Below are 233,061 nucleotides of genomic sequence, written 5' to 3' on the forward strand. Positions count from 1 at the left end.
TAAATCTGTATACCATTCTGTATATTTGACCATTTTACTTTTCCTCAGCAGCAGCAGCATATCTATAAGTTTGATATAGTTTAACCTTTACTGGGGTAAATTCATGTCATAGATGATTACCCAAATGTACTATTATAAAATCAAACAGGAACCATTTGTTGTTATGGGTCATACAGTAAGATTGTCTTATGATCAATTACAAGTGTGCTGCAATTAAATAAAAACTGACTGTGTATAATATTATGGCTATGTAAATGATTGTCTAATACGGGTATATTTTCTGTCCTTTACGAAAAATCCATAAAATTTGTATCCAAAAAAAAAGCTCAAGAAAACACCTACTATCTACAATGTCAGAAATCTGTTTTTGTAAGACTTTGTTCATATCAGTAGAGACCTATATATAATTGCTTGTATGTTATTAGATTAAGAGCATTGTGTTTATAACTGCAATTTATATGCAGATCAGGTTACATTTTAAGGGTAATTTATGTAGAAAACTATGAAATTTTAAGGGATTCATATATTTTTTCATTCATTCATTCATTCATTCATCTTCTGAACCCACTTTATCGTCATTAGGGTTGTGGGGGTTGCTGGAGCCTGTCCCAGCAACCTATGGGTGAAGCCGGGGTACACCCTGGACGAGTCATATACTTTTTCTTGCAACTGTGTATTCATGTATGCATATTCATGAAACCTCTAACCAGCAGTTACAGGTGAAGCCACTGGTATGCACAATAATACAACAAATGGTCAGACAAACCACACAAACATGTAAATATTTTCTTCAATTTCAGTCTTATTTGAGGCTAATTTCACTGGGCATCATGTAAAAACACTGGTGATGGTTAAACAAAATAATAAACTGAGACATTTCTGTGTAAGGAGAGTTACTTATACTGTGACAGAGGACATTTTCATGGACTATGGGGAAAATTTAAACTGTTTTAGGTATGTAATGACTAATGACAGACATGGAAGAAGTCTGACACACATTAACTAAATCTGCTACGACTATAATTCACATAGTATTTTGTGAGGAACTAATTGTGTGTATGTTTTATTTTATATAAGTTTGTGCACTTTAAAAAGTCATCAGGCTGTTTTTCAAAGTCTTCTCTTCAACATGTTCCTTTTTATCCTTTGAGTAATGAACGCTGTCCCGGGACTGAGGCTCATTAAAACATAATGCTGCTCTTGTGAAGTACAGAGCCATCTGAAACAGGCATATGACCCACTTCAGCTCCTGATTCATTGTCTCAGAAAAGAGAGCTTTATGGTGCTAGAGACTTGGGTGTTCTGTTCACTTTGGCTGAGTAATGGGTCAGATAGGCCTAGGCCTTTGCGTTCTCATTATAAATGAGAGAACTCACCCTGCAGAAGGCCAGAGGGAATGATGGATAATTTTGCCATCCAGCCCAAGGGACACAAGGTTGCAGGTTAAGGCGACTTCAGTCCCCCTTTGGGATTTTTTCATCTGTTCCTGTTTTTTCTGCGCTCATTCCTGTCCACTAATCAGATGTCCTGCTGCTCCCCTGACAGGTTTCCATTTCTGTGGTCATGTGCACTGTTGACTCTCTGTGAATACTTGACACATAGCTCGCTGAAGCAATGTTGCTCTTAGATAGTTTGGATTTTGTTTGGACGGCGTAAGCAAGGTTGTCAAAACATGTGAGCTGCTTGACTAAACATGTTATTAGGAGATCTTGGTGTGTCATTTGACGATTAAGCAAGCCTTTGGAAAAAACTTCCAGAGTGTGATTCAGTCTCACTAACAGAAGCAGAACCGTAAGATGATGTTAGGACATTAGTAATATGAAATGTGATGTGTTTGACAAGTCTGACCACAATGGAAACAATTACAGAGCTGCTTTTTACTAATACTACACTCTCACTGGATTCTGTCGAAGTCTTATTTATAAAGAGTAGATTGGCAGAACATAATGTACGATTATTAAAAGGAAGTTACTTTAGATTTCCATTTCACATTGTTTTAAACTAATGTCCTAACCACTAGAAAATCGGCAGTACTTTGAGAAAATCTATTCATATTCATTACAGCATTTTCCCTGTGTTTGTGGGAGATTTAGATGCATGGATGTAGGTTTCATTTCAGACCATTATTATTATTATTATTATTATTATTATTATTATTTTTTTTTTTTAATCATTTCTGACTGGAAAAGTTTGAAACAGCTGAGACAGAAAATAAATCCACTGAGGACCAACCAGCTGCAGAGGGTCTTGCAGGGTGGCATGGGATAATCAGATCAACAAAAGCTCCACAAAAGTCTTTTTGAACTATTTATTGTTATGTGACGCCCTGTATCAACACACTACTCAGAGTTCAAACAAAACAAATATCTGCAGTTCTTAAAAAGTCAAAGTTTTAATAGCAAAATGAAAATACTCCACTATTATTATGATTCTGTTCAGAAGAAAAACACAAAAATTGTCCCAAAACATGTTGGTGAGCACCACTGAGAAACGTGTCGACAAAATGGTGGTTTGCTTATTTAAGTTGAGTCTTAAGAGCCCAGGTAAGGGTCCTCATTTAGATCGACCCCAGGGACCAACTACAGGCACTGGGTCTGGAAAAGGTCATGATGTTGTCTACTCTAATTTTACATTAATCTGATTTACAGGGGTACTGTACCCTGTAATGGTAGGAAAAACGTTCCATGATTAACTTTTAATGTTTCTAAATGTGGTTTAATGAAGCAGAGGCTGCATGTGACAGAAATTAAACTTAATTAATTGTTCACTGACCCACAAAACATCCATGAAAAAAGAACATCTTACCCCTACCTGCCTGTTCAGAAACCATATACATGGTAATACAACTGATGTAATGTTACAACTTACTAGTGATATTTTCTGTATTATCTTCATTCACTTCTGACCACATTAAAATCCACATTCATTGTCACATTCATAACTATGGGTTTGGGGTCAGATAAACTTCCTCTTAATCGGCATCTGGTGTCCTACAGGTCGCACTTAAGCTTTAAAGTATATTCTCTTTCTGCAAAGGGAATAGTGTCTTAAAATAACTGAAATATCCATCTGCAGCATTTTAAGTCATTTTACATTTCTAGCTTTTGTTTTGTGAAATCTTTATCTCCAAACATACGATACAGAATATGATGCACTATAATATATTCACAATTCCTCTCTGAGATGAAGTCTTTCTCTAAGATCATACTTAAATCCAGTGCCTTGATACATTTTCCACTGTTTTGTCTGGAATATATGATAAAAAGGGCTTTACAGAACAGAGATTATTGTCGCCACCAATCAGTGATGCAGACATAATACATATTTTTTCTGGTGTTTTCTGGAAACACGTTAAAAGCATCATTTAGGAATATTCACGGTGTACTAATGTAATAAAACTTCATATTATGTGTCCAGAAACATTAGGGGTCATTTCTACATTTATGCTCCTCACTCATATGTAATATAAAAGGTTGCAAAAAAAAAAAAAAAAAAACTTACTTGGTATTTTTTAACCTCAAATTCCAGTTTGTGTTTAGGCTGTAATGGACCGTGAAGAGGTGGATGAGTCACTGTGGATCTCTCCCACTGACCTCTCATCGCTGAAGAGAGGCTGTTCTCTTCTGTGTCACACACTGCTGTGGAAATGCTTGTGTATGTGTGCTTGAGTAATGCAGTGGGCCCGAGCACTGGACGTTATCTGACACGCTGTTTGTTAGAGTCGGAGACATGCTCATCGTGTCGACAAAGCAGCCTTGGCGAGGTGAACAGTGAGGTGATGTGTGTGTTTATCTACGCGGTGATAGCACACACGGCCTTGTGGGCTGTACTCTTATATATACAGACATGCTCAAACGTCTGCAGACACAAATCCAACGCCTCTCTACAGCACTGTCAGAGCTCTTGTTCACTTCTCTCAAGAAGATTTATAACTGCCAGATTTGGAATCTGTGATCAATTTGATTTTATAGTTCTCTTAAAGCTGCCACAGAATCTCAAATAAGAAAATGCTGCCTGCAACCTTTAAGCTGTGTGCTGGCATCTCCTACCGGCATATGAGGAACATGACAGGTGAGTGATTTACAGTCTCATGTTCAGCTCTATCTCCTTGGCCTATTTAACAGCTCAGCTTTTAGTCCTAACTGAAGCCCTGGATGACATGATCTATCACTGAATAAAACTAATGCAGAATAAAATGAATTGTATTTAGCTATGTTTAATGTCTGATGTCTTGATTTTACCTCTAAGGTTTGAGAAAGAACGCTTTAGTGGCCATTCACCATGAGCTGAACCGACTGGCTGGTCCAGGCCCCAGTAACTGGATCAGCCAAGTCAGACGACGAAGTTCCCTTCTCAGTGAGTTTTACAAATTAACCTCCATCAGCAAAATACCACATTGATATCATCTTTAATTCCTGACTGATTTGTGTCAAGGTTCTCGGATTGAAGAAGAAGAGGGCCCCAGCGAGGAGGAGCTGTCTTATGTGAGGCAAGGTGAGGATGCACTGCAGAAGGCCATCAGCATCCTCAGCGACCAGGACGGATGGACCGTTGAAACTGTAGCTGTGAGTATAGAGACACAGAGCAACAACACATTCATTCAGGTGTTATGTGGGATTATCAAAAATGTATTGTGTCAAATTTGAGAGAAAATGCATAAATACTTCTAGTGCTTGCCTCCACTCTTTCTCAGGCAAATGGAGACAAAGTCCTGAGTAAGGTGCTGCCTGATATTGGAAAAGTATTCAAGTTAGAAGTGATGTTGGAGCAGCATCCCGACAGTCTTTATAATGAGCTGGTGGGAAATATGGAGCAAATGGGGGAATGGAACCCAAATGTCAAAGAGGTCAAGGTGAGACAGGCAGTGCCAGGTGTCACATGAATGAAACAATGATTTTATTGGAATATGTTTTTATTTTTAAGTTAAATACTGTAGCATTCATGTATGTTGTAAAAAATAAAAAATAAAAATCCCCAGATCCTTCAAAAGATTGGCCAGGACACTATGGTTACCCATGAGGTTTCTGCAGAGACACCTGGTAATGTGGTGGGACCGAGAGACTTTGTTAGTGTTCGCTGTGCCAAACGCAGAGGATCCACCTGCTTTCTGGCTGGAATGTCCACTCAGCACCCCAAGATGCCCGAACAGCGAGGGGTGATCAGGTGAGTCGGGATTAGACTTGATATAAAACATGCATATAGTCATGTGAGTAGTTATAATGTATAGATTAAGAATGGACGAGTTGTGAGATTCTGGGATGATTCCAATACGGATGTTAAAGATTTGAAAGAATTTGGACAATTGGTACTAGTGCTAATAACGTTTTGTTTGTTTTTTATGCATACCAACTTTTGTATGAGGAGAACGAAGTCTAAATGTCTATCATACACATTTTTAACCCATAAAGACCCAAACAGCCACCGGCAACAAAAACCATCTTCTGATCTAAAATGTTTAATAATTGTTGATCCACTAATCCTATCAATACATGTACATAATTGGTATAAAAAATGCAGTTTATCATCTTTTCATGGTCATCAGATATGACCAATTTGGACATTCAGAGGTTCTGTAGTTACAGTAGAAACACCGTCATCTTCTACAACATTGATTCACCAGTAAAACCCATGGAGTTTGACGAATGACAGAAGTTGTAGATGCTTGTTTTTATGTTCAGTCATTGATATCTTTGCTGAAAAAGTCACTTTTCCTTCAGTTTTTTCTGTTGTAAAATAATAACCTTTGAATTTACTCTAGGTTTTCATGAACATCTACATGATTGGTAAATTAAATATAGAGAAAAATACCTAATTGACACTGAAAAATGCTAAATACAGAGGATAATATTGTAATAAATGGTGATAAATCACTTAAGAAAGATTAAATAGAGAGAAAAATTAATATGGGAATAGACACAAAAGTAGCCCTGGGTCTTCATGGGTTAAACAACCTTTAACAGAATGCAACAGATTTTTGTGCTTAGGACAACGAAAGCCAGCAACACCAGTACTGACAATTACCTGTGTTTGTATTATGTGTATAGGTGCATCACCACAAAGAATGAATGTGCTAAATACAGTTCATTTTGATGTTATTACTTTTCCCCAGGGCGGAGAATGGGCCTACCTGTATAGTTTTGAAACCCAGTGCTGATGATTCAAACAAGACCAAGTTCACTTGGTTACTAAGTATAGATCTAAAGGTATGTTCTGCACAGTAAATGCACACATTTAAAATCCATTCAATTCAAGACAGAAAGTGTACTGCAAAATGTACCATCTGAGCACCACGGTGCCTAATCTAACAGTATCTCTCCTTGTGTAATACAGGGCTGGATCCCAAAGACGATCATAAATAAAGTGCTCTCTCAGACGCAGGTGGACTTTGCCAACCACCTCAGGCAAAGGATGGCTGGTAATGTTTCTATGGAGATGGCTCACGCCTGCTGACACAAGATGCCTCTCGAGCTTTGGCACAGTGCATTCAACAGAGGTAGAAGAGCAACCCCTGTTCAGTCTAAAATAAAGTTGAGCCAGAACAAGCAGCAAAACGACATGTAATAAAAAAGCACATCGTTTCCTTGTATTGAAACCTCTAATGCTGTTCCTCCCTCTGCTGTAAAACTGCACTTTTACTTCAGTGTTTTATTTATTGATATTGCACAGTTACATTGCATTACAGTGACTGCCAAGTGAATAAATGATTCAACAATGTCATTTATGGTTTTATGCTTTTATTATGCTGTCAGAAAGGCAGTGTGGAGAATGTTCACACTGACCCTGATGCATGAGGTAAAGATTAACATAATCCACACATGCCATATATTTAGTCAAAGATACACTGAGTAGGAAATTTCAACTCCAGAGAAAAATGTCTTCCTGTTCCTTGATGGGCTTTCAGTCTGACAGTTTGCCAGAGTGAGCAGGTGTTTGGCAGTTCACTTGTGTGAGGAGTCCAGCAGTGAACAAAACGGTGTGAGCCAGCAGCACATTCCCTCAGATCAAGTATGGGTGGATTTCATACCAAACAGGAAATCTGTCCTCTATTATTGCCAGTTGCATAACATTTTTCCTGTTTGGCATGAATATTATTGGTCCAAAATGTTTTGTAACGGCACACTTTCTTGGATGCAGCATTGGCTGAAGGAGCCAGGATTATCTAAGTCGAACACTTGAGATCTCACTTTTTGTCGCACATGATTAAGATAGCTGAGAGATATTGCGCAGAATTATTTCAGGATTATATAAATACAGTTGAGGCCCAAGGGAAGTTCTTTAGCTGAATAGGAAGTGCACTGACTGCAGCCTGTGAAATAAGGTAGCTGTTCTTCACATGTAAAACTCTTTCAGGCCCAATACAAATGTCCCGTGTAGTTGAATCTGACTCCAGTGTTCTCAAAAAACACAAACTCCAGCAAAACAGTTCAAAGCAGTTGGGATTTTTTATAATGTAAAACAAACACTTTTTCCTTGACTCAAAGTCCGTAGGGTAATAACTGACATCTGCTTGAAATCTCTGAAATCTGAAGGCAAGCAGATGTGACGGACTCATAGCCACTTGCAGATCTTATTCTGGCATAGGAAATGGAAAATTATCCTCTGAAGATAAGTTGTGTAATAAAACCAGGAAGACAAAACAAACTATCTGGCGGTCATATCATATCCCTGGCACCGAGGGCAGCTTTAATTTAATCTTTTTTTTTTTTTCCAACCAATATCCATCTGTGTGTTCTTGACTGAAATTCAACTCCATACTTGGGCTTTTTTCTGTGTCAAGGAGACATGTAGGCAAATTCTTGTGCTCTGTACAGAATATCATCACTAGAATGGAAGAATAAAAGGAATTTTTTATATACACTAGTCAATATTTGCTAGGGATCAGGACTATAACTTTGCTATATTCGGGGGTGTAATTCTGGAAACTTGACAGTTTATTTTCCCAGTGGAGTACAGCCTGCGGATGCGGCTGGTGGCCACACACACTATTGACATCACATCGTATGTGTTTCAGAACATTCTGAGTGGTTTCAGTGAAAACAAAATTGGAAGAGTAATTGTTGTGAACTCTAATTTCTGGGGTTGTATCACCCTTTTGCCTGAAAGTGCAATAAAAATGTATGTTTTTTTACCTTTTGGTCCATTTTTCTTTACATGACTAGCCAAAGTACACACATAATATATGAAGTCACCCAAAATATTATACAACATCAATTATTGTGCAAATATAAAACTGATCCCTAGCAAATGTTGACTAGTATATATATTTCTATTAACCCTCAGAGACCTAAACAGCTGCCAGTGACCAAAAACATCTGGTGATCCAAAATGTTTAAGGATTTTTAATGACTAATTATATCAGCACATTTTATAATTCAGGTAAAATGCAGTTTCTTGGATTTCACTGGTGTCAGATGTATTTTTAATTATTTTGGACATTCAGAGTCTTTGTATTGAACATGGAATTGCCATTATCTTCATCAATAAAACCCATGTTGTTTGACAAATGGCAAATGGTTGTGGCCACTTGTTTTATGTTCAGTTAATGATAGATTTTAGTGAAAAAGTCACTTTTTTCCATTTTCTGTTATGTGCATAACAACCTTTATTGACTCATAATAATAACAACAACAATGAATTAAATTTATAATGCCCTTTGAATTTTTCAAATCTAAAAGTGCAACAAAAAAATAAAAACAGGAATCCACAAGAAACCACAAGAATTAGCTCTATTATTGAGTTACTCTGAAAAATGTGAAATGCACAGGATAATAGTTTAATAACAGGTGACAATGGACTAGATTTAACAAAGAAAAACAAAATAATTTGGACGTCACAACAAAAACAGTAATAGGTCTTTATGGGTTAAAATGGTGCAAACCTTGAGTCTCCCAAAATATGAGGCAATGTGCATGTGTGTGTGACCAATTTAATTATTTTTTTTATTATCTTATTTAAAGGTCCAGTGACCATATATTGATTTTCTGGAATCAGTGAGACAGCAGATAAGCATATAACAGAAAAGCAACAAAGCTACTTTCTTTTTACTTTTTGCATTCCTTAGTTTGCAAGTTCCATGTCTGATTAAGGATGAGTAACCAGTACAGTTTCCATGATAACCAACCAAGTACAATAAGAAATTGCAATATGACTTTTTCACCAATTTGTGCCAGTTTTGTTAGATAGATAGATAGATAGATAGATAGATAGATAGATAGATAGATAGATAGATAGATAGATAGATAGATAGATAGATAGATAGATTGATTGATTGATTGATTGATTGATTGGCTGACTTATTGATTGATTGATTGATTGATTGACTTATTGATTGATTGATTGATTGATTGATTGATTGATTGATTGATTGATTGATTGATTGATTGATTGGCTGACTGATTGATTGATCACATAAAATCTGCAATCACAACACAATCACAATAATACAGTAGGGACTATACTGTAAATTAATTAAATGAATAAGAACACATCTGTGCAGTCTATTGACTCATGGGACAGAATACGGGTTTTATTATAGAAATCTGTGGGGTAAAATGTTAAGAATGGGTTTAAATCTGCAGAAAATAAAGTCAGCAGAGAATACTGCCCTGGAAAAGTGAAGCGAAGCTGAACTGAGAGAGAGAAAGAGACAGTGAGAGCAATGACGTAATGGATGAACAGAGAGTCCGGCAGGAAACGACAATCCCCAGGATGCACTTGAAATTACCGTGGACACAGGACGGGGGAAGGGAAACTGAGATTGGAGGGAGAAACAATCAGAAACTAAGGTACTTTTGGAAAGATCTTTTAAATTTAACCCATTCGAATAGAGCAGAGCACGTAGTATTTTGCAGCGTTTTTAATTTACCCTAAACACAAAGGAAGCTTTATCCGTAATCTGCTGTCGGATTTGATAACATACTCCATCCCCGTTACAGTTCAATAGCGCTACAGCTAGCCCGTTAGTTAGCCTGACAGCTGGCTTTTCGAGCGTTAGCTAGGTCTTAACCACTTAACTGCGCTTCATATTCGTGTCACAAACCATCTTACTGTTTAGCAAGATTTGTGGCCGGCTAGTATGCAGTAAATGTAAATGTTGCATCCTCAGTTTGAGATAAAGCTGTAGCTGCGTCTTTGTGTGGTGCTAGCTGACATACTGCTAGCATGTTGGTTGAGATAACGTTGGCTAACTGACGGTATCTGTCAAAGCGGCAATGTTACAGTCTGCAACTGTCATCTGGTAAAATGCACCACTGCTCTGCCTTATTCTGCACTATTACACTTTGCAGCTTGTTTAGCAGAGCTTTTGGCACTCTTATCAGTAATTTAATGGGGCATTTTATCCCAGTAGAAGTGCATATACATGTGGATAAGGACGACATTAGATTAGAGACATCCTATGTGTTTGAGCTGCAGTAGTAGAGGAATTACTTGGGCAAAAGTAGTAGTAACCATTTAATAAAAATGCTTATTTACTTTGTAGGAGATGTCCTGCATTAAAAACTTTCCAGGACAAAAGCATTGGTGTCAAAATATACTTGAAATACCAAAAGTATAGGTGCAGAATAGCCTTTTTCAGAAAAAAATGTATCCTACTACATTATTATTATTATTATTGAGTACTGGAAAGTACCATGGTTTAATTTTTGTGTATGCCAATAGATAATCTATAATAAGTCATAGTTATTGGTTAAGTGCTTTATTTTTTTTTTGAGAATATGAATCTGCTAAGTGACGTGTAGTAGGTAAAAAGTACAATATTTGCATCTGATATGATGGAATAGAAGTGTAAAGTAGCACAAAATGGGGGTGGGGGGACGGGGGGATGGACACAAGGAAAGCACAAGTATGCAAAATCTGTACTTAGGTGCAGTGCATGGGTAAAGGGACATAGCTACTTTTAGACCACTGCTTATGTAGAAGTATTGAGAGGCTTTGGAGAAAAGGTGCTTAAAGATACTAAGACAAAACTACTTTTTGCAGAAAAGTGTATCAGTGTGTAATATACAGTTTTACATTATTTAGGATTTTTAGTTCAGTTTTAAGAATGTGTTAACCGTTGGTAAGTTTGTTAATTAAAAAATAAATCAGATGCTGAATAACTGTGAGTAATATTTATCAGTATTTTAAAAATTACTACATTGCACTGAATTAAGTAAAACTATAGTGGAGAATAAGTATGGCATGGCATGATATGATATTGAATATTCCCACTTTGTCTTTAATAACTTTAGTCATTGTCTTGTTCTAGTTTTTAGATACTGTGAACATATGACAGTTGTTCTCCAGGACTGGCTGCACATCAGTGACCCAAATCTCACTGGACACTTGCATTTCCTACTTTGAACGAGGGCTGATATTTCACGTGAGGCTGAGGACATAACATTGCAACTGTACTAGTAGCACTAGGTGCACTTTGGATTTGTGCTGAGTGCCAAAGTAATGAAGTGTCTCGATCGGGGAGAGCCCAGCCCTGAAAAGCAATGTCATTATCCAGCTTCTGTGCACTTCTGATGGGGCTGAGGAGTGAACCAACTGGCCAAGCAGATCTCTGGAGGCGAGGAAGGAGGGAGGTTTCCAGGAAAGTCATGTATTGATGGAGAACCATTTCCTCCAGTCACTTCTTGTGGACTGATACCTGCACATTCCTCTCAGCCCAGACAGTCAAGGTTAGACTCGGAGAAGTTAACAAACCCAGGCTGCCAGCAGAATCCACACAGTCTTTACTGTCCCACAACATGGATGTCTATACTCAGTGACAGCTTTTGTGCAATCAAACAGGTGACTGTGGACACTGGGCTGTCATTGTATGTAAGGAAACACATGAGAAGAGCATAGATACAAATGTGCACTACAGAAACCATGGTGGTCCTTTCATCAGCTCCTCAGCCCATCTCAGTCCATGATTTCAGAAGCCTTTAGAGGCCCGCATCAGGAACACGCTTGGGAGCCAACACACTCGTATGCAATGGAAGAAGACGCTGATGTCACATCCCACACAGAGGTAAAGTTGTTTCACATTTTGATTTAAGGTGTTTAGCTAGTTAACCTCATTTAAGTGTTTGGGTTTACAGCAGATTAAGACAATTAAATCCAAAAGCAACATGTGTAGTGTTGGGCAACAAAATAAAACAAGTACTATTTTTACAACCATTGCCACGTTATTGTCACTGTTGGGGGGGGGGGGGGGGGGGGGTTCTGCACTGCCCTGTTGTTTAATGTTGCCAGTTAAGTGCTCATTTTTCTAAGCAGTTCTGTCGTGTGTTTAACTCAAGGCTTAAGGTCAACAGTTCTCCCTCTGCTTTAGCAGTAATCTCTGGACTGGTTTGCTTGGTTTGTTGCCATGGTGGCAGCTGACAAAGCATTTCCTTTATCCCCAGTTTTGTTTTCTAGTCGTAACATTACCTCTTGCTCCCTGGACTCTATCCTTGAGTGTGGCTTCTTAACAGTAGATTATGTACACCCCCTGCCTCACTGAATGCAACATGGCCGGGACAGTTCTCTTCTAAGGAGGAAACCTTAATTTAGTTAAGAAGGAGCCATATTAAAAAAAGGTGTACATATAAAGAGTGCCGGTATTGAGGTTGCACCGGGGGCTGATGTGATGGGGAGGGTGTAAGAGGTTTTGATCCGATGTGTGCGGAACAAAGTCTTGTAAGTTATTCAGGCTGTCACCTCAGGAATACAGCTTTTATTCTGTTTTGTGGTAAAGTAGTCAGTAGCAGTCAAAGGAATATGCTGAGTCTATATAAACTATAACATAAAGAATAAATACATTTGATATAAACTGATTTCTTCTTTGGTATTTTTGCCGTATAAGGGTAAGTAATGATTGACTGTTCATGACAGTTCATGTCCTACAGCGTCCATTGATCATGTGACCAGACCAATTTGATACCGTGGCTAGTTAAGGTGCAACATTTCTCATGTCTGAACTGGAACAGGCCAAGTGAACCATAACTGCACAAATGCTATTACACTTTTATTATATTGTTGTATACTTGATGTTATTTATGTGTTGGTATTACATTTCAGGGAAGCTCATACTACAAAATATTAGCGCCTAATGGTGCATGTAGTAATAAGAACGAACTGTGTTTGAGGATCTGCTCTGTTTCCCTCCTACTAGGGTCTGAATTGTTTATCTCGTGAATGCAAACCATTAGAAGATATCACCAATGGACACTCCAACCATAAGCCTGTGAGTGCTCCCAAAACCATCTCTTCTACAGTATGAGACATTTTTCTTTCTTGTTTTTGTTTTTTTGTCTTCTACTACTAGCCTTTTTCTAATACTTGCATGTTCCATTTTGCTCAGGTTATGAATGGATTGATAGTTGGTCATAATGTCAAAGACCACACCAATGGCAGCGCACCACTCAGATCTCTGCCAGTAAGAAAATTTCATTTTAGTATTAATCAATACAGTCTTCTTTGCATACAAAATAACTCTGTGTTTGTTTGCTGTCCAGATATCAGCACTGAAGCAGAATGGGCTTCTGCAGACCTTGGCAGCCGGAGGGGAACAGCCGAAACCTGCAGGTAACAGACTGTCACACAATTTCCCTGTGTCATATCTTCTTCTCACTGGGATTTATAAGTGTATCTTGGATACCAGGGTGCATTTACACATGAAGCTCCCTCGGGGGTGAAGGTTGCCTGCTTAGAGAAAGCATAGTGCCTCAGGAGTATCATGATGATGCAGGTATATCGACAAGATAGATTCATGACTGTGAGTGGAGTTAGTGAGTTTTAATCAAAACACTATAGCTGTGTTCACAACCCCAAGTGCCCAGTTTGGATTAATTGCTCAGGCCTTATAGTTTTTTTTTTTTTTTTTTAAGCTGTTCCCATTATTTTACGTATTTTTAAAAATTAGGTTTGTTGCTTGAGTAAAGTTATAATGACCACACAAATGCATTTGCAGTTTCTGTATTAAGACACAATCTGGATATATGGGAAGTATGTACAGTAGTAAAAACCAGCTTTTATTACTCATAGAGCTAATATTTAATGTGACCTTCCTTTGGACTTGTCATGTCTTTAACCCTTTAGTTCAGATAATATGAGATTTATTGCATTCATTTTCTCCACTTGTCAGATGTTTCTGTTGGGCCACTTCTTGTCATGAGGATAGGGGTCACACTAAATAGCAACGTTAACTTTTAGAACCTATTTACTTCAGTTTTTCTGTGTCTTTTAAGGCTGTGGACGTATTCCCTATATTCCCTTATAACCCCTTCAGCCTTCCCACAGTGGCTGCTAAAAAGCGCACAAATTGGCCTCGTTAAAGCCAGTGATTTGGGAAAATAACTCTGGTCTGCTCTCAAACATAACAGGTGACAGTAATACGCCTTAGTACTGGATGCCACACGTTATAAAATGGTACCAATGGAAACAGGGGGTCTGCTCTGAGCTACTGTTGAAACATGGCATTGCAACAAGGCCCCCTTCTTTCTCTGTAGAACATAAAAGGCTCAGTCTATGGGGATGACACAAGAATTTTTATTTTTGATTAAATTCCCCCAAGTCTTAGACACTGGATCTTTGTGACCCAGTCCCATTGTGAACTGGTCACACTAACAAACTGTCCTTAATGCACAAAAAAAAACCCTAACACAAAGCACATTGTTTGATTGAAATAGAGCCCCTCAAATCAGTGTTCCCACAAGGTTCCTGCAGTCATATTTACAGTTTTAAAGGGTTATTTGCAGTTCAAGCCAGGAAATTAGTGAGTACATGGTAATGAGGATAAAGAGGAAAAGAGCTGTTTTTTAAGTGTTGATGTAGAGTGATGTCAAAGTAGCATGAATTCTGATGTGGATGTTCAGACTAAGATTAGGTCAGAAAAAAAATCATATCTCTATCTGATTTAGGATTGTGGCCCAAATCTGAATCGAAAATATATGCTATTAATGTTATTTATGTATTTGATTGTTTGTTTGTTTGTTTATTTTGAATTGGCATTAAAACCAAACAACAAAAGGATTATATAAAAGAAAGTCCAACATTTGAAAAGGAGCAGGATGAAGTTTAATTTATCATCTCCCGCCCTCTTACCCCATCCGTCAGCCTACCCTAAATTCCTGTCAGATCCCATAAGTAACTTAAAAATCCTACACATATCAGACTAAATTGTGACTTTGCACAAAACACAAAATTGCTGTCCATATCAAGGATAGACTGTCCATTTTGCAGCAGCATTTCACATTCAAGTAAACGTTGTCCTTTTCGTAGCAGTAATGGTGCACATATCAAAAACAAAAATAAACTCTGTCCTTTTCATAACAATAATACACATATCAAAAACAAAAGTAAACTATCTGTTCCATAACAATAATGCACGAAAAAATAAACTGCCCATTTCTTAGCAGTAATATACTCATTAAAAATAATCTGTGTCCAATTTATAACAATACTGATATAAAAAACTAAAATATACTATGTCCATTCCATGACAATAATACCCATATAAAAAAACAGACCAAAATAAACTTTATTCATTTCATAACATTTCATGCTGTCTTTGAAAATGGATCTGAATCACACATACAGGAAAAAACTTCACATTTGGGCTACTGTTGCCTAAATGTCTAAATGTAGCCTATGGCTCCTTAGCTAAGTGGATGCTCAACACCCTGTGAGAGCTTCAGGCAATACTTATGTCTGAGTTAGAAATGCAGCTGAGTCAATTACTTTGTTTTGTTATCTTGCCTTTGTGCTTCTCTCTACAGATGAAAATGAAGAGTTGGAAAAGGCCAGACAGGAGTGGGAAGCCCTGGAGAGTGTTCAACCAGGTCAGATGCATCTCTCAGCTCCACCTGTCTGATGATTACTGTGCATCTGAATAAATTTTCTAAAATTTTTCAGGCTGAAAAATGACATCTTTTTTTTTAAATAATATCCTTCAGCACTCACTGAAGATTCCAACCCGACCCCACTCATCTCTTTTAACGAAGCCCTGCAGTACTTCCAGACCACAGACCTCGGGGACCTGCTGGTAAGGAACTCTGCATAACAGACATTTTTAAATAAATGCTGGTGTTTAAATAATGCAGAGATTTTAACTAATGACAGAAAACACAGTCTGCTGTATAAAATAAAGGCTGTAGAAGAAAGAGGAAGTGCACTGTAATGACCCACATACTAAAATGAGGGTAATGTCTATGTCCTCAGTCTGTGAGTTTCTCTTCTTCATAGTAAGTTGTAATCAGTTCTACTTTACTGTTATTTGCATTGTTGTGTTGTTTAAATACAGAAGTACCAATGAAGCAAAAACCTTCATGTTAGAAAGGGAACTGATCTAATCATTTTATTGTGAAGCTGAGAAAGTCAAGTTTACGTTAACAGCATGCAGCAACAGCAAAAAGTAGAGGACAGACAAGGTGAGGCTTCACACTAACTAAAGGTAAACTGTACATCATAAAGCCTTTTAATTATAGCTTGTTGCATAGCCTTTCTTACTTGAAAACTCATACAGTATAGTATTTTTTTATTGCAAGAAAAAGGTGATAATTATAGGTGACAAATACCAAATGTTAATTACAAATCTAGTTAGATGACTAGGAGGGTAGAGAGGGAACATTTAAAAAAAAAAAAGGGAAAATAACAGCAGAATTTACAGTACATTACTGATAAGAGACTTCTCAGTTATCTTTTTAATACATACCACACATTACAAACTGTACCCACAGCGAATGAAATAATAAACTGCAAATATAACTTATTCATGCCTTGGCTAAGCAAAAAAACCCAAAAAACTTTCAATACATTGTTGATACAGTTTAGTAATTCTTTCAAAGCAGTATTTGTATTTTCATCGCTGTAGAAGAACATCCAGCCAACCATACGTAGGACAGGTCTGGCCGCTATCACACACTTCCTCTTTGGACCCCCACGACTGCACAGGGAACTCCTGGAGGAACGGGACCTGGTCTTTGCCATCGCACAGTGTGAGTGTCTGTTTGTGTAATCATCCCACCAGCTGGTAAGCCCATGTGTGTTTCCAATAAACCTTGTGTGTGTTTGTGTGTTGTGTAGGCTCAGTGGACAACAACCAAACAGTTCACATGCGCGTCCTTCAGACCATTTATAAGAGGCTCATTGGCAGCAGGCTGGACTGTCCTCGGTATGGGGAGCACTGGGAGAGCATTGGCTTTCAGGGTAGGACACCTTTACACTTCTCTTTTTTGTTATAAATACAGATGTTTGACCAGTGAAGCAGAAGAATTTTTTGATTATCTTTTTTTAATTTCATATCATACATAGGAAATGTATGGTAAACCTTAAAGCACTTCTCACCAGTGATGAGGTGTTGTACCTGCTGCTCTAAAGAAATGAATAAAAAATAAAAACTGCACTGAAATTTTGGTGAACAATAATGTCGTAATCTCTGGAAAAAAAAAAATGTAATGGAGATAAACTTTTTATATATATATATATATATATGTAGAGAGAGATACAATCATATACTCAATTATACACACAACAAATAGAACACACTTACTCATATTTGCTTTTTTCTACTTTTACAATGAAATGAAAATTTAAAAAAATCTATAAAAAGATGACTCAAAAACACTTTTCAGCTCTAGTTGGAAGCAAAATAAATACACTGAAGCACAGTGTTTTGTAGTCTGTGTCAGATTTCACATATACACCAAGTCCATATGACAGCAGTACCTCTTTATTTCAGGTATTTTATTTACCCTCCTCTCTGTCATCTTCAGAAAGATGTTGCAATAACGGTTGTGATTTGCAACATTAAATTAAGCATTAGAGCACAGTATTAAATAATAGATTAGATGTTTTTGTCTTGTTATATGGTACATGTATATTGTGATTTTGCACAGCACTGTTCACAGTCCATTCACACCAGATAGAAATACACTGACCTCATGTGTTGATGAATTCTCTGGTTTTATTTTTGGACCCTGCAGGTACAGACCCAGCCACTGACCTACGTGGCACTGGTTTCTTGGGTCTGATGCATAGTCTGTACTTTGTGATGGACCCAGAAACTCTACCATTGGCCAGAGACATCTACAAGCTCTCACAACACCCTACACAGGTATCAAAAAGTCATATTAACATACTAGTCTGTAAGCACTGGCTATTTGTTAACACACTTTAGAGTCAGCAAATGTGCCTATGGTGCATTTTTTTTTTTTTTTACAGATGAATTCATGTTTCTGGTTTTTAAAGACTCTTTGTCAACTTGGTTAGTCCCTTAGCAAGACACTAAAACTCCTGCCAGTCCAGACCTCCTGCTGTTAAACTGATCCTGACCTCTGACCTCCCCACAGAGAGAACTAGACCAAAAAAACAGAATTTTCCCTTTGGGTTCATTAAAGTCTGAGTGTGATTCAGGATTTGCTCTCGCAGCCTTTGTAAATATTCCATGTGGACCAAAGTTTCCTTGTTTATTTTCTCTGGTATAGAACTTTCCATTCAGTGTGATGTCAATCAACATGACCCGCATTGCTCTGCAAGTGCTCAGAGAGGAAGCCTTGTCCAAGTGAGTCCTCACAGGTTTTTTTTTTTTAATGTTGTTTTTTGTAAATACAAATCGCACTGTATCTTTTCCTGCTATACACTCCAATCGGTCTTTAATGTTGCCAGGGAGTGCAACCGTCGCCAGCAGGTGGTTGGGGTATTGAATGAGTTCTACGTTGCCACGTATCTGCATTTGTACCAGCTATGGAAGACCCAGCAGAAGACCATTGCTGACTCTGGATTTGTACTCAAAGGTAAATACAGTGGATTATTAAATAGATAACTAGTATTCTTGAAAACTAACTTAATGATTGTCTTAGTTTTAGCAACATTTTTAAAGGCCCTTGGTATAAATTTTGCAACTCAATGAGCAGATTTAAAGTCCCTTAAAGAGAGTAAAAAAATAAAGTAAAGAAAACTCATTTAGTCAACCAGTCCGCTGCTACACAGATACACACTAGCTGTGGAATGGATTGTCTGATTATTCTTGTGTCGCAAAACCTCCACTCTGTCTTCACACTATGTTAGTGCAGTGCCAGTTCCAGAGATTTGTCGGACACAATTCAATATCTTTCCAGATACTGGGGGGGGGGGAACTGTCGAAGTTGTCTTAAGTAGTCTTTAAATATATCATAGTCATCTTAGGCAGCACTAAGTACAGGACACAGTGACAGCGCCTTTACAGAACAGTATCATGGGGTGTGTTCTTGTTGGAAATGTGCATGTGGAGAAGCAAGTTGTGTGAACATGACAAAACTAATGAAACACGACCTTGTCAACTCTCTTTGAAAATTGTCACCTAATGGTGTATGCACATTGTGATCTAGATTACCTCAATGTCAGTCAGTGAAATAATTTATAATTTTAAAGTGCAGAGGTTCCAATATATTGTCGGTTTCCTGATAAAACCTGCTATGTGACTTTTGGCAAATTTTACAGGAGAAACAAAAAACTGTTTATGTAATGGGAAACTGTGAAATATGACAAAAAATATCTGTTCCTTTAATGTTGGTACTTATGATGGCTTGTAAACAACTTTCACAGGAGACTGAAATTTGAAGCTATAATAGGGGAGATAGCAGGTTTTTATTCCCAACCAAAAGTGTCACTTAGCAGGTTTTATCAGGAAGCCGATGATATATAAATAATTATGCAGTGGTATTATGCATATATCAATGGACGCGTCATCTAGCAAATTTTCAACTCTCCATTGAACATAATTGGGCAACACTGCTTTGAAACTATGCTTTTCCATTTGCAGATAGATCTGTCATCCTTATGTTTTATCTAATTGCGAATGCATTAGCCTGGCTCTCTTACCCAGTTCACAAATGTGTTTAATCAGGCTAATCCTTAAACAGGAGTCACAGTTGTAAACATTGAAAAAACATGGTAATGCAGATTGTCATCACTGTGGGAGTCCCAAAGTTGCTATGCTTTCTACCCCTTCAGAAGTGGAGCTGTTTGCCAAAAAGAACCCCAAGCAGATGCTGCGCCGACTAGAGGTCTTCCTGAAAGAGAGGCGGGCAGGTGGCATCCCCCGTGGGACATCACCAGACCCTCAGGCCCAACAGCCCTCGCCCACCCTGGGGGAACGAGCGGCCAGAACCGGCACGGGACATGGAAGCAAGGGAAAGGAGATGCACTTCACAGGAGTGTGTGATCTACCGCCAGACATGGAGGGAGAGGCCAGGCTCATCTAAGCTAGTGTCTAAATGTGTGTGTGTGTGTGTGTGTGTGTGTGTGTGTGTGTGTGTGTGTGTGTGTGTGAGAGAGAGAGAGTATGAGTATGTGGGCAGTGCTGTTGTCTGTTAGTGTATGTGTGAGTTGCTTCCTCTTATGCACCTAGAAGAAGAACTCCACCAGACCCTGATCTAGGACCTGCTATCTGAACCTTTTCAAACACTTCCACTCCTTACGTTGATGCTGGGGTGCTGCACTTTGATCAGATTAAGATTGGGGTCTTTCAGAGTTATGTTTGTGTCTTTCAGTTTTGTTGTTTTCGTAAACAGAAAATTAGAACAGTCAAATATTAAAAGCTGTTGCAGGTCAGAAACACAAGATGTCACAAAACAAAAAAGTGAATGCTTGCACTTTTCTGTGGATTTAGTAGCCAAATCAATAGCTGCCAAATTCTTGTGGTTAAAGTCTACCTGCCTAGAAGTCCAAAACGTACACGTGTCCCTAGTATCTGTCAGCCAGGGTTTGTTAGCATTACAAGAGGAGAGAAGAGCATGGCGTGGCTTTTTTTGAAAGGCTTGTTGTTTGCTCTCGCTCCAAGCCAAGGAGAACAACGCATGCCAGTAGCCCATCATGCAAACGGGGAGAAGCATTGTCAGGCATATTGTAAAACTGTCTGTAAACTTTATGACGATAAGAGTAAAATGTAACCGTTTCAAGCCGTGCTATAGAGCAACACCAGCAGGTTTTCTCTCAGCATGAGTGGGAAGTGGCAGATAGAAAACCTGGAGTTTGCAGAATCTCTGAGGAGCAGAAATATTCACTCTGATCTAAGTAGACACTGTTCTAAAATATCTAGTCAGTAGGCTTTGAATGCAGCTTGCTTTTAAGTCTGTTCACTTTGCATTCTCAATTAGAGCATGAATGAACGAAGTATGTCATGTGAAAGATGTACATGATGGACCCTTAGTTCAGTTGAGTTGGACGTATCGCCAGCTGTTGGTGCATACGTGGTGTGTGCTGTCTATTGCCAGGGTCTGATAAACTAGGTCCACAGCTCCCACTTATTGTGGGAAAATATATTTTAAATAACTTTTAAAAATAAATATTTTAGTCCTTTCTGAAGGGATAACTGTCATAACCCTTGTTATGCATAAAGCACTTCAGAACTTTGTTATTCAACTGATGGCTGAGTGACCATGAGAAGGACTGTTGAGTTGTACAGAAGAACATCTGGAAATCTTCTGATGTGTGAATTTTTCTTGGTGTATGGTGGTTTTAGCCACGGAGATACTTCATAACAGAATCTGTGTGCTTGACTTGGTCCCAGCTAACATCGAAGGTCTGGTATGAGCTTTCTCTACATTCCGTTATAAAGCATGTGATTGTAATTTTTTTTGACTAGTTAAAAACTTTATTCCAGTGTGTGCAGACTTGCGTATGTTTGTGTGCGTATGTTGAACTGAATGAGCTGATATTGATGAAGGGTGCCTCTCCTAGGAGATGTATGGTACAGTATGCAATCCCAGCTCTTACTCAATGATAATCAAAACGATAGTGCTGTGTGACGATAGAAATCGTTCCTAACTTCAGGGTTTGTGTGCTTGTGCAAGCGAGTGTGTTTGTATGATTATGTGTGTGTGTTTGTTTGACAGGAACTGACTACAGATGGGGTGCTTTCCTCTGCACACAAAAAGCCAGCTTTACTAAGTACTTGATCCATCAAGCTGCAAAGACGGTACTTAAGTCATGTAACAATGGTACATAACATTTCTGAGGACAAGATTTATCAAAACAAACACATCCTTTTAGTTTGCGTTTTCTTTTAGAACCCAGATGTTGGTTCTGGAGACACCTGGTTTCAGCAGCTCTGTGGCCTCGAATGGTTGAACTCCTCAGCAAAGCTGGTTCCTGTTTTGTGCTAATGTGAAACCGTCTCCCATCGTTGTAGTCTCAATCTGTAGCATGTTCAGGTAGCACTAGTACTGTAGCATCTTATAGCCTCCTCCTCTTCGTAAAGCTTGTTGATGTCATGTCTCAGTTACAGTCTGTAGTGTCAATGAGTGCGCAAACTGTTACTACTATAGCACATTCATTTCATACTTGCATTAAGCCTCCTTCAGTAGACTCATGTTTAGGTGGCGCAGATGTTGAACATTTGTTTTGGAGAAATGTGAGATAAATTAGCTCAACCTTGTCTTCTGAGAAGGTGACAGGAAAAACGGTGCCTACATCCAGTGGAGCCATGTAGGTTAGAGTGCTGGTTGGTCCTCACTTCCTTTTTCCTTTTTATTTGAGCCACCGTGCCACAGTAGACTTCCTCCATTCACCATAAACACACTCGATGTGACCCCAAACACACAGGCCTAAGAAATGCATACCTGGAAATATACAAGCATGTAAATTTTCAATGTCAACATTTGATAATTGTTCCGATAATCTCCATTCTCCACCGTACAATTTCACAAATGAGCTGATGTAGGTTTGCCAATTGTTTGCAAGTGTTTTGACTGATCAGGAAAATTTGCACTGTTGTAGATATTTGATAGTATGTGTGATGTATGCAAGAGGAAACAGGCCATCTTCAATAGCCATAATGTTCATTATCACCCACCTCATGAAATTTTGGTCGGGTGAAGTCAGATCCCCTTTCCTTCACTCTTTAAGAAAACAAAAAAAAAAAAAAAAAAAAGATTAAAAAAAATCACCACAGATATGGTCTCACATTTAGTTTTATTAAATTTTAAACTGAGGAGCAGTACAGTGTATGTAAATCAGGAAGTCTGTATATAGAGAAATAATGATTGTAACTGTATGATTGTCTGTAGGGCATTATACTGAAACACATCGCTTACCTCAAGACTTGAGACAAATCTCTCCTTTCTCTCCTGACATTTGTTTGAGACGACCTCTGGCCTCTGGGTCAGACTCTATCTTTTTATTTTTCCTTGCACCTTGGCCTTCTCTCATATCAATTGGACATGTTATATAATGTATATTAAACACCTGAAGCACTACGTAATAGCAAACTAACACAAAAGCTGGTCAATGTTATGTGTATACTATTTAAAGACACATTTATAGACACTATATAGGCCCACATGCTCTTATGCACATCTGCAGGTAAAACGTCCTTTTTAAAAACGATCTATAATTGGCTCATGTTTACTATGTTGAACTAAGCTGGGTTTTTTTGTGGCTTCAGTGATAGTACAGTATACTTTTGCTGTGTCTTAAGTGTTTGATGTCAGGAAAACACTCAGAAACGATCCGATCTCCACAGCTACAGTCACAAACAAACTGTTCAATATATGATTGTAAAGATATAGGCTTGATTAGCTGTCATAATACTGTGTATGCTTTGACCTTGGTATATATTCAGTATCCAAACAAGGCCTGATTTATCCTCTCATATTACCAAAAGTTATATTTTCAGCAGTTGTACTAGATCATATTCTTATGCGTTGTTCATTGTTTGAATCTCCTCAGTTGTGAAACCAGAACCAAGGGGAAAAACGGGTTCTTGCAGGATGTCAGATGCTCTGAGAGGTGTGGTCTGCTTCCTACAGCAGCTCGGCAAAATACAATCACTTCTCAATATCCTGCGCTTTATATGAAGATGTTTTACTGTTGCCGTCGTCGTCATGTCCCTCAGAGCATTTTATGACTGTACCTTGATTGTAGAAGCCCTATTTTATACTGAGAGTTATTTCAGAATACAGTATGTGCTGTTGTACATTAAATGTATTGTATGGAGAAAGCTAAATAAATGCAGTTTAAAATAAAGTGTCTCTGTAAAATCACTGAATCCTTTGTATATGAATGTGTGTGTTTGTGTGTGTATGATTTCATTTGTAAATAACTACTGGCTCTTATGATCATTATCAATCATTAATTTGAGTGGGGGCTATAGGTTTAAAAAAAAAAAAGTTCATTACAAAAAAATTATAATATATAACATTTGAAAGGAAATTAGCACAAATCCTTGAGTCTCGAATGGGAACATTACTCTTCAATCTGCTTTACAGTAAATTTATGTATTTGCGGAGATGATTGAAAAAAACAAAACAAACATCGGTATGCTTTTTTGAGGATTGAAGAACATAAATATGTAGATGCAAAGTTGAATCGGTGCTCACAGAACACAAAATTGGTGTTTGTTTTCTGTTCTAGTACATATTAAATGTTTACACACTATATGTAGACTTGTATAACCTTGTTCTACATTCTTTATTGCATTTAGTACAATAATGTTATTTATAGACCACTTTTATGCATCTATGCCAAAAGTTCCTCACAGAGTTAGCAAAATCAAACAAAAGTCATAAAATCATTAGGGTAAACATTAAAAGATGGTGTAGATAACCCAGGAGAAAACAGATAAAAGGCAGTTCTTGGAAACTTAAACTCTAGTATTACGAGGAAATGCTGATAAAAATATGTTTCAAGAATATCTTTGAAAGAACATGTCTCAGCTGATCTGACATAAATAGAGCCTTAGGGTCCTCATTGGTCTTAAAAGTCATCAGAAAAATCCTAAAACATAGAGGGAACCAGTGCAAAGAGGCTGGGAAAACAAGATGTGAAGATCATGTCTCTTAGATCTCGTTGAAATCCTGGCAGATGAATTCTACAGTTTGGATTGATTGTACTTCAGTGTTTTCTATTAACAGGAAAGAATACAAAACCGGTGGGTGTTACTCAGTGTAAATGTTAAGAATTCACTGCCATGTAGCTTAACCCATAAAGACCCAAACATCCACTGGTGACCAAAATCATTCACTACTACAAAATGTCAAATACTTGTTCATCCACTAATCCTACCAATACATGTAAATAACTGGTGTAAAATGCAGTTTGTCATCTTTTCATTTTCATCAGATATGACCCATTTGGATGTTCAGAGGCTCCATAGTGAATGTAGAAACATCTTTATCTTCTCCAACATTGATTCACCAGTAAAACCCGTGGAGTTGGATCAATGACAGTAGTTGAAGACACTTATTTTATATTCAGTTTGCCAAAAAAAATAATCTTTTTTTTTTCAATTTTCTGTGTTTTGGATATGATAACCCTCAACTTTAATCTGAGCTTTAATGAACATCGACATAATAAATACATTAAATATAGGAAATTTCACTTTGAATGCTAAATACAGAGTATGATATTAGAGTAAATGGTGATTAATCACTTAAGAAAGGTTTAAAAACAGAAAAGTTCATTTGGGAACTGACACAAAAATAGCACTGGGTTTTTATGGGTTAACAAAGAAAACTAAACTGTTTTTTTTTTTTTTTTGTCTTGTCTAAAATCTTCTGTCTAGTTTATTGTGGGAAACCAGCAAACAGCAAAACCATACAGAAAATGTAGCTTTTTCATATCTATGCTGTGTTTTCAATAGACTACATTTTCTAACTATTCTCAGTGTGATCATGTATAACTTGTTCTAGACTGTAGCTTAGACTTAAATGTCATTTGGTCTGTAATGTAGCTTTTAGTTCAGCCACTAGAGTGCACACTTGATCACATCCACAACCGAAGTGATCAAACAGAACAGACACAACACTGACTACAGATGCTTATATGTCGGTTTTCAAGGAAGTGCTGTTCATGCAATTATGTGTTGTATTTCTGCATAGTAATTTCATGTACAATCATCCGGACTCAGAAAAGTAGAGGATATAGTTACAGTACATATTGTGTTTCTCAATGTTTGTTTATTTTGTAAAAGTTGTTGTCTAAGTGTTTTCAGTTCACTCCTGTTATAGTGGAGCCTAATCTTATTTATCCTCCTTTCAGGCTGTTTGGTTTCACTTGAACCTCATAAATCAGAGCATCACTCATCAGGGTGGAGCTGTACTTTTGGCCGGCCGTTCCATTCTGTGTAAACTCTCACAGTCTCTCTTCAAGGCCTTTTTACTCCTGTGCTTCATCTTTCATTTGAGAAAAATTACTCAGACAGTGTTGAACCACGGTTATCATAAATTTTTCTTAGGCTGCTTCCATTTTGTTTCCATGAGTCCCCTCCAGAACAATGTTGAAATATCTGCCGCCGATCGGAGACATTCTGGTCCAGGGTCAATGAAGTTGGGATGCCTCCAAAGGAATCTTGGTGCCGCGTTCTTACATCTGTGCTTAATCAGACTCATGGCTCCAGTCCCACCATGCCAGATGACTGGGCTGTGGTGGACCTGCTGAATCACAGCACACGCAGGATGGAAAAATGCTCAAGACGACCTTTTATCATCCTAATCCCAGTTGAAATCACAGCTCCATAAGCTATTTTTCATATCTGCTAATATTTTGTTATGCTCTCTGAGATAGTTGTGTAATATTCTTTCTGTCAAAGTGGGGAGGAAAGGAAAAACACAACACAACTTCACTTTAACATCATCGTAACACATAAAGGGTTAATATTCCACGGAGCAGACATCAGTTATATGTCAGGTATCCTGCTTAAGTGTTTAGGCATGTGTGTCCCCAGACATAATGAACAGAAAGGAGTAGGATAGGGTTTTGTAAATCTGTTTCCATTTGTACCTAGTGAGCCTGCTGGAATACAGTATTTTTCTCTCACTCTTACTCAAGTGCCTTCCCTCCCCCAACTCTCCTTCTCTCTTTTTCTCTCTCTGATGTCATTGTTTCCTGCCTAGTAGATGCTGACGCCGGTCTCAAGGCTGTGTGCACAGACGCAACGCTGAATGCATACTGCTCTGCATGTGCTGACCTAAAGGAATTACAGACGAAAATAAAAGTGATGTCATATTGAGGAAAGTCTGCAAGGTGTCCTGGTCTTTATCATCGGTGCTGGATTCCTGGCTGAATTTGAACATTACATATGCAGTATTAAGTTTATAGACTCCCCCAAATGTGATAAGACTGTCAAACTATATGAAGAACTTTTTACAGAGAACTGATGTTAAAGAATCCCTTTGTATTTGTTTGTTTTTGTTTGTATGTTAAGACTATTGTAAGTTATTGTGGCCTTGTATGAAGGTAGATTTGTTTCTTTATTGCTTTAAAGAAAAAATGTATTTTCAATCAAAAAAAAATATTTTCAGTCAAAAAATAGCTCACTTCAATCAAAAAAACTCTTTTCAATCAAAGAAAAAGTCTTCAAATGGAGTTTTTTGGATCTCAAATATTTTTTTTTTTTTGCATTCTTTTTTCTTTGATTGAAAAGGGATTTTTTTGATTGAAGTTTTTTTTTTTGAATGAAAATATTTTTTTAAATGCAAATATTTTTTTGGGTTACAGCAATAAAGAAACAAATCTACCTTCATAGCCTTGTCGATTGTATGTTTGCTCTTTGTTAACTGTATTCTTTGAAATAAAGTAAAAAAGAAAAAAAATCATCAGTGCTGCATTTAGCCTTAAACAATGCCACTGTAAACAGTTAAGATGTTCAAGTTACTTCAAGACCTCTAATACTCATGCCTTTAGTATCATTTGTTATCTTTTTCTGATACTAAAACCAATGTGTTTAATATTTCTGCATGGAAATAAACGCCTTTGATGGCTCATTCATTGTCAAGAGTACAGTTTCTCTGCATGTCTGTGTCTAAAAAGGGTGTAAAAGCATTCATTGAGCAAGGAAAATTATCTTTTGTTTATAATTACTGCATCACATTAGCACATTAAAACAAGGCTTTTGACACAAGAAAGAATGCGTCATATTTTTGCAATGAAAACCTAATTCATTGTTGCGCCACAGCCTGTTACGCTAGCTTTTTTTTGTTCATAACAGAATAAGTCATTATTTTTAATGTAAGACGGTAAAAGCAACAGTATTTGCCTCTAAGATGTTGTGAAATCAAAGTTATGAAAAGTTCAAGTGTCTTAAGTCAAGTAAATGCCCTGTAGCTTAGGTGTGATACAAATATTTTATCCTTCTTTTATGCTAAAACATGTTTCTCATCAGGAATTGGCTGTCGTTTTACTTTGTGTGAAATTCATGTCTTTGAATAAGTAACAGAGGTGATTTGAGCTCTGTTTTTTATTAGTGAAAGCACTACATGTACTGATTTCAGTCTGTATTGTGAAACAGACTGTTGTGAAAAAAAGAAAAAGGAATTTGCAGTGAATTCCCTGCTGTTTGTGTGTGTGAGTTGGTGTCCTTGCCAAACACAAGGCCTTTACTTGACCTTACTGTAGTCTGTATTATCTGCAACATTCTTTGCAGCCACTGTCATATCCCCCATAGATATGTCTGCATGTTGCAATGCAGTCTTCTTGAAAATCGACCTGCAATTACTTCATTTTTTGAAACAATCCAGTCTTATAATCTCATCTGTCTTTAGCAGGTGTGTGTGTTTGGGTATTTCAACGTCTGAAAACCGTACATGTCAGTGTAAACTTTTCTTCAGTAAAAATGCATCTTTTCATCTTTCTATGCAGCTTCAGTCAGCCATGAAGAATTTCTAAAGGGCAGGTGATGATGGAATTTTATTTGCTCATGTTCTTGTATGCAGAACATATGCACAACATTTTAGATGTGTATTTCAGATTTACTGTATATTATTATAATGATGTTGCGATATATGATTAGATTTTAACATGTAATAAACCATGATTTTGCTTGAAAATGCTGCACTTTCTGTCTATTAACAACTGAAGCTCAAGACAGACAACTGTGGATGAATAAAGGAGGACAAACAAATACACCTGGACTGGACTGGCAGCAAAATATACTGTATGCAGCTTTTGAAGGGCATGACAGGCACTGCAAACAGTGAAGTGAGGAATAGTAGGATGGGGGAACGGCAAAGAAAACGCCAAATCAAGATTATAATTCTGTCATCTGTTCAAACAATTCTCCCAGCCTGTATGAGCTCCTGCACAGCCCCCTTGCCTACCATAACTTATTCTCCAGAAAGGAGAAAGTAAGCTTCTCAACACCCTGAGGAAAGAATGACAGAACACCACAGAGATGAGATGGAAAGCAAAGATCGACCAACCAAAACAAGTCCTGGACTGAAGAAGAATTTATGTTCTGTTGCCTGCCTGTTTTCATTTTCATTGAATTCCACTCTCCTGTGATTAGTGGTGTTTGGTTTTGTTAACACAAACACAATCCCTTCCCTTGCCCCTTTATCCCTCCTTCCTTCTGCTCCTCCTGTGGAATTCAGTGTCTTAGGAGTCACTCCTATCCTGCTGTTCTACTCTGTGGTGAGTCTGCAGGGTGAAAGATCTCCACCGAGGAATTCAACAGGCTCTGCAGACAAAAATGTCCCGACACCGGCTTCTTTCTTTGACCAGGAGGTCTGCAGTGTGAGGCCTTCATCAGCACTCCCTCACCCTCCTCCTCCTCCTCCTCCCCCCTGGTTCCTGTCTGAGCTCTGCACCTGTTCTGACTCGTCAACCAGGTGAAGGAGATCCTCTGTCCTTACATTGTTTTTTCAGCTGACCATAGCTGGAGGGCAATTAGGAGCCCAGTCTTTTCATTTGACTAGATTGCTGCTTTGCTCTGTATCTCCCACTCTGTCTTTCTTACCCACCTCCATTCCCTCCCCGTCTATCCCTACCCCCCTCCCACTCCATCTCCGTCTAGCCCAGTCTGAGCTGGGTTGACACTGTGGCTACGGTTAAGTGTGGAGCTGCACAAGTTTCCCTGCAGGAGTAAAAGTGCAGATCACATGGGAAGGACACAGGAAGCGCAAGAGTGACATATAAGCCTTCAAGAGGATAAAAGACAGAGTTGAAATTGGATTGAGCACTGGAAGGCTGAAATACAGGAGTAAGAAAAAAACTCAAACCAAACCAAAGGATTCTGCAGTTGGAAGAGTAGCAGGTATGAAAAGCCAGACTGTGGTTGTGTCTGTGGCTCTGCTGCTGGCCTTGTGTTGCCTGCTGATCCCCAGAGGAGGGGAGAGTGCTGGGGGGATAGTTTCTCTCCGGCAGTCTGAAGAGGAGGCACAGGCTGGGGTTCAACTACGAGATGAGTCCCTGGATGACCCAGAAAGTGAGCAAGATCACCCACTGGGGAGCATCCACAAGGTGAAGAGAGACACAGGAGAGGCTGCCCAGGCGGGTGAGTGGACCCAGACATCCTGTTATAATAAGTAATGAGTGACCAAATAAAGACAGCACAGTATTTACTAATGGTCTGCACCCATCCAAGCCCAGGTGCTCACCTGTCCACTACTGTTAGACATACTAAGTTATTTGGCTCACAGCAGACGAGACAAAACACTGAATGGAGCATCTTGCAGACACATTTTTATTGCTCTGACCTTTTCCGCTGTCTGTGCTGCTGCTGCCCTGCATGATTAACGCTGACTCCGGTGTCCATTTACCATGGAAGAGTGGATTTGAAGACACATTAGGGAAAATGCTCTTTTCTGGAGTTTTAACTAAGCTTCACATGTAATACACATCAGTGAGTCCAGGTCTTTAATGAGTCCTACTGATGGGTTTCTGCTGTAGTGGTATGATGCTGCAGAGGTGATAGTGACATATTTATTAGTTTTTAAGTCATTAAAAACTGAATTGTGGTTGATGGAGCACAACTAATGGAAAGAGAGAGGAGCGTTTTCCATTAAAAGAGCAAGCACTTCAGAAGGAAATACTAATGGACCCAAGCAACCACTAAATGCATGTGGCTGTCTGGATTTTCCCTGGCAGCAGTGCATTTTGAGATTGGAGCAAAGAAATAATTACGTAACAAATAAAAAGTACAAAAAATTTAGTTTGTCTTGCTGATAGGGATTTTTGCATAGAAAACAACTACATGTATGCTGTTATCAGTTAGCAATTTATATGTTGTGGTGTTATTTGGCTGATCATTTGGTTTAACCCAGGAGGACCCAGTGTTACTTTTCTGGCAATTCCCAAATGAATTTTTTTCTATATTTTACCTTCCTTAAATGATTTAGCACCATTTATTGTAATTTACTGTATCATATGTATTTTGTGTTTTTTCAGTGCAAATTAGATATTTTCCTACAGTAGATTTAATTTACTGATCATGTAACGTTCATAAAAGCTCAGAGTAAAGTTAAGGGTTATTACATCAAAAACAGAGAAAAGTGAAGAAAAACGGACTTTTTCAGCAAATATATCATTAGCTGAACATAAACCAAGTGTCTCCATCCACTGTCATTGATCCAACTCCATGGGTTTTACTGGTGAATCAATGTTGTAGAAGATGATGGTGTTTCCACGTTCAGTACAGAGCCTCTGAACGTCCAAATGGGTCATATCTGATGACCATGAAAAGATGACAAACTGCATTTTACACCGATTATTTACATGGATGGATAGGATTAATGGATCAACAGTGATTAAACAGTTTGCATCAGTAGAAGGTTTTTGGTAGGCGGTGGATGTTTGGGTCTTTATGGGTTAAGAAAAGCTGAAAAAATATGTCTTATGTATCAATATTCAGTCTAATAATAGCTCTGTTTCACCAGTTTGGTTTAAGCCTAATCTTAGACTTAAGAGATAATCCTCCTTTGATTTTAGATAGAGTTTTGGGCTATGCTTCTGGCTTTAGGAGTAATAAGACTTGATCTGATATGGACCAAAACTGAAGTGAGAAAAATACCTTTTCTTTCTTGTTTTCCTCAGTCTCCTCAGGTGTTCCAGGCAGAGTGAGGAGAGCACCAGAAGAAGGTAAGAAGAAGAAGAAAGACAAGAAAAAGAATAAAGAGCCCAAGGACCCCAGTGCCACCAAAAAGCCCAAAGGTGAAAAGAAGAAGAAGAAAGACAAGACGACAACAACCCTTCCACCCACCACAACAGGTGAGGACAGGACAGAGCAGTGAACTGACATGAAGCCTCTTGGACATGAGTGAATGTTGTTGATCTTGTGTTTGTCTGATTCCTGTAGCGATTCCAACAGAGCCGCCCACAGAGCCGTACACAGACTATCCCTATCCCGATGTCGGTGAGTGACACTTATATGAAGGACTGGAGTGTAGAGTTTTAAAGAGGAACACAACAAAACTGTCTCTAAGTGAGTTTAGTTTCAATAGGCAGAAAAAGAAACAACTTTTTTTTCAACACTTTTCTTTGGCAAACATTGACTTTACTACGAGAATACAACAAAGAACAACATAGGCCTGGGACAGAGAAATATTTTTCCTGCTTCCTTATTATCAGTGTATGAAACTGAAGTTTTGTATTGTTTGATCCTGACCTTTTCTTTAAACCAAAAACCAAAGAACACCTTTCTCCAAAATGAAGTAAACAGGGTGTGCATGGACAATAATAAAAATCAGACTGATTACTCCAGACTTCTTCAATATATCAGCGCAAGCAAAATAAATGCCTGCATTTCTCTGTGTTCCCCACAATTTACTTTGTCTTTCCTTTTATTTTTTTTTTAGTAAACCAGTATCTCTAAGGTCATAGCCAAACGCTATCTCCTATAAATCTGGATTAAAAAGACTTGGAAGAATGTTGTGTTCAGAGTTTAAACCACAATGATGTCAAATAATTTGTGCACTTCAGAACAAGACCAAATGTTTTAGTCTAGAAACTTAAGCCCAATGTCAGCCTTTCCAACTGTTCTTTTTTCAGATGATTACTGGAAACCGGAAGATGACTACTGGGATGCTGATCCCACTCCATCCCAGCCTCAGCCTGAGACCTTGAGTACAGATCCTCCTTATGACTACTGGAAGCCAGAGGAAGGAGACACAGCTGGTCCTGTGACAGACACGTATGATGACTACTGGAAACCAGAGGAGACAGATCCAGTAAAACCAGTAACTGATGGCTATGATGACTACTGGAAACCAGAGGAGACAGGTCCAGTACAACCAGTGACTGATGCATATGACAGCTTTTGGAAACCAGGGGAGGAAGACCCATACGCTCCTGTGACTGACAACTATGACACCTGGACGGAGCCAGTGGCCACGCCCCCTGCCCCTGAGGTTGATGGGAGGGCTGGTACAGATGACAGCGATTACTGGGATGCCACATGTATGTCTGGGTCTCTGTTTTTCCCCCCTGCTTTGTTGGGATTTGAGTGATATTCGTAGAGTGAGAGTTTTGAGTAACATCAAAAGATCAGATGAGACTATAATGAACATTGTGGTGAAATAATTGGAGCAACAAAAAGAAAAGAAAAACAGAGAACAAGATTGAGTGGGAGTTGGAAACAATGTTTGGCCAAAAGGAGGTTTTGATGTTGATTTTGGTACAGATAGCTGTTTGGTATCATGTTCATGCAACTAGAATTTAGTGAGTATGTTTTATGATGGGAAACAGCAACAGTAAGTAACAATGGAAATGTAATCCCTGCAAATATATCACAGTTTATTGCAGTGGTTTCTCATTTTCACATAGTTTTCTAACCGTTATAAAACCAGATCTGCAGTCTTCGTGCAAAAAAATATATGATTGTTGATATCTACCTGATTTGAGCAGTGACTGAACTACTTTTTCCATAGAATCAGATGCTGGAAAGAATGTGTCGTGTGGCTCTGTGACACTCTGGACTTGACTAACACATTTCACTACTCCATGTTTCCAGTATACTACACCTCTTCTCTTCCAGCATTTCCACTGATTCACACATGCTGGCCCATCCTACATTTTCTGTTACATTCTTCTGTTTCTTCTCAGTCTGCGTGACACATACACATCCCTGTGTTTGACCTTTCAAATATTCTTATTGCCTACTGTATTTAATTTTTTTGTGCAGATGAAGTTCCAGATAACCTTCCATTCCCTGATGGTAAAGAGGTCAGCCCTGAAATAGAAGTAGAAACACTTCCAGGTAACTTCTGTCAATCAGACCTGTTTTAAGAAGAATTTAATTAAAATCCATCCAGTCGATCAATATGTCAAAACAACAATTAGACTTGTTAGAAATCTATCTAGACTCGATGCAGATAAAATGTCCATTCCATCTGTGCCTTAAGGCTGGGAGCAGATGACAGATCATGAGTAACTCAACACATGGGAATAACATTATAGTGAGTCTGTGAGTTAACCTGCCCTACTTTCCAGGGCAAACTGGAGTGGGTGGGTTTGCTTGGATCTGCATAGTCAACAAAAAGTTAAAAGGCCTGTCATCAGTTTGTAGCTCTGTTATGATTCTTGTAAATGTCAATTAAATATTTTACAACTTAATTACTCAGTGGGCGTTGCAGTAGCATTTACATTTATCCAGATAGAAAACATTTGTTGTGGTTTTAGCAAATCAAGGCTGCACTAACCTGTAAAACGTTTGCAGATTGATCTCATAAAATGTCACTTATAATGTAGCAGTGCTTATGACTGACTGAACCATTTATATGACTTCATGTTTGTTGTCTTATGCAGACGAACCCACAGCCACTCCTTCCTATGAGAGGAACTGGTACGATGACTACGACGAATATGGAATGAGTACGTGCACACGTGCTCACCACACATGCAAGCACAACATATTATTGTCCAAATGTTTTATATTAGACCCACTGGTTAGGCCAGTGGGTCTTCCTGCCATTAAGGCAAAAAGCAAGGAAAAAGGATGAACAACACTCAAATTAGAAACTTTCCAAATCCAAAAATTCTGTGGCCTTTCTACTGTTTATTATTTTTATGGCTCGCAAACACCCAGAAAGCCCTGCATGTGTTCTACTTTATGTAACTTTAACTTTCTTGGAGTGTTTATAGGTGTTGTATACAATCTAAACTGTGAAATGTATAGAAAAGGTGTACAATAAATGTACACAAATTACTCTTATCATCTTTATCATCCCTAATAAAACCCTTATAATTACCTTATTATGTTTAATCACCCTCCTCTTTGTTTCCACAGGAAGGAAAGAAGACGAGACAGACTTAAAATGGATGGAAAAAGAAAGAGAGAGAGCAGCGAAGGAAAGAGAGAGGGAAGAGAAGGGTAAGGCAACCCAGATGTGAACTTTTTCTTATGCAACACGGAACTCGTAACTCTGCACAGTCATGTCAGGCAGCGTACGATAGTGGAGTTGCCAAAGCAAAGAACTTGGCCTGTGACCTGAGTGCTAAAGTACTGACAGATAACACCATTAGGCTTTAATGTGTTCCCTCCCTTGGATCATTTCTGTTACATTTCATGTATCAGTAGGACACCGGTGCATATCTGTTCGCTCTAACTTGTACAATGAACAAAACAAAATGGACAAAAAAGTTCAATAATCTCTTGTGAGTTGGACTGAAGTTATTAGCGTGAGTGTTAAGGAATAGAAACAGCAGGGGTGAATTAAAAAGCAGAGGATGTGACTCAAGAAGAGAAATGTTGTAATGTTGTACTGAGAGTGAAGCCTTGGAGAACTCGCATCACAATCCACTATTTTTGGTTTGCCACGTGTCGGCTGTTTGTCCTAGGCCTCGCTAGTGGTTGAAACAAGTATGAAGCCAAAGATATATAACACTGTCAGGACTGGTGTCAAAAGGGCACTTCCTTTGTGCATGGTTCAGTGCTATCTGGGTTTAAGGTGAAAAACATTTCCATCTCTCTTTGTTCTCTTTGTGGAACTTGAGAGCAGATGTGTGTCAGCATTCACACACATCAGTATATGTTAGGAGGGCATGTCCAGTTGTCCATCATCTAAACATTCAAAGGGAGGTGATATGGATACAACATGTTTTACATTCCTGGTGTAAGATAGACTTCTGGCAGCCGTACTATCAGCAAAAAACTAAATAATGGTGACATGCTGCACGGTTCAGTGTGTTAGAATATGACTTATGAGGAGAACAGATGAGACTCAGCAGCTTCTTTACAGTAGACTCACAGTATAAGGTGAGCTGCATTTGATAGAGGATTTTAGGAAAAATCACATCTGGATTGTTTTCACTGTTCTCTGGTCGTTTGGATTCTCTCTGGATTTTTTTTGGCATATAAAATCTATGGAATAATGCTGAGTTCCTAGATCTTTTATGGGCAGGAAAAGAGAGGATATCCAGCCAATGCATCGCAATTCATTCTGCATCATGTCCTATTTCAGAGAGAGCGCAGAAACTGAAGGAGGCAGAGGAACGAGCCAGGCAAAGACCACGTGTCTTCAAAGAGCCAAAAAGTAAGACAACCCCCCTTCAAGAATGCAAAAGCCCAGTATTAGCTTATATGACTTGAACATCTGACTTTCTGTGCCTTTTTGTGATCACGTGGAAGAATGCCCTCCATTGGGGTTGGAGTCCCACAAAGTTGAACCAGACCAGCTGTCAGCGTCCTCTGCAGCTCAGTATCGTTATGCAGCTCAGAGGGCACGCCTCAACATGCAGGTACTCAATAATCAGTGCAGGGCTCCCTGATTTTAACACCATCTGCTGCAGCCATCACTTATATACTACCAAGCCTTGAAGTAAACACTAGCTGCCAGCCACATGTTGGAAAATAATTACTGTTATGGCTGAGTCTGTCACTTCCATTAGCTGCTTTGGTTGAACTTTTACAGCAGTTTCCCAGAATTTAAGCATCATTGTAGTAGCTAAGCAGTTGAATCAACTGATAACCCTCATTCTGTATTCTGCTGCTGTCTTTCATGGCGTCTTGTATATATTAAATTGCTTGTTAATGCATGTTTCAACACACAGTATAATTTTGTTACATTTGCACACATGCTGATATCTGAGCTCCTTTATGAAAGGACCCAGCTGTATCTGTTCTGGTCTCTGTGGTTCCCAGGGCTCAGACGATGAAGATAACATGAGAGGAGGTGCATGGTGTGCAAACGCAGAGGACAGGATCCACTGGTTTGAGATTGATGCACGCAGGGAAACAGAGTTCACAGGGGTTATAACACAGGGACGAGACTCACTGAATGAGTAAGATATAAAAAACACCAGAGAGATGAGTAAACCACATTCTGTATATCTCCCATTCCTGAATTTACCCTGTGGCTCACATCTTGTCTTATTTTAGGAGCGACTTTGTGACGTCCTACTACCTGGCTTTTAGTAATGACAGCAGAGAGTGGTCCACCATTCATGATGGATATGCTGACTGGGTGAGTTTACTTCAAAATGATGTGTAGAATTACACAGATACAGTATATCATACAGATAGTTTCACAAGGTCCAAATTTGACTCAGCTCCAGATTTAATTTGATTCCATTAGGGGTATGTCAGTTATAATATTTATTTTTCCTGGATTCAGTGAATCTTAAATTATATAAGGGTCCCTCTAACTTGGTGTGTTATTGAAAATATTAATGTTTACATTAAGAGCTAACTCTGAAGCAGATACATTGATGTGCAACACTACGTAAAAGGCCAACTACAGATGTCTCTGTTTCTGTAATAAGCTACAACCAGGATATAAAGGAAACAGATACTGAATTAAAAACAAATGTTTCAGAAAAAAACAACCTCTACAAACCAAAGTGTCAAATATTTAGTGTGATGTCCCTTTGCTAACATGTATTTAACTCTTTTGTTCATACAATATTACTGCATTACTGCATTAATCTTCAGCTGCTTTACACCAAATTTCATTCATACATGAAACCTGGAAACACATGTCAGATGTTTCTATAGTTTGATTTGCTTTTTGTCATAGGAACAGATGACACTAAATACTGACTTAAGACTGTAGATACCTTTTTGTGGTGATTTTGTGAGATTTATTAAAAAAAAAAAAAAAGTGGACATATTCCTTGTATTTTATTGATGTGTCTGAGGAAAATAAAATGAAAAAGAAATATGTATGATCATTACTACAGAAACAACAGTAATGATCATACTTTAGTGCAGAGCTGACATTCAGGATTAAAACTCAAGCTTGAAGGCATATGTTAAAATATCATCGTTTGGATTTAATCGATCCTGGATCATTCAGTTGAAGATCCATCTGAGTCCGAAGCCCAGCCCTGGAATTAAAGTGTCTTCTGTTCTGTTTTTTCCCCTTCTTTGTCCAGTTATTCTTTGGAAACAGTGATAAGGACACTCCAGTGATGAACCAGCTGGCAGAACCAGTGCTGGCTCGCTACATCCGGATCATCCCTCAAAGCTGGAATGGCTCGCTCTGTATGAGGCTGGAGGTCTTAGGCTGCCCCGTACTTGGTGAGCATCAGCCATATAGCCTACACACACACACACACACACACACACACACACACACACACACACACACACACATACACACACACACACACACACGCACACACACACACACACACACACACACACACACACACACACACACTAAAACACCCAGTATTGAGGCTTTTGTTCATTACTCCTTCACAGATGCAGCTGAAGTCCAATACAGACAAAATGAAGTGACCCCTGTGGATTACTTAGAGTTCAAACATCACAGCTACTCAGAAATGGTTTCAGTGAGTATGCCTGCTTAACTGTACTCTTCCTAATGTACTGCCTTCCACCGGAAATCCCCTGTTATTTTCCCAAAGATAAAATCTAATACTTTCCCAGGAACAAGTAAACATGACATAAAGTCTGATTTATTTCACTGTAAACCATGTAAGAGCCCCTGCCTATGGGTCTGTCCTATCTTCTCCATAAATTCAACCACCAGAGGGCAATCTAAAGTAAAAAAACAAGTGGTGCCAGGCACAACAAACCCCACCCCTCACACATATTGTAGCTTATTTTGGCATCAATCCAGCTGATGTCATCATATCAGTTGCCTCTATATATGTGCCAAGTTTGAAGTAAATTGAAACAAAATTGATGTTTTTGTAGACATGTGAAAGTTCGCCCATTAAGTAAATGAGAGGGAAAAAAAAGATTTAAAAATTTCCTAAAAAATGTAAACTTTGACCTACTTTTCCCAAAATGTAATCAGATGTATTCTGGGTCACTGGCAATCTATAAACCCAATTTGGTATGGATTCAACCAATAGTTTTGGTGTTACAGATGTGTTAAATATCACCCATTAAAAGTAAATGAGGAAAAAAAAAGATTTTAAAAATTCATTAAAAATTTGAACTTTGACATACTGTTCCCAAAATGTAATGTGATCTATTATGGATCACTGGCAATCTATCAACCAAATTTGATATGAATTCAATCAATACTTTTGCTGCTAGAGCGTTAACAAACAAACAAAGAAACAAACTAGAAGCACCTGGAGAGCGCAGACCTCCGCCAAGGCAGATCAGTGGGCCCCCGTGGCCCCCCCCACCCCCGATCACCACCAAAATTTAATCATTTGTTCCATCTGCCTGAAATTTTCATCCAAATCCGTCCATAACTTTTTGAGTTATCTTGCACACAGACAGACAGACAGACAAACCAACGCCAACAAAAACATAACCTTTTTGGTGGAGGTAACAAAGAAACAAATCGAACCAAAAACAATGCAATACCCTTCAGGGGACGGAGTAATAAAATGAAACCTCACATTTTACCAAGAAGCATCCATTTTTACTACTTAATAACTGTTGCTGGTCAGTGGCAAGGACAAACTAAAACAGAGGCATTACTTACTTATTCAAATGCTAATATAGACGCACAGTTTATCCGTTGTTTGCTCTAATCCTGCTCTTTGTGTCACATATTATATCATAGCTTATGAAGTCTGTGAATGACGAGTGTCCCAACATCACCCACATCTACAGCCTGGGCCGCAGCTCCAAGGGCTTGGACATCATGGCTATGATCATATCTGGAAATCCCACAGAACATGAAATAGGTGAGAAAGAGACAGTTACTGTATATTTACACCAGTATCTCTCTTATGTATTATGCTTTTATGCTACCTTTAATGCACTTATACTCCAATGCATTTCAGAGGTAAACGTACTTTTTTACTGCACACTACAGTAACAAAGCTTGTTACGTGCTATGCTTACGTGAATATGATCCAGTATTGTATGACTAATTAACCCAGAAGTATACACACACACACATAGGCTGCACATTAATGAGCTACAACAATAAAATGCTCTTAGTCACTTCAGTTCAAAACCTCAGACCAGGCCAGGAATCTGGGTGTTGTCATGGATTCAGACCTGAATTTTAAAAACCACATACAAACAATTACAAAGTCAGTTTACTATCACCTCAAGAATATTTCTAGGATTAAAGGACTGATGTCGCAGCAGGACCTTGAAAAACTTGTCCATGCATTTATCTTTAGTCCAGTTGACAACTGTAACAATATCTTCTCTGGTCTGCCTAAAAAGTCTATCAGATGACTGCAGCTGATCCAGAATGTTGCTGCTCCAGTCCTCATTAAGACCAAGAGAGTGGACCACATCAGTCCAGCTCTGAGGTCTCTACACTGGCTCCCTGTCTCTCAGAGAATAGACTTTAAAATTCTCTTGCTAGCATATAAAGCACTGAATGGTTTAGGCCCAAAATCCATCAGAGACCTTCTAGTCCAGTATGAACCATCCAGACCACTCAGGTCATCTGGTGCAGGTCTGCTCTGTGTTCCCAAAGTCAGAACTAAACATGGAGAATCAGCGTTCAGTTTCTATGCTCCATATATCTGGAACAAACTACCAGAAAATATCAGGTCTGCTGAGAGTCTGAGTTCTTTTAAGTCAAGGTTAAAGACTCACCTGTTCACTGCTGCCTTTGAATAAAAAGCTTTTTACTTTTTAAATTTTATATTCTCTTTCAAAACTCTGCACTGCAACTCCTACTTTAATATGTGTGTGTTTTTGTATTTTTGTATTTTATGTGTTGTTTTGTTACTTGCTGTTTTTAATCACCTTTTACATGTTTCTTTTATAATGTTTTAAATGTGTTTCTTTTTCCCTGTCGTTGTATTTCAATGTCCTGTGTGAAGCACCTTGAATTGCCTTGTTGCTGAAATGTGCTATACAAATAAACTTGCCTTGCCTTACATACAATGACAAAAACAGAAATATTCTAAAACACCTTTGATAGGAGGTGTCTTGTGCAGCTAGTGCTTTTACTTTTGATACTTTAAAGTATGTTTTGCTGATAATGTTTTCGTACTTGCATCAAAGTGACCTTTTGAATTAGAACTTTTACTTGTAATAGAATATCTCTAATAGAAAAATCTTTATCTTTATTTATCAGTATATTGTACATACATACAACACATACTGAAACTGACCCTCTGCATTTAACCCATCACTAGCTGAACATGTAGGAACACTCCACACACTGCAGATCAGAGCAGAGGGCTACCATGGCAGGCACCTGGGGGAGCAAATGGGGGTTAAGTGCCTTGCTCAAGGGCTAATCAGCCAATAATTTCTCTGCTAGTCTGGGGAATCAAACTAGTGACCCTTAGACCACAAGCTGATTCTCCAGTCATTTAGGCCATAGCTCCCCCAATGTGGTATTTCTAGTTTTGTTTAGGTAAAACATTTGAGCACTTTTTCCAGTTAAATTGCTGGTAGTTACTTTTAATATTCAGTCAGTAATTAGTTGTATTCCATGTTTTCAGTCAATACAAATGCAGAACCCGCTGTTGTTCTCAAACTGTCTGACACTCTGAGGTGGCAGTTAGTCAGAATATCAGCATGTGGACTGTTGGACCTCACTGGCACCACCATATGTCCTTTAAATCCCAATAAACATCAGGTGAAGTCAGCAGATTATGGGTAAGAGCCATCCTACTAAAGCCTCATACACCCGTCTCCATTCACAGGTGAGCCTGAAATGCGCTTCACGGCGGGTCTCCATGGAAACGAGGCAACAGGTCGGGAGCTGCTCCTGCTCCTGATGCAGTACCTGTGTAAAGAGTACAAAGACAGGAACCCCAGAGCCCAGCGGCTGGTGGAAGGAATACGTATTCACCTGGTGCCCTCACTCAACCCTGACGGACACGAAGAAGCTTTTGAAGTGGTCAGTGATCATTAAAAAAAATCCTGTTTATGCTTAACAAAGAGAAAACAGAAGAAACAAGGTATTTCCAGTGAATCATCGTGCACTTTGTTGGTGGTATGTTTGGCTTTTACGCAGGGATCAGAGCTCAGTGGATGGACCACAGGCCACTTCACAGAGGAGGGTTTCGACATCTTCCAGAACTTCCCAGATCTGAACAACATCCTGTGGGAGGCTGAAGATAAGGGCATGGTACCGAAACTCATGCCAAACCATCATGTGCCAATACCAGAGAACTTAGAGACCAACAACTCGGTAAGAACAAGGTCATAAAACCAGAAATCAGATGGTAAATGGTGTCTTTCAGGCAGGAAATATCTAAGAAAGTTGGTAAATGTAGTTACTGTAGTGCAGGGGTGTCAAACTCATTTTCTTCCGGGGGCCACATTCAACCCAATTTAATCTGAAGTGGGCCGGACCAGTACAATAATAGCATGATAGCCAATAAATAATGACAACTCCAAATTATTTTAGCGCAAAAAATAACATTCAGTTATACCAATATTTACATTTACAAACTATCCAAACAAAAAGGGTGTGAATAACCTGAAAAAAAATGAAATTTGTTAAGAAATGTGATTACAATTTTATCAATATTCTGCCTCGATTTATCATTTCTACATATGCGTTACAGATCAGATTTTACAAAGGCAAAAAACATTCAGTAACAGGCAGAATATTTTTTAAAATTGCACTTAATTTACTTGTGACATTTTAGATTATTCACATTTTATTGTTAAAGGATAGTTTGTTCATATAAACATTTTCATAATTTAATTTTTTTGCACTGAATCAAAGAGAAAAACTTGGTGTTGTCATTATTTATAGGTTATTATGATGTTATTTTTGAGTTTGATGCCTTATCTTGCGCCTTGCAAATTCATCCCACGGGCTGGATTGGAACCTTTGGCGGGCTGGTTATGGCCCCCGGGCCGCATGTTTGACACCTGTGCTGTAGTGGAACCTAAAATCCAAGATCATTTACAGAATTAGAACAACAATATACATATTGTAATATTTACGGTGGCCCAGAGGTGCAACAGGCCAAAAAATTATCCACTAGACGAAAAAAATTATCTACTACAAGAAAAAAAAAAAGAGAACAGCCTAAAAAAATTATCCACTAGATGAAAAAAATTATCTACTACAAGAAAAAAAAGAGAACAGCCCAAAAAAAATTATCCAGTATAAGAAAAAAAAAGAGAACAGCCTAAAAAAATTATCCACTAGATGAAAAAAATTATCTACTACAAGAAAAAAAAAAAGAGAACAGCCCAAAAAAATTATTCACTATAAGAAAAAAAAGAGAACAGCCTAAAAAAATTATCCACTAGATGAAAAAAATTATCTACCACAAGAAAAAAAAAAAAGAGAACAGCCTAAAAAAATTATCCACTAGATGAAAAAAATTATCTACTTCAAGAAAAAAAAGAGAACAGCCTAAAAAAAAATTATCCACTACATGAAAAAAATTATCTACTACAAGAAAAAAAAAGAGAACAGCCTAAAAAAATTATCCACTAGATGAAAAAAATTATCTACTACAAGAAAAAAAAGAGAACAGCCCAAAAAAAATTATCCACTGTAAGAAAAAAAAAGAGAACAGCCTAAAATAAATTATCCACTAGATGAAAAAAAAAAATCCCCTATAAGAAAAAAAAGAGACCAGCCAAAAAAATTATCCACTAAAAGAAAAAAAAAGAGAACAGGCAAAAAAATTATCTACTAGCCCAAAAAATTATTCACTATAAGAAAAAAAAAAAAAAGAACAGGTGAAAAAATTTATCTACTATGAGGAAAAAAAAGAGAGCAGCCCAAAAAAATATCCACTGTAAGAAAAAAAAAAAACATCATCCACCTTTTCAATTACGGGGGCGCTGTTTACCCGAAAGGTGTCTTGCTTTAAAATTAAGACCACCACAAAAAATAAAAGGATAGGCTGAAAACTTTTAAGGCTTTCGGCTAATGTGGCTAATGCTAAGGAAGTACCCCACCGGAAGTGGAGGTCGTGCGCTAAAAAATAAAGTTATTTTAAAATATAGATATTTCCATTAATATAGTTTGCAAAGCAGTTAAATGATTAAATACGGTTCCAGTGTCTGCCCAAGGTTAGGCATGGGCGTTAAATGGTTAAGGTTAGGGTTAGGGTATGGTTGGGGTTAGTTTTCAGTGGTAAATGGCCCTTGTGTGCACTGTGTGAAGGTTCGTTGCTAAGCTAATGCTAACGCGAAAAGTTGACGGCAACTTTATGTTATTTTATTTTGAGAGGAGGAGAAGAGGAGCTTCCTGTGGAGCTCCACTATCATGGCATTGCCCATTTGTTTGCAGGTAGACCTCTCCTCCTCAACTCCAACGGAGTGTCTTTACTAACACTAGATCAAGAAGGACATTTTGTGGAGATAAAGATGTGTGCCGTGGTACCGCAGTGCCTCGGCATCTGGCAACGAGCTGAACTGTGGTACCGAGCCATGGTACGCGGTGCCGTGCTGGGGTACCTGGCACCGAGCCGTGGTACCGCGGTACGTCGCGGCACCAGCCGAGGTGCCACGGCACCTCGCGGCATCAACCGTGGTGCCGCACCAGCCGAGGTGCCACGGTACCTCGCGGCACCAGCCGAGGTGCCACGGCACCAGGTGTCGGTGTCGCAATATGCACTCGCTGTCTCTCAACAAATGGGCGATACCATGATAGTGGAGCTCCACAGGAAGCTCCTCTTCTCCTCCTCTCAAAATAAAATAATTTTAGAACTTCTTGTAGCGAATATTCATAAAAATGATATTGAATGTCAGGCAGTTGAACAATTCAACACCGTAATCACACAATTGTTTACTCGCACTGGTAGTTCACAAAGTTGCCGTCAACTTTTCGCGTTAGCATTAGCTTAGCAACGAACCTTCACACAGTGCACACAAGGGCCATTTACCACTGAAAACTAACCCCAACCATACCCTAACCCTAACCTTAACCATTTAACGCCCATGCCTAACCTTGAGCAGACACTGGAACCGTATTTAATCATTTAACTGCTTTGCAAACTATATTAATGGAAATATCTATATTTTAAAATAACTTTATTTTTTAGCGCACGACCTCCACTTCCGGTGGGGTACTTCCTTAGCATTAGCCACATTAGCCGAAAGCCTTAAAATTTTTCAGCCTATCCTTTTATTTTTTGTGGTGGCCTTAATTTTAAAGCAGGGCACCTTTCGGGTAAACAGCGCCCCCGTAATTGAAAAGGTGGATGATGTTTTTTTTTTCTTATAGTGGATATTTTTTTGGGCTGCTCTCTTTTTTTTTCTCATAGTAGATAATTTTTTTCACCTGTTCTTTTTTTTTTTTTCTTATAGTGAATAATTTTTTGGGCTAGTAGATAATTTTTTTTGCCTGTTCTCTTTTTTTTTCTTTTAGTGGATAATTTTTTTGGCTGGTCTCTTTTCTTTCTTATAGGGGATTTTTTTTTCATCTAGTGGATAATTTTTTTTGGGCTGTTCTCTTTTTTTTCTTATAGTGGATAATTTTTTTTAGGCTGTTCTCTTTTTTTCTTGCAGTAGATAATTTTTTTTGTCTAGTGGATAATTTTTTTAGGCTGTTCTCTTTTTTTTTCTTGTAGTAGATAATTTTTTTCATCTAGTGGATAATTTTTTTAGGCTGTTCTCTTTTTTTTTCTTGTAGTAAATATTTTTTTTCGTCTAGTGGATAATTTTTTGGCCTGTTGCACCTCTGGGCCACCGTATAATATCACTTAATATAAATTGATTTTGTTTTATTTATTTTTTTAATTGCCACTCATTTGTTGTCTTATTTGGGTGAAATTATTTAGTTTTTTTTTTCCCACCTGCACATTATTGTATTTTTTATTTTGTTTTTTCTTGTGCAAATACAGTACATAAATAAGACAAGAACATTGAACATTAAGCTATAACTTAAAAATTGCAATAATATAAAAAACATCAAGACATAATAATTAAACAAGCTAAAACACACGTTAGCATTGATACTACATGTTTATATTATTATGTGCAGTCTGATGGTAAAGTCTTTTTCAAGACTGACACGGCAACAAAAAAACTGATATTACACAACAGAGTACACAAGAACACCATTTACACTTTGCTAAGAATACATGGCTTACCCTCCAATATATCTGTGATCCTTATCATTTTGTTGTGTTCCAGATTGCTGTGGAAACCAGGACCATAATCTCCTGGATGAAAAACTATCCATTTGTGCTGGGTGCGAATTTCCAGGGCGGGGAGAGAGTTGTGGCTTATCCTTATGACAGTTTACGTTTCAACAAGCCTGTCGAGAGCCAGAAAAACGTCCACAGCCGCAAGAAGAGACAGTAAACACACTTACTCTGTCTACCTTTATCATGTTCTGATAATGTTTATTATCTCCTAAAGCAAGGGTGTTAAACATATAGCCCAACAAACGGTCCAGTCAGGCCCACGCGATAAATACAAAAATACATACATAAAATACAAAAGTTACGCAGAAAACATTAATCCTATTATGTATGAATTTTTAATAAACTAGTGGTATTACTAATTGGATTTTTAAATACCTTATTTCTTTAGTATAATACACTACTATTCATTGTAGTGGATTCCATGCATCATCAGTTTAACATGTAATGGTGGCAATTTTTTAAGCATAAACATGTCCATAAAACATAATGAGCTACTTTAGGAAAACCATTTTCTAGTGAATGAAATAAAATGACAAAAACCACAAGGATTAAACTGTGAACGAAGTATTCCCTACATTGTAGGTAACATGTTCTGGATTCATTAAACAAAATATCAGAGTAAGATGAGACTTTATTTATCCCACAGTGGGGAAATTAAAGTGTCACAGAAGTATTTACAGTAAAGTGAGCGTAACAAATATTACAAAACCCACAACAATTAACAGTTGGAGTCATTACTGTAAATAATGTAGCTTTAATTGAAGATCGAATAACTGTCCACTATAGTAACAGTTAAGGGTGTCATTGAGTCTTGACAAATTGTTTTGTTCATAAAGTTTAATATATATATTCAGAGGTGTCAAGTAATGAAGTACAAATACTTCCTTACCTTACTTAAGTACAATTTTTGGTTATCTATACTTTACTGGAGTAATTATTTTTCAGCCAACAATTTATTTCTACTCCTTACATTTTCACGCAATTATCTGTACTTTCTACTCCTTACATTTTAAAAATAGCCTCGTTACTCCTATTTCATTTCGCCTTGTTGTCATTCCAGCTTGTCATCGTTCAAATAAAAAAAAACTTTCCAGATAAATTGCACCAGTCAGATAGAATGAATTTGACGGTAGTTGGATGAGAAGTATAAACATTTACCATTCCAACACCCCACTGGTTTGTACGTGATCCATCACATCTGACTTTTTGCACCATTCTAATACTTATATTCAACTAGTCATCCTATCTTCCAGTCCATGAAACACGTTAATGCTCAGTAGTGCACATATCTGGTTCTTTAATACATTTGTATTGTACTCAAATGCATTCATTTTCAATGGGCATATATGCAGCTGAAACAGGTAGTCTAGTGCATCCCAAATGTTTCAACACTGACATTTTAATAAAACATTATAGTCATTATGGTGTTTAGAAAACTGTTTTTGGGGAGGTGGGGTAGTGCACTATAGGCCCCTGTGGCACCACCTCAGCTTTTGTGCTAATGGCATTTTTCCCCTTACATTTACTTTTATACTTTAGGTAGTTTTGAAACCAGTACTTTTGCACTTTTACTTGAGTAAAAAACTTGAGTTGATACTTCGAATTCTACAGAAGTCTTTTTAAACCCTACTATCTATACTTCTACCTGAGGAATGAATGCGAATACTTTGGACACCTCTGTATATATTTCATTTCCAGATGCCTGTTACCAAATGTGTTGTGCATTTGTAGATCCACTGTGATCTGGAAGTTGTAATACACATGTGTAAATGATAAACTGAGGCATAATATTGTTAAAATTCATTAATTTTCCAGGTTGTTCATGTTCACATTTTGATAATGTAATTTTACTTTTTGAGCACTAAAACAGAAAAAGAGAAACATTTAGATTTGTCATTATTTATAGGTTATTATACTATTATTTTCACTGCTCCTGCCCATTTTAGACCAGATTAGGCTGTATGTGGCCCCTGAACTGAAATGATTGTTAAAGTCATCATTGTATTTTTTTGACACCCCTGTCCTAAACGCAGCCCCTTCCTTTGCACAGCCTTTCATGAAATGTCCATGATTATATTCACCTGTAGACTCTGCATCACCCTCACAGGTATGAAGAGGACAGGTATGAAGAAGGTTTCGATGTGACAGAGTGGGGAAGGGGCTACCATGAGGAGCCAGAGGAGGACTGGAGGGGGAGGGGATACGCAGAGCCAGAGGAGGAATGGCGGGGGCACGGCTACGATCATGGGTACGACCACGGATACGACCACGGCTACAGTCACGGTTACGAACACAGAGAGGAGGAGGACGACGACAGGAGGAGGGGGGCAGGGTATCAATACACCGAGCCTGAGGATGAGCCACGGGTGACTGCAGATGAGTCCCTGTTCAGATGGCTGGCCGTCTCCTACGCCTCCACACACCTGACCATGACACACAGCTACCACGGCTCCTGCCAGGGAGACAGCGCAGGAGCAGGTCACGGCATCGTCAACAGGGCCAAATGGAAACCCATCACAGGAAGTAAGTATTAAGCATGGATTATATAACCTTTACTCATGCGCTGTACAAAAGGAGTATTTTCAGTTTTTACAATTTTGTACTTCTATTCCACCACACCCAAGAGACAAATATTGTACTTTTTACTCCATTTTATTTGTCTAACAGCTTTTTCTTGTCCAGTAAAAAAACACTGAACTCAGGCTGTCAAACTCATTTCACAAAAAAAAAAGTGAATAACCTGAAAAACCTGAAATATCTTAAGAAAAATAAGTGCAATTCCAATAATATTACACCTCAGCTCACATGCCTCAACGTTTATACATCTGTTTTACAAATCACAGTGGATCTACAAAGGCACAAATCATTTAGTAACAGGTGTAATATTGTTAAAAATTTTGAAGTTTGCAAATAAAATGAGCTTGACACCCTTTACTGTTAATATCTTTTGTTTATTTTTTGCACTTTGTAAATGCATCCCACATGCTGACACCCCTAAATTAACTGAGTCGAGAGTTCTGCCACAACTTCACCTACTTCCAAGGTGCATGGAGAAGGAGAAAGTCAAGGACTCCTGGAGTATTTGTATAGAACATCTGCTGCTGAGTCCTTGACCTGTGTTGAAGTTAAATGTTTTGGATAAACAGGATGAATTAAATCTTCCTTTATGGATTGGGAAAACTCTCCTCATTCGGCTAAATAAACTCCTTATACGCCCTCTTGAATTGGATGGAAAATGCAGAATCACAAAGCTGAAAGCAGGGCTGTTTTCTTGAACTCATGCAAAGTACTTCTTTTTTTTTTTTTTGGATTCGTGGTTCTTAGAAAACAGTAATGGTACAAACATCCTGTAGTTCTACCACACAGTACATAGAGTCAAAATGAGCTCAACATCAGCCTTGCATAGTTTTACTTATAGTTTCAAAAATAACTTGTAATGCATTATTTTGACAGTGTAGTATTTGTACATGCACATAAGTAAATGATCTGAGTACTTCCTACCCTGAACCTACTGAGGGCCAATAGGTTTGTGTGTTGACTGAATTAGTAAGTGTTTATAGCACACTCTGGTGGACAATTTGTGCAGTGCATGTTCTGAGGTTTGTGTATCTGTATCTCCAGGTATGAATGATTTCAGCTACCTGCACACTAACTGTTTTGAGTTGTCCGTCTTCCTGGGCTGCGATAAGTTCCCACATCAGAGTGATTTGTCGTACGAGTGGGAGAAGAACAAAGAGGCAATGCTCACCTTTATGGAACAGGTAGAAGTCATTTCACAGATTTGATCTTTTGTGTTATAATGTTTGTGGTCATTCAAAGATAATGTAATGAGGAGCTGAAAGATTGTCCCGCCATAGATGCAGGATAAATAACAAAAACAAAAAATACAGACTTTAATATATATTAGTGTTAGTCCAGAATATTATAATTGGTGATTTGCTACTTCGCCCTCATTATTTTGTTCTTTGGTTTAAAGTAGAGCTACATTATTGTTCTTGTTAGTGCATTTTGTATGTGTATTGTATCAAACTGTTCTGTAAAGTATCTAAATAGACAAACCACCTCAGCTGTATTGGGCCCAGAAAATAAATAAGCCATAATGATTATTTAATTGCAACATTATTATATGAAGTATTTCTATGAGCCCTGTCCTTCAAAGTAACTTCACTTCTTCATATAGTAACACTGAAATTACTACTCTGTACATTCCATATATATTTTATATCTGGAAGTACACCTTGGCAATAATGAATCCTTTCTCTGCAGCTCTTCTTGATTCTTGATTTGCCATTTTGAGCTGTATAAATACATTTGACCAGACTAGACTTCGAAGAAATACTGCTTTAACCCATAAAGACCCAAACAGCCACTGGCAAACAAAAGCATCTACTGATCTAAACTGTTTAATACCTGTTGATCCACTAATCCTATCAATACATATAAGTAATTGGTGTAAAACACAGTTTGTCATCTTTTCATGGTCATCAGATATGACCCATTTGGATGTTCAGAGGCTCCGTGGTGAACGTGGAAACACAGTCATTTTCTACAACATTGATTCACCAGTAAAACCCATGGAGTTGGATCAACGAAAGTGGATAGACACACTTGGTTTATGTTCAGTTAAAGATATATTTGCTGAAAAAGTAACTTTTTCTTCAGCTGTCTCTGTTCTGTCATAATAACCTTTGAATAAACTCTGAGTTTTCATGAACATCTCAATTAAATATAGTAAATTAAATAGAGGAAAATCCGTGGTTTACAGTGAAAAATGCCAAATACAGAGGATAATATTATAATAAATGGTGAAAATTCACTTAGAAAAGATTAAACATAGAGAACATTTCAATTGGGAACTGCCACAAAAGTAGCACTGGGTCTTTATGGGTTAAATATGCCAAAATGCATTTAGAACATGGAAAGTGAACATGGTAGTTAAATTATTTGTTTTTCTTCCCAAGGTGCATCGCGGCATCAGAGGTGTTGTCAAGGATCAGCAGGGGAACCCCATAGCAAACGCCACAATTTCTGTGGAGGGGATAAATCATGACGTCACCACAAGTCAGTAAATAACTCATAAAGCTGTTGAAGATTTTAATTTTTTTACGATTAAATTTTTTTTTACATAAAATCAAAATGTCCTCTCTTTGCTGTTGTAGGTCCAACAGGAGACTACTGGCGGTTACTGAACCCAGGAGAGTACCGTGTGACGGCACGAGCTGAGGGCTTCTCTCCTGTGACCAAGCTCTGTGTGGTGGGATACCAATCAGGAGCAACCGCCTGCAGCTTTAACCTGGCCAAGTCCAACTGGGACCGCATTAAACAGGTGAGACAACACTGGCCTGAAACAACACTCCACCCTCACTTTGGTCCCACATTGAGATATTAACCCATAAAGACCCAAACATCCATCACCAACCAAAACCACCTACTGATCTAAACTGTTTAATAGCCGTTGATCCACTAATCCTAATAATCCATGTAAATAATTGGTGCAAAATACAGTTTGTCTTTTCATGGTCATCAGATATGACCCATTTGGACATTCAGCGGCTCCGTAGTGAACCTGGAAATACTGTTATCTTCAACAACATTGATTCACCAGTAAAACCCATGGAGTTGGATCAATGACAGTGGATGGAAATGCCTGGTTCATGTTCAGTTAATGATATCTTTTACTAAAAAAAAGTAACTTTTTCTGCAGTTTTCTGTTTTTAATGATAACCCTCAACTTTAATCTGAGCATTTATGAACATCTACATGATCAGTAAATTAAATACAGGAAAATACCTGATTTATATTGATAAAGTGCAAAATACAGAAGCTAATATTATAATAAATGGAGATAAATTGCTTAAGAAAGGTTAAATACAGAGAAAATTTGGGAACTGACACAAAAGTAGCGCTGGGTCTTTATGGGTTAAAATATCTTCTGGAACTTGTCAAAAATCTAAAAATCAGGTTAAAAGAACCACAATTTTAACAGCCACATTCAATCAGTAATGTTTTCAGTTTTTTATCATCTCAAAAACATTTCCAGAATCAGAGGGATAATGTCTAAACCAGACTTGGAGAGACTCACCCATGCATTTATGTCTAGCAGGTCAGATTACTGTAACCACCTACTCACAGGGCTCTCAAAATAAGTTCTAAAACAGCTGCAGTATGTTCACAATACTGCTGCATGGGTCCTGACTATAACCTGGAAGTACAAACACATCACACCTGTTTCTCAGAGAAGACTTGAAAACAGCACTGCTTGTGTACAAGTCTCTTCGTGGTTTAGCACCACAGTATATCTGACATGCTGCTGCCATATGAACCATCCCGAACTCTGAGAGCTTCAGGAAAAGTCAGACTGCTGAACTGCTCCACCTCCAATACACTGCCCCCATGGACTGTCCACCATGCACCTAAACAGAATCATGATGCTGCAACGTCACAATGCACCTTTATTTCATTGTTATCGTTGCTCATGCTGCTGCTACATGCACCATCACTTTACACTATACTGTTGCTACATACTGTGAAATTCTGCACATATTAAGAAGTTATTTTATTATTTTCTATTTTGTTTTCACATTTCATGGTAGTTTTTATTCTACCCTATTTATCTTTTATATATTTAGAATTTATTCTTTTATCTTCTTTGCTACAAAACCAAGACCTGGGTAATTATATTTTGGTCTATCATGTACTTTTGATCGAATGACAATAAAACAGAGTCTGAAGTGTCCAGAGTCAGAAGTAAACAAGGAAAAGTACAGTTTTATGCAGCTAAAATCTGGAATAGTCAAGTCCCAACTCTGACAATGGTAGTCTAAGCTGAAAACATTTTTTTAGCTTTGAATATGCCAACTGAAATGGTTTTATCTGCACTTTTATTTTAATTCCTTAATATTCTGTTATATTTTACAGTTCTTAATCTTTGTTCTTGATCATGCATTTATAACTTGTCTTATTTTTATAAAGCACTTTGAAATACCATGTTTATGAATTGTGCTGTACAAATAAACTTGTCTTTCCCTCTCTGCAGATCATGGCCCTCCATGGCAACAAGCCTATCCGCCTGATCACTCAGGGCAACACCAGAGTGCAGTACGCCACAAGTGTTAACAGCAACAGGCGTGTAGTTGGAAGCAACAATGGGTATTCCACAAATTCACAGGTCAGCCCAGATCGGTTGAGGCGGCTCAGAATAGCTCGTCTCCGCCGCCTTCGCCAGCAAAAATTAATGAGGTTAAGATCGACGACAACATTACCCCCAACAACCACAATTCCCACAACTCCAGAGACCACAACTTCCTGGTTTGACTCATGGCCGATAGGGGAGGGTCAGTCCTCAACACCCGGTGGGTTCACAGACTCCATCCTAGATTATAACTATGAGTACAAGATTGATGACTATTAAATCTAACACGTGTCCTGTTCCTATAAGCACACTCTCCTACTTATAGTGCTAACCACAATGTTGATCAAGAGGAACTCACTTTGAATGAAATCCAAGCAATGAAATTCAGAGTCAGTTCTTTCAATGTAACTGTTCATTGTGTATAGAAAATGTATCTATTTCTTACACCTGTAAAAAAAAAAGTCCCTTTCCGTAAATGGACTTATTAATTAATAGTAAACTGGTCACATTGCATTGTTAGGGTCTGTTATTCAGTCTTTTTATGAATGCTTTTTGCTTCATAAAGAGATCTTTATTGTGGATGCACATTAAAATCATGACATGTTTTACTTCACAACAGTTGATTATTTTTTACACCATCTTCATTTGTGACAGATTTTTACAGTATGAACAGGAATCACTGAAGGTCTGATAAAAAGCATTTGTTCAAAGTTGGTAACAGGAGAGGAAATGGAGTTTTCTGTCATGATGTTTCCTCAGACACAGCTGAGGTAGAGTTATTTTTCAAATAAAGGCTTGTTAACAAACAGCATGTGTCTTTCCTTAAGCACCGTTGGGTTTTGTAATGAGACTACTGAGAAACCAGCTGTAAAACTGTGAAGACTACAAAAGACTCATTTTTGGCTCAGTGCTCAAGTGGTGTTAACGTATACGAGTAGTGTCCGATAACTGTCATCTTTTTGTGTGAGGATGTTAACCCTTAGTGACTGATGTTCATCTCGCTCTCTTCATCCTCTTCATTGGAGAAGGCAGAGAAGCTAACTGGCTCGCATTCAAGAGTGCGTAAATTGACGAGGCATGCTGTTTGAGTGCTGCTGAACTCTGGGATAGTTACCAAAAGGACTTCTTGTCCAGCTGGACCTGATAAAAAAAGAAGATAAATAAGATTAACACAATGTAGGAGGTGTTTTCAAACTGAAATGAGTCTAAGGATCACATACTTATTATTTCTGATCACTCACACCACTGCATCAAGAATCATTTACTCATAAGTGACAGGACTACATTGACTTTTTTTTGCCAACTTCTGTAAAAAGGAAGTCATATATATATTTATGGGTATTTTTGATACCAGTCCAGCTTTTCCTGATAAGGGGTTATAAATTTCAGTCTACAGTTGTGACCATTTTGGGCATCTTTCAAATTTCCACAATATCTATGTCCATAACATGTGGATTCTCTGCAGGTACTCCAGCTTCCCCCCACTCCCCAAAGACATGTCCCTTAATAGGTCAATTGGTCACTATAAAATTTCCCATAGGTGTGAATGTGACAGTGAAAGGCTGTTCATCTGTATATGTCAGTGATGAAAGAGTAACATGACCAAAGCGTACCCCACCATCGCCTGCTGGTAGCTGGGATGGACCCCAGCATTCCCACAGCCCTCCTGAGGATTAAGTGGTTTGTAAAATGAATGAATGAGTGCATGAACACAGCGCATACAGACCTTTAATGAGCTTGGAGTCAAAGCAGGGGGCGTTGCCACTGAAATAAACATGGGGACATTCTTCCAGGATAAAGGGATCTTTTTGATAAAATGGGTAGCAACCTGAGAGAAAAAATAAGTTTCAAGTAAGTAATAGAAATTAGTAATAAACCAGAAGATTTGTCTTTTCTGTTTAACATGTCTAACTAACCTAAAGTATCAGGTGCAGTAGGGGCCAGGTGTCTTAGCCGCAGTGTTTCTTCCAGTATTTCCAGGTGACTGTTCATGCTGCTGTACCTCTGAATGTCACTTACATTCTGGCCTGACGTGCCCAAGAACCTTCATCAAAATACACAAACACAGGACCATAGATATCTGCCGTCATTTGGACTCAACATCAAATGCATGAGAGTGAAGGGTGTGATGCGGCTCACCTCACTCCATCAATGTTAGCCTGGTATGGGTTGGAGGCCCGCTGCATTGTGGGATACACAGAGGACAGAGGGAACATGCAGCGGTGGAGGGGCTGCTGTGGGAGGGTGTAGTTGGTGGGGTCATACTGGCCAGGCATTACATCCACTGGAACAGAGGTCTGGAACAACAGAACTCAATGACCTTCTTATCACTATGACTTATTTTAGCTCATAATGAGGTTTCTCACACCTGCCTCGAGCCACTACAGACGTGGATTCTAACTCTGTTAAAGGTTTCTACTTACAATGGCCAAGACACTTTCTTTAATGACTTTTCTTAAATGAACGATTTAATATTTCCCCTACAAAACAGGACAACATAATTTGGGATATTACAGTTTCTCATAACTTGAGGTTCCTGCATTTAAACAACATCTTTAGGAATCATAAAATCATTAGAATTCAAAATCAGATAATAATAGATCTTATAATCAATTAATCATCCCTGACTGTTAACTGGCCAAGTGTTTCAAGACACATGGATATCGTTGAAAAAACGTAAACTGCCATCTCTCCCAACCTAAAATTTAAGTAAATATAAATGAAATTGTATGTACATGTACATACATATAATGCATAACTACTGACCACCAGCTGAAGCAGCAGCTCATCCAGCAGACGCATCGCCTCCACACTGCCAGCCTGAGTCTTCTTTGTAAGGTACTTTGGCTATACACAAAAAAGGGTAGAGCAGAACTTTCTATTAAACTGAGCTATTTCATGACTTTTATAAGTAAATTAAGGCTAAAGCAGTCCTAGTTACCTTTGTTGATGCATCCTTATCCTGGGTGCTTTGACTCAATAGGTTTCCAGCCAGTAAAACCCTGGAAATTGTAGCTGCCCCTCTCTGCTCCCCCTGGTCACCCAGCTGACCAGTTACCATATCAATCAACAACTGTAGCCCCAGCATGCTGTCGGCATGAGTACTGCCTAGACCAAGTCCTGAGGCCAGGAGCACAAACCTGCACATTGGATAACAGGATTAGAATTTATGGAAACTTAATGCTGGGTTTTCAACTATGTTAGTATGACAGTTTACTTGTCAGAGGCGAGTGTAGGTCTTGCAGTTTGCAGTGGAAGACTAGCTGTGCAAAAGTCCTCTACTGTGAATTTTCCATCATTCGTTTCAGCTCCATATATTGCAATAACACTACCTACAGACAGAGAGAGAAAAGCATACAATGACATGAGACACTGTTCATCCAGTGTTTACTATTAATTATATAGACTGTGGCTGCCAGCTTTATGTTACTGGAGTGTGACTGATGCTTTCACTTTCAGTCTCACACTGTTCAAACTATGCTCACACCAAAATACTAACAGTGGTGATACAGTGGTGGTTACATCAAGGAAACATTCCTCAACTGCCTAACAACATGACAACCAATCATGACAGAACATTCGTCTTCTAATCAAACCTTGCCCTCCAACTGGATAACTGGTGAGGCATGTTGAGAATCATAAAAATAATGAAAAGCACCAAACTATGAAAATTCATTACTAAAAAGTATTCAGCATAGACTTTTAAAATAGAAATTCATGACAAACATTCTGAATTTTGGTGAGTTGACATGAAAAAAGAGTACTGTCTTAAATCCTGCTGGTGAATAAATGGTGAATTATGAGCACAGTTCAGTTAACATGCATGTCATGCCAACTGCATCAAAATTTCAATCCAGTCAGTAACCCAGAGTTGGCAAACCTGGTTCCACCATAGTCGCTTAATGAACTAATAATATCATGGTGCTGAGCCTCATCTTGTAGTAATGTATGAAACTAACCACACAACATTCAACACACACGTCACAGTTGGGGTCATGTAACTGCTTTGACTGTGAGATTCACACAATGCATGAGTGTCAGACCCTGAACCATCAGTCTCTTAAACCACTAGTCACAGCTGCAATAGAGAAATCCACCCAACTCAATGAGACAAGCTTATTATCAATGCTGACATTTTCTCTACAGGTTGCCTGCTAACTGTTTTGTGGGTATTTTGTGTCACTGTTGAAAATTATTTTATGTGAATCACCCCAATGTTTTTTTTTTTTTTCTTAATTTAACATTTTTAATTTACATCTTTAAATGTACCAAACTCTCGATGGGAGACATACAAATTATGTTGTACACACATTGAACAATGCAGGACAATTGGAAAAAAAGAAAAAAGGAACTAGCAAGGCTACTTATTTACTAATTAAATATGTATGGCACTGAATCAGGGAGAAACGAAAATACACAAAAGTGCATGTTATTAAAGTAATAGATATTTAGGAACATCTTCACATAAGAGGATTAAATTTTTTGTTTGAGTCCTTTAAGAGTAACAAAGATGAAAACAAGGCTCTTAGCTCAATTTTCAACACACTAAGGGATGGATTTTTATTTTGCCATTTAATTTTATGAATGTGGTATTTACCCATAATAATTATTATGTTATAAGTTCTGAAGCACTCCTTTGGCAAATTATTATTGTCATACATTACTTACTTACTGCATTCAAGTGAGTTACTTTATAAATTTAAGTTTTCATCCAGTCTACTGTCTTTCCAAAAATTGGTTACAAATGAACAAGAGAAAACTAAGAGATCAATAGATTCCTCTTTCTGAGAGCAGAATCCACATGGCTCCACCTCAAAACCAAAACGTTTTATAAACATTGCTGCTGCTGGGTAATAATTTTGAATTGCATTTCTTTCACTTTGGGGGGTATAGGTCATTTCATAAATTTAATGTGTTTACTCATTAACCACCCTCACAATCACACCATGTTTACCTACTTTAAGAATATTTTAGAGATTAAGATTTAGAGATTTTTACAGTTTATAGATTTATTCACATTTAGCTCTCTTTGTTTTAATGTTGTGTCCTATGTACAACAAGCTGCTCCAAGCAAACTGCACCAGTTATATTAGTGAGGTTGTTTATTTTGTGTTGTATGACTGAGAAAGTCTTATGACTTAAGAGAAAAAATCCTAACCTGTGACACACTTGTCTCTGTCTATTTTGCCCTCTAGTTTGATTCTCTGGAGTTCATCTTCCAGGATCAGCTCATCATTCTCGCTGATGTATTTGACTCGTGCAGGCTGAGGCAGGAGATTGTGCTGGGAAACAACAAAAACCAACACAAGCTATAACACACTGAAAATACTAGCAACTGATTACATGTTATATGGAAAGTATATATTAAACTGGAGAATTTGGTGACTGCCAACCTCCTCGCTGATCTCCTTCAGGATTGATGGCTGCAACTCCATACGCTTGAACAAAGTTCCCACAATGCAACACTGTTCTCCTGTCTGAAGATCACACAGCTTCCTAATAAGTACATCTGATCCTGAAACAAACACAAATCAGTGATAAGTAAACAGAAAACATTTAAGTTGAGAGTAATGAAAGATGAGTATCCTGATCTCACCCCACTTGTGCTGAGCCCTCTCTGTTAATAAGGGCCTCATCTGCATGAGCCGTGCTGCATAAATATGAGCATACTGACGACTGAAGCTCCTTTCTCCAACTCCATAGCACTCAGAGCAGGGACTGTAAGCCGGAGATACCCTTTCAAACACCGCCACCTGGTCCTCAGATGCCGGGCGACAGAGCAGGGAAGAGCCTTCCTTCTGGGCGCTTAGCTCGGAAAACATGACTGCAGCGAAGAACAGGGGAGGGAACCAGAGACGTATCTTTTCTGTTTGCAAACTTCATAAGTAAAGAGTACGCATAAGTGGTTTCGTTTGCTAATTAGCGAAGCTAATGGTGCCAGAATAACTTCAATGACAGCTAGCTAGTAATCTACTGTTGTGCTGGAGGAGCTCTTCTAAAACAAAGTCTGCATTTAAACTAAAAAAGTAAACAATTAATAGACCTTACCTCTTTTAAGTAATCGTCTATTGTCACCTGAATAAAGCTGAGTATTATGTTAAACAGAAATAACGTCCGTGTTGCTCTTTTTCGTCGAGAAAACACACCAATTCCCGCGAAATCACTCGTCCTATTTTTTTCAATGACGTCACAAACTCTCGCGAGAAACTACATAGGGCAAGAAAATGCCTCATCGAATATATCGATATAACAAAAAACACTATGAAATATAATTTGTGAGATAAATTAGCAACTTGGGAGAAAATATTTACATAAATATCAAAACATTAAGGTTTTAAAGACTTTAAAAACTAAGTTGTCTCTACTGTCGCACAGGAAATACGTCACGGATTTTGAATACACCGTCGCATTTTATTCAAGTCACAATAGCATCGCGGCAGGACGGCAGGTCGCCATTTTCGAAGCTCTTTGTGAGCCACTGCCCCCAAACAGTTACTCCACCAGCCCGCCTTCTAGGGATTTGATTCGGCATTTTAAAATGCAGGGAAACAGAGGACCACAGCATAACCACGGCCCCAACCGCCAGGGTGGTTCCGGAGACCAGAAAAAGCCCGGTGGAACCAACACCAACGGGCAGCAGCCTGAGCCTAGTGAGACGACCAGCCTGAATGAGGCCTTAACCCTGGACCTGCAGAGCTTCAGGAAGCCGGGAGAGAAAACCTTCACTCAGCGCAGCAGGCTGTTTGTGGGAAACCTCCCAAACGGAGTTACCGAGGAAGATCTGGAGAAACTGTTCTCCAAGTACGGAAAGGCCAATGAGGTTTTTATCAACAAGGAGAGAGGCTTCGGCTTCATTCGGCTGGAGACCAGGATTATCGCGGAGATCGCCAGAGCCGAGCTGGATGATACTCCGTTCAGAGGCAGACCCATCCGGGTGAGGTTTGCAACCCACGGTGCAGCTCTATCAGTGAAGAATCTGCCAGAGTTTGCGTCAAATGAGCTGCTTGAAGAGGCTTTCGCCGTGTTTGGTCAGATAGAAAGAGCTGTAGTGATAGTGGACGACCGGGGGAGGCCCACTGGGAAAGGAATAGTGGAGTTCACCTCAAAGCCAGCTGCAAGGAAGGCTTTGGATAAGTGTAGTGATGGTGCCTATCTCCTCACAGCGTTCCCTCGACCTGTTACTGTTGAGCCCATGGAACAGTTTGATGAAGAGGAGGGACAATCAGAAAAACTTATGAACAAAAACCAGCAGTATCACAAAGAGCGTGAGCAGCCACCTCGCTTTGCTCAGCCGGGCTCCTTTGAGTATGAATATGCCATGCGCTGGAAAGCTCTGATGGAGATGGAGAAGCAGCAGTATGAAATGGTGGATCGAAACATGAAAGAGGCTCAGGAGAAACTGGAGGCAGAGATGGAGGCAGCCAGGCACGAGCACCAGGTGATGCTGATGCGACAGGATCTGCTGAGGCGTCAGGAGGAGCTGAGGAGGATGGAGGAGCTCCACAGTCAGGAGGTGCAAAAGAGGAAACAAGCAGAGCTTCGCCAGGAGGAGGAAAGGCGGAGGCGAGAGGAGGAGCTCAGGATGCGCAATGAGGAGATGATGAAGAGGCAGCAGGAGGGCTTCAGAGGCAACTTTTCTGAAAACAGGGAGCAAGACATGAGGATGCACATGGGGGGTCATGGGATGCCCATGAACAGAAACTCACTGGGCGGAAATTCAGGTCCTTCTGGAACTCCTGGCATGGCTTCAGAGAATGCCCTGCCAGGGCAGGGTAACAACATGCCCGGTGGGGGACAGGGGGGCTTCCCTAGAGGCCTCCCTGGGCCTGGGGACTATGTACCACCAAACAAGCAGCGCAGATTCTGAACCGTTTCCCTTTTCCCTTTTCATACTCACTGAATTTTAAAGTTCACATAGTGAGGATTACTGTTGAACTTTGAAATGTTGCATGTATTTTTCTTTTACTGTTTTTTTTATTTGTATTTTTGCATTATGTTTTAGTACTAAAATGTCAAAATCTAAGAAAGCCATGTGTTTTACTTTATTTGTCATAATAATGTGTTTTTCATAGGGATAGAAAATGTTCTTGTCCTGAACATGTTGACTTTTCTGGAATAAATTCATGATTCCCTAAGAAACTTGTTTCATTTTTAGTAAACACACACTTAGGAATTTTATGCTGGAAAAATAAACTACAGAGACATTTTTAGCTTGATTATTGTAAACTATATGGCACAACAGGGAAGACCTTTGATTCATGGTACTGAATCATTACAGTCTTCAACAGGTACTGCTTAAGTTATGGATTAATCTGAAAGACAATAAAGTGAAATATAATTATGTATCTAAATAATGTCACCAGTATAATGTCCCTCATCTCAACTGGAATGTGGTAAAGAGTAAACACTACTGCATATGAGTATAGCAAAACTTAAGTTTTCCATTATTTATAGCCAGTGTCATTATGATTTAGTTCAAGGGATCAAAGGTATTTACAGGCACAGCAATATTTGTAGTCTGTTTGCTTAGTGACATACACAATCACAGGTGTAATTGCCACAATCTATGTCTACACTCGGTAAACACACTTGTCTGTTTCCTGCTATGATGAAGCAAAATACTCAGTAAAGGCTTAATTCTCTTCTGGGAAGTTCAGTCATTAAGGTGTGACCCAGGCTCTATCCACTCAGCTGGTTTCCACAGTGGGTTCAAGTTTTTCACTAACTAAAATGAAGCAGAGTCTGAAAGTTGACAACCACAGTTTTCAGTGACCCTGAGATCAATGACACCTGCATGCCTACACAGTGACAGCAACTACAGCATACATGAACAGAGCATTGAGAAATGAAACACTTGCTCCTGTACTGTTAGAATTAGACAAAAGCAGTGGCAGCCTGTTGAAACAGTAAGTTACAGTTTTGATCCTTTTTAACATTTTGGAGATTTCTGTCATGTTTCCTGTTTTGGTACATACAGAAAAAACATTTCTCTTGAATCATCATTACATTAACTTGTTTATCTACTTAAAAAAAATACATGCGTTGTAAAATATTGCCTTTAAATAATTCAGAAGCTTTGATATTCGCTTGTTTAGTTCAGTAATCTCAGCTGTCTAAAGGTCTATTTTTATGTTATACATCTTCAGCGCAGTCTGGTGTTTGGGTTTCATGTAGAAACCTCTCATCTTTTGACCTGAAATGATGATGAAACCCAAATAGACCACGAAGAGAAAGTCTGGTTTGTAAACAAGTGCTGCAGAAAGTAGGTTTCTGAAGCAGTTTCAACTTGCATAACAGCTAAAGGCCTTTGTCTGTGCCACAATATGAGAGTGTGTATGGTAGGATTATTTCACAATCGTTAGTGTCACAGAGGACCAGCAGTTTCACATGTGTCAGTGTGTCTTATGGCAAGAGTTTTATTCAGTATAATTTTTATCCAAAAATGTAAAAAAAAAAAAAAAAAAATCAAGAAAAACAACTCAGAAAATCAGAAAATCTAATTCAGTAGCTTATTGTTAATCATGTCAAAAGAGCCATCTGCTGTATGTGTCACCATCACTAATGAATATGATAATAAATGCAGATATGGGAAGATGTGTTTAATCTCCATCTAGCTGTTTTATTTCCTCACAGACTGTTCCCAGCTGATAGTTAACCTGAGGAAACTACCCTTCACCTGTATCAGAGTCCAAATGTCAAGATAATCTTCTTGCTCCACAAGTCAGTACAATAAGCATTCCATAACTAACGACAGTCCACTGGGTCATAAAGAGTGGTGTGGTGCGTGTTATCTGGATGTGAAATCAGCGATTTGTTGGAACTATATTCTTCAATTAGAGACTCTTTTTAAGAAAAACTCCACTGGAGGGATTTTCTGTGTTTGGTGTTCCCATTTCAGTATCAATCCTGAAAGTTTGGCTTTCCAGAATCCATCTTGGAAGAACAATTTGCATTTTTGTGTAAATTTGCAGGTTTTCCATATATTCATTTTCTGAACTTGCTTTATCCTTACTAGGGTCATGGGGGTCACTGGAGCCTAACCCAGCTACTTATGGGCGAAGGCGGGCCACACCCTGTCGCCAGTTCATCGCAGCTTGGTTTTCCATATAGTTTGTCTAAAAATTCTATGCATTCATAAATGTAATATCTAAGTAAAAATGTGTTTAAAGTGCTTATTTCTAATCCAAATGTGCTAATTCTGTGTGTGGTGAATTGAAAGATTTCATTTTGAGGTTAACTCATAAAAGAAAATGCATAGTCACAAGAGTTTTGCTAAGCTCATGAAAAATACACATTTTAGAGACATAACACTCATACAGGGACCATTATACTCCACAGTGACTACTGTTAGATTTTTAGTACATTTTGCTCATAATACTCATACTTTTACTTAAGTAGTGTGTTGAATGCAGATCATTTACCTGTAGTGGGGTACCTACTTGTAAATTTTGACTTTGCTCATCATTTCACAATAGTTCAACAGTGAAAGAAAGAATCTAAACAAAAATAATAACAATATATACAAGACAGCATTTTATTTTAGTGTAAATTCTGCCTCTTTACAAAGTTGTTCATTATAAGCTATTACATTTTATTATAAATCCATCTTCATTATTTTAGTCATGCATATTTTTCACATTTGTGGGCACCTTATAAGTATCCATTTACATTTACATGCACACACTACTGATAATGTCCTCATATTGCTTAGAACTACTATAATTCAGGACATAATTCACTTTTTTTACAAGAGGGATTTATTGTGCAAAACATTCCACTCTACATTCTAAAACTCTTTATTATTATTACGAGCAGTCATAGTAAATGTTAAATTCAGGTAACTGAAAATGGAGCTTTGTGAAGCACGGTGTGACCAATTTGATCATTCTTAAAAAAGGAATTTAAATGCATGCATATAAAATATTATATGTATTTAAAACTACAACAATATAAGCAGGCTTTCTGTTTAATGCCTTTATCTGCTCATGTGCCCTTTGCATAATAAAGAATGTCATTTCTGGAATTTCATCCTGGAATTTCCCCTTGTGGGACTGATAAAGGCATATCTTCTGTGGAAGATGTGGATGTCCGCTTGGCATTTCCATAAAACCTTTGTGATTCCTTGTATAAACGGTACTGGCAGTCATAAAAAGTTGGTGCCGGAGCACTCTGTTTAAGTGAAAATAAAACAAAGTAAGAATGTAATACTTAAGATATGAATAAACACTTACATTCATTTGTACACAGAAGATAAAACAACAAAAATGATCATTTCATTGCTACATATGACACAGATATTGAACGCATACACTCATGCAAATATTGATTTGACTTTTTTACAGGTGAATATTCTGCATTAAACAGTTTTAAGTGTGTTGGTCAAGTTACAATATTCTGCGTGACTTATCAGCTTATGAAAGAACAAAGAACATCTGCATATCTGACCCATTTCTTCTTGTCTTTTTCACCATCTCTGTTTATCTCAATTTGAAATGTGTTTGGAACTTCGCCCTGATAGCTGCAGTCCCCTTGTTACATGACTGTGGGACCTTGGTTGTCTGTTTTATGCTGGCTTTGGCCTTGACAGACGATAAGAACTTTAATTAAAGTTAATCTTACATTTTGTAAGGGAATTGATCAGTCATGATGTCTTGGTGTGGACCATTCACATCTAACACATGAACAGCAATGCTATTTACATGGTTTAAAGTTCATTTTGAAACATAAAATATCATATACTGTATATATATATATATATATGCTTATTCATCTGTAACCTTGAAACAATAAAAATAAAATGCTGCCAGATGTTTACCTCACATCACTCCGTAAGTATCTAACAGTTTAATCAGTACCAATGCCCAAACTTAAGGTGTTTCAGTGATTGTATAGCCAAGATTAGACCAAATAGCTGCAGGTGAACAGGTGGGTGCGGCTATTATTATGGATTTTCCTGTAGTTTCTACTGACTATTTGTATCCCTCCAGCAACACTGTCATAATCTTTCCCATGTTAATTATCAGACAGATAAATTGATCATCCAGAGCAAGGATTGGTCAGCCCGTGCATCAGACCAGATAAGAAACCTCTGACATCACAGAAACTGTGACGTTGATTCAGGATGTTCCTCTAACTGTAACACTGTTGGTCAGAGAGATAGAGAATAGGAGAGAGGGGATAGAACACAACAGAGCACCTCTCACTCACCTCTTCTGTCTAATGTATCTTTTAATTGGGCACCAGTGCTTAATATACACTCCATTTTAGTCTGCCCGAGGACCCTGACTTTTTCTTGTTGTTGTTGTTGAACAATTCCCAGGAATAATGATCCGTTTGGCTGCCTTCATTATTTTCCTGTACTGTACGGTAAGTTTCTTTAAAAGGGATCCATTGTCTGACAATATACTGTTACACACTGCAATAGTCAAGCATTTATTCTTTTATAGTCACCCTCTAAAAACTGAAAATCGTTATTAGATCTTTTGTAATCTATGAAGAACAAGAGGGGAAACACCCTACATGTGATAAAATGTTAAAAAAATAAAATAAAATAATGTATTTGCTTGTGCATGATTGTTAAAGCATAAATGTCTGTTAGTAATTTTTTGTTTAACAGTATGAACAAAAACACTCATGACTTGTTAAAATTTTAGCTCATGTAGTTAATGCATAAAGGCAGTAGTAAGTATGAACACACAACTTTAATGTGGTTAAAGATAGTTTCAACAAGTCAGCTAAAAACTGCAAATATCCATAATATGGTAATTAATCATACTTGGAAACATAAGCTACAATAAGAAAGAAAGAAAGAAAGAAAGAAAGTGTAAATTATATATATGTGTGTATATATATATATATATATATACAGATATATGTTGGTGACTATCTTTCCATAAATTAATGTTATTATTCTTTATAGTCAAATCTTTAACATAAAGTACAATTTTAAATCAACAATTTTATGATCTTACCCATTTTTATTGTAATATGTTCACATCTGAATCACTGAATTTACTTTCATTTTGTCTGTAAGTATTCTGAAGTGAAAAAGAAATTATGTGCAAATAGTAAAAAAAAAAAAAAAAAAAAAAAAAAAAGGAGTCTTTTTTGCCTTTAATTTTTTTTTTGTTTACAAATATTAGAGGAACACGCTTGAATCATAATTCTATTTTTATGTGATAGTAACTCAGAAATCTAATGATAAATATCAATGTGAATGAATAAATACCTGGGTAATTTAAAATTTTGCGTGTTTTCTTATGTCACAAAAATGTTCTGTTGTAATTAATGTTGATCATGTCCAGCATATTAAACATGAACATAACTGGACACTTTTTGAAGTGGTTTTAAGCAGCTGAAATTACAGGAAGCAGAACTAAATCATGAAGATGCTACTGAGATATTAATGAGTCCTAAAAATAAATGAATTAAGAACATGATCAAGACCTAAAACCTAGCTGTGCTGCTTGTTGCACTAGAAACAAATGCATTTTAATGTAAATCAGTCATTTTTTCATGTTTCCTCCTTCATTCTATCACTCATGTTATTTCTTATTTTTCATTTCAATGCAGGGTCTGTCAGACGCACAGCATGAGCCAGGCCACTGCGTTTTCTATGAGGAGTGTGGTCTTAACCCGACCCTGAATGGGACCCTCATTACTCCTATTGTCCCCTGTCTCAACTACAGCCCAGCCAGACCCATACGAGGGGAGCACTACAGGAGACTCAAACAGGTCTGTGGATAGAGGATTAAAAGTTCAATCAGATTTATCGGCTTATCCTAATAAACCTTTGTAAAGCTTCTGTTTGTCTCTGAATTAAAAGGCAGCATTGTTCATGTTGCGGACCGGAAATTACTATTTACTTGTAACTGCAGTAAAAGATTCAAATACATGTAAATATAATCAGTCACATTTATAGAGACAAAAACATGCAATTAAGTTACCATTACAGATTTTAGCAGTTGATTTTATTCCCCTTACTATTTAATTCGAAGACTTTATTCATATTTATACATGAAAAATGCGTTACAAATGAAATTTATAATTATTAAAATCAACAATGAATAGAAATCGCAGCAAGGTTACTCACACTGGTAAAACTGAAACATGTACCAACGTGTGATCTTAGAGGGATTGAAATATTCACAAAGAAAACATTTAGAACAAATATTATGAGATCCTGTATGTCTGTCAGAGGAGTAGATCTCTGGAACAGCTACAGAGATGAGTTAAAACTAAGTACCTCCTTGTCTCACCTTAAAAAACATTTATAAATATGACTCTTAATAGATATGAATTTCAAGTCTGAAGTTTGTTTGCAACATTTAATATTTATTTTAGCCTTCAGATTGTTTTCCTTGTTGGTGTGTGAATATGTTATGTTTGTAAAATTTGAGGATGTGCTGTAAGATAATGTATAAAGGGTAGATAAAATAAGCATAACTCTTCAGCCTACTCTTTTTCTGTCTGACTGTACAAATTAACTATTTAATTAGTGAAGTTTCTATTATAAATTTTGGTGTCATGGAGTGATTTGTTGGATCTATGGACTGGATGGATCTGTGGCTTGTGTTTGTTCTTCAGACTGAAATAGAAAAAGACGAAAAAAAAAAAAAGAAGAATAAAGTTAATAATTGTGTTATTTTGACCAATTTGGGCCGTAACACTGAGTTGTAAGAAAAGAAATAGGTATTAATAATTTATAAATGATACATGAAATACATGAAAAGAAAACTGTTATTTAATGAAACCTGGGATATTACATGACAAAATACGTTCTATTTCAATGATAAATCAACGAACTACTGTTATTTACTGTTACTTCACATCCTGTTATTTATTATATGACTACATAAAGTTTATTGATTAAAAAAAATAGAAATAATGATTTGTAAAGATGGGATATTGAATAGTAAATATATTTTAAAGATACTGAAAAGAACTGATTTGAATCACACTCAAATCTTAATTCAAGTTATAATTAAAAACATGTGATAAATACTAGTCGACTTTAGTATATCTAAAAACTGATGCTCAATGCTCTTCCAAATATTTTTGGAATGACTGTATTTGCTTTTTTTTTTTTTTTTTTAGTTTTTCTTCATTTTAAAATTTTTGGTCTTTATTAATTTTTTCCCCTCAGTTTTCTTTGGAGTGACTGAGTGTTCTGCTGTTTGTGTTTTGTGTTATTTGTTAGGCATTTCAGACAAAGTTAGAGATAAACTCTTTAATTGTCATATGTTAAAGTAATATGTTTGAGATATGTTCTGGGGTTTACATACTGCCTGAATAAAATGCATGCTTTTGGGGAACTCTCAGTTTTATTGACCCATTTGTTGGGAATAGGGGTTGAACCAGTAACAGCATAATACCATATAAATAATGACAACTCCACATTTGTCTCTTTGTTTTAGTGCAAAAACATAAAATGTTTACATTTACAAAATACCCTTTCACAAAAATTGTGAGTAACCTGAACAAATATGAAACGGCACAACATTTCTTGAGAAAAATAAATGCAATTTTAGCAATATTATGCCTCAGCTTTTCATTTACCCTTCCTCTTGTGTTCGGGTCAGCACTGACCCATAAATCCATAAATGAACCACATAAAATTTGTTTATTGCATCAAGGCTTTTCGACTTTGTTAGGAACCTTTATTCCACCAAAATAATAATTGAAAAAATTGTTTTCACTAAATTATGAAATGCTTTTGTTGAAATTATGACCTTTGTGTTGTTAGGGTCGGTTTTGACCCAGTTATAAAAATAAGATTATAAAGCACTAATTAGAGCCCAAACTGAAATCATACATGCACTGTCAGCCAACACACTGACAGTCAGCTCCTCTCCCAATCATGTGAGCTTTGGGGATTCTCATTTTGTCTTGTTATCCAGTATACCTGCACAAAAACAAAACAAGCAAAGACCAGCACGTCCAGACGTGTGAGGTCAATTCAGTGTAGAGTTGGTGATTTGCAGAGTACACATCAAGGGCTATACTGACTGACTATACTGCTGAAAAATAGGCCCAAAGGCTCACACCAAAAATATTTCAACCAATATTGTCATGGATTAGTTTTTATTGTATTTTACAGCTGATTTAAGACATGGGTCAAAACCGACCCATTAACATAAGAGATGGTAACAGAAAGCTAACACAAGCAGAAGGTTACAAGTGCATTACAACGTAGAGATCACAGTGGATTTACAAAGGCACAAAACATTTAGTAACAGGCATCTGAAATGAAAAATCTAGTATTTAACTTAAGACTCAGTGACACCCTTGACTGTTGAATTTCTGCACGTTGCAAATTCATCCTGCGTGCCGGAATGAACCTTTGGAGGGCCAGGTTTGGCCCACAGGCCATATATTTGACATCCCTGGTTTAGATGACGATGATAATGATGAATATTATTATTACTGTTGTTATGAGACCTTTTATATTTTATACAATGTTGCCCATGAAGTTGGAATAATTATTTTTTTCAGACACATTCCTGTTTTTCTTCCTACTCATTCACTTCAGTAATCACCTTTGACAGGATGCAATGATTACAGACCCACTTACACTTTCACACTGTCACAGTCACTTCATGAGAAGTAGTTAAAGTAAAGTAAAAGTTTTGAATTCCAACTGTATGGGCAACAGTGTATTTGATGTTACCTCATTTCTTCACTAACCTCTCCTCTGTCACTGGTCCAGGTGTGTCCCATCCTGGACAGAGGGGAGGGCAACACATTTGCCTGCTGCTCCATCAACCAGCTGAACTCCCTGGAGAAGAGTTTAACCCTGTCTAAAGCTGTGCTGGTCCGCTGCCCTTCCTGTGCTGAAAACTTTGCCCATCTCCACTGCATCAACACCTGCAGCCCCAACCAGAGCCAGTCAGTGAAGGTCACAAAGATCATGAACGTTACCAATTCTCAGGGGAAGACCAGAGAGGCCGTGGTGGCCTACCAGTCCTTCCTCTCCACCACCTTTGCAGATGGATCCTTCCAGTCCTGTAAAAACGTCCGGATCCCCGCCACAGGAGGCTTCGCCATCTCCACCATGTGCGGGCGTTATGGTGCCAAGCTGTGCACCCCACAGCGCTGGTACGACTTCCAGGGAGACTCCAGTAACGGCCTGGCTCCCCTGGACATCGACTTCCAGTTAATACCTGAGGGGGTCACTGCCGGGCTCCCAGCCGGTGTGGTTCCCTACAACGGACGTGCTCTGAAATGCAACGAGACCACACCGACTGGGGGTCAGGTCTGCTCCTGCCAGGACTGCCAGGAGTCGTGCCCAGTTTTGCCAAACCCTCCCCTTCCACCTGGTCCCTTCAGACTCCTGGGTACAGATGGGTTCCTTGTGATCGCTATTGTCTTATTTTGTCTCCTGGTGTTTGCCTATCTCCTCTACCTGGTTGTGTCCTGCTGGGTTGCATCTAAAAAAAGGAAATATGAGGCACAAGGGAAGACCAAGGGAAAAGGCAAAGACCAGAACAGTAATGATGTGACTGAGCGGGTCATCCACCCATCAGAGGTCACATGCACAGACAAGAACAGCCTGGCTGCACATGCTCTCCTGAGCTCCATGTTTCAGTACTGGGGAACCTTGATGGCAACTTATCCTTTAACAGTAAGTTTACATGAAATATTTTTTGAACCACAACAGAACCAGTGCAGAACGGCTCATCATTGCAATTTACAGTCACCATGTATGGAGAAAAAGCCGCAGGAATTATCTAAACTCCTGAGACCCAGCAGAGTTTCACAGCTTTACTAAATAAAAATAGAAATTAAAAAAAATATATATGCTATCAGCTGCAAAGGAAAGGACCTTCCATAAAATAAATGTATCTGAAAAGGTTGCTTCATAATGCTGTTTCCAGTAAAAGTAATTATTGAATGTAAAAAGCCAAAACTTTAAATTTCCTTGGTCTCAGGAGGTTACGCATCAAAATAATTGAGAAGATTGCGTGTAATTTTATTTTAACATAATTTAATTAAGTGTATCCTTGCTTCTCTTGTTAATTTTGCTCTGATCAAGACATGGATATACATGGTCAATAAAATTCTTCAATTTCAATAACAAATTGTTGACAAAATGATAATAATATTCATAATAATTGAGAATAAAGCAGCAGGTCAGCTAGATGAAGAACACGGATCACTCCTATCTCTCTTAATTCTTCATATTTCTCTTCATCAAGGTGCTCCTGGTGTCGGCTGTAGTAGTATCAGCCTTTGCCACCGGCCTCATGAACATTGAACTCACCACAGACCCGGTGGAGCTCTGGTCTGCCCCCAACAGCCGAGCCCGCCAAGAGAAAGACTTCCATGACACACACTTTGACCCCTTCTTCAGGACCAACCAGTTGATCTTGACGGCACCAGACAGGAAAGGTCATGTGTACGACTCTTTGCTGTTTGGACCGCAGAACTTCAGCGGCCTTGTGTCAAAGGATCTGGTCATTGAGCTGCTGGAGCTTCAGAGTAGAATACGGGTAAAGACCACACACTTAGTTAACAATCTATTCTACACTGATTCAGTCTGGGACACTCTTACATCATCCAGTAATATTTATTTATTTACTTTTAACTTATTAACTGAAATATTTAACTTCTTAACTGACCAACTAAAAAAATGTATCGTGCCTTGTGTGTTTATAAGAATGTTTGTTGAATGTTGTATGTATGAATGTTTTTAGAGTATCTTTTATGGAGGTGCTCTCAAATTTCAATGTATGAAGAGCCAATGACAATAAAGTCTCTTAATCTTTTTCCGTTTTTTTAGGACATAGAGTTCTGGTCAGATGATCTGAACCGCACAGCAAGTCTAAAGGATGTGTGTTTTGCGCCGCTGAACCCATCCAACCCATCAGTGACGGACTGTGCAGTCAACAGTTTACCACAGTATTTCCAGAACAGCCTGGACAACATTAACGCTAAGGTGAACATGACAGAGCTGGGGGTGACTAAAGAGGTGGACTGGAGAGACCATCTAATCTACTGCGTCAAGTAAGCGCTCATCAAATGGATTCTCAAAGCAAACTGGACACAAATCCTCCATAACTGCATTGTAACACATTTCACATTTCATCTCAGCTCCCCCTTGTCCTTCAAAGACATCACTGACCTGGGCATGAGCTGCATGGCTGACTATGGGGCTCCAGTCTTCCCCTTCTTAGCAGTAGGAGGTTATCAAAGTGAGTGATGTCAAGCATAATTTATTACATAGTATTTACCTGTACAATCACTCGTTTCATCATTACATGTCTTGCTTTTGCAGATGATGACTACACTAATGCAGAGGCGTTCATCCTGACATTCTCCCTCAACAACTTTGCTCGAAGCAACCCAAAGTTCAAAGTGGCTTTACAGTGGGAGAAGGAGTTTTTAAAAATTGTCCAAGAATACCAGGCTAACCCGAAAAACAACTTCACCTTTGCATACATGGCAGAGGTAAACGGAAGATTTATTGTTATGTTCTCATTCACTTTCAGCGATAAAAAACCCCTAAAATCAGTATCCATGTATCCATGTTGATAAAGACGTACTGTTACAACACTCATCTTCTTCATATTTTAACTTCTTAACCCACTATCACTTCTCTGTCCTTTCCTCTGTCCACAGAGATCTCTAGAGGATGAAATTAACCGGACAACAGCAGAGGACATCCCCATCTTCATGATTAGCTATGCTGTCATTTTTGTCTACATCGCTGTTGCACTGGGAGAGTACTCGTCATGCAAACGCATCCTGGTAAGGCCGGAAAACCTGCCTCTATTATTGTGTATAACCTCAGTTCTAACAAGACTACAATAAAGGAGAGAACCGTTTTACTTGTGCCATAAATAGGATAAGCAGCAACCAAGAAAGTAAAATTGATAAAGCAGTACTTATCACATGGATGATAAGGAGAATCTGCAGATGTATGGTTTTGTCAGCTGTAGAGCTTATCTCGAAGCACGTATGTATGCAGTATATCAGCTGTTAAAAAAGACAGATCACTGAGTTCATCATCTATCTGGAATCTTATCTTTCTTTATCTTTCTTTCTGTCCTGCAGGTGGACTCCAAATTTCTGGTGGGTCTGGGTGGGATCCTGGTGGTGGGTTGTTCTGTCCTGGCCTCGATGGGCTTCTACTCCTGGATAGGAATCCCCTCCTCGCTAGTGATTCTGCAGGTCGTGCCCTTCCTGGTGCTTGCTGTTGGGGCTGACAACATCTTCATCTTTGTCCTAGAGTATCAGGTGAGCGGTCATTTGGCTGTCTCATACCTGAAATACATCACTGAGTTTTAAAAGCTGCATTTCATGTATTTAACTACTGTCTCTGTGCTCTGTCAGAGAGATGTACGGAAACCTGGAGAGAAGAGAGAGGAGCAGATCGGTCGTGTCCTCGGAAATGTAGCTCCCAGCATGCTCCTGTGCAGTCTATCAGAGTCTGTCTGCTTTTTTCTAGGTGAGTCTGAGACCAGGGGTGGCAAACATTTAAGTTCAGGGGCCACATACAACTAAATTTGATCTCAAACCACCCAGACCAGTAAAACACTTAGTCTGATTTGCTATTAATTGCAATTTTTTGTAATGCAAAACTTGTACTCATCTGTGTTTAGGTATTTTAAATGTATGATTTTAAAAATTGCATGTTTATAACCTTGTGTTACCTTTTATGGTGACAACTGAACATCTGTCCAGGGACTGCAGGTGAAAAAAGCCATTAGGCATTTACAGCAATGTGAATCAATGCACAATGTCCCTATTAAATAAACCAATAAATAAATAAAAACATGTATAACATGAACAACCATAAACAACCAGAAATTTCTGAAGAAAAATAAGTGCAAGTTTAAACATATTATGTCTCAGTTTATCATTTACACATGTGCGTTGCAACTTACAGATAACAGTGGATGGAAAGGCATAAAACATTTAATAACAGGCATAATACTGTTAAAAATGTGTCATTATGTATAGGTTATTATGATAATATTTTACTGATCTAGCCCACTTGATCTTATTGGGCTGTATGTGGCCCCTAAGTTTGACAACCACAATCCAAACAAATTATTACATTTCATTACTATATGGTGACTTTCCTAACAAATGTTCCTAACTGGTCAGTAAAGCTGAAAATTCCCCCAAAACATAAATCTAATCCAGGCAGTGTGCAAACTTAGGAACATATCTCAAACAAATCGCTGACTATTAAACGATTTATCTCTAAATTTGTCCAAACGTCCGACAAATAATACAAAATACAAATTGGAGTACACCCAGATGCCCCCCAAAAAAACTGAGGAAAAAAATTAATAATGACCGAAAATGGAAAAAAAAAAATACTAAAACTAACAAAATGCAAATACAATCAGTCCAGATGTTTGTGTAAGTGAATTGGCTGTAAGTTTGTAGATGTTAAACCACATAGTATAAAAGCTGACTACTATGCATGTTATTAACTGTATACTAATCTCTCATATTTATCTTTTAAGGGGCCTTGTCCACCATGCCAGCAGTCAAGTCCTTCGCCCTGTACGCTGCTCTGGCGGTGCTCATGGACTTCATCCTCCAGATGACAGCCTTTGTTGCCCTTCTTTCCTTGGATGCCCGTCGCCAGGACAACAACCGCTGTGAGCTGCTGTGTTGTGTGACAGTGTCGACACAGCGCCCCAACAAGCCAAATGAGGGTCTCCTGCTGCCCATCATGAGGAAATACTACGCCCCTGTCCTGCTGCACCGTTACACCAGATTCTTAGTGGTAAAGCTACTGGAGATGCTCAAGCTATAACTTTAAGTTCCATGCAAGAACATCAGTAAAATATAATTGAGGTGCAGGAAGATGAGCTCAAATTGTGACTGAATAAGAGCTAAATACATTCTGCTGTGTGCTGTTTGCAGATGATGGTGTTCATCTTCATGTTCTGTGGTTCCTTATTCTTCATGTTTAATGTGAAAGTGGGTCTGGATCAGGAGCTGGCTATGCCTAAGGTCAGTACATCTGTTCATTACATTTCATAAATAGAAAAACTGCTGCATGCTTCACTTTTTTTGTCATCTTACCAACCTTACTCTGTTGCTTTTGCAGGGCTCTTATATGCTGAAATACTTCGAATACCTGTATAAATATTTTGAGGTCGGAGTCCCTGTTTATTTTGTAACAAAAAAAGGCTTTGACTTCACCACTGTGGAGGGCATGAATGCAGTTTGCTCCAGTGTGGGCTGTGATCAGTTTTCACTCACCCAGAAGATCCAGTATGCCACTGACTACCCAGACCGGTGAGTCACTTTTCTTTTTATTATCTACATGTGAGAAACCTCTGTGCTTTCCAAGTTGTACACATGTGACCAGGTTTTAATAGCATGCTGCAGCTCAGTTTAACACTACTCTATCGACAGAGAGAGCTGACGCCTTTGTCCTTCACATCATCACTACATGACAGATCCTTGAACCTATCGATATCACAGTAGCAACCTCTAACATACAAGCACAATCACTACTTACCAGTCCAGCTAATCACATAAGTTAATGATAAACCCACATGGTTAGCGCTGAGCAGATAAAAGGGACCTTTAACAGAAATAGCTGCATCAACACTGAAATAATCACCTATGGTAAATTACCCCTAAATCTTCTGTTTTTGTATATAAAGAGAAACAAAAGCAGTGTTTAAACCTGGAAACAATTACTGGAATTCTGTGTGTTGTGAAATTTGTTTTCTGCTTCTTGCTTTGTGCAATTTGGGCTAGTCATCAGGGAGTTGCAATAAATAAGGATTTTGCTGATTCTAAGTCTTATTGCATTCCCCCAGAATGACAGTCTTCCTCTCGTCACAGTTCTCTTTATTGCACTTATTTTGACCTTGTATTTGTAGCAGATGCACAGAATGAAAATATCTCAAAGTGTAAAATTGGAAGCTTTAAAGTTTTTATATTTCATCAGATTTTTAGCCTGCATATTTATCAGTTGTTGGAACTCGAATAATTTCAAACATTATAGATAGATAGATAGATAGATAGATAGATAGATAGATAGATAGATAGATAGATAGATAGATAGATAGATAGATAGATAGATAGATAGATAGATAGATAGATAGAAACAAAAACAAAAAAAAGAAAGAAGTACAGCACAAGAGCAAACACTAAACACTATGCATAATAAATTAGAAGTATAAAAAGACCTGGGTAGAATCTGGATATTAACTGTAATGTGTTAAAATAGAACTGTAGCTAAAATAGAACTCTATAGAACAGTGTTGAAGGGTTGATATAATGAATTTTTACTGAAAAATTGGTCTAAATGATTCCCAAAGAAGTTCCAAAGAAATACAATCTATCTGACAACTGTGAACATTTCCGTAATTATACAATAAAACAGACCTTATCTCTCTCAGCTGTATTGCTTAAGGGCAAGTTGACTGTGGCAGAGATTATAATTGACAATACACTTTTATGTCCTGAAGATAAGAAGAATTATGGATTTGGCATCATCTGCTTAGTGAACAGCGGTAAAGTTTTTGTCATGAGGGGAAATTAACTCCCGGTATCATATCATATCATATCAGATAGTGTAAAATGTTCAGAAATGTCATCTTCACTCACAGTCATCCTAACAGGTTTCTTCTATGATCTGCAGATCCTACTTGGCTATCCCTGCTAACTCTTGGGTGGATGATTTCATTGACTGGCTGAACCCTGGATCCAGATGTTGTCGACAGTACACCTTTGGTCCGAATGCAGGAAAATTCTGTCCCGCAAGTGAACGTGAGAGAGAAGCCGCATTAACACATTTACAAGACTTTAAATATTCCAGATATGGACAAAGACACTCTAACTCCTTCTATTTTGTCCCTTTCAAAACAGCCACCTGGAAGTGTCTCTTCAAGTGTATGAGAAATCCTCCTGATGGCGTCCTGAGGCCAACCAAGGAACAATTCAACCGCTACCTCCCCAGCTTCTTGAGTAACAGACCTGACCTGCAGTGTCCCAAAGGGTGAGTCTCACCATCCACCATACAGATGCACACAAATATGTCACAAACAACAACATTCTTAGTGCTTATTGTCTATTTTAACAGAGGTCTTGGAGCCTACGATACAGCTGTAGTGATGGATGACAAGGGAGAAATTATAGGTAAGATATTTGTGGGATCATTCCAAATTAGAATTAGAATGTGTCAAATTCCACACAAACTGCACCTTAAAGCACAGCTGGAATGTATAAATACATAAAAACATGCACTTAAGTACCTACTTTACATAACAATTAATGCATTTAAAAGAACTGATAAAATGTAGTAGTCTACACAAATCAACGCATTTGAAAATATATGTTTAAGATTGTGAGTGAAACTTGCACTGATAAGAGTATGTGTGTGCACGTTTCAATTTGACTGATAAAATTACATTAGATAAAAACTTTTCTGCGACCAACGTAATTGTATTTTGGTACTACTGCAGTTATTATACAATTGAACACTGAAAATCTTTTCTTTACTTACATAATTGCATATGTATATTGTAGCTTACATGATATTCAATATAAAAATCTCATGATTTTAAAATATGCATCTTTCTGGGAGCTCACTCCTCTCAGTTCAAGTCAAAATATTGAATGTACATACAGATAAACCTGACACAGTTTCATGTTGCTGTTGAAAAGTGAAGACACTTTTCCAAACTGTCATGATCAGACACAGAGTCAGGTCCAGGTCATGTCTGATAGAATCTGATCACCTTTATGAAACACCTGTGATTCAAATAAATCAGATTGTCATGGTGTAGATTTTCTACAGCCTAAAAACAGAAGCTAAGAGGAGATGCAGAAGTCTCATGTCCACTTCAATTACAATATGCTGAAAGAAAATTATGGAATTTTTGCCCAGTGATGCTAAAAACCTATCAAACATTGCAGCTTTAACTGACAAAGTTGCCAGGAAAAGATTTTGAAGTTGTGAAAACACTGAAAAGCTTTTTTTGCACTTTAATCAGTCAAATAAAACTTCAACTGAATTCACAAATGACAGATTCTAGTTTTTCTTGCAGTTTATAAAATATTCTAACTTTTCTGGCATTTGCTCCTTAAATCATCATCATTTCCCTTTTTAAGTTAACGGGTGAAGTAACTCAGCTTGTCTCCCTGTTGCCTGCAGCCTCTCGGTTCATGGCGTACCACACACCTCTGACCAACTCTCAGGAGTTTACTGCAGCGCTGCTGAAGGCTAGAGAACTGGCAAACGACATCACCGAGGGCATGAGAAAAGTACCAGGAACCTCTCCTGACTTCGAGGTCTTTCCTTACACGTATGTTCCTTTATGTCATCTTCTCTCATTCAGAAAAGAACATGTTTTCTGTACAGCTCTGTAAATAGGCAGCTTCCTAAAGTCAAAGTAAAGTGAAAATATTCCACTACAAGTAAAGCTTTGCATTCAAAACCTTACGTTAGTGAAGGTATTTAAATATTATCAGTCAAAAGTACTTAAAACAGGAAAAGTAGAAGTAGTAGTTGTGCAGTTTAATGGTTCCTGTCACATACAGTCCAATATAATCTCAAGTGGGTCAGACCAGTAAAATACTATCATAATAACCTATAAATAATGACAATTCTATTTTTTTCCTTTTTGTTTTAGTGTTAAAAATATAATTACATGAAAATGTTCACATTTACAGACTATCCTTTCACAAAAAATGTTTATAACCTGAACATAAATAAATATTAGGGCTGTTATTAAATGTTCTGTGTATTTGTAGATCCACTGTGATCTGTAAATTGTATTGTACAAGTATAAATGATAAGATGAGGAATAATATTGTTAAAACTGCACAAAAGAAATGAGAAATTGTAGATGTAAACATTTTCATAATAATTTACATTTTTCACTCTAAAACATTGAAAAAAAAATTGTAGTTGACACTGTTTATAGGTTATTATGTTTTTATTTTACTGATCCAATTCTTTAGAGATCATACTGGGTCCCATATGGTCTCGTAGTTAAGATTCCTGGTTTCCATCTAGGTGGTCCAGGTTCAACTCCTGGTATGGGAAGGAAAACATTTCCTTTATATGCCCAAAGGATTAATACAATTCTATCTTAAATGAGTTTGATACCCCTGCTTTATGCAGTGTTTGGTGTAATCTGCAACAATGCATGAAAAATAACTGTAATCTGAACTAACTACAGCCATAAGACAGATGCAGAGGAGTAGAAGCACACTATTTCCCTCTGAGATGTCGTAATGTAGGGTTATTATGGTTCTACTGGGTCTGCCTCTGTTTTCTGACCCTGTCCCTCTTGCGTTCTTCTTCCAGGGTGACTAATGTATTTTATGAGCAGTACTTGACCATTGTGCCGGAGGGACTCTTCAACATTTCCCTGTGTCTGCTGCCCACCTTTGTCGTCTGCTGTCTGCTGCTGGGTCTAGACCTGCGCTCCGGCCTCCTCAACCTTATCACCATTATCATGATCGTCGTGGACACCGTTGGGGTTATGACACTCTGGGGAATAGATTACAACGCAGTAGCCCTTATCAACCTGGTCACGGTAAAAACACACCTGAGCTCATACTGGCGACATGTGACAAATACATGAATACGTGCATGAGTAAAACTATAAAGATAACTGTGATTGTTATAATATATTAAATATTAATATGCTACATGAAGCCTTCATAGTAACCTTCTCCATCTGTTTCCTTTTTACTATCATTTGTTTGAAAAGCAAATGTGATTGTGTTGTTGCAGGCAGTGGGTATATCTGTGGAGTTTGTGTCCCATATGACAAGATCCTTTGCACTAAGCACGAAACCCACGCATGTGGAAAGAGCAATGGAGGCCACGGCCAACATGGGCAGCGCGGTAAGTACAGCAGCAAACAGCATTAACACACATTTAAAGATAAAATAATGCATGTGGGGCAAAGATGTGTTTTTGCATACATATGTTTTTGTTTTAACTTTAAATCACAAAAATCACATATGCTGTTTCATCTTTTTGATAGTATTCAGGAAAAAATGTTAATGTATCAAAAGTCTCTTAGCAAATAATTCAACTTGCATAACCAGTATATTTGAGAAAAGCATGATGATATACACAAAATTAAATATATTTCAGCATAGAAACTCATTTTTAATGCTGCAAAATTTGTCCAAGATGATTTAGAAAACATAAATCCTGGTAGATATTGCATTTAATTATCAATATAACATTTACACAAACTCTTTTTGGATAAAATTCTTTTGTGTTTGCATCATTTGACATTTTTCAGTCTTGTGTTTTTGTATGAACCATCGTACATTGAAAAGTCTGGACTGTAGCCTGACTGGTGTGCCAGTTAAAAGTGACCCTATGTTGAGGTGGTGAAGAGTAGAAATAGATGTGGTTTCTGCACAAGAAATACAGAGTGTAAATCAACATGCATATGTGATAACTAAAAATCTTCTTTAAGGAGTATAGAAGCAATATACAGACAATATACAGACTGTTCAAATAAATATTTTAACAGGCAGAAATGAATAAATTTCAGCTAAAATCCAGATGATGAAAAGTTAAAAGGTACAACTCCAAGACGTAAATAGAATAATCAATAACAAATGAACATTAACTAAACAGAGGGATCAGAATCTTCCCTTCACCAGATCGACCCCTGTCCACTGGATCGTCAAATCTCTGCCCACATTTGGTCACATTAATGATTTAACAAACATGTGACAAAGCTGTTGTGTGATGTGTGTTTCCAGTCTTGGATTGCTCATGTTGCAACCCCTCACTCATCACTGATCCGTCTTGTGTGTTTTCTTTATATTCTGTAGGTGTTTGCTGGTGTTGCTATGACCAACCTCCCAGGCATCCTTGTGCTGGCGTTCGCCAAAGCACAGCTCATCCAAATTTTCTTCTTCCGGTTAAACCTGGTCATCACACTTTTAGGGATGGCTCATGGACTCATATTCCTTCCTGTGGTGCTCAGCTACTTCGGTAAGTGTTCAGTGTGTGGTTGTGTTCAGTAAGTATTCAGAATGTAGGACAGCATCCAAATGTTTGCCTTCAAACTGTGGGATGGTTGGTGACTTCACACATGTATTTTGGGCTTGACCTAAGATCTCAGATTTCTGGAAAGGGGTACAGAAGGAACTAAAGAAAATTCTGGGCAGTGAAATACTCTCTGAACCGACCCTGTACATACTGGGAATACTACCTGAGGACCTAACAGACAGAGATCATGGTTGTTCGCTGCGTGTTACTCTTAACAGCTAAGAAAACGATTACAACACAATGGTTGAAGTCACAGCCCCCCAGCATAATACAGTGGTGGGACATAAAAGTAAAGAGGTTGTATATCAGTGTTTTTCAACCTTTGGGTCAAGATCCCACATGGGATCGTCTGAAATTTCCAGTAATTGATAAAAATTTAAAAAGTAAACAACTTACTAATAAAAAATATATGATGAGTTGAGAAACAATCCCAATACATAAAAGACATGACAAACTGTGAAGCTGAAACTGAAGCACTGTGGTACTGTTTATCTTTCAAATGTTCATTGTGGTCGGTTTAAGACGCTGCAGCTTTTTCATAATTCATAGTTTGAATTATTGTTTTTTAAGTATTAATATTAATATATATCAATATTAATATTAGTTTTGTAAATCCAAGCTGGACTGACTGTACATATCCTGAAAAAGGAAAATAAAATTCTCACTTTGTGCAGTAATCTACACCTGGATTTTCTGCCTCCGTCCATAATAATATACATTATATAGACTAAATGTCATCTAAAATTAACATTTATTTGCAACATAGTATAGCAAACTATTACATGATCAAAAACAAATTAAATTTACCAAAAAAAAAAAGTCTCCGTTTTGAATGTCTGAGGTCACCAGAAATTTGTGATGTTAAAATGAGGTCATGAGGCAAAAAAGATTGGGAACCACTGTTGTATATTATGGAAAAATCACAGTGAAACTACAACTAAAAGTAGAACAATTTGAAACAAAATGGAAATTAATAATACAAGTGATAACAGACACACACACTATATATTTTTTTATGTACCTATTTGTTTATTTTTATATGTTTACTGTTTCTTGTGTTTTAACTATCTTAATGTGAATTTCATCTCTATATAAGTACTAGCCACATTTGTACACCTGCAAGTTTGCGTTACATGTGAAAAATAAATAAATAAATAATTTAAAAAAAGGTTTGCCTTCATGCTTTGTTTTTCTTCTCAGGTCCTGGTTTGAATAAGGCGGTTCTGCTGCAGCAACAGCAGGCCAAGGCAAAAGCCAAGCATGAGCTGGAGATGTCAAACCACAGGATGCAGGGGTATGAGAACCTGAGCTATGATGGCAACGAGACAAAACAACAGCCAAACTCTACAAAGCCTCCCACAGAAGCCAACAGACCCTCACAAGTTATTATAAACACACAGGATGGTAAAGAGGAGAGAATTGACCGTTTCTGAGCTGCAACAACTAATCAGACTGTTTTCAAAGCTCTGATGTCTAAATACCTCTGTAACCAAACTGCACAGGGACGGACAACGGACAGGGATCGGGGATATGTATGTGGCTTCATATGGAAATCATTAACTTAACTATGTACCTCAATCAGGAAAGGACAAGTGGCACTGAAGACCAAAACACACAGCTGTGCAATGTTTCTGAGCAACCGAAGAGTGGACTTTTGATGATTAGAGTCAACACTGTTATCTCAACACATAAAAAAACTAAATGGGTCTCTTCACATGCACTGCCAGATTCAGGCAGCTGTTTGTTTGGAATTATTTTACAAGACAGGAAATAGGTCTCAATGTAGTCTTTTTGTATTTTGTACTGAATGTTATAATTTTATATGCATATTCATATTAGCACTGTTTTAAGTAATTTAATGGAACATACACTCCAGCATTTCATATTGTAGTTTTTTTTTTTTCAATTGCAGTAATAATATTGCTGTAAAAAGTGCAATCAGTAAAGAAAACTATTGAATCTGTTTCATATTTGTTTCATATCAGTGTGTGAATGTCCTCAATGAAACATTGGGTATAATGATGTGGTGTACCTGCTTTTGCAGATATTCATGTTTCATGTGTTTCCTTGAGGTTTTTATTTATCTAATAAAATAATTAACTCGCCCTGACATGTAGTTTTTCCATCTGCCACGTGTAAACTTTTGGAATTCGCAACAAAAAGTCCTAGGTCTTCAAGAGTTGAAAGCTTTAGATTAAATTATTACTGTAATGTCAGACTGTGAGACCTTTGTGAATCATTTGTAACAAAATTAAGACAGTTTTGGACAAATTCCTTATTTAAGCACTGCATGTAAGTATAAAGTAGTATTTATGTGTAAATATCCTTTATGTAGAAATATGTTTGTTACAGTTAGTTTACATTTTTCCAACAGGTGAGGGCAAGTATAGAGTAAAAAGGCATTGAAGTTTAAAAGTTATGGGAACTTTTTGTGCAGAACTCACTTTGAGATAAAAAGAAATGAAAAGATGGATGGTAAAAGAAATTAGATAAAATATTGCAGCAGATTCAACATCTAAAATAAAACTGAATTCGGACAAGACTTTTCAACGCTCAGATTATTATAAAGGTAAAAATTCTAAAATACAGAGTAAACAATTACAATACAGGCACATTATGTTGGGTATTTCAATTTTTGTTTTTATTAACAATGCATCCCTTTAGGATTGTATGTTTCTTTAGGTCATCAATGCCCCCAAAACATACTGTACACATTATACAAGGGAAACCACGATTCAGGCAAAAAACAAAAAAAAAAAAAACAAAAAAAAAAAAAAGTTTTTTAAATTATAATACAGTCTTGAGGAAAAAATATAAATAACTTTTTTCTTCTCTGGTTGAGCTCACTCTATGGTACAGACATATAATAAATAGATCGGATCTGACATCACTCAGCTGATCTATGAATCATCTCTCTACGAGTCCGTTTTTTTTGTAGCAGCATTATAGCAAAAAAACAAGCCAATGGAAACAGCGATCCCCGTTTCCCTGGAAACCTTTTACAAACCCCTTTAGTCATTTCATCCCCCGTCTCAGCCAAAGACAGACAGTGATATTGCATCGTGAAAACAGATTCAGGGGCGACTATATTCCTATGGTGTGATGGCAGCGTGTAATGGCAACCTATTTTTAAAAAGTTTTACAAGCAGGAAACACGTTAAGGTGGCGTTAAAGGTTGGCCATGCTTGTTGCACATGCAGTGGGAGTGAAGCGTGGAGGTAAGAAGGCATAGTCGGGTAGCTGCTGGGCTTAATGTAGGCTGTGGAAATGTTTATGAGCAGAGTTTAACCCTGTAATGAGTTGCACAACAGAATGGAGATCACACCTCCTGAGATTTCCTTAAACAAGAAGCTTACTAATAATAATGCAATGGCTGAAGAAAAACATTAAAGGTCCTAAGCAAGGAAAGGATGGCAAAAACTAGCATTAGATTACATGCTATTCTCCTCATGTACTGAGTAAGGGTGGCATATTTAAACACTTACGAAAATATAAGACTAATGATGCTTGATTGTCTGAAGATACAAGAAATAGAAAAGTAATTGGCTGTCTGTGTTGACAAGAGGCTACAGGTTGTAGGAAGTGGCGAGGCAAGAGAAGCAAAGCACATATCTGGCTAGAACAGATCACAGGTTGGGGTGGGATTTGGACCAGAAAGGCTCCAGATAAGTTTAAAAACAGCACGACCCTCTGTAGTGTTTAGTGTCATTAGGATAAGAGGACGCAGGGTCCGAGGAATCACTGGGTAGACACAACAACATGCCTTAATCATTTCATTACAGAAAACACCACCTCTGGAAAGAGATAAAATGTTGCTAGTTTTTCATCATTTTTTTTTCTAAAACAGCGTGAGTCTTTGTCTTAATGATCCAGCTTGTTTGTCCTTAAACATATGTTGATGTATTATTGAGTGTTTGCTCAAGATTGCCAACCCATTCTAAAAACAGTATTTGGTTAAACTGCTCACCCTTTTTCCTGTAAAAAAAAAAACAAAAACAAAAAAGAAGTCTGACACAGCATTAGGCGTGTTGGGTTAAATTTTGTTTACAGATACTGACGTTCTTTGTCTCCAGCTTTAGTTTGCTAGAAGAAAGGCGAGTGATGACCACCTCCTCCTTTTTCTTGGCGGCGGTAACCTGTTAAGAGCGACAGAAACATGCCAAACACCTCCGAATCCTTTCTCTCTCATGCTCCATCAGTTTTGAGTTTATTCCATGTTCGTTGGGTGGCAAGACTGGGGTTGTGCAGCGAACACAAAGGGGAGGATGATCAGGATTCTGCAGGTGGGTCCACATCCTCTTCGACAGGTTTTGGTTGCTTTGTCAGGATTGCCTCTGCTTCCTCATACATCTGGAATAAAAGAGAGAAGGACAAGATTAATACATGTGAGAGTGAAATTAAAGGATGCAAATGATTTGATAAAAGGTAGAGAATCTCTTACTGGCATGAATTGCACATCCTGGAAGAGTTCTTGTATGAAACGTCTTGAGGTCAGGCGAAACATACAGTGGGATAAGAGGTGAGAAACCTCAGAGTACAGGCAGATGTCATCGAATGCATAGGGAAACTTCTCCTTTATCCTGAAGACAGAAGGAAAAAGTTAAAACCCCAGAGTTATACTTCTATAGTTGTATGTAGTGATTTCATTAATGGATGTTTTAGATAAAAGTGAAAGAGTTTTACGTCAGTAGTCCTGTTTCATGGCCTTTGGTTCCTACAGAGGAGCTGAGGTTGATGATGAGGCGAAGCACCTCCTTCCTCAGCAAAACTCTGGAGGCGGGGCCATCCTCTGATATTGTCTTGCCACCTGACAAAAAAAAAATAAATATAACACACACATAGATGAAACATTATTTAATACAAAATGGAACCATTAAGCAGTATTGTAGAAAGCATTCATAGCAAACACATCTGCAAAATAAAACTCATTATTATAAGCAGATGATTACAATAACTGAACATTTAATTTGTCATGTAGTGATAATAATAGGTCATCTGAACTACTGGTTGATCCATAGATGTTGCTGTAACTCAGACATGGTCTTGTACCTCCAATTCAGAATTCCAGATGAGATTTTTCTTCCTAATTCAGCTGCTCATAATCATAGTTCAGTTATAGCAGAACATGGCATTAGCCTTTTTGTTCTCTTACAACCTCTCTGTGCAGTTTCTTAAACACTTCTCTTTCTTTTTAACTCACCAAAATTAGCCTACGTTAACTTTAAGATTGTCCTTTCTTGGTCTTAGAGTCAACTTTTCTTCTTTTTCCTTCATCGACGGATTGCTCAAGAGGACATAATGAAACCACTTGATAAAGGAGAAAATAATACCATTGTGTATGCAGCAACAGCTCCAGTATAGCAGGACTTAGATTACTGTATCAATTTATTATAAACTGTTATATTATTATTACAAGTCATTTCCGCTGTACAGAAACTCAAATTGCTGCAGTTTGTGGTTGCTTTTGGACTCACCGATGACAATGTCACTGGGGGTGGGCGTACTACAGATTGAGCCTTGAGAAACAGCGGCATCACTGCAGCCCGACACTCCAGAGAACTTGGACTGAGGCATCACCTCCAGACGATGGCCAGTTTGACCACTCCATGATGGGAACTCAACGTAATCTGTAAAGAGTAAACACTGAAATTATAATCTGATCTGAGTTCAGAGCGTGTCCATATGAGTGCCTGAATACATGTGCTCACCTGTGCGAGGATGCGTGCTGTTGATCTGCGGCTGGGTCTGGTATCCGAGGACGATGGACCCCACGCAGTAGAGGCAGTTCTCTTCTGTGTGATCCTGCAGTCCTGTCTCCTCCGAACCCACCATGTGGTTCTGGCAATCACCTCGACTTGCAATAAGCTCAGAGATACTGAACTGTGTCTTCAGTATCGGGACAGCTGGGCGGTCACCTGAACAGGAAACAGATATGTGAGTGCAAAGTGCAACTTTTGTGTCCATTATACACAGTAACTTTGCTTCAAATAAAAGCAAAAAAGCTGGAATTGCTAAATATGATGGAAAAATTACAGGTCATTACAAACATTATTAGATTCACAGTAAAACACTGCTGTGTGTAGAAAATCTCAGGTCATTGTCAATGATACAGAATGCCCACTAATCCTGGATTTAAAATAATACTTTTAGGACAAAGACACAGAACACATCTGCCAAGCAAATATACACTGGATATGAGGGATCATTTGTGCCAAACACATTCAATGGACTGAACAAGCAGCTGTAAATATCCCCACAGTGCAGGGCTGAGGATTTTACTGTATGTGGGTGATTTAATTGTATTTTCTCTAATGAATGAAACCAACTGTTATGATTTTATTATAAGAATAAACAGTTGGCAAAACAAGTTTGTCGTCTTTTTTCAAATAATTTTACCATCTCCATCTCCAAACAGAAAGCGCTTCCTCTCCTCAGACGGCGGGCTGATCCTCTGCTGAAAGTAGGCTGTGTCTCTGATCTGGAACATGTCGTTGATATCCATGGGCAGTGCAAGGCCAATGTAATCATCGTTGCACCCAAAGGTGGCGCTAGACACCATAGAGCGCACTGAGGAGCAGCGATGCAGGGTGCTTTGGTTGATGGGACTGAGTAATTCCTCTTTATCAAGAGAGGCAAAGCTCAGAGCTTTCAGAAACCTAGGGAGGGCAAGAGGAGAGGTATGTGAGAGGATCCGGGGGGAGAGACTGGGGCAGAAGAGGACCATGGGAAGTGAGTGGGAAAAAAAAAAAAAAAAAAAAAAGTTGAATAAAAACAGACAGAGACCTTGTGAGTAGAGAAAGTGGGACTTGGGAACACATTGGTCTCTAAAGCTCTACTTCCAGTCAAAAGCAGCTAAAGGTCACAAACTTGCGCCAAGAATCACACACATCTTAGGTCCAATGACTTACCGCAATGCAAATTACCACAGCTTTACAATACACAGACAGAAAAACATTTTATCTTAAATGTTTCTATATTATAAACAACAGACTTGACAGAGAACGTGAAAGCAGATTTTAATGCAGTGTTTAAAAGTGAGTTACTCTGCAATTAAGAAGATTTAAATCCACTGTAATCCTGAACAATCAGTGCAGTAAAATCTACTTTGTGTTGTCTAATCTAGCTTTGCATGTTTTATACCTCTGGGGTCTGGCTCTAAGAGGAGGGAAAAACCAGCAGCTGACCAACCTAACGGACACACTAAGGAACTACAGGAGTCAAAGCAAATGCATCACCACCGGAAGCACAGAGCTGGAACTGCCACTGAACTAGAAGCATCGTGGACATATTTGTCTGGGGAACATCAGTGCTAAAAGCTACAGCTCTCTTAAAAAGGACACTGGGTAGGTCCACCCACCACGGAACCAAAGTTCTGGACAGTCTGCGGTATGGAGATAAAACGCTGGGTTCTGGACAGGTATCCCTCCTGTCTGATACCCTGGCAGCAGAATGTGCACAAAACATACAAGTTTCATTGCTGAGCTACAAAACAAATCCAAACCCTACGTCATCAGTATTATTTCATCACCAGACCAAGACCGATATGTATCTGTCTTTCATTGATGGTAACACAATTTCAGCCGACAAATGGTCAACCCAATAAATATTAGTTAATGGGAGTTGGACAAAACTAAATATTCGTAGTACATGTTAAATATTTTTTTAAACAGTGATTTCTGTCTTTTTAGTTTAATTTTCATCTTCTGGATCAGTCTATTTTCCAGATCTTTGGTGATATAAAAATAACTGCCTTACTCCTTTGTCCCTACAGAAGCAATGTGGCAGCTCTTGTAACGGTGGACATTTCGGTTTTACTTCAGCAGCTAAAGGCACAATCACATTTATAGCCGGTCTATGCTGTGTCACATACTGTCCTGATGACTTACCTGCGAGGTGTGAGTCTAGAGTCCAGGCTGCCGGTCTTCATGGTGATGGTGTCGGTGAACAACACATCTTTGGCAGGTGAAGCCAGAGCCTCACTGTGAGACAAAGAAGGGTGTATCCTTTGCTGCTGCAGCCTTTTCAGCGTAGCGTAACCAAGTGCATCTCGAGGGCTGGTGTACATAAAGCTACAGTCAGCCAGGCTCTTGATTGTGGTAACGGAAGGGGACTTGAGAGACTGAGCTCGGCGGGGGAGTGTGTGCGACGAGCCGGGCGGTACCAATGAGACAGTGGAGGACTTAGACGTGGACATGTGGTTGGTCTGAGCCTGGGGGGTGAGGGAGGAGAGTGTTTTGACAGTCTTGGCTGATACCACTGTGTTAAGGCTCACACAGTCAGAGGAGTCTGGTTCAGGCTCGGGGTGTTCGGGGTTTCCAACCGTCTCTCTGGAGGGGCTGGAGCTCATGGAGCTAATGCCGCTGGTTGTGGTGTCCGTGTTAAAGCTCTGACTGCGGCTTTTAAACTGAGTACCTCCACCACCTCCTCCGCCCCCTCCCACATTGCCTCCACTAGAGGAGGAGCCACCATCACCTCCTGCAAGGCGTTCTCGACTGGTCTGCTCCCTCTCCCGGACAGGTTGATCTGTAGCCCCATGCCCTCCGAGACCACTGAGTCCGAGGCCTGAACCTCCGCCCCTGGCCAGCCTGCCATCCACGAGCTGCTCCTCAGAGCCTCCTCTGGTCCCAACAAATGACGTCTCCAGGCTGACAGTGGGACTCCTGGGCATTCCTCTGCCATTAAAGATAGGGGTGAAGACATCCCCCTGGTTCGGGCTGTAGACAGAGGGCTCTGTCACTGTTCTGTTTCTCCTCATACTCCCCGTCTTGAGTTCCGTAGGGGTCCGGGACCCTGAGGGTGTCTTGGGATCACTGGTGGAGCGCAGCTTCTTGCTTGGGAGGGACAATGAGTTGAGGAATCGGGTGCGAACAAAGCGTGAGGAAGCCAGGATTGTGAAGGGGCTGCGGTCCTTCACTGGTTTGGAGTGTGAATAGAAAGAAGGCTCGTCTGTTTGGTCCAAAATGTCACACTTGTCATCGTCCAGGATGTACATGTCTGTGAAACAAGAAAGGAATCAATAGGACAAGAAAAATTTAGAGAATAAAACATATTTAACATATTAACATTTCATTACTTGAGTTTCTTTAAGTAATGAAATAGAGATGACTGGATTTTAGACTTTTAACCCTACTAAAATTAGATTCAAAAATCTAAACCAATAGTAACTTTTTCCAACTTTCAACAGACACAGGCAAAAAAAAGTGCTTCATACTTGGTTGAGACTCGCTCTCGCTGTTGTGGCGGGAGCTGGTGGATTCAGAGTTCAGACTGAGTGTGCTCGGTACTGAGGAAAGTTCAGAGGTCAGCTGTGTGTCAACCTCTTCTGGAGTGACAGGCCACAGCGTCCTGCGACTGTGTCTGACTGCATCCCAACCATACTGCTTCAGCACCTCACAGCCCTGCCTGGTCTTGGAGATGACACCCAGCACATATACACATGTCCTATGGACAAAAAAGGACAATAACATACAACTGTGTTAATAGTAGTAGTTTGTATTTGGTATGTTAAAATTCTCTCATGTTCTCTTTTTCAGAGAATAATTTCTGGGTCATTTTGGTGATGATCTATTGCTAAATGCAAACTTTAGGCTATAAACAAACTTCACCAGAGCTGTATGACTTCAACATCAACACAGCTAGGTTTCCAACTTGTAATTTGATTTCTTGCATTTCCCTCTTCTATAAAAAGATTTCCACTTAGTGTGACCTGATCTAGGTGGTGAAAAGAATAGTTTGCAAGTGTGCAGAAAAGTTTGTAAATATGACCTAGAGAGTAGGTCTCGTGACCAATATTTAATGTCTCAGACCACCACTGTAGCCTTGTTTATCCATGTGTTAGCAACAACATTTTTTTATGAAACATACATGCATCAACAAACAGAAGTAGGGTATTTACTTGGCTTTTTATGCACTAGAATAAAACACAAACATCTCTTGTCTTGCTTGTATTAATCCCACACCATTGAGAGACTAACTTTAAGACAAGAACACCAGGAAGTTCAAAACACTCACTCACTTCCATGTTCAGTGCTATTTCCTGCAGCATTTCATGAGCTACCACTGGAAAGTTAATGACACTCAACACAACATAGCCCTTTCAAATGACAACATTCATTCATGGCTGAAAGAAAATAGGTGGTCAGCTATTTGACAGTTTTCCTGGGATGCATGAGGTTTTTAATCACTTTAAGTACAAGTTCATGAGTGACACCATATACAAAAACGAGTCGTTTTTCTATTACTTTTAGATAATGTATGGGAGCATCTTCAGTAACATGAGCCATTTAAAATTAAAAATCTGAATATAACTTAGTTTTAAAAAATTATCACATGTGCACATTTGTTGATAAAAGAACATACCCTCGTACTGACAACACCTCACAGTGCTGAGCCAGTGTGAGGATGTCAGGAATGACATTCTCCTCCTGCAGGAGATTCAGACCCCAGTTTGAAGAACCGATGTTGCCCTGCATGCAAAAAACAATAAATACCATCTCAGTCACCTCTTTATAATTGTTAACATTTTAGGGACTGCGTTAAATAAGGTGATACAGATGTAGACTGATGGCAACTGCTACTGACCAGAGCCCAAAGAGCAGCCTTCAGCTGTTTAATGCCCTCCCAGGTGTCCAGCATCGGGGAGCGAACCACATAGCTGAGGTCAGGAACCACACTCTGGAGACATCCAGAAAAAGACGAGGTTTAAAGAAGAGCTGCTTACTCTGCACTATCTCTCTATGCCGTAAAACAGTGGATATAGAATTTCAACAAAACAGAGAGGGTTGTAACTTAGACTAAACTTCATTGCTTACCTGAGCCTCTAATAGATGGCAGCCTGTCTTATCGTGAACTAGCTGACCGTACAAGTGCACAGGGAGATATACATTTGGTCTTTGTAACCTACAGACACAACCAGAAATATTAGAAACACATTTGATATAGCACATCCTGTGACTCATCATGTTTTTCAGCTCAAGTTCTCACCTTTGGTTGCTGCGCCTGACATAGTTGTCTCCATCAACAGGTTTGCGGTAGGTTGTTAGAGCTTCGTTGAGCTGCTCCTCTATCAGGTCCACATACTTAAGGTTGTATTCCTGCAATACAGAAAAGGCAAGTTATGTTACAAACACCTTGGTAAGAACATAGCCTTTCCAGAAACTAGTCAATAATACATTCATTTAACAGTACCTTCTGCCATTTTTCCAGCTGTTTGCTGACATAGCCCCTCTCATTGAGGTAGGAGAAGCCTTTAGGAATGGACAGGAACCTGAACAATAAAAATGAGATGGACAGGCTTAAGACAGAGTGTCAAGTGTTCAACATTTTGAGATTAACTACAGACTTAACATATAATAAACAGGATGTCTAAGAAGAGTTTTTCATTTTCATTTTAGAAGTTCTGAATTAGTTCTGGGTGTTAATGATCAAAAGACTAAATAATATTTTATGTCCCACATTCATTCATACCATAATTTCCAATTTCTATAAAACAAGACTTTAATCATAAATAATACCTGAGGTCACTACCAAAAAACTAAATTATAACTCAACTACAACTAGTCAATTCATCAAAATAAAAGTCCTATTACTGCATTCTAAAACTACTCAAACTTAACAACAATTAAAAACACAACTGAACTAGAAGCACTCGGAGAGTGCAGACCTCCACCAAGGCTGATCAGTGGGCCCCCCCGTGGGCCCCCCCACCCCCGATCACCACCAAAATTTAATCATTTCTTCCTTATCCCATTTCCAACAAACCATGAAAATTTCATCCAAATCTGTCCATAACTTTTTGAGTTATGTTGCACACTAACGGACAGACAAACAAACAAACAAACAGACAAACAAACAAACAAACCCTGGCAAAAACATAACCTCCTTGGCGGAGGTAAATATATTAAATACAAAATACAACAATGAAAAACTAATAACCCTGCCAGCAAAGTGTGCTGATGTTGTAAAACTCACCTGAGGAGCAGCAAGAGACCTTTGTCTCCCAGATGGGACAGAGCTGGTTTCAGCTGAATTAGAGCATGAAGATTAGCCTGAGAAACAAGCAAACATACAAAGTTAGAAACAGTCAACAGATGAAAAAAAAAAACCTGCCATAATCACACTGTTAAGATAAATCCAGCAAAATTGTTTGTTTGCCCATTATGTTATCTTTGTCTCTTAATAGACATTAATTACTTCAATATAAAATGTGTTTTTTCAGTGAAGTTAAGACACAAGTTAAACTGACTGTTATAGGCATATCTCAGTGTACATCCACAACATTCACTCTGCTTGACACACACAGGTAATGACGCAGTTATGCGTTATCAGCCACCAAAGTTCCCCAGATATGTTCTTTTTTTTTTTTTTTTTTTCCATATCTGTCACCTTGTCCTCGCAGGCCTCATCCAGTATGTCCAGGGCCTCCATGGAAACAGCCTTGTTGTGGTCATGCAGCTGTGTGACCAGCAGCTCCATGCCCCAGCTACTGAAGAACTCCACACCAGCACGTAGCAGCACACGGAGATGCTTGGTGGCAAACAGCCTGCATGTCTGCTCAAGAAATACAAGGAGGAGAGAAGCAGTACGAGGTTATTACAGCAGACATTGGGGTCACAGGAACAATTCAGCGGGTGACGATGTGTGTTTTCTCAAAGGTGTAAGTGTAGCTATGTCAAGTGGTGGCAAGTATTTCCATCACATTTGCTCATTTGTATGGGCTGTTCTACACACTGAAAAACAAAGTGGCACATTTCACCTGGTATTAGTGAAAATAGTTAGCGTGATTCATGCTCACACCTCAGTTATTACATCAACCATCCAAGGAGAAAGACAACTCTTGATGCTGATATGAGTATGTGACTGTTCTTACATCAGTAGCAGCAGTGAGGATCTTAGAGAGGATCACTCTGGCCAGACCATCTCTGCTGTAGTCCAGTGTGGATACAGCAAGTTTCAGCACAGCATCCTGGTTCTTCACAGAGCACAGATTCAGCAGGCTGCAAGAAACGAAACAGCACATACATAGTTAGTGACTTCTTGACAAAATGCATCAAAGATTAAGTTTTCCGCATGGGAAAGCTAAAAACTCTGAGATATACTGCTGCACACTGACCACTGAAACAGGCCACATTTCTCCAGCAGTTTGACTCCCTGCGGATGTGCAGAGAGAGTGCCGAGGAAGAGGAAGTAGTGTTGGCTGAGAGTGGTTAGCAGACCGTTACTCTGCAGAGAGCGCTCAGGCTTCAGCCCAGACGAAGAGGAGAGCCATGAAACCATGTCCCTCACCAGCTCCTCCAGATACCCCTGGCCGTCCTGGTCACAGTGGGAGGAGTGGACAGAGAGATGAGCGGACAAGTAGGTAAGGAGAAAAAAAAATGTAAAAGATGTGGGAATGGGTCCAACCTCATCTGAGTCCATGAGGAACTCGACGAACTGACAGCCAACCACAGTGAGTTGTCTGGCTTTTACGTGGTCCAGTGCCAGCCCTGCATACAACTTACTGCTGGGTTTATAGAAATACAGCAGCCTCCGCACAAACCTGGACCATGACAGAGAGATGATGTCAGAGTACTGCACACTATTTGAACTGCCTTGATTTAATGTGTTTTCAAGGGCTCTTACTTGTGCATTTGTTCATCTTTGTTGTTCCTGAGGTTTACATGTGGCCACTGTTAGAAAAGCACAGTTTAAACATTAATAAAAAATAAAAATAAAAAAATCACAACCACAATAGCACAATAATATTCCAGTAAATGCAAAAGTCTTTGACGGATGCCGATATGTTACTTTCTGTTTCTTTGTTTTGTGTTTTATTGTTATATAACACCTCCTCCCTTAACAAATAAATCCTCATTACATAAAGTCCTCTGACACTGCATCACATTATCTTTGAATGAACACATTCAAACATAAAAACTCTTGAAAAACTTTAGTATGACATGGCCTCTGTTGCTGCCTTCGGTACAAAATACATATTTTATGTTGACATTGGCTAATAGTGACGTCTGGCCAATATATTGCGCATCCACACGACAAATATGGCATTTATGTCAAATTTAGTCTTTTGATTGGACCATGAACGGTGCATTTTATAGCAAAGAAATGGCAGATACACTTAAATCAGGAGCATTTGTAGGACATATAGTTTGTGACACATGATCATTGTGCACAAATCAAACACATGGCTAAAAAGAAACCTATATTTTTGGTCAGAAGGTAATCGCACCAACTTTTTAAACATGATGAAAAATCTGAATAACAGGTTTTTTGGTATCACAAATACTGCAACATCTTCCAGTGAAACAAGAAGGTATGTTTACACATTTCAAAGTAATAAATGATATGTTTGAGCATCAGAATATGCACAACTGTATCTAAACAGAAATATGACATTCATTCATTGCCCATGCAAACAGTTTCATTTTCTAAATATGGACAAAAATTGGATAATTGTACGTACTTGAATACTTGTACTGAATACATCATTATGAACATACTCAATGACACATCTGTATTTGATATGGAGGAGATCAGTCTGACCTTGAGAATGGTGGCGATGAGCAACCAGTTCCATTCCAGGTTTTGCTTGTGGTTGAGTATGTGACTGTCTCTCAGGTTCATCATAAGTGCTTCTTCTGTGTCCTAAACATACAAGCGCAGAAAATATTAATTTTACATGATAAAAAAACCCCAAGAATACACACATTACCTGATTTTCAAGTATGTTTGGAACTGCTGTATACTAACGTTAAACATATATATGATGTGAAGGTTGTTTTAGTAAGCTATCACCAGTTTTAAAAGATTAGAAGAGTACATTTGTGTTACCTTGATGACATAGATGTCTCTGTGTGCACGAGAGTGTGACTCTCTGCGGTTATGTGAAGAAACAGACTTGCGGATGATGTGGTCCAGGTAAAGACTGTGCGGCTTCAAACCCCTCTTCTTCTTCTCATGGAAACGTTTCAGATTATTGACAGCAGCACTTGCCCGCCTGGAACATATGCAAAAATACAGAATATAGTAGACTATGGTATAGTAGTATACAGAATATATACTGACAATATAAACGTCTGGAAGCAATTTGTGACGAGGAGTGTATTGACAAGTACTCACAGTCGTTTTTCCTGGGGGATGTCAAAGGAGGCTGCCATGTTGATGAGGGTAGGAAGGCAGTGCAGGTGGTGACTGTGAGAATGAGGAAGGATGGTGTTTGCCTAAACAACAGAGATAGGTGGAGGAAAGAGCAAAGATGCATTTAAATCAGATAAAAATAGCTTTGTAAAACACACAGCTAAGCTCCAACAACAAATATTAAGTCAAGAGCATTGATTTCCCATTTTCAGCGATAATCCCTCCATTTTTATATTACCATGTGTAGAAGTTCTCCCAAAAGGATGGTAGCTCTGACAGCAAGTTGATCATCACTGCTGGTCACGACTTCAACGAGCCCCTTTTTTTCAACAAAAGAAGAAAGAAACAAGAGAGGGATGTGATTTAATGACAATGTTCAAAACAGCTCTCAGGTTTTACATCCGAAGATACACAAAAAAGTCTACACTGGCTGAAAAATGCTTGATGTAAATATACATGAATGTCATTCAGCATACCTCTAACAGCCCATTAGTGATGAACGCCGACAGAACAAAGGCCAGATAGTTGTCCATTAGATCTGGCCTGATAAACCAAACAGAGAAACACTGTAATTCCTGTTTGTTTAGCTAAAGGTCGCCGTATATAATTCTGAAAGCATCATATTATTCCTCACCTAGAACGGGCCCGATGGGGTAGGATGACTTTGGCCTCAGCAGCAACAAACCCATCAGACAGCCTCCATGTGTCCTGGAACCGGGCGGGGTCTGAAGCAAACCAGATCAGGGGCAATTATTTCATCATATGTATAAAATACACAACAGAAGGATTTTAATCTAAAACTCTTATGTTTTTGTAAAAATCATGGTCAGGCAAGTCGGAAAGGCCAAGGAATATACTTATCATGTCACTCATTTGTTGGGCATAAGGAGATGCTTATAAAAACAACCCACGCCTCTTAGTAGAAAAACAAAGGAAGGGAGAAAAAATGTTTTACTTACCAACACTTAGAAGACCTTCCATAAAGTCTTGTGTTACAATGGGCACAGGGAGCCTGAATATCTCATATAACACCTCCAACAAGCCTTTCTGCAGGGGGAAATTACAGGCAAGTATTACAGTGCGCTCCTAATGTTACTGCAGTGTAACACAATAAATGTTTCACTACAAAATCACAGGAAACAACAGCAACCATAACTGCAGGGTCTCCCGCTTTCATTTATGCCATGACTGAAGTATATTACTAGGTAAAGTACAAATAATCTGGCTCACAGGATGTACTCTGAATGAGGGTGACTATTTCAGTTACTCAGTGGCAGGACTGACATTCTTATTCCTTCCTTGTCTGTGTGATAATGTTTTGTTACTGCTACATGAAAAAAACATCAACATCCAGACTGAAAATGCTAAGATTTGACAATGACGTCATACCTTTTTATGCAGTCTTTTCTTTTATAGGGATTTAGTACTTTTAATACCAAAACAACTTCTCTCCAGATACTATTTTGCAAAGGTACAGTCACTGTGTCTTATGCCCAATGTGGCCCAAGACCAGTGTGATCCATTTAAAGAACCAACCAAACCACACAGACTGCATTTACTCCTGCTCTTGAATGATAATGGAGTCTGCCAAACTAATGTCTAGTGGTAAGAAAGTGTGGAAATTGGTCAGGCTGCAAGATCAGTATACAAGCCTCAAAATGCCAGTAGCCTTGTCAGCATATGTGGAAAAACCTGTGGTCTTTCATAGTTTAGGTTCACTGTTCTGACAACTTATCCTGGGAAACTAGTCAACCTTCCCTTATGGAACTGAATGGACTGACATTAAGTCAAACCTTAATGAGCCTGGCTAATTTGGTAAACAGGCTTTATGGAACAGGCCACTCGACTCACTGTATGCTGCTGCAGCTAACAGTAAAATACACTCTGGTGGGAGAATCTACATTTGCACTGATCTACAGCCAACCGATCCGTCAGGGTTCTTACACATTACTTTTAATGCTTCTCAGGTGTAAATTCATTAGGTTATGTTCATCATTTTGTATGTAGTCATCTTAATACTCACCCTAACTTCCATATTTGGTATGCAAAGTAAGCCAATTAAAGATTGGATTCCAGAATTTCCTGCCTTGCATAGGTTGATAATCCCTGAGTAAAAAAAGACACAATGGAAGAAATTTAAGTAATGAAACACATGGAAGAAACCGGTGTATTATTCACATAATAACTACACTTGTAACATGTGAGCTCTTACCAGACCAAGAGCGAAAGGCAGCCACTATCGCCATTCTACTTGACAAAAAGCGTGACTCTCGGTCTTCCCTGTGATGATGAAAACACACAAGCATGTTAAGGACAGAACACCGTGTCCCTCTCACTCAAGATAATGATGATCTAATGAAAAGTCTTTTCATAAATAATCAAACACCATAATGAAAAACAAAGAGCAAAAAAGAAAAGAAGTAAATGAGAATCAATAAAAGGTCTTTTAGATAAAAGTAGTGAATAATGTGACTTAGGCTTCACATCCTCAGGCCGGTCACGATGAAGTCAAACAGCCCTGATACCAAGGCTCATGTCACAAAAACAATATACAAACCCTCAACTTTCTCAATGCATGATGTTACCAATATAGGAGCGAACAAAACAGCAAACAGAGGGAAATGTCAGAACACTATCTTTTTGTTTCTGTTGTAACAGCAACACTCCAAACTCACACATACACACTTACTTGAGTTGCCCTTCAGCCGTGTCTGCAGTATGGCGGTAGTGGAAGTCAGTGAAAGGTGCGAGGATTTGCTGGAGGAAAAGAACACAGAACAATGTGAAGAAGGGCAAAATACAAGATAAAATGAATGCCATCCTAAAAACCTTAAGGACTTTTCATTAGTTCTTGAAATTTATGTGGATTTTCAGGAGCATACAATAACAACACTTGTTTCACAGATCTCGTATGATATCGTTGTAGCTATTATGCCTGTGGTTATGAGGTGCTTGTCTTTCTACAGACAATGAGGCTTTAGAGAATGTTGTAACTGATTACTGTGAGCTCCATGGGACAGAAACAGGTAACCTATGGCTGCTAATCCTTTCACAAACGGAAAGACTCCCTGCACCCTGCCCAATTATTAACAAAAGCTGCTTCTGCGTACCTCCAGCTCGACGTCAACACGCACGTACTGGCGGGTATGTGGGTGATTAAGGAGATGGAGAATGGTGGTGATCAGAGCTTCATTGATGCGACTCAGTTGACAGTCGATCACACTCTTAAGGATAGTGCTGAGGCCTCCCCGTCTGGCCACCACCTCTGGATTTTTCAGGGCTACAGAGGAAGTACAGCAACAGTCAAGACAGGCTTTCAACACACATTAATACTGTGGATATACAAGGGTTTTATAAAGTGAATGATGCTACTAAGAAAAACTGCACACGTGGTCTCTGTAGATTCAGCTGATGAAGGGCAGTATGACCTACAATTTACATAACAGTATATGCTTTTCTCAAAATTGCAATATCAATACTTCTCAAGAGTTAAAGCACAGATACAGCTTCTGGACAGAAGCTATGAGGGCACTCTTAAGTGTGTTACTACAACATATTTCACACAGTATATAATAATTTGAGAGAATTTATTGTGCAAAATTGCAATAATGAAAAACATTACAAAACTTTTTCTCAATCAAGTTTAAGTTGACAGAAAAGGCAACACTTGCTGTCAAGACTTTTTTATGCCATGTGGGTAGTAAATGTTGTGTTATAAAGTTAGAAGTACAGGGGTTGGACAAAATAATGGAAACACCTTCACCTCAAGATGATAATGCCCCAATCCATACAGCTAGAATTGTTAAAGAATGGCATGAGGAACATTTTAATGAAGTTGAGCATCTCGTATGGCCGGCACAGTCCCCAGACCTCAACATTACTGAGCATTTATGGTCAGTTTTAGAGATTCAAGTAAGACGTCGATTTCCACCGCCATCGTCTCTAAAAGAGTTGGAGGGTATTCTAACTGAAGAATGGCTTAAAATTCCTTTGAAAACAATTCACAAGTTGTATGAATCAATACCTCGGAGAATTGAGGCTGTAACTGCTGCAAAAGGCGGACCTACACCATATTAAATTATATTTTGTTGATTTTTTAAGGTGTTTCCATTATTTTGTCCAACCCCTGTATTTGTAAGAGCAGTATGCAGAGCTGACAGGGATCCCCTACCTATACGGTCTGCACAGCATTACATAATACTTCTAGCACCAAACAATATTTAATTTGTTGCCCATAGAAGCATAGCAGCAAATTCAGTACAGGACATAAAAACTGGTATACTAGGTGAACAATTATACCACCCAGAAATAGCTGGATCATACTAATGTCTCCACTAGAGCCCGACCGATAAATCTGCCGGGTGATTAATCGGGCTGATTATAGTGCATCACCGATTAATCAACATCGGCCAATATGTAGCCTATTTATTAACTTTTTTGCTGCGTGGAGATTCTGTCGCTAGCTGCTCCTGTGTGTGTGTGTGTGTGTGTGTGTGCTGCCCAGAGAGTCAGAGGAACATTAAAGTGTGCCAGTTTCACTTTCACTTCTGCTCGGACAATGACGCTATCACCCCCACACACAATCACATCATCACAGAGCTACATCCCCTGCATGCGCACTCTGACAAGGATGGACCACAAATCCCCCCCCCGGGTATTAATAGTGTAGGGGAGACCGGGGACAGTTGTAACACTTGCAATTGGTCCAATCAGGAACAACTTAGTCCTTAGTCCACACTGGAAGTTGTAGTGCCATGAGGCAGACACATCAAAATTTGTGAGTGAAAACATAATTTTGTGGTAAGTAATATTTTTTGCTGTAATTATTTTTGTGATTGCATAGCTTGCATTTGAAAGTTGTGTAAATTATCTTTGTGAGATAAACAAAGATTTATGGAACTGTTAATCCATCTGTCCACAATTATCTAATATATGACTATTATATCCTGTGTACATCAATGTTCTTATTTCATATATCGGCCAATATATCGGTTATCAGCCAATTATGGCAGACACATTGGATATCACCTTTTTTTTAAGCCCCCAATATCGGTATCAGCATCAGCCCCAAAAATCACATATCGGTCGGGCTCTAGTCTCCACCTTAACCATCTGTACTCACCTAGCTCACAAACGATGGCGATAGCTGCACGAACCATGCGGTCTCGTTCCTGAAGTCCATCAGTTCCCACAGCAATTAAAGAGTTTGCAATAGAGGAGGGAAACAGCATAGCATTGACAGTGATGATCTACAGAGAGAGGGAGGAGAATAAACATGAGTCATCAAACAAGTCTAGACAGAATGATAAAGTGAATATTAGAAATGCAAAGAAATGGTTACAGCTGAGTTAAACCCATCAGAACGTACAATAGAAGGGGTGATAACAAAACTGTATTTTTATGATAACGGGTCAGCCTATATGAAAGGAACCCAAGGGTTGTATTACTGCGGGCATGCCCAATAATCCTTTGCTGAAACCAGAGCCTGGCTCAATGTGTGTGTGCATGTTTTTGTGAGTGTGTGTGAGCTTGTATGTGCAAGTGTGAAGCGGGTTTACAGTAAACTACAGAAACAGCTATAAATATCCTCGCCTGCAGACTTGCGCACACACTGACACTGCTGCTAACCCAATGACCTTTCTGTTGACACTATGCAGGCACAAGGGTCAGCAATGAGGCCAGAGAATGGGCAAATTCCTCTGGTGACGGGACAGTGACTTTGGAGACATCAATAAGAAGAGGAGCAGCTGGGGAGGTATACATGTATTAATAAATAACTTACCTTTCGTACTAGTCTTAGAGCCTGAGTCCTCTCTCCCTCATTGCTCTGCTGGATGTCAATGCATCTAAATCAACACACAGGCATAATTAGTCATGTCTTTTTCATGTGTTCTGTAGCCAGAAGAATAGATACAGTTGACTTAAGTATAACATAAAAAAGGGATATAAAAACGGAAAAATTCTGAGCAAAAGGGAGAATGTGTTGAAGAAAATTCTCTGTAATGAACTATTCTCACCTGGCTATTAAATAGTCAACCTGTAGTCTGAGGACCTTCTGCAGAACGTTGGTGTCTCTAATGAGGTAGCGAAGGGCCCGCAACCCTGCAGCACGGACTTCCTTAGCCTCATTTAGTAAAGCTAGTCGCAGACTGGGGTAAAGAAAAAAATAATCACACACTCAGCATATATAAAATTTAGTAATACATTCTCACATACTTGTTAACAATTGTAATTTCCTGATATATTTATTTCTATTTCATGGCTCATAGTAGACAAGGAAAAAAATGTTATGTTGACAAAAAAGCATGTGGTGTACTATCAGCCCTTTCAGACCACTTACCAAATGATGATTTCTTCATATGTGAATCCAAAGTTTTCCTCACGGTGGCCTATGCTGCATAGCAGCTGTGAAAAGAAGCATGACAATGACATGGCTCTGATTATCACATTATTCTAGCAAAGGTTTCTTTTTTATCTTTTATCCAAAAAATGAACTTGTTGCATGAGAGTGGCAGGTATGATCCAAAGAAGTTCCTAACTATATCAACACTAACACACCTCACAACACTAACCGGCAGGCTTCTGCAGGAGTGCCTGTTGTAGTTTTCCACTTGTCTGTTAGATGCTGACTTGTTTAGAGTAGCTGAATTGTGAATGGATAATGTTATGCTTTCACTGGTGGTAGATGGAGGTTGTAATTATGAAAGTGTTGGGGCACACATTCACAGGTCGAGCAGTGGGTGTTGGCTCATGTCGCCTTCAACATTTGTTGGTTACAAGTGCTCACACTTGTATGAGTAGCCTATGTGGTGCAGATATGAATGTTGAGAGTGCTCAGAGAAAGTAAATAACTGTTTGTTAAACCTATCTATATATTCTTCTCCTTATCATAACAGTGTATGGCACTGTTTTCTACACCTGACATTAAGCAAGGCCCACATACTAAAGTCTACTTTTGGGCACACAAAAGTAGTTTGTTATAAAAAAAAAACAAAACAAAACAAAAACAAAACAATAGGAGCCACAGTCCACTGGAAGGGTTTACAACAACAATTTAAAATTTTGTCTGCCACAGTGGAACAGTAGTCTTTCCCATAGGCACATTAAAACACCCTGTGACTATCTGGTCAGTCCTATCATCACTAGCCCAAAACCACACATTCGGAGGGTACAGATACTGGATTAGACAAACTTGAACTTGAGTAACTCTTTCCTTAGAAGTGAAGGTAAATCTTCTTTTCCGCCCATCATAAACTACACAGTAGAATAACATGAAAGTAAGAACAGGGTGGAACGGATGAGCAAAGGCATGGTGAGTAGGGGGTTGTTTTGAACCAGCTGTGATGTCAGAGCCAAAGCAGGCAGGAGGAGGGGAGAGGAGATGGAGAGAGAGGGGCATGTGACACTCTCCGGGGGGATTAGGTCACCCTTACTGTCCTGGAACCCTTATAAGGAATCAGAGGAACGGTGCTCCAACAGACGTATACACACAGACATGCACTCATCACGGATATTACCCTCCTGGCAGTTGTAAACAAGACAGTCAAGTCTTAGGCCTACGGTACTGCTGCAGTGCTAGCTGCCTGACTGACTGCACAGCCCCCAGTAATCAGTAAAAATATGTCCAGTCAGATGTGGTTTGAGGCACCAGTTCATATTGACAGGAATCAGTGAATGGCTAGTCTTTTAAATAGCTTTGACAAATACCAGTGAGGCATGATGGTGGGCAGAAATAATGTCCTACAAAAGTTTTCTTCTTTGAATAGCCTTTCAGTTTTTCAGACTGTTTGGTTATTTCCTACAATCTATTAGTCTAATTAAGAATAAGAAGATTTAAGTACCTGGTAGTCGCACTGAAGACATCAGCTCCCTCTACCCATGATTTCTTATTTAAGTGATCACTTTTACACACACACAACAGAGTGTGTCTCAAGTTCAAAAGAACAATAATCAGACATTAGAAATCTCAGGTTTCAAAGTCAGAGAACTGCTCTTGATGCACATTAGGTCACAGTACTTTTTCCCCATCCCTGAAGCTCCTGTTACATTCACTGTCAGCATCACAATGACAGGCGCAGCTAGGCCTGCTGGTAGCAACACCCAAAAGGCGAGGATTGAGGAGAGGTCAGTGGAGACAACACAGAGGGGGAACACAGCCAGACAATCTTCATAGATATCTAAACAGTGAGTCAGTCTTCATGATCAACAGCTATAAGTGTGCTAACCAGTTTGTTTGAAAGATATAATTACCTCACGACTTACTATTTTCATTAAGCCATTGTGGATAACATCGATAATGATTCCAACTTGAAAGTACTACCTTTATGAAGTTGTTCAGGTGGCCCAGTTTTCGCATGTTACTGACTCCATGTGGTTTGGCCACATTTTGAATGATTTCCCGGAAGTTTTCTGATGGTTCTGCAGGACAAAAAAAAAGAGGAAATACAATGTAACTAAGACGAGCATTAAGCCATATTGCCACAATATTAGTCAATGAACCGTAATTGATATATTGCAGGAAGGAAGTTGGTTTAGCTAGTCAAACAAATATAGTGTGTACAGTCAAAACAAGGTCTGGACAGTAAAAGCAAGACCAGAACAGGGAAATGTTTTGTTTTCAGTTCCTATTGACTGTTATGTGTGTACTGTAATGCTACCTCCTTTTGACAAACGGCAAGCCATTAAGAAAAGAGTACTGACTTGGTGTCTTAGTATTCACAATAACAAAATACTCAGGTGAAATATACATGTCTATCTATTAATAGTCAAACATCAAGAGCCATATACGAAAGTATTTTCCTAACAAAACCTACTAGTGAAAATGAGCTGGACATAGTGTTAATTTACTGCAGCAAATGTTATGTGGATTATTAGGTAGAATGCGGAGATTAAAACTTAAAATATCTCTCATATGCAGTCACTTTCTTTGCAGACAAAAAACAACAACAACATGCAAGTGTATTAGTAACTATTATGAATATCAGAAAAAGTAACCTAACATGGATTAAGATGTTTTAGCATATTGAATGTGATACATGTATGCATATGCATGCTGTTAATTGGGATATATATGGAATCACTTCATTTCACTTGTGACTTCAAGCATTATTCTACCTAGAATGACCACTCTGTATCCCAAGTATGAGGTAGTGCAGATCTTACATGAGGCATATTTCTGGGATTTATGCTACACTGAGACGGTAAAGAAAGTATTAAAGTCGGTTCAGTTCAATTCAGCTCTTGCAAGTGTTTTGGTCAAAGGCTGGGCCAGCTGTCCTAGAGATGGTCTTTTAATACAGAATCATTAGTAAAACAGCTGAGAGATAAGGTGTCAACCATCTCGACTTCATGAAGGTAATATGAATCATGCGATAGTTAAAGGCCAATCAAATCGTGTCCAAAGACGAAGGTAAGGGTGCACCCATCCATGTAAACAAACTGAAATGCGGTGTATAGAGGAGTCAATCGAACCAGTCGGTGCTCTGAAGCAGTATCGTCTAATTGCTATACAACTAATGGTGTTGAAACGTTATTTCTCATACATTTAGCTATGACCAATGCATGACTCCAACCCTTATGGGTGGTTGACTGAATAACAGGCTATCCTGCCCACTCACCAATCAAAACAACAGCGTCGTCATGGCTGGTTAGCTGTGGCAGCTAGCTAACGCTAACTCAGCTAGTTAGTTAGCTCGCTACCGCCTGTTATTATGATATCGCTCCCAATGTTAGTACATGAATCAAAGAAGCAAAACTGGCAAAATGACAACAACAACGTCAGGACATGAGCACCGACTAAGGGGATCCCCAGTTAGCAGAAGCAGTATTTGCACAAATGCTCCTCATCCATGTTGAACAATAATCGCTTTCAGGGTGATGTGATGAAGCCTCTGCTTACCTCTGGTCAGATCCAGCGGTACGTTCTCTTCCCCGCTGTCATTCCGACCTGTCAAAAACACACACAACGAACCTTAAGAGAGAGCACGCTATGGCCATCAGGCGCCTGAAAAATTCTATATTAGCATTATCTCGCTCTTGGAGGTACCACTGAATCGAGTTTTTCATGCTTACCTCGCATCCGAAGACTCCGGATAGGACGGCCGCGGAAGCTGGCCGCCATGTTTCCAGGAACATACACAACACCGGAAACTTCGTGGCTTCTCGCGAGAAAACAGACAACGATGGTTTTCGCGACAAAGCTGCAGCAGACCTCCCACATACCACTCAGCATCATAGCCCTCAACTCCACCATCAGCGATACAGACATTAATCACAAGCATCATAATCATCACAGCAAATCATCAAGTCAACACTGGATAGTTTATTCAACGGTATACTGTTTAAATAGAAGCAAAATGTAACATGGGTCTTTATTTACTGATCTAATAACCACAATGACATGAGTTTTGAAATTCTGCAAATGTGCTGTAACATTGAAAAAAAACAACACTATTCTAGAAAGAAAACTACAAAGCAATGCTTGATCTGACCCTTAGATAATGTAAGCACTTAAAACATTCAGTCTTGTGAAACCTGATTTAATTACATTTCTAGCTTTCAAACGCCTTTCAAAGCTTTTTAGTCAGTTTTGAAACAATGATAATGTTCCTTCAATAACCTGTTGTGTTCACAGAATACAAAATGTATTTTCCATTAAGACTGCACAATGAAACAGGTAAAGCAATGATTAGTCTGTTTAATATGGCACATGTAAATGTTGCACAAACCTGAAGGTCATCACAAAAAGGTGTCTTCTGCACCGGTGTCAGTGGCAACAGGTTATTCACAAAATATCATGCAATGTATTACATAAGCTATTGACAAATATTTATTAATTATGAGAAATAAACACTAATTTAAACAGTAAAAGAAACATATCGGCAATGATGAATGAATAGTCAAATTCTATAAAATGATCCAGGATCTTTGCAGTCTATTAGTCATTTTGAGAATCTGTAGGGAAAAAAGGAAATATAATTCTATTATATTTACTTTTTCAAATAACTGGTGGAAAAACACACTTAATGAACAATACATTTGGATAGAGACACTTAGTTACCACTTAATTATTACTGATGCATGAGAATAATATTTAAAATGATTAGGACTTACCTAGGACCTCTTCATATATATCCAGCCTGTCAAAAAAATAATCAGATTTATCAGATACTGTAATACAGACACAATATTGACAAATCAGACATGCATTTCACTGACATTATTACCCAGCTCAAAGCAGTGAAGGACTCTGGAGGTCAATGTTTTTATAGATGTCACCTATGGGTACAAAGGGTTAGTGTTTTGTGTGTAATGTTCATGTGTTTTGTATGAGAGTTTCAAATACAGTATGTGAAGAATATATGATATATATTTACCTCCATCAGTGGTGAGCTGTGGTAGAGGAGAAACACTGAAAATGTAAGAAAGAAGATGAAGCATTAGTGGTGAAAGCAAATCTGAAGGCTGCATGATATAAAGGTTAAGGCACAGGAATATAAGCTCTATTTAGTGAAAGGTATTGAGTTGTATTGCAGTACTGTTCTTTGTAAAGATGTTCATCATGTTAACCACTAGATGTCAGTCATACATTGTACATTTTGTCAAACTGCAGAAGAGGACAGAAAAATTACTTTTTCACCTTCAAAACTTAAGTAAACACTTGAAATTTTTCTATGGGAGTTAATTTAGATACTGTTATTTGCGCATTTAAAGCACATAAAGACAGCTTACCTTGTGTTTGGGATATCCACATCATCGTAATCATCACTTTCCTCAACTGTTTCAAAAGGAAAAAATATTCAGCAGTGATTAAACCATGCAAATAATAGTCAAAATAGTCAATTTTAGCCTAGGTGTAAATTCCATTAGACTTGCTGATGATTTAAAAAAAAAAAAAAAAAAAAGTGTCTGATGGTGACAGATCACTCACTTCCTCTGAAATGAATCACTGTGGCCTCAACAGGTTATTCACTAATAATTATGTAATAATCTATGTAGGTTACTGACAAATCCTCAGTCTGTCAATTTAATAGAGACTGCAGGAACAAATGGAAATACATTTTATGACACTGAATAGATTTCTATCCTACATTTAGTATCCTATATTGGGAGTTTACATACTGAGACATGTTTTTAATGTTAAATCTGAATGAGCGAAGTAAATTTCCTCTATGAGAAATATACTTCAGTATTTCCATTAGGCTACTTGAAATACTTTGTTATAATTACACCACTAATGATGAGATGGATATATATAAAATGTTCAGGTCATACCTTGGACCTCTTCATATATATCCAACCTGTTAAAATAAAAAGAGACAGAATTATGAGGTACTACTGTTATATAGGTCTAGAATTCCCAAATCAGATATGCATTTCACAAATTTTATTACCCAGCACAAGGCAGTGAAGAACTCTGAGAATCAACATCATCATAGATGTCACCTATGGGCACAAAGAATTAGTGTTTTTTAGTGTTTTTATTGTGTTTTGTCCACATTTTGTATGCAATTCCAAATATACGATGAACATATAGCAATATATTTACCACCATCTGCTGTAAGCTGTGGTAAAGGAGAAACTCTGGAGGAAAAGTAAGAAAGAAGGTGAATACAGCAGCCCTTAAGTTTTCAATAAAGAGTTGGGGTTCAGTCTCATTAACGCTTTGTCTTAACCCATAAAGACCCAAACATCCACCATTGACCAAAAGCATCTACTGATTTAAACTGTTGATCCACTCAGTCCTTTCAATCCATGTAAATAGTTGGTGTAAAATACAGTTTGTCATCTTTTCATGGTCATCAGATATGACCCATTTGGACATTCAGAGGCTCTGTAGTGAACGTGAACGTCAACTTCTACAACACTGATTCACCATTAAAACCCATGGAGTTGAATCAATGACAGTGGATGGAGACACTTGGTTTTATGTTCAGTTAATGATAGATTTTACTGAAAAAGCCAATTTTTCCTCAGTATTTTTCTGTGTTGATACAATAACCTTTGACTTTGGTCTGAGCTTTTATGAACATGTACATGATCAGTCAGTGAAACATAGGAAAATAGATGATTTTCACTGGGAAAAATGCAAAATTCAGAGGATAATTTTATAATAAATGGTGATAATCACTTAGGAAAGGTAAAATAGAGAGAAGAATTAATTTGGGAACTGCCACAAATGTATAGCACTGGGTCCTTATGGGTTAAAATTAAATCTTTAAAGCTTTATTTAGAGAGGGGGACTGGGAGTGGGTGTTTATCATGTTGACCAATAGGTGTCAGACATACATACAGTAAAATTCTGCATTTTGTCAAACTGCATCAGTGGCGGGGTCTTCAGATATTATGTTGAAACACCACTTGAACACTTATTAGTTTATCTTACCTTGTGTCTGGGATACCCACATCATCATAATCATCATCTTCTACAGCTGTTAGAAAACAATAGAAGCAGTCAGTCTTGTCTATTATTTGGTTTGATTTGTGAATATTACGAGCATTTGGACCATAAACCTTCATATGCTTTGATATGTGGTAAATCTGCATGATGATTTGGTACCTTTAAAAGGAAGTTGAGGAGTTGTCATGATACCAACATCGTCATAGCTCTCATCCAATTGTTGACTCCTTGTTTATGGAAGGAGAAAGACAAGAAAAATGTCATAAAATTACTTGAACAGTTTCTTTGGGGTGTGAATTCAATAATTTATTTGTGTACCATATAAGAGATAACAGATATACATAAACCAGTCCCTCCAGGAATTCGTGATGTTGCGATTGCAACTATTAGCGCAAATTCAACCAATCACCACAAATTCTGCGCGGCGCTGCAATTTTGTCTAATCACCGCGAATTTTCTGCAAATTTGACTAATCCCCGTAGCCCCCTTTCGCCCACCCCTGTCTATGTGACATGTACATCATCACGTTCACTTCCTTGTTGACGATTGAGAAGATGAAGACACGTGTGATTCAAAACACTCATATTTACCGACAAATATCACTGCCAAAGTTCGTGCAAGTCAGTTTCCAGATGTGTTACACAAAAGCAGAAGTATACTGTTCTGCACTGCCTGCAGTGTTGTGGTGGAACACGAATGAAAGTGGCCGCTCCACAGACACTTTTCAACCACAAAACATGCAAGAGAACGGCTGAAACTGGAAGAGGAAAGACAAGACAAGTCCCAATGACAGAGGCTGTTGGATCCAGAACAATAGCAGGAGCTGAAAGGGTCAAGGTTAGCGCAGATATACTCTACTGTATAAGGCAATAGAAGAGAAGAAGAAAGAACCTGTGGAGGCATGCTTTCCTTTCTGTGTATTGTATGTGTGTGTGTGTGTGTGTGCGTGTGCGTGCGTGTGCGTGCGTGCGTGAGGGAGTGCGAGCACAAGACTGTGTGTGGAGTTAAAAAACGAGCTCACAAATGAAAATAGTCACTAAACTTGGTGTTAATATTAATGTTTACTCTTATGTGTTAGCTAGAAAGCAACCCAAGTTTGGCTGCCCTGTGTGCCTGTCTGTGTGTGTATGTGTGTGTGTGTGTGTAGGTGTGTGTGTGTGTGTGTGTGTGTGTGTGTGTGTGTGTGTGTGTGCATGTAACCCATCTAACCCTAACCCTAAATACACTACTATATCATTAAGGAAGCAAAAGTCATGTGTTGTGTTGTATAAATGTGAGATGGGGGTGGGATTTAATAAGTTTTCTTCTTCCCACTCCTTTTTGAGCAGTACATATTGAATTTATTTTGTTATTACTAGTGTACTTGGCAATTGTTATTTTGTCTTAATCATCTTTATTAATGTATTTGCTCTGATATTAGTTCCTTGTACACAAAAAAAATGTTAAAAATTTTCTTCTGCTCAAAACAAATAAATGAATGAATGAAAAAAAGCCTGTTTTGTTTAAAATCATCACTTCCTGGTGCTTTTTAAGGCTAAAAACTCAAAAAAGACTGTTCTAGGTAATTTGCAAATGCCCATGTTCCTGTGACTTTAATAAGAGAAGCCTCAAATCATCGCAACTTTCACCACAATTTTTTGGAAAAGCTGCCACAAAATCAGGCATTTTAAGCCGCAATAATAATAAAAAAAAAATCCTGTGAAATCCTGGAGGGACTGATTAATAACGTACTGCATATATTTGGATGAAAGTGATGTTGGTCTGCATTGCATTTGTATATATAAGCTATTTATTACAAAAAATGTTTGCTATAACTGTGTAACAGCACAACAGGAAAGAGAAAAACTAAGGATCAGGCTCTCAGATTGTGTGATCCTATGCTCTCATTGGCTGACGTTCTGTGACACTCCGCTCTGATTGGCTGGTGTTCGGTGACGCTGCGCTCTCATTGGCTTGCGTTCTGTGACACTGTGCTGTCATTGGCTGACGTTCTGTGACGCTGCGCTCTCATTGGCTTGTGTTCTGTGACGCTGCACTCTGATTGGCTGACGTTCTGTGACGCTCTGCTCTGATTGGCTGGCGTTCTGTGATGCTGCGCTCTCATTGGCTGGCGTTCTTTGACGCTGCACTCTCATTGGCTTGTGTTCTGTGACACTGCACTCTCATTGGCTGATGTTCTGTGACGCTGCCCTCTCATTGGCTGGTGTTGTGTGACGCTGCACTCGCATTGGCTGATGTTCTGTGATGCTGCGCTCTCATTGGCTGGCATTCTTTGACGCTGTGCTCTTATTGGCTAGTGTTCTATGACAATGCTCTCTCATTGGCTTGTGTTCTGTGACGCTGCGCTCTGATTGGCTAGTGTTCTATGACACTGCGCTCTCATTGGCTTGTGTTCTGTGACGCTGCGCTCTGATTGGCTGACTTCTGTGATGCTCTGCTCTGATTGGCTGACGTTCTGTGATGATGCGCTCTCATTGGCTGGCGTTCTTTGACGCTACGCTCTCATTGGCTGGCGTTCTTTGACGCTGCGCTTTCATTGGCTTGTGTTCTGTGACACTGCACTCTCATTGGCTGATGTTCTGTGATGCTGCCCTCTCATTGGCTGGTGTTCTGTGACGCTGTGCTCTCATTGGCTGGCATTCTTTGACGCTGCGCTCTTATTGGCTTGCGTTCTGTGACGCTGCGCTCTCATTGGCTGACATTCTGTGACACTCCGCTCTGATTGGCTGGCGTTCTGTGACGCTACTCTCTCATCAGCTGGTGTTCTGTGACGTTGCGCTCTCATTGGCTGACGTTCTGTGACTCTGTGACGCTCCGCTCTCATTGGCTGACGTTCTGTGACGCTGTGCTCTCATTGGCTGACGTTCTGTGACGCTGCGCTCTCATTGGCTGACGTTCTGTGACGCTCTGCTCTCATTGGCTGATATTCTGTGACACTCCACTCTCACTGGCTGACGTTCAGTGACGCTGTGCTCTCATTGGCTGGCGTTCTGTGACGCTGCGCTCTCATTGGCTGACGTTCTGTAAGGCTCCGCTCTCATTGGCTGAAGCTCTGTGATGCTGCGCTCCCATTGGCTGGCGTTCTGTGACGCTGCGCTCTCATTGGCTGGTGTTCTGTGACGCTGCGCTCTCATTGGCTGGTGTTCTGTGACTCTGTGACGTTTCACTCTCATTGGCTGACGTTCTGTGACGCTGCGCTGTCATTGGCTGGTGTTCTGTGACGCTGCACTCTCATTGGCTGATGTTCTGTGACACTGCGCTCTCATTGGCTGACGTTCTGTGACACTCTGCTCTCATTGGCTGACGTTCTTTGACACTCTGCTCTTATTGGCTGACGTTCTTTGATGCTGCGTTCTCATTGGCTGAAGCTCTGTGATGCTGCGCTCCCATTGGCTGGCGTTCTGTGACGCTGCGCTCTCATTGGCTGGTGTTCTGTGACGCTGTGCTCTCATTGGCTGACGTTCTGTGACTCTGTGACGTTTCACTCTCATTGGCTGACGTTCTGTGACACTCCGCTCTCATTGGCTGGTGTTCTGTGATGCTGCGCTCTCATTGGCTGACGTTCTGTGATGCTGCGCTCTCATTGGCTGACGTTCTGTGACACTCTGCTCTCATTGGCTGACGTTCTGTGACACTCTGCTCTTATTGACTGACGTTCTTTGATGCTGCGTTCTCATTGGCTGATGTTCTGTGATGCTGCGCTCTCATTGGCTGGTGTTCTGTGACGCTGCACTCTCATTGGCTGATGTTCTGTGACGCTCTGCTCTGATTGGCTGACGTTCTGTGACGCCCCGCTCTGATTGGCTGGTGTTCTGTGACACTGCACTCTGATTGGCTGACGTACTGTGACGCTTGGCTCTGATTGGCTGGCGTTCGGTGAGGCTGCACTCTCATTGGCTGGTGTTCTGTGACGCTGCGCTCTCATTGGCTGGCGTTCTGTGACGGTCTGCTCTGATTGGCTGGCGTTCTGTGATGCTACGCTCTTATTGGCTGACGTTCCATGAGGCTGCACTCTCATTGGCTGATGTTCCGTGACGCTGCGCTCTCAGTGGCTGGCGTACTTTGACGCTGCGCTCTGATTGGCTGACGTTCTGTGACGCTCTGTTCTGATTGGCTGGCGTTCTGTGACGCTGCACTTTCATTGGCTGCCGTTCTGTGACGCTGCGCTCTCATTGGCTGGCGTTCTGTGACGCTGCACTCTCATTGGTTTGTGTTCTATGACACTGCGCTCTCATTGGCTGACGTTCCGTGAGGCTGCGCTCTCATTGGCTGATGTTCTGTGACGCTGTGCTCTCATTGGTTGACGTTCTGTGATGCCACGCTCTCATTGGCTGACGTTCTGTGACGCTCCGCTCTCATTGGCAACTCAAAACAAATAAATGAATGAATAAAAAAAAGCCTGTTTTGTTTAAAATCATTGCTTCCTGGTGCTTTTTAAGGCTAAAAACTCAAAAAAGACTGTTCTAGGTAATTTGCAAATGCCCATGTTCCTGTGACTTTAATAAAAGAAGCCTCAAATCATCACAACTTTCACCGCAATTTTTTGGAAAAGCTGCCATAAAGTCAAGCATTTTAGACCACAACAATAAAAAAAAAAAATCCCACGAAATCCTGGAGGGACTGATAAACAGACTTACTGTGGGTCTGGAATATCCACGTCATCATAAACATCACCTTCCCAAGCTGTTTAAAAAAAAAAAAAATAGCAGTCATGGCATCTCAGAGAGTTTATTTTTAGCTAATGTTGCTGTATTTCAATTAATAAAAAGATATAAAAAATAAACAGCTTACAGGTTTGCACACTGAGCCCACTAAAAGAAAGAAAAAGTATAAAATTAACTAATACACATTAATGTAAAATACATGCCATGTTCCAGAGTTGTCATCAAAAAAAAAAAAAAAAAAAAAATCAAGCTACCTTGTGTCTGGGATATCCACATCATCATAATCTTCCAATGCTGTTTCAAAAGTAATAGAAGTAATAAAGGTTCATGTATATTTAATGTAGTATGTTATGTGTGTTATTGTGTTTCAGTGAATTAGAACACTTAAAAGCAAGAAAAAGCACTTACAAGTTTCCATGTCAATGTCACTAAGATGGAAAGAAAATGTAAAATTAGCAAGAAATAATATGAACAAATGCTTAAAATGTAGGTCAGAGTTTGGACTCATCATGCTTTTCACTTACTTACCTGTAAAAGTTAGCTGGTGCGTCAATGTTTTCATAATCCCCTGTGTCTTCATAGTTGGATTGAGGATCTGGCATCACCTTTAAGTAACTGTGGCTTATCTGAGCAGACCCACTGGTGTCTGTGATTTTTATCTTCCTTTGACCGAGATTTGGGTCAAAATGTCTTTCTTTCTTCCACTTTTTGGTGACATGATCAAACCCTTTAATCTAGTTGTACTCATTAGTTATAAAACATAGTTATGTCAAAAAACAAAACAAAACATGTAACCCTGGAAGAAAGCTTTACCTTCAGCTTCTTTCCTTTGTGATCCTTCTTCTGTTTAGGTTTCTGTTGTTTCTTTTCCTGCAGTTGTCCCTTTCTCTCTTTCTTAACTTTTTTGTGCTGCCCTTCAATTTCCACTTTAGCGATGAGCCCTTGGAGCACCTATAAATCATTTCGGCACATTTCATTTAAGGGTACATGCTATTCTTTAAATAAGTTTTGACTGAAAGCACTTACTGCCATGAATTCTCCATGGTGAATGTACTCTTTTCCACTGATACTTTTCTGATATTTTTTTGAGCTGTGCACCTGGAAAAATAAAAACCCTAAATATGAGTAATTGTTTATCTCCCATCTTGTTCTTTTTATTTCTACCCAACAAAAAGCAAAAACTAACACTTGATTTAAATTTAACCAGCAAATAATCAATTGCAATTATTACCTCTGCCTCCTTTAAAAGGTGTCCTGTAAAGAAAATGAAAACATAACCAGACAATCTTGTCTTAATTGATTTAACTTGAGAGCATTACAGCACTTTAAACAATTTATATGTAAATGGACAACAAAAATTAACCACAACCTTTATGGGGAAGTGGAGGCAAGTTCATGGTGTCAGCATCTACAGCCAACTGTCGACTTGTACTTTAAGGAAACAGAAAGACAAATGAAAAGAAGTAACCTCAGAAAGTGAATGCATTTAAAACATGAGGAAGAATTACTGATTATTAAAGCAAACCTGAATATTGTATGGTTAGTTTTGTATCGATATTTGTATAGGAATCAAAATCATAAGTACTTTGTGTCAAACTTAAATCACCAATAAGAAAATTTAATTTACAAACTCTAACATTGTAGTCTTTACCATATACACCGATCAGCCGTAACATTATGACCTCCAACAGCCAAAGTGATACTCATTTTGATTATCTCAATCCAATCCAATCCAATCCAATCCAATCCAATCCAATTCATTTTTATTTATAAAGCACAAATTTAAATAAACAAAAAGGTTTCCAAAGTGCTGTACAGTAAAAAAAAAAAAAAAAAAAAAAAAAAAAACACAATAAAAATATAATAAGAAGATAAAAAACTAAGATAAAAATTAAACACAATAGATAAATAGACTGTCCAGATAAAATCCCAGCGCACATAAAATCAACAACCTACACAGTGTGAAAAGCCAAAGAAAAGTGGTGGGTTTTACCATGGGACTTGTCAGTTGGTAGGATATATTTAGCAGCAAGTGAACATTAGCCCTTGAATTTTCTGTGTTAAAAACAGCAAAATGGGCAAGAGTAGGAATATGAACAACTTTGATAAGGGAGGAATTGAAGACTCTGGTGCTAAAAGTACTGAAGTCACAAAAAAAAAGAATGTTAAAAACATTTACAGGGTGGACTTAGCTAAACAAATACAACATGTTTATATGCTCAACTTGAATTGTCCAAAAATGTGACTTCAGTATTTATAGCACCAGGATCTTCATTTGTGATATCAAATCCCTGGGTCAGAGCATCTCCAGATCTTGTTCATTCCCAAATTCAGTGGTTACTACCAACAAAATGAGAAGTCAAAAGAACAACCGGATCTCCAATAAAGCATCTATGAAAGCAGAACATTTTTACCACCTGTCTGATATTGTGCAAGTTCCCCTTTTTCCATAAAACAGCTCTGACCCCAGGCCTAGACTCCACCAGACCACTGCAGGTGTGTGTGATATCTGGACTAAGATGTTAGCAGCAGGTCCCAGAAGTCCTGGAAGTGGAAAGGTGGACCTCTATGGATTGGGTTTATTTATCCAACGCCGCACACACATGATCAAATGTCCTGAGATTAGGATGTCCTTCCTTAGTCCATCATGGGTCAGTACTAACCACTGCAGACCAGGAACACCCAACAAGACCTGCAGTTGTGGAGATGTTCTGATCCAGTCATCACCGCTACAATATGGACCTGGTCAAAGTCACTCAGTTCCTTAAGTTGCACATTTTGCTGCTTCCAACAAATCAGCTTTGAGAACTAAATATTCACTTGCTGCCTAATATATCCAACCCAGTGAAAGGTGCCATTTTTATTAAATTAACCCTCCGGTATCCCGTCTAGTAAGGCCCTTACTAAGCACCAAGCGTGCCTTTTTGGCACACTTGTGGAATTATGTCCAAAAAAATTTCATACAGTTTGTTTTTAATTCTTTTACACTTTTTCCTATTTCATCAACTTGAGCCATAAATAAAAATACCAAATACTCAACAATTGTCACATTTTTTAACCCTTTAAATGCCGTGTTTGTAATGTAAACAAACCGTTTTTTGTTTTTTTGTTTTTTTTTTGATGCAAAAAAACAAAATATACCACATAAAAATTGGATCACATATTATTTGATTTTTGCAGCCTGGCATATGTCAATGATTAACTCCAACATCGGTTAATTTGCATTATTATTTTTGGCGCTAGGTCAAAAGTTCAAAAATACTAGCATCTGTCATCAAGTGTGTGTAAAATGCACACACTTGGTGTGTGCATTATACACCAATATTTCAAACTATTAAATATTATATATTGATTCATTTTCTGCTCTAATTTGATTTCATTTTTGTAAATCAAGGTCAGCCCTAATCATACATATCAAATGGAAGAAATAGTGCATTTTAGGCACACTTGGGAGACAGATGCTAGTCTTGTAATTTTCTTTTGTTTACAATGTGCAAATTGTAGTTGGTGGCCAGAATTTTAAAGATCATGCAAAAATGAACAACTTTTGAATTCTAATCTTATTTAAATTGTGAAAAATAATATGAAGTTTCTTAAATCAAAGTGCAAAGTGTGCCTAAAAGGCGCACCCGGATACCGGAGGGTTAAATGTTCTTATCACATCTCTTGTCAGTGGTTAGAATGTTATGACTGGTCAGTGCAGGGCTCCAGTTTTTAAATGTGTTACTCATGTTAACCACAAGGTGTCAGTCATGTTAAATAAATAAATAAATAAATAAATAAATAAATAAATAAATAAATAAATAAACCATACTACCTTGTGTCTGGGATATCCACATCATCATAATCTTCCCATGCTGTTTCAAAAGCAATAGAAGTAATATAGTTTAACAGTCTAAAATGTACTTTTTGTGTTGTATGTCATGTATTTTTTTTTTTTTTTTAACGTTTCATTGAATTAGAACTTTAACCCTTTCATGCATAGTGGTCACAACAGTGGACAGCTGTTCAAAAGGGTTCTCTTACATAATTATGGATTTTGTTGTTTTATTTCCATATCAGCCAACACAGTGGACACCTATGTATCGTCCCATACACTGTAATTCATACCATTATTGTAAATTTGCTGTTCTAGATAAATCTGATCTGCAGTAACATGTTTGACTGTAATAAAAAAAAAAAAAAAGCTAATTGTTATTAAACTGTAATTAACAGTTTTGTTTTGTTTACTTTGTTGCATATTATCTACATGCAGGTATTGTTAAAATGTGAGAAAACATCAAATTAGCAGCATTAAAAATGTTTTTACCTCATAGTATATCAGTAAATACATGTTTCTTTGCTTCTAAAATTAAATGCATGATGTCCAGCTGAGTGGACATTTTTGTAATTTCATGAAAAATAGGTTCATTAAAAAAAATTCAATCACATTGTTTTTTTTTCATGCCTATAGAGGAATAAAAACACTCAAGAAAAAAATCTTGACTGAGGTTCTAATAATTTGTGCATGAAAGGGTTAAAGCAATATAAAGTACTTACAGTTTTGCATGTTGAGCCCACTAAAATTTAAAGAAAATGTCAAATTAGCAAGAAACTATATGTAAATGCTTCAAACTTAGTTCACAGTTCAGAGTCATCAGGCTTTTTTGTTACTTACCTGCTAAGTTTAGCTGGTGCATCAATGTATTCATAATCGTCTGAGTCTTCGTGGTCAGACAGAGGCTGTGGCATCTCTAAGTCGTTGTGCTTTACATGAGCTGTCTCCTTCTTTTTGGACTTTGAGTCACGATTTCCGCCATTGAAATAAGGGAGTTTCCTCCCTTTTTTGGGAACATAAACAGATCCTCTAATCTAGTTGGAAATAAGGAGATAGCACCAATTAGTCTTTTCATGCACTGTTGTTTTTATGCTGAATCACTGTTTTCATTAAGTTCCTAATTCATATTGTCAGTGTATATATGGTATGTGTTAAAAAAAAAAAAAAAAAAGTTTAATCCCTTTTACCTTGGTCTTTGTTTTACTTCCCCTCTTCTCCTTGGATTTCTGTCGTTTCTTTTCCTGCTTCAGATGTGTTTTTTGCTCATTCTTAGCCTTTATTTTCTTCCTCTCTCTGTTGAAAATTCCTCGGAGCTCCTATTAATCATTATCTTTTCATCATTAAGGAGACATACCCTTTTTAAAATGTGCACAAATAAACTGAAAGCACTTACTGACATGAATTCACCATGGAGAATGTAATCTTTTCCACTGTTACTTTCCTCATATTTTTGAAAACTCTGTACCAGGAAAGGCACAAGTGAAAACATCTCATTCTTCATACATTACTTTGTTCACTTATATACCTGTAGGTGATCTTATTTCTGTTTATGTGGATTGTGAATTTGGTTTTACAAAAATTGTTTTCAGGACAGGCTAGGAACAAGTGATTTAAGAAACTATTCATCTTTATATTTTTATATACATTTTCTGTTTGTCTTGTTTTTATCTTGTATGTGTTTAATGGATGAAGGATACAACAGAGTAATAGAAACTGTCTGTGTAATTCTTTAAAAATGTACATAATTATCGGTTATTACTTTTTTCCCTGTTTTGTTCTCCTCCTTTATTGTGTTGCAAAATTTTTAATCTATTAATATAAATCTGTCTGAAACAAAAACCTACTGTTGAAATAAGCATTATTTCACAATACATTTCAACAGAAATGATTGCAGTTATTACCTCTGCCTCCTTCAGCATGTAGCCTGTAGAAAGAAGAAGCAACAGGTGATTGGGTAATATTTTCACTCACCTAAATTAATTTGTAGGTATAATAGCACTTAAGCCAACACTTTAGATGATGATTACACATATGAGATTTACAGTTTTAAGATAAGATAAGATAAGATAAGATAAGATAAGATAAGATAAGATAAGATAAGATAAGATAAGATAAGATTTTATTGATCCCACCGTGGGAAAATTTCACAGTTAACAGCAGCAACATACAACACACCAGTGCAAGAGAAAGAAAGGTAGTAAGAATGAAATATAAAGGAAAATGGGAAATTTGGTATTTAAATAAATATTTATATAAACAGAGAATTAGAATTAAATATTTTTAAAATGTACACATGAAAGAGTGGCAGCAAATGAGGTATGACCTTTTTGCGGAAGTGGAGGCAACTTCATGTCAACATCATCACAGGTCTCCTCCTTATCCAACTGTTGGCTTCTAATATATAGAGACATACAAGAGAAAAGAAGACAACTGAAATGATGAATGCTCTAAAATGCAACATAATTTTGATCTGTCTTTGTGCGTACTGCTTCATGTGAGAAACAATAAAAATTGTGCTGCAGCTGTATCTTTGAAAAATATCTGATTTATCAGTCTGAGCTGATCCTTGAGTATATAAATGCAGAAACCCCCATTATTATGATTTCATACAGACAGAGAAAATTTACAACAACTTACGTCAGTGCTTGGGGTGATGGTGGGAACACTAGAGGTGGAGGAGCACTATGATGTTGCATCTTTTCTCCTGGCTCTGTCGCACAAAAACAAATTTAACATGACCTATATTTAAGATCTTGTTGAGAGATAACTGTAAAGTAGCATGTTCCTTGTGGTGGGGTGATTGTCTTAAGTCTAACAGCATAATAAAAAGCTTCTTACCATCTTTCAAAGATGTTCTGAATTGCTGAATGTTAACAGTTGCAGGTCTGGTCGGCTTCAGTGGAGGGTTTCCCAGAATATTCACACGTGGAAGGAGCTTCTTCGTTGGAATATGAGGGACAGTTATCTTCTGACTTTGAATTGGGGTTTCGGGTTTTGTGATACAGGAAGGTTTTGGTGTTTCAAGTAGTTTGGAGGGTTTAGTACTGACAGTCTTTAGCCTCACCACACTCTCATTGTAGCTTTCCTGTTTTGTAACGCTGCTTTCCTCTGCCAAAGACATGTTACTGCTCTGGCTTACATTTAGAAAAGATGACACATATGGCTTCTGGTTTTCTGGTTTCAGGACAGGGACGGTTTTAGAAGCTGTTATGAGAGGCAGTCTGCTGATGTGAGGACACACTGGCTTGGCTAAAGAATGAGAGACACTCATCTTTCTGGAAATGTGATTACTGTCATGCACTTCAGATTTAATCTCTACATTTGTAAGATGAGCGGGTACAGAGGATCCAGAAAGGTCTGTGTATCTCTGCTTTTCAGGAGGTGATGACAGTACTTTTCCTTTCCATTTTTTCTGAAGGTCAGGCTTTGGATAGTCAGTGCCTCTGATTGCAGCCCTTGACAAACTCTCCTCCAAAGCAGCAATCCTACCCTGAATAGAGGCTACATCACTGACCTTTGGACCAGGTTCTTGTTGGAAGGAGGTATCCTGTAAAGAGTCGTCTTTTGTGTTGAACTGAGCCATAAGATCCAAGACGTTTTTTCCATACAGAGGAAAATGAAATCACTCCTTTTAAATCTAGAAAACATTGTTGACAGTGTTATACATGAAATTTCAACATACCACATTAGGAAAGAAGAATTTACTGTTAAGACAGATGTTACATCAGCGACAACCAGAATTTGGAAACAAACGTTTCCAGTGTTAAAACAATGATCATTATCTGAAACATCACACTCAAGCGTAAAACTGCTACAAATTAGTTCAAAACTGAAAATAAAGACTAACAGTTTTTTTTGGGGTTTTTTGTATAGATAAAAATAAGTCAGTAACCACTCACCTGATCTTTGTTTCTTGAGTGTTATACGTATGTCTGTGGTCAAAGACGGTCATAATGCTGTCAACAAAATAAAAGCCCCACCTACAAAGGAAGCATGTCTCTGATAACTGAATGGAAAAAAACACACGAGTCATTTGTGAAGTAGTGCGAACTATGCTGGTGATGCACCAAATCTAAGTTTTAAATACTCAAGATGTGATAAATTTACACACCACATACACAAATTGACATGAAACCCTTAAAAATAAGTCATCACACTTAAATGTTCTTAAGAGGATCCATATATGGACAAAAGCCATGATTTAATATAGACATTGATGCTTATGTTACAGTACACACTATGAGGCTTCAACCACAGCCTCTGACTTATTTATGAGTATATAAATAGTGAAAAATAGGTCACTGTTAAATGAGTCACACTATACAAGATAACTCCAATTTTTCATGTTTGTAGGGAAGAAACATTACAGTTTAAAAGCTATTTCGCACCAATGCAGATGATCTGTTGTATATCTTTTTTTTTTTAATCCATTCATTGTATTTGTACTTTTAGTGATCAGTTTAGAATGTCTGTCAGCATTTCTGATTGGCACCAGTGAAACAAAAGCCAGAAACAAAAGTCCCACTTCACCTACACTGAATCACAAACTCCTACATATGTGTATTTATTTATATGTATTTAGAAATCCAAGGATGAGGGTTCATACACATTTTTCAAGGTCAAATTCAAGCACTTTTAAGGGTCATTTTCAAAATTTTCCAGCATTGCATGTTATCAATGGAATAAAATCCATATCTACAAGAATATATATACTCAGGAATATTTTATTCAGTTTTTTTCACAGTGATGTTCATTGTATTATGCTATAAACACCTACAATTATGTTTCGTAATAGCGAAAAGTTTAGAAATTAAAAGAGAACACAAAGTTTTATCCAAAAAAAGGGAAACCACTTGGTGTTCTTCAGACACACTCACACCGATTCAAAGATTAACATAAAAATGTACCTGGAGACGACCTGAAAACACCTGGGAATTTCCTTTTTTTACATTAAGTTTTATTTTTCCAAATGTATTACCTCTCTGTAAGAAGCTCTGGCTGGCATGTAACCTGGCAGAGTTAATATTAAAAACAAATAAATAAATCACATCACAGAGTTAGAATTATAAGCACTTTCAAGCACTTAAAAGTAAAATTCAAGCACTTTCCAGACCTTGAAAACAACATTGAAATTCAAGTATTTTCAAGGATTTCAAGCAGTTGAACGAATCCTGAAGTATGCAAGTAAGAACAAGAATTCAAAAACACGCACAATCAAGTATTTATTTCAATTTCTACGGCTTGCAGTGAAAGTTATTGGTCTTTAATGTTACAAAAGTGAGGTGCTTACAGTGTGCACAAGTCTTTCTGCTTCTTCACTTCTTTTAATCAGGGCTCACTAGGTCAGTGTGGCTGCAGATATTAGAGCATCAATGTCCTGTATGGTTTTAGATGTCCTTTGAAGAGCTTCAGCGATGCAGTTCTCGTTCACCGGCACAGGAGTCACATCTTCTGCAGAACTGCTATCTAGTTCTCTACAGCTTCTGTCACCTCTGAGCAGGTGACTGTTCTCCAGCAGAACTGTGTGAGGGTGTTAAAGAGCAAAACACACCTCAGTTATTTCAGTGAAGAAATGACACACTGAAACAGCCATTTAACCATGGCTGCTGTGAAAAAAGACAGAAATCAGTATTAGCTCCCCCTTGTTTCAGTGTTTAAGGATACAGTTGAATCTCTTTATCTTCTCCAGTTCATCCGCTACAAGATCTGACCTGAAACAAATAGACGAACCTGTTAAACATCATATAAAGTACAAGCTGGTGTTGCAATAATTTGATTTAAGCACCAACATGTTATTGGGGGTGGGGGGGTGGGGGTGGAATCAACCTCACCGACTCTGTACAACATTTATTTGTTGTTTAACAGATGGAACACTGCTCAGAAGTTCTTCAGATATTTTGGGTTCTGTAAAGCGTGAAGCCTGAAAAAACAAAAAAGGTTAGAAACAATAGTACGATGAACACCCATTTAAAAACTGACCACAATAGAACACAGGAAAAGGAAATGAAATGAAACATCGTTAGACAGATAGGCAAATATTTTAAAATATGTCTGTAGTTATTTAGAACATTTGAATTTATTAAAGATTATAATGTAAATTGTGTCTCTTATCACATATTTAAGGGCCCCCATTTATCAGCTGATGACTACTTCTGGAGTGTCCTATTACAAAATGCACCTTGTCAATGAATTGTCAGTTTTAACTGTTTGTAATAATTTTGTAGTAAACTGATTGATTGATTGAAAACACTGCAACAGTCTCTAACCTCTACTAAGCAGCTGGGTGAAGCAGGGAGTTTTAATGATTGCTTGGCCTGGTTGTGGCACATGAGGATCCTGTAAATCAGAAATATCATAAACAGACTTTAATTAAATTCTCAACTCAACTTTATTTATAAAGCACTTAAAAAACACCACAATTGGCCAAAGTGCTGTACATGGACATAAAAACAAATAAAACACATAAAAGAATTAATAAAAACAATAAAATTAATTATACACTAAAACGATAAAAGCCAGCCTCTCAAACTGAAATGATAATAAAATGTACTGTTAAACAGCAAAGTACCTGCTTGCACGATTCACAATAGAGTATACTGAGTAGGGTTGTCCTGGTACGTCAGGGGGAAGGCTGTTCAAATGATACGTCACCTCTTTTACCTGAGACATAATCCATGAATTAACCTAGTGTATTTATGCAAGATCCAAATAACTTGACAACTGAATGGCTTTGTATCATTTGATTTATGACCTCTGAAGAAACACACTCTGAATATTAATATGAGGAGCTGACATTTACCTCCCCTGACTGGAGCTCAGGTTTGTAGTGGGTAAAATAACTGTCAAGGACGCCGTTTGACCGAATAAGTGAACCATCTCCTGGGGACACTTCTATGACTGAGACAGCTCCACATAGGATCCTACAGAGGAGAAAGACATGTGAAAAGTTCTGTTAAAAACACAATCTGTACTTTACGCCACAACAGAGAAGGCGCAGTAGTAGACGGTTTTGTGAAGTAGCAAGAAATCATGGTAAATCTGATACGATACACACAGAAATCCTGTTTATAGACAAGGTAAAATGTTAAGTTATATGTACATTTTATTTATGTCATTTCATTCTAATGAAATAACGGAAGCAGGTGACCAAACAAAACACGGTTAAATATTACAGCATCCTTTATCTATATTAAAGGTCCATGGCTTTTATAAACATTAATCATCACTACAAACATTTGTCAGCTGAAAAACCTATATTTCATTTTTAAACATGTAAGACAACCTAAAGCTCATGGATATAAATCTCGCTGTTAGGTCCTACCTGTAGGTCACTCCTTGACACCACATGACTTTAACCAGCTCTGTTGGGAGGTCATCTGAATGCTCTTTTTTGGCCAAGGGGTCTTTCAGTTTCCACCTTAAACACATAAGCAAAAATATTAAAATCACTAATGAATATGTGAAGTGTGTAATAAAGCAGCATGTGTCTTTTAATCACAGGGTTTCTGCAAGTTTCAAGATAAACTTAATTTTTTACCTTTTAGTAATATCCACTCTGCTCTATATGAATTTGAAATTATTAAAGTAAAATTAACACAAACATTTATAACTTACAACTCCTAGAAATAGCTCAATTCTGTCAAAGTTCCCATCAGTAATTATTGGTTCCACGTTAGTTTCATTTTGGAGTTTTGTTAAGTGCAACTTTACAACAGTAACATTAACTAAGTCAATTAATTAAATAAAAACTCACATTCATTTTTAGACCCAAAATCCAGATTACAATTTAGACCTTTTAAGGACCCGCAGAGACTTTGAGCTCTAACGCTACATTCACACTGCAGGTAAAAGTGGCCCAAATCTGACTTTTTACCAATGTCTGATTTTTTTATGACAGTCTGAACAATACAAATCGGATTTTTTCAAATTAGACCCAAGTCACTTTCATATGTGGTCTTAAATCAGATACATATGTATGAATGTATGTATGTACAGAACAACTAATATAAACAGTAGATTCTCTTTTATATACAGGGGTTGGACAAAATAATGGAAACACCTTCTATGATGCCACAATGTTAGGTGTTTCCATTATTTTGTCCAACCCCTGTATTTCCTGTTTCACTCTCAAATGTTTAACTTTCTGCACTTTGTCTTTTTTCATTTTACTGCTGTAAACACTGCAATTTCCCCAGGCTGGGATCAATGAAATCATATTTTATCTTATCTATGTTTTAGCAATGTGGCTTCAGTCTGAACAGTCATGTTGCATTTCATCTGACTTTTTCATTGTTGAAATGCCACAGAAGTCACAATTCTGCGCTGGAGGATGCTGGACCCAGCAAAAACCTTATTTAATTCTGTAAATACAGTGTCCTGCATTTCTCATAACGTCTTCTGTGCATGCGATTACTTCAAGGTTGTAGACTGTTCACACATGAGTGTGATGGCAGCCACATATTCTATATTTTAAAAGCCAAGTGGCCTCTGTGTGTGTGTGTGTGTATGTGTGTCTGCTTTATAACTGAAAAACCAGAGAGAACTAGCCTTTGCCTTTTGGAGTACTTATGTATTTTGGGTCAAGGATCAGACAGGTGAAAACAGCTTATTGATATGACCAATACTTTCTGAGTTATTAGTTGTTTTTTCACACAATAACACAATACACCAAACCCTACTTACATACATGAGGAACAGAATGCTGACAGCTGACTGGCTGAAATCATATCCACTAACTTAGAGTGGAGAGGGTTGGGTTTTATGTTACAAAATCTAGAAACAACTCCTCATAACTGTCACATTTCTGGGGTTTCAGCGGCAATTTATACATCAAAATGTTGGAAAAATGATTTTCTTTCAAAGACTGTTGACATCTCTGAATGTTTTGTTTTTGATCTATAGGCCTCTAAGCACACAGAGTACAGATTTTCTCTCATTCACTCCAATGTTAAATTTCTGTCACTAACATGTTTGACAAACTCCACTTTCCCATAATCACGACTTATTCAGTTCTGAGGTTTTTTTCCCACATTGTTTACATGAATACGTTCAGAAGATTCACCACAAGCCTCACCTTCAACAATTTTTGAGATAGGATGTACTGTTATGGATTGAAATCAGTTCGAGAGGTGGTTTCTTAGTGAATTTAACCCAGACACCCATGTTTCCTCCATAAAGAGCCATGTTACAAACTCTACAAAAAAAACTTTATGACTTTCACATTTCTGGGATTTAAGCAACAAATTATATCAAATTGTTGGAAAAACTCTTTTCTTTCAAAGATTATTCACATTTTTATCTTTAAATGTTTCGTTTTTGATCTACAGACCTCTAAGGACACAAATCAAGTAATGTTCAATGTCACGAAGTTATACAGTAATGATGTAAAGCCCTTTAAAACAAATATATCAGATAACTACAAACTCAGCAAGTTCACTTTTACTCCAGTTATGACCAACTTCTACAAAAAACTCAGCTCCCCATCTTATAAACTCTACTGCTTCTAGAACCCGTGGATTCCAACAGGTCAACATGCTAGTTTGAATTATAATGTGAACAACCATGCAAAAAAATCTAATTTCAGCTAAAAATCAGAATTGAGCATTAAAACCTGCAGTGTGAATGTAGCATAAGAGTATTGATCAATGAACCTGTGCCAGTGAGGCGTCGGACATGACAGAGGAAGAGCCTGAGGAAGATGACTCTTTCTCTCCTCTGGGACTTTTTCTGACACCCTTCCATCTTCCTGAGTCGGAGTCCTGCTCCCATTGGCTTGGACGTGTTCAAGTGCTGTGTCAATAGTGTGTGTCCACTGATGCTGCGCCAAGGAAAGCGGGTAAGACCATGTTGTCGAAACAGCACAGCAAGAGTGATGCTGAACCACTGTGGTGGACTGAAATACCTCCTCAGGCTGAAAAAGAAATAGACAAAGTTAAATATTTCACCAAAATAAGATATGAGCTTTAAATATTATAAATAAGAACTACCTTGGTGCTGAGAATGGTCACTGATCGTTTATTGCTGCCGTTTCCTTGTGCTTGGTAACTCTCTTTGCTGTCATCACTGATGCCAGAACCCCCTCCTGGACTGGCCACATTATTTACTGCCTGGTGCTGAGTGTTTGGGCTTCCATTGTGGTGATGCCAATTGCGAGCCTGGCTGAGGGTGCATTTGAACTTAACAGTGAAGTCTTCACCTGAGGGCGACAGCATCAGCTCTGCTCGTCCATCCTTAGATCTGATGATGATTTCTCCTTCAGGTCCAAGCTCAGAGTCACAATGGGACACCTGGGGCCACTGGACCTCTGAATCAATACTGAAAAAAGGCTGGGGGAGGATGATGAACCTTTACCTACAGATATCATATATGTGTGGGGTTGTGAAATGAATACTGTGCAAGAAGAACAAGTCCTGGTACCTGTTTCTGGTCAGCAGGTATGAGTTCATCCACCAGGTATGGACGAGTAGAATACTTATTTCTGAAAGCCAAGGCAGCTACCAAACACTCCTGAAAGTGTATGTGATTGGGAAGCTAGGATCAATGACGACAAACTTAATCCAACAAAAACATTCATAGCAAAGGTTAAGAAGTGGATGAAAACAAAACAGGAATGTACCCATTTCTACACTATATAATGTTTGGTGAGGTTGGACAGTTTTTTTTTTCTTTCTTTTTTTTTTTTTTTTAACTTTTATTTAACCAGGAAGTCCCATTAAGATTAGGAATCTCAGTTGCAAGGGAGACCTGGCCAAGGTGGCAGCCATACAAAGCCCAAACAACATAAAACACATACATCTTATTTCTTTTCTTTGGGTGTGTGAATATGTGTGATAGATGTGAATAGGTTTTTACATTGTTTCTTTAAACTATTGTTTTATATTATTGTTGTTTATACTGTAAGTGTATTTCTTTGCCAAAATACCAAATCTAGGATGGGACGCAAATTAGCTAAATGCTGTAGACTCTTTGTGCAGAACATAACATGTTCTGAACTGTATGTCCACTATGTTTCGCTGCCCCTGATAAATAAATGAATAAAACAAATAATGATTAATTGTTATGCAGTTATGTTTTTTGTTTACAGGTCTTTTCCAATCATTATAAGGATAGAACATGGCAAGCAAACCACTCAAACCACACTAAACCATGTGGAGAACATCAAAACCTACTGAATGACTTTTCTATAAAGTTTGCACTTGATCTACATTGGACTTGTTAATTATTGTGAATCATTTTCTATATTGTGGAATTGTGTATGAAATTCTAACTGGTGCTCAACATACTAGTACCTAGACAGGACAAAAACGTGTGTTAAACATATGGCTTGTGGGTCCAATCTGGCCCATGGGATGAATTTGTGAAATGCAAAAATTATATTAAAGACACTAACAATACACCCTAGCCCATCAGAACAGCTTCTGAGGCTAATGATGGCTGTGGATCAGGAGGGACAAGGAGTGGGCGAGCGCTTCTTGGGCACAGGCCGGGAACTGATCATTCCCGGTTGGGTCGCCTGGGTGAAGGGGTCTGAAGTTGAAAGACCCGAAACCCCCTGTGACCCTAGGTACTACCACTGATGATGTGCCCAAGAAATAGCATCATAGGATGTATGTAAGAACCGGTGTCAACATCATTTTAGTTCAGGGGCCACATATTGGACCAGTAAAATACTATTATAATAATCTATAAATATTAACAGCTCCAAATTTTTCTTGCTGTTTTAGTGCAAAAAAAAGTAAAATGGCATGAAAATGTTTACATTTACTATCTTTTCTCAAAAAATGTGAACAACCAGAACATGAAATGTCTTGAGAAGTAAATGCAATTTTCACAATATCCACTTTTAAAACAAATTTTTTTCTCTTAGGTATTTAACTCAGTGTGAGAGGTTGACTTTTATTATTTTAATGCATAAATACCTTTATTGTTTTTATTAATTTTTTATGTGTTTTATTTGTTTTTATGACTGGGCACAGCACTTTGGCCAACTGTGTTGTTTTTAAAGGGCTTTATGAATAAAGGTGAGTTGAGAATATTATGAATATATTTTAGATTTACTGTAACCTTTAAGTTGTAATGCATGTGTGTACAGTAAATGTTAAACTGAAGCATAGTATTGTTAAAATTGTGCTGATTTTCTTAAGAATCTTCAGATTGTTCAAGTTATTTACATTTTTGAAGGACACTTTGCAGATGTAAACATTTTACTTTCTTCACTGTAACTATTTTACTGGTTCAGTTAACCTGAGATCATGGGCTGTATGTGACCCCTGAACTACAAGGATGTTTGGAGAACCCTGGTTTGTACCTTATAGGTGCTGACGGTAAACCTGGTTCTCTGTCGGACCCTCTCGGTGGGCTGCAGTGGATGTCCACGGGGGTCTGCAGCTTTCAGCAGCAGGAACTCACAGCCACACGGTGAAAGCTGTAACTCTGCTCCGTTTCCGTATCGAACCTCTACTGACTCGTCCTCGTACAGAACCATCAACGTCACATTGGCGTTGGTTTCCATCATTAAACTGGATCAAATGTAACTTTGACCTAAAAGAACAAAGACGGTGCCACGGAAACCCACTAAACAGACGCCAACTGGTTCAGAGGTGGTGTTTGTTATTGGCGCCTGTCGGAAAAGGAGGACTGGAAACCGGAAGTGTAGGCTTTTATTTTGTAATACGCTTTTATTTTGTTGATCCATCTGTAAGCATGAAACATTCTACTAACACTGTCTAAATATGTGGAAATACATGGAAATACAAGTAACTGTCTAAATATGTGGAAGTACATGGAAATACAAGGAAGTGTCTAAATATGTGGAAGTACATGGAAATACAAGGAAGTGTCTAAATATGTGGAAGTACATGGAAATACAAGTAAGTGTCTAAATATGTGGAAGTACATGGAAATACAAGTAACTGTCTAAATATGTGGAAGTACATGGAAATACAAGGAAGTGTCTAAATATGTGGAAGTACATGGAAATACAAGTAAGTGTCTAAATATGTGGAAGTACATGGAAATACAAGTAAGTGTCTAAATATGTGGAAGTACATGGAAATACAAGTAACTGTCTAAATATGTGGAAGTACATGGAAATACAAGTAAGTGTCTAAATATGTGGAAATACATGGAAATACAAGTAACTGTCTAAATATGTGGAAGTACATGGAAATACAAGTAAGTGTCTAAATATGTGGAAGTACATGGAAATACAAGTAAGTGTCTAAATATGTGGAAGTACATGGAAATACAAGTAAGTGTCTAAATATGTGGAAGTACATGGAAATACAAGTAAGTGTCTAAATATGTGGAAGTACATGGAAATACAAGTAAGTGTCTAAATATGTGGAAGTACATGGAAATACAAGTAAACACTTTGAAAAGACTCTCTCTGCTGGTCCAGAGGCGGCAGTCATCCCCTGGTATCTTAGGGCTTTTTTTTTTTTCTTTAATTTTATTTAGAACAGCACAATTTACAATACAAATATAGCTTTTTTCATGTCAAATATACAAAAAAATAAACATTTGCAATAGAAGACATTATATAAGTGCTTAATTATAATCATGTGTAGAAAGAAAGGAGAAAAGAAAAATAGGATAGGAAAGATAGGAAAAAGAGAAAGAAGTATGCCAACTTATACTAGGGGTGTCAAAGTTCAGATATATTAAGGGAAGTAGTACTTAACTGAGAGAATGTGTTGTTTGAAATTATTATGGAATGCAGTAAAGCATGGCTTTTTTGCTGAGTATTTACAACAATGAATGTGGAATTTTGACATTATAATTAAAAGATTTATCAGGTATAGTGATTCACTTTTGAGCAGGCTACTTTCGAATAGGCCAAACAATACATTCCTCCAAAACAGGATATCTTAGGGCTGGGAAGGACGGACTGAGAAGCGTGATGCAGAACACACTTACCCAGGTGGAAGAAGAAGTAGTTCCTACCAATCACATATCACAGGAGAGGCACAAGGAGAATAAAGTTTACATTGCCCCAGTGGTGAAACCAAGTCTTCTACAGCTGTTGATGACAGGTAAATAAGGTGTAATAACTGACAGACTATTACACATTTTCAGGGTGTTATGAGGGGGAGAAAAGTGATGATGATTCTACAGACCCATAACTGATGAGGGCCCTATAAGGTAATACAACACTAGTCAATTTTCTTTACAAAAATTATTAACCTATCACAATTTTTTAAAAACTTTTTAAATTAAAAACATTGCTTGATTGATGATATAATAATGTTACATTTTCTCCAGATACATTTTTAAAAAAAAAATAAAGCTCTGAAACTTGTCCTTACAGAGGACAAAATGCATTTGTGCGTCTCAGGAGGATAAACACATTAATGATTGCATTAATTTGGTTTTGATTTTGCAAAAAAGAATAAAATCTGGCCAGCCTCTGTCCCCATCTCTCCCATTTCAAGATATGGTTTGACCCATGTGCCAGAGCTTCTTGCTGATGCAAATAAATATACTTATATAAAAAAAGTAATTTGTCTATTTGTAAATCAATGTAAAAAAAAAAAAAAAAAAAAAAATCTAATAGTGTTGTGATAAAAAATATTATTAAAATGTTAATCATGGCTGGCTGCTTTCCCATGAATCTTGCACAGAATCATAAAATCTACTGTAAACAGAATATTGATACATATCTGTACAGTGTTATATTTTTAGGGTTTGCACTGAGATGGTCTGGCCCATAGTGATAGTCATTTGTTTTTTTGTTGTTGTTGTTTTTTTCACTGAGCCCTAAATCCCTGACAGCACCATATTCTCATATAATAATTGCCTAAGTAAGATTTTTGTTGGATCAAAACACCCAAAAACTTAACCAGAAAATCAGTGTTTGATGATTTAGGCAAAAAAAAAGTCACTTTTGTCATTTATTTTAACCCATAAAGACCCAAACATCCACCATCTACCAAAATCATCTACTGATAGAAACTGTTTAATCCCTGTTGATCCACTAATCCATGTAAATAATTAGTGTAAAGTACAGTTTGTCATCTTTTCATGGTCATCAGATATGACACATTTGGATATTCAGAGGCTTTGTGGTGAACGTGGAAACACCGTCATCTTCTACAACATTGATTTCCAGTAAAACCCATGGAGTTGGATCAGTGACAGTGGATGGAGACACTTGGTTTATGTTCAGTTAATGATAGATTTTGCTAAAAAAAAAAAAAAAAAAGTCCCTTTGTCCTCAGTTTTCTGTATTTTTGATATAATAATCCTTAACCTTACTCTGAACTTTTATGAACATCTACATGATTAGTAAATTAAATATTGGAAAAAACCTGATTTTCACTGAAAAAAAACCACAAAATACAGAAGATAAAATTACAATAAATGGTAAATCACTTAAGAATGGTTAAAAAGGGAAAAAATCATTTGAGAACTGCCACAGATGCCTCACTGGCTCTTAATGGGTTAAGAAGGTGACGATGATGACTATGATCTTCATTTGACCAGTGTGTGTGTGTGTGTGTGTGTGTGTGCGTGTGTGTGCGTGTGTGTGTGTGTGTGTGTGTGTGTGTGTGCGTGTGTGGTTAAATGCTGCCTTCGTCCTATAGGGGGCAGCAAAATCACCGTCGCAGCGTTCAGTCAGTCTATGCCACAACATTCAGAAGAAGAAGCAGCAGCAGTTCTCGAGTCGTCCGTCGCTTTCATCTCATCGAGACGCAGTCACACAGTTCAGCTGAATAACTGACCCTCCATATTGCGATGCTTACACTGTCAGTCTGTTCTTTCACGGTTGACACTTCGGAGGTGCAATGAAGGTGCAGTTTTCTCTACGTAATCTCTGTTCCAATTTGAGCTGTGCTTTGACTGTCGCTACCTGGAGCTAGCTAATGTATGCTAATGTAACACAAGCTTTATGTCGGTGTAACTGACGCTAAGATTAGCTTGTGCTAGCTTGAGTTAATGGGAAAAACTGGGATAGGCAGCAGCTCTGACAGCTGTCACTAACATCGAAACGCGTCTTTCGAGGCGTCAAGACAGCTCGGTAAATATAAACGTATCTCAGTTATTTTCCTCCCCTCTGGCAACATTAATGTCAGCTGGTTAGCAAATATGTTTGACTATGTAGTGAGTTAGCCAGTTAGGTGCATGTTGGGACAGTGTTTTGACAGCTGTTTTCTGTTCATATCCATATTGTTTGTTTTAAAATAAAAAATCCGATCAAATCACATCTTCTTGCTACCCTTTTGTATCATATTATCTATAGATGCCATACTCATGCGATCTCCTTACTAAACGGGGGGTTCATTCATGTAGTGAAGATGCGAATAATCTAACTAGCTGTGTAGATGATGCAACATATCTGCACAAAAGCCTAACCCGGATTCATGTATGGAAATAAATAGTGCAAAGACCGTAAATGCCAAAATAAATGTGTTTTCTGAATGTTAGGCAGGAGCCTCTTCCATGTGGGCTTCATGCTGTGGTCTGCTGAATGAAGTTATGGGTACTGGGGCCGTCAGAGGCCAGCAGCCAGGGTTTGGGGCTGGTGCAGGACCCTTCCGATTTGCCCCCAGTGCGGGATACTCCACATACCCGCCCACCAGCTCAGGGAGTCCGAGTGTTGTATGTAAGGCTTGTGGCCAAGCCTTTTCAGTCTTCAGGAGGAAGGTAGGTGATTCGAATTTGATGATATGAAGAGGAAATTTTACAAGTGGGCAAATTTGAGGCACTCAGAAATGACAGAACAAAGCTCTCTGTCTGTATTGGACCTTATGAAACAAATATTATGTATTATACTTAACATTTACCACATTAGATTGGAGGAAATTAGGACATCTAATTTGTTTAAGAACCTTATTAGGGTCCAAGATTTGGCAAAATCATATTGCATTTTTGAGCTCAAACATAATTTAAACTGAGATTAAAACAAAATTAAAATAAATTTAAAAATTTGTCAGCTTTTATTGTTGTTTTATTTGTATTATTTTGTTACAGGTTTTACAGAGTACATTGCTCTGTTCTGTCATTTAATCCAAAATATCAACATAGACACATTTAACCTTTAAATTACAGCCTTTTGTAATTATGTAGTTGCACAGGATGACTTTGCCATTGCAATTCGATTTATTGTGCAGCTCTAGTTTTCATATTTATAGCAGCTGTTAAATGAAAAACATAACATAAATGAGTCTGAGTTGTTGTGTTTTTAAATATTCCCCAAAAAGTTGCTGATTAACTTGAGATCTCATGTCATTATTTCATAGTAGTATATTTCATCATAGGGTTCATTACAAACCTGAGCAGTGTTGTCCATGAGCTGAAACAATATCTTGCTGTGTGGGGAAAAAATGGACCAAAGTTAATTTAATTTAAACCCAGAGGGTACAATTTTTTTATTGGAAACGCCATGTTGTCTAAGCAGATTTCTGAAACAGATGGACTTCATACTGATTTTGTGATATCCACTTCACTGAATGTGCATGTTCCTGTAATGCTCGAGGTCTCATTCTCTCTGAACCCTGTGCTCCACTTGCTCATCATACCACTCTAATCCCACTTCTTGCATTTATTACTGTTTGATGTTTGTCACTTAGAAGTAATGAGCTGCCTCCTGTCTCTGTGCCTAGAGAGATAGAGCAGATGTGAGTGATTGAAAAATGCACGGAAGTTCAGCTGGCGTTGATATGTCTTGCAAGGACTTAGAATGTTAAATATTTTCATGCTAATATCTTGTTTTTCCTTATTCATACAAGTTAAGGTCAAAATATCCTCAAATAAGGGACACCTGCCCATATTTTTTATTCTATATGCTGCTGTCTTGAATAAAATTTTTTGACTGCAGTAAGAGTTACAAAATGTGCAAAAGTGGTTAATTTCCATCTTGGTTTCTTTCATCTCTGTTTCTGCAGTATATTTGCTGCGACTGCAAGAAGAGCTTCTGCTCTCTATGCTCTGTGCTTCAGGAGAACCTGCGCATTTGTGCTACATGTCATTTATTGAAGGCAACAGCCTTCCAGAGGCCGAGGCTCATGCGCCTTCGAGTTAAAGATCTGCGTCAGTATCTCTTGCTCCGTAACATCCCAACTGATACCTGCAGGGAAAAGGAGGACTTGGTAGACCTGGTGCTCTGTCACCAAGGCATTGAGGAAGAAGAGGATCCAGACACCGGCAGCCTTCACTCACGTTCACTGTACACCCCGACCCCCTCCACCACACAGTCTGCCTCGGAGCTGTCTACTTTTGCTGCCTCTCAGGAGGAGCAGCTCAGCAGAAGCGATAGCTCTGATACTAACCAGGTCAGCTTTAAAGCAAATGTAGTTTTTTATTACACCACCCATGAACCAAATTCTTGTAAATATTTGCCAATGATCCTTTTTAGTTTTTGTAACATATCTGTTGGGATACACCAGTTGTTAAATATAAAATAGTGGTGGGTGATGTATATATATTTGATTTTGTTTTTCTCCTGATGTAGAACTTCCACACAAACAAGTCCTCTTCACTGTTTGTTTGTGTTATTTTCATATTGAAATGTTGCTATGAAGATTGTTATTTGAGATATTACACTGGAAATGCAATATCATCCAATCCTGCCTCGAATGAGCACAAATTCAGGCACACAAATGTATAAAAAAATATTTTAATTTATCAGCATAACCATTAGCCACTGCCATGGGTGTCATCTTATATGCCACTATTGGTCGATACATCACTGCATTCCTGTTTTCTGGTAGAAGATTGCATCGTTCCGGAGGCATCCACATGTAATATTTCTTCACATCTCTCTACATTATTTAAGTTGCTGGTAGTAGTTTAGAATTAACCTGGAAAGTATATGCATGAAAAGAAGTAGAAACTCTGCACATTATGTAATTATCAAGGGAGTCTGTTGGATGCTCTGCCACTAATGAGTTTATTGAAAACACTTGACCTGTTGCCGCAGTGGATGTAGAAAACCAACTGTCGGCCTTTTTCCAGAGTTAACTACACTTTGTTAGGCAGCTAAGAAGAAGCTGACAAGAATTCTAGGAGCGTAAAAAAGAAAAGTAGAAGATGTAAAGCACCAAAACTCAGTGCAAATGTAGTTGAGCTCCAAGCAGACAGAATCCAGGATATAAATACTTGTACTTGGTGTGTTTAGGGAGCAGTAAGCTTTTCTATGAATGGAAGGTAAGAGGCATTGTTGTTCCTAAGGTATCAATGTCCTGGCTAATGGGAGTTTAATCCTAATCCTCAGCTAACTGGCTTGTTGCTCCCATGTACATCGTGCACAGTTGCGCACACTAATGAGTTTTGCTGAATGTTGTTGTGATGCAGGATATAGGCGATGCAACATCAGTAACTCTTCTCAACCTGGATCCTAGTGAACACACTCCAGAGGTGAATATCAGATTTACTTGTGATATTTATTAATGGAAATATTTATAGATATTCATGACACGTGCATTTCAACTGGACTATCAAAAACTTGAAGATTGACGTTAATATGCTAATGCTAAATATTTTATGGCTGTAGCAAAGTGAAAAATTAGTCAAATGAAAATTTTTAAAAGGAAATTCAATATCATAAATGCTTCATGTGACATGACACACCTTTCCCCTCTGCAAAAATTGCATGTACATGAGAGTGTCGATATTTAATTCCATCACTAAAATCCTGATTCCTACTTCTTCAGGTGAGTCCACAGACACGACGCCGGGCCAGAGCATCTCTGTCAGACATTTCCAGCCTGAGGGACATCGAGGGCCTCTCTGTCCGACAGCTGAAGGAGATCCTAGCCAGGAACTTTGTCAACTATTCAGGGTGTTGTGAGAAGTGGGAACTGGTGGAACGGGTCAGCAGACTGTACAGAGAGACAGAGGAGAACAGGAAGTCCTGTGAGTTTTAATTTTGACATTTGGACTGAATACTGTGTGCTCTAATCAGATTATTTTAAGGTGTACTGTAGCTACTAACTGTTCTACTTTACATTGAATAATTAAGGTGACAGCTGCAGTTTTTGTGCACACAGTGACTGTTATTTTTTTTTTTTTCTTGAAGTGGAAAATGTGAGCACTGCTGTAACCACAGGTAAGTTGTTGTTTTTGATGCACTGGCCTCTGTTTCAGTTTTGGATACCACATCCTGTTTTTAACCAAAGAAACCTTGCTTCTTCTTACATCATTGCACCCTATAGGCAATAATAATATTACTAATAATAATAATAATTTTCAGTAACAGCACGGATCACATGAATAGAAGCAACATTAATTTTATTGGTTTTCTCAGTAAGATCACAATTAAATGTCTCTTGCTTTACTCCTCCCACACTAAAGTGGTGGCCTTCCCCCCTCCTATTTGCAACGGTGCCATTGGAGGTAAGGCTTATAAATACCTGGCAACCGTCTCTCCATCATACAGTGTCACATCTCCATCTCAGCTTAACTTTTTTTTTGTGAGTCTGTCATTCATCAAACCCTGCTGTTTATGTAATTGCCATCTGTGGTCTTCACCGTGGACACATTTACTGTTTGTGAAAAAAACCTGTCATGGGTTTCTTGCTTTTTTCATTGAAGGTGAAAGAAAATGTGAATGAATTTGAAGACTTGAGTTTCCCAGATACGTAATCCACAGATCTCCCTGGTTATCCTTTAATGTCTTCAACATGTGGAGCTAATTGAACTGTAGCTTGTAGTATGTTAACCATTTATACTCACCAGCATGCTGCCAGGTATAGGCTGTGCAGTCGTCATAGAAACATTGTGTGACATTTGCAGAGGTTTTGTGAGCATGCCCTTATCAAGATGAGGCACACTTCACTAGACTAGGTGTTAAAGTAAGCTGCTGAGCATTTTGCTGCCCCCTTGTTTCTCTTCAGTTCATCTTATCTTCATTTTACATTTCTTTTTATTTGAACTCACTTCAGTGTAGTTTTGCCAGTATTCACATTCACTTATCTTCATCTTTGACTGTCTTTATGCAGATGGTGAGAAGGGACCATTAACCATCCACGATGACAACCTCTGCAGGATCTGCATGGACGCTGTCATCGACTGCGTTCTCCTGGAGTGCGGTCACATGGTCACGTGCACCAAGTGTGGCAAGAGGATGAACGAGTGTCCGATCTGTAGGCAGTACGTTGTGAGGGCCGTGCATGTCTTCAAATCCTAATGCACCATTGCAGCACCGCAGCACCTGCTCTGGACCAGTAGCTCAGACTGAGACTGTACCGTCAATAAACCATGCAGCTCATAACCTCTGAACCCCCAAAAGACTTGTTTTGTGGGTGTTCCATGTTTGTATTTCTCAAATTCTCACATTATTTGCACACTGGAATATTAAGAGAAATGTGTTTTTGTTTTTACTGTCAAGACTCGGGACTCTGTGGTTTCACCAGTGAGCAGAGTGAAGGATCATACTCTCTTATGAGTCATTCCTCAAGTAAACATATCTCTGATCTGTGTTCATTCCTAAGTGTTTTTTTTTTTTGCTTTTCTTAAAAAATTTAAATACAAAGAATGTGTGGCACTCGGCCATGTGCAGTCTTGATAAACAACTTCTCACCTTCAGATCTGCCTATAAACTGTAGCTGGCGCTCGGCTCTGCTGAGTATTCGGAAGAGCTCCTCTCATTACAACTGCTGCAAGTGACTACATATCTTAGTAACACCGAAGACAGAACCCCACCACAGAAGAGAGGGGGTGAGCGAACTAGGTGCCAAAAATCGGGTCATGCCCTCACACTTCTTCTCACCTGTTTAATCCCTCGATTGTGTGGGTTAGTTTTTAGAATACTTCAGCACATTATAGCAGAAAGCACTTTGTTCACACTGTGTTGACGCACCAATGCTCACAGTTCACTATATGACCACTGATAGTGGCTGAGGCAGCACATGTACTAGTTCTTGAACACTTGTGCGAACTAGAGCTTGACCAATTAAGGATTTTGAAGGCCATTCATTTAGTTTAGATCAATAGAACAAGTTAATACTAAAGCACTGAGCTTGTTTACGTTTTCAACTCAATACTTGGTCTTACAAATTAGGTGCTCTTCCATTGTGAATTAGAATCAAAGATATTGGTGAATGATAGTAGTGATTTATGATGAAAAGAGGCATTTTATTTTTTTCCGGAAACATTTATTGTGATGCATTACACATCTGCAGGTTCATACAAAGTCTGTCATTACAGCAATAGCTAATTTCTGCTGTCACCTCTGTCTTGTCTCCGTCACGGAGACCAAAGATAAAAACCGGTGCTAATTCATCCAATCATCATCCCTGTTTTTTTGTTTGGTTTTTCAGCTGAACTGTGGATGTGAAACTGAATGTTTTTATTTGTGTTGTTGTTGTAAATCGTTGGGAGTGGAATGAAGTGACTTAATTCTTTTACTTAATATCTCACGTAGGAGTAATGTACTGAAAGATATAGCTTCAAAGATATAGCAACAAGTTTACTGACACCTGTGGTATAGAAAGTATATAGAAATAATGACTTGCTAATGTACATTTGCATATATTGATCCATATGAGATGTATATATCTATATTTTTTCCATTTGATTTTAATTGTGTAATACCAGATTATTGAAATGTCCCCAGGATTGGGTCAGTTTATGATTACAGAGTTACCCTTTTAATGTCAAGTGGTTTGACGTGTTAAATCTGCATAGGTTTGCTTGAACCAGAGCATGACGACAGCCTGTGTGACACTTATGTTATCCCGTCCTCATCCTCCCCTGTTTTTATTTTTCCTGCTCATTTAGAAAAAACCCAGCTCTGTACTGTACCCACGCAGAGCCAACGTTGCTGCTATTACAGTGAAGATGTCCCATACAATCATGAACAATAACTGAGCAGGTTGCACTTTTCCGTTACAGAGAGTGTAATTGTGTGCAAGGTTTGGTCTTTGTATTTGGGAATGTTAAACTTTTTATTTTGGTAATTAAAGAGTTTAATTAAAGTCTGTTTTTGTATACTCATGCATCAGAAGTAGTGTCCCTGTACTATCTTGGATTGGAGTCAATAAATATGAGGGGAAACAATTCTCAGGAAATTAACAGTTTTGATGAACTGAAATATTTAATGAGTCAAGCATTTATTGGATTTCATGTGGACATTTTTAGCCTCTCAGTATTTAGAATTATATCTGCCAACGATTTAATGTAATCGCCCACAACTGTCTGTAGGTTTGGCTTTGTCAGCAGGATTGTGTAAAAATTAACACATTCATTTCCATGGTATATACTTAAACTGTAACAAACAGCCAAGGAGGTACCAATAGATTTAGGAGCAGATACATTATGAGATTTTAAAGGAAGGGTAATCTAACTAGAATAATCTAACTAGGTTCAGCCTTTTTCTTGATTTACAGATATTTCTGACTTAATAATTAAAACATTAGAAGATCATCATAATCATCAGCTTCTATCATGGTATTTTAGGTTTCAACACATTTTGATGCACCAGTTGTTTTCAACTCTTCTTGACTCTTACGATCAAATTAAACCAAGAAGCAAAAATGCCCCAGGTATATCACTGCAATAGCGTACAGTATAAGAAATAAACATTAAGCCAAATATTGACAGTAATAAAACATTTGGCATAAATTTGAGGTGTGATTAAAGACATCAGTGGGTCTTGTGTATAAAAGAAAGTCAAAAATCCAGGAAAAGACACAAAATATTCATTATAGTTATACCCAAGTTACTAACAAAAAGATTCTCAGTAACAATTAGCTAAGAGATGTGGAAAAACAACCTAGAAACATTTAATAATTCAAAAACAAAACATTAAAAGGTCATCTGATAAACTATTGTATTAAATGTCTACAAATAATCACAATTTATGATGTAATTCCAAAGCTCTACATGACCACATATGATGAAGTCAACTTGGCATTGCTCATATTGGAATATGTCAAAGAAAACAGACAAGACTCAGTGTTGATACAAATGAAAGTCTTTTAATGCATTTTAGCACTTAGTTTTGGATTTACAAATATAAACGTCACATTCACCTGAGGTGATAGCAGATCAGTTACAGCACAGCACATCCCCAAGTACACAACACCTACTGTACAGAGTTTATGTTCAAACATATGCAAATGATTTATTTGCAAAGGTCTTCATTAGTTGCTTATTTAATCCTGTACTGGAGAGCCAGCTGTGTGAAGTCAGTGTCAGGAAAGTTGTCAGTCCCACATACTGGCTGTTGGGTGTTAAACCCCAGTAACTGGGTGCTGCAATAGCCTCAAACAACCCTGATAAATTATTTGCGAGCATTACTTAACCCAGCTCAGTAAGACATCTATATCAAGTTACAGAATAAATACAAACTGTTATATATATATATATATATAAAAAAAACAATAAATTAACGTTGAAGGAAACCCTGTCCAGCAACAGTTCATAAATGTGTTTTGTTTTTCTGACAATGAGGGTGTAACATGGCATATGACTTTAGTTTACTGCGTCATCTTTGTTGAAATACATTCTACCTATTTAGAAAAGAATTATGATAATTTAGTCTGACATTTTTCCTGTACATGTTATATTTTTTTTTATCTGATACTGAAGTTAACATTTATGTTGAATACAGATTATGGCACATAGGAGAGACACTGTAGTGTTGAGGCAAAGGAAAAACGGGAACAATATTCACTTCACATGCTGAATAGTCTGTGATATTTAGCTCCTGAGCTGATGTGAGAAACACTGTAAACTCATGAAATGATGCCTGTATAAAAATATTGTTTTCAAATATTTAAAGATTAAAAATAAACAACCCAACAGTCAGTTACAAGCACATCTTTATAAAAGTACAATCTCAACACAAATACATGCATGCTATTTCCTCAACACTTTTTTACATTAGAGTCCATTTCAGATTTTTGATCACATTATCCTGAAATCTCTGTTCTATTTATTGTGATATTGATACAGAGACTTATCACAGGGTTGGTTTACAAAGGGAAAAAAAAAATTGTTCCATTAAGTGCAAAGACAGTCCCTCAGTTCACTTTGTCCTAGCTCGTCTTCTGTAGCAGTTTTTCCTCTTTGAGTCTGAATGGGACGCTCACGGACATCTCTGCGATAAACCTTTCGCACGCCGTCTTGGTCACCTGTTTGCAGAAGCGAAGGTCGATCTGACAGATGCTCCCGCAGCGCTTGAAAAAGTTGAGCGAGTGGTCTGTGACACGGTTGCAAACTACAATGGAAATGGAGAGGAGGATCAGTGAGGAAAACCACTTAAAGTAAGCATGACAAACATGCATTTGTTCTGCAAAAGATGACTTACACACTACAGCTAAAGAAAGACAGGAGAAAACATTGGAGATGAGACTGCTATTCTCAGAAAATGGATTGAATAGAGCTAATCCTGTCCTCTTTTATTCGGTTGTTTTATTTTCTATGCTACGTATCAAAAACAATTATGTATAATGAACTGTGCCTTTATCCATCCGTCTCTAACCTTATGCTCCTTTGTGTTTTACAAAAGTAAAAATTTGAAAAGTAAGTGTTAATAAAAACATGCAATGCCACCTTTTTCTCACCTTGTCGACCAGAACTAGCAATCACAAACTAATAATTGATGTTTAACCCTGTTTCTATTGTCCACAAACTAAGTGACTGGCTAACTTTTTATCTTTGCTCTCTCTGCAGATAAGTGTTTTCATTTACATCTTATTGACATCTAAGAGGTAAACATGACTTTTACACCCTTTTTTTTTTTTTTTTACATGGTCATCCATGGTTATCTGGTCAAAGACTATAAATAAAGCAGTCCTGTGGTAGAAGGGTAAATCTGCTGCTTTGTACTGATCTTATCACTGAGCAAAAATTAGGTCTCCGTTCTTATCATTTTGTTTGTTTGACAGAAGCATAGAGTAAAGGCACAGAGATTAGAGGATAAAGATGAAACTGTGGTGTTTTCTGAGTAACTCTGCTCAAGGGAAAGATATATTGACTTTCAGTTCTGTGGTTTTGGTGACTCCTCTAGATCCAGTGTAGCTCAACCCAACTTAAATCTAAGCATAGGTTTAATCAGCTTTAAGAACTTTGTGTAGTGCAGGCTGGTAGAACTCCACCTTCAGTCCCTGCAGTGTACAACAGAGTCCATATTCCGCACTGCATTTCTGTCTTAATCTCTGTATAATGAATTAAGCTCTTCTAGTACAAGTATAATAATACAACTGCCTGAATAAATAAAGATGTGCATTATACCTCATCTCCCTTGCTGCCCGTCCAGGTGCCTCTAACTAATTAATTGCCAGTGGATGTTATTTAAGCTGAGTCTGTAAAACAGTAGACGCCATCCTTCAGCTTGGCATTGTTTCTTTTGGCAGGTTTTCTGCTGAAGAACAAAGCAACACAATATGCAAGCACCTTTAATGCAGCAACTCCAGATCTTTTTTTGTTATCCTCATCTGACTCAGTGGACTCTTTGGATCTGCAGATTTTTTGGGGTTGTTAGGCTTCTTCCCAACTAATTCTGGTTTGTTTGTTTTTTTAAATTCCAAAGAGTGTTAACCGAAATACCACCAACAACCAATCGACAATAAAGCACAGGACAACGACTGCCAAATTAACCTTACCAAATCATGTAATTGATCTTTAAGTACAATCTGGTTTTTTTTTGCTTAAAATGAAAACTACTAGTGCTGTGCCAGACTGGGGATGTTGTCAGTCCAATCAGATTTGGCTGTTTATTACGATTAGTTTCAAGTGAGGATTTCATGCAGATCAAATGCAACAGAATCATGAAAACATATTAAAAAATCATTCAAAAACTAATCTAAAAATTATAGCATGGCTGTAATCAGTTACAGTCCCTGGACAATTAATGAACAAACTGAATAAAGATTAGTGATGAGGGCAAGTGGAGTGTGTGGTCTGGAATAAGCATAAGGAAATAAGAACACAAGAGTCACATATCCTTCACGCACACATCAGGGATTACAGAAAGTCCATATAATTATCACTAAACTATAAAGGAACAAAATAAAAAGCTCTTGTATTAGGGCAGTGCAGCCTCTTAGAATATAATACTGTGTTCAGGGGCTCCTCCTAAAGTAGGACTGTATGTCTTTCCTACACAAAAGCCAATGCTTGACTTGAATCACAGGTGGCAGCGTGTCATTGTATCAAAGTACATTAGATACGCCCCATATCAGATAAGCAGTACTGACTGAATAGAAGTCTGAATGGAAGCAGCGCCAGACTGATCTGCCAGGCCAAATAAAGATTTGCTCTTTGGCTGAAGTGTTTGGATCCCGGGGCTAGTATCTTCCCAGCAGAGGCATCTAAATTACACCATTATTGTTCAAACCATAAGGATACAACAAGAAAAGTGTTACTGATAAGAAGAATGAGTCCAGTGAGTCATTGTGCACAACACTAACACACCTACATGGACATAAGCTACTGTATGTCAGTTACACCTGTTGTTGTCTCCTTTGACTAGTCACAATGTCTCCCATAGAAATTTGTGTTTGTTTTGTTTTTGTGTGACCACTCCTTAGGTCCCGTATCTCACCTGACAGGTTGATTTCTGTGAGGGAGTCCCGGGTTGTAGTCCCTGCTGCTGTCAGGAGGTTGACAGATTGGTCATTGATGTGGTTGCAGTAGCTCAAGTCCAGCCTGGACAACAAAGGCATCTGCCGACTGATGAGACGGAGCGATGTGTCAGTGATGTCCAACCCGGCTAATCGCAGGTCTTCCACATTTCGCAGCTTGCAGCGGTTATCCAGCTGGCCTGTAGATGAGTCACACAGAACACATTCACACCATCACCGTTCTGAAAAGCAGAGTGACTTGAGGTCTTTGCCAGCATTACTGCAGCTGCAATGAATGGATTAACAATGTATACCTGGTCTGTTGTCTGTGGGAGGTGAGAGGAGGTCCCTCATTTGTGCATCCTTGAGTCCCTCCACCCATTGGACATCCAGGGTGCGTAACAGAGGGCAACTGGAGGTGCAGAGGGCGGACACAGCAGCCCACGAACACCCTGATAACTTCAACACTCGCAGACCTAAAATACACAGCCTTAAAATCAGAAACTTCAACAAGAAACGACTGGTTATCTAAGGGTGCATTCACACCAGCCCCATTGAATTAAACTCCAGTTCATTTGCTCAGAAAATCTGGTTTGCTTGGGGAGGTGTGAATGCACAATGGAACTGATCTAATGCGGATGAAAGAAGTGTACTCTGCTCCACCTAGAATCGTATTTCTCATTCCACTTCAAGTGAACCAAATGCAGGAAACTGACTACAATGCAGCTCCATGTTATGTTTTCTTATGGCAGAAATTAAAGTTGCCCTGCATTAACTAATAGATGAGCGAGGTTTGTTGTTCATTGTTTGTTTTGTCATTCATTTTGATGCAGTTCCACCACAAGCACGAAAGAGACAAAGTATGACAAAGCGCAGTGTGAAAGCAAACTTGGACCAGCTGAATGTTCCTACCCCAATCCAACGAAGCCTACCAGACTATTAAGTGTGAAAGTGACTTAAATGTCAGGGTGAAGAATCACACATACCTGGTAATCTGTTTATTAGCCAGCTTAGTTGTTTCTTGGAAATGTTGGTCCAGCTGAGATCCAGTGAAACTGGCTGTCTGCGGATAATCCCACTTAGCATGAGTGGAGTGATGGAAGTACAGCGGTTCAGATCAATCTTAGTCCAGAGCCTCTTATCACAGCACCTAGCGTCAAAAGCAGAGTTTTTAGTTTTGTGTTTTATGTTATCAGCCCAGCTCTGTCAGACTTGTTTTATATTCTGTGTATCTTATTGAAGTTTTTATTGTTTCTGCAATTTGTGTGAAGACCAGAAAACTGTAGCTTGTGTTCTGTGCATTTACCATCTGTTCCATGTCTTGCACACTCTCATGCAGATACACAGCTCCTGGTGTGAGAGATAGCGAAAGATCTTCATCCAAACCTCACGTTGGATGGTGTGAGTTTTCCCATCTTTTAGAGGTAATCTGTCGGGTGGCGGGCTTATTGGTGGGGGCCGAATAACATGCCTCTCCATTTGGATGCACTTGGGTGGAGATCGTGGTGGCACCGGCCTATTGGTTGGGGTGCTCCTGTTGAAGCCAAGTGGGGTGATCTGACTCGGATAGAAGTGGCGCAGCTCCCAGGGGGTGCCATTCATCTCTTTGGTCTTGAGATGGGACCTCTGATCCCCCATTTCGCTGCCATTACGAAACAATCTCTTGGGTTCCTCGTTTTCAGTCTCTGGCTCTACTTTGAGGGGCTGGCGGTTTTCATTTGCCAAACAGTCCTCTGTCTTTTGGATTTCCTGGTTCAGTGCTTTACTCAGCTCCCGGCTCAGCTCCCTGTTAGGTAATCGGCGCTTACGGCGAGCTTTTGGACGTGGACCTCTTTCCTGGGTCTCGCTTCCACCTTCGCTGCTGGGGCCAGCCTGTGGAGAGCTGCAGTGAGACTGGTCACTGTCTGCAACAGGGGTTTTACTGAAAGGATTCAGAAGTTCACTCTTGAAGTCCTTGTCCTCTGCTTCCTCTTCAGCGTCTCCTAAACGTCCCTTCCTCTCCACGCTCCGGTAGTGAGGCTCTCTTCCTTCTTCTTCTTCCTCGTCTTCGTCGTCTTCTTCTGTCTTAATCTGGTGCAGGAGTTTAGAAAAATAAGGATCGTCTGACTTTTCCTGCAGGAAAAGGAACATTAAGTCTTATGCACCTGAAATGCCCAATGTGTTCAGTCCTACTCAGTGATGAAACACTTACCTTCTTCTTCACATTGACATCCTCTTCATCATCCTCAAACAGTTTCCTCTTCTTTCTCAGTTTGTCCTCAGGTCTGGGCCGGGGCAGGGTACTGGGAGAGAGTAGTGGTGGCTGTCTATGAATAGCCTCATCAGGTCTGTATCTGGGCGTTTCCTCTCTATCAGGCCTCCTCTTGTTTGAAGAAGAAACATCTCCCTCCTCCTTCACAGGCTTCTGCTCCCTCAGTAAAGAGCCGGGGAGGTTGGAGGCGTACTTGAATCCTGGACCCCTTTTTTGCTTCAATGCCAAAAGGGACAAAAACAACAAAACAACTTTATACCTTTAGCTTATAGCTGCAGGAAAACAACATTGCATTGCCAAACAAAATTTCAGTGGTTTTTGCACCTCTGTGAGAGAAATAGCCACATGTAAATGACAAACAGGAAGCAGCAAAAGGACATAAACCAAAATACTGACAGCAATACTGAAACTAAAAATTAGAAGATCCAGAATAAAAAAAATCCACTATTTTCAACAGTGATTGTTTTACTGTTTCCACTAAGGAAACACTTAAACTAAGATCCCACACACTTACTAAACTGTTACCTAATCTCAACCCTATGACTCAGACTCACACATTGTTGTACTCACTTTTCCACTTTTCCCAGCGTGGTTGCATTTGGGACATTCCCAGCAGTTTGGGAGCTCGTCGTTCACCACTCCTGTTGCATCATTTACCTTAAAAACCAATGAAGAAAGGAGACATATCTTACCAACCACTGTTTTAACCGAGTCCTGTGTACAGTTTGTTTAACACAAACACGATGAGGGAAGTGAAAGTGACTGTTGTGACGTGTCCCTGTTAAGGAGGTCAGAGTTTCACATCGGCTATATTTGCAGATTGCAGAATATTGCTTCATGCATTAAATAGAAAAGGGAAGTAAAATTAAAGACTTCTTCTTATGGAGCATAAGTACGCACTAATAAGTAACTCCAATGTCTAATGTCACGAGCTGCGCTGTATGTCATCACAAAAAGTTTCATGCTGTTGCATGCTGCAAAATAACTTGATAGCGCATGTCTGAAAACTGGTTCAACCAAATAAATGCTGCTGTACCTGTTTGTGTGTGTGTGTGTGTATGTGTGTGTGTGTGTGTGTATTTATATATACAACAAAACATCAACAGTTACAAAATACAGGGTGTGTGCTGCTTTAGTTTTGTGCTTTTTGCACAAGTAGCAAAGTCGACTGTCACATCTTTTTAAGGCAACAAACTGAAAATTTTGTCCGTGTTGGTTCATCTCCAAGTGCATGATCTCTTCTGTTGTGGATGCTGTGGTGGGAGTCAAATCCTCAAACATGATGATGTCATACTCGAGGCATAAAATGCGTGATTCATAAGAACGATGAATGTGTTCAACGTTATAAAACCCTCAATACCATTTCCACATCCAGTTGCTTCTCTGATGATATGAGTCACTCAAATTATGTTTACAACAACCTGGAATTCCTGGCCCATTACTTAAACACCAATGAGTCACACTGTGGGTGACTCAGCACTTGGTTTCTTTACCTTCAGACAGTTTGGATGAACAATCTCATTGCAGATTGAGCATTCCATAAGCATGAAGTTGAATTTGTCCTCCTCTTCCTCCAAAGTGTCCTCTTTCCCCGCCTCTTTACACACTACACACACTGCTGTGTGGGGCAAAACCGGCTGCAGGAAAAAAAGAACATATTTATTTTTAAGGATGTTTTCTTCGCAACACCAGATTATTAAAAATGTATGATATCTTTCTAGTTCCCCTGTGTATATTTATATAATTTGTGTCTTTCAGTGATACTCACTGCTATGCACTGCCTCATTATGCAGGACTGTTTCATGCGCCCTGGACCTCCAAACTTTTTCATATCCTTGCAGAAGTGACACTCTCCGCACTCTGTCCGAAGGCATGCTTCACACTTTCTGCATCGTGTTCTCCGCCGCCTGGCTCCAGATGAGCTGCGGTTGGACGGCAGCTTAACAGCCGCCGCCGCCGCTGCTGCCATCTTAGGCTTTGGTTGCCGGTTGGCTGACCGCTGCTGAAAGATAAAACCCCAGAAAATAATGAGAATTTCTACCAATGGAGGGTCAACAGATTTGATTCTAGAAAAAATAAATGATGCACTTCACTATGCTTCTAGAATCATTTCTGATATGTTACTTCAATGTAAAATATTTTCAATAATTACAAATGTATGTGATAAATTTATTTTTCCCCCCTGTTTCTATGTGACTGTTGTGCAGTTTAAACTAGTTCTCCAATAATCAAAGAATGTTTTCACTTAATGCTATGCTGTAATAAAAAAGAACAAATTAAAATGCTACTGAATGAAATGATTATAGGAATTAAATTATATTGGCAAAAATTATGAAACCATGTTTGAATGAATGTTCAATTTACCCAACAGTTATTTTTATGATGTCCTTTTAAATAACCAGGTGAAACTCTGCTGCAATTGCTTCTGTTTTGACCTTTCTGTTAAAGTGCATATTAATATGGAAATGAAAAAAAAAACAAACAATTAAGGTGACTTATCATTTCTAAGATACAAGGCTCACCGCAAATTACAACTGAACATCAAATTAAAGAGGTAAAATCACTTCTTGCTCGCTGTGCATTTTTCACATTTATTTTTAGTCTCTTCCCTGTTGCCATGGTAGAACTGTAAAGCACTGTGAAAATAAGACAAATCATAGACCATTACAGCGATTCTTGTTCTAGCAGGGAGGTTACCTTGGCAACACATTTGCCTTGCTAGTGGCAACTATTTGAATACAGGACTGCAATAGAAGGATAAAAATAAGCACACGTAGCAGGTTATGATTTGGTGCATGTGCCGTTTACTGTTATTAGATTACAACATACCCTTTTGCTGCACATTGTTCAGGTCTGTGATCATGCACTTTCTAGTGCTGCGTTCAGACAAGCAGCCAGAGAAAGACACACCAGCCCAACAGTGATCTCACAAACAACATAGAAAAAGAACAGAAACCAGTCCTGAATCTGTTGACTCTTATAAAAAGGAACCATATCAAGTCATCTACATAACATATTCCTTCATGCCCTCAGGTGTGTTTTGGAATTGCATACTTTTATAATCATTACATTTTTCTTTTAAACTACAATTTTTTTCAACACAATAGGTATGTTGTCACTGTTGGAGCATTTTTTCAAGATAGAGCAAAATCCATCTGACAGATCTGCATAAATCTGTCTGACTACTGTGGAAATATGGAAAGACGACATCAAAGCGGGACTGCTGCTGCTGCAGGGATGGCTGTGACTGTCAGCACACCGTTTTAGTGCAGCCTCCTCATTATTTTCCTGACCTGATCTAACTGTTTTTCTTCATACCTTGTCTAAAATTAGGTTGGCTGTGCCTCTGAGCATTTTTTGTGCTTAAATTTGCATCCAAAGTACATGACATTTTGTTTTCTAATAAGAAATGTTTTATATTTAAATCCTTGAAAATGCTGTTCCTCTACTCTGCAACTTAACCCTGATATTATATCAAGTAGCACAAAAAAATGGCTGCAAACAAACAAAGAGCTGCTCCGGTAGAACATGTTCCCTGCGCTACAATCAGCTGACCCTTCTTTACTGTAACTCTGTCGAGTAATATGTCAGGAATTTGGGATTGGTTTGCTCAGAGCTCCTGAACAAAAACATGGCCTATATTTTCAGTGCAGTCTTCTGACTCAGCTTCAACATGGATTTCTGAGGGAGGAAGTCACAAGGCTCATCATCTGCTGCTCATATACAGTGGTCCTTAACACACATTATTGGTGTTACAGGCTCCAACAATGTGTCACAACAAGAATATGTCAGAATAACGTCTCTCATCAACTCTTAGTGGGTGCTGTGGGTAAAAACATTGTGTAACACACAAGGAGCTGGCTCATGTGAGCAGGTCTCACATTTCTCCTGAACTAGACAAGTGTTAAGACTTGTTGGACAACCCTATAAAACCCTTTGTGAAAGTATCAATGCACAACAACAATAACAGATCAAAATCTAGCACTCAGGAAGAGACAAATCCTCACTCGTCTGTGCACATTTAGGAAGGAGAGTAAAAATTAAACAGCATCACAAGACTTGTTTATTCTTCTTCCTTTTGCAACCTTGAAATAATGATAATTCTGCTGGGACTTGAGGGGTCACTGGACCCCAGTTTGGGAACCAGTGGTCAGCCAAGCAACAGAAGTAGAGCCACTATTGTTCCGTCCCCCATCCCCCTCCTCAGTCCCTGCTTGAACAACATTTTGCCCAAAGCCTTCTTAAAGGCACAGGCTGGTGGGGTAAGTTTAGGAAGTGTGAGGAAATTAATCACAAGAAAACCATTTTGTAAGAGGAAACAAGGGAGGCTCATGTCCAGCAGCTTAAAACAGGATGAAGTTGTACATGCAACTACCTACTGGAGGACCTACAAGTTATAGCCAGAGCCAACTGAAACTGAAGCTGAATGAAAAACAGAGAAAATCCTCTGTTTATGTTAAGAAGTGTTGTGTAAAATGGGTCAGTTGTGGACAGCATGATATATATTGTCCAAGTAGGAGGAGAGAGCACTGCTTTTGGACGGTCAGGGTTATCTATCCTGACAAGTAGCCAGGCTCCTCTAACCTCTCAATACACAACATTTAGCTCGACGTTCACCTTTATAACTATTTAAAATGTAAATGGAGCTCAAAAAGCCACATTTCACCTCTCGACCCGACTAGATGCAGAGCAGAAGAGCGGGTATAAACACAACGTTAACCTCAAACACATCATTCCGTTAAGAAACAGAGCTATAAACATTACACTTAAACAAAAAAAAATACATGTATTCACACTGGACGCACGACGAAATACTGAAGCTCTGACCTGTTCAGACTCTGAATCATATTCCTCATCGTCTCCGCTCAATGACAAGGCCATGGCTCCTCTCTCTCATCGTTCGCGAACAGCACAGAAAACTAACATGGCTGAACAAACCTCCAGCTCAGCTCGCCCCCCCTCCTTCTCACGGGTAGCTGGTCGCCATGTTTAGTATGGGGAGTTCATGACACATCGGAAATTAGAGTATCTGCTTACATGACGCTCCCACTTCATTAGAATTGTAACGTGAACAAAAATCAACAAATGGAAGAGGTAGGAAAAAAAAACGGTTATAGCAAATTATGTAGTAAAAATATTTATGAAAAATTAATACTTAGTGCTTATAAAAAGTAAAAACAAAATTACAATCATTGCTTATCAGTGTCGCTGCACGTTGAAGCTGTTATTTACATGTAATAAAAATGCACCATCTAAATCAACCGGGACACAAAGACAAGATTGTAACCCAAGAACATTCACTCCCACACACATCCTTCTTCGCCTCTTTTCATGGCCCTCCGCAGGTTAAATTACTTACAGCTAAATTAGATGTATTTAACACCCCAAGCTTCAAACTCTTAGTAGGTTATGTATGTTTTTACGGTAACTGTATACACTTTTGACTCAATTTATTCACTAACAAAAAGCTAATTTGCATTTTCTTGAACTGAGCCCGTGACTCACCTGCAGCAAACCAGGCTGACAAGAACTAAAGAACAAGCCTGATCATAACCTGGAATAGTCTGAGTCATACTTAACAGCCACTGGTTGCAAAAGGTTTGCTATCAAATGTTACCTTTTATTTACCTGATGACTTAGATGCAAACAATCCTTCAGTAAAGGAAGTTGAAGTATTCAGGATATAGAACAGTACAGTTCAGCCTACAGAGGTCTCATTCTTCATCTGCTCTGTATTTTAATGATGCTGGTGAAAGTAATATTGTTATGATTTTATATCGTCTCCAAATTACGTAAGTGTTACTGGCCTACTGTGTTATGATCTGATAATTATTATGTAATCATGAATTATACAGCTAATATACTATGCAGGAAAAAGTATTTCTTTGGCGTCATCTGGTGGTAGGACTAAAAATGGCACTGTGGCAGAAAACCAGCCTGTATTTCAGGGGTAAATGCCCAAAAACAACTCTCAAAACTAAGTAGTAAAGAAACATTCCTGGAAAAAATAAATAGTGCAGTTTGAATATGCTTCTACAGCAAATGGGCTCAATAATTTTAACTGCAAAGCTGCCTCTAAAAGAAACACATATTTTGATCTTCAAAGATGAACTTATTACTAGATGTGAAGGTTTCTAATTCGCTTTCAATGTGATTCTTCTCTTTGTGTGTGATTGTGAGTAATCACTTTATCAGAGTACACAGACTATTTGAGGGCAAGTTTTTTATATAATACATTTCATATGTAAAGGCAATACGGTGTCATTTTCATACATATACAAAGAACATCAAGATGAAAATAAAAATAAAGTGCCAAAAAATTACCAAATGGTGTATTACTGAACTATTGGACTCACTACCAACACAAACACTGAAAAAACATTACAGAATTTATTATCATTAGAGAAATCAGCATTTCATTTTTCCTCATTCTTATGTGTTGTGCTGCTCTGCCCTTGGGTGATAGAGGACATGTGACGTTCATAAATGCCCATATATATTCACAGAGGAAACACCATCTGCCCAGTTTTACCCACTTAATTTGTTCAGAATCAGGATGAAACTCTTTACTGAAGCAAATCAGGAAACACCTCTGTGTCAGTTCAAAGTGTTTTTAATGGTATTGTGAAGACATAGAAGAATAAAGTACACCGTATTATCTATATTATAATTATGACAATTAGTTTAGTTTATCAATTTTATTTCATTTTAATTTTTAAAATTCTATTTCATATGGTACAAGAAAGAAAAAGAAAAGCCGCTTTTACATGTCAGCAAAATTACCACATGATGATTAAAAGGAGCAGAAAGAATGTGATATTTTCTGCTGCTCTTTGTCAAGTTGGTACAAGGCTTCATTGTCTGTGGGAATGTAACATCATTCAGATATTCTGGAAGGCAGTATGTGTAAACATCACTAAAGAAACAGGCAAACAAGTGCCAGTAAATCCATTACTATGTTTACTTGGAGATGTTTCTGATACTTTGATATATCATGAAGAGGGTACTTAAACACTTTTAATGTTGACAAGAAAAACTATTATTGCAAAATGGGTCGGAGATGAACCTCCAACTATCTCCATATGGAAATCAGTGATCTTAGAAGATCTGACCTCAATAAGACTGCAATATTATATCGATGGAAAGGCTACTGTTTTTCTGCAGAAGTGGATGAAGCCACTGGAAGCTTTGGAACTGAACTGGACACTTACTGTGCATATGACTGAACAAATGATTGCCTGTGTATTTTTTTTTAAATGTCATCTAAAATAAAGACATCAAAACAGAGCTCTATTAATCTAAACAAAACAACAACAACAAAACAGAAATATGTGTAGGAGTGAAAGATGCAAGACCAACAGACTTCAAGACCAACTGAATCACTCCAGTTCATATCTCTATTGTGGGAAATTCTCTATAAATTCTTAAAAACTTTCTAACTTTTGACAATAAAAGCATGAATTAGGGCCATTTGCACATGCCCAAGTCACTAAAAACGCACTAAATATTACACAATAAACTGTCAACTTCCTCCATGTGCAGAGATGAAGTGAAGGAAGTTCAAAGGAACAGACCAATGAGCTTCATGAGTGTTATAACAGTCTATTACTGGCACAGGGAGGCGACCTGCTGCAGGGTCTGCGAGCAGCGTTGGATTGTGGGTATCTTGTGTTTCCTGATTGACTCTGACAGTCAGCTGTTGCAGAAAAGTTTTGCCGTAGCTTCATATTTTTCTGTAAATCGCACTAATAACGTCACTGGGATATTGTTTCCTGTCTGTGTGACTCCATCGAGACAAAAACAATCTATTTGAAAACCGGATTTAGATTTTACAACTACTGGTGACTTCTTCACAACAACTTTCGGAATGAGTTTGAACGAGCACTCCTTACAAGCTCTGTCATGGAGAAAACTGTACTTGAGCCGAGCCAAATTAAAAGCAACAAGCCGCACTTCAGCTCTGTTGTCAGGATTCGCTATGGTAAGTGCCTGTCCTGCTCCTTAAATCTTCATATTCTGTCCATAACGCGCTCTTAAATAGGTCAGCGCAGTTGTGCGTCTGCCCGTGACGCAGATGTTTGTTATTAGAGGCAGCGACGACCCCCGGTAATGTAAAGGCCCTTTATGACCCTGCACAGTGACCAGGACCCACAAAACATGGGTCTGCAGTAATGACAGTGCAGTAAACAGTGTGTGTTGTGGACACACACAAACACACACACACACACACACACACACACACACACACACACACACACACACACACACACACACACACACACACACACACACACACACACTTATAAACAAACACTATTCGTCCGTGTTGTGGCGGCTGATCTGGGACTCTATCTTTATCACTTGGCAGAAGCGCTGTAATAACCAAGAGGGATTTATTTAACTTTACATGAGATCCACAGCAACGACCTACACCTTCATAATAAACAAATTAAAAAACAGTTTGCTGGACTACAAGTAAAGATACACCAGCTATAACACAACAACGACAACAACAACAACAACAACAACAATAATAATAATAATAATAATAATAATAATAATAATAATAATAATAATAATAATAAGCCCTAGGGCTGGATCTAACAGTAAGCTCTAAAAACATATTAGCCTATACATTATACTGTTGCCCATAAAGTGGGAATAAAATATTTGTCCTTCTTGTCATGAAATGATCATGATAATGTGATTTATTCTTAATAGATTAATTATAACTGGGACTCAGATTGTAATCATGCACCTAGTCAAAGGTAATCACTGATGTGTATAAATAGGAATAAAAAGAGGACTCTGTCTGAAAACAAAATTCTTCTAACTTCATGGGCAACAGTGTATTATATTCTACTGTTGAGATGATTTCTTTCGTCTACATTTCACGTCCTGAGACCCAGGAAAGTACAAGTTTTGGCTTCTTTTTTTTTTTTTTAACCTCCGCCAAGGAGGTTATGTTTTTGCCGGCGTTGGTTTGTCTGTCTGTCTGTCTGTCTGTCTGTCCGTCCGTGTGCAAGATAACTCAACAACGCAACAGTTTTTCAATTGCATTTAAAAAAAAAAAAAATGGAATATCCTTTTCGGTGGACAGTTTTTTTTTTTTTTAATAAAGCTGTGGAAGTCTTGTCCACAAACGTGGACAGAAACTCATAGCTGTGTCTTAGGAGGTTAAAACAATTATTGATATGAAATACAAACACTTTTTTAAAAAAAGATTAATTACAGATAAATACCAGGTTTTTGTCATGATGCCACCAAGATTTAGAATGAAAGAGTTAATTGTTTTCAGTGTACTATATGCAAAGTAGATCTTTTGTGTTGATTGATGATTGGGATATGTAAGTGATAAGCAGCAACACTGTTGTTGTTTTGTTTTTTTTTCATTATTTTTTGTACAGTGTCAAATATTCACACATACACTGATTTGAATGGGTTTCAGTGGCACATTTTTTGCACTTAACAGTATGAGTGTACCATTTGTGTGTACAGCACATTTTGGACTGAGCTGGAGCTGAGCTGGAAATAACCCGATCAAGTAAAAATGCACACTCCTGCCAAAATGCATGCCATATGCATGAATACAGCCACAATTATCAAAAAATGAAGAATGAAAAGTGTGTAAAATGCACACAGTCCCCAATAATAACAACAAGAATAATAATAAGCTTTATTTATATAGTGGTGTTAAAAACAGCAGTTGACAAAGTGCCTTGACAGTGCAAGTGCACGAACATCAGAAAGTAAAAAAAATACATGGATGTATTTCTACAATACAGACTGCTCCATCTTCAGCATCAGTTTATTTTCATGGTTTGGAGTGATTAAAACTAAAAGACATGAGAGCTCACATAAAGCTGGAAGCTCTGTTGTAAAAACATCTACTTCATTACAGACGATAAACAGGGTTCCCACAGGGTCTTAGAAAGTCTTAAAAGTCTTGAATTTACAAATCTGCATTTAATACCTTAAAAAAGTCTTAAAAAGGTATTAAATTTGATATGGTAGGTCTGAAGTTATGTTGCCATAAATTTGTTGGCTGTATTATGTTTAAATGTGTCTATTAAATGTCCAAGATGCAAAGAGAGTAACGTTAGTCGACTCAGTTCCACCCGTTCCAACCCAACAAATTATATTGAAATTAGGAGCCAGTTATTGCTAACTTTGCAACCCCTGGTGAGAAATGAGTCGGAACGATGGGAATCAAGGTGTTGGAGTAAATAAATACATTTTCCTAAATTTTAGGGGTCACAAATTTTTGCCAGTATGGCTGTGAAATGGGCATTAGATTCTGTTCTAAATAGTCTTAAAAAGATCTTAAAAAGTCTTACATTTAACTTGCAGAAAGCTGTAGGAATGCTGAATAAAATAATACTCTGTGAACACACTCACTTGAATCCCACATATTAAATCAGATTCATACAAACAAAAACATCATCAACCATTGTGAGGAATTTGACATATTGTTTGTGAAGTAACTGAAAGGTTATACAGGAAGTTATTATTTTTTATATCTTAAGTGTGACCAGATAAAAGCTGAACAGTTCTTCTGTTTTGACTGTCCAGGTTGCCATGGTGGAGGTCCAGCTGGAGCGGGATCATGAGTATCCTCCAGGGCTGCTCATCGCCTTCAGTGCCTGCACCACCGTTCTGGTTGCAGTCCATCTGTTCGCCCTCATGATCAGCACCTGCATTCTCCCCAACCTGGAGGCCGTCAGCAACGTCCACAACCTCAACTCAGTCAACGAGTCCCCCCATGAGCGCATGCACCGCCACATAGAGCTGGCCTGGGCCTTCTCCACGGTCATCGGTACCCTGCTGTTCCTGACTGAAGTCATGCTCCTGTGCTGGGTCAAGTTCTTACCACTCAAAAGCAATACTGATGAAAAAAATGGCACTATAAGCTCCGGTGAGGCGGCGGCCATTGCTTCCACCTGCATCATGGTGCCTTTTGGAATTGTTTTTATTGTGTTTGCCGTCCATTTCTACCGTACGCTTGTCAGTCATAAAACTGACCGGCAGATCCGGGAGCTTGAGCAGGTCATCCGGCTACAGAATCAGCTCGACCACAGGGCTGAGAATGATGACCTAAAGGCCGCTGTCCATTTCCCCTGATTTCAGCCTCTGTTCATGCAGCAGCAATGGACATTTAGTGTGCGTTTATGTTGAAACCCTGTTTTGCAGAAGTTCCTTTTAAAGCTTCTGAACTGTGCTCAAATGCTTCTACTTAAGTATGTATAAATTTCCTCTCTTAAGCATGTTTTGATTCACCCTTTTCTTGGGAAATATGTCCACAGCTTTCTGTTGTGTATATTACGACAGTACTTTTAGTTTGTAGGTGAATCCTTAGCTCTCAGGCCTTTCAGTGGTATGCAAAGCAACATATCAAATTAAATTGTAGCCTTATAATTTTGGGTGCTGACAGTATATTGAAGTTGATGTCCTTATTAGAATATGCATCATCAATGCCAAAACCTCAGTTTTTCTGTAGATGAAGGCTTTTATTTATGTATTTTAGCTGTTCAGCATCCACTTGTCTTTCTCTCCTCACAGGTTGAGTAACAGGTGGATTGCACTGACTTCTGTTCTCTATTGTGGCTGGCTTTAAATTAGGTTCATTAATTATCAATGCCTGCCCCATTTGAGGATTAGTTTGGGAATTCTTACTTCATTATTCATTTCCAAGGGGTGTTTCTAAAAGCAGGATGCAACTGGATAAGAACAGAACAATGAAATGTGTCAGTAGTGTCTTGGCAGTAGTATTGTATGCATACTTTTATTATCCATAAAGGTTTTGAGTGTAGTGCAAAATATGCTGTCCAAAGGGTTGCTCCACATTACTGGTAGTTTTGGAATGAAACTGTTTTATATAATGAGTTATGAGTGGTTGTTTTACTGACAGCTCAATCTAGGCTGTGGCATTCTGGTTCCATCTGCACTGATGTACATATTCAAGATGTTGAAGATTGAAAACCATCATCCTTGTCCTGTTAATATACATGTTGTCAATCTCATTTTACAACCAAAAAGACTTGTTCTACATCCAAAGTTAGATTTTATTCCTTTTCAACACTTCTCTTGGCTTTAATGCTTCTTTATTTCATATATGTCCATATAATTAATGGACTAAACGGTTGCTTGTAGAAACCCAACATTTGAGGATCTTCAGTCAGATTTTCAGATTTATATAATCCTCATTATGAATGGTTTCTTTAGCAAAGGATAACAACATATTCACTGGGAGGGAAACTTTAACCAGTTATTAGTGAAATAAGTATTTACTGTATGGTCTGTAGCAACATCCTAAACAAACACTGACAGTCAGGTAAAGCTTCAAACCAAAGTGTGACATCATAGAGCACATGTTATTATAATAAGGTTTTGATGAGACCCAAAGTGAGTAATAATGGGCAGTGTTTTGAATGTGATGGTTTTCAGTCTGTTGTGAAATCCCCCCTGTGTAAAAAGGTTAGAAATTAGACTTCATGATGCTTCAGCAAGATTAATGGACTGTGTCCTACGAACAGAGATAGTACTTTTACTGCAAGAGGTATTTGAGAATGTATTACTAGGAAGCATGTGTTTCTTGAAGATGCTGTGTAATAGTTTTTTATATTTTTTACTCTTCATAGTTTACAAGATAATGCATGTTCACATATTGTTGAGACATACACGATTTGAGGAATACTGTATATGACTAGTGTTTGTTTTTTGTTCTGTGGTATATTGCAGAAGTTTTTTTTGGTTTATTTTTCTTACTTTTCTTTATTTTCTTTAATGGTAGAAAACTCAGGTTCAAAGTTTGATTTGTTCAAATTTTTCAAGGCTAATGAGTCATGATTGACAGCAATTTTCTCAGAGGATCTTGAAAGTGTTTTCTATAATTTTTATCCCTGAAAAACACATTGATTTACCAAAATGTTTTAAAATATATTTAAAATAGGCTTTTGCCTGACAAATATGCAGAACAACCCTTTAATGTGATGAACATAAGTTGCAAATTTGTATTATGTATTATTATATACTGTGTTAAATACTGTTCTGTCTCTTACACCTACACATGGCTTTAATGAGTCATGGTTTTTGTAGACCACGAGATCCCCAAATCTGCATCCAAATTGTCCAGATCAGGTGATAATATCTCTGTGACAAGTAGCAGAGGACAAACAGCTGTACCTGGTGCAGACAGTACAGTCTTTGTGTTTGAACTTTACAGTTCTGTAGGTCTTTTTTTTATAAGTAAACTGAGATGAGATAAAATCAGTTACATTCAGGTCGACTGTACCTACTCCTGTTACAACTTCCACTTGTAATGCAAATATTCTCACACAACCATAGGTGTGTTTAGTTAATTTTGTATTTTATTTATTTTACCCTGTTTATTTTACTGTACTGGTACTTCACCGCTTGTATTAAAGCACAGTTTTACAACCAACTCTCAGTATGTTTTGCTTAAATGTGCTGGTTACAGCTTTTTAACCTGGCAAGATTCACCACAATTTAGTTTTTCAGCTTGAAAAATAAAACAAAGCTGATACACTGTGTGATACACGTTTTGTTATTTAACTGTTCGTAAAATGGTGATATTTTTAGTTTTGAACTCGCTGGAAAACCACAAAGGAAATGGGTCCGGACATACAATTTGAGTTTAGCTTTAGCACAGTCAGAGCTGTGACTTGACAACATGACACACAAACTTCTCTCACTGACTTTTTCTGGCGCGCTCACCACTTCAAGTGCTTGTTTTGTTGCTTCTCTGAATAAAACGTCCACCTTATCCCTACATTTTGCAGAACGCTACCGTGCAGCATTGGATTTTTTTCTGGTTTCTGAAAATGATACCAGAGCTTATGATTTTCTTTTCTTTTCTTTTCTTTTCTTTTCTTTTCTTTTCTTTTCTTTTCTTTTCTTTTCTTTTCTTTTCTTTTCTTTTCTTTTCTGACATTTATCTGTTCTCCACTAGGATTGAGAAGTCTGTGTTTGTTGGATACTTGCAGATATGTGACAACATTCTGGCCTGATGACCACAGTTTCTTATTTCAATTCTTTGTCTCGACGTACACTACCGGTCAAAAGTTTTAGAACACCCCAATTTTTCCAGTTTTGTACTGAAATTCAAGCTGTTCAAGTCCAATGAACAGCTTGAAATGGTACAAAGGTAAGCGGTGAACTGCCAGAGGTAAAAAAAAAAAAAAAAAAAAAGGTAAGGTTTAACAAAACTGAAAAATAATGTACATTTCAGAATAATACAAAAAGACCTTTTTCTTACAACCCCCTCTGTCTGCATAAAAGTAGTGTTGTGACACACTTTGGTACCATACCGTTGTGAGCATTATTTGAACAGTATTGTACTGCAGAAAGTAATGTGTTACTATAAAAATGGCGAGGAAAAGGCAATTAACCATAGAAGAGAGACAGACCATCATAACACTTAAAATGTAGGTCTTTCCTACAGAGAAATTGCCAAGAAAGTCAAGGTGTCAGTAAGTCCAGTTTCCTTCACCATCCAAAGGCACTCAGAAACTGGAGGAAATGCTGACAGGAAGAGGTCTGGCAGAGCCAAAGCCACAACAGAATCAGAAGACAAGTTTCTGAGAGTCAACAGCTGGAGTGATAGGCGACTCACAGGACAACAGCTTCAAGCACAGCTCAATCGTGGTCATAGTAAGCAAGTCTCAATTTCAACTATGAACAGAAGACTTCAAGTTGCAGGTTTGATGGGTCAAGTTCCAGCAAGAAAGCCATTCCTGAGACTTCAGAATAAGAAAAAGAGGCTCGCCTGGGCCATGAAACACCACCAGTGGACTACTGAAGACTGGAAGAAGGTGTTATGGACTGATGAATCCAAATTTGAAATCTTTGGTTCATCCCGCAGGACTTATGTACGCTGTCGAGTAGGTGAAAGGATGGTTCCTCAGTGTGTGACATCAACTGTGAAACATGGAGGAGGAAGTGTGATGGTCTGGGGCGGGTTTGCTGGATCCAGGGTCGGTGAATTGTACAGAGTGAAAGGCACCCTGAACCAAAACGGCTACCACAGCATTCTGCAGCTATGCCATGCAGTACCCTCTGGGATGCATCTAGTTGGTCAGGGGTTCATCCTACAGCAAGATAATGACCCAAAACATAAGTCCAAGCTATGCCAGAACTACCTTCAGAAAAAAGAACAACATGGTACGCTTGAAAACATGGAGTGGCCAGTACAGTCTCCAGACTTAAACCCCATCGAGCTGGTTTGGAATGAACTGGACAGAAGAGTGAAAGCAAAGCAACCTACAAGTGCTACACATTTATGGGAACTTCTGCAAAAGAGTTGGGAAGAATTTTCTGAAGAATGTTTGATTTCCATTGTAGAAAGAATGCCACGAGTGTGTTCAGCTGTTGTATCTGCCAAAGGCGGCTACTTCGATGAGTCAAAAGTTTAGAATACATTTTGGTTTCTAAATTGATTCCATGATTTATTTTTTTAACTTCAATTGTTTATTTGTTCTATGCTTTGATTTCAGAGTACAGTGAGACATTAAACTGCATCATTTTCAATGAAATTCTGGAAAAATTAGGGTGTTCTAAAACTTTTGACTGGTAAAGTTGGTCTGCTTTGCATCCAACAAGGATAATTGGCACCCTATCACAGAAATGCTGAATCTCAGGATACCATTGAAAGATACTGAACATGCAGTGTCACAACTCTGCTAAAAACAGTTTGTAGGGTTACATCAGTCTAATTTAGATCGCTTGAAAATTGTCCCTTTTGGGAGCTTTTTATATTGTGTCTTAAATGCAGCTGTGCAATTGAGGAAAAATCTATTTTAATTTAAGATGCAGCTGAGCAGTATCTTTATGAAAAGATTATCAATGCTTAAATGACATCATGACAGATCAGAACCACATTTACATTCAGGTAAGATCAGCAGGCGACCATACTCTTGACCTGATGATGAAGACAACAGAAGTAGCTTTAGAAATACTGACAGCAGTGTTATGTGGAGAAACCAGAAATAACATGGATGTGCAAAGTGGTGTGTTTCTTTACGCTGGTCCAGACAGAGGAGTGGGTGTGAGAACTTCCCCAGGTGTTTTAACACTTCTCTGTCATCCAGTTTGATCAATACAGCAAAAATAAAGAAGTCAAACATGTGCAGGCTTATCAGCGATGACAAATACCTTCTACTGATATAAATGTAATCTGTACATGCTGCCCCACCACAGTAATAACATGGGAGTTGTATTTCACCAATGTTTCTAAATCCAAGAATGAATGAATGAATGAATGAATGAGTGCTATTATTGACCCTGAACTATTTTGTGATATGTGAAGGGCTAAAGAGAACAATGACCTGTGATTGTATTTCTCTCAATCTGCAGAGGAATGAGAAAACTCTCTTTTCATATACCTGGGCTACCTGTTTTTCAAGGTGTTTCAGAAATGTGAATAAAGGCTTACACTGTACCTGCAGTATCACAGAGATGTAGCTGACAGTTTTGCCCTCTGTACCTCCTTTAACAACACATTTGTCAAACACAGATGGTACATATTCATGACAAAAAAATCTGATAGAATACCATATATGGTGACTTCTTATATTATTACCTCCGCCAAGGAGGTTATGTTTTTGCCAGGGTTTGTTTGTCTGTCTGTCTGTCTGTCTGTCTGTCTGTCTGTCTGTTAGTCTGTTTGTCTGTCCGTTAGTGTGCAACATAACTCAAAAGTTATGGACAGATTTTGATGAAATTTTCAGGGTTTGTTGGAAATGGGATAAGGAAGAAATGATTAAATTTTGGTGGTGATCGGGGGTGGGGGGGCCCACGGGGGGGGCGCAGACCAGAAAATTTCATCAAAATCTGTCCGTAACTTTTTGAGTTATGTTGCACACTAATGGACAGGCAAACAGACAGACAGACAGATAGACAGACAGACAAACCCTGGCAAAAACATAACCTCCTTGGCGTGGGGGGGCCCGCGGGGGGGGCCACTGATCAGCCTTGGCGGAGGTCTGCGCTCTCCGAGTGCTTCTAGTTTCTAATTAATTACACTGCATATTGTACACCTCTGGAAAGACTCCTTTAGTGTAAACTTTGATCAGTGATGTTTTCCCACCTCTCCTGTCTCCTAAAATAACAACCTTGAATTCTTTTTGCTGGCTGATGTGTCCTTTGTTTGCTCTTGATCCTTTCTGGGTCATGTTTTGTAGGAAGACAGATGGTGAGGGATTCTTTTTGTGACAGCAGGTTTTAGAAGTGTATATATGAAGGAGACAGTCCAAGCATAAACATTGAGTGTGACTGCAAAGGCGTCCAGTGGTCCTGTTCAGAGGCTATGCTAACAAAAATGGAGGAAAACTCATCTGTATACCATTATGGAAGGCCTTGTATTTAAGAACAGATTTAGAAGTGTTGTCTGGAAACAATTCACACCCTGAAACACATACTCTTATTGTTCAGTCCTTGTGATAAGTTGCTCCACCTTCTTTCATGAGTCTCAATTTTTCTGTTCAGTGTTAATGTTATTGCCTACAGTAGTTGGTTGAATAACCAATGAATATCCCTTTAATTATTAAATCAATGTACAAATTGGTGTAAACCATAATGATATAAAATGACATATACAAGACATACAACCTATTTGGAATCTATTCAATAGGAGCAAATGCATATGGCATGTTTTTTATTTTATTTATTTATTTTTTTACATAAGATATAGTATAAACATATCTTCATATATTTAGAGGATGTACTTGTGTACGTGGTAATAGATATCTATAACTGTGTATCTTTCTATTTGCTACCTAATATACTGTATCCTACCTACTGCAAGGCATTACTGCATTACCACCTCACCTGCAAATGGTCATAATGTTAGGGCTGATCAGTAAATATTTTATTTTTCTATGTGAATAAAGATCTTGTTTGCATTAAATTATTGTTTTTTTGTGTGTTGTTTGAATATGGATAAATGCTCATCAATATACTTTTTGATCCAGTCAGTGCACTGTAGGTAATGTTTAGCATAATTATCACCATACAACAATCTAATATATCTTTATGTAGCTTAGAGAAAATTAGTTTTGCTGATGTTACTCAGGATGCTGTGATACACAGTATAATCCACACATATAGTGACCAAATATGACACTGACTCCATTGAACTTAGATTTACATCATACATTATTATTAAACTTGAGGCACATTTTGAGGTATCTGCTCTTTACGTCAGTATTTATTTTTCTGTCGACTTTTTGCCTTTATCTTTTATATAACATCCTTTCTTTGTCATTTTTTTATTTTAATTTTACACTTGCACTTTACACTTCATAGGCATTCAATTTCTGTTTAGAAAATTATGTTTGGATTTCTGGTTTGGGTTTATACAGTAAGTTATACAGAACATTTTCAGTAGCCCTTCTTTATTAATAAACAGCTGACTAAGAAAAATAATACCATTATTTCACCTTTTATCAAAAAACCGTAATTTCCTCCTGTGTAAAATTTGTTCCAGATGTGTGACTTCTTCTCTGATGTATTCTCTGATGTATTCCTCCCCACAGACGCACTGACCTATAAAGGTACACGTAAACACATACCTGCTGTCACCTGTCTAGCACTGTGTAGGTGCAGCCTATCCCTCCGCGGGGTCTATATTCCGCCCGTCTTTTGCTGGCGGAGGGATCCATTTTCTAATCTGGTCGACGAAGTGGAAAAAACACCGAAAAACCACCTCGACTGGTCCACAATGTTGGCCCATAAAAGGCTCCAACATCGATACAGGTAAGCGAGGGGGAAATTATTTGTCAGAGTTAGTTTTTGCTGTGTGGGCACGCCTCGTTTCATCATTTTTATCCGTTCAGAGGAGGATAATGTCACAGGTGATGCTCTCCATCACCTGTTGGGGCGTGTTAACCTTAACCTCTGCTAGCTAACAGCGATAGTGATGCTGATGCTAAAGTGTGTTTTGTTTTTGTTGTTTTTTTTAATGCTTTTCTTGTAGGTTTGACTAATGTAATGGAAAGCGAAACCCAAGTTATTGAGAGAGAGACACCACCTCAACACTGGAGAAGTTGCAAGTTGATTATTGACCCCGCATTGACAAACGGACTGTACAAAGTATACCGTTTTGATGGGCTGTATTTTAACTTACCAGTGAGCATCTTCCAGTTTTTGGTTATTTATTGCTCATTCTAACCTGTTTACTTCATCTCCTTTGTTTTATAACTTAACATGAGTTGACTGTGGGTGTTTCCCCGTGTAATAGTGGGTGTCGTTTACCTCAACAGGTGGAGGACTTAGGTCTGTTTCCTCTAGATTCAGTCAGAGATCCACGAATCTGTCGCCTCTGGAGCAAATCCAACATCACTGACCTCCTGGTGCCCAAATTCAAGGCAATGATTCTGTTATTAATGTGAAATAACAAAAACAATAGTAGCAGCAAAGAGTATTTACCCTAACAGGCTGTTGTGTGTTAGCTGTGTTCATGCAAATGTTATACATTTTGTCAAGAGTGTGTATTTTTATTTAATTTAGCTATTTACACATCTGTTTATTTCATATATTCAAAAAAATATAGTAGCATATAGACACTAACAATAGTCATGCCTGAAAGGGAAAAGGGCGAAGCCTCATGATGACCAAAATCAGTCATTTAATTGGTTAGAAGATTTTAATATTATATTCTACTCTGTCAATTAGAGTAGAATATAATATTAACTTAGCATGTATTATATTGAAAATAATTAATATTTTCTGTTGTTTTTTGTTTAAATCTCAAACATGGTGGCATCATGACAAGTAGAATGTAATATTAATGTATATATTTTTATAGCTATATTATGAAAAATGCATTTTTTGGACTCAGATATATGAGTGTGAGTATTTGACAGTGCACAAAAATAATAATGCTAAAGAATCAAAGTAGTTGCTAATCATTTACATATGCCAAGCTGTAATAATTCAACAACAACACAAAAATTGACTTTGGATGTAGTACGTTGTAAAAAAAAAAAAAAAAAAAAAAATCATTTTTTTTTTCATCTGAAACCATGGTGGCATGTCAAAAACCTGACATTCAAAAGGTTAAAAATGATTAGTATTTCATATCAATAATTAGGTCACATGTAGGTGAAAAAAATTAGGTTAGCTAGTGTATATTGCTTTTTTTTATAGCTACCTTGTGATGAAAATTAGAACCCTAAGGGTTAATAGTAACTGTTGTTTATCCATGTCCTTTTAGGTAGATGAATGTTATGTTGGCCCTGTTCCTCCCAAAGAAGTTACATTTTCCAGGTTGAACGACAACGTGAGAGAGGACTTTTTGAGAAATATGTGTGAAAAATATGGGCATGTGGAGGAAGTGGAAATATTCCACAATCCCAAGAACAAGAAGCATCTAGGAGTTGCCAGAGTTGTTTTTGACACAGTGAAAGCTGCAAAAGATGCGGTTGAACACCTCAATCAGACATCAGTGATGGGAAATATTATTCATGTGGAAATTGATACAAAAGGTAAAGAAGATCATGCTTTGTGTGCTTTGTTCATCCATTCATGGTATGAAACCATGATCAATCTGTTGATTAATCACTACTTGCATCTTTCCTCAGGTGAAAACCGGGCACGTTACCTCCAGCTCCTCTTACATGGTTTTTATACTCCTTGGACCTTGCCAGTTGGTAGCAGCGAGCGAAATCTTCAAACCCTAATCGACAGTTTGCTGGTGATTTTTTTTGGATAAGTCTTAATATTAAGTATTTGTACGCAGCTTCAATGTTAACACAATAGTTTAAGAATAATTGCTGCCATTACTAATAATATTTTCACAGTTAATGAAGATGTACAATATAAATATGAGTAGTTAAAATTTTTTGGTTTGAGATTTTTCTGTTTTTTCATACTATTTCAAGCGTGTGTCTTTCAACTAAAAAAATGCCAATAATCTGTGCGTTTTACTTGGTAACTGAACAAATAGAATGATAAATTGCAATAGTGTCCACAGTAACTGTAATATGATACTTTACCAATCCTGCAGCCCACATACTTAACAGCATCAATCTCTTATGAGAGAATTTTTCATTAGTTTTTATTTTATTTAGTCTTTCAATCTGGTTTGGGATTTAATGTTCTTTTGGTTGGTTTTAAAAATGCATAAATTGTTTTATTTGTAGTAAACGACTAGAGTTTTCCAGGGGTTTCTTTAAAGAAGCCTTAATTTTGAATAAGATAGGGAGAAAGAATGATTTTTAAAAAATAAATGCTGTGTATTGTGCAAATATTTAGATTCATATTGCATTGTTCATAGTAGTTTACAGTTATTTTTTATTTTCATTTTATTTCAGCGTAATTTTAATTTTCATTCATTGTTATAATGTTATCTATTACAGAGCAGCATAACCATACAGCGGCGGGGGAGTGTCTCCAGCCCCCTCAGTATCAGTACACCCCTCTCTCAGGACACAGCCTACTCCAGTATTTGGCAGGATACACCCTGCAGTTTTGGGGTTACACCATGGTCTCAGGGAACCCCCCTCACACCTTGCTTGTCTGCCACTCCGCTCTCCCAGGACTCTTGCTACTCCAGTCTTCAGGCAACTCCGGTCCTCCAGGGCGAGTCCTCTGCGTACAGTGTTCACAAACGCGTAAGACGAGAACTTCATCGCAAACTCATAAAGTATCACAGAGGATCCGGGGAAGTCTCAAACAAGAGCATAGTTTTGAAGCACTTCCAGTCGCAGCCACCCCTCTCCCTCTCTGCACAAGCTGGCGGTCAGCAGCTTGCACTCACAACTCGGAGTGCACAGTCATCTGATCACAGCAGGGAAGTGGTCGCCACAAAGTCTAAGATTTTACCTTTGAACTGCAACTCCTTGAGCATCTTGAATTTTAATTTCACAGGTGAAAGGACGACAGCAATGTCCTCTTCACTTGAGGATCATGCATGCATCACAGATTCACCTCCACCTGCTGTCTTTTCCTCCAGCAGCCCTTGTCCAGAGCAGGAGAGTTTGGACTCCCGCATTGAAAGTTTGCTGGTAAACAACCAAATTACTGGCCCCTTGTATTTTGATGAAAAAGCTGTGGAGGCTGATACCTCACAGGACAGTCCGACATCACCTTTTTCAGAGCATAACGCCTCTTTGTCAGATGAGTCACTTCTTTGTACTCCAGTTTCCTTCACAATAGGTCACCAGCACTCATTCAATGATCATGAGGATATCAGTAGAAAATCCTTTCCTGAAAATGAAGAGGATGAGACTGCTCAAGCTGTTTCTTTTCTTACAAGAAGCTCTCAGCCTCCCAGTCCTTGTGATTTCACGCATTTTGAAATCAGAGCCGGAGTAAACAATGAGAAAGACGAAGCAATGTTCCAGTCATGCCTGAAGGTAACACCAGTTATATATGTGCTGTGCATCAGTGTACCAGAAAACTGGAGAATTTATAATTTTAGTTTGGTAAAAAGGCTTTTCGTGGTTATGCCTAATATCCACCCTTTACATTTTAGTTCTTTTAGTATTTTTTTTATTTTGGAATTAGTAGTTGGATCAAATCATTTGAAAATATCAACTTAGAGAATATGCTCAAATTAGGCATTTCAGGTATAATGGCATTAGAGTAGCATGGTTAGTCAGAAACTCATAAAGTCAGTCAAAAGTGGCCAGAAAACACCTGCCTCATCAAATATTGTTCATTCAAAATGTCCTGAATGATTAAATTTTTTTTCATATGTAAATCAGTTCTACTACTTTTGTTTCCTACTTAGGATCTTCACGTATCAAACGAGGATAAGGAGCTTTCATCAATTTATTTGACACCAACAAAAGACTCCCCGGTGCCTTTGCCTCCTTCCTTATCTTCTCTTGATGGCATCCCGTCGGGACCCTCGTGTCCACCAACCACCTCTTTCCCTTTCCCCCCTCATTTCTTTCCACCATCTCTTCCACCTGTCCCACCCCGCCTCCCCAACGGCACCATCCCCATTCCCCCTCCCCCTCCAGGTTGGGTTCCACCGCCAAGTCATTGCACTGGCATCCCTATACCTCCTCCCCCTCTCCCCCCTCCTCCTCATCCTCCTCCACATATTCTTCCCCCACCTGATTTTCTCAGACCACCTCCACCTTTGCTGGTGCCACCTTCTGTTCCCCCTGTTGTGCACAAATACCCTTTACCCACACAGTCTGCAGGAGGTTTGGACAGTGGGTCTCTTCCCAGACCTAGCAGTGCTACGTTACCTTTCTGCAGACCACCATGGCCCTCTCCACCTTTTCCCAGGTTCAACCCCTTTGTGCCACCTCCAGACTTCCTGCTTGACAGAGAAAACCCTCACAAGATGACCATAGAGAAGGTTTTGGAAATAATTGTGAACGAACTGAAGTCCATCATAAAGAAAGACATTAAACGGCAAATGATTGAAGGTCTCGCTTTTAAGGCATTTGAAGACTGGTGGGATTGTCAAGAAAAGAAAACTAAGGTCTTAAATCCTTTTTTATTTCTGAGATGAAATCACTTCTTTTATTGTGTTTTTGCGTGTATGCTGTTCTATCTTTGTTATTTATTTTGTTTTGTTTTATTGCTGTTGTGTTTTATTCATAAGGCACAGATGCTTCCAATGAAAAGTGCAGTGAGTTCAGACAAGAGGAACAAACTAATAAATCCACTCAATGGCATAAACAATCGGAGCAAAAAACCTCCACTTCCATCATTTAAGGTAAAATATTTACTCCATAATATAAAACACATTAACATTTTACCTTTGAGTGATTTATAACATGTAATGCAGGTAAAAAGGAAAAGAGATGACAATCTCACTACACCAGAAGATACAGATAATGTGCCATCTTCTACAAATGAAAGTTCAGGTGGGTGCTTTTAATACATTTAATGTTCATGTAGGGTATTATAATGTGGTTTACTGTGTTGCATTTGTTTTCTTGGTTTTAGATGTGAAACAAGGAGATGAGACATTAAAACCAACATCTGAGAAAATCAAACGGAGACATGCAAGACCACTTGCATTTGACAGTGATGACGATGATTATAATAAGGATGATGAAAGAAAAGATGATGATAATACAAATCAAGATGAAGCAGTCATATCTGAGGAAGTGGTCACACCAGCGCCACTTCATAATGATTCTCAGAATTTGGTAAGTAGAGATCAACCGTTTAAGTGAAACTAAAATAAAAACTCTTTAAATGGCCATGTATCTTCGGTTTTGACAGTTTAATATGCTTTTCAACAGGAAAATGTACTTTTGAATGAAATAATGTTTAGAATTAAGTCTTATAATTGCATTAGTTAGAAAGAAGCTCAGTATTTGATCCTTTTTATGCTTTGTTGTCCCTTATTAGTGTAATGGAGGTGATCGCATCTATGTTAATCATGGTGATGTAAACAAGACAGATAATATACTCTCAGAGAATAAAACGTCTGTCATTTCCCAAACCGCTGAAGCAGTAACATCGTCTGATCATGGTGAGTTATAATATGTCATGCAGATGCATCATGAAACTCAGATAAATCAATAATTTCAAATATTAATTTATTTTTTTGTTTGGTTCAAAGACTCATTTTCTGAGTGCAGCTCTTCAGAGGAAAGCTCATCAGACTTCGACTCCTCTGAGAGCTTCGAGGATTCTTCTTATTACGACCTCAGTCCTGAAGAGGAGGACATGGAGGACGATGGCGAGCATGACCTGAGCAGCGAGTGTATTGTAATATCATCAGATGAAGAGTCAATGGAGCTTGAGCCCCCTGTCACCCCCTCGGCCCCCTTGACCCCTGGCGCTCAGCTGGAGCTGGATCCACCGGACTGGTCGGTACCTTTTCTAAGGGAGGGAACCAATGAGAATGAGTTGACACCTTGTCAACAAGATTCCTGTGATGTAGATGCCATGATGGAGCTCCAAACAACCAGCCCTCTGGACCTGCAGCTGCCATCGCCCATAAGACCTCCAGGTTATATGCCATAAGTTATTGTTTCTCAGACATCTAAATAAAAAAAATACTAACTTTGAGAATATTTTAAGTATCTTTTAGTCATACAATGATATACTACAGTCATGAAATTTAAACACAATTACTCCAAGTTCAAAGTGATATACTTGTACATAATATTATACCTTTTGCTAGTAACACTTTTCAATCAGTTCTGTAATGAGACCTTATCTGATGACACAGATATACATTTTGTAAGTAAGTCTTCAATATTAGTACAGTATAGGTAACATTCTACATTGAGGAATTTTAACTATATTGGAGCATTTCTACTCAATGATGTTTCTCCTGTTACATCCCTAGAGGAGCTAAATACTTCTTCCACCTCTGGTATACACCATGAGCACAAGTTTATTTGTAAAAAGAAATTCTGGACATGTAAAGTAGCTAAAGGGATTGTTGCAATAAGCATGACATTTGTTGAAAAGATTATGAAAATAACAGTGAGTAATTATTTATGTATTTTTGTCATTAATCTGTGTTGCTATAGAGTCACACCTTAATGTAGAGATGCTGAGCCCTGAATGGACTGTGGAGTTACCAGAGAACCTGAGACCTCCCACTCCGACCGGTTGCTTGGCAGAAAGTGACCCTGACCTTCTGATAAGAAGTAAACCCACATCTCCAGCCGTGGAGGAGGTGGAGCGCCCACACACACCAGGGAAAGGGATAGGGACTGAACTAGAGAGTGAGGACTCCTCCAATGAAGTCCTCTCCCTCTACCCTACAGACAGCAGACTTGTTCCAGCTCCATCTGATCCCCCAGCTCTGTACTCATTATATCAGGATATGCCCAGAACTCCTGGTGCAGAGGAGAGAAGTGGGTGGACTCAGTACAGCTCTGGAAAGGCTCCAGCAACTCCAGGCAGAGAGATGAGCATGTCAGAAGATAGCATACCTATTAGCAGCCCACCTGTTCCCTCCCTTTCCAGTAATCCCTACATCAGGGCACCAAAGACTCCCGGAAGAGACATAATTCTTCCCAGAAGATCCATAGTCCACAGGAGGAAGATGCTAACAGTACCAATGAGAGGCACTCCCATTTCAGAGTCTTCTCCATTCAGTCTCTCTGAATATTCATCTGACACTGCTGATGGCATCTGCATCAGTACAAGTGTGAAACCAAAGCCACTGCAGGGACTTGAGAATATGCCTGGACTTCTGGATGAAGAGAACAGAAGAAAGTCAGAGAAGTCCTCTTTGAAGAAAAAGGAGAGGAAGATGTTAAAGAGAAAATGGAGAATCCGTCAATGGCAGAGATCAAGTAGAAGGTTTACTGGCTCACCATCCTTCCACAGTAGAAGACATAGGCCTAGGTGCCGTTCACACTGTGAGGAGAAGAGAATCCTACACAGGGTTTGGAAAGATGGTTTGGATGAAGAAGATGCAAGGCTGCTCAGATGCACATATGAAACGCTGCAGGAGCAGGATAATGGCCTTGGATGGCTCAGCGACACACTTTGGATACCTCACCCTCATATCCTTTTAATCAGAATACCAAATGCTAATTCAATTCTGTCTGATAAAATCTTAGATACATTTATGTGTGCATGTGTACACAATATCACAGAGCTGCCAGGTAAAATCAATGATTTGCAAAATTATTTTAAATATCTCAATTTTTTTGCTCTGAATTTTCTGCTGAGAGGGAATTTCTAGATCCACCAACCTGGATCAACAATCTAGATCTGCTCTTACACATAAACTAATGGACAGTTTTCAGCAGACATTTTGTATGAAACACTATAATCACTGAAATTACTATAAAACTTAAAATGTAAATTTTGCATTGAACAAATAATTGGCAGTCTCTGAAAATGAGTTATTACCCTAGGCCCTTGCTGCAGGGTATTGTCATCAGCTCGTCATCCATCTGTCCGTCCGTCCATCTGTATGTGCAAAAACTTTGTTGTGTACTGATAAGTCAGGCCAAGGGTTTTCAAGTGCACACACATTGTTTGTCTTGTTAAGAGTGTTCTCGACTGCTTGGAAAATTTTCTATAACAAAAGAAAAACTTGAAAAGACTGGTGACATCCAGAAAACCTTGGGGAAATAATGACAAAATAAGAATAAGTCATCGACGCTAACAAAAAATGTAACATTTTTTTGCATGGTGTGTAGTGCATGGATCAGAGTAGACCAGTCACAGTTCAGACTACATAGTTTACTTCCTTAACAGGCACTTACTGACTAAAGTCCTTACAGACAAGTCTGAAGAACACAAATCCTGGCAGCAGCACCACAGGACCGGCTCAGCTCGCAGTGAAGGTTACTACAAAATCAGCTGGAGGGAGAAAATAAAATACCTCAAGAATACAAAACCCTCAGCTGAGCTATCATCTACAAGCACTCAGGTATTTTAAATGCAATGGTTTTATGTCTGTTTCATGCATTGTATAATGAGCAAAGAGGTAAAAGTTTTTCTGTTTCATCAGGGACTGGGTATCCCGGCTCAGCTTCCGACATCTCAGCGCGCGAGTTCGGACTTCAGGTCAGAGCAGCGCCGCCTGCTGTCCTCGTTCAACTGTGATAGTGACTTGGTCAAGTTCAACCAGCTAAAGGTAATTTCAGGAGCTGTGACAAAATACTGACAACATGTACAGAGTTTTGAGTCTGTGGTTAGTGAAATATGCATTGGATTTATGTTGAAGGAAGAAGAGCTAAAAGTGTGTGTGAACTGGTGTGTTTACATGTACAGCCAAATCAGTGCAACAGTATTTCAAGCTATTGATCAAATTACCCAAGTCACAAAATACACATATCCTTCTATCTGTGGGAGTGTTCAGTGATTGTGATTACATGTGCAACAGTAGGATATTTATGAGGCTAATCCCACTTTTGATCATGTTTTCAGATTATTATTAAGAGTCTTTTTATTTTGTCAGTATATAGATCAGATGTGTAAACATGCACCACACAATGAAATCAACCTTCTGCATTTAACCCATCACTAGGACATGTAGGAACACACCACACACTGCAGACTAGGAGCAGTGGGCTTGCATATCAAGTGCTCGGGAAGCAAATGGGGGTTTAAGTGTCTTGCTCAAGGGCACATCAGCCAAAAACTTTCTGACAGTCAGGGGAATCTAACCAGCAGTCACAAGCTAACTCTCCAGCCTTCTAGGCTATGGCTGCCCCCCAAAACTTCTATTCCAAACTGGGAAATTACAGAAAGACTGCTCCAGGTGAGGCTTGAACTCACAACCTCGGCATTGCTCCATAGTGTACTATCATATAAGTACCGTGCGCTAACCGATTGCGCCACTGGAGCTCTACAGAATGTGTGCACCGCCCAGGAATCAAACCTGGGTTGCAAGAATGGGTTTCTTGCATGATACCGCTAAACCAGCAGTGCTGATTATGACTTATTTCCCTGTTTATATGATAAATACTAGTAAAGTCTGGTTAGTGATTTCGGGTTATGATGACTGTGATGATTATTGGGAAACTGACATCCTCCAGCCTGTGGACTGTGGAGTTGGTGTTAGAGCCATGTTTTGAGGTTTATATCAATGATTATTGCTTCCAAGTTTTTACTAACCTTTTAGATAATGATTACTTTTCTACGGCTTTTTTTTTTGTTTGTGGTTTAGCCTTATTATTTATCCATTTATTTAATAGTAAGTATGAATTGGAGGAATAACCATAACTTCTCTATGTTAACAAGTATGAAGGGAGAGGGGCACCATTACGGTGTTTTAAGACATGCTGTTATATTTTTGGGAAACTCAGCTAATATTGAAAATAATAAGATTGAATAATGGATTGTGTGGATTTTTGGAACATGAGTCACAGAGCTGAGGATGGCAAAATTAGAAAAATAAAAAGTTGAACAAAGAATGACCAAGATACTTGAATTGATCAGCATGTTGATGCTTTAGTATAGCAAGTATATTTAATTCTTTCAAATCAATTAAAGGAGAAAACTGTTTTCTTCATCAGAGTTCACAGAGTGGAGATGCTTTTGTTGTTACCCTTATTTTGGTTTGTGTTACACTGCTGAAGCAGCAGTTGTGCTGGTAATCACCAGGATAATATGTACACTTGCAACAGTATCCCGGGTGTTTCTGGGGTTTGGTTTCTCGAAACTGGGGAAAGACTTATCCAGGTTGATGAAACTGGGTAATGCTGTTTACATGCTCAAACACAAAAACAAAACACTTAAAAAACTAGATCGTAGTGAGGATATTCAAATGCATGTGCATGCGAGTTTGTTTTATGTCAGTGGCACCAGCATTTTCAGCTGTACAAAAGGAGAATGTCTGAGTTTAGCATAAATGTTTTCATATGTTCATCCACCAGTTTCGAAAGAAGAGGATTTGTTTCAGTCGGAGTCACATCCATGAGTGGGGTCTGTTTGCAATGGAGCCCATAGCAGCAGATGAGATGGTGATTGAGTACGTGGGCCAAGTCATCAGACAGGTACCACAAACTAAAAACAAATGATAATGCACCCAGTTTTCCCACTAACGTACTCACTTTCATTTGTGTGAATTGGTTGGTTGGCCCTCAGGGACCGCTCTGGTTGTTCTGGGTAGTTTCCATGAGTGTGAGTAAACAACACAGTCGACTTCGTTCTTCCTCCTTAGGTCATTGCTGACATGCGAGAGCAGCGATACGAGGAGGAGGGAATTGGAAGTAGCTATTTGTTCAGGATTGATCAGGACACAATCATTGATGCCACTAAATGTGGAAATTTGGCCAGATTTATCAACCACAGCTGCAATGTGAGTATGGAAGCAGTAAACAAACATTTGTCCTGGTTGTAGATTTAATTATTATAAGAGCCAGTAATTATAGGATTATTAGACTTCATTACAAACACATTTTCAGTGTCATCACTGAATTCATATTGTAACTTTTTTCTTGCAGCCCAACTGCTATGCAAAGATCATCACTGTGGAATCCCAGAAGAAGATTGTGATTTACTCCCGACAGCCCATAAGCATTAATGAAGAGATCACGTATGACTACAAGTTCCCCATCGAGGACACAAAAATCCCCTGTTTGTGTGGAGCAGATTCCTGCAGGGGCTCTTTGAACTGACCACTAATGAAGTGCTCTGCTCATTGTTTGTCAGCAGTGACAGTTTTCTGAAGTACTTCATAAACACAAACAATCATGTTGCTTCAGGAAGAACCATTTTAATAATGTTTAATGAAATAACTGCACAGTCAGTCAGTGCCTGGAGATCATATGGATACAAGAACTGATGGTGCTGCTCGGTGAATAATGACTGAAGTGAAATGAGCAAGAATAAGACCAAGTACCTGGAGCTTTATTTTATTAAAGGACATTTGAGATGAAATGATAAAAACACTACTTTGGACTATGAACTCATGACAACTGTTGATATAAATGTATGGTTAAATGTTTTCATTTATGAGAGCTTAAATGATGTTTTGCTTGAGTCAAGCTTGTGTCTATCATAGTTCTGTTTACACTGTTCAAAAAGAACCCATTGGATGATGAATCATACAATAAGTCGTGTATTTTACTGCATTTGTGATACAGTCTCACATAAAATGCTTCATCATAAAGACCATGAGAACATGTCATGAACCAGCACATAATATAAAAGGGACATTGTAATAAACATGCAGAAAAAAAGGAATCGTATCAGACTCAATAAACATACTTTGTGCATTAATATTGTGTATCTCAGTATCAGAGCATTGATGGTATCAGTATCAAACTCTTAGGTACACAGGAGCTTCAATAGACAGTGTCTGCTCAGTAAAGTGATAGTCGCCGTAGACATTTTAAAAGTTGAAAGCGATAGTAACACTGGGATCACATGCTCTTTGATACTCCATTAGGAGTCAGGATAGTCAGATTTCCTCTTGCATGCTGGTCTGCTTCAATGGCCTCAAAAAGAGACTTGAAGTTCCCAGCCCCAAAGCCCTGAAAATAAAACATAAAAATGAATGATTGGAACTGTTGAAGGTGAAATCCTGCAGAAAAATAAACAGTTTATTGTATAACTGTATTTAGTATTTGGTTTCATCTGATCAGGTGGTGCCCTCACCTGGTGGTTGTGTCTCTGAATGACTTCTAGAAACACAGTGGGGCGATCCTGGACCGGTTTGGTGAAGATCTGAAGTAAATATCCGTTGTCGTCGTAGTCCACCAAAATCTTCAGCTCCTGCGTGAGGATGGAAGGCAATATTTGTGTCATGAGCTGTTCCTCAGAGCCATTCCAGATGCAGATACAATGTATTAAATGTTCTTAGACTTTTTTTTTTTAGATTTTTTTTAGCTGTATGTGTTAAAACGTGATCTTCATTCTGACCTGCAGAGTGTCCAGGTCCTCTTCCACTTTGACCTTTGAGTGTTTCAGGTTCTCCCTCAGCTGCTCGTAGTAAGTGTCCGGTACAGACATGAACTCCATCCCACGTTCCTTCAGATTACGGATCTGCAAACAGGACATCGATGTGAGCATTAGTATTGCTGCAGGGTTGCATGTAGCTACTTTAGTACATTTATGCAAGTATGGCACAGTTTTGACATAATCTGCTGTTTGTTTTTTTACCTCACATTTGTTTGACACATTACTTCATACATACAGGGTGGGGAAGCAAAATTTACAATGAACATTTAGTTGTTTTTTTCTCAGCAGGGACTACGTCAATAGTTTTGAAACCATACCAACCAACATATATTGATGTCATAATCATACCTAACACTATTATCCATACCTTTTCAGAAACTTTTGCCCATATGAGTAATCAGGAAAACAAACGTCAAAGAGTGTGTGATTTGCTGAATGCACTCGTCACACCAAAGGAGATTTCAAAAATAGTTGGAGTGTCCATAAAGACTGTTTATAATGTAAAGAAGAGAATGACTATGAGCAAAACTATTATGAGAAAGTCTGGAAGATACTATTAAAGAAGAATGAAAGAAGTTGTCACCCGAATATTTGAGGAACACTTGCACAAGTTTCAGGAAGCGTGTGAAGGCAGTTATTGAGAAAGGAGGACACAGAATAAAAACATTTTCTATTATGTCAGTTTTCTTGTGGCAAATAAATTCTCATGACTTTCAATAAACTAATTGGTCATACACTGTCTTTCAATCCCTGCCTCAAAATATTGTAAATTTTGCTTCCCCACCCTGTATATCATATATTACACACTTATCAACAACTATCACAGTAACACATATTAAAGTGATAAAAACAGATACTCTATAATAATATATCACTTGTGTTTGTGAGTTCTTCAAAAAAATATCCTCCTGAGATGAAGGAAAGCACAAGTTTCTGCTTTTTTGCACCATTTTTTCAGATGCATTTTTTAGGAATGTCAGCAGTGGACAGGTTTTTTCTTTTCTTTTTTTTTTTTTTCTTTTTTTTTTTTTAATTAAGCTATGAAATGTGTCCTTATAAATAGCTGGGTCAAAAGTTTAATATAAGTTAATCTGGTAACACTATTTAGGTACTTTCCCTCAAGTAACATTTTGACTTCAGGTCTTTGCAGTATAGTTTTACTGCATTGTGGTGTTTCTACTTTTGCTTCAGTAAAATTGCTGGGATGCATCTGTTTACTTTTGTTTTCTGTAGACTTACTGCAGTGATGATATCTGATGTGTTCATGGCAATGTGCTGCACTCCTGGGCCTCCGTAGTACTCCACATACTCCTGCAAACAAGCCAACAAATGCTTTGTTTAGTTTTTGGCTGCAAGAGAAGAGAAATCTGTCCAACATATTTCCTTGTTTTTGAACTGATTGAGTTGCTCAGATTCTGTGAAAGTAAAAGCGACGTGCCTGGATCTGGGACTTTCTCTTTCCCATGGCGGGCTCATTGATGGGCATCTTCACAGTCTCCTCATAGTTTGCTACGACAATAGAGCGCAGGGCACTGAACTCAGTCTGAAGCTGCTTGTCATCCACTGACCAGAACCGATGGAAAAGTAGGTTTCTCTGATACCTGCCGCAAATAAAAGATACATGTTAAATCTTTGTAGCTGTTTTATCTGTTGCTTCACATTCTTTTGTACATGGCATGAATGGCAGGCGTGTGGCTGCTAAACATTCTTTTGTTTTTTGGGGATTTACAAGTCTGTTTGATGAGGGCCATCATTAGTAAAACCTCTGGACTGGGTTACGCCCCTCTTCCCAGAATCACCCAATGAGCTGGCTTGTGTAGAGATCTGTTTTTCCTCCCCTTCTCGTGCTTTTATGATGGGGATGAAACAAGATCCAGATGTGGGAAGTCACAGGCGTGTTGAAGAAAATGCTAAGTCATGATGATCTCTGACTTATTCCAAAAAAGAGTTACGCAACACTCAGACTTTTCCTGCTCTCATCCACCCTCTGACCTGTAACTTTCTTAGGAATCACACTGAGCTGGTGTGTAGCTGTAGTTGTACATGTAAGTGATGATCGTCTGTTACCATTCCACCACTGGAACCATCTCATCATCTGGTTGGTTCCCCACAACATGATCAATGAAGTTCAGCTTTCCACTTGGTCTGTGTCGAAACAAAGAGGAAGGAGAATCACACATAAACATCTAACACATTGTCTCTCTGACTGAACTAGTTTGACTTTTTTTTTTTTCCTTTTATGTATAATAGATTATGTTATGTTTGCTTTATGATATGCAAGTAGACTCACAGTTTGTTCAGCAAAGGGTCCTTGAAGAGAGGGGGGTGGAAACCTGGCAGAAATAAACCTTTGTATCCTGTTCTCTCCACGAATGTGTGTGTGGTGTCACCATACTGCAGCGAAAAAAACCCAAAAAAAAGCAAAAAAATCAAAGCATGTGTAAAAAGAGAGCAGCAGAGACAGCAAAAATCAGCAGAACAGAACTCAGCAGGTCAGAAAAACACCTGGAAGCTTCAGTATAAACACATTCTGAAGTCATAAAAAAAATCCACAAAAGTAAAAACAAACATAAATGAACAAAAAAAACCCTGCATAAATACAAACTATAAAGCACATGTACAATCCTAATACGAAGATGTTTTCAACTCATTTTCTGCTATGAACTAACTCAAAGTTTACTTTTTATTTCATTTTTTAAAGTGGTTCATGATAAATATGACTGACTGTCCTCACCGTCTGCAGCACAGCCAGTCGTACTCTACCAAACTTGTCCTCTAAGGTGAATGGCTCCTTTAAAATAATTGCACCTCGCTCACGGGCTTTCTGTGGTTGGGAAAAAAGTCAGCACATTATCAAAAAAAACAAAAAAAAACAAACAATGCTAATAATATGTCAATGAAACCTGTGTCATCACCTGTACTAGGTAGTCACAGTCCTCCACTGTAAACGCAATGTCCTTCACTCCATCCCCATGTTTGACCAAATGTTCACCCATCGCTGTGGAAAGACATTTCCTTCAGCCACAGTGCCATCTTTCTGTGATAGTTTTTACACTTGAATATAGCTAAATTAAGAGTATTTGGTTAACATGTGATACTGCATAGTAAAAGGAGATATTTTATCAAAGGATATATAATTATGTTAATAACTGAACAGTTACAGGAACTCATCAGGTCTTTTAAGGTATCAGCAAATATATACAGTTCTGTGCAAAAGATTTAGGCAGCCTTTAGATTTGTTGTTTTTTTCTAAAGTGAACATACATATTTATTTCAACATACTTTACTGTAGTATGTACAGTGGTAAAAACAAAAGTTTCAGTGAAAAAAACACCTACACACCAAAGTTTTCGTATTTAGTGTGACCTTCCTTTTACACATAACATTTTTTTAATCCTTTTATTCAGACAATATGACATTTTTGGCATTCACTTTCTGATTTTTTATTCCAGGTTTCATTCAACACATGCCAGATGTTTCTAACGGCTTTTGCTGCTTCTTGTCACAGGGTCAGGGGTCACATTACATACTGACATTAACCTTGTGAACCTATTTAGTTCTAGTTTTTTGTGTGTCTTTTAAGTCTGTGCACATATTTCCTACATTTTCTTGTTGTATCTGAAGACAAAACACTGAGAAATACATATGCATGTTCATTTCAATGCTGCGAAACAACAAATCTAAAGGCCACCTAAAACTTCTTCACAGTACTGTATAAATAACAGAAAACAAATTTCAAATGAAAATGACCATATAACAAGGAGTGAGAAGTGATTGGATCTCAGTTAGAAACCTTGCAATGTTTTAGAAGAGTTTTGAGGAAAAAACTGATACATTCCACTAGTATCTCTCCATGTTAATTTATAATTTTCAGTTCATCACAAAACTGTACAAAAGCACATCATAGTGATTTAATTCAGTAAATGGGGCACGTGCAAAAACCTCACAAATAACATCAGCTATGACTATATTAGAGATGGATCTCTTACATACCTTTGTTTCCAGGATTGAGGGCTGATGAGAACACATAAACGATCTGTGAAAGGGTAAGTTAAATTGTTCAATACTGTTTTCTCTTGCAGTCATATGGATGACATGTTTTTTTAATACCACTTGTATACTTATTTTATTTATTTATTTATTTTACCTTTCCTTGTTTGACTGCATGGGACACCACATCCCGGCTGCCTGTCTCCAAACCCTGGTAGGCCAAAGGCTCAAACCCCAGTTTGTTACAATAATATGATGCAGCCTGTTGAACATAAATTGGTTTTAACTGATTTTTTTCTTCACTGTTGCATTTCCATTTAAATATACAATATGCATTATTGCCATCTGACTGGCTTTAGACTGTATGAAAGCGCCCTCTCCTGGTGATGAGAGAGGCTTGACTTGGTTTATGCCTTTTGAGAGTTCAATTACATGGTCTGGACTTTTACATGCTGTGTCCCCCCACCCCTCTGGAGAGCCAATAGCCTGGCTGAATGTGTATGCTACCCCTCCATCTGGGAGAAAAGTTGGTCAGAAAAACACTGTGAACAAATAATAATTCTTATGGTTCATCTTACCTGTTTGGCATTTCCAACCCAGAACGTTAGGTGATCAAAGCAGAGGAACCTGCCCTGATCATGCTGAAGACAAGGAAATATAACAGTTTAATAAACAAAACAATATTTCCTCAAGGCTGTGATTATTAAAATTTCAATATAAAGTATAAAGGGGGAGAGGTTAAAGGGATGCTGTCTTAATGTTGAGCTTTTCTGCAGCTGTTTCCTGTACAGTGTTGTCCCTCTATTTCCAGTATTATCTAATAAAGACAGATATCTGCTCTTAAACCAAACAAAATACAAATTTGATGACTCACCTTTTCACCTTTGTCTGTGTACGTTGTCTGTAATCGAAAAGCAAAAAAAAAAAAAAAAGTCACTACCAATAGAGCTATCCATCTGGAATACATTGACAAATCTGTTTGATGTATGTGTCTGTATTAAAGGTAAACAGAAGTTATCTAAAATGGTAACTGAAGTTGATCATTACTCACCATTTTGCTTCTCTTGACCTGACCAGACCGTCCAAAAGAAACTCTAAATGAAACTCAGAATTTAAAAGGAAAGAGCAGAAAAGAAAAAAAAACAAGTTAATTTTCCAATCCACGCCTACCGGTGAGGAGGAGGAGGAGACAGAGGAGGGGGAGCACTGATGCTTGGTGCACTCTTGATGTTATACAATGATTATATGCAAATAATAAAACATGTGTTTATCATATCAAGAATATAATTACTAATTATTTATACAGATGTATGTTGTGAGAGCATCTGTGATAAAAAAAAAAAAGTCAAAATGAACAGAAAGCCTTTAAAGGTATTGGATCAGATCATAATATAATGAATCTTAACAGACAAATGACAAAATAGTTGTGTCAAATAGAGGATTAAAAAAAAAAATTACAAGACGTGACGGTTTTTCCACAAATTAATAAGAAATATTAAGTTTCATACAGTATTAATGAGTTTAATATATAATGAGTTGTCTCTCATTTGCTGAAAACCAACCCTGTAACACATAAATGAAAGCAGAATAATTTCAATTGAGACTCATAAAGATAAAAAAAAAGAATCACAAATAATGCTAATCATAAGAATAATAACATTTCTATTAAAGTGTAGATGGGAAAACTATGGTTCAGTTTATACTAAGGTGAACACCAAGGAACAGGCGCCGACATATTCTTTTTTTTTCTGAAAGGTATTCTATGTATTTTTAGACACATTTTCCCTCCATATAGTGTATTTTGTTAAACTGATGTTATTGGCAATGACGTGCAATAACAGAACATCTGTCAATAATCAAATATACATATGTTCATTATGACTTACATGCTTTGTTACGCATTTCTAGGAATCTCAGTTTTTAATGTTGTGAATTAATTCACATATTTTTCTCCAAAAGGCAGCAGAAAAAAATGTTTGTCCACAGGTTTAGGATTACAACTGCATTTTTCTAACAGAAGAAGAAGAAGAATCCCATGTGTTAGCGTTTAGTGGCATAGGGTGGCTCACTCATGCAAAACTCTCATTGGCTGAGACTAAACTAAAACGCTGCCCTCCCATCAGCCCTCCTCCACATGTTCCTTAAGTGCTAGGGTTAGTGAAACAATTACGACAGACTATAATATCATTTAGACATCACAGAAAAGTAGAATGCATATACATATCAGTACTCACTGTACTTTGTTTTAACGTGGCAGAGGAAGAAAATCTTTTCACCTAGGTATAAAAATGGCTGTACATTTGTCTCTGTATGAAGTCATTTAAGATGAAGTTTACTATACTGGAATTACTTACAGTTTAACCATGTAACAAAAAAAAAAGAAAAGAAAAACAGAGGTATCTCAACTGTTTATTTCAGCTCTAGTATCATCATTGTAAAAGGACTTCATTTAAATGACTGCAACACCATAAATAAATACACAATGCACACACAGTTTGCCTCCATCACCAACACTAGGTAATGAAACTGTCCTTGCACACTGAAACCTGCAACAAACCCCCAGAATCCTCTACTGCCTACATCACTGGTGTTTAGCGCCTGTATGTGCAAATCAAATTATTGTGTTTTTACAGGTAAATGAATCACTTAAAAAAGTAAGGAATCTCTGACATCATGTTAAATATTTATAATATTCAATATCATTCTTGTATAATATGCATATTAGGGAGGTAGGATTTGAGTCACTTGACTTCTCCTTCATGCTTATGTGCAATAAAAATCTAAATGGGTAAATCAAAGTCTAAATTCAATCACAATCACAGTGGCAGCAATGGACTCCATGCACAGCCCCACTACTTCCTGAACTTCAGGTGGGTCCTTTATTTCCTGTCTTTCATTACTGGGCACACTGATTAATCCAGGTGTGCCTAATTAACCCCTTTAGCCCTATCAGCCTGCCCGCGGGCCGAAAAAATTATATTAATATTCATCTACTATAAAAATATAATAAATCAGGACAATGAATGTTTTTTTCAACTTTTGCTCAAAGTTTAGACCCTAATGTTAATAAAAGTACATCAAAAGTGTATTTTAGTGCAAACTTTAATGTTCAAACATGATTTTTAATCTTTGTGGGGTGAAATATACGCTATTAAAAATTTCCGACACAAACAATTAATTTATGCATATCATCGTCAATCCAGCCGAAAAAAAAACAGGCAAGGATAAAAAAATTCCAATTTCTCTTTTAGTTTGTTACAGTTTACTCAGGCATAGTAATAGATACAATATTTTAGACAATGGGAATAGATTCTGTGAGGTCTGTAAATGTCCATAGACACCAAGAACATCCATATGAACCTTATTATTGTCTTTTTAGGTGTTTTTCCCCTGAAAATATGGTCAGGGTTTAACAGGTTAATCAGTAGTCACAACAAGAAGTAGCAGACACACCTGGATTAATCAGTGTGTCCAATAATCAAAGACAGGAAATAAAGGACCCACCTGAAGTTCAGGAAGTAGTGGGGCTGTGCATAGAGTCCATTATACAAGTGCAAAAGACTGCAATATGAACATCCATTGTAAAGTTTTGATAACCAATCGATTAACCCTTTATCAGAAAAATGACTATTTGTGGTCATTTCTGCATACATTACAAGACAGTGACAGTAACAGGTACAGTGAGTCTCCAAACCTAGGTCCAATGTGGTCTACAGGGTCTGTAAGGTCCACCTCTGCATGAACAGTGAGTGTACCTGTTTTGTTTGGTACCATGAAGTAATGGTACTGATGTAAGGAATGATGTTCAAAGGGAGAATGTGGATGTGGACAGGTGTCTGGATCAGCACTTATGTTGTTCTAATGCTCTAAAAGTGATGTTCTAATGTTCTAAAATACATGTTCCTTTCATGTGTTTTTCTTGGATTTTTAAAATTTACTTTTTGGATTTTTTTTTTTTTTTTCCACTTACAGGTAAGGAACCAAATATGGTAACTTCATTTACCTTGATTTTCTACATAACAATAAAAAATGTGAAAAATGTCACAAACTAATAAAGTCATGTTAGGTCCTCCTATAACACACTAAGGCTGAAATTTTGAATTTCAGAGTATTTCCATGAGTGCCCTATAAAGGGTTGATAGTTGATGACAAATTATTATAGTCACTGACAATATGTTTTGAGCAGTTTTTAAGAAAAAAAAATATCTGTCTACAGCTTCTTAAATTTGGAATACTTTGTGGTTTCTTTTCTTACAGAGGAGACAAACAGATGCTTTTCAGAGAGAGAATGTCATGCATTCATTTTAACAGGCACTAGAAAACAGGAATACAAAACATCTGGTCCTACTGAGCCCCGACATGAGGGGTTAAGGGTTAGTGTTTGGCACTAAACCTTTTAAAAGACTTGAAAATGCAGCAGGGGTCAGTGCAAAAAAAACGGTATTTTATTAACAAAAATCTTAGTGAAGCAGAAGAAAAACAAAAAAATCTTGAACTTAACAATAACAATAAAGAACTACCAACTGCAGCCTCCTAGAAAGCTCCAGCTTCCTTTTTATTTCTCTGCTCCATCGCTAACCTTTATGGTCTGTTCACCATCATATGGTCAGCAAAAATATCTGAAACTAGAGAGCGCAGACCTCCACCAAGGCAGATCAGTCCCCCCCCCCATCACCACCAAAATTTAATCATTTGTTCCATGTACCAGTATCAACATTTCCTGAAATTTTCATCCAAATCCGTCCATAACTTTTTGAGTTATCTTGCACACAGGCAAACAGACAGACAGACAGACAGACAGACAGACAAACAAACAAACAAACAAACAGACAAACCAATGCTGGCAAAAACATAACCTCCTTGGCGGAAGTAAAAACAGGAAACATAACAGTGTTAATAAGGTCATGATGAGCCTGAACCTATAACCTGTCAAACCCTTGATCCCTATCACCAATCCTATCCCCTTGACCTTTAACCCATTCTCTAATTTCCGCCTTGTACACAGGATCTCTCTTTGAATTTAATTTCCTGAAGGTTTCTTACGAGTTTTTAGAGTTTTTCCATCTTCTTAGAGAGCTTGAGCTTCAGTGTAAACACCATAAAAATGATAATATATTTAGGATGTATTTATTCTTGTGTGGTTGACACCTACTCAGACATTGCTAGAGAGGAAATATACCTCAATACTTACTGTATTTATTATTTATACTTTCTCATTCAACATAATGGACAAATCTTGATTCATGTATTTGTACTGGTAGAGGGCAGTGTGCAACCAGGAATAACTTATGTATGAACTACATATCAGCCTTTAGATTTGTCACCAAAACGTAAAACTTTATATTGAAAATCTCTTTTCAGAGCATCAACACATAAAGCCAACACAATAGGATATACTGAAAATAATGCTCTGGTTTCTTGATTTTTTTTCCTTTATCATAGCAAAATACCTCCTGAATTTGTTACATTTTATTTCTTACATCTAATCTTGGACCTAGAGTTACTAACAGTTGTTCATACTAATAAAATTGTCTTGGTGAAACACATTCTAATGTGGTGAAATTAATGTTGTTGCTACTTTCTAATAGTATCCAAGACACACCACTATTCATTATATTAAAAAAAAATCAATTAATTATATTTTTACCAATTGTTTTTAAAGAGATTTATGCAGAAAAGAGCAGAAAAAATATTGTTACATGATGATTTTGTAGATTTCTAAAATATACATGGACATTTTTGGCTCAAGAGTCTGCAGACAGTAGTAAATTAGGGGGATAGACAAAGGTTAAATGCTTTAGTCTAGGCTAAATCATCAGGGTGGACAAATTAAAGTCAAGTTTTACTTATATAACCCAATATCACAAACCATAAATTCACCTCAAGGGCCTTTACCATCTGCAAAATACGTAGACCCGATGTCTGTTCAACCCCTGATAATGGAAGAAACCTCCTGTAGAGCCTCAGAACATGGATCAGTCTTTCAGGGGGAACAGTTCAATAATAGGTTTGTGCAGAAATTAGCACTTATATCACCTACAGAAAACACACACCTATGCAGCAATGAACTGTGAATGTACAGAACATACAACCACAGAAAACAATATTAGACCACCAAAAGTCATCAAAAACAATGGTTATGCAGTCAAGTACTAACTCCTGTGTGTATCATGTGACTAAAACAGACAGAAAAGAAGAAATGGAATGCCTAAAAGCACTGTTTTGGCAGTACAATGCCATAGCTATTAATGTAAGAACTTAAGTGATTTTGGTTATTATCCAGAAAACATGGAAAATGTCGAGATATCAGCTCTTAAATTAAACTCTTATGAGCTATTTTTGTTATTAGCATTATATTTGTCCAAACAAATGTACCTTTAGTTGTACCAGGCATTAAAATAGACAAGAAATTGAAGAAAACAAGGGAGGTCTAATAATTTTTTCCGCAACTGTAAATGAAGACGTGAATAGTTCTCTGTAGAAAACTGATGAATAAAGTCGCTATGTTAAAAACACAGTCGGTAGTTGAGTGTTAGAGCTCCCCATTCCAATGATCTATCCACTAATGAGATGTTCAAAGACCCCCTCAGTGCTCCCTCTGCACTCCTCTCCCTGAGGATCTTTGTTTTTCAGGTTGTTACCAAGAGGCTCACTGTTGTCATGGGATGTAACTACACCCGCTTAGAGAGAGTGACATAATACGCTGGATTAAATGATTACATGTGCTTTGGATGACAATGAATCACTATATAATGTAAATACTGAGGATTTGTCATACCATTTATGGGATTTAGAGCTATTGTGGTAGAGCAGGGTGTAATTATGATATAGTTTAAATTCACATATAGAATAGAGAAAAGTTTATTATTTAACTTATGAGTGTTTTCATTTGCGTTACTGTAATCCTACCACAATGTTTTGAAAGGTTCTCTCACACATCATGCTATATTGCACTATACTATGATCTCCCAGGTGTTCAGCATCCCAGAGGACAGACGCCTCAGTCATTTGGACTCTTTACAGACAGTGCCTCACATAATCACCTCAGTTCAGGGAGCAAAACAGCAGTCAAGACAGGAGATAAATATGACCGAATTACCCCCCAAAACAGATGTGCAGATACTGGTAAATGGTGAACAACAGGACAAGCAACAGGATGAAGTGGCAGCAGAAGAGCAGACGTCCTCCTCCAGTCTGGATGATGAATGTTCAGTTGACAGCGTTACTGCAGACAAGGAGGCAATAGCAAAGATGCAGTCTGTTTTCCACCAGGTACGTAAGCAGATCAGATCACAAGTGGGTATGAAAACCCCTAAGAGCAGCATACTGGAGCTGGTCCAGAAGGTCTGGGAGAAAGAAACACAAGCTGGACAGATGAATATGGATCGTGAGGTGGGAAATGGAAGCAGTGAAGAGGAGAAACAAGAGGAAATACTGAAAGAAGAAGCAGATGGAAAAGAGGAGGAGAATGAAATGTTTGTGCAAAGCTTGAGGCATGCAAAAAAGTCCTTAAAGGAGGAGTTTGAAGATCAGATTGCTCAGTTGCGTAAAGAGATGCAGGCCTACACTGATCAGGCCGTCAAAGACATGGAGGATAAGATGAAGAGCTTGAAATGCCAACATCAGCAACAAGCAGGTCCAAAGGAACAACAACAACATGGCCCAGATAAGAAGCTGAGGTCTTCAGTAGCTTCCTCACTGGCTTCCAGAAGAGGGAGGGTCCTGACCCGGACCATGACCACCATCATCCCTAAGACCTGCGCCTCCATCATCATCGGCCCACGAGCCAAATCAGAGACACTGAGCTCCTCAAAGCGCGAATACAGTCGACCTCTGATGAGGGATCCAGTGCTCACATCAACAGGAAACAGGCCTCAACAGACCCGCAAGCCCCTCCCCCCGACCTGCCCACCGTTGCATCAGACCAAAAGGTCGGTCCGGGCCAAGACCAGAACAGGAAACTGAACCACCTTCAGGGAGAACACAGTCTGAGAAATGAAGAAATCTTTGTTGGAGTGGGAATTGAACTGAAGTTAACATTGGGACATTTGAAAATTCCCAAGTAATGAATGAAGTTAATATGAATCTGAGTCAAAACCTTAGTTTTCAAAAGCAATGTGTGACTTATTCTACACGTGGAGGCCTGATGTGATTTTTAGATTAGATTTAGATTTAGATTCAACTTTATAGTCTTTGCAAGTCACAGGTACAAGGCGACGAAATGCAGATTGTGTCTAACCAGAATGTGCATTGGATCTGAATATTAATATAAAGTGAATATAAAACAATATCAATATAATACATACAGTAAATATGAAAATATGAATGCAAATACAGCAGTAGAATAAGAAAACTAAACTGTTTTGTAAAAAAAAATAATAAAAAAAATAAAAATCCCATCTTTGGTCAACTGTCCTCCATGGGTGAATGGATATGTTTCTGACTTCTCTAGCTTCACTTTAATTCATGGCACCAAAATGTCCAAAAATATGCAATTGATTGATCAGAAAAAAATATGATAATTCTTTAATCTAATTATCTATCATCAAAGGAATACATTCACAAATGCCACTTTTTCTTTCACACTCTTTAGAAACATTTTGAGTAGTTATAAAATCTGACCAACAGGGGGCAGCAGATCATTTAAATGGTTTTACTTGAACAGAAACTCCACGTGTGAAAGTGTGTTTATTCTGCTGAAATACAAAAGCAGGTATAAAATCCCATCTGTGGCAGAACAGTGTGACTCATTAAAACCAGTGCTTTATGCTACTGCAGCAATTTTTCAAGGTATTAAAAATGACGAATCAAAATCAAATTCTACATGACTTTGTTGATATGACAACATGTATACATTTCTGAACATACAATATAATATAGATTAAGAGAAAGGGCTCTTGTGTTTCACAGTTGACTGTATTGTACATTATGCATGAGGTCAGAATCCAGCTGGAAAGTGAAGTAACTGCCTCCCTTTCCAAAAAAACTACAGCCTGCTACTGCTCCCCAGTGGCCAAACAACAGAGGGCTGCAGATGTACTGATCAGCCCCAGGGAGGGAAACATCTAAGTATAAGAATGTAAACAAGACACTGGTGGAGAACCTGCAGACTGCACTGAGGTCTTCTATACATTATGTTATTTTAATGGTACCTTAAATATACTTGTTCAAGTTGTTTCCTTGTGCTTTGACTGTTTTCTTTATGATCCTACCATACACAGGAATCTTATTAAAGGTATTTTGCCAAGTGCAAAAGACACAGGATGACATTTTCATATAGATATGAAAACATATGACCATTTCTGTCCCTGCAGAAGTGTGACATGTTTTACTAATACCTCATATGGGATGGGTCTGAACTGAACTGTATCAGTACAAGACTGTGGACAATAGGGACATGTTGATGAACAAAGTAGATTTATCACAAATAAAGAATAAATTAATAATTTTCTTATTATTATTTTCTTATTGTTAACTTACTCACAGAATCAAGGATTGAGACTATATATACATGACAGATTAGTCAGATTTTGTTGCATTTAAAGCTATAAAAGCTTTGGTTACATTGAAAACACTTCCAGAAATAAAACCAAACAAAATTAATGGTGTGAATTAATTTGTTTTCAATGTGAATTAGAATATATTTGGCACCCATTTCTGCAAAAAAATTTAAAGATGCCAAGAAACTAAAAAGGCCTTGTTTGTTAAAAAATAATACATTTTTTCCCATGTGAAAAATGTTTTCAGTGGGAAAGTAATTTAATTTTAATAGTATACCTAACATTGTCTTAATAAGATATTCCAGGTTAGAGTTGGATTCAAGAGGGATCTTTTTTCTAGTTTTCAGACTCATTATGGCCTTTCATTTATTTCACACTTATTCAAGTTGTAATAAATCTATCCAAGCAACATTTTCTTGGTCAGTCAGATTTATTTTGCTCACTACAGTTTGATTATATTAACCCATAAAGACCCAGTGCTACTTTTTTGGCAGTTCCCAAATAAAATATTTTCTGTTTGACCTTTCTTAAGTGATTTATTGCTATTTATTTTAATATTATTTTTTGTATTTTGCTTTTTTTTTTTTTTTTTTTTTTTACTGTAAATCATATGTTTTCCTATATTTTATTTCCCATATTTAATTCAGATGTTCATGAAAACTCACAGTAAATTCAAAGGTTTGTAGGTCAAAACAGAAAACTGAAGAAAAAGGGACTTTTTCAGTGACTTTTTTTTGTATCACTAACTGAGCATAACACAAGTGTGTCCATCCACTTTCACTGATCCAACTCCATGGGTTTTACTGGTGAATCAGTGTTGTAGAGGGTGACGGTGTTTTCACATTCACTACGGAGCTTCTGAACATCCAAATGGGTCATATCTGATGACCATAAAAAGATGACAGACTGTATTTTACACCAATTATTTACACATATTGATAGGATTAGTGGATTAACGGGTATTAAACAGTTTAGATCAGTAGGTGCTTTTAGCCGCCAGTGGATGTTCATGGGTTAAACTATTGAGATGAAAGGGTTGTTTTTTCATTGGGTATGATTCGGGCCACGGGCCTCATGTTGAGCCCCTGTAGATGTTGCTCATGTGAGGAAGGTAATCTGATCCCTGCTGTTTCTGACTTTACCTCTGGCGTTTATGTGTGCAGACCTGGGCACCTGAGTGTGTTCAACAGCTGAACTGGCACTGGGACCGGCCCCTGACAGGAGGTGCATTTAGTCCTGTAGCAGAGTGGCCTCGAGGCGGGCCCTCACAATGGACGGGATAGAGAAGGATGTGAAGAGGAGCTTTGTGTCTAAAGGGGGATCAGCCCTGAGCGACCATATCCGGAGGGGACGAGAGCCCAGCACATTCAGGTCTGGCCAAGCCACGCTGTCCTCGGAAGCAGCATCTCCCGCCTAACGATGTCCACCAGCAGCGAGGACTCATTACTATGCACAATGCAGCAGCACTCGGCTCTTTTCTCACATACATAGATTCTAAATAAACAGTTTTAACCTTACTGTACACGGTAAAAACAGCCTTAACAGAAAGAAGTCACATATTCCCAAAATCAACCTGAGTGTTTTGTGTTACACATTAAATCTGTCAACAGGGTAAACACTGGAAGGGTTGAAAACTAGAAAAAATTAAACAAGTTCTTCTCACAACAAGCAACAAAAACACAATTGTTTAACCTTCAAAGACCTGAATAACCACCAGTGACCAGTAGCATCAGGAGCCAATAATCATAGAAATACAATGAAATAAATAAATGCAGTTTCCCAGATTATGAGCAGCATCAGATGTGGATGTTCAAACTCTGTAATAAATATGAAAACATCATTCACCAGTAAAACTCATGCAGTTTGACAAATGATAGTGGCTGTAGATCTCTGTTTTTGTGTTCTGCAAAGTATGTATTTTGCCAAGAGAGTACATTTTTCTTCAGTGTTTCTGTTCTGATAAAATAAGCTTTGAATTTACTCTGAACCTTCATGAACATCTACATGGTCAGTGAATTAAATATAGGAAAATAATGTATTTTCACTGAAAAAAACGCAAAATGCAGAGGATAATTTTATAATAAATAAACACTGGGAAAGGGTAAATGTAGAGACAAATTCATCTGTACGCCACCACAAAAAACAGTTATAGTTCTAGACCTAATAATTTTAATCTGAGAGGTTATTCTTACTCTTAAAATAAGGAAATCAAGTTGTATCAGAGTGTCCTTTAAGTGAGTATATGAGTCCCATCTGGTTATGTTTATTCTGGGCAAACCAGGTCATCTTTTTGGGGATAATGTATATCCATTGTGGTTACCTGAATGCAATTGCTGTGAAATTTAAGATACTGAAGGAGAATGGTCACTACAAGAATGAACAAACTTTGTTCCATGATCTGAGCCTTTTCATTTTTGAGACTCATTTGTCTTATGGGCTGGTGAAGTGCATCTTTTGGACTCAAAACAAAAACTGGAATGACATTTGTCTCTTCTTTTTTTTTTTTAACCAATGTCGATCTGCTGGTAAATTTACCTGTTCATTCCAAATTAAGATAGAATTAAAAAAAAAAAAAAAAAAAAAAAAAAGGAAATCAGTCTTTTTCCTCTGCTGGGGTATTATTTAAATAATGTTCTGTCTTTCATGTTCATGTTTAGCTCAGTAACAGTGGAGATATCTAAAATCTTAAAATCAGATTACTCTTGTTGAAGAAAACTTTTTTTGTTTTGTTTTGTTTTGTTCTTTACTTTCCTTGTTTTCTAATACATATCCTATTGTGCTTTTGCTGAAATCCTCAGTCTCACTCAATCACTTCCTGTTTCTGCCCTAAAGGGTGGGGTGAACATGACCCTGAACAACAATGAATAAGAATGACAGGGTGGTGGTGAGGGGGGGAAATCCATTTGAAAGCCCAGATCTGCTAATCACTCCCTTAAATGTGCCAAAAGATAACACCATTACCATGAAAATACTGATCTCATGTAAATGCTGTAAATGCTTTTTGGGTAATTACGCAGAGGCCACTTCCAGGTAAAACCAGACAGATCACTGAGACAAGCCTGGTTCGTTGTGTATTGGACCCTCAAATGGCCTCTTTTGAGAGGCATGATTAGACCTGTAATGCTCCATTATTTGTGAGACCATAGTGATAAGATTTTGGGAAGATTTGGTTGTTTCCCATGTCTGTGGAATTTTATTTATCACCGTATGTGCAGATTTCAGCAAAGGCTATGAGATATGAAGATATATGTTGCTCTAAATACTTTAACTTGCTGCTGCTGTTTCTCAGAGACTTCATTTTCATTCTCCTTTTTATTCTCATATTATTATTTTGCCATAGAAAAGACTTTTTATTGTTCAGATTTTTTTTTTTCCCTCAAAGGCCCAAACAACCACTGGTGACCAAAAGCATCTCCTGATATAAACATTTACAAACTATTTAACCATTAATCCCATCAATACATTCAGCTAAAATGCAGTTTCTCTGCTTTTCATCATCATCAGATATGATCCATTTGGATGTTCAAAGACTCTGTGAACATGGACTGAACACCATTAAATTTCATGTAGTTTGACAAATGACAGTGGTTGTTTTTAAGTTTAATACATTTTTTATTTCGCTGAAAAAGTCTCTTTTTCTTCAGTTTTTTGTGTTACGATAAAATAACCTTTGAATCTACTTTGAACTTTTATGACCATCTAAACTGACACAAAATTAAAAATAGGAAAATACCTGATTTTCACTGAAAAATGATCATTTCAGAGGATAATGCTGCCTATAAATCACTTAGGAAAGGTGAAATGCAGAGAAAATTTAATGTAGAGGTCTAGTTGCAGGTCTTTTAGTTGAGATTCAGTTGATATTATGAAAACATAATCATTTTTATTATTATTTCATTCACACATAAAAAAAAAATGTTTTGAATTATAGAAGGCAGAATGAAAAAAAAAAGCATGAACTCGCTTATGAGCCATAAAAATGTTCTTTAAAGACATTTTAATGCTGTATATGTTGAACCATCAACACAAGGATAAATGAAACAAATTTACATGCAATTCTGTAGTAATTAGTTTGTGTTGTATTTATCATTTCCTGCTAATGTTAATTTTAGGCTTCAGCTTCTGTTAACTCTATTAACCTTTAGTTTTTACCTTTATTGTTATGATTGCAGTACACTGTAATATCAAAAAAGAAAAGATACTGAGGGAGCTAACACACCATGAAAGGTTGGTGTTTAAGTGTGTGTTTGACGTAAACATGTACATAAACAGGGTAAGAGAACTGGAGGGGGGGGGCTCTGCTGTCTAGTCTGGTTCTGGGATCATGTTTAGATCACCGTCTCAGACACTTTATGTTATTAACAGTACAGTTTGAGCCCTAATCCTCCGGACAGTTTCTACTCATCACAAATCTGTCAATCTGTCTGCGACCACTTTACTGTAAGATGGTTTATGGTACAAAATCCTGTCAAGTCCCTTATGTCTGCTTTGCTGCAGAGAAATCTTGGCCGTTTACAGTTTGAGCTGTGAGTTGGAGTCTTGAATGTCAACATGTTTAATAGGCTTAAAAGGTGATACGCAGTGCAATATGATGAAAACCCTAATAAAGTAGGATGTGAAAGTATTAGTATTTATTTGTAACACCAAAACACATCATACTCTTTATCTACATCGTGAATATTAGGGTTATCAAAATTAATGAAAAAACACTAACACCTTTTAGTTCTGTTTACTTCCTGTTCCGGCTGATCTGAGGTCAGTGTTGGACAGCATTACTTGCAGGTTGTGCTGAGATGTGGGTGACTTTATTTTTGTCAGAAAATAATGTTTTATTTCTCTGATTCACTCCTATCTTTTTACTCTCTCTCTCTAAGTGTTGTCATTTATTATATTCATACATAGGAACCATTATTGCCAGAAACTGACATCATTAATTACAATAAATACATGTAGTACTAATGGTGTTGACAGTTTTGGGTTCAGAACTACACTTGAACCTACAGACTTGGGTATTGTTTTTATTTAGTGCAGATATGTTTGAATAACTGAGAGTTTACTTTCTGAAAATCCTGGAAAGTGGTAAAATTGAGATTATTCCTGTTCTTTTCTGTTTGTTTTTCTAGCATATAATTTTAGTAAAAAAAATTGCATAATTGAAGCAAGATTCAGAAACAGAAAATACAAAACAATGACAACCAGTAAAATCTAAGTATTCTGCATTTAATTTTTCATTCTTGCTCTACATCAGAAACATAAATTTTAAGTTTATCATCAGTTTTGATGGTCATCCTCAAGGAAAAATCTGTTTAAAGATAACAAACATCATATACAAAAGGATTTAAAAGTTTAAGTTAAGTTTAAGCTTGAAATGTCTTCCTTTGCATTTAATCTACACGAATAAAATGATTTTTACATTTCAAGATCAAGTATTAGAGTCTTTAAAAAATGCAGCTATTCATCACTGATTACTGCAAATTGTGTGATTATTAACTTTTTTTTTGTTGTAATTAATATGCAGTTCTGTATCCAAGTAGTAGAACACAGATTCATGCACACAAAGCAAATCAAATAAAAATAAGGTCAGCTTCAAATGTAGAAACATGATTATGTACTGGAATAAAAAGACAATTTTTGTGCATAAATTAAAATATAAATGTGGTCATTTTTTATATTTTCAACAAAACAATACTGAATTATCAAGGAGACAACAGAGAAAATATATTTAATCCAGCAATACTGAGGCATGATTGGACATAGACTGGATTTTCCCTTTACAGTTTATTCAAATAAAATCTATTAAAAAACAAAAAAAACCCAACAACAGCAATTGGAAATGAAGACATGAGAAGTCACGCAAAAACAGAATATTTACAGGGAAAAGCAACACACATGAGAACTCTTTCTAAATAAAAACCACCTACCAATAGAAAATGTGAGTAAAGGCAACAAAGAGAACACACACACACTTACTCCTCGTACCACACACACTCACTGTCGGCCAAACAACCACCCACACACTCACAAAGACACTCACACACACACAGGAACAAATGCAGCCCACACTTCAACACCCACACCTCCTTCTGCCAAGTGCTTTTTCCTGATTTTTGGGGGGATCTGGCTCCTTTTGTGCTCAGATTCCCAGGTAAATCAGAGTCAGGCAGAGAGAGGGACACCCACAGACCCTTTTGATCTCACACAGAGAGGTTTTAGGGGGGATGATAAGTGATGGTGTCACCCGCCTCCCCCTCGGACCACGCTGCTTGTTAAACCAACTAATGGAAGGATTATATGGAGATGCTCCCCCTAAAGGAGCCTGTTGTGATATGTAGCTTTCAGTTCATGCAGTTTGTTTTGGTGCTGATTATAGAAATGAGGACCTGGTTGTGTGTCAGTGTGTGTCCATATGCACACGTAAACAGAGATCTGACACATTCCACTGCCCGTCAGCGCTAACCCTACTTTCTCTGTAGCATTCGCCCACCTGTTGCCAGACCATAATACACAAACACACACACACGCAACGGAGCGCATTTGTTGCTGCTTGGGTGGGATGAGGAACAGCAGGGAGATCTGAGGAGGGGCTAACAGTTGTGTTTTGGTTCAGCTGCAGGCCTTTCTGCAGCCCCATTTGGGTGTGGCAGCTTACACTGATGACAACACTGAGGAGTGGCACCTGTGACCTGCTTTTATGTGTTTCTCTGTTGGATCGGAGGTGATGATACCAGCGAGCTCAGACAGATTGGATGCATCACCACTGTCTGAAAATATCCAATTTATCTATAAACAATTACATGATGTAAAAAAATAGCATAATGCATAGTGTTTTCTTATCCTTCTACATTTGGCAAATAGCATTAACCACAATGTACGTTTTATTTATTTATTTATTTATTTATTTATAACATGCAAAGAAAAATAAAACAAAGCAAATTAAGACATAAACAAGATAATATTTAAATGGACAGAATCTGTCTCCAAGCACATACAAGTCTGAATATTGCATGGTCAAAAAGGAGTAGGAACAAGTATGAACTTATTCAGTCCTACCCCTCAGTGCTTCTACACCTTTATCATTAACTTAATACAACAATCAAACAATACTATTTCCCTAATGTTAGCATCGAACCACAACAATCCATAATGCAGTAAGTGAATTATACACAACAAAATGTTCATGGCAGTACAGTCATACAGACACAACAAATCAACCATTTTCTTCAATAATTCCAGCATATTTATCAGTACAACGTATTTGTTCCTTTCTTATAACACAACTTAAGATTTTCCAAATGAAACCAAAAGAAATCTACATAAATTACATAATAACTCATTATAACTTACAGGATTCTTTTTCTGTTTCTGCTCAAAGGGGATTTGCTGTGTTTTCACATGAATAAATTCTTCTTGAGATTATGTATTTTGGTTTTATTCAGCTGGAATTGAAGTGGTAATCTTTCCTTTTTATGTCCTTTATTTTTTCTTACGTTTCTTACCTTGTATATATATTGTAAATAATAGTTTACTGTTTGGTAACTACTGTCCTGTACAGTAGGTAAATAGAGTGAAACTACAGCTACAGCATTATTACCATTAGTCTTGTATAACCATAAATGTAACCTGAACTGATGGTTAACACATTAGATTTGTATGAGTATTTGCAGATTTTTCTGGGAAGTATGTCATTATAAGTAAATTTTTTTCATATTTTGAGTTATCACTATACTAGTACTTGTATGTATTTCAGTAGTTGTATCTCTATATTTACCAGTAGCAGTTATAGAACATTATGCCATAACTGGGTAAGCAATGGATGTAACTTTATTTATATAACATCTTTAAAACCAATTGCTTTCTGCACCCTGGTGGATCATCTGATGGAGTTTGTATCATATATTACCATGGTGGTCCTGGTTCAATTCTGACCTGGGACCTTTTGCTGCAAGTCACTTCACTACTCTTTTCCTCACATGTCCTGCCTTCGTCCACATCAACTATCAAATAAGCGCAAAATTGTTCAAGATAAATAAACAGTTTTGATAGAAAAGTATTAGAAGGAAACTCAGCAGATACTGGAACTACAGAAGGTGGAAAAAGTACAATTAAATAACAAATAAATGAAGACAAAGTTAAAGTAAAGTTAAGATAAAGTTCAAATAATAAGTCAGAAGACACAAAAAATGTAATCCTAAAAATGCAAAGAATCCATCAGAAATAAATACATACAAGGGAATGAGAGCATTAAGAAGATGTCACATAAATGAAAGCAATAAAAGCCACAGAAAGCAATAAAAACTGCAGAAATGAAGGGTGAAAAAGATAAGAATGACATCACATAAAAGCAAGTCTATAAAAGTGGGTTTTCAGAGGTGATTTAAAATATCTCCTCTGGTACGTCGTTCCAAAGCCGAGGGGCCCCGGCGGTGAAAAAATGTAGAAATGCCTCTTAGATTTATACGATCAGATTACCTGCAGCATGTGATGTATGTATTTTTTGAGTGAGTGCATGCAAAAGACTACAGTATATTAATAGAAAAGAGGAAAGAGGGCAGCTGATTAACATGGTCCAGCTCCCACTGAGAATACAGTATAGCCCACTCCTACTCCCACCCACACCCAAACACTCCTCTGCACAAACAGGTCACGCAGGCCACACACGAACACAAAAAAACATTTACGTGCTTGCAGAGGCCTATACGACTGTTGTTTTTGTGCTGGTGGTGTCCCGTGTGTACCCCCGGCGCTTTGGTCAGCTGGTATTCTGGGTGAGTTCTCCCAAAGTGGACTTGGTGCCTAACAACATGAGACAAGCTGTCAGCCCAGTTCAACTCAACAACAACAACAAGTCAGGCCCGTTCAGCATGCATAATCAGACCCCACCCTGTTTTACTTAGTGTCAAGGATACTGATCAGCGTTATGTCAGTAGCAGAGGTATAGGACTAATAAATCATTATTGAACTTGAGCTACATTTTTAGGAATCTGTACCTTACTTGAGTATTGTTTTTTTTCTCTACTTTTTTTTCTACCTTTATTCCATATATGACATTTATTCTTTATCATTCTTTCTACTTCTTATTAAATTTTAGTGAATGTCAGGAGAATTTCTTTTTAACCAATATATGTTTGCACAACATTAACCCTTTCATGTCTGGTGTTATATTTGCACCAGGGTGAACACTGCAATATATTTATCTCTACCGTTTATTGGTTGTCAATCTTGTTTTTCTTACTGTATATATTTACACTTTTTTTTTTTTTTCTTTTTTCTTTTATCTCTTTGCCTTCCATACGTATCATTGCATGCTGTCTTGAGAGATCTGGTGTTTAAGTTCATGTGTCACCTGAATCTTTCAGAAAATACAGTAATTTTATTGCTGAATAATCTTGCATATAGTGCTGTGCATGACACATCTGATTCTGGAAACACTGGTATGACCGCCTCTTGAAAGTACAGAGGTTTTTTATTGTGTTTGTATTTATCTATTTGCTTTTAATGTGGACCATGAGTCTGTAATAAGCTTATCTTATCATACTTGTGCTCTGCACCACAAGAGAGTTGTCTTTTAAATTTCATTGTACACGTGTATAATGACATAAAGCATTGTATTGTACTGTACTGTACTGTACTGTATTCTAGTCTATTCTATTCCTATTCTATCTATTCTATTCTATTCTATTTCTAAGTACTCCTAACTGACTGTATTTGGCCTAGTTATCTCACTACAACACACATTTCTACATGGATTAATATATATATATATATATTTTACATTATTCGACACTAATTTATTATTGGATGATTGTGTAACATCCCCTACATTACCTTTTAGATTAAGGTGTCCCACATCAATCATATGTTTTCTTTATGAAGAGAGGGTTTTGGACACTATGATTAATAATATATGATGATGTTTTTAAGCTGTCCAAATGATCAACTCTAATATATGTATATTTATATCACTCAAAATAATCCAAATGGACAATTTAAGTCTTGTTTGGGGAAAATAATCCCACTCAGGTTTCTAATAATTTGTGGATGAAATGGTTATCAATGGTTAACATTTCAGCTTAAATGGATGGAAAACAAGAAAAGGTCTCACAATGTGCAGGGTTAATTCTTTCCATGATATTAATGATTGCTTTTTTTATTTGAACTCATAGCCTATAAATTATTTTAAAATCATATGAACTTCAGTTAGTTGTGGACCAAAATAGCCTTTATAAATGGCTACTTTTTTCATTACTCATGTCAGAACCTGTACTTTGTCCTTTTTACCTACACAACAAAGCTCAGTACTTACAGGTTTCTTTCTTTTTTTTTTTTTTTACCTGTACTTCCACTACAGTAAGGAATGTGTACCGTATACTTAATTCCCCTTGTGACCAAAATACAAACTCAAAGTATTCCACAGGCCTTTTTAATATTTCCCCCATGTGGCTTAACTGTAATAAGAATAACTGTGCATTTAAGTAATCTTTTCTGTCTGTGTGATGAAAGTCGAGGGCCTCACATCCATCATAGTGACTGCAGAGTGATGTTTTTCAAGGTCCATTGCTGTCAAATCTGCTCCATTTTCCAGGATGGACAATACGTAACACAGATCTCTCACACACAAAGAGATGATAAATCATGTTGCTTCACTTCACATCATTTCACACATGTTGTTACTTTAAGTTATGCTGCCAGACAAACTTCCTCCAACTTTCTCACCTCATCCACTGCAGTTTCTTTCCCTCTTAACCCAAGGTCCACTGCTCTGTCATGACAGTGTGATGGAGCATCTGCGGAGAGACACCCCCTCCCGTCGCCCTCCAGCCCCGCCTCACGCCCCAACGACTCTCTAACTGCAATCTCTTGTCAGTAGAGACAAATATTGACTTGTTTGGTGGCCCAACTTCTGCCAGGATTAGAGCCCCGCTTCCCCTGCTGCCATCTCTAAACGGCGATTATGTCCAACAGAGCTCATTACTGTCAAATCAAAGGATCCCTCACAAGAGTCACTCACTGGTAATGACCCTATTATTATGTATGGGTTGGTGGGATTCTACTGGTCTCACCTCCTGTGGATAGATAGACCTGTTTGAATGTGTTGCTAATGCAGACTGAAATGCTGACAGTGCTTTTATTTTACATGAAATACTTTAAAAAGGACTCTCTGTAGTTTCACTGTGTAACCAAAAACACCAATAAAAGGATGACGCCTTGTGCTCTGGTTTCAACTAAAGACAATAATGACAAACCACAGGACTGTGTCATCAAATAGTTAAAGTACCTCAGCTGATGGATGTCACAGCTGAGTTTTGAATACACACTCAGAATGAGCTGTGCTTTGCATAATCCGGTTACAGTCTGGATACTGCCTGTGAATCAATAGAGATTAGAGATCTCTTTAGTCTGAGAGTGTAAACCAAATGCAAGGCATTCGTACCAGCGCATGTGGAGATACCTGTCACTAATGTGAAACTGCAAGTTCAGTCAAAGAGAATCTATTTTCTTCAAATATACTTACAAATTTGGTTGATTTAGTGTTTTTTTCCCATTTAACTGAACCTCAATAGTCCATGTAAGACAGTAAGAAAAACCCTACAGTATTCGCAAAACACACAAACATACACTTTAAACACATCTGTTTCATAGAACACATCTTTAATATAGAAGTTAGTTACATTGATGTCAAAAATAAAACATATACATCAAAATGGAACAATTATAAAGTTCCTTTGTCCCCCTTGAGTGCCGTGACTACACTGTGAACCCCTCCACCCCACCCCACCCAATTCTGTTCCCCAACAACATTTGTCAACTGCCATCTGCTTGTCTGCCCCCGTCTCCTCTGCACAAACTATATAATTAAGCTGTAACACCTTTTCTCCTCGTACAGCCCCCCCCCCCCCATTCCCTTCCCTCCTGCAGCACAGACATCTACCTTCACAAACAACATGCTTTTAAGAGGACACTACTCTGTTTGATTTCCCTGCTCACACATTTAACAAGTGCTTCTAAAACAAAACAGTAAAATATCAGAAAAAAATGCTATGGTATGAAAATACTGTACAACTTTATGTTTCATCCAGTGTAAACAGATGTAAAGGTACATCATTTCTCAACATCAGTGTGTGTTGGTAAAGTCCAAATGCTGCCCACTTTCATCCTACAAACTTTACAGAGCAAGACAAAACATAAAAATAGACTTTTTCTCTGAGTATTTAAGGAACAAAGCAGCTGAGGAGCTCAGCCAGCTGGCTCCAGCTTCAAATCCACACAACATACATAGTATTTCACCCTCTCTTGCTGTAGAATAGGAGGAACATACAATGGATTTCATGACTGTGAGCAGTAACGTTTCAGAGTTCATCATCTCTCCTTACCAGCTTTGAACAATGGACACGTAAAGTCTGTATTTTTACAAGTGTTCCAGTGGTGAGCGCTGTGACCGACCTGCAGCCATGCCCCACCTTTTATTTTTCTTTCTACACCTTTGTGGCCAAAGACTGAACCTCTGATTTCTGAGTCTGGGCGCTGAGTGTGGATGACATGGAGCTCATCTGGCCATGCATAGCCTTCTTCAGGTTGAGCAGGCACAGGCACTGGGAACGAAAACGCAGGTCAAAGAAGGCGTACAGGAATGGGTTGAGGCAGCTGTTGACGTAGGCCAAGCAGGTGGCATATGGGTGAGCCAGCAGCAGGAAACGCAGGAAGCCACAGGAGCTGGGAGCCAGGTTCAGGTAGGACAGGGCGTCCATGCTCTTCAGCACATGGAAGGGTGTCCAGCAGATCGCAAACACCACAACCAATGTGGTGATGATCTTCAACAACCTCTTCTTCTTCTGGTCCTCTTTGCGGAGGTTGTTGAAGTGGCGTGTGACGGTGCAGCCGATGAAGCAGTAGAAGATGGTCATGGCCAAGAAAGGTAGAAGGAAACCCAGGGCAGAGGAGGACAAACTGAGCCCCGCAATCCAGAGGTACTCATGCCTCTGGTTCATGGTCACCAGGCTGAAGTCCATTGCACACATGGTTCTGTTGCTGTTCTGATCATTCACAGTGGTGCGGAACAGCAGCGTGGGCACAGCCAGCAGGCCAGACAGGAGCCAGATGGCCCCAGGGAGGCCAGCATGGTGCCCCGAGAGCGCAGCCTGCTGCTGGACAGGGAGTGCACTATGGCCAGGTACCGGTCAAAGCTCAGGCAGGTGAGACAGAAAACACTGGCATACATGTTGACCAGAACAACATAGCTGCTGATCTTGCACAGAGCCACTCCAAAAGGCCAGTGGTAGCCCAGCGCTGTGTACACGGCCCACAGAGGTAAGGTTACAACAAAGGTGAGGTCAGCAAGAGCCAGGTTACCAATGTAGACATCTGCGGCCCGGCGTTTAGATTTGGATCTCCAGACGGTGAAGATGACCACTCCATTACCTGACAGGCCCAGGATGAAGATGAGCATGTAGAGGACCGGGATGAGGGAGTAGGAAGGCTCCCACTCTGAGAAGTCACAAGCAGTCTCATTGCCATCATAGTATTCATAGTCATCAACATATTCCCCAGTGGTGGCCTCCATGCTCAGGTCTGCTGCAGTGGGAAAAGATCTCTTTAAAAATCCTTCGTTTTCAGGAAAATATGGAAGAGTCCTGTACAGTTCCAAAGTTTGTGCTGCAGAACTACAGAGGCCTGAAATACAGCAGAGTCCCAGGAGCCGGGGTTGGCGCTGGTGTGAACTGAAGCAGAGCGCAGACAGTGTGTGAGAGTGACGTTGCCTGCCTTTTTAAACTCGGCCCTCCACACCCCTGGTTCCCTCCCAGGACGATCCCCCACCTCCCAGTAAAACATCTCTCAGCCCACCCCTCCTCCTCCTCCTCCCCTGCCGGAGCCCATCCCTCTGGCCGCAGGACACAAAGCCCCGAAACGTCAACCCGGTCAAACTGCGGGTCAAACTGCGCAATTAAAGAGAAATTAAATATACTGTCGCATAATTATTTACCCACTGCCTTAACTCAAAGACACGATGAGAAACAAGTTACACTGGAGAAAAAAGTATTAAGATGTTTGTTGTCTGTGTGGTAAATTCAATTGCTGATTAGAAATAGAAAAGTTGCGCGCTTTTACGCATGTCCCAAAAGGAAACTGTACTGTATAAGGAAGAAAAATGGTGAAATATCTGGAATTTATTTAACTGGGGGATGTATATAGAACTCTCCTAACACTACTACTACTACTACTACTACTACTACTACTACTAGCCCAACTGTAGTCATTAAAACAGAAGTCATTTTTATTATTATATAACAAAAATATATAAAACGCGTCCATTACTGATCTGAATGTCATCAAATATCCTCAGCAATGCGTACTTTTGTCTGTTTGTCACCATCAGCATCAAATCTACATTTTTCTTTTCACAACTTTATCTTGTAAACTCTGTATTTGTTACATTTCCGGACGACTTTATTGGAAAAAAATAAATCCTGATCACGTGTGGAACAAGCCTGGACATTTCAAGCTGACCTTTTACATTACAATTACAGTAGTTCAACGGTTGTTGAAAATGCAAATCATAATAATGAGTGACCTATTCTGGAACGTTCATGTATTTTTTGTGGAAAATGTTGCTGTATCCACACGTACAAATTTTTTAATTTTATTATTATTTATTTATATTCATTCATTTTTTAAAGGAATTTAGAGTTTATCTTCAAATGAAAACGTAATTAGATCGAAGCTATTTTGCAAACTGGAGATTAGATTAAATGCCAGTGGGCAGCTCCAGGATGTGTGAATCCAATTCTCAAGTCTGCAGAACCATTTCAATGATAAAAGAACATGCAGGCCCAGCGGTGTGGAACAAGAACAAGAGGAAACTCCTCACTGACACTATTTCTGAGTTAAGACCGTCTGTTTCTGAATCTGTATTCATAGATCCTGTTGGTTAAAATTTATCCACTTAATGCTTTTTGTGGTACCATTGTGTCAAACTGCAACAAATGTGTATTTTATACGTTATCTGACAAATCAATACCATGACCCAGGAAGTACCATGAGGAGCATGAATTTAATTTCTTTACACAGTAACAGACTGGGTAAAACTAACAATCTGGGTGAAAAAAGAGAAGGGAAAAAAAAGTGTTTTAAGTCTTTCTCTATGAAGTTCTGTGTGATGGCATTGTGACATTTTTCTTACCATTTGCACAACAAAGAATTCAGGCAACTCAAACAATCTTAATATACAATCTTATTGTCGATAAAGGTGGAATAATGTTTTTTTAACCTTTTTTCATGAAATGATTGTGACAATGTGATTTATTCTTGATAGAAGAAGTGTAACTGGGACTGGGTATGACATCACTGAACTGGTCAAAGGTGATTACTGATGAATAAAACAGAAATGTTTTTATTTTTTGGTAGTTCTATTCTATTCTATTCTATTCTATTCTATTCTATTCTATTCTATTCTATTCTATTCTCACACTTCTATTTTCTTTTTTATTTATTCTTAGATTTTAATTTTACATTTGCTGCATACACAGAGACTTGGGGAACTGTGCTTCGTTCGATCATGTCACATGGTTTGTATGACAATAAAGCTGAGTCTGAGTCTGATGTGTCTGAAAACAAAGTTCTTCCAACTATGGACAACAGCGTATAAACGTATTATCGAATCTTCAGTGAGTCTCTAAGCAAGTTTAGACACGATTGTCTTCAGAAAAACAAAGAGTGGACATGCCAGAACTGTGCTGAGCCTTACAGTAGACATAGTTTGGACATGGACAACATGTAAAGAAAAAAAAGGGGGAAAAAAAGGCCTCCTAGTGGTGAAAACAAAGAGTGGTCAAAAAATTTTAACTGGATTAAATGTTTCCAAAGGCTCTTTGACAAATGTCTGTAGTGAGAGGAAAGAGTATTGAGATAACACCCATTGGCCTGAAGTAAAGCCAGCTGACACTTTAAAGTTCTTCTAGCAAAGAGGACAGAAGAGTCAAAAATGCTGCAGCGTGGATACGGTTTGCGTTCATAACATATTGTTGCACATCAACATAAAATCTTCAACAAATTCTTTAGAGTCTTATTTCTCCATTGCAATGACTGGCAATCCTTTAAAATACCACATACTTAAACTACTGCCAACGTTCTGCTCTAACTTCATCAGCTACTCAGATAACCACACAAACACTCACACCAGGTGGGTCTCACCTCTACCTCATTCCCAGAGGAGAGGATTGGTACCCTGCTGCTTTCAGGCCCAATATCCCTAAGAAAAATACATTTGCAAATTTAAAGAATAAAAGAGAAAAGATAAGAAACAGATGGTCAGATTAGAGAATCGTTTTAGATATCTCAGATAGAACTCCCTCACTTGTTAATCATAGCCTTCATAGGTGGCAAGATAATGTCCTGCTGCTGCTCCTGAGGACTGTGAATGAGCTTTTACTCACATTTTCTTATTATTACTACATTATTCTTCTTGCTATAAGACAAGTTAACACATTCAAACATCATAATATAGGCATTATTAACATTATCACTGTTGTTGTGTGTAAAATCTCCATTATATCTGCTGGTTCATTAGAATAAGAATTTGCTACATGAAGCAGTGGATTCATAGTGTGTTTTTTGTTCACCCATAACCACCAGTCTACAGCTGCATTAGTGGCAGGGTTTAGTTTCTCAGGCCTGGACCACACATGTGCCACTTCCACATCTGTAGCTGCTTTTGATCTGCTGCTGTAATGACCCTGCTGCTGTGATATGACTGCTTCTGTCTCACTGTTACCATTAACTTAATGTTCATTCGAAGCCTATGGATAAAGAAATGGAGCCCTGCATTAAGACGGAGATGCTATCTTATACTTCACAACAGCTGATATTTTTTCCACATGCTTAGTGCGTAAGAAAAGGGAGGAAAGTGCCTGATATTCATCTTTGCAGAGAGTTCACTGATGATGGGTGACTTTGGGGATATTTTTAATGGACTCATGTCAGCTTTAGTCTGGTCAGAGCCAACAGCTGGAGGAGATAAGTCACTGAAGGTGTAATCTGTGACCTGCATCTTGTTTGAAGTGTAAAAATGTTGGTAACACACAAATTCACCCCTCCTTGATTTGTGGCCAAAACAGCAGACCTAAGGCCCCGCTAATCAAGCCGAGGCACCTGGGGCTTGGGTCTGCAGGGGGTCTGGGGTCACAGTATGGTGTCACTTCAACATGAAGACAAAATTGGTAACTAAAGCTGCATGATTCCTGCTGAAAAAATTATACTGATTAAAAACAGTCCTACTTGACAGTGACTTGTGTTTCCATCAAACTCATCCTCATAATGTACCAGGATCTCAGCCGTGGACTTTTAACATGGGCTTGCTAAGTGCCGACTCTGCTGTGTCAGACGATGTCACACTCCTGTGCCATGGAGCCAATGCCACGCCCTCAGATGTGCGAGGGCACTGCTCCTGCTGTGCAGTTTGCTAATTGGCACAGTATCTTGTCAAACAGCAGGTTAGCTGAAGATCACGGGCTATCGTTTGTCTGCTGCCTCTACGTGATAATTTTTTTCCCCTGTGGTAGATCTTAAACAATCTTACAGTACAAACCCATAGTGTGAAGCAGACTGCTCCTGCAGTAGAATGCATTGTACTGCATGCACCTACAGTGATCAAACCCTTAAACTTAAGGTCAACCATAACATCAACTGCTATCTTTTCCTTACATCTGTCTACCCTTGACTTAACCACTGAGCTGAATAGAAGCCTCCACCCAATCAAATGAAGTGTTTAGTTTGATAAGGCTGCTCTATTGTTTCATTTTGTCAGTGTAAGCACTTTGCTCTTAATGACAAATGCACTTGTTGGAGTGCTTTTAAAAAGGCCATAATTTCCCTGACTGATTGAAATTAGCGGATGTCAATTATTTTACTGTTTATTGAAAAGGACTCCTTCAAAGTAGAGTAAATATACCCTGTTGCCCATAAAGTTTGAATAAAATATGTTTACCTGTTCTCATAAAATAATAATTGTGACAATGTGATTTATTCTTAGTAGATAAAGTGTAACTGGGTCAGAGGTGGTTACTGATGTGTATGAATGGGAATAGATAGAAGTTTTTCCAACTTTATGGGCAACAGTGTAATACTAGTTCTAATAATAAAACAAGTGATACTTGAATGTAATTAGTGACTTGAAATACTTTGTGTTGATATACAGTTACTAGCATAAAAAAAAATATTTCTGTAATTGTGATCATTCCTTTCCATTCTGCATAACAGATGAGAGCATATTTATAAACCTGTGGAGCCTTTGAAAAAAGAGGAAGAAGAATCCTCATTATCAGTGTTTTGTACATGCAGACATGCAACACATGCCTCTAACCTGTCACTATCTGAACATGCAGGAACACACCACACACTGCAGGAGCACCATGTCAGGCACCCAGGGGTAAAAAATCCTTGCTCAAGGGCATATTAGCCCACAGTCACTCAGCTGGTCTGGGGAATCAAACTGGTGATCTGTCCCAACCTTCTCCAACCCTGTAAAAAAAAAAAAAAAACAAACAGCAAGTGTAATTATTATTGTCCAAAGCACGTGCACACAACAAAAAAAAATCTATTTTTTTTTTCTTAGAGAAGAGTTTGAAGAGTTAAAGATTTTAGAGCACAAAAACCCATGTTTTCTTACTTTTTGTATAAGCATGCCAATATTTAGATGTACTTTCAAGTGGAAACAAAGCGTGTTCGTGCATTGAAGTTTTTCTTGGATGGCTGAAATGGAGCACAATGTTTATCTGCAGCAGAAGTCATACTGTCTGTGCCTGGCAGACAGTTGAATTTGACAACAATATCAGAACCCAAACATGTCTGTGTGAGTCTGTGTGATAGCCAAACTACAGCAGAGTTTCCATGTTCATCACTATTGTTGCTCTTCATTTGCAGTTTATCAGCATTCTATATTAGAGCAGACTTAAGAAAACTCATGTAAAATACAATAAATACAGATGCATAGAGCTACTAGATTGTTTTTATTGGTTCACTTACTCCCCAACTGGACTGTTCATTTTACTCTGCACAGATGCAGTCAATTACACCAAGTAAATGGGATGTTTTGTATATAAAGTCACTTCAGTGTATGACCTGAATTTGGGCAGCTGTCCTCTCTTTACTCATCCATCCTTGTACCACCAGTAGCTTAGTCAGGAACAAGGGGGTCACAAGGTGTTTCCCCTCTCCCTCCTCAGGACCCTGGACCACCCCCGCATCCATCCTCTCCTCACAACACTGCCTGTGTGTCAATGGACAAAACAGCGAGCGCCACAGGATGTGCTATAATAGGACAGTTTGTGCTCTCCAACTGAGACGCTGCTGTCATGATGTTTTGTTTTAGAACTGCTCAAGGAAAACGATTTATTTGGAATTGGCATGACTGAAGGGTAACATAAATAACTTTATTGTTAGGAAGCATGAATTCCCCAGACTTGTTTTTATATAATTGCAAAAATAGAGTTTAGAGATAAGATATGAAATAAACATTTTTCAAATCAAGTGCATGACAGATTTTTTTTTTTTTTTTGTAGGTGAAAAAGGCCCAATGTATGTTTCACTTATACACTGCAGAGGGGACAATCAGGAAGGAAACCTTACAGAACACGTAGGAAACAATAACACAAGAGAAAATAAAGAAGCGGGAGATGAGTAATGAAAGAGAGGATGTAAGGGAAGAACTAAAGAGACAAAGGACAGGGCTGATGAGAGGGTAGAAACTGGCAGGCAGGGTAGTTTTCTCTGTGTAGTGGAGTTAATGACAGGGATTAGGAGCTGGGGACTGGTGGGATCTGCAGGCCCTGATAGACTCCAGCCCTGCCCTCTCATCCCAGGAGATCTGCGGGAATCTGACTCCATTTGGTCTGAAATCCTCTGACAAAACAAAACCCTGTGGCTCAATTAGGAGGAAATTAGTCTGTGTGTACACATTTAGAGTTTTAGAACAGGTTCAAATAGTTTCAGTGATCCTTTAATATTTGTTACAAGACTGGACTAAATGTTGGTTTCAGTCACCTTATCAGTTTTTTCATGTGGGTTGCTGTGATGAATTTAATTATTGTTTCCCCTTTTTTTCCTGTCATTTTTCATTAGATTTTGTCTCATCATTACAGTCATAGTTAAAATAAGTACAAACTGTTGTTCTTTTTTCTTGCACAGTTATTTTTTATTGAATTTTTTTTTTTTTTTTTTTTTTTTTTACAGCAATAGTGCAGAAAAATTTTCTACACAATAGGAATTGTTGTTTTTATATAGAACAGAACAAACATAAAACACACATACAAAACAAAACACAAAACAAACAAAACAGAAAAAAAAAAAAATCACAAAGCAAGCCACCTATCTTCCTGGACCAATGTAACAGAGTTTGTGAGATGCAAACTTACACTTAAACATAGGTACAAAATACCACCAAGAGAAGAAAAAAAAGAAAAAAAAAGAAAAAAGGAAGTGTGTGTATATATATATATATGTATATATATATATATATATATATATATATATATATATATATATATATATATATATATATATATATATATATATATATATATATATATATGTATGTATGTATATATATGTATATGTGTGTGTGTGTGTATGTATGTATATATTTATAAAATGCATACCTACACACACACACACACACACACACACACACCTACACACAAATACAAATGCATACACACATACATATGAAATAAGTCATGATGTATGTATATCCCCCATGAACATATGTACATGTAAGTGTACACACACATACATATATACATAGAAATTGTTGTTCTTTTAACCATCAAAAACCTAAATAGCCATGGATGACTAAGAACATCTACTGATATAAAAAGTTTAATCACTTTTGACACATTAATCCTATCAATACATTGAAATAATTCAGGTAAAAAACAGTTTTTTAAGTACTCAGCAGCATAAGATGCCTTTTTTTGGACGTTCATAGACTCCATAGTTAACATGAAAAACACTGTCATCCTCTGCAATAACAGTCTGACAAATGACAGTGGTTGTAGGCACTTGTACTTAACATTCAGTTGATGAAATATTTTGATGAAAATGTCACTTTTGCTTCAGTTTTCTCTGTTCTGACATAACAACCTTTGTATTTACTTTGAGCTTTTATGAACATCTACATGATTAGTAAATTAAATATAGGAAAATACCTTATAAAAAAAGAAATCATGTACAAGTGGCCACAAAATTAGTTCTAGGTCTTTAAGGACTAAATATGACTAAAATATATAAATAGTTGAAATTAAAAACAAAACGCATCACACCATGTTCTTACCTTGAATTTTTTTCAGCACATGGTCCCTATTTTGATTGATGACCAAACCAGTTCTGACAGGACAGGAAATGACAGGAAATCTTTTTATTTCATAATTAATAAGTACTCAGTGGTTATACAAATAAGCTCGAATGTCATTCTTACCTGTTTTCTTTTACATTACAGACAGAGACCTGAACCCTGTCCCTGTTATGAAAAGCCAAAGTGAAAACCCAAACAGTGGCCCATGTGAAAACCAGGTGCTTTGCAGACTTTCCACAAGACTCTAACTGGACCTTTTGTCCCTTATAAGTTAATTCCCTTCAAGACGGGGAATGTTAGAGCCGTCACAGAGCTGAGTGGCACTGAAGCAGACCAGGACGGAGTCCACGGCAAGAAATGCTTAGTGAGCATAACCGTGAATCTGAGACAACCAGATATATGTCACATTTGTAACTGCAGTTTAATTGAATGTGACTGATTTTTCAGCTAAATAAATACTCTATTCAGTCATGAACAAAAGCACTAACAGGCTTATGGTTATGGCTGAAAGTCTGACCCAAAACAAGAACCTCGCCAGGGAAAAAATGGGTAGCAGGTTTTGTGTGTGCCAGGAATATCACAGGCTATTTATATGCAGCCAAATTTATGCCTTCTACTGCAGTTTCATCACAAAAAGGGACTGTTTAATTTTTTGTGTTTCCTTTCACACTGGACTTTTGTTTATGTTCATAGCTCCAACCGGTGCTAATCCAGCTCTGTTAAATTACATTTCACTTCTTCGATGTCAGCAGGTTCAGTGGTCATCACAGGTACAAAACAATAAAACGTATGTGCTTCTGTTACATTTTAATGGCTGCCATTAACCTTGCCATCAAATTTAAGGGGCAGTCCACGACATTCCTGCCACTGGTGAAATTGCAGAGCATCTAAGAGTGGCGACACTGTGGCGGAGGCTCTGGTGTTTTCTCCATCTGTCAGCTGTTTGAGAGACAGCAACAAACTGTAAATCAGTCACCTCTGAGATTAGGCCTGCCCTCTAACTGCTCAGAGCAAACAAACGGCAGGAGGTGTGTGTATATTCACCCTGACGGTGCATCGTCTTCTTCCTGTGTCCATGTCATGTGACCCTACATTGCTGTTAGTGGGTCAAGTGGAGCTAAATATTAGAATAATCATTTAATTTAGTCAATCCTAGAGGATATTTGGGCAAAAGGTCATAAAAACTGTCACCAACAAAACCCAGTGATTAGAACAATTAACCTAAACGTATAATTTAAGGACATATGACAAGAAACAATAGTGATAAAATCAATGTAAGGCAATGCAATAAAACAATAGAACCACTTAGAATAATTGCTGCACTTAAATTATAACCCTTAATCTATTATTTTCAGTGTGTCAAAAGCATTTGAAGATGTAAAATGTGTGTTTGTGTGTGCAGGATGCATACAGCTATGCTTTTGCAGTTCCAAGGACACAGTGCTGCACAAACACTCAGTAGAGACTTTGTTCTATTCTGAGGTTGACTGTGCTCTCAGCTTGCCTGCATCAGAGACCCTGCTTTAAAAGCTGACAACTGCTTTAAGGAGTCAAACAATAAAATCAACTTTTACACTCTGTCGACAACTTTGATGTGCAATCACAAGGCAAGAAGAAGAAGGAGGAGGAGGAGGAGGAGGAGGAGGGGGAGCAGAGCGGGAGTGAAAACATCCTCCGACTTACCCTAATTGTTTCGGCATCTGTTTTGCTTTTGCTATCACCCAGACAGGCTGACAACACAACTGAAAACACAGATTCAAAGTTTCCACTCAGTCCATTTCCTTTAATCAAGCTGCCCTCACAATGACTGATTGTCAGAGCAGACCCTGGACTTCTCTTGCATGTCTCTCCGTCTCTGCTTAATGTGCAACTCGTGCAAGTTTTAATATCACTATTCCTTTTCCCTTTAGCAGACAGCTGATAGTTACATTAACTCATTAAAACTGATGATTATTATCATAAAATGTGTCTGTAAGGCTCTGGAGGAAAAGGGGAAGAGTGGTTGGGCCAGTAGGGATGGGCTGTGTTTGAATAAAAGTCCCAGGCCAAAGTGTGTTAATGATACGAGACCAACTGACTGTGGAACGTGGCCTTCCCATTATATACGTACTTAAGGTTTCTAAAAGAGGAAGTGGGACCCTGTTAAAACACAAAAGGTCCAGATGTTAGGCCCCTTGAAACACATCTCACTGTCTGCCTCGTGTTGAATGCTGACAAATTGGCCTTTAACGATCCCAAAACAGGCCCAAAGTCAATGTCAAAGCCATGTGTCACTCTTCAGAGCTTTGTGTGGGAAGGCTAACTGCCTCAAAAAAGAAGCTGGGACTCTAAGAAAATATTTGGACAAAGCCCTGCACTATTTCACCCTTCCAAATGGGTTGATGCACATGCTCTGCACTCAGCACATGCTGTTGCTCTTCATCTTGCTCAGGGATTAACGACAAAATACTGCCCCATTTCTAACCATGTAAGAATACCTTCCCCCCTTAGATATTAGGAACCTTTGCAACAGCTTCATAATTGAGATCCCCTTGTAGTATGACATGCAGCCTAATCCACTGAGCTATTGGGATGTACTGTGACAGCAGGCATCAGGGTGGCCATGATGCCAGCATGTGTGCCGGCTGCACAATCCCTTAGAAAGCCAAATGTTTGCATCCCGTCATCATCCAGCTATGATTTAACTCAGACAGCTGCTGACCACATCTCTCCCACCCCAGCACTATCCACCCTTTAATCTCCTACTAGTCACCACAAACACAACAAAAAAAACAGTGTTAGCACTGAATGATAGCATCACTCAAAAGGGGCAACCATCCATGTAAACAGGACCATTCCATTTTCCTAAATATACAGTACACTGCATGTAAATCTGCGCCGTATAGAGCAGTATAAAATGAAATATGATTCCATCTCATGCCTACACACAAATCTTTGCGATGACATTGTTATAGCACGTGTATGGCCTCCATATGGCCAGAATACTGCTGAATCTGGAGGAACAAATTCTAAATTTGATGTCTTCTGCCCAACTATCGCAGTCAAGCATTCACAAAACACACAAGCAACCATCTTGAGTTTAATTTGTTTGTCCATAACTGATGACAGGTTAGCATTTAGATTCTTGCAACAAGGCTTTTGTGGTCAAATAAGTCACAATGCATGTCAAACGTATGTAAGCAGCATACATTTAGACTGTTTCTGCTCACAGTAAAGATACATGACACTGAGTTAGAGGAGGCTGTTTCAGTCCAGACTGTATTCTGAAGTGCATACTTTTCCTTGTAAACTATTGCCCATAAAGTTAGATTAATTTTGTTTTCAGATACATTCCTCTATTTGTGCCTATTCATACACATCAGTATTCACTTCTGACCAGGTACAAAATTATATCCTGAGTCCCAGTTACACTTTATCTACCAAGAATAAATCACATTGTCACAATCATTTCATAACAAGAGTTAAAAAAATATTTCATTGCAACTTTATGGGCAACAGTGTACTATATGACACATGTATGTGTGAGTATGATGGTGAAGTTTGAGGTAATAATGAATTGGTACCCCAAATACATCTTGCACGTAACTAGGGGTGTGTTGATTGGAAAAGTTTGGGCTGAAACTGATACTTTAAGTGACAATTTGGCCAACAGCCAATGCTTCATTACTTTATCTTTGACTGAGCACAATTCAGTCATTCATACTTATTAAACCTTTAGTGTAATGCAATATTGGCAACAGCAATTATTGAGAAAACATCCTGATACTGACTGATATTAGCAAATATTGACCGATACTGATGTTCAGCTGATATATTCTCCTGAGAACCAGGAAAGGAAAAGTTTTGGCTTTTGTTTTTTTTTGTTTTTTTTATATTAAATAATTGTCTTGATTGGAAACAACATGATGCAACAGTTTTTTCAGATAGATTTTGTGTTTTTTGTGGAATGTCCTTTGCAGTGAGCAGTGTTTTTTGTTTTTGTTTTGTTTTTTTTTCTCAGGAGGATATCCAAAACATATCCCACTTATAACTCGTCCCTAGTCTCCTGTACATACCCACTGTCCTCAGATGCTTTCGAGATGACTCTGACAGATTGTGTTGCTCAGCGTGGGAGCTCTCTGTACCATAATATTTCGGTCTCACTTTTTCATTCTAAAAGTTAAACATTACATCATTGATCATTGCGCTGCAGGAGGAGGGCGTGTACGTCAACTCTAATTTCTCCTGAATGCACTGAAGCCCAATTAATCACATCAGAGCCGTGATTTGGGAGTGTTTATATGGCATTGTAGATCCCGAGTGAGTCCTCTCTCAGGAGGGGAATCTTCTGACAGGGAACACTAAAACAGGAAAAACAGTCTGCGTTACCCATTATACTCCACCGACACACTACACATGCGATGGATGCAAAGGATTGGCTTGGGTGTAGGGTTCAATGGCTCAGCCCTTCCTGCCTTTGTTGGTCTTTGTTTAGGGTGGTATGCCTTCATCAACCAGGGGTACCCTTATGTATAACCCTTGCTCTACAGGTTCCTCCTGAAAGATCAGACGTTTCACTTGAGTGTCAGTTGAAGTGTTGTTGTGGTTATTTTATTTGTAAATTGAGCAGAACCAGGAGGAACTTTTCATGAGTATCGTAGAGACTTGATGTTTTGCTTTAACAGAAGGTTGAGACAAACCCTGAGGGCCCGCAGGATTAGAGTTGAGAGGGCTAGCCCAAACCTGCTCATTTACCTCCTGTTCATGATCCTCCACATACTTATTTACTCTGCAAAATGCAAAATTGGAGTGAAGGAAATACAGCTGACATTTAAAAAAAAATGGCATTACAAAGTTCAGGTACAATCATTTAGGAACCTTTTTAAGAGACCTCACATAATACATCCCATAATTACAGGACAGGAGGTCCTATCCTTCACATCTGTGAGTTTGGCTGCACGGGTCCATGCAAAGGGCAGGAGGCTGCATGACAGCAAGATCAAGGTCAGAGAGTTTGAGAAGAGTGAAGAGAAAGGAGGACACCCTACTTCTATTCAGGGATAATCTCTGCTATCACAATACGCAATGACAAGCTTTCACGGGCCTAAAAGGCAAACAGCTCTCAGCATTCCAACATGGCAGACAGATCGGCCTATTCATATGCTGAGTAAATGGCGAATCATTGCCTTGCTCATCTTGACATGCAGAGGGGGATTTTGGGGGGATTTGTCTCACAGAAGAGAAGCCTCACCTGTCAGAAGTAGAAAAGCCCTCTGGCAGGGACACATGGCGCATAACAAAATCTGACAGGACAGATGCCTCTTATAGATGTTCACAAAAAGACTTGACGAGGTAGGAAACATACACCCGACCCTCACTTGAAGAAGCACTTGAGCAACAATTTACATGATCTACCCAGGTAATAAATACATACAGATACACTTTATTAATCCACAGGGGGATATCCAGTGTCTGTCGCCTCAAGAAAAGCAAATGTAAAGTAAAAAGCAATCTGTGAATAATTTACATGATATTGCATCCATCTTCAGTAGAGTCTTCTTCTTCCATTGCCTAATGTGTTGTACGGTATAATGACGGTGGAAAGTCGTGAATCATAATGAGGTGCGTTGTCCACTGCAGCTGCACACAACTGCAGTGTAGATTTAATACGTGCAAGAAAGAGGATAGAAGCATAATGAGATTAGTAATGTGTATGTGCAGTTTTTATTAAGCATTAAATCGTGTGATCGAGGCTTATCTTGGCATTGTCTTCCATAAGAACCTGTAAGTCTGATTGATTTAAAACCACATTTATGAAGAACCTTGGGCCTGAAAGCAACAACCTCAGGAATGTGGTGCAAAATCAACAAGTCATGTATTCTCAAAACAAAACTGTATAAACTTTTCTAACCCAATCAAGTTGTTGGCTACTGTTTTGTTTAAGTATGCCATTTAGCTGCAGACAGTAAATAATGCTGAGTTGAGACAGTGTGCTGATTTTCTTTGCAGAAAATGAGGGAGAATCCAATTGTTTTTTCGCCTTGCAGCCCCCTCCCTCTGCGGCTATCAGCAGGTCTCTGGAGAAGTGCTGGTTTCCGTAAACGTGATGGGGAGATGTTTCCTGTGGCAGGTCTGTCTGCTGCTGATTAGAGCCCATCCATCAGCCGGACCTCCTCGGAGCGGAGAGGAGGGCACTGGTCAAATCTGTCTCCCAGTCAACACCGGCAAGGTCGCATCAGGTCCACGCCTTCGACCTCCACCCCGGACAACACTTCCCAACAAGTCATTCCACTGAGGATTATTTAAAGAAAGATGATTCACTGATTCGCTTTCAGACATTAGTGCACAGCCACACAATAAACAATGCAAGAACCTCAGCCAAAATTTATCTCACTTATCTGGGTTTTCTTTAATGCTGATCTGCATTTTTAGCACTCCTTATCAAGAATCAAGAAATGTATTTGCCATTTGTGCATACACACATAGGAACTCTTATGCAGTTGTTCAGAAGGTCACAAAAAAGACACAAGAAAGACACATAATTCTATAAATCTGACCCAAAATTTACCAAATTAATCAAAACCCACCACACTACAATCTTCCTACACAATATCCATACACAAAAACACAGTCAAATCTCGTAATTTGCAGGTTTATAAAGTTTTATGGATTTTGTCATAATGCAACACAACTGAAACATAAAATTGTACGTAAATGCACCATCTGTCTATCAATTTTACAAATCTGAAACTTTTATGAAATGTGCATTTTTTAAAAGTAGATGTACATTGTATTATAAGTTATGCATACTATCAGTTAGATAGTTCCTAAGTGTAATATACATCAGTTTTCCTAAACTGTTTTCTATCTATTATTTACATTTTTAGGACTCTAAACAGATGTTACTATATCATTAAGAAAGTAAAAGTAATGTGTTATGTGGTATAAATGTGAGATGGGGTGGGATTTGATTAGTTTTCTTCTTCCCACTCCTTTTTGAGCAGTACATGTTGAATTTGTTTTGTTATTGCAAGTGTACATGGCAATTGCTATTTTGTCTTGATCACCTTTGTTAATTAATGTATTTACTATGCCATTAGTTCCTTGTACACAAAAGATGTTTGATTTTTTTCTTCTGCTCAAAACAAATGAATGAATGAAAAAATGAATAAATGTATCTTTACAAGACATGTTTAGCTTCTAACCTCTCCCACAGCATTGAAATATTTTTCAAATTTTCATTATCTTTGCAAAAAAATAAACAAAATTGCATCAGTATATTCATGAATGTCCTACATTATTTGATATAAAATGGGAAAGTGATATAAACAAAAGACTAAAAAAAATTATTGAATCTGATCATCTCAATCTGCAAATAAATAGTTTACATTTTACTTGTGTTTTATCACTTAAAATAAGTGCCTTCACTGTTTTCTGAAATTCCGATATTCCAGATGTGAGCAACACTTTCACAATCATACCTAATCTACAATCTTTTCTACATCTTTTTTGGTTTATTCATGAGTCTTGGGAATGTTTTACAGTGTTGGTGCAGTTTCCTTGAGGTTCATACAGGTCACTGCGCCTTTTGTTTCTTCTTTACTGATGTGATCCTTCATCAGCTCTAGCCTAAAGGCGCTGATTGCTCTGTGAAGCCGAGTGGTGGGTTTCTCCCCTCTGTGGACCTGCAGACCACTCCTGGGTAAAGTACCCACAATGGCAGGATGACAACAGTCTAAAAACAGGCCGCAGAGCATGCCTCCTGCTGCGGTGAGGCATTTTTCTCCATGGTCTGCATCACTTTCTTTGGCCTCCAGTGTAAAGTGTAAACAGGAGGTAGTGAAGTATCCTCCCTGACTAAGCAAAGGAAACCAAATGGGGTCTGGAAAGTGAACTCTCCTGTGGCCAGTTGGTCAAACGAGAGGCCAGACTGCAAACTGTTAAGTCTGAGAAACTGTGTTACAATTGCTCTCTATTGTGTTGGACATTGTTTGGAGATAGCTGTCAAAAATGACGTGAGTTGCATGAGAATGAAAGTTTGCTCCTGTGTCGGTACTTTGAAATGTCATTATTAAAAAATGGGAGAAAGTGATGAGATGGTGGGGTCAGTTCAGGGTATCGAGACAAAAAAATGGATCAAATGAAAACAGGAGCATTAAATGTCTCCAATGGTCAATGCATCATTTGAAGTACAGGAACCTCCCTCCGAACAAAAAAAAAAAAAAAATCCTACTTACGAGAACCCTTGGTTTCTTTTAATGCTTAGTCATTCATATTATTCATCCAGAGGTAATGTCCTGTTATTCATTTCAGGTTTAGCTGAATTCAGGATGGTTGGTTGGACCTGATGTTGTTTCATGCGTTTATGTTAAAGTGAAGCCACTATTACAAACATCCATGAGGACACATGGAGCAGGAAAGCAGAACTGTATCCCAATCCCCCCACCCATTCTCTCAGAAAACTGTGATTAGGCCAAGTTTGCATCACATGTTGGATTATTTTATATATCCTGAAAACACAAGCGAGGAGTAGATGTAGAGGTCTCATGTCTTTTCCAACAACTTTTTTTTTATCATATTCTGAAAGATGATTGTGGAATTTTTGGTCAGTGTTGTTAAAAAAAAAACAAACAAACTACCGAGCACTGCAATACAGACACATACATCATGCATAAATTAACTGAAAACAACTGCCTGATTTAATATCAACATGCTTTTGTGCAACACCCATCACCATTTGAGTTATTATGAGACTAAAATGTCAAAACAGTGATGATAGAAGAAATAAAAGATGAAAATAGCAAGAGGATACGATTTTTTAATATATTCATAGACATTACATAAGAAATCAGACATCAGAACAGGCTTATGAGAGAATTAACTAGGATTTGGTAGTTCTCATAAAAGTGGTGACGTTTGCAGTTTGAGTTGTTTTTTAAGACTGAAACCCAATTTCATAGTAAAGCTCCATTTGGACTGAGTCATAACACTTTCTGGAACAAAGAGGTACACAATTAACCACAGTCTCTTAGTGAAGAAAATACAGATGACAATAAAGAAATTAGTAAAAATTTATGCCACACTTAGCCTCCAAGCGCAGTTACTTTTAAGGGCCCCTTCCAGGCATGCATCTGTACGGATGTAACATTCCTGAGAGAGCAGTAAGTGACAGAATACCAGTGACCGTATTCACCTCAACCTGTCAGACTATTGAACCTGAGGCTGACTTAGACAATGCTCAGGTCAACAGGTCTACACTGCAATCACTACAGGCAATAGATTCCATTACTTAGGTCTGACCTCTAACCTTAATGGGGGTGTCTAAATAAGATCCATAAAAACAAGATGGGGATAGTGTCAAAACATCAGTAAAACGAATGGAGGAGGAGGAGGAGGAATCGATGACCGGGTCATTCATAAATATTTCTTTAAAGGGTCCTCTGAGTGTGGATAAATTGCATTTTTGCACAGTCCGATCAGTTTAACTCACAGGAGGTAGTTTGTTGGAATAAATCCTCCGTCAGCTCTCTGTTTCAGTTGCCTTTTGTTTTCTATGTGACAAAGATTTGGGGTATTTTTCTATGCTGGGATTTAACTCTTAATGTCAGGGTTCATCTCCTGCACCATTGTTGTAAACACAGTTGTGACAATTATAGAAAAAACAAACAAGTCAGGGAATTATACTGTTCTTTTTTCTTTTGTTCAGACAAGGTATAGTTTTTAGATGTTACCTGCTTGACAGTTCTGAGGAAGACTGGAGTCACAGTCAAAACTGTCAAGCAGGTAACATCTAAAAACTATACCTTGTCTGAACAAAAGAAAAAAGAACAGTATAATTATATTAACAGAAGACAAAAGTAACGTCATTAGGTTTAACAAGTCAGGGAGTTTTGTTCAGTTCCAGAAATGATAATGGGTTTTGTTAGACCTTTCTGGAGCACTGAAAAGTATGAAGTAGTGTTTAAGACCAGTTATTGGTGAGTGGCGACCATCTGCATCCACAGCCGACTCTTAATACAGTCCACTTAATAAGAGTTTACCTTCTGGCAGGAATACAGAAAGAATATGGGTCAAAACAGTGACCCAGAATGTTATTAGAACTTGGCAACTTGTACTTGTTGATGCTGAGGAGTAAAGGAGCACCGGAGGCCACCGGGTGCATTGGAGGAAATTAAAGTTTTGCTCATCTGGCAGAGTAAAAAGGGAAAGAGTATAGTTCAGGTCTTCCCAGCTGCACTGCAAAAGGTGGAAATGAGAGGCAGGCTTGGAAAGATTTATAGTCTTCATAATAATCTTCAGAGGAAGCATTACCACATTACATTGTAGTAGAGGAGGAGCGGGCGGTGCTCCTTCCAGGCAGGGACACTTCTGTTAATAGCCTGACCACCACCGCTGTTATTGTTTGGGAGATGCAGTGCCAGGCAGACTACGCTTTACATCAGATACAGCAAATCTCAAAGGCAGACGGTGAAACTTCCTTTCTGCCATCCGGCTGCTGTCTGTCTGCCATCGTTACTAAAAGCCTCAGAAGTTACAACCAGCTGCCCCCACAGATCAGCTCCCTATAAACTTGCTGCAGCTCCCTTTTTTCCCCTATTTCAAATAACACACAAAATCAATATGTGCAAAATCATGTGCAAAAATGTCACATGATCAGTTTCGAGGGAGCTCAATGAAACCTGCTCATGAGTGGTAGTATCTTTGACATTGATAACTTTTCTGTTTGACATATGTCTCCTGTTGAGATATGGATGATCTGAGGAGAGTCTGCACATATCTCTCATTCCATTTCAGGGCCTATCTGACATGGATTGTGCATGGATGGACTCACCAAATTCCACAGCTAACAAGCACCACAGGCAGAAGAGAAGGGAGGTCTGTTGACTTTTCACAGAAAAACGTCTTATCAGACAAAATAGCATGCAATTAACTGCCAAGTCATCCCATCTAATCACAGAATTCTGTAAACTTTGTTGCGATAACGACTCTCTTATGTTGTTATGTAGTAAAATACAAAGATTACAAAGTAAGCTACTGCAAATATGCTTGGAATCAACACTAAATCTCTACTAAGTGAACTAAACTTTCCAGATTCATATCAAAGGGCCAGAGTTTTACATGGACCAGCAGCTGGACATACAGAGAAGCCCCTCAGCATCAGCTTTCCTCTTTTCTTTTGTTGTTCGGGCGTGGGTTGTCAGGATGTATGTACTCTAGCTGTCATACACTGTGTAAGAGGAGGGCATGTATAGTAAAAGCAGCAGAAGCCAGTGCTGTGACCTGACGCTGGCCTCTGACCTACACCCAATGGGAGCGCGGCTCAGCGGTGGGACACTACGGCTGATAAGACAGCTCCTGCTGGGAGGGAAACGGGCGAGGCACGGCTCATCTTCTAATCCCCCACCAGGCCAGGCTTTACCAGGTTGGCACCCTGCCTACAATGCCTCACATTCCTGCACATCCCAACACTGCAGCAGGCCCTGCTGTACCAGAGGAAGAGCCCCTGCTGAGCCTCATACAAGCAATGAAACTTTAGTGAGGTAAATGTCTTACAAGTGAAAATGGCCATGTGAGCATGCAGATCATCTGTTCAGACTTTGCATGCGAGCTGATCATATGGTCATGTGTGCAAGCTACGCATGCAGTGGCATGTTTTAGAAAGCATGTCATTCACATAAGGCTTAACATGTTACCTTTGGGGCACAATGCCCAAAGCAAATACTGCAGATCTGTGAAGAGCTGGGAAAACAAGAGTGAGGCATTCAGGGGCTCCCTGAAAGCAATTATACTGGCATGCATGCACGCACACACAAAGCCTACGGTCAGTCAGTGGTGAACGGCTTGACTCCTCAGGCTCTGGTTCTACAAACACACCTTCTTCCTGTTTTCATAAGGAGAAAATGGGAGCAGCAGTGGGGAGGAAGAGGAGACACAAAGCAGAGTGAAGGTGAGACTGAAGCGTCATTATTCAACTGACAGTCAGAAACCTGTGAGGTGTCATCCTCAACTCTCACCTTAGGAACTTAATCCTAATTAATTATGACCTCATCACTTTGCTCATAAAACCTGAAAAACTAACACCAAAGCTTAATAAAGGCTTTTCTAAAACTAGCTAGTTCCTGGAAATACATATAAAACTAGAAAAGCACTCGGAGAGCGCAGACCTCCGCCAAGGCTGATCAGTGGCCCCCCCCGTGGGCCCCCCCACGCCAAGGAGGTTATGTTTTTGCCAGGGTTTGTTTGTTTGTCTGTCTGTCTGTCTGTCTGTCCGTTAGTGTGCAACATAACTCAAAAAGTTATGGACAGATTTTGATGAAATTTTCTGGTCTGCGCCCCCCCCCCGTGGGCTCCCCCCCCCAATCACCACCAAAATTTAATAATTTCTTCCTTATCCCATTTCCAACAAACCCTGAAAATTTCATCCAAATCTGTCCATAACTTTTTGAGTTATGTTGCACACTAACGGACAGACAAACAGACAGACAGACAGACAAACAAACAAACAAACAAACCCTGGCAAAAACATAACCTCCTTGGTGGAGGTAACAAGTAAACTAAATTGAAATAAAAAACAAACAAACTGAAAGACAAAATCTAAATAAAAATGAATGAAAAATTTAAACCTATTCTTCTAGCGAAAGTGCTCACCAACAAAGCTGGGGACAGTTTTAGATTGTATAAAAAGATTCAATACTGATAATAAACTATAACGTGGTTGATCCATGTAAACTAACAGTATGTGTTACATTAACATGTGAAATGTGTGAATCATGACCAAACATGTAAAATAATGTCATGATCCCAGTGCAGTCAAGGCAGAGGTTGAATGGTTTGAATACATGGTTCCCCGCATTAAAAGAATCAGAAACCACCAGTTTTTACCCACAGACATGGCGCCTACAGACACAAAACATGAACTAAAACATCATGTTTTTCTTGAAAAGCAGGCAATTACTGCTTAGATAATTGCATCAATATGGAAATGTCTGCATACAGTACATGTATGAGACAGGATACACTGTATGGTTTTATATGTCCCACAGTGTGGGTAGGGAAGGGTGGGACGCCTTTCACACGAGACACTGAGTCTGTGCTGCCAGTGTTTAGAGTAAAACTCTCTGTCTTTGCCAAGATTATTAGCTCTCCACACCAAAAACACTGGATTAGTCATGGTGTGAATCAGAAGTGCTGTATATTGGCTTCCTGAGCCTTTAGGGAAGTCACTCCTGTTTTCTCAGTTGCATATTCTAAGTCTTCCCTCTCAGTCTTCTTCTTTCATCATCCTTTCTCCAGGAAGCTACTGTAAAATAAAAACATGAAGTAAAGCTCCAAACACAGAAGTAATCACTATCAGAACAGGGCTGATGAGTGGACAGGCTGTTTCTGTCATCAGCACCCCTAGGTCTTTAGAGCAGTGCTGATGAGATAATCTAAAACCAGTCAGAATTACAGCCACATATCTGAAATTACACCCAACAGACACAGTTATCGTCCTATGATGCAACATATGGAGGCATCATGTACACAGTTCTTATCAGGGAACAACATTATCGGTGGAAATGGAAAAAAAAAAAAAGGTATAATAAGCTGTAGTGGTTTCATAGTTTTCAGTTTAGCTTGTGTTTTATTTTGGTTTTATAATAAGAATAACTTAGTTTTAACGTTCGAGAAGTAGTTTTAGTTTGAGGAATTAACTTTTTAAAAAAAAAAAAAAAGACAGGATGAAATAATTGATGGGATCATAAATGATTCATTAAAACTCTGGTTTGATGTTCCTGAAAACAGTTGCTGTTACTTTTATTACAGTCATCACTCATAGTTTCAGTTTTCTGTCTTACTTTTCATTAACTGTGATTAACGTTAGGTTAGTGTGATCTTCATAAATGGTTCTAGATAATTCATTTTTGTGCAGGGCGGACAGTAGGAGCAACAGTCAGATTTTCTTTCTCTTCCCCACTCAACTATGTGCAACCTGTGACATTTTCACCTCCGCTTAGAGCTGAGGAGGGCCTCCTGGTCAGACAGTTTCTCCCATGACATCACAGTGATATCTGAAGCAAACAGGTCAGAGGAGGAGAGAGGTGGAGTCGCAGCTGGACCACTTCCACAGCACCATCTGGACCCAGGCTTCATTTCGCGGCACTAACACACATGTGCTACAGCTTCCCTCAGATCCACCCAACCAACACTGGATTATTCATACTTGAATAAGCTACTGTATTTTACACATTAAGACTTTTATATGACTGTGGAACAAGAGGTAACTGATGGGTTTTCGCTAGGTAGGTCAGAGTTCATGTTGATGTAACTCTGTGTGGGATTTCCAATAGTTAAAACATACTTAACTGTTGCCAATTTAGTAAATCCCCTCAAGTATCAGATAACACAGACAGCTAAATAATGCTTTTTTTCTTCATGCAATGAATCTTTTGTTGATGTATGTGGGCAAGAAGGAACTCACATTATTGCTAGTAACCTCAGTTAATACATGCTTTACCAGAAGAGCATTCAGAGAGCTCAGACCTCCGCCAAGGCCGATATAGTCCATGTTTCTTCTTGTATCTCAATATGATTAAACTACAAACCAGAAATTATGACCAATGTTGTCCTCTTTTTTTGTCAGTTGGAGCCTCGTTTAAATGAAAATGATAGTAATATTAGGTCTAATTTGTCCATTAGTTCCACTTTATTTTTACCTCCATCATGGATGTAATGTGATCATTCTGCCTGTTTGTCCGTCCATTCATCAGTTGGATTACAAAACTTCTACTCTGATTTTTATGAAGCTTGCCAGGATGGTAGGATATGGGTCAAAGATGATCCATGAAATATATAATACACTGTCACTATCCCCACAGCGAAATTCATTCTCTATAGAGGTTATATGTAGCACTGATATTCCAAACTATCAAAAGACCAAGATGCTCCAAACCCACTAACCAGACTGTATCACCCACTGAGTTAAATGTGAGACTCATTGTTTACATACATACAAACCCAAAAGTTGATCAAAATAACTGTTGCTGTCGAATACTCTTTAACCCTCTGGTATCCCGTCCAGTAAGGCCCTTACTAAGCACCAAGTATGCCTTTTTGGCACACTTGTGGAATAATGTCAAAAAACATTTCATACAGTTCGTTTTTAATTCTTTTACTCTTATTTCTATTTCATCAACTTGAGCTGTAAATAAAAATGCCAAATACTCAATAATTGTCACATTTTTTAACCCTTTAAATGCCGTGTTTGTAATGTAAACAAACCATTTTTTTGGATGCAAAAAACAAAAAAATAAATTTTTTTCAACATACTACATAAAAAGTGGATCACATATTATCTGATTTTTGCAGCCTGGCATATGTCAATGATTAACTCCAACACTGGTTAATTTGCATTATTATTTTTGGCGCTAGGTAAAATGTTAAAAAATACTAGCATCTGTCACCAAGTGTGCATAAAATGCACACCTATAAATCAAACTATTAAATATTATATACTGATTCATTTTTCTGCTCTAATTTGATTTTATTTTTGTAAATCAAGGTCAGCCCTAATCATACATATCAAATGTAGGAAATAGTGCGTTTTAGGCACACTTGGGAGACAGATGCTAGTCTTGTAATTTTCTTTTGTTTACAATGTGCACATTTTAGTTGGTGGCCAGAATTTTAAAGATCATGCAAAAATGAACAACTTTTGAATTCTAACCTTATTTAAATTGTGAAAAATAATATGAAGTTTTTTGAAATGAAGTGCAAAGTGTGCCTAAAAGGCACACCCGGATACCAGAGGGTTAATTACTGCATCAGCTGATAGTTTAAATTTTAGCTCTGTTAGCTTAGCTCTGTTTTTAGACGGAAAACAGCCATGGTAAAACCACAAATCACCTTCCGTTTTCTGTACTAGGTGTGTTGTCAATAGCTGCACTGAAGATCTGTTTGGAATCATCCATGCAAGATCATAACTGTCACTGTTTAGTCTGAACCATGGATCAACAAACAGTAAACTTAACAAAGGTGACAACATCATACAATAACTTTATACCTTCAAAAGAAGATAATAAAACTCACCCATGTAGAAGAAAAAAAAAACAACAGTGTGGAAAAGCACCCCTGTTTTTACACAGTTCAGTTACAATGGAACAATATACACTATATTGCCAAAAGTATTTGCTCACCTGCCTTGACTCGCATATGAATTTCAGTGCCATCCCATTCCTGGTCTATGGGGTTCAATATGAGGTTGGTCCACCCTTTGCAGCTATAACAGCTTCAGCTCTTCTGGGAAGGCTGTCCACAAGGTTTAGGAGTGTGTTCATGGGAATTTTTGACCATTCTTCCAGAAGCACATTTGTGAGGTCACACACTGATGTTAGACAGAAGGCCTGGCTCTCAGTCTCCGCTCTAATTCATCCCAAAGGTGTTCTATGGAGTTGAGGTCAGGACTCTGTGCAGGCCAGTCCAGTTCATCCACACCAGACTCTATCATCCATGTCTTTATGGACCTTGCTTTTTGCACTGGTGCACAGTCATGTCGGAAGAGGAAGGGGCCAGCTCCAAACTGTTCCCACAAAGTTGGGAGCATGGAATTGTCCAAAATGTCTTGGTATGCTGAAGCATTCCCAGTTCCTTTCACTGGAACTAAGGGGCCAAGCCCAGCTCCTGAAAAACAACCCCACACCATAATCCCCCCTCCACCAAACTTTACACTTGGCACAATGCGCGATTGGTCACTCCAGAGAAGGCGCCTCCACTGCTCTAGAGTCCAGTGGCGGCGTGCTTTACACCACTGCATCCAGTGCTTTGCATTGCACTTGGTGATGTATGGCTTGGATGCTGACACAAGGACACTGAGAACCCAAACGCAGCACCACAGGATCAAGTCTTTTAACTGGTTTATTTACAAGCAAACACGATTCAGACAAAGGGGAGACGATGGGATGGTCAGGGAAGGCAGGGGTCGAGAACCAGGAAATCCAGACGAATCCAGTGGGGGCATGCAGAGCCGTGGTCGGTGGTCAGAAGGAGGTTCGGTATCCGGGGCAGAGACGAATAGGTTTGGTCAAACGAAGGTGGGTGGGTACCGAGGGCAGAAGACAGGCAGGCGTAGTCGGATGAGTGGGGTTCAGGGATTCCGGACAGACGGGTCAGGTCGGGGTAAACAGGTTCAGGATCGGAGATGCAAACGGGAATGCTGGATAGTAACACAAGGTTGACAACGTGGCGACATACACATGCAGAAGGAGAGGTTAAATAGGCCCAGGCCTAATGACGGCAGCTGGGGACAACAGGTGAATGGAGTTGAGTAATTAGAGGAAAGATCAGAGAGGTGAGGAGATGTGATAGAGAGAGAGAGAGAGAGAGAGAGAGAGAGAGAGAGAGAGCAAAGCAGGTAGAGATGTGACAGATGCAGCTCCTCGGCCATGGAAACCCATTCCATGAAGCTCTCTGTGCACTGTTCTTGAGCTAATCTGAAGGCCACATGAAGTTTGGAGGTCTGTAGCGACTGACTGCAGAAAGTCGACGACCTCTTCGCACTATGCGCCTCAGCATCCGCTGACCCCGCTCCGTCAGTTTACGTGGCCTACTACTTCGTGGCTGAGTTGCTGTCGTTCCCAAACACTTCCACTTTCTTATAATACAGCTGACAGTTGACTGTGGAATATTTAGGAGCGAGGAAATTTCACGACTGGATTTGTTGCACAGGTGGCATCCTATCACAGTTCCACGCTGGAATTCACTGAGCTCCTGAGAGCGACCTGTTCTTTCACAAATGTTTGTAAAAGCAGTCTGCATGCCTAGGTGCTGGATTTTATACACCTGTGGCCATGGAAGTGATTGGAACACCTGATTCTGATTATTTGGATGGGTGAGCCAATACTTTTGGCAGTATAGTGTATTAAACTTCAGTTTGTACGAATAACCTAAAGTAACAGTCGGTTGTATAACAATGTGACTATTACTGTGATTATCGTAAACATTTTCTTTATCAACTAACAAATATTGATAATAAAATCTGAAATGAAAATGACATTTTTTGTGAGATCAGTGACAGCTTGAGGTGTTGTGTCAGACAGGGCTGATTTACAGCAGCTCTCCAGTCTGTTGTGTAGCAGATCACATATGCCCTTGTATGTCACTTTTTCTTTTCAAACTCAAAAAGTAGTCAAACTCACTAAGCACTGGGGCCCTTTTCTGAATACAGTCCAAAAACTGTAGCTATCAATGTGTAGTTTGACCAGCTCAAACACCGACTGGTGACTAAACAGGAAACTTTTAAGTATTATGGGAGCTACATTCAGCATTACTCAGTTTGATGACAATGACTGGGAAGGTTTTTAGTGGGGTTCCCTTTCTTTACCCTGGTCAAAGTTCCTGTTATACCCAGATTATATATGATGTATACATATATGGATGAAAAGATTTAGATTTGGCCAAAAAAAGTTGTAAACATTTGGAGAAAGTTAGATATTCACAGTGGTACATGTGAGTGAAGTTTACTTTAGCTGCAGCTGTTTGGATTTTCTTTCTGTAGTTTCAGCTTTAACTAAGACTGTTCTTACTATGTTAACAGTTAAACTAACTAGTGGCACAAGCTGACAAATAGGAGGAAAACATGAGCGATAATTTGTGGTTTTAATAACACTGTGGAATAAGAAGAAAACTGGACTTTTGCTTTTGGCAGAGCTCTGTGCAATCTGTGTGACCTTCTAATTTCTTTTATTTTATTGTAAATTGCTACCATTCTTAGTTCAGAGTTAGCCTGGAGCTCTCCAATGTTGACGAAAGAGAAAACAATTCCATCCTCCGCCCCTTTTTATGGATCTGCTCCAATACTTCAGAGATTCGTCCTTGACCCTTCAAAAATAGTTTCATGAAAATAACTGCGGCATTTTT

At 38.4% G+C, this 233,061-nt stretch overlaps 15 protein-coding genes and 1 non-coding gene across 35 annotated transcripts; 8 read left to right on the forward strand and 8 right to left on the reverse strand.

The window, feature by feature from the left end:
* The first annotated feature begins 1,359 nt into the window (after positions 1-1,359).
* On the forward strand, positions 1,360-6,623 carry star (steroidogenic acute regulatory protein). Its single transcript, XM_030143708.1, has 8 exons — positions 1,360-1,545; positions 3,529-4,071; positions 4,249-4,356; positions 4,435-4,565; positions 4,694-4,852; positions 4,979-5,163; positions 6,110-6,203; positions 6,331-6,623. The coding sequence occupies exons 2-8, from the start codon at positions 4,008-4,010 to the stop codon at positions 6,448-6,450; spliced, it is 861 nt and encodes a 286-aa protein (XP_029999568.1). The 5' UTR covers positions 1,360-1,545; positions 3,529-4,007; the 3' UTR covers positions 6,451-6,623.
* Positions 6,624-9,704: 3,081 nt separating this feature from the next.
* On the forward strand, positions 9,705-23,958 carry elmod3 (ELMO/CED-12 domain containing 3). 4 transcript variants are annotated; one of them, XM_030142968.1, is made up of 14 exons: positions 9,705-9,785; positions 11,249-12,001; positions 13,127-13,228; positions 13,316-13,390; positions 13,470-13,539; positions 15,732-15,794; positions 15,909-15,997; positions 16,826-16,949; positions 17,038-17,160; positions 17,937-18,067; positions 18,438-18,514; positions 18,619-18,746; positions 19,945-20,208; positions 20,239-23,958. In XM_030142968.1, exons 2-13 carry the CDS (start codon positions 11,900-11,902, stop codon positions 20,193-20,195), a joined length of 1,335 nt encoding a protein of 444 aa, XP_029998828.1. In that variant the 5' UTR covers positions 9,705-9,785; positions 11,249-11,899; the 3' UTR covers positions 20,196-20,208; positions 20,239-23,958. The 4 variants fall into 4 exon arrangements, with proteins under 4 accessions (XP_029998828.1, XP_029998829.1, XP_029998827.1 ...); XM_030142969.1 differs by having other exon boundaries at positions 20,245-23,958; XM_030142967.1 differs by having other exon boundaries at positions 19,945-23,958.
* Positions 23,959-29,314: 5,356 nt separating this feature from the next.
* aebp1b (AE binding protein 1b) lies at positions 29,315-53,872 on the forward strand. Of its 3 annotated transcripts, XM_030143055.1 has the most exons (23): positions 29,315-30,202; positions 31,741-31,914; positions 32,003-32,059; positions 32,695-32,868; positions 32,926-33,102; positions 33,827-33,901; positions 34,450-34,515; positions 34,931-35,014; positions 36,105-36,176; positions 36,272-36,381; positions 36,785-36,924; positions 37,022-37,106; positions 38,017-38,161; positions 38,348-38,436; positions 39,633-39,756; positions 41,695-41,891; positions 42,009-42,185; positions 46,106-46,272; positions 48,227-48,642; positions 49,741-49,880; positions 51,081-51,180; positions 51,279-51,445; positions 53,156-53,872. In XM_030143055.1, exons 1-23 carry the CDS (start codon positions 29,965-29,967, stop codon positions 53,528-53,530), a joined length of 3,549 nt encoding a protein of 1,182 aa, XP_029998915.1. In that variant the 5' UTR covers positions 29,315-29,964; the 3' UTR covers positions 53,531-53,872. The 3 variants fall into 3 exon arrangements, with proteins under 3 accessions (XP_029998915.1, XP_029998913.1, XP_029998914.1); XM_030143053.1 differs by having other exon boundaries at positions 32,695-33,102; XM_030143054.1 differs by having other exon boundaries at positions 31,750-31,914; positions 32,695-33,102.
* On the reverse strand, positions 53,801-59,572 carry pold2 (polymerase (DNA directed), delta 2, regulatory subunit). The gene is made up of 11 exons (XM_030143056.1): positions 59,300-59,572; positions 58,848-59,075; positions 58,645-58,766; positions 58,410-58,533; positions 56,469-56,583; positions 56,193-56,391; positions 56,018-56,098; positions 55,391-55,548; positions 55,168-55,295; positions 54,978-55,079; positions 53,801-54,391 (listed from the first exon to the last, which is right to left on the reverse strand). Exons 2-11 carry the CDS (start codon positions 59,071-59,073, stop codon positions 54,231-54,233), a joined length of 1,416 nt encoding a protein of 471 aa, XP_029998916.1. The 5' UTR covers positions 59,074-59,075; positions 59,300-59,572; the 3' UTR covers positions 53,801-54,230.
* Positions 59,573-59,664: 92 nt separating this feature from the next.
* Positions 59,665-61,390, forward strand: nono (non-POU domain containing, octamer-binding). The gene has a single exon (XM_030143057.1). It carries the CDS (start codon positions 59,790-59,792, stop codon positions 61,116-61,118), a length of 1,329 nt encoding a protein of 442 aa, XP_029998917.1. The 5' UTR covers positions 59,665-59,789; the 3' UTR covers positions 61,119-61,390.
* Positions 61,391-65,432: 4,042 nt separating this feature from the next.
* npc1l1 (NPC1-like 1) lies at positions 65,433-83,365 on the forward strand. Its single transcript, XM_030142941.1, has 21 exons — positions 65,433-65,617; positions 66,824-66,985; positions 69,960-70,874; positions 71,449-71,742; positions 72,033-72,256; positions 72,344-72,444; positions 72,528-72,700; positions 72,872-73,000; positions 73,307-73,489; positions 73,586-73,700; positions 74,731-74,996; positions 75,137-75,226; positions 75,324-75,514; positions 76,875-77,002; positions 77,102-77,231; positions 77,316-77,371; positions 78,390-78,540; positions 79,548-79,779; positions 79,980-80,093; positions 81,047-81,209; positions 82,467-83,365. The coding sequence occupies exons 1-21, from the start codon at positions 65,576-65,578 to the stop codon at positions 82,697-82,699; spliced, it is 4,092 nt and encodes a 1,363-aa protein (XP_029998801.1). The 5' UTR covers positions 65,433-65,575; the 3' UTR covers positions 82,700-83,365.
* A 520-nt stretch (positions 83,366-83,885) lies between these two features.
* On the reverse strand, positions 83,886-106,546 carry LOC115425401 (rapamycin-insensitive companion of mTOR-like). 4 transcript variants are annotated; one of them, XM_030142936.1, is made up of 38 exons: positions 106,470-106,546; positions 106,297-106,344; positions 104,719-104,816; positions 102,739-102,803; positions 102,416-102,547; positions 102,181-102,244; positions 101,521-101,647; positions 99,509-99,678; positions 99,088-99,155; positions 98,611-98,678; positions 98,422-98,504; positions 97,358-97,445; positions 97,033-97,123; positions 96,875-96,941; positions 96,637-96,717; positions 96,381-96,481; positions 96,093-96,258; positions 95,805-95,906; positions 94,887-94,933; positions 94,668-94,803; positions 94,378-94,577; positions 94,135-94,261; positions 93,651-93,815; positions 93,237-93,313; positions 92,454-92,532; positions 92,250-92,359; positions 92,078-92,165; positions 91,848-91,940; positions 91,626-91,732; positions 90,478-90,707; positions 89,153-90,260; positions 88,624-88,704; positions 87,663-87,970; positions 86,975-87,181; positions 86,741-86,893; positions 85,950-86,073; positions 85,708-85,846; positions 83,886-85,616 (listed from the first exon to the last, which is right to left on the reverse strand). In XM_030142936.1, the coding sequence occupies exons 1-38, from the start codon at positions 106,516-106,518 to the stop codon at positions 85,536-85,538; spliced, it is 5,328 nt and encodes a 1,775-aa protein (XP_029998796.1). In that variant the 5' UTR covers positions 106,519-106,546; the 3' UTR covers positions 83,886-85,535. The 4 variants fall into 4 exon arrangements, with proteins under 4 accessions (XP_029998796.1, XP_029998797.1, XP_029998799.1 ...); XM_030142937.1 differs by having other exon boundaries at positions 87,663-87,922; positions 106,470-106,518; XM_030142939.1 differs by lacking the exon at positions 88,624-88,704 and having other exon boundaries at positions 87,663-87,922; positions 106,470-106,518.
* Positions 106,547-106,705: 159 nt separating this feature from the next.
* Positions 106,706-122,195, reverse strand: LOC115425403 (uncharacterized). Of its 3 annotated transcripts, none has more exons than XM_030142943.1 (29): positions 122,178-122,195; positions 121,117-121,915; positions 120,916-120,988; positions 120,602-120,672; positions 120,180-120,202; positions 119,672-119,737; positions 119,466-119,594; positions 119,119-119,312; positions 119,001-119,020; positions 118,279-118,318; positions 115,831-115,892; positions 115,693-115,715; positions 115,488-115,559; positions 115,275-115,412; positions 114,990-115,165; positions 114,870-114,889; positions 114,716-114,755; positions 114,589-114,608; positions 114,435-114,480; positions 109,957-110,024; positions 109,783-109,828; positions 108,946-108,980; positions 108,791-108,842; positions 108,672-108,697; positions 108,129-108,174; positions 107,774-107,808; positions 107,624-107,675; positions 107,511-107,536; positions 106,706-107,351 (listed from the first exon to the last, which is right to left on the reverse strand). In XM_030142943.1, the coding sequence occupies exons 2-27, from the start codon at positions 121,859-121,861 to the stop codon at positions 107,629-107,631; spliced, it is 2,313 nt and encodes a 770-aa protein (XP_029998803.1). In that variant the 5' UTR covers positions 121,862-121,915; positions 122,178-122,195; the 3' UTR covers positions 106,706-107,351; positions 107,511-107,536; positions 107,624-107,628. The 3 variants fall into 3 exon arrangements, with proteins under 3 accessions (XP_029998803.1, XP_029998802.1, XP_029998804.1); XM_030142942.1 differs by having other exon boundaries at positions 114,990-115,195; XM_030142944.1 differs by lacking the exons at positions 109,783-109,828; positions 109,957-110,024; positions 114,435-114,480; positions 114,589-114,608 and having other exon boundaries at positions 114,990-115,195.
* Positions 122,196-122,879: 684 nt separating this feature from the next.
* c9h5orf34 (chromosome 9 C5orf34 homolog) lies at positions 122,880-130,892 on the reverse strand. The gene is made up of 11 exons (XM_030143363.1): positions 130,586-130,892; positions 128,695-128,784; positions 128,265-128,603; positions 127,929-128,188; positions 125,600-125,695; positions 125,078-125,198; positions 124,847-124,938; positions 124,545-124,614; positions 124,110-124,198; positions 123,943-123,989; positions 122,880-123,798 (listed from the first exon to the last, which is right to left on the reverse strand). The coding sequence occupies exons 1-11, from the start codon at positions 130,790-130,792 to the stop codon at positions 123,617-123,619; spliced, it is 1,593 nt and encodes a 530-aa protein (XP_029999223.1). The 5' UTR covers positions 130,793-130,892; the 3' UTR covers positions 122,880-123,616.
* A 3,018-nt stretch (positions 130,893-133,910) lies between these two features.
* On the forward strand, positions 133,911-141,273 carry rnf34a (ring finger protein 34a). Of its 6 annotated transcripts, none has more exons than XM_030143365.1 (8): positions 133,911-134,069; positions 134,704-134,922; positions 136,164-136,550; positions 137,572-137,634; positions 137,931-138,132; positions 138,296-138,325; positions 138,571-138,612; positions 139,218-141,273. In XM_030143365.1, the coding sequence occupies exons 1-8, from the start codon at positions 134,064-134,066 to the stop codon at positions 139,403-139,405; spliced, it is 1,137 nt and encodes a 378-aa protein (XP_029999225.1). In that variant the 5' UTR covers positions 133,911-134,063; the 3' UTR covers positions 139,406-141,273. The 6 variants fall into 6 exon arrangements, with proteins under 6 accessions (XP_029999225.1, XP_029999231.1, XP_029999226.1 ...); XM_030143371.1 differs by having other exon boundaries at positions 137,931-138,136; positions 139,218-139,336; XM_030143366.1 differs by lacking the exon at positions 138,571-138,612.
* A 903-nt stretch (positions 141,274-142,176) lies between these two features.
* Positions 142,177-153,006, reverse strand: kdm2ba (lysine (K)-specific demethylase 2Ba). Of its 5 annotated transcripts, none has more exons than XR_003936241.1 (11): positions 152,866-153,006; positions 149,807-150,040; positions 149,532-149,675; positions 148,609-148,695; positions 147,979-148,263; positions 147,094-147,899; positions 146,774-146,937; positions 146,102-146,263; positions 145,769-145,987; positions 144,457-144,583; positions 143,306-143,440 (listed from the first exon to the last, which is right to left on the reverse strand). XR_003936241.1 is itself a non-coding variant. In XM_030143074.1 (10 exons), the coding sequence occupies exons 1-10, from the start codon at positions 152,917-152,919 to the stop codon at positions 143,259-143,261; spliced, it is 2,328 nt and encodes a 775-aa protein (XP_029998934.1). In that variant the 5' UTR covers positions 152,920-153,006; the 3' UTR covers positions 142,177-143,258. The 5 variants fall into 5 exon arrangements, 3 of the variants coding, with proteins under 3 accessions (XP_029998934.1, XP_029998931.1, XP_029998933.1); XR_003936240.1 differs by having other exon boundaries at positions 144,457-144,586; XM_030143074.1 differs by lacking the exon at positions 144,457-144,583 and having other exon boundaries at positions 142,177-143,440; positions 147,979-148,254.
* Positions 153,007-155,679: 2,673 nt separating this feature from the next.
* Positions 155,680-161,479, forward strand: LOC115425466 (calcium release-activated calcium channel protein 1-like). The gene is made up of 2 exons (XM_030143075.1): positions 155,680-156,019; positions 158,611-161,479. The coding sequence occupies exons 1-2, from the start codon at positions 155,906-155,908 to the stop codon at positions 159,157-159,159; spliced, it is 663 nt and encodes a 220-aa protein (XP_029998935.1). The 5' UTR covers positions 155,680-155,905; the 3' UTR covers positions 159,160-161,479.
* Positions 161,480-167,043: 5,564 nt separating this feature from the next.
* LOC115426216 (histone-lysine N-methyltransferase SETD1B-like) lies at positions 167,044-178,118 on the forward strand. Its single transcript, XM_030144224.1, has 16 exons — positions 167,044-167,181; positions 167,322-167,420; positions 168,269-168,539; positions 168,636-168,748; positions 169,413-170,411; positions 170,789-171,496; positions 171,806-171,884; positions 171,967-172,172; positions 172,378-172,501; positions 172,592-172,984; positions 173,514-174,602; positions 175,230-175,378; positions 175,460-175,585; positions 177,330-177,449; positions 177,617-177,754; positions 177,900-178,118. Exons 1-16 carry the CDS (start codon positions 167,044-167,046, stop codon positions 178,071-178,073), a joined length of 4,926 nt encoding a protein of 1,641 aa, XP_030000084.1. The 3' UTR covers positions 178,074-178,118.
* On the reverse strand, positions 176,205-176,298 carry trnai-uau (transfer RNA isoleucine (anticodon UAU)). The gene is made up of 2 exons: positions 176,261-176,298; positions 176,205-176,240 (listed from the first exon to the last, which is right to left on the reverse strand). It is a non-coding gene; the product is annotated as a tRNA-Ile (tRNA).
* A 171-nt stretch (positions 178,119-178,289) lies between the features above and the next one.
* LOC115425158 (4-hydroxyphenylpyruvate dioxygenase-like) lies at positions 178,290-184,447 on the reverse strand. Its single transcript, XM_030142527.1, has 14 exons — positions 184,400-184,447; positions 184,223-184,249; positions 183,927-183,989; positions 183,506-183,610; positions 183,352-183,394; positions 182,274-182,356; positions 182,093-182,182; positions 181,649-181,752; positions 181,426-181,503; positions 180,797-180,959; positions 180,598-180,669; positions 179,320-179,442; positions 179,056-179,172; positions 178,290-178,931 (listed from the first exon to the last, which is right to left on the reverse strand). Exons 1-14 carry the CDS (start codon positions 184,400-184,402, stop codon positions 178,821-178,823), a joined length of 1,182 nt encoding a protein of 393 aa, XP_029998387.1. The 5' UTR covers positions 184,403-184,447; the 3' UTR covers positions 178,290-178,820.
* A 20,053-nt stretch (positions 184,448-204,500) lies between these two features.
* Positions 204,501-206,571, reverse strand: aplnra (apelin receptor a). Its single transcript, XM_030144629.1, is given in 2 exon segments — positions 204,501-205,950; positions 205,953-206,571. Coding segments are annotated over 2 exon segments (1,083 nt in total). The 5' UTR covers positions 206,407-206,571; the 3' UTR covers positions 204,501-205,321.
* Between the last annotated feature and the right edge of the window lie 26,490 nt (positions 206,572-233,061).

The sequence above is a fragment of the Sphaeramia orbicularis genome, chromosome 9, assembly GCF_902148855.1.
Source record: "Sphaeramia orbicularis chromosome 9, fSphaOr1.1, whole genome shotgun sequence".
Taxonomy (NCBI): Eukaryota; Metazoa; Chordata; class Actinopteri; order Kurtiformes; family Apogonidae; genus Sphaeramia; species Sphaeramia orbicularis.

What these genes read in the sequence shown, in the direction of transcription:
- rnf34a (XM_030143364.1), top strand. An exon ending in TTTCAGTCTTCAGGAGGAAG is followed by an intron (nt 134,923 to 136,163) that starts GTAGGTGATTCG and finishes CTGTTTCTGCAG; the next exon opens with TATATTTGCTGCGACTGCAA. An exon ending in GAGCACTGCTGTAACCACAG is followed by an intron (nt 138,326 to 138,570) that starts GTAAGTTGTTGT and finishes CCCACACTAAAG; the next exon opens with TGGTGGCCTTCCCCCCTCCT.
- nono (XM_030143057.1), top strand. Translation starts at nt 59,790, where the DNA reads ATGCAGGGAAACAGAGGACCACAGCATAACCACGGCCCCAACCGCCAG.
- aebp1b (XM_030143053.1), top strand. Translation starts at nt 29,965, where the DNA reads ATGAAAAGCCAGACTGTGGTTGTGTCTGTGGCTCTGCTGCTGGCCTTG. An exon ending in TCCCACAGAACATGAAATAG is followed by an intron (nt 39,757 to 41,694) that starts GTGAGAAAGAGA and finishes CTCCATTCACAG; the next exon opens with GTGAGCCTGAAATGCGCTTC. An exon ending in ATGGAAACCCATCACAGGAA is followed by an intron (nt 48,643 to 49,740) that starts GTAAGTATTAAG and finishes CTGTATCTCCAG; the next exon opens with GTATGAATGATTTCAGCTAC.
- c9h5orf34 (XM_030143363.1), bottom strand. Translation starts at nt 130,792, where the DNA reads ATGATGGAAACCAACGCCAATGTGACGTTGATGGTTCTGTACGAGGAC. An exon ending in TTACCGTCAGCACCTATAAG is followed by an intron (nt 128,785 to 130,585) that starts GTACAAACCAGG and finishes ATACACTTTCAG; the next exon opens with GAGTGTTTGGTAGCTGCCTT. An exon ending in GAAGATAAAGAGATTCAACT is followed by an intron (nt 123,799 to 123,942) that starts GTATCCTTAAAC and finishes ACCCTCACACAG; the next exon opens with TTCTGCTGGAGAACAGTCAC.
- elmod3 (XM_030142967.1), top strand. Translation starts at nt 11,900, where the DNA reads ATGATTTCAGAAGCCTTTAGAGGCCCGCATCAGGAACACGCTTGGGAG. An exon ending in CAGACCTCGGGGACCTGCTG is followed by an intron (nt 15,998 to 16,825) that starts GTAAGGAACTCT and finishes TCATCGCTGTAG; the next exon opens with AAGAACATCCAGCCAACCAT. An exon ending in CTCTGGATTTGTACTCAAAG is followed by an intron (nt 18,747 to 19,944) that starts GTAAATACAGTG and finishes CTACCCCTTCAG; the next exon opens with AAGTGGAGCTGTTTGCCAAA.
- LOC115426216 (XM_030144224.1), top strand. Translation starts at nt 167,044, where the DNA reads ATGGAAAGCGAAACCCAAGTTATTGAGAGAGAGACACCACCTCAACAC. An exon ending in TTCTACAAATGAAAGTTCAG is followed by an intron (nt 171,885 to 171,966) that starts GTGGGTGCTTTT and finishes TCTTGGTTTTAG; the next exon opens with ATGTGAAACAAGGAGATGAG. An exon ending in AGTAACATCGTCTGATCATG is followed by an intron (nt 172,502 to 172,591) that starts GTGAGTTATAAT and finishes TTTGGTTCAAAG; the next exon opens with ACTCATTTTCTGAGTGCAGC.
- npc1l1 (XM_030142941.1), top strand. Translation starts at nt 65,576, where the DNA reads ATGATCCGTTTGGCTGCCTTCATTATTTTCCTGTACTGTACG. An exon ending in GCCACTGACTACCCAGACCG is followed by an intron (nt 75,515 to 76,874) that starts GTGAGTCACTTT and finishes TATGATCTGCAG; the next exon opens with ATCCTACTTGGCTATCCCTG. An exon ending in ATTCTGTCCCGCAAGTGAAC is followed by an intron (nt 77,003 to 77,101) that starts GTGAGAGAGAAG and finishes CTTTCAAAACAG; the next exon opens with CCACCTGGAAGTGTCTCTTC.
- LOC115425401 (XM_030142936.1), bottom strand. Translation starts at nt 106,518, where the DNA reads ATGGCGGCCAGCTTCCGCGGCCGTCCTATCCGGAGTCTTCGGATGCGA. An exon ending in ACCTGAACAACTTCATAAAG is followed by an intron (nt 102,804 to 104,718) that starts GTAGTACTTTCA and finishes TTCTTTTCACAG; the next exon opens with CTGCTATGCAGCATAGGCCA. An exon ending in AGGATGTGCAATTCATGCCA is followed by an intron (nt 85,617 to 85,707) that starts GTAAGAGATTCT and finishes CTTTTATTCCAG; the next exon opens with ATGTATGAGGAAGCAGAGGC.
- LOC115425158 (XM_030142527.1), bottom strand. An exon ending in CCTCAATCCTGGAAACAAAG is followed by an intron (nt 182,357 to 183,351) that starts GTATGTAAGAGA and finishes GTCTTTCCACAG; the next exon opens with CGATGGGTGAACATTTGGTC. An exon ending in TTCAGAGACACAACCACCAG is followed by an intron (nt 178,932 to 179,055) that starts GTGAGGGCACCA and finishes TTTTATTTTCAG; the next exon opens with GGCTTTGGGGCTGGGAACTT.
- LOC115425466 (XM_030143075.1), top strand. Translation starts at nt 155,906, where the DNA reads ATGAGTTTGAACGAGCACTCCTTACAAGCTCTGTCATGGAGAAAACTG. An exon ending in TGTTGTCAGGATTCGCTATG is followed by an intron (nt 156,020 to 158,610) that starts GTAAGTGCCTGT and finishes TTGACTGTCCAG; the next exon opens with GTTGCCATGGTGGAGGTCCA.
- star (XM_030143708.1), top strand. Translation starts at nt 4,008, where the DNA reads ATGCTGCCTGCAACCTTTAAGCTGTGTGCTGGCATCTCCTACCGGCAT. An exon ending in GGACCGTTGAAACTGTAGCT is followed by an intron (nt 4,566 to 4,693) that starts GTGAGTATAGAG and finishes ACTCTTTCTCAG; the next exon opens with GCAAATGGAGACAAAGTCCT. An exon ending in CAAATGTCAAAGAGGTCAAG is followed by an intron (nt 4,853 to 4,978) that starts GTGAGACAGGCA and finishes AAAAATCCCCAG; the next exon opens with ATCCTTCAAAAGATTGGCCA.
- pold2 (XM_030143056.1), bottom strand. Translation starts at nt 59,073, where the DNA reads ATGTTTTCCGAGCTAAGCGCCCAGAAGGAAGGCTCTTCCCTGCTCTGT. An exon ending in CCTACACTCGCCTCTGACAA is followed by an intron (nt 56,392 to 56,468) that starts GTAAACTGTCAT and finishes TCCAATGTGCAG; the next exon opens with GTTTGTGCTCCTGGCCTCAG. An exon ending in GCTAACATTGATGGAGTGAG is followed by an intron (nt 55,296 to 55,390) that starts GTGAGCCGCATC and finishes ATTTTGATGAAG; the next exon opens with GTTCTTGGGCACGTCAGGCC.
- kdm2ba (XM_030143071.1), bottom strand. Translation starts at nt 152,919, where the DNA reads ATGGCCTTGTCATTGAGCGGAGACGATGAGGAATATGATTCAGAGTCT. An exon ending in ATGTCAATGTGAAGAAGAAG is followed by an intron (nt 147,900 to 147,978) that starts GTAAGTGTTTCA and finishes CTTTTCCTGCAG; the next exon opens with GAAAAGTCAGACGATCCTTA. An exon ending in GCTAATAAACAGATTACCAG is followed by an intron (nt 146,264 to 146,773) that starts GTATGTGTGATT and finishes TGTGTATTTTAG; the next exon opens with GTCTGCGAGTGTTGAAGTTA.
- LOC115425403 (XM_030142942.1), bottom strand. Translation starts at nt 121,861, where the DNA reads ATGGCTCAGTTCAACACAAAAGACGACTCTTTACAGGATACCTCCTTC. An exon ending in TCCATGGTGAATTCATGTCA is followed by an intron (nt 119,595 to 119,671) that starts GTAAGTGCTTTC and finishes AATGATTAATAG; the next exon opens with GAGCTCCGAGGAATTTTCAA. An exon ending in GTGGGTATCCCAGACACAAG is followed by an intron (nt 108,981 to 109,782) that starts GTAAGATAAACT and finishes CTTTTCCTCCAG; the next exon opens with AGTTTCTCCTTTACCACAGC.